This window comes from Amblyomma americanum, chromosome 4, assembly GCF_052857255.1.
Source record: "Amblyomma americanum isolate KBUSLIRL-KWMA chromosome 4, ASM5285725v1, whole genome shotgun sequence".
Classification (NCBI taxonomy): Eukaryota; Metazoa; Arthropoda; class Arachnida; order Ixodida; family Ixodidae; genus Amblyomma; species Amblyomma americanum.
Window position 1 is genome coordinate 155,357,467 of NC_135500.1, and position 284,231 is coordinate 155,641,697.

Genomic DNA, 284,231 nt, shown 5'->3' on the forward strand with positions numbered 1-284,231 from the left:
AAGGCTTTAGTGGTGGTCCTCCAGTCAGCCCTCTACAGGCCGCGTGTCGTAATCAGGAAGCCGAAAAGCTTGAGGGTTCCACACCTAAGGCCATGCCCCCCGACTGGTCTGAGACATACTCTTTCGAGATTCTGTCTTCGTGTTGGAAGCGAGAGTGACAACCGCGTTCGTATACCGTACATTTTGAGACGTCACCTCATCAACGGTCGTTAAAGTAAGCGCGGCAAGAAACTCCGGTCTCTGTAACTAGCTGCTGATGACAGTTTTCAAGATTTCGATGTTAGTGAGTAGCTCTCAGGAGCAACGTTACTCTGCGGTGTCTCGCCGCAGTGCACAGAGACAATTTTCCTATTCGTATGGCGACCTCTCCGCGGTCTGCTTCATTGTCGCGCTTTGCTTTCAACAACAAACTTAATGGCGGCGGCAAGTATGAGGGTTCTTCAGGAGCTTAACCAGAGCCGAAAAACTGAAGAAAAGAAAACAGAACGGCCAGAGCGACTCGTCTGCGCATGCGTGGGGACATCAACCCCAGGCACGAAGCAGATAGTTGCGTGATGAATGTTTCTGCAACAATGAAAGGATGCCAGAGGCGTATTTCAGGTTTGAGAGCGGCGCTGCTCATTGAAACCGGACGTGCACGCAGCTCACAGCTCCCCAAGCAGAGTTCGGGAGCGTATTATGAGTTGGGCACGATATCCAAGTCGACACCTGCATCGGGGCCCCAGCGGCTGCTCCACCACGAGTTCCCGGGTTCAGATCCAGCCGCCGAGGCTGCATGCATAAGGGTGTAGGCGAAATGCAAAACCGCACCTATCTTAGTGGGCAGCAAACCCAGGGTGTTCGATCCTTCTGCTATGCGGCGTACCTCATAGACCTGCGCCCCACGGTTCTGAGCCTGCAGACTTCGGCTTACCGCGGACTACGGGCCTTTTTTTTTTTTTAGCGACCGATGGAATCCAAAAAGAAGACAGCAGAATGATTGATGGTGTTGTCAGCCTAACTGACTTTTAAAGATTTTTTTTAATTGTAAACAATGCTAGCAAGTAGTCCAAAGGTAATTCCAAATACAGCGCAGCACTTGCTGCGTTCTAGAAAATGTGCAATCCAAATCAGTCCTCGGCTGGCGATCAGAGATGTGGACCAAGTTTTGGTCTTGAACACTTCTTAAAACGTTACCCAACTAAGTCGCTGAACAAAATATCTGAACAGGCTGCCAGGGAGGTTCATAAAAACAACTGTACAATGAACACGAATATAATCAAAATATCGCTCAGGCGAAACACGTGCGCTGTTTTACTTTTGGAGACTCGACTGACAGCCAGCGACAAAACTGAGATCACATGTGTGTTACGAGTATGCATCACGCTCATGCAGAGCGCGCCTCGATCACCTATATCAAGTCGCATTTAATACGTGAACAAATCTGTCTTCAAAAAAGTGCCAACAAATTAGTGAAATAAAAACAAAATAATCACATCACAGCTTTGGGCGCACGTAAACCACATGCGCTAGGGTCCGAACACTCGCAGCATGAAAAACTCGCGGAAGCCTTCAGATTCCCAGCCAACCTTCGCAGCTTATGAAGCTATAGAATAAAGAAAAAGCGGTTTTCTCGGATGTCCGTGTGACAAACGTATGGGCGGCCACCGAGCAAGAAGCCGAGGCCGCGGATAAGTCCTAGAGCTCGTCGTGAGCGACTTTCTTGTGCGAGGAGTTGCCGTTGCGGTAGAAGACGTAATGCTGCAGCATGAAGAGCACGTCGAACATGATGCTGATGAAGCCCAGGCCGAACTTGGTGAAGTTTCCAAACAACGACGACCAGTCATCTGCGTGGAGGAAAAAAAAAAAGCGAGAGTCGGCATCAATATCGGCACGCATTCGATCTGTGCACCTGCTTCAACGCGACGTGCACGTGCACTTCTCTGTAGAGAAATGAAATTGAGTTGCGCATACCAGGCCGTCAAGACGCTGGACCATTGACAGCAGTGTGTATTTGGGCTCCGTGATAGTATCGGTGTTGTTTTGTGTTCACTAATCTCAACCAGGAATTCCAATCAAAATTAACCACAATGTATCACTGACGTTTATTTGTACGGGACGAAAGACCAGTTGGCCTCGGCTCTGCTAGCCATGGCGCTCTATTCTTGGACGCTGAACAATTTCACAGAGAAACGGAGACACTGACACCTATCTTTGTGCCGTATAGGAATATTTATTAGGCGCCCTATGGGGTCATTAAGAAGAAGGGGAGCGATGACACTGTTACAAAAAAAATTGCTGCATGAATAACAATACACCGAGGATTTACACCTCGACGAGGACTGTGTCATAGTAAAAAAAAGTTATTCTAGGCTCTGCCCAGACGTTTTTCACGACCTTTAACAATGTAAATATGCCGACCAGTTGGTGTGAATCGAACGTATCGGGAGCAACGAACCGATGGGATCACCAAAATAAGGAGTACACCAGAGCTGTTCCGTGTAATCTTTCTGGCGACCCCGTCTGTTCGCTGGTCTCAATATGTTACATCTCCCGCCGCGGTGGCTCAGTGGTTAGGGCGCTCGACTACTGATCCGGAGTTCCCGGGTTCGAACCCGACCGCGGCGGCTGCGTTTTTATGGAGGAAAAACGCTAAGGCGCCCGTGTGCTGTGCGATGTCAGTGCACGTTAAAGATCCCCAGGTGGTCGAAATTATTCCGGAGCCCTCCAATACGGCACCTCTCTCTTCCTTTCTTCTTTCACTCCCTCCTTTATCACTTCCTTGACGGCGCGGTTCAGGTGTCCTACGATATATGAGACAGATACTGCGCAATTTCCTTTCCCCAAAAAAACAATTATTATATTATATGTTACATCTTTAATGGCACCACTTGTGAAGCTCCCCATGCTGGCTATTTTCCAAATTCCACATGTTGAGGAGTCTGATCGCCAGAACCTTGATAACTGCAACGCCGCCTGTGCGATTCAAATAGCGCGGGCAAATGCAGGCTGTAAAGCTCGAGGACGGCGACGACAGATGACGCTTCAAGTCAAAGGCAGCGTCTACTTCCGACCAGCAGCGAACACACGTATTTCGAACGGGAAATCGAAGTAGATGTGAATAAAGAACACTGGGAGCTGCCAAGCTGGCCAGTACTTTCTACTGGGCGAGTCAGTTCATGTCACAGGTGAAAGAAAACAGCAGGAACGGCTAAAAGAGAAACACGTACAGACGACGCCCCGCACTGAACTCGAGCTGAATTTCGCTAATGAAAAAGCAAGCAATTTCATCGCTTCGAGCCAGTAATGACATCAGACTTCTTTTATTTGCAGAAATGCAGGGACAGATAAAGGATGGTATACCTACGTCAGAGTAAAGAAAAGAGTATGACACAAGCCATGAATAAAAATCTGGCACATCCAAATGAATCTGCGGTCAATGAAAGCCGAAGAAGTAAGCCCGCGCACCAAAAGAATAAACCGTAAAAACAACGAACAATAACGAAGCTAATAACTCAACAAATAAGAAAATCGAAGCAAAATATTAGTATACATGGGTCTGGTGCACATAGCCTTACTCGCCAGCTGCCAGACAATAAAAAAATCAGCTTCTGTAACTGCTGATTACCTTTCTAGAGAAAATAAAAACCGAAACATTATTGAGTTGGAGCTCATTTATTTCAACACAGCGCAAAAGAGAGAACGGACAGAGAGACTATGCGACACGGGCGCTGTCTGCTGGATCTTTATGCTGAAAAAACGAAGCACGGTACATTTGCGCCTGAAGAGAGACAGAAAACAAAAGGAAAACCAAACTGCGAGCGCAGACTAGGGATGTTTAATAATAATAATAATTGGTTTTTGGGGAAAGGAAATTGCGCAGTATCTGTCTCATATATCGTTGGACACCCGAACCGCGCTGTAAGGGAAGGGATAAAGGAGGGAGTGAAAGAAGAAAGGAAGAAGAGGTGCCGTAGTGGCGGGCTCCGGAATAATTTCGACCACCTGGGGATCTTTAACGTGCACTGACATCGCCCAGCACACGGGCGCCTTAGCGTTTTTCCTCCATGAAAACGCAGCCGCCGCGGTCGGGTTCGAACCCGGGAACTCCGGATCAGTAGTCGTTTGCTTTTTTATTTTTCGCGCAAGCGTCGGGAAACGCCCTAGGTCACTCTTACGCCACTATATCTGAAACCCTATAGTCTTGAAGGCTGACGCACGCTTCGCGACGCACGTGTCCCCGTCCTTTTTCATAATGTATTCCTCAACTACTTGGCGGCACAACTTATGTTTATTTGTGTCTGAACATAATCGCGGTTCGGTCCGTACGCAGATGTTTCTTTTGCGGTATGCTTATCTTTCCACTCACTACAGTATCCACTCAAGGAAAGGGCTTAAAGTTTTGGCATAGCCAAAAGTTTTGACACATTCGAAACCAGTGCAGCATGGCTTCGCTATCGCTAATCCACAGGCAGAACTGACGAAAAGCTGTCGACACCCAACTGCGTCAACCTTTTCAGGTCAAGCGTCTGCACTCAGTGGGCTACTAAGGCTCAATAACCACATGGGTTTCGCAAAGCTTGCTGCAAGACACGGTTATTCTCGCGCAAAAGTTCTAGAAACAGAATTGAAAAAAAAAGAGAGAGGGAAAAAAGTGCCAGCAGTCCCAAGCACCCTTAGGCCTGATCACGCTGTTAGAAAAACAGCTTCATACACAACGTGAACGTTGTTTCCCGATTGCATAGAAAACCGTACCGTGCTTCCTGTGACGTCATGACTGTTAATATCGAGGCATTCGCTACGCAATGGGCAGAAAAAAAATACTAAAGATGAGGTAGACTATATAAGTACCAACAATGAGCATATGCTCGCATTCTTCAGCCGAAAATTTGCTGGCACGACTAGCGTTGAAGGTTTAATGAATTAAGCATTTTAAGACATAGAACTTAGCCCGCCTTATCAACATGACATCCTGAAATACTCGCGCTGTTCTCTTTATCGAGCCCATTCAATAACACACCGCTCATTTTGTCGTCCCTATTTGCTGCCGCACAGCACGTCTACAATCAATCAACATTCATTTATACCTCCTCCCTAATCTAGCTTGAAGAAGAATGATTGCCTGCCTTCAACAAACTTCCGGCACTAACCCGAGTATTAAACGCCAACTCATTCCGGCAGCTGTGTACATTTTATCAAATACTGACAACAAGGTTGTTCAGGGCTGCCGTACCGATCTGCGCTGAAACGCCTGTATTGCAAAGAGAGCATCCGACCAGAACAACCACCCAGATATCTATTAAGGAAATCAACAGCAGACGAGGGAATTGAAACAGGTGCTCGTTATGACATACATGACGGAAGCCAACAGCCACCGAAACCAGGAACCACGGGCGATGTCTTTTTTTTAATTTGCATTTTTTAATCAACGGGAGATGATCAAAAGCAGAAAAAAAAACAACCACATGCCACACAGCGCAGAAGTTTTCGTACAGCCGCTTCCGCCCTCATCGTTCGACCACGTTTGTACGTGGCACTTGTCGTAATAGAGGACGTACTACATCCGCCGCTATGGACGGAGGTGGCGCTGGTGAACACTCTCAAGGTTCTACTACACTACACACAAATACCGCCGAGAGCAGAAGATTGGAGAGTCGTCGCCGTAGCTCAGTTGGTAGAGCACCGGACTCGGAGGTCGTGGGTTCGGATCCCACCGGCGACATGTGGTTTTTCTCCTGCTTTAATTGATCTCTCATTGATCAAAAATTACAAATTAAAGAAACGACATTCCCCATGCTGCTTGGTTTCGGTGACTGTTGGCTTCCGTCACGTAAAGAAACCAACAGCCACCGAAATCAAGGAAAGCATAGGGAAGTGTTTGTATTTTTTAAAATCCGTAGTGTTGATTAAACAGAAATTAGTAGTGTAATGATTTATTGGCTGAAAGATAACTGATTAGGAAATAGAAGAAGAAAAGTTAGATACCACCTAGAGACCTTTTGACCGTAACATTAAACTTCGTTTAATATGTGCCTAATATCGCGCCGATACTCGAAGTACTAATTATGTCACCAACTTTTTCTAAATGCTTAGGATATGATATTTTGTATTCCGGAACAAGACTGAAATATATTTTGCTGTGTTTTAAACCCTATTACGGTGTGCTGCAAAACGGTCCGTATAGATAAAATTATGAAAGCCAGAGGAACATTAGAGCCCACAAATCGCAGAAATGTGCTCAAAGGAGGACTAGGGGCGTTTTTAGAGCATTTCGGGTTGATAATCACATCACATTTATTAGATTCCTCTCTCTCTCTTTCTCTCCGCCACAACAAATCGCTTTTAAAATACCAAATGGAACCATTTTAAAACAGCGAATGAATCAAACAGAAACTCAGTGCATGGTTAGGGACCATGCTCCACTTGACGCAGCGACGACGCCACAACCTTTCCTGGAAAACCACTCGAACGCGCGTTGAATGGCTTTAGCAGCAATTGAAAACGATGACTCCTCGTTTCATAAAATGCCTGAGACGATGTAATAAAAGCCTGAAAATTTTGTTACTGTTGAAGGTAGCTGGTATTAGCGTGGGGGAATGTTTGTGACCCTGAAAATGCAATGTCAACCGCATAGAAATCATCTGAACTCAGGCCCCAAAATTGGCGAAATTTTAAAATCAACGTGTACCGGAATGAAACATCGCATAGCTGCCAAACATTGTCGAAGTAATCAAGAACGAGAGAAAAACGTACACTAAGTTTCGTTACATCATAATAACTTCCGAAAACCCTCGAAGATGCCCTTAAAGTGAATTGGTTTTACTGTTGCAAGTGCTAATAAGTGCCAAAAGAGCTATACCGCCTGGCATGTGCTTTCCTTCAAAGCCACTGTAAGATGCACTCACACAGACTCCAACATTTCTGATAGCCCTGAGGAAGAAACGGTAGGACTTTCATCATATACTCCCTACACAGTGGCACAGGTTTTAAAAGCAGCGAAAAAAAGATGTTTTTATGGCAATAAACATTCTTCTATTGCTGCCACACCTGCGATTCGTAGCCGGGTCTGAGGAAGACATTTTTAATAATAATTAGACAGAAAGCTCGGGGTGTCTACGGCATCCCCCAAAGGAATCTTAAAAGCCCTACATTTATAACGCCTCCATGAGCTGCAGCGGCCGGAAAAATCTGGGGATGGACATAACTAATGAACTCAACAGATGTGTTTTACGCGTACACTGTAAATGAGATCTCAAATGCAACGACCGCGGAGCAACAGGGCGCACATATTTAAGTCCCAGCGCCGGTTGAAGAACAATGCGTCCGACTGCTAGCCAGAGGTGCCACCTTTCGATTTCCAACAGGAAAGATTTTTTTAATTTTTTTTCTAAAAATTTCCATCGAGGCTTCGCAGGATAACAGGCGCTGTCTGGAAAAAGCTCAGGATTGCTCAAGGTTGACCGCATAACCATAGCAACAATGGGTTTATGGGTTTTTTGGGGTTTTAACGTACCGAAGCGACTCAGGCTATGAGGGACGTCGTAGTGAAGGGCTCCGGAAATTTCGACCACCTGGGGGTTCTTTAACGTGCACTGACATCGCACAGCACACGGTCCTCTAGAATTTCGCCTCCATCGAAATTCGACCGCTACGGACGGGATCGAACCCGCGTCTTTTGGGGCTGCAGCCAAGCAACATAACCACTGAGCCACCGCGGCGGGTTAAGCATAGCAAAAATGTCCTGCTAATTAAGTCTACCTTCAGAAACATTACTTCGGTGTTGTCCTTCCAGAATTCTTGACTCCTTTTTAAGATAAGGATTAATTTGGTCGAGGCATCCTGCATAACAAAATGTCCTCACGAATGAGCACCCATATAACTTCGTGACGGGCCTTACCGTAATTGTAAGCAATGATAAACATCTGCAGCATGCTCAAGGTTCCACCGGTGAAATCGAGCAGAATATTTCCTATGCTCCAGCCTATCGTCGATTTTCTTCTGTAGTTGAGGACGGCCTGTAAATAGAGAGAGCGGAAATATGGATAAAAGATAAAAAAAATTGCACACACACACATGCGAAGATTGCATCAGAAGAGAAGCACAGAACAGAAGGAAAAAGCGGGATATCACATAGGCTTAGCTAGGTTGTGTACCAGCCGCTTGAAGCAAGAAATGGGGAGCTTTTGCGAGGCCTACACAGTTCCTATAGAAGCACCACACGCTTTTCATAACCGTGGTCTCCATGCTCAGTTACAAGCAAGCATATTTGAACAGGCTATACAGAAGCGCGTCCTACCCGGAACTTCTCTTCGGTATAAGGGCCTCATAAAAACCGTGCCAATGACGACCGCACTTGGCCAGACAGAGACAAGCCCTCTCACCGAAAGGTTATTAAGTGGGCTGAAGCGTTTTCCTCGCCTCTTCTTCGAGTCTACACTTCCTACGAACAGCTGTGATTTCAAAGAGCCGGCCCACAGCAGAACTAGGCATAGAAGCATTGCAGCTAGGCAGGGCTAGCGCGGAGTGGCACACCTGCGGGATGTACTTGATGAGCGTGATGGCCAGCTTGCAGTAGGAGAAGTAGTACAGGTAGATGAGCCACGGGCTGGACCAGTGGCGGCCCGCGGCCAGAGTCACCACGCCGAAGACGGCGGCGCCCGCCCAGACGACGCCCAGCAGGAGGCGAGCCGCCATTGACATGCGCTGGTCTTTCCTCTGTACTCCAGAAACAGACGAGGCAAAAGAAAACGGCACGATGATTTGCGTGCCTCCGGTCGCACTTGTAGACTGTACGATGAACACAAAGTGACGCACTGTCGACACCGTCCGCGGAATTAAACCGGGTACCGAATGAGATGTGCAATACCGTCAGAAGCCGTAGCCTGGCCACGTGTCTTCTTAGCAGTGGTGCCCTCATCGTCGAGGGGCCGTATAGCTTTCTGGGCACCATGATTATCCGCTCTGTTGTTGAACGGCGCTCCTTCCCGCGCTGTGATAAAAAATCGACAGAGGTGTGTTCCGTGCCTATGATGTACCTTTTTTTCCCGTAGCGCTTAGCTCAGAACATAAAGAACCCGCTTACATCAATTCAAACGTGCACGGTGACCCGTGGATCCCGGAATTTATTACGCGCACCCACACTTAAACAGAAAGGAGTAAAAAGGGTGTAAGCTGTCCTTTTAGGGCACTCCCTTTTTAGAAAAGGGAGTGCGCTAAGAGGACAGTTGACTCCCTTTTTAATCCCATATAGGCGTACTCGTTACGTCGTTTTTTCCACAATGCAATCGTTTTATAGCGTGACATTTTGCGAACGCGACACCATTGTGCGGGGTACAAGCCATAAAATTTATACTGCATTGCGAATAGAAAATGGAAATTTGAGGCCGCATTCTATAAGGTGTCCATTTTACGTTGTCAGTTTTGCGGTCCTCTGTCACTCAGATATACCCGCGGCTTTCAAGCGACTATGGCAAGCGACTGGACCTCACCATTGGCTGGACATCGCAGCCAAAGGCAACCAGCGGTCAGCACCGGTAGCCTGTTTTTGGCAGAGCACTGCGATGCGCCTCACCACTGGCTGCGTATTGCATCCAATTTCAGCCAATGGTAAGGTCCGGTCGCCAACCACCCAATGGCCGGGTCGCTTGCCACAGACGCTTGAAAGCCACGCATATATCTGGGTGGCAGAGGACCACACGGACGCGAGATCGACAACCGAAAGTGGGCAGAATACGGCCGCTGCACAGCGATGAAGAGTGCACAAATAAACACCAAATCCAGTAGTTTCTCTCGTCTCTTCCTTGCGGGTTATATGCGTGCTCACTATTGTTCAACCCCATCGTAAAGCGCGAAATTCAACTTTACTACAAGGCAGGTTCTGCGACGTTAATACTACGAAAAAAAAATTATGTTTTCGTCAAATTATGTTGACAAACACTAACCTGCGTTAGGCAAGGTCATGCGCGGCGTTGTAAAATGTAGTCAGCGGTCGCCATTTTTACCACTATCGCCACCGCAATTTGTATCGGGCATAAAATGCGACCAATAACGGAGCCTTAACGTTGTCGCATTAATACAGGCTCAGACCAGTGCCCACCTTTGCTCATTTTTATGCTATAAACCACTGGCACTATATATATATATATATATATATATATATATATATATATATATATATATATATATATATATATATATATATATATATATATATATATATATATATATATATATATATATATATATATATATATATATATACACAGCTCTGTTAATACGAAATTACCCACAAGAGTTTTTGTAGCGATAGCTACATTACGGTAGCATTTCGAGCCTTCAGCGTGGGCAACCTTGTGGCTGCGCCGCCGCGCTGTCACGTGGTTGGTCACGTGGTGAGGAGGAGCTGCCGGCGGCGCGACGCCGTGGCTGATCACGTGGTTCGTCACGTGATTGGTCACGTGACCAAGTTCCACTCGGCCAGCTGTAGCTATCGCGTCACTCCAGGTTTAACCGGAGCTAAACTACAGCCATTTTTTATTTTCTCTCCTGGCTGAAAGCGGACAGTAGGTCTGTGCCGACTGCAGGGGGCACTCGCCTCGTAGAAGCAGCACTGCAGCACCGTGACGAAGGTGGCCAGCGAAGCGTGCAGGCCGAACACGATGTCGTTCATCTCCACCGGCAGCACGCCCGTCGGGTGGCGCTCGTAGTATTCGCCCTGGAACGAACCACGCGACGCTCACTCTATACTGGTCCACACATTCGCACTGTCGGCGCCTCGCAAGAGGCTCTACTTGCGCACTTAGGATGCTGTAAACGCGGCGAAAGCGGATCACATGCGGGGCACGAAGTATTTGCTACGCGGCGTAAAAAATAATATCAGAGTGGGGTTGTTCTCGCACCAGAAAAAAAGAAATTGAAGAAAAGCTCTGCGTTGATAATGGTAAGTTTTCTGAAACATGTCCCGTTCGAAATAAATCTGTGACTCATTTTATGTCTCTTTACGTGTGGCGCTTGCAATGCGGACAACGTTTCCGGCATGTCCACCTTTCACGGCATAGCCTGGCAGGAAATGTTAAAACTGTGGCGTTCTTAGCCTATGCTGCGGCTTTTTGAAAATTGGTCAATCAGTCGAAATTGCGCTTTTTAGAATGTGCACACAGTTTCTGCAAGAAGAAAGAAAAAAAAAACAGTTACCGGAGCGCAGTGTAGGCTCTTGGGAGGGCTACAAACATCTTTCCTTTGAATCATTTTGACGTCAGGTAGGGATCTTTTGTGAGCGATTTATTGTGAGAAGGAACAAGGCGCTTTGATTGCATTTTAGATTTGCTCAGGCGAGTCGCTCTGGGCTGATCGCGGTGAGCCACGTAGAAATGTAGCATGTCCCCCTCACTTTCGCGAGATGCTCCCTTGGCTACAGTCGGTGTGGACTCTAGACTTTTGATGGGGACTGTACGTCGTTCATGGGGGACCGTCTGCGTAGTACGTGCAACTCACGGAAGTCGGATGCCTTAGCCGCGCACACTTTGCACGCTGACGACGGCGGCCACACCTGTGAGGCCTTGTCATTGGCGGAAACGCGAAGAAGCGGAAGAGAGGGCGACTTTCCCTTCTGTATATATGATTTCCCAAGCAGCAGGACTTCCGTGCTTTCTATACACACCGGGTATTCTGAATTACGACCAGACTGGATTCACAGAACGAGCTCGATGTTGAACAGCCTCTGTTCGAACTAGTAGCAGCGGTTAATTGCTGTAAAAAAATACAAAAAGGAAGGAAAAGATGTTGCCAGCCGGGGAAATTGCTATCTAATACGTCAAGCGCCCGAGCTGCGGCCGGTGAAAATAAAGGGAAATGAAGAAGATGGCAAAAAAATGTACAGAGGGGAGCGACAGCGAGAAAAGAACGGGGAGAGCTGTGTACACTATAGGGGAGTGTCAGTATTGCCTGATATCGGCTAAGACGAAGCAAATCACGGAATAGGTGGTAGAATAGCACTCACTCAGCACCTGCCATAATAAAGCAACAGAATGGCATGCAAGAAGAAATGAACAGACAAGCCGTGAACGCACTCACCACAAGACTAACCCACGGTCACCTCAACCTATCAGAAAACACGCCTACATTTGCCGCCCGGCGGCCTACATTGGTCCGTTACGTTCGCACGCAGTGACATTTTCGCGCTTCCGTGATTGGCCCAGGAGGGCGCGCTCCCACCTGAACCACGGGGCTGAAGTAGACTCCGAGGTTGAAGAACGAGTACGCCAGGAATCCTGTCAGGTTGAGGCCGATGAAGTCGAAGCTCAGGCCCACCACACTGGAAAGAAATCGCGCGCGTCAGAAGCTGAATCGCAGGTTACCAGGTCCCCCCTCAACAACACGAAACGCAGACAACGAATAAAAGAAATGTGCGCACTGCTATTTAGACGAGCCCCGCCGCGGTGGCTCAGTGGTTAGGGCGCTCGACTACTGATCCGGAGTTCCCGGGTTCGAACCCGACCGCGGCGGCTGCGTCCTTATGGAGGAAAAACGCTAAGGCGCCCGTGTGCTGTGCGATGTCAGTGCACGTTAAAGATCCCCAGGTGGTCGAAATTATTCCGGAGCCCTCCACTACGGCACCTCCTTCTTCCTTTCCTCTTTCACCCCCTCCCTTATCCCTTCCCATACGGCGCGGTTCAGGTGTCCAACGATATATGAGACAGATACTGCGTCATTTCCTTTCCCCCAAAACCAATTATTATTATTATTATTTAGACGAGAGGATAAGTGGCATTCTCTTGGACGCCTGAGAACTTTGTGTAGCGTTTTACCTCTCAGGTGCGATGCGCAAGGAGGGAATAACAATGCTGCTCCACAAGCGAGACGCCTCCCGGTGTCGGGGAATTTCGCGTTGCGTGGCTTGCACGTGGCGCCAGATTTTCTTGTTTCAACCAATATGTGCGAGGCCCCGACGAAAACATGCGACGTACGTTGTCGGTACGTGACCTCGTTTAAATTCAGGCAGCTCAGAAATCCAGCACAGCTGGGTTATTTGATTTGCGGTTACATACTGCTTTTTATTAGAACAGTTGCAGGATATGAGAAACAAAGACCCGGTACAATGCAGATATGCATGCAAAAAATTAAAAAAAAAAGCGAAACGCATTAACTGATAAAATGAGCAACTTCCGACAGAACAAAAAGGAAGAAAAGTAAAGGGGGGGGGGGGGGCATTATGCTATACTTGCGAAGCGAGGAAGCAGCAGTGAAATTGTTTCCCACCGATCGCGGACAACAGTGCTCATCTTTGTGGGCCACAACCCCGAGAATATTCAGGCTCATTAGCTTAATTCCGTCTCCCTTGTGCACTTTAAAAAAAGAAAGAGCCAAATTATATTTCCAGGATGCCTTGCCCATTTTCCGAGAAATGCTCGAGCCGTTTCTGCAGCGCATAAATTACATCTTAGTGCCCGCTTCGGAATTTTCATTTGAAACGCAGCGCTATTTGCCGGCGCATGAAGTTGCCCCTTCGGGGAAAAGCATTTCGAGTCAAGAAACACGTGCTATGCCGCACGAAACAGGCACTGCACCAGTTTCAGAAACAGGCACTCGGCAAACGTTGATTTCACGATTGTCTGCAACTCGCAATCCCTCGCTAAAAGCAATAGAAAAGGTAGAGCCGTGCACTTTAGTGCGCAGAAGTGGTTCCGAGAGATTCGAATAATAATTGGTTTTTTGGGGAAAGGAAATGGCGCAGTATCTGAGAAATGCTTCCAAGGACGAACTGCCTCAAGGAGTATGAAGTGCCGGTGTATAAGCGGTCCCATAATGAGGACGCTTCGTTTGCTTATTGCCATCAAAAGCAGTCCAGCACAGGAGCTTGGCGCACAGAGCGTGTGCGTGGTCATCGGATCGGTGCCGGCGGGTAAAGTGTGTGGCAGGAGAAGGATGCACCGGTCCCTCACTGGGTGAGATATGAACACTCCTCACCTCCTGCGCTTCCAGTTGAGGTAGATCTGCGGGTAGAAGGAGATGGACCATGCCAGGAAGTAGATCCAGCCGAACGCGGCGCTCAGCGCGTTGAGCCAGGTCAGCCGCAGGACGCTGACGCGCACGAAAGCGTCGCTCGAGCTGAAAGGGAAGAACGCATACATTTGTTCGTGGGCCGCGCCCTTGGTTGCCGCTAATGCTCTGACCTATTGCGGGCTTCCGCGCAGAGAGGACTGCGCCATTTTGCCCATAAATGCGCTTAGCGACGCCAACAAAAAAAAAAGGTCAGTTCCGCTGAATGCACGGTAGTCAAGGCTGGAAGAACTGTTGCAGGATACGGGAAACCCCTCACCTCAGCTATGGCGAGTAAAATATGATAAGATTTAGAAACATTCTTCTTTATAACACTTTGTCGACTCAGTAGGGCGAAATACTACATAACGCTGGTGAGGAACTCGGAACAGTGCCAGCTTCCGTACACGCGAACAAATTACGGTCGTCAGATGCTACGGTACACCTTCTCGACTGTGTTAAATTCTGATTTCCTTGCAGATTCTTAACGTGCCTTGTGCAATGTTCTGTCCTTTTAATGTATAATATTGCTTTTTCTTCAGCCTATAGCCTCCACTTACTTGTTAGCTACATTTTTCCGCGCCTGTTTTTGCTTGTTTTTTTTTTTTGCTCCTTGCACTGTTATTGCCTTGACATTTTTCTGTTATTACAGTGTGCAAAAAATGAGCACGAATTTGTCCTAAGTTTCTGTAGTGTAAACCCTTGTATCCATATATTGTTTCTTTTTCGTGCATGAAGTGAAATTGTACTCGCCGTGAGTTTAATTTTTGCTGACACGTGTATTTTGTTCCATTTTCTTTGTTTTTTCTCTTTTAATTTGCATACACCTTTTTATGTCACAACTGCGTCGCTATCATGTGCACGGGGTGCGGGCATTGTCAAGCCTTCTTTAAGGCTTTTTGCTTCCCCCCCCCCCCCCCCCCCCTCAACATCACTCCTGTCCAGTGGACGGTTGGATGCTGAAATAAAGTTGACTTTTAAATGTGCTCACAAGCATGCCCGACGACAATGCGCCCTTTTCTCACAAACGGCCAATAACGACGGTCAATAATACAGCAGCTACCGCAGCGGTGGTCTAGTGATTCAGCATCCGCCTCGCGTGGGGGTTCGATCCCCAGCGTCGCCAGGTACCCATCAGTGATACAATGGGTACAAGCTTCCCCTAGCCTGGTGATCGGTTTAATCAGGGTGAAATGCTTGGGTAATGAGAGTTTGACCCAACCTTGAGAAGACGAAAAATACCTTGTGGCATGGCGCTCTTTGGCCGCAGATGCCATTCCGCCATAAAAAAAAAAAAGAACTCCGTCATCTAACAACCACAGCAGATGCGCTTACAGGTGCTCATCGCTGAGAACACCTCTCCGGCGTCGCCAGGACGCTTGGGCCGCCTTCGTCGCGTTCGCTTGAGCGCCGTGGCTGACCGCTCTGTTGACTGCGAGAGCATGCTTTAACGCAAAATGCATGGATCACAAGAGGCACCACATACTCGACGTTAGACCGTGAGGCGTTAAGGTGCAGCACTGCGTAGCCGGCCTTGCGGGCGCTCAGGTTGAGCCAGAGGCCTTCGTCGGTGATGTCGTGGTGGCTCAGGGGGTCGGCCAGCAGGTCGTCGCCCTTGGATGCAACCAGGCTCACCGACACCGTCTCGTTCAGCGGTGGGCTGCGCACACGCGCGACATCAACATCACATCGTTTTGAAAACTGGCTGTTTACTCAACATTTTATATATGTGCGCTTTCGGATGTTCGCATAAGCACCGCGTTGTTCTGCCCTGTGAAAGTGCCACAGAAACAGAGCGTATACATATTCCGTCGCTATTGCTTGTACAGGAGGTCGAGGGCGCTTCAAACTGCTTGCATATACACTTTTGACCCAACCCCCAAACGAGAGCATGAAATACTTCGCATAACAGCTCTCACTGTAAAAATTTAGTTGTTTTCTCACTGTGAATTCAACGCACAAAATCGTGAAGAGGAAAAATAAAACACCATCATCATAAACGCTTTCAACGAGGCGCCAGTAATTTTGCTGCTACTCAAGCAGAATGCAACACTGCAGGCCTCCAGCCCCGCTTGCGTTGGAGCAGGCAGAGAGCATTTTGATTAAGGGCATGCGCAGGTTGCGAAACAAGATTAGCTAGGGCTTTGTTTATGGGGGTCTAACGTCCCAAAGCGACTGAGGCTATGAGGGACGCCGTAGTGAAGGGCTCCGGAAATTTCGACCACCTGGGGCTCTTTAACGTACACTGACATTGAACAGTACACGGGCCTCTAGAATTACGCCTCCATAGAAATTCGGCCGCCGCGGCCAGGATCGAACCCGCTTCTTTCGGGTCAGCAGCCGAGCGCCACAACCACTGAGCCACCGCGGCGGCTAATTAGCTAGAGCTGTTCTGCTACAAAGCGCCATCTGAAGCACTACACGTGCGCAAAAAATAAAAGGAAGCAAATGAACAGAGAATACTCTGTGGTAGATGTTTTTCTGCAGTCGTAGATGTCGTAAACGCGTCAGTGTAACATGAACACGAGAAAATAATTACGGGGGTTATGACAGTAGCCCGTGCTGTACTGATACTATACGACAAAGTGAACTGCGAGGTGTATTAAAAGGCCGGGTTTTCAGCTACCCTCCGCGCAGCAAGAATGGCCAAACTACGCACGTATAGACCTACGCTCAGTCGACAGTACTCGACACGGAGGCCACACTCGCCCTCTGTTTCGGGTGTGCGCTGCGGACAAATCGTTCTCATGAGTGTGCAGACACGACACGCGATTGAAACCGTTGTTATCGCGGCGGCAGATAATCAAGTGACCAGCTGCCGCTTAGGAATCAGGCGTATAGGGCCACCATGCAGACGCAACACTGGCGGGTGTAGCATGCTGATTTCGATTATCTACTTTTTTATGGGAACCGACGTTGACCAGAGCTCTTAGATTATACCAGTTGCGAAACTCCTCTTCAAAAAGTGACTAGTTTCAGTGCTTTTCCAGGTGCTTATATGGATAGTGGCGCCATCTGGAAGCGGCAAATAAAGGCTATTACCGTATGTCGTAATTGTCTTCTGAAAACCTTTCTCTTTTTGGCTTCTTTTACCCCTTAATATCGCACAGGTAATATCAAAGAGCTCTGACGTTAACTGCCAAAAGCAAGCGATGTAGCCCGAGTATTCAGTAACTCGAAACAAACATCGTGGCAGCAGAACGAGGCGACGTGACTTCGCCGCAGCGTAGCGGAAAAAGAAAGCACACGGGGCCGTGCACAAGTTGACCTCTGCTGGCAGCGTTCGGTGAGGTGCGGACTTACTCGAGGAAGACACGAAGTCCGGACCCCTCTCCAAGCCTCCACTCCAGGTCGTGAGTGGAGACTCGAAGCCGGCTTTCACTGCTGGCACGGGCGAGAGCTGCGCAAGACGGGAAGGTATAAAAAAATGGAGCCGCGGCTAACCGCACACTTACGCACGATCAGCATTCGCGCTTCCGAGCTCTTTGAGCAGGAGACTCGCAGACGCACCTGCTTTCACATACTCAAGTAGAACAAGCAGACAGTACTTAATGAAGCAGGTTGGTGTGAGAGCGCCTAGTTTCTCGACCGGCATACTTCCGCAGAAAGCAGAAATCTGGACTGCTGGCAAGTGCATTCTCTGGCTCAGCCTCTGAGGCGACGATAACTGACTGATTATGTAGTTCAGCGACAGCATTCCTTTATCCCAGCGTGTCGGCTGATGAGCACGCCTTTAGCGTCGACAGCGGTGCTTAACACTGTTTCGCGACGCTGATTACCTGAACGCGAAGACAATTAGGACGCGACAAGACGCGCGTTCGTGTTCCGCACGTCATCAGCGGAGAGATGCACTCGCCAAAACAGGCCTTTCTCAGAGGGACGTGCCGTTCCTCTCGCATGCGAAAAGAGCGTATCGTAGCACTGGATGCAGCCGGAAGATGGCGCTAGCAGTCTCACCTGCAACCAGGGGAAGGAGGAGGCCCAAGGTCCGGTAGCGGCCCATCCGTGTATCCACAGCCATCGAGAGCTGCGACATGCAAGGGGCACACAGTGAGCGAGACGAGTTCTTTCCTCCCCAGGAAATCTGGACAGTTGTGACAATGAGTGACGTGTAAACAGTGGGCTACAGCGGAAACGCGGTGCATCAGAACGAAGGCGACACCGAATGGCACCAGCGTTGACTGAAATTTCTGTTTCGATCCAGCGAATTGAAGGCTAGGGGAAAGAAATAAAACATCAAAGCAACAACAAAGACGCGATAGAAAGGCCGCGTTAAAAAAAAAAAAACACCCATAAACCGCTGATAACCTTGGCTCATGGTAGGCAATTTCTTTTTCAAGTAAAGCCTTTGACGAAGCACTGCCACAGTTAGGTATGTACCTTCTTTGAGACTGCTGCGGCTTTCTGAGCCCGCGTGTGCACGCATATTCCCTGCGGCGCTCTTTTCAATTTTTTGTTTTGTTTTCAAGCTGCGCGGTGCAACCACTTTACCTGCAGTGAACAGACAGGTTTGAACTGCCCGACGACTTGAAAGCGTGCGCGCGCTCAAGGAGGCGCTCGCTCAAGAAAAGGTCACTTTGACCGATGAGCCACACGTTTAGCATTGGAGAGTGATCTCACAGAATCCATCAACATTAAATTCCGGGCAGGACCACACATGGCGCTTTCTTTAGCGACTGATCAACCACAGCTTTAGACATGCTGCGTAGTTTGCGCGCAGGAAACACAACGAGCACGTGAACTATTAGACAGTTCTGCTGTAATGAGTCTAGCTATGGCTGTGGTCATTGATGCCATCGTCAGCGTTTCAGGGGGGTGACACTATTGTTCGGCTTCGAGGTGCCATATTGGAGCATAAAGACTGCGTAGACCTCCGGAGTGAACATGAAACATTTAAATTTTTACATCAAGCTATAACTTGGATGCCTGCCAGCAGGTCTCGTGTCCCCCAAACGGTCGAAAATGCTGCATTCAGCAATGACAGTGCCGCGGCGTGACATTGATTCTCTGCCCCAAAAATTTGGAGTACGCTTAAGCTTCAACTTTAAGAACAGGGCGCGATAGCGTTATCGGGCCGCAACCGCTTATCGGCAGCCGCGCGCGGCAAGGGGGGCGGTTCCACGCGTTCAGGGAGCAGCTGCGGAACCTGGGAGCAGCTGGTGCTCCTGGAATTTTTCTTGGACGAATGACGCAACGGTGCCGCGGTAGCTTTAAACTATGGCGACGCCGGCTTGTCAGCCTCACGAGCTCCTTAACGCTCTCGCGTTGAAATGGAGCAGAAGTGTTCCCATCGGATCACGAAGCTGGAATAGATAGTGCGCATACACACCAGAACCCTCATTTAGGTAGCAGTATTACTAGCAACAGTTGGGGGTTAATGGTGTAGCGAACAATATGAAGCCGCCACAGTGGCTTAATGGTTATGGTGCTTGGCTGCTGACACGGAGGACGCGGGCTCGATACCAACCGCGGCGGTTGCATTTCGATGGAGGCGAAGTGCTAGAGGCCCGGGTACTCTGCTATGTCAGTGGCACGTTGAAGAACCGCAGGTGGTGGAAACTTCCGCAACCCTGCAACTGCGGCGTCCCCATACCCTGAGTCGCTTCGGGACGTTAAACCAGACCAAATCACACGCTGCTATGGGTTAGTAATGATTTTAAAGAATTTATTTATTTATTATATTTCTTTACTTATTATCACTGTGAGCCTTCTTCAGGCTCATACAGAAGTGGGTCAAGTCAGATGCACATATAAAAAGCATGAATAAAAACAGGAACACAATGAGACTGTCGTTAAGAATCACAATCAAGTAACCTCATTTTATTGGACGAAAAACGTTCACTTTTTTCGAAAGAAAGACATCAGTGTTTTAAGTGTTAAAAATTTCCTTTCATAACGCATTCCACGTTTCGATTTCCTTCGAAAAAAAAAATGAGTATTTAAATGGGTCACAAGGCGCCCAGTATGCCCTAATGGATTTATTGTGGTTACCTTGAATAGAGTGACGTTGGGGTGTTTTCAAGTAATCCTCCTTAACTGTATTTAATCCGTTGCCATAAAGGCTGAAAAGGAATTTCATTGCCGCCGTTTTCTGACAGCAAGACAATGTCGTAATTAGTGCACTGAGGCACATGGCGCGGCGGCCGCGTTTCGCTGCAGGCGAAACGCAAAGGCGCCCGTGTGCTGTGCGATGTCAGCGCATGTTAAAGATCCCCAGGTGGCCGAAATTATTCCGGAGCCCTCCACTACGGCACCTCTTTCTTCCTTTCTTCTCTTAGTCCCCCCTATATCACTTCCCTTACGGCGCGAATCAGGTGTCCGCCGATATATGTGCGACAGGTACTGCGCCATTTCCTTGCCCCAACAACCAGTTTTCATCCACATGGCTGTTACACTTCTCTGTACTCCGAATATGTAAACCATAGTGGTTTGGGGTGAATTTTTTCTAACTTTTAGATCAGGTACGCTTGATGAGTGTCCCAGATTATGCTCGTATATTCAAGTATAGGTTGGTGGTGATGATGAATTTTTATGGCGCAAACGCATCTACGTCCAAAGAGCGCCATGACACAAGGTATTTTCCATTTCTCAAGGTGGGGTCAAAGACCCTTTCCCAAACATTTCACCCTTAAGAAGCCTCAGACCAGGGGAAAGCTTGTACCCATTGTATCACCGGTGGGTACCCGGCGGCACTTGGGATCGAACCCCGCACCTCCCGCATGCGAGGCGGATGCTCAACCACTTGGCCACCGCTGCGGTTCAAGTATAGGTTGGACTAATGATTTGTAGGCAGTTAGTTTTACATGTGATGGAGCCATTGCTAGTCTGCGGTGAATAATCCCGAGCTGTTTAAACGCGCTGCTACATATGTTGTCGATGTGTATGTTACATTCCCGGTCTTGGATTAGTGTAATCCACAGGTACTTTACTTTTTCTACGACGTGAAGTTGTAGGACAGAGGAATTTTTTTCTTATGCTTAAACACGTCTTCTTCGAATTGTTAACTACCATCTCCCGTGCTGCACACCAGTCAGAAATGTTCTGTAAAGATTAATGTATTTTCGGTTTATCACTAGAGCTGCTCACAGCTGTGTAAATTACGAAATCATCTGGAGAAAGTCTCATTGTCACGCCAGGCTGTGCACACAAATGAATATCATTCACAAATACAAGAAACAGTAGGGGGACAAGAACAGCCCTGCGGGACCCCCGAGAGCACTGTCACGTGATCCGAGTCGACACTGTTTATTGTGACTGACAGTTTACGGTTGAATAAGTAGGCTTCTATTCATGCTACTTTAAAATCTATAACTATTGATTTTGGCTTCAGTATCGATTTTCTATGGTGAACACGATAGAAAGGTTTGGCAAAGTCTATGAGGATTGCACCAGCCTGCAGTCGTGCATAAAGTATTGAGGCCAGGTCATGTGTTATTTCAACAGTTGACAGTTTTTTTACGAAAGCCATATTGTCTGTTGTAGAGTAAATTATTTTCTTCCAGGTATGTTATGATAGCCTTATGAATCATGTGTATAGGAGCGCAAGCTCGCGCCCCTATATGTGGTACATTACCTTGCGACAGGAACAAATTAACTATAATCGGAATGTATATACCAGCAGTTTGTTGCCACCCTTATGAATAGGCACCGCCTTCGAATGTAGACAGTCTTGTGGCACGGTACCTGTTTTAAGTGACTCAGTAAATATTGCGCTTAAGAATGGTACAATGTGTTCAGCGTAGCGCCTAATAAATACGTTTGACATACCGTCAGAACCAGGGGATTTTTTCAGATCGATTTGCAAAAGCCAGTTTAGGACGCCTGTTTGCGTTATCACTACCTCGGACATGTGAGTGGTGGGCTGTGCAGGGGCTACATTCACCGTAGTTACACGTTTAAAAAGAGATTGGAAGTACGAGTTCAAGCAGTCTGCAATCGCTCGCTATGTTGAAAGATACGGCCGTCAGTTTCTATTCTCAAGATACCACCATGAGACTTTGACAAATACCGCCAAAACTTCTGCGGTTGCGTAGCCATAAAATTTGACAGAGTGCTTGCAAAAAACTGTTCTCTTGCATCTTTAATTTCCTTTCTGAGAACACGTGAAAGTTCACATATTTCCGCAGACAATTTTTTTACTTCTACGCATTCTCTGCAGCCTTCGCTTTGGGTTAATTATATTACGGGTAATCCATGAAGTTTTACGTTGTATTGTTTTCAACTTGGTGGGAGCAAAGCTTTCTTCGAAAATATTTTATCATTTCCTTGAATTTTTGCTATAAATCATTAATAGTCGGAAAGCTTTCGCACTATAACCTAATTCTACGTAATCGATGATGGTCACGTCATCAGCCCGACATTATACAATTCTTCGTTACAATAAGTGCCTATGCACTGTGGCCTCTCGAATGCTGCTCTCCTATCTAAGAAAACGTTAACGCAAGTAATGCATGGTCACATATACCTTCTTCGATGCTGAGTTCCGGGGTTAACGTGCCTGATACAAACAAAAGACCGAGCACTGAGCTAGTCTCACCATGACTAAGTGTTGTGTCCCAAGCCGTAACAGGGAAAAACTGAGCAATAAGTTTAAAAGCAGTTCACAGTTAGTCACTTTCTTGCTTCCAGGTGTTAGGGTGGTCCAGTAAATTCCTGGTAAGTTAAGTTTACTGCGTTCTTTCATTTTAGAATTGAAATAGTCGTGCAGTTGCAAGAGATCAGATGGGTTTGGGCGCCTATAAATGCCGCCGACTAGTACTGTAGTGTCACCCATTGTAATGGTGCACCAAACGCTTTCGTGACCATGCAGTCTACGCCTGCCTCTTTCGTGAGGGGAAGGCCTTACTTAACGGCGACAGTAACACCACCACCACGGCTGCCCCTATTAGACGGACGGAGGGTGTAAGACGCAGGGACAATTTCAGAGTCGTGTATGGAAGAATGCAGCCACGTTTCCGTTATCATTCGTATATCTGGCCTATAAGTCATAATTAATTGTTCGAACTTATCAACCTTATTTACAATGCTCCTAGGATTGAAACTGAGCGTCACTAATGGTTTCTTCCATTCCAAACTGTTGTCATCTAGGAGGGCCATCTGTACTCTTCGCAAATGCATTCTTCATTTGCTTCACTAATACCCTTTTATTTACGGTGCGATCCCATGCGCACAAGTGCGCCAAAAGTAAAACGGAGCACGCGAGCTGTGGCCACACTGGCCAAAACTGCATGCCAGCGCGCTCTATCGGCAGATGCGCAGCAAAGAGCGAGGATGTGTCGCCACATCCGACTTGACCCATCTCGATGATCTGATGCTCGCCTTATCGCCGACAACAGCGAATCCGCGCTGCTACCTACCATCACTGCTCGCCAGGGGCGCCTTCAATGCTTCATTCAAAGGCTTATTTATTGTTCGTGCGCATAGTGCAGAAAAGGTGGCTTTCGCCGGCGCGCGCCTTCTGCCTCCTCAGGAATGGCACTATTTTCAGTCCGCGTGACCGCCGTGGTTCGCGCTTCACTTGGCAGCGATTTTGTTGCGTTGTGGAGTATAAACGTTCGTGCATCTATTTGGCAAGTGCGGTAAGAATTATTTTTGGGTCAAGGGAACGCATGAAAAAAGAATAGCATGCATGTATTAGGTGTGCAGCGATGGCGTAGATAGAGCGTCTGCCTCGCGTGCAAGAGGACAGGGATTCGAATACCTGTGCCGTCGGGTTTGAAAAAAAAAAAAAACTCCGCGTGTCGATGGAATTTTATAACGAGGTCTGGGGTGCGGCCTGATCTCGGTGACCAAAATAGACAGCGCATTTCCTCAATAGAACAGGATTTGGCCACCCTGGTGTAGTACTTGTCCACAAACTTCTAAAGACAGGGTTAATTAGAGAGACATGGGAGATGCCTTCGGCCTGTCGAGGGTGCGGTCAGGCTGATGATAATGATGATGCATATATTGGCTGCGTTGTCTTTACGATGCAGAATAAATGCTCGACGGCATAGAAAGTGGGGTAATTGAAGACCACTTGCTTCAACGCAAATTGGCTTTCTTATACTGGAGAAAACAAAGTTCAACAAATCTTCATAGACAATAAGGCTGTCTCTGCTTGAGTCGTCCTCGATGGGTTATATTTTGAGCGTCTACTTCTATCATAAAGACAACGCAGCAAATACATGCATGCTATTCTTTTTTTTTAATGTGTTCCTTTCTGCCAAGCAAAATTTTGACCGCACTTACCGAACCGATGCACCAGTGTTTATACTCCACAGCACAACAAACTCTCTGCCAAGTGAAGCTCGAACCACGGCGGTAACGCAGACTGAAAATGGTGTCATTCCTGACGGTGCGGAAAGCGCAAGCCGCCGAAGAGCCAACTATTCTGCACGATTCGGGCAAAACAAGAAACCCTTGCACGAGGCACTGAAACCGCCTCTGGCGAGCAGTGACGGTTGCAGCGCGGCTTCGCTGGTGTCGGCGATAAGGCGAGCATCAGATCACCGAGATGGGTCAGCCGGGCATCTCTTCGCGGTGTGTTCCTCTGCTGATAGAGCTCGCTGGCGTGTATTTTTTTTATGACAGCCAAGTTGAAAGAAGTGAAACAGTTTTGTTTTACACGTCCAAGAAATGCATTAGTTTTATATCGGTATTTCTAAGTACCTCCCAGTCAGCCGGGTCACGCGTCTTATTGAATATGTTAGTTTTCTTTATTTCTTTCTACCCTTCTAAGGTTTGGTTTATGAGGGCTTAGCGTCCCAAAGTCACTCAGGCTATGAGTGACGCCGTAGTGAAGGGCTCCGGAAATTTCGACTGCCTGGGTTTCTTTAACCGGCGCTGACATCGCACAATACACGGGCCTCTAGAATTTCGCCTGCATCGAAATTCGATGCCGCGGCTGTGATCGAACCCGCGTCTTTCGGGTCAGCATCCAAACGCCATAACCACTGAGCCACCGAGGCAGTTCTGTCGTTCGAAGGCACTCGCTAGATATCCACGGCTTAAGTGCTTTCGTATTTATTCATAAGTATTCGTAAGTATTCAAAATATACTTGTGAGAACAACCGGAGAAATTTTTCATACGCGTCGACAGGTGCTGGCGCCTGGTAAACAGTGTGCCAGTTTAAACTAGGTATTTTTTGATCAAAAACAATTTTTTTATTAACGATTTGATTTTCTCTCTTTAAGTAAGGCCCAAATTTATTTCGGTTTACAGGTTTTTTGAAGAATAGAAAAATGATGCATGCTTAAGTCCGACTCGATCACATCATTAAAAATTTCCTGAGTAGGTACGTTTGTGATAAAAAGGTAATTAGTATCTGCGTGTTGGTTGTGACTCAAGTAGCGGTCATAATTTCATAAGTGAAATTATGCGACTATAAAACTATTTAGAAGCGATGTGCCGGAGAGGAATGTAGCATACCGATATTGAAATCTCCCCCTAAAAGTAATGATAGACCAGATTGATTTGCACTGTCTAAAATTTTTTCTAGATATGTGAAGAAGATACCAATGCTACTTTCAGGCGGATGATAAATTGAAGCGATTAGGTATTTCTCACTTGTGAAATAAATACATTCTGTATTGGCATAGATAAATGACAGTTGTTCATATAAATCGTACTGAACGCTATTATAGATATTCAACAATACTCCTCTACCACGCTGTTGGGGCCGGTTTAAATGGAATGTATCGTAGCATGAATCCGTCAAGAACTCAAAGTCTGATGCAAACCCAGACCCCGTAAGCATTACAGCATTACATTCGAAATTAAATTTATCGAAAAAATTTTCAAAAGATCATTTTTGAGACCCGTAATTTTCTCACAAGTAATGGCATGGTTCACATCATCGGGTTGTAAGGTCATCGTAAGTGTACATGTACGAAAAGTTCACGATGAGGTCCACGTACACGATGGCGTGAACATCACGCCCATTTCTTACGAGGAAGTTCGTGGATCCTTCATCGCAAGGGGCGAAGAATCCACCGTCGTTTGTCCACACGAATTTCTACCCATGGGTCTTTTACTTGACAACTGTTATGACCAGCAATTCTTGACAGCTGGGCAGAGCTGTTTATTTACATAGATAGAAGTTTTAGAAGAGAAACAAGATTCTGCATTGTAAGTCTCGTTTTTCTAGACTTCTGAAGCAAGGATTCACCAGCGGACTTGTTCCTAAACTAGACGACAATGTTAGGACAAGCAGACTGCTCCCGTGGTTTGACTCTGCAGCAGACCTCAATGCCACTCGGTGTCACCGGTTCGTTTAGTGTTGTGCTTACTTGGCACGCTATCTTCATGAGGCCCTCATTTTCCTCCTTCTGCACCCCTTTTATCTCAATGTCGTAGCGCCTAGAGTATCGCTTGCTCGCCACCATTCGTCGCTCAAGGTCTTGAAGTTGTTTTTTAGCGCTCAGGCAATCTGTAAGAGATTATTTGGGTTTTTTTCAGTGCAGCGTTTTCCTTCTCAAGTTCGTTTCTCCTTCTGGCGTCTTCAAGCTTAGCATTCTGAAAGTCAAGAGCTTCTTTCATGTCACAGAAAGAGGTCAAGTGCACTCAAGACTGACTCAAAGTACCGCAGACCTAACACTGCCAGCAGCAAGGCTACGAAATCTACAAGAACAAAAGCACGGACAGAAAAATCGAATCCAACCTGCGGTGACAAAATGAGACGCAATCAGACGGTGTTCTTTGCTGCCCTGCTGCTGCCAAGTGACCGCATCCTACGATGTGTCCAGTTCCTATAACGCTGCTCCCCCTGGCGACGATCCACAGATGCCAGTCTTATCGATGACAGGCGGGTGTTGTTCTCCTGCGTCCACGTGTGGTTTATCTGCGGTGGCAAAATCAGGCGCCATCAGACGCTGTTTGCTGCTCCGCTGGCTGCTGCTGTTATATCACCTACACTTTTACGAGGCAGTTTTTTATACGATCGCTTGGCTAAGGCTCGCAAAAGCTTTCTGCGTTGTTTTTTTTTTTTCAGACGCATTTGAGGTGCGGTTCGGCTTTGTCTGCAAGCGGTGAAGTTGTGTGCGTGCCTGTGGCTAATAATAATAATTTTGTTTTTTTTTGGGGGGGGGGGAATAAAATGGCGCAGTATCTGTCTCATATATCGTTGGACACCTGAACCGCGCCGTAAGGAAAGGTATAAAGGAGGAAGTGAAAAGAGCAAGGAAGAAAGAGGTGCCGTAGTGAAGGGCTCCGGAAAAATTTTGACCGCCTGGGGATCTTTAACGTGCACTGACATCGCACAGCACACAGGCGCCTTAGCGATTTGCTTCTACGAGTACTCTATTCCACGTGCCTATAAGGGTCCAGTGTGCGTGATATTCTGTCTCAGCTTTCGAAAATTTTTCCCAATCTGTGAAGCGACCGTAATTAGGCGCTTTTGGGGCGTCATGCGCATGGTGAGGCTTATTAATGCTAAAGCATTATATGGCTCATGCGAATGAAAAGCCGTCAACAGAAGTTGTCCGCAGACAGTGTCCGCAAAATGTGTTCACAGGAAGTGGTACCTCTCACATGACCTTATACGTCAGATTTAATTGACTCAATGAGGCTCAAAATTGGTGAAGGTGAAGATGTAATACCAGCGATGGCATGTACTGGCTGATTTTAATGTGGTGACAGTATTCCCCACCATATACGCACAAAAAATTTGAGCAGCAGTTCTTCTTGCAGCGTTCCGGGTAGTGTCATAGCATTTCTCTTCGCATACAGCTTACATGTTTCAGTCAAGCTGGAGGCTGGCTTGAGACGGGTACGGACAGATGGCAAGTGGGGCAGTATGTCGAAAATGGAATGCCGAAGTGATGTAATGTGTCGTAACCGGAAACTACGAAGTGTTGTGTGTCATAGCCGGAAAGGTCGAAATGTCGTGATACGTCGTAACCGGAAATGACTAACAGGTATAGTCTGCCGCAACCGGAAATGACGAAACGCCACACTCCACATTATGAGTAAGAAAAATCAAGATCAAAGACATGCTTTCGCAATCCTCCATGTAAGAAGACTTAAGTGCCCTCAAAATTTTATGTCGTGGCGGCTAGTTAAGTTTTCGTGGCTGTTCTCCTAAGTCGTAGCGTATCGTCCTTTGTGCAACATGAGCTCCGGGGTGGTAGGAGCTTGGCTGTGCAGTCGTGTGCGAGTTGTTGCGCCCGGAGTGTTGTGGATTCTGTACTGAAATTTGGTCATGTTTTATTCCTGCAATCTGCTCCTCTTTTCGCTCGCACAGTATAATAATAATAATAATAATAATAATAATAATAATAATAATAATAATAATAATAATATTAATGATAATAATAATAATAATAATAATAATAATAATAATAATAATAATAATAATAATAATAATAATAATAATAATAATAATAATAATAATAATAATAATAATAATAATAATAATTGGTTTTGGGGGAAAGGAAATGGCGCAGTATCTGTCTCATACATCGTTGGACACCTGAACCGCGCCGTAAGGGAAGGAATAAAGGAGGGAGTGAAAGAAGAAAGGAAGAGAGAGGTGCCGTAGTGGAGGGCTCCGGAATAATTTCGACCACCTGGGGATCTTTAACGTGCACAGACATCGCACAGCACATGGGCGCCTTAGCGTTTTGCCTCCATAAAAACACAGCCGCCGCGGTTCGGTTTGAACCCGGGAACTCCGGATCAGCAGCCGAGCGCCCTAACCACTGAGCCACCGCAGTGAAGTGGTCAGTGCATTAAACTCCCGGATAATGTCTTCTCATCGTGTTTAGAGTTCTTGAAGATGTGACTAAGGTTGTGGGTAGACTTGGGTGGATTGCATACGCTGCGTAGCTTGAAAGTTCATTTGGTGTCCTCCGCATAAATTGTAGCTATTAGGACATACTTTGATAAACTGTCTGGTGCTGTTCCGGTGCAGTGTTTTATGTTATGCTTTACCTACGTCGAAATTATTGGTCGCTGCTGTTCGTTGCTCGCCGAGTGTGCAGCTTTGTAGGTAATCTTTGTCTATTGGAGAGGTAACATGGGGGTCTTTTTTGATTTCAGGAATTACTCAGTCATTATTACCCTTTTGTTATCGACACCACCGCACTTCCACTGCCAAATGTAAAAGCGCCGGTCACTTACTTATGGCACGGGTTAGTTATCGTTGAGGCCTTAGCCCGGGTGCTGCGGGTGTCGATTTGGTCGTCAGGAAGTTGGCGTTTTCGAGATGGGGCAATGTACTCGATGTCTTCGCAGCCAGAGTCTTCATATAGGGAGAAGGCTTTGAAGCATGCGGACTACTCGTTGTTCTAGCGGAGTCAGGCGTGTTTCGTAGCGTTCGTAAGCTGAGGAAAGGTTGTCGACAATGTCGCTGAGCCGGTCGAGCTTCTGCTCAATGCTTTCGAAACGTGTTAACAGGTTATCTGATTGCGTTCATACGATATTCGAGTATTGATGGTGCCGTGAGGGAACTAGTGTGTTGGGTGCCTTATTGCTATTATGGTGCTGCGTGAAGGAGGGCTGTAGAGCTTGTCAGGTAGGGGAATTGAAGGATTCGGGTTGTTGAATTTAAGGAGGGATGAATGGCGTACCAGTCGCCTCGGGCGTATCGGCTTTCCTGGATTCTGGGCTGTGCGCAGGGTTTTTGCTCGAGGCCGGTCGTTGCATGCTCTCAGCAGCACTTGCCGATGCCGTTGTCTGTGACAGTGGTGCGTTAGTCTGCTTGTCTTTTTGCTTCTGCTTCTGAGGCTGCTGCGTCTGCGTTGTTTGCGATGGCTGTTCGTGCGAAGATAAGGCGGGTTACTCTCGATGGAAATCGGGAGACGTCGCGTAGTTGGTGCTCTACAATAAAGCAGAGGCTGCTGTTGGTTTTGCCGTTAGATGCGTTGTAAGTATAGGCTCGTTCCGACTGCTTAAGGTGTTTTGTTGTCAGTTGATTTGGCAGCTGGGGTCATTGGCCCTATGATCTCCGCCGCAGTGCAGGCAGAGGGGAAAGCATTGGTGTTCTGGCTTTTTGAGTTCTCTCGTGCAGTTAGGACATCTGGAAACGGCTGACCTGGTAGGGCAGTTGTCGCCACGATGACCGTACATCAGGCATAGCGAAACAGAACTGGGCTTTGGGGCTTACTGTGATGTGGGGAGGGTTTGTTGCCGTGTTTGTACTGTGGGAGGTTCAGATGACTCTGCTGTAGGATTACGACTAGATGAAGAGCCGTGGGGTGCATGGGGATGGTAAGATTCTACTTGTATGGAAAGAAATTTCAGCCGTCTTCAGCAGCGTTCTCTTTTTGCTGAGTGTCCATTATATTGGCTTGCTCGGTTGCGGAAGCGCGTAGGGGAATGTCCGTAGTCAGTGAGCGAGGCGTCTCCGACTCCACGTGGGCGCCTATGGAACGTGACGGCACGTGGCATGCAACGGCACGTGGCCGCCGTCGGCAGGAGCGGGGGAGGGTTCCGGGTTTGCGTCTCAGCGCAGGTGTTAGGCGTAGCGGCATGGTTCTCTCAAAATCTCTAGTGAAATCCAAAAAAAAGGGCTCACTTGTCGAAAGGAGGCCATCCGCCAGTTCCGTGAGCAAAGTACTATTTGAGGATGGTGTCACCGATAGGCTGGTACCACCGTACCAGGGAACGGGAGGCGCGACCATTCGAATGAAAACGCGGCAGTAACGTTAAACGCAGCTCTGCAGATCCATCGAGCCGACTAATAAACAGTTCGCTTTTAATCGAGTACTTAGTCTTCTAGCTGAGAATCGTAACTATCATAATTATTGTCGACTGATTTAAAGAATTTGAATTACTACTGGTAAAAGGACATGCATTGGGCTTTGTAACAAGCGAGTGTTTGTGGAGCCCTATCGCACGAAAAAAAAATGTTGAAATGAACTGAGCAACACGAAAGTAATGGATTTTATGAAAAAAAATAAAGAACTGAAGCCTGTGTGTATCTTACTGACAATGAGTTTTATGCAAATGCTCCTTTTTTGAAACACTGGCGTTTGGCAGTTGCAAAATTAAAAAAAACATGCGATACTCGTTCCTTTACATTACGATGGCTGGCGTAAAGGCTGCCCCATTCTATGAAAAGAGTGGGCACAGATTTGCGGATGTTATCGAGTCCGTGGGCAGCGTCCCAAGCGCATGCTACGTATGTTGGATCCGTCGCATGTCTTCGGGCTCTCTCTCACCTACGAGCGGCGTCTGAAAGGCGTTTCGAAGCGTTTGTGTCGCCTCACGACCAGGCAAAGATGACGGAAAAGGCTGCACAAAGGGTGAGGCGAGGTGCATGCAGCATTGGGCTTATCTCTAAAACTGCTCTGTATAACTTGTGAAGATATTGTAGGCAGCTATAACGTTGTCTTCAGAGAGCAAGAAGAAATTCGCACTGCAGAGAATATAAAAACTGTTTCAGACGACATTAGCATTCTGTATACGAGAAACACCAACGTTCCAAAAATGGAACATGGAAAAAAACATGCTTGGTCAATGTAAATGTGTCTGCATTTTTTTTAAACATTATTTTTAGAAAGCGTATTTGAACAGTCAACAGGAAATTTCTTCCTTGAAAAATTGCTGCATAGTGAGGCCATTAAAATGTTTAGGTGACTTAAGCGCGTCGCCAAAGTATTTTTTTTCTTTTTAAACATTGCTCATCGATTCCTTCAGTACAGCAGGTCCCTCAACCAGAAGAAGAATACGGCGTAAGAAAACAGGCTTCGAATAGGAATAGATTCAAACTCGAAAAATGTTGCGAGTAGAATGACACGTGCCGTAAATTCTCCCCACGTGACGCAGTTTTTCTGTCAGTCAACGCCAACAACACACATTGTCGAAAGCTTCCGACTCAAGAACGCCCAAGCTAGTGTGTCCCTGTATGCGCCCCCTACTCTCACATTTCTTGCCTCCAAACTAAGAAGGACACTGAACACATGGAAGGAAATGGAACGGAACACATTCGTGGCAATAGGTCCAGCGTGCAGGGAGCCCCAAGTGCGTATAACAAGCCATGAATATATGTGCACGAAGGGCTGCCAGAACGGTGTAAAAAACCTGCAGCCACCTACGCCCCAGGACGGCAGCCTGACCGCGAGCGCCTTGGCGAGGAAGCCGGCCCAGGCGGCATCGCAGTCCACGGGCGTGCTCGGGAAGCGAGGCGGCAAGCTGTGCGTAATCAACATCCGGCGCGAACCGCGTGTGCTAATTTCAAAGCGCCGCCAGCAAGCAGAGGCGCCTTCCTGCCGATCCCCTCAGCACTGCTGACGTAGTGCTCAGGACAATGACCTGGCACGCGAGGGGCTCACGCAAGCGACAGAGGAAATATCATCATAACCACCATCGCTCTTCCGTTCAGCAGACGTATACGTTGGTGCAGATTCATTCAGGAGAAACTCGGCTGACGCGGCTGCGAACGAGATTCGATAAGGACGATAAGCTGTGTGACAAAAATGACGAAGGAAATACGGTCCACTTCTCGGCTGTATTACATAATCGCCGCGAGGCCCAGTTGTTAAATGAATATCGCGAGTATGGCAGATCAAGTTGCGCCTCAAGGCCTTCCTTTTACGCTTTCGTGGCACCAACTGCAGGCAGCGCGCTCAATCATACGCGAGCCCTGCTCTTCGCCGTGTCCCAGCGCGTCGCCTGTGCATAGGGGTAGAGCGCGTGCGTGCGCTATGCGTGAATCCCTGCGTCGAGAAGCTTTCAGGCGCACCGGCTTAGTGCCAGGCGCGGGGCTTAAGCTCCTCCGGGCGGAGAGCACGGCGACAGGCAATGGCAGCGGATCAAGCACTCACCGGCCGAGACCCGAGGCGACGGACACGCGTCCGATTCGGTGGCTGACGAGCGCAGCTGGCTCGTGGGCTTCCAAGACTATGAACACACGGGATGACGGAGGTAACACGGCGCCTCCGTCGGCAGCGAGGCGACACCCGAGGCCGGCTGGCTTCTTCTTTTTCGCCGCGGGGGGGCTTCCTGCTGCTGCTCGCGGCGCGGCGTGCGAGCTCAGCGTCCGGGTTCGAACGGCTGCTGCCGCCGACGATGCCGGTTGCGCAACGCCAGACTGCGCGGCGAAGAGAGAAAGAAGAAAGAGGCGCAGCTGCGGAGGCAGCGCCAGAGCTTGGACGCGTTACGCGCCGCTTGGCGTGCGCTGGGCTCGGAAGCCAGCGGGGGAAATTGAATGGGCCCATTCGCGGGCTTTACCGCCTCGGGCACGCAACGTTCCGAAGAAGGTACACAATGGGAAACTGCCGCACCCAGTTGGCTCGTGAAAGCAGCCGCAATTAAGCGCGCGGCATCACGGGAGAAAATTATCTCTCTAAAAGCGGCCGCCTTTTCAACGGCAGCGCGCTACTAACAGCTACAGCGCTAAGGGCGGACAATGTGTAGGCGCAGACCTTGACCATGGTACGCTCCTTTGACACTCGGGACTTGCTGCGCGGTCAGTTTTATTTTTCCGTAAGTGTATTCGTTGTCGTGCCTCGTGCTGCAGCAAGTCCCTGAAACGTGCGGCCATTTCTCCTCTCACGAGTGTAGGACGCCAGAGCTCTCTCTTCTACGTTAAGGCAGAAACTTGGGCAAATCGGCGTTCGTCTTATAAGAATAGAAAACACAACGCGATCACAGGGCTAAGAGGAAGTGGACGACACGCTAAACGCAACTTTGTCTCAGCGGAGCTTCTCTTTTCTTAACCAAAAATTTCCGACTCTACTTTTGTGTCTTATCTCATGAAACGAAGTAGCTTCTGTACGCTCGGAGGGGACCTACCTTGAAGATATATTTTCACGAGGATCTTCGAGAGAAGGAAAAAAAAACTATGCTGGAAATTAAATTTAGAGACGAATGTTTGGTGTGCTTTGGGTGTGCTGGAAGCTGCCTTCATGCAGGCGGCCAGAGGCGGTCGGCTACCGCCGTTGTCATGTGATCAAGTTTAGTAGAAATAACCTAGCGAAGGTTATCTGACTGGTGGCTAAAATCAGGGCAAGAGTGAAATGTTACGAGTCACGACTATAGATAGGTAGTGTGAGCCGCCGCCCGATTGTGGGTTCAGCCGCATCCATCCATCCATCCATCCATCCATCCATCCATCCATCCATCCATCCATCCATCCATCCATCCATCCATCCATCCATCCATCCATCCATCCATCCATCCATCCATCCATCCATCCATCCATCCATCCGTCCGTCCGTCCGTCCGTCCGTCCGTCCGTCCGTCCGTCCGTCCGTCCGTCCATCCATCCATCCATCCATCCATCCATCCATCCATCCATCCATCCATCCATCCATCCGTCCGTCCGTCCGTCCGTCCGTCCGTCCGTCCGTCCGATCTATCCATCCATCCATCCGTCCGATCCATCCGTCCGTCCGTCCGTCCAACTCCAATGTGGGAGGCCCGTACCTATTTCGGTGCATACTGGCTCATTGACTCGCCATATTTTCCTGAGTGCTGTGAAGCTCACCGAAGGAAATTTCACCTCACAAGATCGCCCAGCATTGGAAGATACGTACAGATGGCCAAACGCTTGTCTAGAACACGTTCTGGACGTGTTTCTGGCTGAAAACGCGATATCTAGCGACAACATTTGGTTAAAAGTGGGCTGGATGTTAGCATGTGCAGTTAAACTCAGATGATTTCATCGCAGTTTTTTTTCTTCTTGGTCGCAGCGGCTTTGGGAGCTGCGGAACGCACAGTTCTGTCGTTCTAGACATGTTTTTTGCCCTTTGTACGTTGGAATGAGCTTAGCCACGTGCAGAGCTTCGCCGGCTGGTAGACGACACGAAGTCAAATCGCCGACTCTACCGTGTCTTTGCCTCCCAGTTAATATCGACTGGTACACATTTCCTCAACAGGAGCCCGAAAAATTTATCCTATTTTACATTTAACACGTACACAATCCCGACCTACCGCGTTCATACCCATTCGATGATATTACTGCGGACTTGAGCTGAGAAGGCCATTCGGATATCGCAGAACGTATCGAAACTACTTCCCATCCTGAAATGCATGATGTTCCACCCGGAAACAAGCAGCATGAAAGTTGAGCTATTCTGGCTTCCGCGCTGCTTGGAGAACGTAGAACTGCAGAAGCTCGGTAGCTCTACAGAACCGTTCAGGCAGAGCAGCCGGACGAATGGCGGTGCCCTAGGATGAAGCACAAGGAAAGGGCCCAGCACGACGCCTCGCTCTCGCTGAAGGACGGAATATCTGCTGACAACACCTCACTTCACACTGAACGGGTTTGGTATCCAGGCCTTAGTCCTGACACCAGCCAGGCATTCACTGCGTCATTCTTTGCAACACAATCGGCAGCGCTTACGCCGACAGGCTGCGCTAGGGCCACTGGTCAAAGGAGGACCAATTATCGTCTGAACACTTTACGGATGTCTCCATGTTTCTGAAGTCGTGGACCCTCTTGGCGAACTCTGCACGCAGCTCAACGGGAAGGTGTCCCAGGAAACTTTATTACTTAAAATTGACGATGGCCTAGCTCTGTTAGGCCAGGATATACGTAGCGAAAGTTCGGCGACATCTGGTTCGGAAAAGTTCATATATGAAACCCGTGCATTCACTAGCTGCGCCTTTATACGTGGTTAAACCTTGAGCCATCGCAATGAAGAAAAAAAAAGCCGTCGTGGCGGAGTGGTAGCATCTCCGCCTCAAACTCCGAAGGCCCTGGTCCCTTCTAGCCACTGTAGCCCTGGTTCGATTCGCAGCCTCGACACAGTGTTTTTTTTTTTCAATCAGTGATTGTGCGGGGTTTCAGTGGCTCCCGCCACCGACCATGTGGTCGGTCACGTAAGGCGGAACAGCTGCCTGTGGCGCGGCGCCGTTGCTGGTCACGCGCTTGGTCACGTGGTGCGGTGCGACCACGGTGGGACTGCGAGTTCATGGCCTATGTAGCTTTTGCTACATAAGGCGGCATATAGACACCAATTTGACAGTCATTTATTCTCCAGGTTCCGAGTCACCAGAACAAAAATCCCCGTCCCAGGCCGTACTAGGTGTCCTGCACCGAGTCCCACCCTCGACGTGCCTAAGCCTTCCGTTACCCAACGGCACCAGGACCTTAAGTCTTCTCGTGCAGAATCATCGGAGGTGGCCGCAACTTGGGGATGCGGGCTCGGGCTGCTCCGCTGTTGGTGTCCCGCTGGTGTGCAGCCGAGTACCACGCGCGATGCCAGCTGCCGGCACGATCGGTGGCTTATCAAGGCTGTTAGCGTGGCTGCGAGCTAGAAGTTGTGCTCGGCTTCGCGGCATTTCATGTACTGTATGCGTCACCGTTGTGTAGAGTGTTCGATCAGTGTGCACTAGGGAGTAAAAATTGGAGGGGACAATTTAGATCCGCCTTAAGAGTAAATAGGATAGTGTTAATGGATTAATACCCACATAAGCGGAACCAGTCGTTTCGACGTTACATTCATAGATCGCTGGGAGTCCTCATACCACTCCTGGCGCGTTGGTGAAGCGTATAAGCGATGCGCCACTTGTGTTCAGATGGCAGGTGCTGCCACCGGTGGAGCTTGTGCGACTCAGGTGGCTCTTCTCGAGCAATTTCTGTCGACGAATCATGAACTGCCACGGTGAGCAGTAGGCTCACAGTCCAATGGGCAGTTTGTGATGGCGTCATAACGTCACCTGACCTAGATGGACCATGCACCTGTTTGCTTGTTTAGAGATTTTTCCGTGGATTTTTCGCTCACGGTCAACGACGCCGCCGTCGGCAGCGGATTTCCTGCGACATGGGCTCCTTAACTCAATAGCGCTGAGAAAAAAATTACACAGCAGCACATAGTTTTCGGGTTTAGTTTTTGTGCTCGCTTGACTTTATCCTCTGTGTATTGCCGTGGTGCTGCTGCCATCAATTTTAATTTTGATAAATTTAGTTCAGTCTTTGACGCATTTATTTGCTCTTCACAAATAATATTGTCAAGTGTAATAAAAACAGGTTTTAACCTAATACCGCATTTTCGTAACATTACTATACACGCAAGCTATGGTTAAACAGCGCGCTGTGAGATATTTGTTCTTATTTTTTTCGGTTTTCTCGCCACACCAGTCAATCTGTTTCAACGGAATACAAATTATTTTTAAGGGCGTAAACAGCGAGTTTGGTCAACTGTTGCTTTTACAGCGATAGCTGTATAGGCGCACGTCCCTGGCTTGCGCGTCGCCGCCGTCGGCGTCGGGCGGCGTCGACATCCACCTATGACATCCATGACATCCACCCGATTGTCATTAACGCACTCACCTTATACCACGGCCAACCAGAGTCGCATAAGCCCACGAGTGGCTCTGTTTGGAACGGCCGCCTGCCAGTGCAGGGGTGCATCACTTGATCACCACTACACCAATGCGATATGAGCTCACTGCATCTTTTCTACTTCAAAATATCGCCAAAACTAAATGCCTACATAGCTATCGCTGAATATCGCGTTACATAGTCATAAACCTCCTGTGAGTTCTTTTAGACATGACAGCAGTCACTTGTGTCGCTCCGCAGAGGTCTGTGTAGTCGGTGTTAGGGTCCCTTCTGTTCTTAAACAATTGCGAGGCAATTGCGATTTGGACGTGGTTATGGACGTTTAAAATTTCGACTGTGTTTCATTTGCGTGAAGGCATGCTGCTGCTGTGTCTGGGTTCCTTTTGAACAACTGGCCTCTATCCAAAATCTATATCTCAGTTGTTTATTTTTCGGGTGGTCTTACCTGGCCAGAATAGGACGGATATGTATCAATAAAAGCTTCAATAATGCTCAGCTTTTTAAATCAGAATTTCAGGGACGCTCCTCAGAAAGTTAAGGAACATATATTTCACTAACACCAGAACACTTACGGAGTACGCTTGTGTAGTTTGAAACATTCAAGTCAAGACCAATTTTGCACTGGTGGAACACGTCAGAATCGTGAAGTGCGGCTTGTTGCCAACAACTGTTGTTGAAATTTTCGTAGCAACTGCATTAAGCAGGAGGAGAAGTGGGAGTCCTTAGCAGTGCGGATGCGCAGTTGGTGCTTCTGTTTGTTAGTTCTTTTCTTTTCCATTTTTTGCCGTTCACTGCATTTTATCTTGTATGAATGGTTAGCTCATGTAAGACTTACGTATGTATCCTCCCCCCCCCCCCCTTCCGTCCCCGACACCATGCCTTCACGGCGCTGCAGGAATTGTAAAAAATAAAATAAAAAATGAATGACTGAATGAATAAATAAATTATTAACGACACTGAAAGAGGCGCCGTCAATGAACGCTTTCAGTTCCCTTTGAGTAAACGTGCTATCGTGCATATGGACCCCGAAACGAGAACGATTGTGCTCGCGCAGTCATATTAGGTGGTTACATAGGAGGCGATGCATTAAAAAAATGCTATTTCATTGAAAGTTTGTTAAAAGTGTTTCACTCAAAGTACTTACTTTGCCTCATTTTTTTTTTCAATCGATAGCTTGGAAACGCTGCGCGGGAGGGTACAGATGCTCTCGCTTAGAAAGCATTTGAAACTATATATAGAGTGCCCCCGCTGCGCTCTGACGACCGGCAGTTGAATCGATCAGACTGAAAAAATCCGCGTAGCAGCGCAAGACTGGCAGTTAAGTCGAGTGACATTTGAAATTGTCTTGTAGCACGGGTGTAAGGTTGCGGAGAATTGGAGCTAAACGCTTTCATGTTCAAAAGGACAGTCTACTGTCAGAGATGGGTATAAAAATATCGTCATATTCTTCCAGATCTTTCTTCCTGATGATAATATCGCGGGCAGAACTGGAGGTGTTGGCAGGAATTTATATTTTAAATTGACAAACAAAGCTAGGCCAGAGCCGATGGTTGCACCGTGACAGGTGCTTTGAACTGACCGCTGCCCCTGGTCTGTACCTGGACTGTACCGCTGGTTGCTCGCGACGCAGTGCTTTGCAAGACGTTCCGGATTCTCTCCGTATTTTCTCCTGGACACCATTCTACATTACCGCCCTGATGCTTCCAAATTTACAACTCTTACTCAAGCCGCAACTAATGCCGAAGAATGCCGACAGCTTGCCCGGTCCTTCACTTCTCACGCCCAGCAGCAGCAGAAAAGCACCCGTGATCCCCCTGCACTTCCTCCCGCTTACCTTCCTGACTCTTTGGTCTGGCTCTGGGTGCCCTCTTGACGTCCCGGCCTTTTCTCCAAACTTGTTAGCAAGTACCAGGGACCCTACCGTATTCTTCAGCAGACATCCCCCGTCAATTACCTCATCGAACCCCTTACGCCATCCCCTGATCATCGTCGCCGAGGCCGCGACATTGTCCACACAACCCGCCTTAAACCATGCTGTTACGTGACGGCCAGCCGAAGAATGAGACACGATGATCGATGACAATGAGATGATTTTAATGGCCGCTGGCCTAGCGCGAGCGCTCCGTCTCGGGACACTGCCAACTTATTTGTCACACTACCAGGGGCCACCGAGCGATCGTCACGATCGGTGACAAAGAGAAGCGCGAAGTGGTGATGGGCTTCAGGGGATGGCGGGACAGGAAGCAGAAAGTGGTGAGGTGCTGCCTGCCACGATGAAGGAGATGGCTGAATGATTCCTGGTCCGCAAAGGTTCCTGGCCGCAGGTCGCCAGGAGCCGACGGCCGGGGCCCCAGGACGCGCCGAACGCATGGGCAGGGGAACGGTGTCGTCACGTGTGGGCAGCGTCTCAGGTTGGTGTGGTCGGGTCCTTGCTTCAGGTTCAATTCATCGTGTCAAGTGGTCTGGGCGGTGGACGGGGCAGGGTTGAGCGGAGTGATCGGTTCGGGTCTCAAAGGCTGGGGCACGGCCGGGCGACGCAGACCAAGAACTCACGGCCGACGACCACGGCTCCCGCATGCGCCGAAGCTCCCGGACCAGGATGGGGATGAATTCCGCACCTCACACCAAATGTTACGTGAGGGCCAACCGAAAAATGAGACACGATGATCGATGACAATGAGTTGATTTTAATGGCCGCTGGCCTAGCGCGAGCGCTCCGTTGTTGTTGTTGTTGTTGTTGACCTCACACAATGGCACATACCCACAAGGGGGATTGGCCATAACCAGGCGGTGACTATTTAAATGACCAGTTGCATGTGGCAAGCATAGGATGACCTACCAAAATTTGGATCGCACAGTTTTCGTAGCCGAGGTGGTTGCAGGAGGTTAGGGGGGTCATACAAACTAAAATTTAGGCAAAGAAGGGGTAGGGATTACTATAAGAGGTTGTAAAAACCGAAATGCAGAAGCTGATAATAGGATGGGCAGGACGAAAGCTCATGAAGGTAGACGTTTTGATTCTAGTAGATAATTTTGAACGGCAGAGCAAACATTCCCATTGGTCTGGCCAAGCATAGAAGCGCCAAGAGACAGAACAACCGCAGAAGACAGGCGCAAACTGAGATTCTGTATTGGAACTTCTAATAGTCGCCTCCTAATCGATGAGTAGCGAGGGCAAAAAAGAAGAAAGTGCTCTATTGTTTCTGGCTCCGCACAATACCGACACAATGGGGAGATCGCCAGACCAGGCCTGTATAGGTAAACATTTAGTTGCGGCAGTCGGCAACGAAGCCTCGTGAAGGAAACTTCAAGATTGCGCGATCGCCAGACTGAGCTTCTCCATGGGAACAGCAGGTGCTGGAAGTCGTCCAAGGAAGTAAGCGCTGATGCGCTCAATTCGTTCATTACAGTGTACCGTCGAAAGCGTGCCGCCGTGATGTAAGCAGTTGTTGGAAGCGGGTCAACAATCGGTCCACTCAGGGCTGCCTTCGCTAAGGTATCCGCTGATTCATTTAATAGAAGACCCCTGTGCCCAGGAACCCAAAGAAATCGAATTGATGTGATGTGTGGAGGGATCAGGAATTTTAGAATCCGAAAGAGCTGCGATTCAGTGGACGCCGAGAGGGAAGTGCATAAAGATAACGATTCCGTAATTATTATTACTGCTGATAAAGGAATTGGTACCTTGCGCAGAGCGAGAACCACTGCTAGAAACTCAGCCAGATAGATAGGAGTGAAATCTTGGAGACGGAGAGAAAAAGACCAGTCAAGGGACTGGGAGTAAATACCTACACCTGCCTTTTCTGCACACACCGAGCCATCAGTCGCAATTGCAACATGTGAGCTGAAGGTCGACAAATAATCCTGCAACATACCATTTAACCATGAGAAAGGCAGTAATTTTGCATTACGTGGATAAATGTCATCGTAGATGATAGACACATTTGCAGGGATGGACCGCACCGGAACAATTTCAGGTATTCGCACGTTGAGTGGGCCCAGCAAAGATTCAACGAAACAGATTTGGGGAGTTTGAAGGCGAGACCATCCGACACCCAAGAACTCCGCTCGCTGCCCTAGGAAGATCAACTCGGATGCATGCTGCTCCGAGTCGCAAAACTTTAAAAACGTTTGTACTGTCAAAAGGCGAAACCTTGCAGTAAGAGACGGCAACCGCGCTTCCAGATACAAAACATTGTGTGCCACATATTTAGGGAGACCCAAACACAGGCGCAGAGCTTCTCGCTCTAAGAGCAGAAGTGGGCGCAGTTTGTATGCAGCTGCTCCAGAAAACAAAACGCAACCGAATTCCAAGATTGGCCGGATATACATTTTATAAATCAGCAGCAGAGCATGTCTGCGCATACCGCAGCGAGGGCTACTCATCCTTCGCAGAAGGCCTACCGCCCGAATCCCTTTCGCAGCAACCTGATCTATATGTGACCGCCAAGAGAGAAAGGAGTCATAAGTTACCCCGAGATACTTTAGGGAACATACCTGATGAATGACATGATGACGATAAGACAATGAAATGTGTACCTGTTGAGTAACCGGAAAAGGTAACAAAGCGCACTTGTTTACATTAAGACTTAAGTGTAATTCAGATAACCATCGGTCAAGGGAATTTAAATATGACTGTAAAACCATATACACAGAATGTAAATCACTCGCAGCAGCAAAGAAAGCTGTATCGTCTGCATACACGTACGTAGTCACGTCAGGGGAAGTCGGAATCGAACTGAGGAAGAGGTTGAATAGAACAGGGGAGAGAACTGCACCTTGAGGCACACCTCTAGATTGATGAAATTTCCTTGTAGAAACTCCGCGTTGACAACAATAAAATTCTCTGTCAGCCAGGAAAGCTGACACCCATTCCACAAAATAACTTGGCAAGCCCAGAGCACGTAGTCTGTACATCAGAGGCCCATGTTCGACACTGTCATATGGTTTCGAGATGTCTTAAGTTACCAGCGCAGCATACTGTCGACGCCGGCGCGCTAGTCAGACACGGCTTTCGAGGTCAGTATGCGCACACCATATAGAGCACCCAGGCTTGAAACCAATCTGACAGGGGTTAAGTAGTCCCTTTTCAGTAATAATGGGCATGATTCGTCCATACAGCACGCGTTCAACCAATTTCACCAGATTCGATGTCAATGAAATTGGTCGAATGTTGTCTAAGACCAACCCTTCGCAAGCTTTTTAAGCACCGGGATAATTTTGGAAACACGCCATACATCCGGGATCCGTGGGGTTCTAATAGAGTAATTTGCCAGCTCCAATATAGCATTGGGGGATTCGTCGAACAGTATTTTAATCATCGCAGAGGTGACACGGTCAGGACCAGGAGCTGCAGAAGGTAACCGATTTATCACCTGGGAGAGCTCAGAAACCGAGACATTAGAAGCAGTTGTGGGCGAGAGAGCGCAGCCGAAAAACGGTGTTCCAAGCCTTTGCCAATTTCTTCTAATGACCTGGCAAGCTCTACTGGAGTCAGCACATTAGAGGGAATGTTGTTAGGCGGTGGCAGCCTGTTTTTTGACCTCAGAAAGCGAAACAAGGCTTGTCTGTTGTTAGATTTTGATAGATGGTCATAATTCTCTTCATCATATTTTTCTTTTGCCCTAGCGACTGTGCGCTTGAAGGTAGCTGCAAGAAACTTATAATCGATCCAATTCCGGGACAATGATTATGGATAAGTTTCTTCCAGGCTGCCTTGCGCCGCCTATAATCCTTTGAACATTCTGCATTCCACCAAGGGCTCTGAGAAGTGCCTATGCTATCGCACACTGTAAACTCTGATTGCCTCCGTACCCGATCTAAAATAGAGCATAAGCCTAACACCCTGCTCTCCTGAGACAAATTCGGCAAAGAGTGTAGTTCTGAACTTAGTGAACTTTTGAACTTTTTGTAATCGACTAGGGTGCAACTGAATCCGCCGATAGAAGTCATCGGACACACAATGTCAAAAGTGAGTGGGAAATGGTCACTGTTTGTTGCAGAGTCAACCGGAGTCCAGGAGGAAACTGCTACCCCTGGGGTTGAAAACGTTAAATCCAATGCTGATCGGGAGTGCCCACGGAGAAAGGTCGGAAAACCCGAGTTATGACAGTTTAGGTTATTCACACAAGCCCAATCCCATAAACGCAAACCGCACTGGTCTGTTCGATAACCCCAAGTCAAGTGATGCGAGTTGAAATCTTCAACAAGCAACACATGTGATCTGCTGACAGAGAGTAAGGAATCTAATGGCCGTGTGTCATGAACCCCAGTTGGAAAATATACATTTGCGACAGTAATGGGATGGAAACCAGGAACTGAAAGATCCACTGCCTGAATTTCGCAATGAGCGTCCACCCGCTGAAACACCAATCGTGCCTTGTGACAGAATCTGGATGAAACCAGCAGAAGCAAACCGCCCCCCCCCCCCCCCCTTGATGGGCGGTCCATTCTAAAAATTCGATAATGTTCCATTCGAAATGAAAACTCTTTCGACAACCAGGTTTCTTGAAGCGCAATGACATGAGGAGAAAATCGATTTGAAAGAGTTACTAAATCAGTGAAAGCTGATTGAATGGAACGGCAGTTCCACTGCAGCACTCTCAGAGACCCTATTCTGCCGAGAGATCTGCAGCAGCAACTGCCTTTTCCAAAATGCTGTGGTGACCAGTTTTTCCTGAATTACTCTTTTTTGTTTTGGATTGAGGGGAGCTAGACGGACCAGCAACGGCCAAAGGAGACCGGCTACGTTTCTGAGCTCGAGCATCGAGCTCCATCAGCTCAACACACCCATCAATTGCTCCGGTCGTGACTTCAGGTACATGAGTTGGAGGCGTGCGCTCTTTTTGCGGCTGCATTGAAACAAGGGAAGGCGTCTCCGCACTGAGTTCAGTAGGTACTGCAGGATCCACGGATGACTTCAACGCAGCATTGGAGGTCATTATTGAAGAGGTCATTTGCGCCACCATGACTTGCGATATGCACTCTGTTACTGAATTCACTAGCCGATCCATGACCTTGGCCATTGCCTTTTCAACCGCTGTAGCAATCGCATCTGACAGGCTTGAATCCACGACCGCAGTCGTCTGCCGTGCTGCCACACTTGAGTACCCGTACGTCCTTTCCTTAACAATAGCCATAGCCTCACGCCTTGAGCACCGGCGCTTTTCTAACACTTACAGCACCTTAACCTCCTCAGCCCTTGCAGGACAATTAGAATATGTGGCGGAGTGACTACCGCTGCACAAGCAACACATCTCATCTTTTGAACACCTTCCTACACGGTCATGATTACCACCACACACACTGCACCTTGAGCTCGACTTGCAGGCGTTCGCGCTCTGGCCAAACCTCCAGCAGTTGCGGCATTGAAGTGGCCTTGAAGAATACGGATAGACCCTGAAAACCAGGGGCCACACCTTCAACTCAGATGGACAGGAGAGACCCGCAAAGGTGGCAATTACCGTTTCAGTTGGAAGTTTTGTTTCCTCAACTACCCGAGTGCACCGATGTACAGAAATCACCCCTGCGGAGGAGAGTTTCTCTAGCGTTTCCTTAGGGCTAAGGCGTGGGTCAACCCCTCGCACCAGCCCTTTAGAGCACGCCAAGTGCGACGGTATAAATGCGCTTACCGACTGGCTTTCAAAAGCTGTGCAGTTAACAAATCCATGATGCAGGCCTGGTCGGCCGACCTGCACACCACGCCTCCTCTGCCGTACTGCCGGACATCACAGATTTTTAAGAAGTGAGGCGTAATCGCCTGTAGCGCAGTCTGAACCGCATCCGGGTTATTGAGTCGAATGGCGCCACCATCCGATGGAACCAAGGCCACGGGAATAGTGCCGACGCCACCCCGAAAGAAGGCGTCCAGGGGGAGTTGGTTAGCGGGGAGGCTGGCCGACCAGGGGGAGTTCCCCTGGCCAGGAGAGGACGTCGACATGCGCCCCTAGCGACCTGCAAGCGCCCTGCAAAAGCGAAAGACAATCAAGCAATCAGAAGCTAGTGATACGAACAGTCACCGCCCAGTGAGACCACGCCCGCCTGTGGGAACAGGGACAGCCACGTCCACGAACGACCTTCTTCTTCGTGCTGTAAAGTGGCGGTCTCGGACCACTGCTAACTTCGTCTTCTTCGTCACAATACTACGACCCTGCCGTCGTCACATCGCCCTAGGCCGCCAGGATGGCGCCTTTTCGCCCGGGGGAAATTGTAAGACTGGCCTTCGGCTTTGGAATCTTCAGAGGCTGGCGCTCAACGAAGAAGACGACGAGAAGCGCCGACCGCTCCGTCCCTCGTGGGTGCTCTGGACAGACCGCTGCCTCTGGTCTGTACCTGGACCGCTGGCTGTTCGCGCCGCAGTGCTTTGCAAGTCGTTGCTTATTACAATATATATATATATATATATATATATATATATATATATATATATATATATATATATATATACATACAGCGAAATCTATTTCAAAGACGAGAAGTAAGAAAGCCGGCTGCCGTCCAGGAGGACTCCCCACCAGCCGCCTCCAAACTCCCACTAAAAGCATTCATTAGAGTAAAAGCATCAAAGCAATCATTCAGAGTAAATACAACTGCTATTGCAGCTTTCTCGCATCAGGTTTCATGCCATGCCCGCTATCCGTCTCGAGGCCAGCCCGCAAGGAGGTTCTATATAAACGAAGCTCATTTTTTCTTTTCAGTAGAAGCTCCTCGATCCGGCGGCCCTGTCCGCCCCCCACAGCGAAGCTGACGGGTGAGAGGGGAGATCGGAGCACCAGTGTGCGGAATCTCGTGATGTTTTCTTTGCTGGAGGAGCCGCTGTGTCTGTCGCTGGGAGAGCAGGGGCCGCGCCCAAGACCACGAGCGCGCACAACCCTGCGTTATATTCCCGAAGTCCTCGTGGTTCTTTCTGAAATTATCCTTTTTATATTTTTTTCCGGTGGGCCCGCCGAAAACAACTCAAGTGGGTGTACACCCGCTGTCCTTCTAAGCCCACCGTCTTGCTTCCTACTTTTGGCAGGCGCCACCAATAATTTGTCACCGCACGCATGTCGTGGCTGTCGGAGTCTCAGATTGGCTTCTGTTTTCTCTCCCCCATTGGCGCTTTTGGTGCAACCCGAAATTAAGTAGTTGCATCCTCTGGTTAGCGGCTGAGTGGTTGTGGCCTCGTTTGCTGCTGACCGGCAGTCGTGGGTTCGAACCCAGTCGCGGCGGCCCCGTTTAGATGGAGGCGAAACCCAAAGGCGCCCGTGTGCTGTGCGATGTCAGTGCACGTTAAAGATACTAGAGGTCTGTTGAAATAATAATAGAAAGGAAGGATAAGATTTTTGCTAGCCCCGGCATCTGCCATCGATTCTCAAGCACCTGAACTGGAGCAGAGGAAATAAAGGATAGCAGGCACAAGGGAGAAATGAAATGAAAAAGGTGAGGGGCAGGTGGAGAGGATAGGGGGAGCGGTAATATACACAAACTATTTACACAATAAGACATGTGTTCAGGTTGAGCGCGTGATTAGTTCATGATGAAGCATTTAAAGATCCCCAGTGCCCAGATGGTCGAAATTATTCCTGAGCCCTCCACTACGGCACCCATTTCTGTATTTCTTCTTTTACTCCTACCTTCCTTTATCCCTCCCCTAACGGTGCAGTTCAGGTGCCCACCGAGATATGTGAGACAAATTAAAAAATGAAAATTGGTTTTTCAGGAAAGCAAATGACGCAGTACCTGTCGCACATATATCGGCGGACACCTGAACCGCGCCGTAAGGGAAGGGATAAAGGAGGGGGTGAAAGAACAAAAGAAGAAAGAGGTGCCGTAGTGGAGGGCTCCGGAATAATTTCTACCACCTGGGGATCGTTAGCGTGCACTGACATCGCACAGCACACGGGCGCCTTCTGCGCTTCGCCTCCAACGGAACGCGGCCGCCGCGGTCGGGTTCGAACCCGGGTACTTCGGCTCAGTAGACGAGCGCCTTACCCAATGAGCCATCGCGGCGGGTAGAGTGAGACAGTTACTGCGCTATTTATATTCCTCAATAACAAACAAAAAAAACTATCCCCTGGTTAACTTTACCCGATTATGGGTAGTGCGTCAGGCCCCGTATTGGTACTAATGTTGTTTATGCGCCTGTTATCTTTGATAGAGGTTATTTAGAGAGCCTCCCTTCTTGTCACGCCCATGCATACGGTGACGGGATCACTGCGTGACCTCGTCACCCCAACGCGTTTATCCACCAGCGTGCTTTCCAGCACGCACTGCATGCTTCTCCCCACTGGGCCTTACCTTCTCGCTGTCCAAACTGTGCTCGATTTTCGCTCAACACCACCGGCAGAACTGGTAGCGCTCATTTGGACACCCGCGCACCAAGTGTTGAGGAGAAACGAGAAAGCGCACGCACTGGCCCGAGGATTAGCTACTCTCCGGGATCCCAGTAGCGTCTTGTGCACAACCCCTTCCCCCTCGCGCGATGAAGAGCTCCTACAGTTCGAAGACGACCTTAACACGTATCAGGAAATCCTAAACCATTACAAATTAGGCCGAGCGGTACTTCCAAAAGCAAGTAAGCAGCTAACCAAAAACGAAGAGGTTGCGTGGCGCAAGCTCCAAACCGGAGTATTCCCTAACCCTCAGCTTTATAGCAAGTGGCACCCTGAGATTTTCAGCCCCAGGTGCAAACGTTGCGACGGCATAGCGGACATGATCCATATGGTATGGACATGTCCGAGCTTTGGACAACTTGACCGAACAGATGAGTCCTGGGAGGCACTGCTTCACAACGAGGACGAAACTAAACAACGTGAAGTCATCCGTCTCGCCCTTGTCGCTGCTGAGATCCAAGAGATCCCGGTCGACGGCTGAGGGGGAGGACATGGCTGGGACCGAGCGGCGCCTCGGATACCCATCATCCTTTTGACGGGTGCTAATAAATGTTATTTCTCTCTCTCTCTCTCTGTCAACAAGGCCTATTTACGTGAAGTTCTCGGTTTTAATTCGCAGTGTACGGATAACTCCACGATTCCTTAGAAATATTCAATGCGGGCTATAGGTGTCTTGCGTATATCCATCCATGCCGCGTTAAATACCATGCGCTGCGCATAGCTATGCGCTGTTTGGGCGCCCGCATGCCAGCAGGCACCCTGTCTTTTTCCCGTTCCCGTGCTTCATGGGTAGCCTCAACTCGATACACTTTGTGAATTTATCATTATATGCTGTTGCTAGCAGGGATAACAAGCAACCCTCCATCTTCATCGTTTACTGACGCTGCCTTCTCGGTTGTATTGTCGACTCACTGTCAATCGGTAAACCTTCGCCCTGTCGGGGTCATCACCCTCGTTCCCGCCTGAGCGGGGCACGCTTTATAGCGATGCATCATGCTCAGAAAAGACGCGAGAAGCATGCCGCCTTCTATTGTCATCGCCAGCCACCTTCGACTCAGGGTTGTCGTGCGACATACCTTCGCGGTTACGTACCGCTCTGTCGTTGGAACTGCTATTCACCCACAGCGCCTTTGTTAACAACTCACCCGTGCCTTCGTAAAGGAGCGGTGACACGGTAGTTTGACATATTGCAGTGTTGCATTCCCGTTAAAAATACCGCAGCTTGTTATTTTATATCCGATGCCTGAACGCCGTATACACAATGCTTATTGTGAAATAATCGACTGAAATCGAGATCGCGAAGTACCTGCCGCCAACAGCGACCGCCATGTAGAAATGCTCCGTGTCAAGTTATGGGCCGAGGCCGCTGCCATGTCGCACATGTGCAGTGCTGGCTCCGATAAACTGCCAACACGTTACACGAACAACGCTGGTACTTTTTCGCGTAAATTTGGCGTTGGGCTGCATTTATGAGCGACGCGGTGTCCTCCATCACGACCCCTAATCACTACTAGGTAGGTTCGTGAACAGAGCTCACAACAGACCGTCGTGCAACGAAGGCCTCGTTTTTGCCGCAGATACACCTTCGACGCGACCATCGGGACCGCCGTGTCGGTTCCGTGCGTTGGCTGATTGATTGATTGTAAACATTTATTGCGTCGAGAGCAGGTTGCAGGAAGCACATACTAGATGGCCGCTAGCCCATGGCTGGCGGCGACCTCATTGGCCCGCACGATTGCCCGTACTTGAACGTTAGGGTCCGAGCTGACCAGCACGGCCTCCCACCGCTCGGGAGAAGGGAGCTGTATCAACTCCGCAGTTCCAGAGAATGTGGTCGTATGTGGCCCTTTCACCACATTCATGGCAGTTTGGGTCGTACTGGCCAGGGTACATGAGGCAAGCACTGCCGGATTCAGAAGGGAGCGTGTTTGCAGTCGGTGCCAGGTAACTTCCTGCGCTTTTGTTCACGAATTGTGGGGAGGGAGACATGCGCGTCTCTCCAGCCTAAAGTGATGGGTGATGTCATGAAATGAGATCAACCCGTCCCTCGTAAAATTCAGGTCGGAGGGCGCGCTCACTGCCCGGTCGACGAAACCTCGGGCTTGCGCTTGAGCCGCCTCGTTAATTCCCTGGATTAGACGAGTGGGCCGGGACCCAGATCAATTCAACTTCTCTAATTGGAAGGGGGGCGTTTCGAAGGATGCGCAGTGAGGTAGATGTGATACGGCCCCTCGCGAAATTGCGAATGGCTGTTTTGGAGTCGCTGAATATAATATCAGCACGCGTGCTCGCTATAGTTAAAGCTATTGCCGCTCCCTCCGCCGTCTCGGAGGAGGTGGTTTCTATCGACGCGGCCGCCAACGGGGCGCCGTTCCCGTTCAGCGCAACCAGCGCAAACGCTTTTCTCTGGGTTTGTCGGCATTCCGCTGCGTCTACGTACGCCACATTGTCGTTCCGGCCGTATTTGGTGTGTAGGGCACGTGCTCTCGCTGTGCGTCGGCCTTCGTGGTGCGTGGGATGCATGTTCTTGGGTAGGGGTTTAATCAAAAGAGCTTTCCTGATGTGTGTGGGTAATTGCGTTTTCGAGTCAATCTCTGGGAGCTATTCGCCCATCTTTAGTCTGTATAGGATGGCCCTTCCCGCGCTCTTACGTGTGAGTCGTCCGAGCTGGGAAACGAGGTGCGCCTCGCACAGCTCCGTGAGTGTGTTGTGAACCCCAAGGGCCAGCAGCCTTTCTGTGGACGTACTGTGCGGGAGCCCAAGGGCTGGCAGCATATACGGAAACCAAGGGCATGTGATCGCAGAGGGGTGTTTGAATTATCCGCGCGAAGTCATGTGATTCTAACGTCACGAATCTGTTGATTAGGCCTTTTTCCGTCACGCCGACGGCAACGCCGATATCGGCTTTTATGCGGCACGAGACCTTTAACGCTAGCTCATTAAAAATGTTTAATGTGCGAATGCGTCGGGTTGTGAAGAGTCCTGAGGTTCGCCGACACGGCGATCGCACTTTCCCTCGGCGTCATTCGATAGTGCTTCGACCTCCAGAGAACTCCTCAGGAGGTCGCGTCGCTAAAAATTTGACGTTAGAGATGTCGCATTTATCGTTGCGCTCACAATAACCTCGTCTCAGCGCTGCTGCTACACCAGGAGTCTTTCAGCGGCGTCAAGCAGTTGTTGCTTGCCTTCGCAGGAATCCTGCTCTACACCTGCGTTAGGCTTTTGCACTTGATCCCCGCCTTGACACAAGCCACCCGAGACCGAACAACGCGAAGTTTTCGAGGCACCTGCTGTTTTTTTTTCCTTGTGATACCGTATATGCGAGCGGCTTTGCTCTTTTATTTGTGAGCGGCTTCGTTCCTTATGTGCAATACGACGGCGCGCCAACAAGACGAATTGCCGAGCCGTTCGGAGGTGCCTCGCTGGCGGTGAATCAAACGCCAGAAAAAGAAGCGTGCTGGCGGTGACAAAGTGTGCGAACAGCAGCTTCGTTTAAAAAGACTATATCAAACGCTAAGGAAGAATACAATGCAAATTTGAACCACTATTTTACAGCCCAGTAAGTCTATAAGCTTTTACAGATATATGTAAAGTACTAACTCTTTGCTTTCCACTCCCGTAACACAGTCTGTCGTTCTACCCCTAGAACAATCAATAGATAATCCGAATCCCATAGCTCAGGCGCTAGCCGCATGCATCAATACCGCTTCTTCCATCTAACCTCATCTGCGTGCAGACTTCGCAGAAGTCGCCCCATCTGAGTTGATGTCTATAGTTAGCGGCCTGCAGTCTGCCGCCCCTGGAGTTGACAGTCACAGTTGGTACGTTGAAGTTATTAGCTCAGGAATTTACCCCGGATATCCTACCCATTGTGAACTGTCCTGGGAGAAAAGCCTGATTTCAGTGCGTTTGAAAACAGCGAAAATCATTTTATTGTTTAAAGATCCGGGGAAAAGATTTGAGCTTGACAATATTCGGCCCATATCTCTCACTTAAAATTTGATCAAACTTGTTGAACCGGTGGTACAAAGCTGCCTCACGAATCGCGTATCGACTCTTCTTGCCTTCAATGAGGCCCAAATTGGTTTTCGCTGGGGTTGTTCAATTTTGGGCGCACACGTTGACCTGTAGAGCCGATTTGAGATTGCAATGAAACAGAATGCGGTCTTAGCACTGGTTACATTAGATATGGCAAAGGCGTACGACAGCGTTGAACACGGTATTTTCCTCCATAAACTGGCTGACCTGAAACCTCATTCGTGCCTTTTTGTGTGCTCCTTTATCCCTTCCCTTACGACGTGGTCCAGGTGTCCGCCGATATGTGAGACAGATACTGCGCCATTTCCTTTCCCCCGAAACCAATTTTCATTTTTCTTTTTGTGTGGATAAGAGAGCTCTTAAACGATAGGCATTTCTTTTGCACCGATGGTATATACAATTCCAGCAGATACGCTCAGTCGAGGGACGTGTCTCAAGGTTCGGTCTCAAGAGAGAGAAAAACCATTCAATGAAAAAATGGAGAATTTAGCCGCCGTTTAAAAATCGCTGCCATGCTACTTTACATGGGGATCTTCTTGCTGCATTGCTCCACCCAAGTCCCACAAGTTGAGTCGGTAAAATACCTGGGCATTATCTCATACTAATGCGAGATATTCCTGTCCAACCGGCTGCCAAGGTCTACGTGAACGCCGACGACGTTGCATTCTTCGCTTCTGCTAAGTATGTTCACGCTTTGTATCAGATGTTGCAAGCGTATCTCAACGCCCTGGATGTTTGGCTGGAAGAGCCGCCCTTTTTGTTTTCCCACCGGCATCTCCTCTTTACATCTCCTTGCTGTATCGCTCCCCCCCAATCCCACAGTGTCGATTCAGTAAAATACCTGGGTATTATTTACGATTCGTAGTTAGACTGGCAGCTTCAAATTAAAAGAAATGTGCTAAAAAGTGAGCGCACCCTTGGCAGGTTGTTGCGAACTGGCCACAGAAAAATTCGGCATGCGTCGTCACACTTTGCTCTTTCTTTGCAAGTGTTGCGTGGGGCCGCTACTTGCATTTTATTGCGTTCTTTTTTCTGGTTCTCCTCTGCGCCTTTGATTTGCACTACCAAAAGCAGTGGCAAATGCTGTCCTGCTATTGGAGGCGCGGATACCTGATTTGAACTCACGGTTTCCGCTTCTAACTGTGCGCACTTTTCTGAGAGTTTTTGAGCCTACTCCGGGTTTGGCTAGCCCCATATTTACATCCCCGACTCTGTTCTCTGGTATTATTTGGCCTAGGTATAAGCTCCCTCAGATTGTGTTTACAAATCCTCTGCTACAAAAATTTCATTCACAATTAGTTCTGTAGTAAAGGTTCACAACCCGCGGACCGATGCTAGTATTTACTTTGACAGCAGTCTCCCAAGAGACGCAAAAAATTTCCCTGTAAATGTTTTAAATGAGCTCATAGAAGAGTATCTGGACAAATTTCCAACACATACTGAAATTTTCACAGATGCTTCTCAGCAAACGGAATAGGCAGCTATTGGCATTTATTCCAGGTCTCTTGATTGGAGTTCTTTCGGGCCGCTGATTATACGCCTAATATATTCGCTGCTGAATTTCTAGCGATTCAGTTGGCCGTACACAATAAGGTCCCTTGCAAGGTTAGTGAGGTCGTTATACTTGCTGACATCCTTTCGGTCCTGACAGCACTCGAAGGCTTGAGGGACGCTCTTCTGGGCGGTTCCCTAAGATTTTTTCCTTCCACCTCATCTTAAAGAAGTGTGCTTTCATTGGATACCTGCACATTGCGGCATTGATGCTAATGTGATGGCTGATTTCTGAGCAAAGTCGGCCCTTTACGAACCTGTGGTACCATTTACTCCAAACACTGTGCAATTGACAACAGCCCTCTTGCAACGGTTTCTACAGCTGCATTCTTTGAGTCATGACCTTCTCCTTTCTGCAGCGGATTTTCAACATTTCGCTTTCCCTTGGAGTGTGCGCTTTTGTAGTTCACCGCAATGCAAGGTGTCTATGACGCTCTTGCGGGGCAGAATTCCACGACAAAATTTATACTGTCACCGAAAGCCGGGAGAAAAGGCAGAAGGGCACAACAGGACTAGCAAAGCAGACACACTCAGCGAACCAACGCACGAGCCGGGGTAGACAAAGAAGACCGGCGGGTGCTGTCCCACTACATGGCTGCGCCAGTAAATGGCTAACAGTGTGGCATTGCCCCTCCTCTTGGAAAGGGCATCGCCCCGGTGCCGCGGAATCGCGGGAGCCCGTATAAAGTCTGTGGCGCCGGACTTGGCAGAATAAGTCCTAGCGGGCGTGGTAGGACTTCATCCTGGCAACGTGGACGATTTCGGTTCCTGCCTGCCGCCTGGAGAAACGAACAGACTCTTGCGGGAGCACTTCGTAGTTAATGTCACTAAGTGTGCGCAGTATATCGCAGGGGCCGAAGTAGCGGCGCAGAAGTTTCTCGGAGCGACCCCGCAGACGGAGTGTGGTTCAAACCCAAACTTGATCGCCAGTGTGGCAAAGCATCGCACGGTGATGAAGGTTGTAACGTTGAGCGTCGCTTTCCCTGCTGGGTACAGGTTCGCTGTCTAGCTAGCTGGCGGGCGGGTTCTGCGTGCCGAACGAACTCTTCAGCGCCAGCGACGGAGGGGCGTGCAACGTCCGGCAGTAACATTGCGTCCAGCATAGTCGTGGCTTCGCGACCGTGCACCAAACGGAACGGCGTGAAGCGCGTCGTCTCTTGAAAAGCAGTGTTACAGGCGAACGTGACGTAAGGCAAGATCGGGTCCCAGTTCTTATGGTCAATGTCGACGTACATGGAAAGCATGTCGGCAATGGTCTCATTGAGCCGCTCAGCAAGTCAATTTGTTTGAGGATGGTAGTCAGTGGTTCGACGGTGACTGGTGCCACTGAGACGCATAACTTCCTTAGTAAGGGCTGATGTAAGAGCCGTGCGTCTATCAGTCAAAACGACCGCAGGGCCAACGTGAGGGAGGACAATGTTAAAGATGAAAACGTTCGCAATTTCGGCAGCGTGGCGCAGGTAGAGCTTTCGTCTCACCGGTATTCCGGGTGAGGTAGTCGGTGGCAACTATAATGTACCTGTTGCCCAATGATGACGTCGGAAATGGTTCCAGCAAGTCCATGCCGACTTTGTGGAAAGGAATTCTAGGCGGGTCAATGGGCTTCAATAGGCCGGCCGGCCTCACAGGTGGTGTCTTCCCACTTTGGCACTCGCGGCAAGACCTTACGTAGTGCTGGACAGCTGTAGCAAGCCGCGGCCAGTAATACTTCTGCCGTATCCACGCCAACGTACGAGAAAAGCCGAGGTGGCCGGAAGAAAGGTCATCGTGGCATGCGTGCAGAACTCTGTCTCGAAGCACCGTCACGAGCAGGTTCGGAGTGTCCTTGCGACCGTAGTTTCGATCTCTTGTAGAGGATGCCACCCCGCGAGCAGAACGACAATAGACCGCGTGTGAAGAAGTGGTGCGGCGACGAGGTGCGGCCTTCGAGGTACTCTATGAGGGGTCGTAGCTCGCCGTCATCTCGCTGTTGTTGAGCAAGGATGGACGTGGTTGAAGCGCCAAGAAATTCGGGATCGTCTTCCGTGTCAGCAATGGTGTACGGGAGAGGAGCACGGGACAGGCAGTCTGTGTCGCTGTGTTTGTTGCCAGACTTGTACACGATGGTAACATCGAATTCTTGAAACCGGGGCTCCAACGCGCTAGCCTCCCCGATGGGTCTTTAAGGTTCGCGAGCCAACAAACCGAGTGGTGATCGCTCATGACTCGAAATGGGCGACCATACAAGTATGGGCGAAATTTGGTTACCGCCCAAGCGACAGCAAGGCACTCCTTTTCCGTGGTAGAATAATTCGCTTCAGATCGCGACGGAGTGCGGCTTGCATAAGCAATCACGCGCTCAACACCATCTTGGCACTGAACGAGGACGGCACTCAGACCGACGTTGCTGGCATCGGTGTGTAGTTCCGTGTCCGCCTCCTCGTCAAAGTGGCCAAGAATGGGCGTAGTTTGGAGGCGGTTCTTGAGGTCGCCGAAGGCCGTCTGCTGCTCTTGGGCCCAGATGAAAGGTTGCTCGTCCTTTGTCAATCGAGTTAGAGACTCGGCTAATCGAGAGAAGTCTCGCACAAAACTTCGGTAATAGGCGCAGAGACCCAAAAAACGGCGCACAGCCAGCTTGTCAATGGGAATCGGAAACGCAAAGACGGCAGCCGTCTTGTCGGGGTCAGGGCTAACACCTTCAGTGCTCACAATATGGCCCAGAAACTTCAGCCGCTGGAACGCAATGTGACATTTTTCCGGTTTGATTGAGAGGCCGGCCGACCGTATGGCCTCCAGAAACTGCACTCAAGCGCTTGAGATGCTCGTCGTAGGTGGCAGAAAAAATGACATCATCATCAAGGTAGACGATGCAGGACTGCCATTTGAGGCCAACGAGGACAGTGTCAATCATTCTTTGAAAGGTGGCAGGAGCGGAACACAAGCCGAAGGGGAGCACCTTGAACTCATACAACCCGTCGGGAGTAACGAACGCTGTCTTCTCGCGGTCCCGTTCATCCACCTCAATCTGCCAATACCAATGCGGAGGTCAAGAGAAGAAAAGTAGCGGGCATAACGGAGCCGGTCAAAAGAGTCACCAATTCGTGGTAACGGGTAAAAGTCCTTCTTGGTAATTTTGTTAAGTCTTCAATAGTCGACACAAAATCTGAGTGTCCAGTCCTTCTTGACGACCAGCACAACGGGCGAAGCCCATGGGCTTGTAGACGGTTGTATGACATTCAGGAAAATTTTGTCAACCTTGATAGCAGGCAGAATTTCTCCATTCTGCCTGCTATCCTTTATTTCCGCTGCCCCAGCTCAGGTGCTTCAGTATCGATGGCAGATGCCGGGGCTAGCAAAAATCTCTTCCTATCTTTTTTGATTATTTTAATAAAAACCACTTATTACTACTACCGTATCGCCTCACATTCTTTCGCCGACACTCGATAGGGGTGTAGACAGATAGGCCGCTCACTGTCACCAACTATGATGCGATGTTTCGTTATGGACATCTCCCTGACCTTAGAGGTGGTCGCAAAGCAGTCATTAAAAGAGTCAAGGATGGTTTGCAATCGGCGATGCTGATCAGTGTTCAAAGTAGGGTTGACGTCAGCCTTAACTGTTCGACTAGGTCCTCCTGGAGGGGTGTCCCGGGACGCTGACAACGCACAGTGGGCGGCGGGATCGCTAATTTCGTCGAAATAGGCGATGCCTGTAATTTTCGCCAAGTGGCGGTATTCGGCACTAAAGTTATTAACGAGAAGCTGAGTTCGCTGGTTCTGCAGGGCAACGACGACCCGTGCGATGCAGAATTGCTGGCTCAGGAGTAAAGACAGGTTTGCTTCTGCGATGCCCCGCCGCGGTGGCTCAGTTGTTAGAGCGCTCGACTACTGATCCGGAGTTCCCGGGTTCGAACCCGACCGCGGCGGCTGCGTTTCGATGGAGGCGAAAGGCTACGGCGTCCGTGTGCTGTGCGATGTCGGTGCATGTTAAAGATCCCCAGGTTATTCCGGAGCCCTCCACTACGAACCACCTCTTTCTTCTTTCACTCCCTCCTTTATCCCTTCCCTTACGGCGCGGTTAAGATGTCCGCCGATATGTGAGAGAGATACTGCGCCATTTTCTTTCCCTAAAACCAATTTTCATTTTCATTTTTCACTCCCTCCTTTATTCCTTTCATGACGGCGCGGCTCAGGTGTCCAACGATATGAGAGACAGATACTGCGCCATTTCCTTTCCCCCAAAACCAATTATTATTATTATTTTCATTTTTCTGCGATGCTGTTCGACGCGCGGGGGTTGTCGCAGTCCACCATAACAAACAAGCTGGTACATGGTGGTCGAGTGATGTGGTCGTTGGACACGCGAAAAACGGGTCTACCTGGCGCGCTGTCGTCGGCTATAGTGCATGGGGCGGATAATGTCACTATGAGCTCGCGGAGGACGATGACAGCACCATTATTGCGAAAAAATCGAGACCGAGGATCAGGTCCTTGGAGCACTGAGGAGCAGGGCAGTAAAACGCCGGTGGTGCTGGCGTAGAGCTGCGCAACACTTCACTGTACGTCATGACATACGGCTCAGGCGGCGGCTGGGGACAGGCCATTGGCTGCACCGCTCGACGGACTTCGTCGCGAATGACATCCGAGATGGCTCCGACACCCGGGTGTTGCTCGACAGGGCGAAGCTTCTTTAGCTCTTCGCGCACAATGCACCTAACAAGCTCAAGGAGGGCCTCACTCTCGGTGCCGGGCAGCGGCATGTTGGCGTCCGTAGCAGTTATATTCGCCGGACGGCCGTAATGCGCGAACCTCTGCTGCAAGGCGCGCTCCACGCTTCTCGCCTCCCGAGCACAGTCAACCACTGTGCTAGGAGGGTCGCGCACGAAAGCTGCTCTTTGACTCCTCGCATAAGATGACGTACCTTTTCGTTTCAGACATGGTAGGATCTGCGCGGTTGAAGAGCCGCGCCATGTCTTCTACGAACATGGCGACGCTCTCATGTGGCCGCTGCGCTCGGGACTGCAGGGCAACTTCAGCTCGCTCCTTCCGTTCGTTGCTACCGAAGGTGTCGAGCAACTGTCGCCGGAGGTCTCGCCAGGTGGGGATAGCGGACTCGTGGTTGTCAAACCACGTCTTGGCGGAGTCTTCCAGGGCAAAATAGACATTGCGTAGCTTGCGGTCCTCGTCCCACAGATTAAACGTAGCGATCCGGTCGTAGCTGGCCAACCAGTCTTCCACGTCTTCGAACTTGTCGCCATGAAACGACGCGGGAGTGCGAGGTGCATGGAGAAGCAGCGGTGGGGAACTGACGACATTCTGGGTGATCTGGCTTGCCGTGGTGGACTTCATTGCGCGGCGTGGTGCCGTCAGGGGTCGAAACTCAGGATCCAACCCTCGCAAGCGGCGACTTGCCTTGTGGACAGGTGTCGTGTCCACGGGGTGTAGCTGGGCACCGTCGGAGGCTCCCTGGAGCTCTTCGAGCATTGGGAAATTACCCAGAACCTGCACCAAAATGTCACCGAAAGCCGGCAGAAAGGGCAGTAGGACTAGCAAAGCAGACACACTCAGAGAACGAACGCACGATCCGGGGAAGACAAGGAAGACTAGCGGGTGATGTCGCTCCACATGGCGGTGCCTGTAAATGGCTAACAGTGTGGCAATATTTGTTCCGATCGGGGCTCTCTGTCGAACCTCTGTGCAGCATAGGATGAAATCGCAACACTAGATGACTTTCTCCTCTCTTGTCAACGGTTCGCTTCTCAGCGAAAAACTTATCTGCAGATTCCCCTTGCTCATTCTGTTGCGGTTTTTCTCTCGTTTGGTCAAGCGCCAGGGGATATGTCCTAAAACCAGTGCGCGATTATTTTGCTAATTACGCAATTCCTTCAGGGAGATTCTTTTGCTAGCAATAGTTTTCTAAATTATTTCCGTTCACACATAATTTTACCCATGTCTACCTTGCGTCAATATGTCACTACTGTTGGACTGTGCAAGGCACCCTGGTCAATCCCCCACTGTTGGTACGTGCCACTCTACAAGAGGCCAATAGCGACAACGACAGGAGAAGTCCGTGCCTGGTGCTGTGGTGGCGGGCCAGTTCGCATGCGCAAAAATTACTCTAGTGGAGCGATGCGCGTTTTAGTCTGCGTTTAAGTGTAATTGGTAGTAAGCAAAGAATCAGATGGTCTCGTTACAAACAGATTCAGCTGTCCTTCCTGTGTCTGGTTTCGGTTGTCACTGTTTTGGTATGGTTTTCTTTGCTTTGGTTTAATTTATGGGGATTTAACGTCCCAAAGCTACTCAGGCTATGAGAGATGCCGTAGTGAAGGGCTTCGGAAATATCGACCACATGGGGTTCTTTAACGTGCACCGACATCGCACAGTACACGGGCCTCTATAGCATTTCGCCTCCATCGAAATTCGACCGCCGTGGCAGGGATCGAACCCATGTCTTCCGGGTCAGCAGCTGAGTACTGTAACCACTAAGCCACCGCTGCGGGTCTGTTGTCAGTGTTTTGTTCACATGGCTTCTATATTAAATGCTGGTCATGATTATGAGCTCAGTTGCGATACGTTGAAAATCTTTCTCCCCAGATAAAGCTGTCCATCGTTCGAGACGGCCATATTAGCGATGGTTGTATTATTAAGGCACCACTGTATATACAAATATGTTTCGGGGAAAGTAACCGAAGTTTTATTTTCACATTTTAATTGTATAAATTGCGTGCATGCCAATCGTCGATGGTTTGCCTCGGGCACCTCTTTATTCTGAAATATTATTTGAAGAAGCAACAACCTGGAAAAAGCCTTATTCTGTGAAGAAACATTGTCGAAACCGAAAGGGGTGAAAGAAAGAAAGACCCAGGGGCTGGCAGACTTTAACCAGAGAATTTATTGTGTAAATTACAGAACAAAAGCAAGAAATGTGCAGAATAATAAATTTGAATGGCGCAAAGGGAAGACAGAGAGATAGAAAGAGCGCCTAATACCAACTGAGTTTACTGCGGAAAACACCACCTTTATAGGCCAGTACATTATCATTATCAGTGCATAATCACAGCCAGAAAACGTCATCAGGAATAAAAAAATGTGCGGAATCAAAATCATATTTTTGCATAAACGCCAGCGCATTACTACTCCCAGAACAAGGCATGAAAAAGTTAACAAACACGATAACATGACCGAATGACATGATCTATAGTCGGATGCAACTTAAGCCTGCAGTGAAGCTCAGCCCACATTTAGGTCCACCGCACACAATTCCTCCGCGACAAAAACGTAGGCCGTTGTTAAAGCTTCTCTTGCCACCTAAGCAATAAGCTAATCACGAGAAAAAAGTTATAAGCTCTACAATTTTCTTACCTGGCTTGTTTAATAAAGTCAAACATTAAAATGATGATTTCGTTTATTTTTGTGACTGGCTAGCGGAGTAATACAGCACGCCGCGGACCGTGGCCCAATGTTAACAACTGCTGTTTTTTTTAAGTTGTATTCTTCTATACACAATACCATCTAAGACATCCAGTTCGCGGCCGCTGAGTTTAACCGAAGAAGTGCTTATGCAGGTTGGCCCACCTTTCTGTATGTAAAATGCCTCGATAACTTCGCTTTCATCTCGCTTTCTGCCGATAAACTTTTCCCCTTCCAGCACGGTTTCGCAATCTCCACAATCTGTCCGGTGATCAGGGAGGTACCCCCTTTCATTGCCCTTTATTGTCCGTTTGTGCTCGCTCGCTCTCTCGTTGAAGCAACTGCCGGTCTGGCCAATGTAAACACGCCCTCACTTGAGCGGTGTCTCGTATACGACTTCAGTCCTCCATTCCGTATATCGCAGCCTATGCTACGTAGCGCACCTTGGGGGTCGTTTGTCCATCATGAAGGAAATCTTTGCAAGCTTACATGGTGCTGAAAACGCCGCATTTTCTCCGTAACGACCGCCTATCCTCTTGACGTTGAGGGCTATTTTATGCATGCATATACGGAATTACCGCCACAGGCCTCTTATCTCGCTGCTTGCTTAGTAGATCACCGCTCGAAGCTAGTTTGATCTTCTGCAGCAAAGCTTCGCAAACAGCAGTTATCAGAAGGCATCGATCATTTTCCTTCTTTCCTTTGTCCTTCTTTTTTTTTACTATTTCGCCTCGCGAGCAGATTGATTTCTGTGAAGATGCTTATGTTTCAAAATGCACAGTGCACTCACATGTAAAAAAAGTGCATATACTACACTAAAACTGCCCTAATTCTCGCGTACCTTGCTGAACCTTTTGCAGAGACTCGTAGCTGAAGGCCTTCGCCTGTGTTCGGGCTTTCCTCAAGCGACTTCCAGCTCTCTGGTCATTGCTGAGCCACAGCTACAGTGTAATGGTATACTGGGAAGTGTGTCGTGTCCGGTGGAGAGCAGTGGAGGCGAAGTGGTCGTCGGAACGGTGAAGGGAGTGAAGGGCACTGTCAGTAAGAGAAGTGCTCGTGCAACAATCACGGAGCGGCAAGAAAAGGCGCGGCGGGTGCTTCCGTAACTCGTTTCCAGCGTTGTTCTCTGCCGAATCGCGTCATTTAACGGTCGTGGCGTGGTGCAGTGCTTACTGAAGAGAACTGCGGAGACACGGCGTGTCAAGCGAGAAGGACGTGCTTTATAGCGTTCCGCAATGGAGGAGGCAGCTCATTCAAATAATCTCTCTTTATCGCTCCGCTTGGACGCCGATCTGCGTGAAGCATGGCCGCGGTACATCAAAAGAGGAGACCCAGAATTTTGTTCCGGATCGTGAGGCGGTTTAGTGGCGATAAATAAAAGCCTGCACATGCCAATGTTAAAAATTAGCATATGTCGCAACGCAAACACGACTTTAACGTTCAAATTAAGCGTTATGATGATCGTTTGTTTTTAATGTGACACTGTTTAGATCGCAACTATAAAAGAACATCACAAAAAATCAGGAGCATTCCGTCTGAAAATTTTCCTCACAGTTGTGCAGCTGTGTTTTTAAACTAGCAGGATTTTGCAGTTATCTGAGATGATGACTGCCATGAAATTCATGGATAGCCTCAAAATTGAATTAGAAAATTTAGCTTATTATCCCTTCGTCACTATCGCATACGGGACACCCTTTATAGCTGACGTCGTTTGAAGGCGAGTGTGTGAGTTGTCTGTAGCAGTCATCGTGTTGCACTGTAGTGCTTGTCGCCTTCGTCACTGCATTCGTCCGTGTCTTGTGTCATCTTCCTCCCACGCTATTTTCTGCGTTGGCTTCCGTAAGGACACTCTGCTCGCAGCGAAGCGTTTTCGGTGCGCTTGCCGAAGGAAGAGAGAGAAAAGACCTTTCTCGAATGCACTCGAAGGTTGACAGGGCGCGAGTGTGTCCTGGTGCAGGGGTCGACCCGGTTCTCCTCTCACGCGGCGACCTTGGCGATGCGCTGAGCGTCGATGCAAGGTTCCAGCACCAATACTTGGAAACAATTGGGAAATATCATCATCATCGTCATCATCATCATCATCGTCGTCGTCGTCGTCATCATCCTGACTACGCCCACTGCAGGGCAAAGGCCTCTCCCACATCTCTCCAAATAACCCTGTCCACCTAACTTTCTGCCGCCCCCTGCTACGTTGGCCCTGGTGCTGTTCTACTGACCGCTCCAGTTAGGTCGAAGGAGCTGCGAGTTTCGGTCCTTGCTCCTAGATACATTTCCTGAATAAGTTTAACATGTTTCTCTGGAACATCCTTTTCTCTAAGGCCTCGTTACACTTCTTGCCGTGCTTTTTCCAAAGCGCTTTGGTTGCTTAGCAAAAGAAATTACAAAACCGCGTGACCCCACCAATAAACAAAACCAGCAAGGATCGAAAAAAACGAAAGATTCTTTGCGGAGCTATGCCTGCTTAATATGTGTAAAGGCGCCCGCCAAAGTTTCCGTAACATGAACATTACAACAAGGCTTAATTTCTGGCCAGCCTAAGCATGCAGTCACTAACTGATGAATGTGCTGCGTGCTTTCCTACGCGATCTAGACAATGCAGCTCTCGATGCCTGGCAGTGCCTCTACATAGTGAGAAAAATTCAGGGTTTTTGCGATTTCGGCACTTCGAAAACTTTTGTCGTTACCTGTACCTATTCTTTTGTAAATTAAACAGTCGAATCTGCGGACAGCTGAGACCCACATGTTTGCACCTGTTTTTTGTGCCACTTGCCTAGCAGAAATTTCAACGGTGGTTCCCTGCCCTTCGTGAATTGTGCAGACCGCTGTGGCACACCAGAGGAAAGCAGTATTGGCTGCCAGCTTTCTGGGAAGGTGAAGAAATATATATCATTGCAAAAAGCGGTATAATAATACGCGCAAACCGTGTTTGTCGCGGCCGTCGCGCTACCAAACCTGAGCTTTAGTGTCTCTCCCCGTTAGTACACAATACTTATAGCAGAGGTGAGCATCGAGCGCCAGCAATTTTGTTTTCAAGCCGGGATTAAAGTCGACCATAGATGCAATATTCGGCCTCAGGTAGAGGAAGGCAGAGCAGTTCCGCGGGGGACAGCAAGCATATTATATAGTTTTTACATACCTGGAGAAGGCCTATCTGATACAGATCCATGCCGGCCGCATATTCGTTCGAATTCGTTAAAAGGATACATGGTGCTTCTCGTGGCGTATCACGTGGTCTAGTGTGCATGCTATTGTATGCTAACGATCGTGTGTAATTGGGCAGAGGTGCTAATTGAAAAAGAAGGTAGCAAACAACCATTAACTCTGTCCCATCATCTCCTTAAGGTGGAGGTTAAGTGTCCCACTATTTTTTTTTCCTCTTCACTGATTCCCGGTGTGGCCACTGTGAGGTCAGTCGGTTTTGCGTTCAGACGGCCGACGCTCCTGGCAAAGAGAGTGTAGGCCACACGCGCAGCTGCCTCTGTATAAACGCACAGACGCTACCGGACGCATTGCCAACTCAACACAACGCTTCTCATAATACAGAAAGCGCAGCGATTTGTAAAGCAAAGCAAGCTATGACCATCATTAGCCACGTAACATGGAAACAGGGCACACTCTAGAGATGGAGAGAAAAATAAAAACATGAATGTCGCCAACCAGACGTTTGAGGCCGGCAAAAAGCCTAAAATATACGCTGACGGTTCGACAACAATAAAATCCCACGCATGCCACAACCAGGAGTTTCAAGTGGACAGATAGAGCGCGATGAGCTGGGTTGGCCACTCGGGAAGGAAACCAAATGGAACCGGGTGTCTGAAGCACGGACACAACCTAAACTATAGAGACACGGTTATAACAATAATAAAAAAGTCCAACACACGTCATCACCTGGAGTTTCCACTCGGAAACCAGGAGTCCGACGACTCGAGAAGAATACAAACTTTGTCACTGTCTGGGAAACTAATTGGAAACGAAGCAGAATCAGTCGGCACTGTGCCCGCACAAAAAAAGGAAGCGCTGCGAGACGAGAAAAGCACGGGAGGTCTAGGCAGCTCTCTCCTGCTTTTCCCAGACAGTCTTCCGATGAGCCTGAACCCTGTAGGGACAGATAGATGACGCCTGCCGAAACAAACCAATCCTTTAGAGTGAGTGCGGCGCCAGTGCCTCCGTGCTCGGCTTTCATGGTTCAAGCGCTTCTTTCGTCCGCCACTTTTTCTTTGCATTGTTTGTCTGAAAAGCGTTTTTTATACCTAGCAGAGAGCCTGACATTCGGCGGCGTCAAGCTCACATGAGACAGAGTTGTCCGATTTTCTGGTCGCCGGCAAAGGTCACTCCCCGTCCTGGACGTGACCAGATTTCGAAAACGATGCTCGCCTTCTCTTTGTCGTCTGGCGCACTTCAGTTAGAAGGAAAAACGGCGCCCAGAGCCCGAGAACTTGGTTCCGAGCACAACGCCGTTCGCAACAGACGCAGGTGGCTGTTTCGATCACGACTCAGTATCTACTCTTTTTCAGCGAACAGTCAGAGTGAGTGTAATTTGTGTAGCTCTAGATGTCAGTGCAAGGTTCCCGGAAATCACGCATTCGGCGTCCGCATACAAGTGTTCGAGGAGGCGAAGAAAGCGATGGAAGAGAGCTCCGGGCGTGACGCGGAGACGAGCTTGCGAAGGAGTCGAGTGGAGTCGAAGAAACTTGAGTGTACAAAATGAATTCGGGACATCCCAGGCCTCCTGGGTCCCTGCACGACCCCACCACACTCAAGCATTCATGCCTAAGATGTCCATGATGCTGGCAGCCAGGCTGGCGGCGATCTCCTGCTTGCCGAGTCCGTGGAGCGCAGTGAGGTCTCCCAGTCCTCCCAGGTTTGGAGCGGCTCCGGCCCGGCAGGGAGAGGACAGGCCAAACAGGCCAGGAGGATATGGCTGAGGTTTGGTTTCGGTGCATTGCAAAGAGGACAGGAAAGTGGGATGGGCAGGTAATTGGAGATGGGGAAAGGGTAGCTATGGTAGCATAATTTAGCAGTGCGGTTTTCGAGTCACTTAGGATGTAGGTAGCATTGGAGCTGCCCATCACTAATACTATAGTGATCTCTTCCCTTTTCTCTGGGTCTCTTCCCTGGGGTAGCTCTTTTATTAATCGAGGGGTATTCGGTGTGCAAACAACCGCTATGGCTCCGTGCTGATCACATGCAGCACCAACCCATGTGGCATCCTGTTCACCGCCGTACCATTTATGATGGGCTGCTGCCCTAGTTTTCCGTCTCTCGCGGTTTCGGTCAGGTTGCATGTTACGGGGGAGCGGTCGAATGCGTAGCGTTTGAGGAATTTCCTCGGGAAGGCATTTTATCCTTACGTAGTTGAATCTTCGTTGCCCAACTCCTAGGTATATCATGGCTTTTAGGATGGCCTCCTGCGTGACGTTATCGAAGGCCCTCTTGAAAGTCAATTGCTAGTACCGCTTTGGTGTGCGAAGGCATGACGGGGTCCAGAATAGCTGCTGTGAGTCGAAGCTTGGCACCTTGCATAGATAGGCCAAATCGGAAGCCAGTCATTGAGTGTGGTATTTACCGCCACCTGCCATGTGGCCGCGCAGTCTAGATATGATGAATTGCTCAAAGAGTTTGCTTAGCCGAGAGGTAAGGGAGATGGGGCGGGAAAGACCACAAGCCTGCGCCTCACGCCTTGTGGTATACCTTCGTGTCATCATCGGGAGGGGCGCATGGTCGCCACAGGACGCCGTTAAACGCCTCGAAACGCTTATCAAAGGGGTAACCTGAAATTCTACCAGCCTCACTCGCCGGTTTCGAGCGCCCTTCACCAATCGTCCTTGATGGCGAGTTCAATCACGACCTCGGGGGCCCAGTTTCGATGGAGGCAAAACGACAGACACCACTGTGCTGTGCGACGTCAGTGAACGTCAAAGATCCCCAGGTTATGTACAGCGCGTAGCAGGGAGCAGGTTTTGCTGTGCCTAACAGTCCTCGTGGGCAGTCGCAGAGGCTACGCAAGTTGTTTTGCGTAAGCTCTGCGGCGTAGGTCTCCGCCTTGGACGTGATCTGCGCTATGCGCTCTTTAAGGATATTCGTAGTACACAAAGGTGCTGAACTGGGCAAGATGGAGAGGATGCATGTTTAGAAAAACAGCGCGAAAGAAGAACGGGACGGAAGCGAGGGAACACGGACAAGCACTGTCTCACAGTTGTATTTATTATAAGGAAGTGTACAGATTAATTTTCAAAGAACACATGAAAAAACACAAGAAAGAAAACATATGAACAAAAGCGATTGAAAAAGCTACTAAGAGAAATGAACACTCAAAACCAAGGGAAGCAAGAGTTTGAAACAGCAATTCGGTTACTGCTGAATCCAGTTATGTAATCTCATTCTTAGTCAATGCAATTGATGCGTCGCTTATGCAGTCATCTCCACTTTTTATTATGTAGAAAGCTTCTATTATCTCCCTCGTGCGTTGGTCCCGCGCTTTCCCAAGCACTACAGTTTTATCAAAGATGGGTTGACACTTTCATTTTTTGCCATGCTTAGGCAAGTTTTCAGGCGCATTAGGGCTTTAAGAATTCCTATGTTCAAAAAGGTGGATATTTAAACAACGGCCCGTTCTTCTTTCGTGGTTTTCTAAGCATGTATATGTAGTATCTTTTTCTGGCCTCCCATAGATGGATAAGGTGCTTGTATACGTCTAGGCGTTTGCCTGTAGTGGTGATTGTCCTGGTGGCGTTTTGGAGGTACGTGTGTAGTTCTTGCATACATTCTTTGAGATAGGATACAGGCGTCGCCTCATCCGCTACGGCTATATGGTTTGTCGAAAGTCACCCCAATCCGCTAATAGCCTAATATAGCTAGTACACTGCGTTCCCTTGTTTCTGAGGCGGGGATCGCAAGTTCGATGTCTAAGATGTTGTGATCACTTCCAGTGTTTCGTCTAGATTCTTGCAAGTGTATATAGCAGTTGGCAGGGCTACGGTGAGGTCGGAACATGTCTCCGGTTTAACTGTATCCTACCCGCGTTAGCCTGGTGGCTTCGTGACGATGGCGAAGCATTGTCGGACTACTGCGAGTGCCAATCGTCTGCCTTTTGGGATGTCTGTGGGGATATCCCTAGGTGGGATGTTCAGAGTTGAAATCTGCTGTTATGATCATGTTGCTTTTGGCGAGACGGTTCGCTCCAGTGAACGCGCGGATCATCTGGACTCCTATAGGCACGCCTCTTTCCGTGGAAATGAGCACTCTAATGCGCTAACCCGAGATCTCGCTAACCGGGCACCAGGGGAACAGTTGGCCAAACTGTGCGAGCACCGCCACAAGCATTCACCTACGCCATCTATTCTGAACCACTACCGACTTAAGAAACAACTGCGACCCACCCACCGACCAATGAACAGGGATGAAGTCGCTCAGTGACACCAACTGCGAACAAACTCTTTTCCATGCTTATTCATCAAACACGTCTTCAACCCTGCCCTATTGTACCTCCTGCGGTGCCAAACCAACTCTGTACCACTCCACATGGGAGTGCCTGAACCCCCCGAAACAGCCTCTGATCCCCAATCGCAAAACCTTCATGGGAAACTGCTCTGACCAGCACCAACTCGCCAGAACAGCGACGGCTGACCAAGCTGACCTGCAGGATCGCAGCGGTAAATAGGGTCCTGTAGTGTTCCTAGATACAGGAACACAAGGGCCCTGGACTTCACACTAAATAAAAGTTTTTTTTTCCTGCTCCTCCTCCCCAAGTGGCCGAAATTATTCCGGAGCCCTCCACTACAGCACCTCTTAATCTTTTTCTTCTTTCACTCCCACCTTCCTCCCTTCCCTCGCGGCACCGTTGAGGAGTCCGCCGAGAAATGAGACAGTTACTGCGCCTTTCTTTTCCTCAATACCCATTTCTCACGCTGGCGACTTGAACACCGACGTCATGAAGCGCAAGCTCTTTGCCGTGGACGTCGCGCCAGAGAATCTTGTGGCCAGCATATAGTGCATCGCGTAAGCAACGAAGCACATAAACGCACATAAACTGCAACCGCAAAACAAGCATAATAAAAACAAAAGAAGCTGAAATGGCATACAGCCAACAAACGCTGAGGTCAAATGCAATAATACTCATTCTCGTTATCTACGTGAACAATTTTCAGCTCGAGAGAATAAACAGTTGGGGGCACAAAATAGCCAAAGAACGGATGCCTTCGTGCAAGGTGGAATTTTTTTAAATTGGTGCATACCATTGCATTAATTAACGCGGCTTCTTAATGCTCTTTTGATGAAGCCGTTTGTATCGTGGGCTTTGCCTGCGTTTTTCATACCGCCCTAACATTCTTGTAATTACGGCGGTATAACCCACAGTCTGCGCTCACCCGAAGAAAAGCAATGCGGACACCCAGTGCGGGGGAATAAGTGCTCTCATTCTCAGCGGCCGCGGCCAGGAATGTCGAGTGGTAAGAGAGCACATTACCTTCACGGAATGCTGGAGCGAATGCTTCTGCTAGCTGCTTCAGGTATTAAGCGCCCGGAGAGCGATCATTTGTTGGGCTGCACCGCCGATGAGAACCGCATTTTCCAAACCGCAAAAAACTGGTATGGCTATCTCTTAACTGCGAGCTGCAAAATCCTAACTACAAAAATGTGCCTGAACGTATTGATTAAAAAGATTATATTTATATCAGTTATTCGCATGTTAAGTAAAACGTGTTGGCGGTTTTCTTGTATCCGCTATCGTACATCGAATCGTATTGTATCATATTGTATGTTGTCGCATATGCCGAAGAAAACGGTCTTCGACCAAACAAGGGTCGAGCAAGGAAAATCTCAAAGTTCCGGGTCTGCCTCGGTCCCTTCTTCAGTGGCGACTTAGTCACACCACAGGAGGCAGATCTCGCTTCGCCTCCATGGTGACGGGACTTAGGCCATTCACGTAGTCCATTCACGTAGGCGGGGGGCAGAGTAAATAGCCTGCGCCACGTAACCATGGAGACGAAGTGAGATCTGCTGCCTCCTGTGGTGTGACTAAGTCGCCACTGAAGAAGGGACCGAGGCAGACCCGGAACTTTGAGATTTTCCTTGCTGGACCCTTGGTCGGTGCCAAGCCTATTTTTAAGTATTGCTTACGGTCTTCAGTGAAGCGGTTTGTATATTGGTGGATACTTTCACACACCAGTAGTGAAAAGTAATGTCTAACTGGAGAAATTAGAACACTCAGACGCGTGTGTCTCCCCGCAGGCACCAGAGCGCCGGGTGCCCGTGAATGCAATGGTTCTGTGAGCTGTCACAACGGGACAATAGACGGTGCACGTGCGAACAAAGGGGCGCTCCAATCACTTTTTTCTCTGAGCGTGTTTCGTACTTTTCGGCGCAGCAGCCGCTGGTGCGAGATGAACGCCAGCCAGCCGCCGCTGCCTGCCTGCGGTGAATCACAGGAGGGAATGTCGTCGATGTGACGATGCCCGAGGGCTCGTACACCGCAGCTTCAGATAACAAAAAAAAAACTGAATCACCACAGGGGACGCGGACGAGCGCGCACGTTCGAGGTTCAGAGTTGTTTATAGAGTGAGCGTGGTATCCCGAGACGCGACTCGACTGTGCGCGACCCTGCTGCCTGTGAAAAAAGACGCGAGGAGCCGGGGAGGCTTGGAGCTCTTGCGCAGCCCTCAGCGCGAGATGACGCGCGCGAGCCAATCAGGAAACGTTTGAGAATGAAAACGTGTGAGTTCTTTGTCTTTATCTTTGCACTTGTTTAGCTTCTTTCTCGGCCAAGTTTCAACTGAGGCCCGTAACATACTTTGCAAGGAGCCTGACTTCTTTTTGTAAGAGTCCAATGGGAAGAACGCTCAAACATGCGCATGCTGTTGCCCGTCTGCCCGCGGAATGCCACAAGCGTTTCCCTGGTTATAAGGTTTCGGTGGAATGATGATCCTTCAGAAGTTGGATATCTTTCAGCGATAGGCGAAGATTCCTGCAGTGTATTTACATTTATAGCTTCCCTCAGTTTTTAATTTCCATATCTTCGGCTGTGTTCAGTGTTCGCTCTGCTGCGTCAAACCAGAATCATGTACTACTCCACTCGCACAATGGAGTAGGGGAGTCCTATGGTGAACGCCACGCAGCTCTCGCTCAAATCCGCTTTTACTTTTACATTTAATGTGCCGACTCCCGAAAGCAGCCGACGCTAGTGCTTGTCTAGACGGTGGCCTGTCTGCCTGTGCCACCGAGGCACCTACAGCAAAAGGGCGGACTAGACTCGTCAAGAGGACAGCAGCAAATGCAGTAGGAACGTAAGGCCTCGCAGTTGTCGCATGAACTCAAACCCCAGATGCGAAACAAGGTGAGGACGACGTGGATATGAGAAAGGATGGCTGCGAGGAAACTAGTCTCACGGAGAAAAAAAAAAGAAAAGGAGGAGAGAGAGAGATAGAGCCGCCAGAACTGCGCCAAGATTGCTGAAGCTGTCGGCAGCGGGACTGAGTATCCCGTGAAGCCTGAATATATCGATACTGTACACAGGGTCCCAGCTCAAAACAAGACAAAAATATATAATGGTTTTATATATACATATATATTCGCCGGTTCTTCTCATGCGGCAAGAGATCGAATTCTTTTCCAAAGCCTCGGAAAACTCTCCCCACGACGACGTGCTTTGGATTCCTTCGCATAAGGGAATCTGCAGTTTATGCAAATGAACAGTTGTCACACGAGAACGAGGCACTTTTCCGAAGGCGCTTACGCTTAAGCAGCAAAAAAGTGGGCCTTCCTGTGGACGGAAAGCGGCGTTATTAAGGCCATATTGAACAGTACGTCTACTGGATTACTACCGAAGCATACCTGGGCATATTTCCTGAATAGGCGTACTAACCGCCCCTGCATTCATCTCACTTCAGACGTGGCATACTTAAATCACCTGAGGAAGCTTGTTGGGTTCTATCTGAATCAAATGGTGTCTCTGGCATCTACAGAAATGTGCGGAGCTTACGGAAGAACTACGATGGCATTATTGCTTTGCTCATGTCCCTTCCACGCCAATTTTTCATCGTCTCTTTTTGTGAAACTTGGTTATCTCATCGTAATAAAAACTTGCGTGAGTTTCTGGACCATTCATGAGAATACGCTCACTGTGTCGATGTTTCCTTTTTGGTACTTGCGTTTCAAAGCATATAGCCTAAAAACGACGCCTCGATTTGTATTTTAGTCTAAATCTAACTTGACTGGTGATACCAAAAAAAATTATATGCGGCACTACTGACTAGTTCCCGTCTCGTGATGCGTCTGATCTCTGTTAGACCTTTGAGCTAGCACGTGACAAACCATCACTCCAAAACAAAAATGCCTTCATTGCGGGTGTCTTTAACATTAAACTCCTTGATATGTCAAATCCTACATGCATCGACATGGCCTGCTTTTGCAGCTATGGCTACGCGAATTTCGTGAACACCCTTACGCGTTGTACCAAACAGGGCTTGACTTCATTACATGACCCCATTTTGTTTAACTTTGCTCTCAGTACCCTGGTTGGCGTAACTGAATACAATGTCACAGATCATTGTCCACGATTTCTCTGCACACATTCATCTCTTTGCACTAATTACAAGGCTGCTAGCAGATAATTCTTTAATTTAGCAAAAATACGTTCAAGCTATGTCTGACACAAATTTTAGTGCGAAAGCATTACTTAGTAGGGTCAAACCCAACCTATAATCTTGTTTTAAGCATCGGAGTAACACCGGTAAGCTCGGATTAATTGAAAGAGGCGTCGCACAAGCTGCAACCAATGGGAGGGTGACCTTGAGGGTGACCTCGGCCAAACCTAGCATAGCAACAGCCCATGCAGCCACGACGCCAGATGTGCCGACGACCCATCAAAGCAAAACTATGAGCCAACCAGGCTAAACACATGCTTTCGCACCTCTACTCGGTTTAGCTACGTTAAAACCATACCACTTTTTTTTTCGCGCATTTTTAAGTCTTACGAACGCCCAAGTTCAAAGCGAACTCGCATCCACAATCGAAACGGCTACCAATAAATGCACTTCGCTTCGATCTTCCAGTAGACGTTACCGTACCCCCCACTCACCGCGGATCACTAACTCTCTGTTGCAATCGATGCGAAGAAAAGAAAACCAGTGGAAGAAAACCAAACGCCAGGTATTTAACTTGCCTCTCAAAGTGCGATACATCAGATACTGAGGCATACTAACGTCCTTATTAAGAAAGTTAAGCGAACTTATTATGAAAACAAGCTATGAAGAAGTGCGAACTATACTACATGCAAATGGCAGCTGCTAAATGAATTCCCAAATGCTCTGAAGTCAACCGGAGATTGAAGACACTTCTTCAAAGTCGTTCTTGTAAACGATCCTCAGGACACTGCGAACATATTTAGTATTATTTTTCGAACTCTGATATTCAGTGTTGTAGGCGTTACCGAAAAAAAAAGTAACTAAATATTTTACTCGTTCCGCTTAAAAAAAAGGAACGCGTTACCGCCTTACGTTAGCTACAAAAAAGGTAACTTGTTACCGTTACCGAAAAAAAAAGTACCGCAAGTTACTTTACCGTTACTTCATGGCCATAAATTTTATTCAGTGCGTCTTCGCTGCAAGAACTCACGATAACAATTTTATCAAACTCATATTTCACATAACACTTCTAGCCCGAAAACGATTTTAGCCGAAATCCTGATTTGACAAGAATACTTTGCACAAATATGCAGGAGCTTAGCAATGTTATAGTGGCCTAAACGAGTCGGATAAAACTTAAGCCTGCAGTGAAGCTCCGCCCACACTCACGACCACCACACACAGAATTCCTCCACGACAAAAAAATTAGTCCGCTGCTTAAACGATTCTCGTTACCTAAACAAGAAGCTTATCGCAAGAAAAAAATTATGAGCTTTAGAATTTAGATACGTGATTTCTTTGATATGGCTAAACATCTAATGTTCGGCTATCGCAGTAATACAGGAGGCAGAGGATGGCGACCCAGTGTTACAAACTGCTGTTTTTTTTTAAGTTGTATCCTACTTGTCACTCTGTGTCACACGGTGAAGCCATTTTCTGAATGTGACATTATAAACACAAAATGACACTTCATCATAAATTCTAAATTAACAAAGAAATCGTCGCTGAACTCTCAACAAATTTACAGCAATTCTGAAAAATGTGATGTTCCAAAATGCTCGCTTGTTTCCACTCTTTAGAGAGTTGTACTTATGTGTGAGTGGTTTGCGAAGTCGAGGTAGGTGAAGGAAAGTGCGTGAATGCGTGTTCGTGCATGTTTTTCGTGCTGTATGGCTATTCTGTCTTTTTCTTTTAGTTGGGTGCGCCGTCAAGGGCAGGTGTTTTCTGGCATGCATGCGAGCCGCAACAAGGGTCGTCGAGAGCACCTGTACATTTTGTTTATTTGCAGCATAACTTCAGGTGCTCTGCGCTTTTTTTCTCTAAAAAAACGGGGCAGATGGGGAGGACAATTCGAATAAAAAGTAACTAGTAACGCGACACCTCCTGTTACCGAAAAGTATTAACGGAAGTGCGTTACCCGTTACAGTTCCTAAATGGTAACGAGTACGTTACTAAGTTACAGAAAAAAGTAACACGGTACCGGTAACGCCGTTACTTGTAACGCATTACCGCCAACACTGCTTATAATTACCTGTCTGGTTCCCCCTGCACACCGTCTCTTGGACGTTAACCACTTTTCTTAGCCCTACTTGCCCTCAAGAAATAAAGGCTGTAATTGCAAATTTAAATATTTACCCGTCGCGCCATTTATAACATCTACGGAAAGCGTATTCACGTTCTCCGCACACACTGCTTGCTCTTGCCCTCAGCCGCATATGAAATCTTGTTTTTAAATCTGACATTTTCCCGCAACAGTTATATATAAGAGAATAACACGCCTTTCAAAAAAGGCAACACACCTCTCCCTAATAATTATAATTAACCAATTGCCAATCATTCTTGTTTTTATGAAATCCTGGAAAGCTAACTGAATTCAGATTCTCGAAGTATACTGAAAGGTTTAATGTCCTAACGGCTAATCAGCACGGATTTCGACCCGGGCTATATAGAGATAGGGCTGTAGCTTGTCTCAGTGATAAAATTAGATAGTCGGTGGACAAGGGACTGCTCTCAGGAGCTCTATGTTATTTGATTTGAGTAAAGCATTTGATATCACTTCACTTAAAATCTTTTCTCAAAAACTAGATTCGTACTATATCGCCGGTTCTGCATCGACGCTCCTAAAACATGACCGACAGCAGATAATTCCTAGTGACAACTACGCGTTTAACATAGCAGTAATTTACGAAGGTGTTCCTCACAGTTACATCCTGGTCCCAGTTTAGTTTCTAATCTACAGCAACGACTTGCCGTCCTGCCTAACGCATTGCAGAAGCATACTATGCGCAGATGATAATAAAATTGTATAACCTCACCACGACATTTAATCACCTTATATCTAACCTACAAAGCCAGCTTATTTCTCTTGAGCATTACTGCCGCACTAAACGGCTGGCTGCAAATGTTACCAAAACCTAATTTCAGATTTTCCACTCCCCTAAAAAAAAGCTACCGGGCCCTCTACTTTTACACCTTAATTCCAGTCCCATCTTTCTACAAAACCTGGTTTCGTTCCTTGCTGTTGTCACTGAAAGCGACACTCTTCTAAAATATCACTTTGATGTTGCTGCAGCTTGCATGAAAATTTCGTTTGGGTTACGTGCACAAATTAAAACTCGAGATCACCAATTGCGAATTTTACCCTTAATTTTTATTGCCCTCGCATTTGTCCCCCGCATTCGTACATAGCCGATTAAACTATGTCATATCTCATCGCAGGGCAACTGTTAAAATACTCACCTCCGACCCATAATAAAACTTCAAAAGCAAGCTGTACGCATCATAACCTCTTCCCCTGCACTGTCACTCTTGCGTTTTTTTTTTTCACTGAACTAAGCGTTCTACCCTCTCCGCCCTTAATTTTTAATATCGGTATTCTCTTTTCCAATATTCTTCATCGTAAATTTCTGCTAAGCATATATTCTCCTGCCATGAATACAAAGACGTACGTCAGACATTTTGCACTACGTAAGAACTTCCTAATAGCAAAAGTGCCTACTAGCTACGGTAAACAATGCCTTCAAATTTCCAAAATATCACTTTGAAATTACGTAAATTCGGTCCATGACCGGTCTCGTTTGGACATAAAGCAAAATAATACCATTTCTTTGTTTAAAAAGCAATTAAAGTTTTATATGCTTAACATCTACAACTCAGTACTTTATTAACTATTGTATAATCTGCAGTGGCATTCTACACTGTATTTTTATGTGTAGGCTATTTTCTGCAATATTGCATTCTTTTCTGCATTTCTTGTATTTCGACTTGTATATTGCCTGCGGTATTTGACCCTACACTTGCACCATTCTTGTGATTTATTATCTTTGTGCTGTTTTGCATTATATTTTGTACTATTACTCCTCTTTTCTGATTAGTTGCCTATCAGATTTTATTGATATCAAGATGGGAGGTCCCACTTGCAGTTTTGAACCACTATGCATAATTATTGCGTATTTTGTTCTTGTTGTCACTGTCAATAAACTTTCAACCCAGCTCCACTCTCTCTCGGGAACGCCAGACGCGTCCCAAAAGGCTATTGTTAATGCCATCTTATTTCTGACGCATTAACAACTCTTTGAAAGGAGCTAGTGATGACACGAGTGTGAAGCACGTGTGCATGGTGCAGTGACGATTTCTTGATAAATCACAAACACAAGTTTACCAATGTGCACCTAGTTACTTGAGGACACTACAGTGCACGCCACGGCGCACTGTGCAACTCCCCTGTAGTTGAGTGTGACGCCGGCGAACATTCACATGGTTAGGATACACTTAACGAAAGTATATCCAAGAGAAAACAGAAAAGCAAACAGCCGTAATACAGTAGCCAAGCAAAAAAGCATTACAGCACATGCGAAGGTCGTAGGTTAGTTCTGTTTCCGCCATTGGCTTGAAGATGGTTAGTAATTTTTAAAACGGCGTTTTTTTTTCGTATTTTAAGAGTTTTCTTCGGCACATGATTGTCGCCTCGCGGCTGGTAGCCATCAGAAAATGTTTAAGACATACTGATTAGCAAGCTGGTAAACAAAAATAAACAAAAATCTAATTGCTATCTTTTTGACTATTAGAGATAGCCTCCTTGTTTATTTAGATATTTATAGCTTGCCATTTGTAATATTCCCACCAGCTTTAAGGTTCTTGAATAAAGCTGGTTGCTGGACTAGTTGGTGCGTTTTATTCGGTAAAAAGTTTTTTTTTGATTTTTTTACTGAAGGTAATATATAGGTACACCGTCACACCACCCATCAGCTGCAGCATTCGCCAAAGGGTTTTACTGGTTCATAAAACGATAAAGAGTGGCACATTTAGCAAGTGACTCCATGGGGATGTCAGTGATATCAACCTGATCTGCGTGCGCTGAACGACGCGTATTTTCCAATAATAACATTAAAATAAGAGGCGCAGTAGCTGCCTAATTCTCGGCGGACAGTCCCACCGCACCATGAGGGACGGGACGAAGAACGCAGTGCCAGGAGTGGAGAGGTAGGCGCTGTGGTGGAAGGCTCCAGATTAATTTCGACCACCTGGAGTTCTTAATCGCGCACTGACAGTGCACAGCAGACGGGCGCTTTATGCTCGGCTCGGCCGCCCTTCGGGCCGCAGTGGACAGAGGGCGCTCGAGGCCGGGTAGACTGCGCCGCACATCCAATCGATGCGGCACAGAAGCCGCGTGGGCTTCGGCGGATTTGCCTCCCGTGAGACACGTGAGGAAGCGCAGCATGTGAGCGGCGGCCGGCACGCGCATGTGGCGCTCCCGGGAGTATGTGCGGCTGGCTCCTGCTCGCCACGCTGGGTGAGTGGCGCTTCCTGGCTGCGAGCGACGGGTTCGACCCCCTGCTTCGCGCACACGTGCAAGGCCCGCTCGGGCGCGCGCTATCCAATCGAACGCTGGCTGTCTGGTCGCCGCCCTGTTCAGGGGCTTCCGAGTGGAATTAGAGGACCGACGGTGTATCGTGGGGCGCGCGAAGCCACGCGGGGTTTCTCTTCGACGCAAAAAATCTCCAATAAACACCGCGTTCTGTTGTCATCGCGGTGCAGGCGTTGGGTAGAGCGCTTCCTATGTGCGAAGCAGTGAGCAGTCTTGACAACGGCGGAGAAGGTTTAGAGAAGCCTTAGATTGGGACTACAAAAAGGACTACCGTGCATGAAGGCTTCTTTGAAAAGCTATACTTGGTGTCTGAAACGAAGCACCAGTTGCTGTTCGCGACGACTCGTAGGTTGCCGGCCCCGGCAAAAAGCGGCGCGTTGCGTACTGTGGCCTTCGCCAGAGCCATTGGCGGTATTCTGGTTTAAGCCGAGTCCTTCCAACTCTGGCCCGATTTGCAGGAATAAATTCATGCGAATACAGAGCTTGCGTGAGCACACAATACTCGAATGTTTTTTTAAGTGTGAGTGTGTGTGTGATGTGGCCGTGCGTACGCTTAAGTGGACACCTGATGCTCCGACCTCCCTACCTGTCTGTGTCTGAGCACCACCAGCAGATGCCCATGTCGTTTCTGCACTTCGACCGGGAATGCAGCTTCCGTCAGTAAACAACTGTGGCGACGCTGAAGCAAGCGTGAGCGATGAATGTGCGCAGCGAAAGGAAATGCTTGCCACTCATGCCACTTTGACGCGAGGGTTGAATGCTCCGTCTGATGTATGCTTGTAGTCTACGCGAAAAACATCACCGAGCACGCTTAAGGTGTGAGGACCCCATTAGGTGCAACACTCTATTTTCTAGCAAAAAAAAAAAGGACTCCATGACTGCATATCGCTGACTATCAGTGGCTCTGCTGTTTGCATAAGCTTCGAAGCAAGAACATGTGGACTCCCAAGTGAAATTTTGCCGTCGTTCGGCTAAGCGAGGAAGTTGCGGCAGTAAGTCGTTGCAGAACCGACCGAGTCTGTTTACGTGTCTCATCACTGTGCTTTCCAATGGGTCCCAGGTTTTTCTCATCGCCATGTAGCCTCACAATTTCGCGCTTTATTTGGCTGCAAGCGCAATGGTACGCGCACTCCATGGTCGCTGCAGCTGCTCTGTTGTCGTAAACGCACCTTGTCATTCGCGTTGCCTTTTCGGGTCGCTTCTTGAAGACCTAAGTGAATGGACCAAGCAGATAAAAATGAAATCTGAACATATCAGCGCAGCATCTGTTGCCGCTGTCCAAGATATCCGGTTAAAATTGTCCAAAGAGGACTCGCCAACAGCGATCATCCGCTTTGAACATATATTTTCCCAACGGCTATCCTCAACCTCGGCCTCATGGCGCTGAGATATGTATAAAGCTTAACATATCAGCGATTTGAGCACATCGATCGTTGTGGTGCAGCAGCTTTCAGCAGAGAAGTATCCACGATAGCAAGCTTTTGATTGTCATCGGCAAGAAGCTTCCCCACAAAATGCACGTTTAGTAAACAAAGCATAACTACGGCAGTATAGGGGCTAGAGCACAAAACACAACCGCTGACTTTCTGCTGATTATATATTGCAGGAACATTTGCTTGGTTATCACCCTAACTCCAGACATGTGCAAGGTTGTGCGGATACCTCTTTTTTATATTTTTGACCTTATTTCTGTTTAGATTTTTGCCTCCCGCTTCTGTAGCACTTTATCTGCAGGCTGCGAATATCTTGCCGGTGCTCTAAAATGCCTCTTTTTTTTTCCTGCCTTGACATGTTTATTTAGTCGTGTTCCACGGGGTGTTTCTGGATAACGTGCTTACTTGTAATGTCCTACAAAAGTTTTTCGCGCAGTAAATGTTCATCTGAGACCCACCACATGTGCTGTGTCTTTCTTTCCCAGCCAGCCGTAGTTCTGCGCTCTTTGATAAAAAAAAATGCCCAGATGTCAATATCGCCCTTCCTTGGTGCAGCTGACAGACGGGCCAGTCTGCGTAGCACGCTCATACTGCTGTATCGAAGTGCACTAAGGACGGCGCATTGTAGAGAGGAGGAGGAGGAAACCTCTTATTTAACCAATGAAACTTGGTCGCCAATCTCTTCGGATGGTGTCCACAGTCCAGGACTCCGTTGTAAGCGCGCACCGGTGATGTGGCTGCGTGAGTTTCCTTCTGAGTCATGTTGGCACTCTTATGCGATGCACGAGGCTTCTCTATCGAGAAAGACAGCAGAAAATTTTCTGTCGCCACATTAGATGTTTTATTGTATGCTGTGACATGAACAATCATCAACTACAACAACTTTTGCAGGAGCAGTCGAATTTCTTGTGGTCTTGCGCTGTCCGTCGTCGTAACGACAAATCGATAAAAATAATAATGCTGTACAACAGAAAAACGCTACAATACTACAGAAAAATCTGTCGTTACTACAGGACACAAAATATTTTGCCATATTTTCGGCACTATTTTGTCGTGTCTTTTTTTTTTCGGGTGGGTGATTTATTTATGATTCCTTAAGGACACAATTGTACATTTAAAAGCGGTGGGGCAATACAAAGGCAAATAATACCAAGTAAAGTAAAAATTCTCAATGTACAACACAAGATGTACCACAAGCATTCATAGCAAGGCCAAAAGGAAACGCACGGAAGCTATGGCATACAAAGAAAAAAATAATTTCTCGGGAAGTGTGAGATAGATAGCTGAAAAGATTTAAAATGCAATGCACCAGGAACATAACTATAGCAAACGATATACTGTGAGTTCGAACAATAATTTATAAAGTAAAGCTTTTGTACAGTAGCTTTAAAGTTATCCTCGCGAGTCAGCTTCTTGGTGGTGCGGGCAAGTTGTTCCAATCTTTGCTAGTTTGGGGAATTGCGACAGTGTTGCAATTCCGTTTGTTGGTTAGGTTAGTATCCGCCTGACGGCTCTACTGAATTTCGTGAAACGCTGCAATGATAGAGGGCTGCTTTGCAAGTCAAATTTACTGAAATCCTTTTTGCAACATGGGAATGCACCTTATATATTTGGTTTAGAAAGAAGAGGTCCCAAGGTTTTGCAACCATGAGATTTGCTTGTGTTGATAACTTAGAAAGTAAAGCAAGCCGTAAGACTGAAGGCACGGAAAAAAATAACGCGTGACTTGTCAAATAATTACGTAATTACGTACGTAATTATTTACCAACAAGAAATACGTACCTACATGCGCATTTTTCATAAAATTTCTCTTAGTACGAAATTTATTTTATTTCGCGTGTTAACTATAGTTCCAAAAAGAAAACAGACTCAAAACTCCAGATTGAATTCTCAGCAATTGGTATGTGTCTCAGGAAGAAGTAAGCTGTGGTGAAATGTCATACGTGTAGTACTATTTGAATACAGGTGATGCGGGAAGATGTCGAGATCAAGGCTGCGATCATAGACTCAAAGAGAATAGTTCATCAACGTTAAAATATTACAGACGTGGCGGAGACAAATATGTTGATGTGGAAGAAGGTATGAAAATATGGCGAAAATTGTGAAGCATAGATAATGATGCGTAAAGATTGTGCTTAATAAAGGGAGAGGTGTTGCGATGGTGGTAGTGGCGCTGGTGGTAGGGGGATGTTCTTCAGTGGAGCAGGTATTGTGTTCTTTTAAGTTTGTGGTAACGGCGCCAAGTGAATAGAATAACAACCACGACCAGCACACCGTTTGCGGAAGATGTTGCGATGCGTCTGCTGCACTGGATATTTTCCGCCCAGCTGCGTGGTCTCAGCTGTATCAGGCTTTTAACAAAGATGACACGACACATTGTTTTTCTAAGAGCGCTTCGCGCACTGGAAGCAGCTTCGTATCGAGCGGGAAAGCATGCGCCATAATTTTTCTTTTTGGTCTATGCATGCATTTTTAAACAGCAAGAGTGGCTGGGTCCTCTTTCCTCGAATGCTTCATTAATTTTCAAAGCGAGGAGAAGGCTTCCCTTTATGGAGTTTTACTGCTGTCACATGAGCTCGTTTCGGACGAAGTATTTCCTCCTCTCACATAGCGTACTCGTTCATATGCATTACTATCATGAGCAAGTATGCCTTATAGGCGTTTGTTACTTTTCATATAGTTATTCAAAATTAGCGAAATCTGAAATCCTGATGGTTGGAGTGTACCTCTAAAATGAAACGCAGTGTTGGTAAGGTCAGGATAAGAGGCTATTTTTTTTTTTTTCCTGCCCTAAATTATTTCTCATGCTCAACTGTTCACCAACTAATGCACCCTATCCTCGGCTCGCGGCGTGCCGTGTAAATCACAGAAAAACGAATACTAAATCTAACTACAGCGCGAAGCTGAAAAAAAAATTGTTTTGAGGAAATGAAAGGCGCAGCAATACTACTGTGAACCGCGCAAGTTCACTTACGGGAAGTGTCACTCGCGGAAGTGTGCGCACCGGTTGGAGTACTTTCAATAAGCGCACTTCGCTGGCCGAGTATGTAACCTCGATAGCGACAGCTTGAAGGGTACAAAATGTAATGTATATCAAAGCTCTCTACTTTATTTTACTTTTCGTAACACTGTTTATAAAGAAGGTTTTTTTTGCTATAAAAACAAGTGAAACACTACATCAAAGTAACGAGATCAGAGGCAACTCCACTGCACGCCGCCATCTTGCTTGTTGTCTTGGCTGGACTTGGATTTTCTTGTTTCTTTTTTCTTAAAAACTTATTTAAGTAGGGTTATTTGCGCTGCCCAAGCAAACAGTTTTCAGAAGTGTTTGCTTTTTCACCTACTTCGAAAATTTCTCTCGTCTGTCGCCATTTTTGTTACCACGAATGGCACTGCTTCCCAATTTAGCCCCACGTATTTTAAAGTGTCGCTCGAAGCTCCTGAGCACACTACCCGTAAGTGATCTTAACCTGCGCGCTTGACAGGAGTGTTACTATCCCACTTCTTGGTGGATACATCTACCACTCCGTGAGTGAAAGGATGAAGGAGAGATTGAAAGGTGAATAGAGAAATAGGCGATGTATTGGACCGCTCCGGATAAATTAAGCCGGGAGAGCGTCCCTCGCTTGTCGGGTTCAAGTTGCCACCCCGGACAGGGGCACCGGTGACAACGACTAATTACTGTAATGAAGAAAAGGCGGCCGTTCAAGTAAACAAATGGACCGGACGATGAAGCAACTTCGCGCTTCCTATCTGAGCTGTGTTCTTCAGGGGACAACACGCCCTTGTTTTGAGCTGAAGCGAGTGGTGTGCCACGTAAACCTTCCTGCGCTACATAAGTGAGGAGTGCAGCGCCAAAATGCCCATTTCGTCAATTCCACGAAGTAGCACCAGGCAACGAACCTCTCCGCATAATCAAATCTTTAATTCAATTTAATAAGGATGGAGCAGTCTCAAAAAGATGCTCTGACAGCTTCACGGGCGGCTGCCTCTACTTATGTGACAATAGCTGGCATCCCATCAAACATAACATCAGTCAATTTGAAAAAAAAAATTAACACAAAAGCACGTAGTTGAAATATACTCGTGTTTGTGTATCTTCCTTATTGTCCCGTCTGTCGCGCTGACAATTTTGTGTCATGAGCCAACTGGCCCGGCTAATTCCACTCCTGAAATATATTTATCTCAGATAAATGACGGACAGAATTGTTTTAGTGGTGTAAAATTACTCACAGATATTACCGTACAACTAAACAGCAAAGAACAACGAACAGTAATAACAAACGTGCAAACAAAAACAATACAAAAACAGGAACTCTCGAAAATTTCACGCGTATTTTGCATGAGTAAATGGTACGCAGCAGGATGAATTCAGAAAAGAAAATATGATAGCATCCCAAAAATTACACCACAAGAACAAAATTTTCAAGCTTTTCTTAGAAATGCGAAAAGCATCTATCCCAGAGTTATTAAACTTGCTTAATATCATTGGAAGATTATATCTTAATGACTGCAAGGCGTAATTATTTTTGGCTGTTGGAGCGTACCACTTGTTCGTAAAACGAGTGGTGAAACGTATTATGGTAGATGATTAATTGAGATAGTTCTGCATAAAATAAGTTGTTGTTCCTAACAGCCGTAATCTGCATCGGTATAGCTATACATAAGAGAAGAGTTTCGCAGCAGGTATAAAGCGGGGACAAAGATAGTGAGTGCTTAAGCACCACAGGACGAGCCCCTGTTGTGCTTGTTGACTATCTCAGTCCCCGTCTTGTTCTTGTTGCGAAACTCTTCTATTATGGAAGGCAGCAATGTGGGCTAGTTCGTTGTACATTTGATGAGAATAACGCGCTACACACGGACAAAAACGACAGCTGGAACGACGGACACACAGGCGCTTGTCCTGTGTCCGTCGTATCAGTTGTTGTTTTTGTCCGTGTGTAGCGCGTTATTCTTATCAAATCTTCTATTATGGGCCAACACCAACTAGCCCGAACATCGGCGCTTCTGCACACTTCTGGTATAATTTGCTTGCTTTAATTATTTTCTATTGATAAAATAGTCCCTGCGTGTGTGAAACAAACAGTCCATTAGCAATGATTCCCACTACTTTCGTTTGTAATCTTACTAATTTGTCAATGCTTGTTTTTATGCTTGTATACCCCAAATCAAACTACAATAGGTCAGATGTGAAAAAAACAGGGCGTTGTAAAGCAAAATATTTGATTGTTCAGGCGATATATAGCGAGTTTTATTTCAAATAGCACTAACTTTGCATAGCTTTTTGTGGATTTCATTCACATGACTATCCGAACTTAATGTATTTGAAGTCTCAACACCAAGTACTTTAAATTTATTGGCTAGGACTATAGTTTCTGTGCCGAATGATATATTTAGCGGGTGTACTGCATTGTTTGTCGGCCAATAAAGCACAGCTTTTGTCTTCGCAGTGTTTATGTAAAGAAAATTTTTATTCGTCTATTCAAGGAACTTAGGTAAGACCTGCTGATTTATTTTTTCAATGTCTGCCGTAGTCTTCCCTGTTATCAAGAGAGTTGCGTCATCGGCATAACATCTGAAGGACACATCAGGGTAATTAAACACATAATACAAACCATTTATGTATATTGTGAATAAAAGTTACCCCATTACACTACCTTGGGGCACTCCTGCTTGCTTTTTGTTTGGATGAAAAATTGTCCAGTGATGTGTAGTGTTGGCGACACTCCAGGTAAAAAGCCATAAGGTCAAAAGCTACCTCATGTATTACATATGAGCGTAATTTAGTAAATAAGATTTTGTGGCTCGTAGAATCAAATGCTTTAGATAACTCCACATAAATTCCTAACGCTAGCACATTGACTATGAAATTTTTCAAAATTATTTCTTTTTTCTTGTAGCGCGATTTCATTCGAACAGCCCTTTTGAAACCAATGTTGAAAATTGTTTAGTCAATTATACAGATATCGTGATAGCCTGGAGTGAAACTTTTCAATTGGCTGAGAAAAAAATTGGTAAAACTGATATTGGCCAATAGTTTTTCAAGATATTGTTGTCGCCACCCTTAAATACTAATTTAACTTTCGTGGTCTGCATTCGTTTCGGGAACACACCAGTTTCTTTAAATTGAACTATTTATATACTGCATGTGTCAGGGGCCGTCCTATTTTGTCAATGACGTACTTTATTGATTTTATTTGAAAATCTGCGGCATCACACACGCTGCTGCTGTTTAGATTCGGCATAGTTGTGCTGAGTCACTCAGGAGGTGAACTGCAAATCATGATCAATGAGTTAGACAGGCAGAGCAGATCGATGGGTCTAAAAATTAACATGCAGAAAACCAAGGTAATGTTCAACAGCCTAGCAAGGGAACAACAGTTCACAATTGGCAGCGAGAGCCTAGGAATTGTGCCGGAATACGTCTACTTAGGGCAGGTAGTGACAGCTGATCCAGATCATGAGAGGGAGATAACTAGAAGGATAAGAATGGGCTGGAGCGCATATGGCAAATTCTCGCAGATCATGAGTGGCAGTTTACCAATTTCCCTCAAGAGGAAATTGTACAACAGCATAATCTTACCGGTACTCACCTACGGGGCAGAAACGTGGAGGCTAACGAAAAGAGTTCAGCTTAGGTTAAGGACAACGCAGCGAGCCATGGAAAGAAAAATGATAGGTGTAACGTTAAGAGATCGGAAGCGGGCAGAGTGGGTGAGGGAACAAACACGGGTTAATGACATCCTAGTCGAAATCAAGAGAAAGAAATGGGCTTGGGCAGGGCATGTAATGCGAAGGCAAGATAACCGCTGGTCCTTAAGGGTAATGGAGTGGGTTCCAAGAGAAAGTAAGCGTAGCAGGGGGCGGCAGAAGGTTAGATGGGCGGACGAGATTTAAAAGTTTGCAGGCAAAGGGTGGATGCAGCTGGCAAAGGTTAGGGTTAATTGGAGAGACATGGGAGAGGCCTTTGCCCTGCAGTGGGTGTAGTAAGGCTGATGATGATGATGATGATGATGATGATAGTTGTGATTACTTCTTGCTCGCTTGTAGGTGCTAGAAACACTGTGTTTGAATTTGAATTACAGGAATTTTTTCTTGCTTGCAAACAATCTTGAACAGGTTTGCTATCTGCAGACTACTCGATGAAGAATTCATTAAAAAGGTTTGCTAATGCCTGGCCTGATACTGTTACCCCTCTTATGTAATAGTCTCCACTGTTTTGGTTACTCGCGACCAACTGATCGCCCTGATTATCTTCTTCCAGGTTAGGTCGATACAATTCAAGTCGTTAGGAAATAAATTCTACAGTATGCTCTTTTAGCCCTCCTTAATACGCTAACAAGCCCGTTTCGTCGGTGCTTGAAATCTTCGAACACACTAGAACCCTTAGCTTTAATAAATTTCTCACTTTAATAAATTTCTCAAAAAGACAATCTTTTTGATGTACGTGGTCAGCTATGCCCTTGGTGACCCAGAGTTTACGGTATTTACTTGTCTGCTTAACGGTTTTATTAGAAAAGCTAGCATTATACGCTTTGGAAAAGTCATGGAACAAAGTTCCATGTGCCGTATTACTATCAGTTTGCTGATGTACAAGTTGCCACTTTAGCCTTCCTGTAGCTTTCTCTGAACTTCAACAATTTAAACTTGAAATATATTCAATGATGCTATCTTTCTTTTTGAATCGTGTTTTTTTATTCTTTACGATCATGCAAGCAGGCATGTGATCACTGCTGTCAGCGAATATTGTATCAGTTGTAACATGTGAGGGTGAATAATTTGTTACGAAAAAATTGAGTAATGTGCACGAAGAGGTTGTAATTATAGATGCGCTAATGTAAATAACATCGAATTCATGTTGCGCAGCAACAGAGATTTAAAACTCTCGTTTAGAATCATTTAGAAGTTGATATTGAAGTCTGCCTTCGAAACAGGTTCGGTTTTGTTTTGATTTGAAAAACCAAATATGCTCTCATGAAATGTCAGGAAACTTGAGAGACTGCATGTGGGTGGTCTGTATACACCAACAAACATACAAAAACGGTGACGTGTGGCTAGAGGGTCATTCCACACGAAAGGAGACGTACCAAATTCTTGAGGTTTTAGATCTGTCTTTATAATCATTTTTAGCAGTCGTGAACAGAGTTTCTACAGTTGAATCAAAATAATTCTGAACCAGGACAGACACACCACCGCTTCGTTTATTGTGGCGTGTAATTGAGTAAGGGGTATACTGATTTTTATTCTTCGTGATACAATGTTTCGGTCAGCATAATTACACTGAAGTTACAGTTAAGCCTACTAAAAGTTTATCAAGGTCGTCTGTTTTTGAACAGGCAGAACTACAGTTTATTGCGATGGACAGGAATGAATTGCATGTTTTGACGCTTTCCGAAAAGTTTCCAGGCAGGATACTCTTATTAGATACCAGTGCGCTTTCCTTGGTGTTCTGAACAATAACTTAATCAGCTACCGTCTTCAAGAACATAGCTGATTTTACAGCGATGGCAGGACTTCCGACACTCCTTGTTAGAAAAGTCTTGCCATTTGAGTGCCAGGCCGAGCGGAATCCATTGTCTAAAGCCTAGGTTTTAGTTCTCTGCTGTACTTCGTCAGCTTTTCTCAGATACAAACATGCTCTTCTTTTACCCCGAGCGTATTCGGCTTCGCCAGCCAGTCGATTCGGTCATGCAGACGATTGAATATAACGATTATTCTTTGAACATTTCCTTGCTTTGCCGGCAGTCAGTGGATAGCCGAGATGTCACGTGGTGTTAGTTTCGGCAGTTAAGTATGGAAGCAAAGGTCATTTATTTTTTATTTGCAGGAAATCTTCACCATCAGTCACGAGTGTACCATGTAATTCTAGATTAAGTTGCTTGCTACGCCATTCCAGGTCATTCAGCGCTTCTTGCAGTTCTTTCTGAGTGTCAGTAATCTTACTTTGTTTTAATCTTATCGACGCGCTTACCGAGTGCTTCGATATCGCCGTCTTGCTGATCAAGGTGTTTCATGACGTTTTCCAACTGGTTAGACATGCACTGAACTGAGCATTATACCTCATCCACAGTTTCCTGTAGTTAGAGGAGTTGTTCAAGCTTTCCATCTATTTGAACAAGCTTTGTTGCAACACACAAACCTCGGTTCAGATTTTCGCACGTACTGGACTTCCAGCTTTTGCGGAGGAATTCGCTGTTTGACCCGTTCGATCGTTCGCTAACTTCTGAACAATAACCGGCGTGGCAAGTATTACCACATTCGCTGCATGTAAAAGCTATGTCTTTGTGCGTACAGACATAGCAGAATGAATCAGGCATGATGCTGGGCGATTTGAATCAGGCAAACAAAAAAGGCAGACAATCACACGAGCATTGGCAACAAACAGTAGCGGCCCTAATAAAGTATATAACAGTATGAAACCGTGTAATAAAGTATGGAACAGTGTAATCACAGCATGTGCATCACTTGCGCCGTATTTTATTGGCTACCGGACTTTAGGTACCGGGGACTGGATCTGGGGAATCCGGGGGACCGGGCAACTGGTAGAGGTATAAAGGACGGTGCAGGGAGTAAACTCGAACCCGGGCTCCATTTAGTAGCGTATCAGTCTGAGGGTTGAGGAAAGTTCGAATCTCGATTTAGGAAAACAAAACAAGGTAGTTCAATGCCGCATAATTACTATAACCAGGTTACATGATGAAAAAGCGAAGAGCAAAGAGCGTATGGCTAGAGCCCAGATCTTGCCTGGAGCTGCCACTCTCTCAGCGCAAGGACACTACACTGAAATGAAAGACAAAACTGTAATCAGAAACACACTGTTTCTCCAGTCTGGCTGTTTTCGGGTTGTTCAACGCGAAAGCAATATTCTTGTGCTTCTTGGGTTTCTGAGAAGTCTCTCCTTCTTTTATTGTAGAGAAAAGGTACAAACACTGCATCGACGCTAAATGCGAGCCGGATGGGTAAAAGCGCTTCTGGTCGCTGCTTTCGCAGAAGTCATGCGCAATATCCATACGAGCGTTCTTGTTAGCTGTGCAGTCATTAATTCACTTGCGTGAGCTATTTTACATCAATCTACTGTAATGCCTCCCGGCGCCGCGTGAATGAATGAATGAATGAATGAATGAATGAATGAATGAATGAATGAATGAATGAATGAATGAATGAATGAATGAATGAATGAATGAATGAACGATGCAAAGTGTGAGGTTAGAGTCGAATGGGAGGCAACAGTGGGTAGGAGCGGAAATTAGCAGTACAGAAGTACAAGTATGTGAGTAGCCCTGATGAGCTCCAGAAGGATGCCACGATGGTTGCTATTCACAAGCGGGACTGTCGCTGAGAAGCGCTGTGTTTACTCCTAGTCTCGTGACGCTTCCCCTAGCACTCCAGCAACCACCCCAGTTCGCGTAAGACCTTCGACATGCGCTCCGTACACTGTGAATCGCGACTATTGTGTGTTGTCACTCAGTACTTCAAATAAAGCTAGGATGTTAATGTTTGCAAGCGAACCGCACAGTCGGGGGTTCAGAAGCCAGTGGTGGAAATTGCTGCATGCAATGAGAGCTAGAATCGAGGAAATGGCCTAAATGTGAAAGCACTCCAAATGCTCGTAAGTTCCCCTCCATTTTTTTTCCTTTCTTTAATCTAACAGGCCCACTGCATGACCGTACCCTATGTCACGCTAGTGTTTGCACGTGTCACCTTCACGTCACGTTCATGTCACGTTCACGTCACGTCACGTTCACGTCACGTCGCGTGGCACACGTCAGGCCGGGTGCGCTCCGGCGTTGTGCGCGCCTAAGGCTCCCTCCGTTCCGGCCTCGATTCCATGTTGAGCGCCATGCCACCGCGCTGGGCCACCGCGCCGACGAGCGGTTGCCAGAACATTGTGGGAAGGAAGGACTTTCAGTGCAACCCAAAAAGACAACAGAGCGGGGACAGTAGGAGTGAAGGGGAAAGACAGCGAAGGCTCCTGTCATCGGTCCCCTGCAGTGGCAGCTCTGAGCCAATTACGCTGTTCCAAAAGGTTAGCGTGCGTGCCTGGACGAACGCCCACTCCAGGCCAGCGCTGTTTTCCCACAGCACTCTGACTACAGCCTCGGAGTACGGCCGGCGATGCTACTGGAGCCGCTGAGTGCGTGCGCTCGTCCGCGTAGGATAGAAAAAGAAGCCCCAAAATGCGCGAACGAGAATGCCGAGCTGTTATTGGTTGTTAAACGCTGCAGCAGCGGAAGCGCCTGACAACACCGCGGTGGCTCACCGGAGGTTTTCATGCTGAATGAGAATGCTCGTGGGTTTCGATGAAGAAGGTTTTCGCATGCAGTTTGCTGTTCGAGAAATCTTAATTTCATCTGTAACTACGCAGCTGCCCCTATCTCTCTCTCTCTCTCTCTCTCTTTCTCTCTCATTCTCTTTGTACCTTTTACAAATGTGTGGAAACCAAGTTGTTAACAGGTGTTTACAGAATATTTGTTGAGCGCAACTTTTTACACGCAATAGCGGTGTACCGAAGCACAGAGCACCCACAGATGTCAGGGAGAGTTTTCGAGTAGGCGCAGCTAAGCTAACGTAGCTCACATTGTATAGAATTTTACCTTACGTGTCTTAGTTTGAGGACTTCACTCAGCTTTTGACGCAACTCGGAAACTCAAGAGCGTAAGTAAAGGAGGGGGGGGGGGGGGGGGGGTCCGTGTCAGCCGCGGTCACCCACCGCGAATGAGTGTTTTTGTCCACCCACCCTGCGCAAGTCATGTTGGCGCGACCGTCGTGGCCTTTTTGCTTGCGCTAGAGAATCAATATTTAGCTCATTGTAAAGAAAAATGCATTTACTTTTCAGTGATATGCGATGTTAATATCAATATTAGTTCGTACATACGGAGCGAGCAAAATACAAAGGGACCAGAAAGGCAATTCTGCTCGATTGTCTGAAATAACCTTATTATCTAACAGAGAAGGATGGGCTGACCCATCCGATTAAACGATGGCTCGGAGCCCTTGAATCCGGACGGCGTCTTCAGCCAGTTGGATGACAGCAAGTTGTTGAGTAGTTGAGTCCGAGCTGACCATCAGTCTTCCAGGAGGCCTCTGTCCTTTCTTCATTATGCGTTTGCTTTATGTTTTGGCATGTCCAGACTATGTGAACCATGTCTGCTGTGTTTCGCACCTTTTACATGTGTCTTCGTATTGTTACGCCGATACGGCGAGTTTCATGAGACTTTATATGGATGTGCAGTGGGGAAGTCCCAGAGCTGCTTTGACACTTTTCCATATGATTTCCTCAATCTTTTTTTCGCATTGAATGAGATGCAGGTATTGGTTCGCGTATGCTATTCTGCTAATCACGAAAACCTGCACCAGCCTTAGAAAGTTTTCCTCTTTTATACCAGCTTTCCGGTTGGCGATGTGTCTAATTAGTCTTATAGTTTGTTGTGTGCTGGTTTCAAGTCTGTTGATGGTTTCGCTGTGGCGTCCATTGCTTTGGAGCCACATGCCAAGGATTCTTATTTCATCCACTCTCGGTATAAGGGCTCCTTTATTCCTTACTTATATTTGTGGTTGATATTTTTTTCTCTATTGTACTTCTCGTTGGTTAGTAAATGAAGAGTTCCGACTTCACTGGTGAGCATGTGAGTTCTCTGGAGGTTACGCACTCTTCCATTCCACCACCTCCACTGCTGCTTGGAGGATGTCTTCTTTATGACCTTCATTCCCACTTACTATCCACCGGTTGACATCAACCGCTTGTCTCACGTCCTTGATTTCGTGCAGTTTCTTTGACAGTTCAACCATTGCAATATTAAATAATAACGGAGCGAGAACCGATCATTGCGGTGTTCTCTTGCTGCCCATTTTAATGTTACACAGTTCGTGTTTTCTATTTGTTTACAAGCTTTTCTGTCTGTGAGGAAGTTCTTGACGAAGTTGAACATTTTCTCCCCCACACCGATTTCTTGTAAATTCTCAAAGATCGCCTGATGCTTGATATCATCCAACGCTTTTGTAGACTCCAACCCAATGATTGTTCTGGTGTCTTTTGCCTGTGCTTCTATTATTTAGTGTTTAATCTGTAGCATAACATCCTGCGTGGATAAGCCCGGTCTGAAGCCTATCATGTTGTTGGGATACAATCCCTTTTCTTCTATGTGTTTTTTTTAGTCTTGTCTGTACGACATGCTCTATGAGCTTCCTCACACAGTATGTTAAGGACATGGGTCTGAGGTTTTCTAGTTGTAATTTCTTTCCTGGTTTCGGCATCATCACAATTTGAGCTAATTTCTATTTCTGGTCGACTTGCCAGCTCGCGTGAAATTATTTGAAAATCCACTCACAGACAAAACTCTGTTCCTGCAGCGTTTCGCTGTAACGTTTTTCTGGGTAATTGCAGAACGTGGTTTATGGCTCCATTTGATAGTTTTTTAGAGCCGCCTCTATAAATAGAACCAAAATCAGCGACAATGAAACATTTAGAGGCTGAATTGCTTCCGATATAATTGACAAAATGCAAGCATGTTTTGCATATTTGTGAACCGCGTATATTTCTCTAAGTGTGCAACATTTCTTTGTGCTGCTCTGAGTAGTTCTTTAGCTTTCTTTGTTCAAAGCTAATACGTCTAGGCCTAGGTACACACTGGCCAGGCCAAAAAATATAAAAAGCCCGAATTCCTTGCTTTTTGGCAGCTATGAATCTCACCGACGATCAGCGCATCGCTACTTTCGGGAAAGCTTCACTCTTACAGAGACTTTATGCAACAAAGAGCAGAAGGCAGCACTCAAAACAAAAAAAAAATTGCTGGGGACACTTAAAAATTTTACTTGCGAGTAATGCGAAAGCACTGCAATTGTATTCGAATTTTATTATAATTTTAGTCTAATCCTATTTTAGTTATATTCCAATTCTATTTTTTGTGCTGCAGTTTCAAGTAATTATACTGACTATATTGGCTAACATATAATATTTTCCTGCCTTTCTTGGCGTCACACCGTTTCGATCAATCGCGAGTTTCGTAACGCTGTTACTTTTTGGGCGACACCGCTTTTTCGTGTCGATGAGCCACCTAATACTTTCCCATTAATAAATCAAGAAGCTTCTCTGCCATAGTTCGAACACGTGCTTATCAATTTAATAGGACAGAATGGCTTTTATCATCACTGTCATAGTCAAACTCTATTTCCTGCAGACAGAAAGTTTGGGATATACTAGGTTAAAAAAAAGCATCAGTAAGTTTGAACCGCAGGAAAAGAAATTGAAGAGAGCGTGCACGCGAGATTTGGTGGCCTAGATGGCCATGGCACCGAGCTCGATTTCTCATCAGCGCGAACAGCCAGGCTGCAATACCCTGAGACACTCTGGGTACGGCATGGTAGGACTTCACAAACCCCGTTCGATTCCCGAATAGCTGCCACGCTATGTTCTGCAGACGCAAAGAAAACATGTTGGCTTCCGGCGGCGTAAAACTTTCACTACACTGCGATAAGAGCCGAGGGACATCAATTTTCGGCTTGAATTTAGATACCATCTTTCACCTCCATGTCCTAGGACTCCGCTCTAATGAAAAACATTGCGATCCGTGGAGCGCGATAATTTGTTGGCTGCGCCACCGCAGCTTCGCGTGCGCGTCGCAGCCGAGGAACTTTTCCGCTCCCCCCGCGACACGTCAGTCGCATTAAGCGCCGCGCGAGGCCGGGCGAACGGCAGCCGCTGAGCGCCGTTGATAAGCGTCGACCAAGGCACCGCTGGCGTTCGCCTGCAGCCGAGCCGTGAAATGAACGTGCGCAGGCAGGCAGTGGCCGGCGGCGAACCCTTCAGGAGAATGCTCGGCTGCGGTTCCCGACAAGCAACGCGGCCGTGTTCAACCCGGTTCGCGGTGTATGTACTGTACATTCAATAGCGGCGCGCCCCATGTGACGGCCAACTGCAGAACCCCGGACCAGATCTGTAAATGTTGGCAATTCCGGGCTGCGGCCTGCCTCTCCTCTCGTGTTTGGGCTCAATCACTCGCACGAATCGCGGTTCGCTTAAAGTCCAAATATTGCGCGCGAAGAAAAACACCGAGGGCGTGGGCATAGGGGAAACAACCATTGTATATCTAGGGACCATTGCAACATTACGAGCGCATCAGCGCAGTCAGCAGAAGAGAAAATAACCCGTCTGAGATGAGAAAATAACTAATTTCTGTTCGCTCTCAACTGGGCATGGTTTCAGTGGAGTCGAAACGCAAGGCACTCGTGTACTTCGCAATGGAAGTGCACGTGAAAGAAGCACAGATGGTCGAATTTAACCCGGAACCGCCCACTACGGAGTCTTTCACAGCACATGTCTTTGTGGGACGCTAAACCTCATATACACTACCGTTACAATCCATAACATACCGTGCCATTCTATACCTTACCTTACCGTACCGTACCATACCATATCATATCATACCATACCATACCATACTATACCATACCATACCATACCATACCATACCATACCTTACCATACCTTACCATACCTTACCGTACCTTACCGTACCTTACCGTACCTTACCATACCATACCATACCATACCGTCCGTACCGTACCATGCTCTACCATAGTACACCGTTTAGTGACTGAAACTTAATTCCGCTGAAGTGCTTTATGTTGTTTCTCTGTCCACACCCTCTGTGTTTAGTGCATGGTTCGTGCTATATTTAAGCTTCAAGTCTCACGCCAGCTATCTTGCGTGTCGCTGTATTAACGCCATGCACGGATTCTTCCAAGCGTAGCGAGAATGAACCTCCTTCCTGGTCTAAGCAGCTGCTGCCGAAACGCCTGTTCAGCGGTAGAAGCCCATTTACTCTTCCGCTGGGCCCCCGCTCCGAATTACACGTCAGGCGATCACCCGCCCGGGCGGTGTTCACGGCGCATCCCACGCGTCTGGAAACCTGCCGACTACTTTGCCGCGGCCCTTTTAACATCCACTCGCGCAGGCCAGGATAGCTTGAAAGTTTAATAAGTGAATAGCAGTCATAGAGAAAAAGCAGCAGTTTCAAATTGAAGGATAAATGCATTAAAGGGCGATGCTTCCACACGAGTGACAGCGTGACGAAGGCCAAGGCGCGAAAGAGAGGAAACATGATCTAAAGAAACCTGTAAATAAAAAGAGGAAGCCGGAACACGCAAGCCGAAATAGCAAAACGAGGTGCTCGCAGCCTAGAGGGCGCTGGTAGTCACGCCGCACAATCTCACCACGCTATTGTGGCCGCGCGGCAGTGCGCGCACCCGTGAAAGAACAATGGTGAGCCTCTGTGCATAAATCGCGCAGGCGGGCTTGACGTCCCGCTTGCTCATCGCCAGGTAGCGCCGCAGAGTCCCCGAACGCCCCGCGTATGTTACTTCGGGCGATATGCGGCCGGGCACCCGACAGCAGCCGCTTGTGCAAGTGTACTGCGCGCAATATTAATCAGCAACAGGACGCTACGTGCGCGCGGCTTTGTGTATACAATGCTTTTTCATGTTTTGTAAATATGGCCAAGGGTCACTCGCGCGCAGTTACGCCGGACAGTGCCTGGACAATAGCGCGCGAGCGGCGCAAACTTGTTTACTTTTTGTGTAAAAAAAGTGTATAGCTCTCTCCTGTCCTTTAAGCCTCCTGTGAAATGGTGTGTGATCAGAATCTGACTTTTGCTTCCTGCGATCGCACCTAACAGTTTGTACCAATCATTCAATGTTCCCGCCGCAAGTCTTGATGCTCAGCGCCACGCAGCACGCGGTGCCAGCCGCACAAACTAGAAGCACTTGTCCAGATTTCCTCGGCTTGTGACTCGGAAGGATGAACTGGAGAGAAGACAAATACTAAATAACTCGGAGACCAGCAGCCGCCCAACCGATGTGATGGAGCGCTTTCAGTAAAGAAAACTAGAACACAACTAGAAGAACTAATAGATGACAGCGACTCCGACATATGCCAGAAACACCAGGGGTGTTGTCACTGGCGAGGGTGCTCGGATGGTGATCTCAAGGTCACGAAATCGATTCCCGGCCACGGCGGATGCAGGAAACGCAGAAACGGGACTTTCCCTTAGCTCTCTTCCACTTTCTGCAGCTAGTCATGGGCGGTGTGCTGCTACGAGTGGAGGACGCGGGTTCGACCCAGGTCAGAGGCCTGATCTTCAGGTCTTCCACAGAAAACGTAAAAAGCTGCGGGTGGAGTATAAAGAAGAAGAACCTCCCGGTGCACCTAAAGGACGAAAGACAGTCCGAAAGTAAGCTGAAAAAAAAAATCTCGCGCGCTGTACACCACACCACGGCGTCGCTGCCTCGCTCGCGGGATCAATCGCGCGCGCTATCTCCCCGCGCTCCCTTTGTGCTGCTCGCAAAGAGGCAAACGCAGTGAGCGCAGCTTGATTGAAAACCCGTGCTCCCGTCGTTCCCTACTCCGAGGGAGGTGGGGAGCCAGTCTCGCTCCCGTGCTCGCCGGATGGAAAATCGCAACCCCTCAGTTCCCCTCGCTCTGCACGCTCTCCGACGCGTGGGTTTGCTTGGCAGCCAAATGGCGCGAGCATGTCGGCATGCTAATGAGCTGCAAACAAAGGGCACTCGACCGGAGAAAAACGGAGGCACTGCGCGGTCAGAGGGCCCCGCACTCTCCTCCACTGGAGCGGCAGTAATGTCCGGTGGATAGGCAGCGAAAGAGAAGACAATTAAAGAAAAAAGAAAAGAAGACGTCGCTGTTAAGATCGCGAAAAAAAAAATCTTGGGAATCGTCATTTGGGAAGCGAAAGCGACGGCTCCGCACACCGAGTCCGCGGCCCATTTATGCTCGGCCGATTTCTGCCTGCTATTTTTAAACGTGTCTTTGTTCTCTTTTAAACTGCCTCGGAGGCCCTGACGTTTACTGAAAAATGGCCTTAATTAGCAGGCCACACTTTTGGACTGCCGCAGTGCAGACCCGGTTACAGGGCCGGGTTTATGTGGAGTCTCTAGCAAACATGTTATTCTTTTCAACTAACTCTTTGCCTTTTCACGCGTTTTAAGCTTTATTTCGTGCCTCGCCGAACGCGCGCAGTCTTATAGGGGGCAAAGGGAGAGTTCTGATTACATTACAATTCCGAGCTCATTGTCTTTCACTCCTCAATGTACTGTAATTCTGGTTCTTTTCCAATGCCTACTACGCAAAATGCGTCACATTGTTAGATCCCTGTCAGTCTTCATAGCACTACCGGCGCATTGGCACTGCGGTTAAGCGATCACTGGCAGGTGGCTACTTTAAACACAGCCGCCGGTGTGGCTCGTGAGACCCAGGTTGCTCTCCCCGAGTAATGTGGAGAAGGAATAGCACCCGCAAGCCTCATTTTTGCACACTCTGGTTTTCGGGAGGCTCTATAATTTGCACACGCAGGCCTTCTGTTGTCTGATTCATTCTCTTAATTTCCTTTTAGCTGAGTCATTCTTCCGGCCAAGGGAGGCCAAGCGCGCGGTGACGAGAAGCGGCTGGTGGTGACCGCCCCTCCAACCGCGAAGGCAGCCGGGGTGGCCAAGCGCATTGTCCAGGCCGTAGAACTCAAGCGCACGAAGGCGTGTGGTAGTACCGAAGGGACCGTGCCTTTACCTTATACCCCTGTCACACGGACATTTCGAGGGCCCTCGAACCGATAGTCTATCGACTCAAAGGCGATCGAGCGCTGCTACACGGGCAGTTTCAATGGCGATCGAGTCAATAGCCTATCGAGTCAACGGAGCAGCACGGAACTCCATCGAGATTTCGAGGGCCTTCGAGCGCTGCCAAAGGTTCCTAGCGTTGCTTCGAGCGGCGCCAAGCGCACTTTCGTACACGACACATTCACGGTGCAAAAACATGAACAAACATTATTCGCATAAAATTTAATGCCAGCAGTCTGTAAAATTATTCTAAAATTATATTAGACTGGTTTTAAGCGCATTAAGCGCATTAATTTTGCGTTGCTTGCGTACTTAACGTTGACAACATGGCGGCACCCTGCCCGCCCGCTTCACAGCGATAACAGAAACTTCGTTAAAACATTAAGTTGGGCTAGTTGGTAACGGCTTAAAGGAATCATATTCTTAGCGGTAAGAAACAGACACAACACCAAGCTACACACACACAGGACACCCGCTGTGTGTGTAGCTTGGTGTTGTGTCTGTTTCTTACCGCTAAGAATATGATTCCTTTAAGCGATAACAGCTTCGCCGCTAATGCCTCAAAGCAATATCGTGTTCTAAGCTGTTGTATTCGCCTTCGATTTGCCCATTCTTACCCTCGCATAAAGTTTCAAGAGACAAATAGCTCTTGTTTTTCAGATATCGTAGCAATTTCCCAGGTCTTAAGCCTGACGAAGCAACGCTCCGACGCAGTTGGACTGGCTTGGTTTTGGCTCGTCTTGTATTAGAATGGCTACAGCAGTGTCTGCACATGTCCGTCGCGTACGTGCAATTAAAAGGGTTTTGAACGACTTTCGCGTATGCGTGTATTTAAGCATTTAGTATACATTTATCAAATATTTTTGTTATTTTTGCAAAATCCAAAGTAGCGACTGTGGCGCCACACATCCGTGGCGTAAGACACGAGAACCATTTCAATGGCCATTGAGATTTGCCGTGTAGCAGCGGCGAGTTCGATGGCGATTGAGAATCTCGAAGACCCTCGACTCGAGGGTGATTGAAACTGGCCGTGTGACAGGGGTATTAGTTCTGCTACTACCACCTATGAGCCTCATAGATTGTGCTACGCTTTTCTCCCGGTATTAATTTTGTTCTTACGCCTGCTTCCGACCACGGGATAGATGATGATGATGATGATGACCTCTGGTTGATTGGCACGTACCCACGGGGGGGGGGGGGGGGGGATTGGCCAGGGTGCATTGTTGATACAAATACACAGATGGGTAGGGAGTGGAATAATTAAATAGCTGCATATATTTTTATTACGTACTTCCTGTAGTTTAAAGCTAACTGCGAAAGTTTGCAAAATTAAAAATTATTCCCATCTGAGACTGCGCATGGCAATCTTCCTTGCCTACATCGACAGTAATTTTTTTTAACACCTTTTTTCCGCGAAGTCGAAAGCCTTGTATCAACTTCACAAAGCGCCTAAATCGGCTGCCGAAGCTGCCTCCCGAAAAGAAGACTTTCTTTCACGTCTTCTGTAGCACTGATTACAACGTTGGTAGACGATCCTCCCATCCTCTCCATCCGTCATGCGACACATTCTTACTTTTCGGCGCAAAAGAAGAAAAAAAGAACAAAGGAACTGGCCTTCCTCGCGGTTTAGTTTCGTGCTAGCTTTTGATTCTTGCGGAGAGGGCACGATTGTCCAGCCGTAGCGCAACCAGCCGAGGCTAGGCCGGGGTCTCAGTCAAGGTCGCCACGAGCCCTTTGTGCTAGCGGGCACCGGAGCGGAAGCCCCCTCCCCCCACCAGCGGCTTTGTGCAGGCCCCGCGCTATCTCGAGGCGGCCGCCCGAAGCTCCCGAAGCGACCGGCGCGAAGCGAAAAAAGTGGGTTCGCCCGACCATTGTGCGCGCAAATCACTCGCCCAGAGGGAAAGTGTACGGGTGGCCGAAAAGGGACGCGTCGGTCAACAACGACGCAGCCACAGCGATGGCGGCAACAATGGAGGTCCGCAAGACGCGCCTCCGCTTCGCTCTGCCTTCTTCCCAATGCATTTGCGGTGGCCGGGACGCAGAAGGCCGGAAGACAAACAGTCGCGCGTTTTCAGCGCAAGTTTCTCCACTTTCGGGGGCGCGCGATTAGAACGCACAACTTCCCTCCCCGCGAATCGTTAAATCAATAGACCGAGCGAACGAACGGGGGACCCGAAGCAGGGGCGGTCACACGGACGTAAGTTTCAAAACTTCACAGTCGGGACGAATCAATGGCACTATTTCTGCCGGCGCACAATGGGAGGGGGTGGCGAGGAAAGCGCCGCGACAACTTTATGAGCTTGCGAAACGGCGCACGGAAAAGTCGTTAGCCTCGCCTATCGATACACGCAGGAGGGTTTTATTAAACTCGCCCGGTTCTGCCAGCCAACGTTCCGTTCCATTTTTCTTTGGGAGCGGGTGATGTGCAGACGGTACTGAAACGCAGACTGAATTTACAACCGAGAGCCACGTCTGAGATCAGGCACGTAAATTCGAATGAGAGAGCAATGCCGCCATCTAAGCTCGCTTGATCGTTTCTAGTTGTTTTTTTTTACATATTTATTTGTGTTGGCGCACAAGTAGCCGGAGGGGAATAAAACTTTTATTTTAGGCGTACAATTAGAATGAAGTAGGCCACAACGTCTAGGATCCTATTGGAGGCCGCAGCAGCATTGGTCCTTACAGCGAGGTGCCGGTGGTCCTCAAGGAGAGAGCTCCTTCCATTGCGCCTTACTGGGTTGCTTAATTCAAGAAATTGCGTCATTTTGTGAACACTCAGACGCCATACGGTTTGCGTAGGTGATTTCCTCGTAGAATGTTCACTGATTGCTCTATAGCACAGTGCGGGTTTTGGTGAGGACATTTGAATTGTGGAAAGAGCCAGTGTGAAGTCTCTGTAGGATTCCTCCTCCTTTTCTGGTTAGCGGTTTATTCAGTATATTTGTCTAATATTTCGATAATAGGTGGTAACTTTGATGAATCTGTCCGGGAAGCGGGTGAACTTTGTTAATTCCATGGCGGTTATCGGCTAACTAAGACCCAAGAAAAGTCATGCGCAAAACTGTCGACGGGTAGAGATGAATGGCCGCGGGTAAATTTCTTTTCTCTTTTATTCGATTTTTTTCCCTGCCACTAGCATCTTAAGAGCTCTATCCGAGATTCTTTCCCCGGTGAAGTAAGATTCTCTAGCGTAGCAGAAACATCACAGAATAATTACCGGTTAAATAATAGTGGAATTGACTCCGTGTCGTGTATAAAATATCTGGGAGTGTTTTTCAGTCAGAACTTAACCTGGGATGCTCACATTGAATACATAACTAATAAAGCCTTTAAAAAAATTGGTCTCTTGAAACGCCGTTTACCCCTTGCGAACGCTGAAACACGGCACAGCGCTTATACAACGCTTATCAGATCATCTGTTGAATACGCTTCTGTTATATGGAACCCCTCCCACGCGATTCTTACAAATGCTCTAGAAGCAGTACAAAATAAAGCCGTCAGATTCATACTGTCATCCTACTCACGTCATCAAAGCGTATCAGCAATGAAGCAAGCCATGAATCTTCAACCTCTTGCTACACGTAGAAAGTTCGCCCGGTTGTCATTATTTCACACCTTATACTATAGCAAAACGCCATTCTCCCGAAATCATATCCTTCCTGCACCTCATTGTTCAGCTCGCCTGGATCATGCGCATAAGGTACGTCCGATTTTCGCTCGCACACTAAAATATCAGAAGTCACCGCTAATTTTGTCAATAAATGAATGGAACTCATTGCCACCCAGCATTGTCGGCCATACTGAATTATCATCTTTTCAAACAGCTTTACTAACATTTCTGAACACGGAAAATGCGTCATAGAGTGCTGAATAATTTACCGTGTCCGTGACTTTTTGGCGGTCCTTTTTTGCTTTGCCATTTCTTGTGTGCTGAACAGCTCCGGAGCCTCTTTTATGTGCCATTGTATTTTTAGTTACTTATTTTGCCCTAATTATTACTCACTTGTTTGAACGTGTTGAATTTTGTGGTTTCAATATGTTATACTGCACTTAACCAAATGTTACCCAAACTCTGCCCTCTGTATATTTACCATCATTTGTTATGAGTTGATTTGTTATGTGTGCTTTCTTTTCATCATTCCCCCCTATGTAATGCCCTCTTCTGGGTCTTTAGGGTAAATAATAAATAAATAAATAAATAAATAAATAAATAAATAAATAAATAAATATATGCAAATTGAGAATCAGAGATGAAAATTTAGATATTCGCTTAATCCGCGCGATTATTCCCGAGAGCTAATGCAATGACGGATACTTCTGAAATTTCGGAATGTCTTTTTTGTGTAGGCGTAAAGTCTGTAGGGCTTCCCCCGCGATTAGTTTCGACTGCAGTCATGGCGTTGGTACTAGCGTATTCCGCCACGCGTGTAAACAGGATTGCAGGTGGTGGTGGTAAACTTTAATGAATATCGAGCCATATCTTAAACTATTCTTGGGTTGGCTCTTGGTCGCTTGAAGTGGCCGGCAGTCGGTGACGTCCGGCGACTTCCAAAGCCCAGCCCACCAGCTGCTTTTGGACAGCTGGGTCGGAGCTGGACACCGCGACCTCCCATCGCTCGAGGTCAGGGAGTTGACACTCTGATGGCGGCTGGGACTCAGAGCATATGTACACTATGTGATGGAAATCAGCTCTTGGGGCTCCGCATGGGGTGCACTCTGGAGAGAACAGCCCTGGTTGCATTAGTGCTAAAAAGGTGGGGGAGAGAAAAGTGCGACATTGTAGCTGACGCCACGTCTCCTGCTCTAATTTAGTGAGTGATTTGTGAGGCAGAGGATAATGCAGTCGTTGCTCTCTGTAGTGGAGTGAAATTTCGTGGTATGTGATCAATCGGTCACGGGCGCTCCCTGGCTCGGCGGCTTGCCCTGCTCGGTTGACGTACGCTCGAGCGGTGTCATGGGCGGCTTCGTTGCCTCGATGGCCCGCATGAGTGGGGACCCATATGAGTTGAATGGGCCTAGTGGGGGGCTGAGAGGAGTTGAGAATTTTATGGGCGACGGCATGCGTCCGCCCTTTTGCAAAGTTCCTGGTCGCTATTTTTGAGTCACTAAATACGAGTGGTGGAGGAGATCGCAAGGGCAATTGCAGCTTCTTCGGCTTCTAGCGAGGTGTGCGTTAGGACCGATGCAGCTGCTAGAGTTGAAAGATTGTGGCCGATTGCGGAAATGGCAAAGGACGGCTGAGTGGTGTATGCCGCGGCATCTACGTAGACAGCCTCCGTGTGGTGGCTATAGCGTTTGTGTAGTGCCTGGGCTCTTGTTGCTGCGCGTCGAGCTTGGTGGTGGACTGGGTGCATGTTTTTTGGGAGTGGATGTACTGTCAGAAGCTTTTGGAGGATCCTATCTATACATCCGATGTAGTGCCTTAGCCCTAACGCTGACGCTATTCACTTTAAAATCAGGATGCATGTTTTTTCTTTAGCAGTGCTACTTGAAATGTCAACCTTGTTCTGCTCGGCAGAGCGTACGTGTCTGGTGCGTAACCGAGCGTTAGTAGCGGTCTTTGAGAGTCGAGAAATCCTTTTTCTTCTTGCTCCTTTAATTATGAAACGGTTCCTATATCTAAACCATGAACTCTGATTAGCATTACTTTCTTTAATAAATTAATTCGCTACTATTCATTACATGTATTATGTACCAAATACGTTTCTCAGCAAACTCCAGAGAACGTCATCAGGAGACTGCAACGAACCTAACGCCCAAAATCAGGCCCAACATGACGCGAAACATTTTCAAAATTTTTCACCCCAGTGGCACCCAGCTAAAAAAAAAACTACCTTACCCCCTGCAGCATTACAAAACCACTTCAGGTGCCCTTCACATCATCTAGTTTCGACTGGCGATTTTCTCTATCTTATTCTTAATGCGGACAACTGACATTTTCTTATTGCTTCTGCGATCTAGGAACGCTCTATTGCAGCGCTAAAAGAAGAATATTTTACTCAACAAAACCCTTAGAAAAAGCAGACCGCAATAAACACTCAAAAATACATTTGTTATATAGTGGCCTACTAATAAACGGATTAATACTGCACTGTCAACTGAAGTGAATAAATACATTATTTGGCTATGTTTAAAGGACAAAAATTATCGGAAAATCATTGCAAGAGTACACACGGTTTACAGCTGGACGTTTGTTTGAAAACAAAGAAAAGGCGCATATACAAAAAAGCGACAGCAGTTAAAGTGTTGAAACTGAAAAGCAAAAATCAGTGCGTCTACCCGCTGTGGTTGCTCGGTGGTTAGGGCGCTCGACTACTGATCCGGAGTACCCGGGTTCGAACCCGACCGCATTCACGTTAAAGATCCCCAGGTGGTTGAAATTATTCCGGAACCCTCCACTACGGCACCTCTTTCGTCCTTTCTTCTCTCATTCCCTCCTTTATCCCTTCCCTCAAGGCACGGTTCAGGTGTCCGCCGAGATGCGAGACAGATACCGCGCCATTTGCTTTCCCCAAAGACCAACTTTCAATGCACCCACGCCAGTGACGCGCTTCTTGCAGCGACGTGCCACCCGCCGGTGTTCTGGCGGTGATAAGCATTGCTAAGTCAGACCTGCTTCGCACCGAAGCCGCTGCAGATGGCGCTTTGGTGCTTGTGACTGCGTATCATGGGTTGTCTAATCATGTTACAAGTACTCTATAAATAGAATAAAAGCTAATTAAATTTAAGCTGCAGTTTGATCCCGCAACGCCTTCGGCAGCGAAGCACGTCATGCTGGAGCCTCTGTTGGGCTGTTAGGTTGGCTTCACCGCATCGCGGCGATGTGGCTTGCAAAATTAGCGCAAGAGATCGCAGGCCATTCCCATGCACAGCCCACGTTCACCTCGTAACATGATTTCATAACGGTGGCGGTGCCAACAGGTGCCCCAAGGCCCCGGCGGGCAGCCGACCCGCCGACGCGTGGGATAAGTGAACAAAGCGCGCCGTTAGGAGAAGCGCCGCTAAGAAGGGCGCGGCGCGCAGTTCGATATATCGAACGGCCGCCGAAAGTGCAGTTCGATAAACAGCGCGACTTTCCTATATTAAGGCGACAACCTTTAATGGCTCAAACTCGCTGTGGCCGTCCGTCCGTTACATCGCCACCTAGGTCGCGTGACATTGCGATGTCACGCAACCTTAAGATCACTGAAAGATCTATAATTTGGTTAAAAATTGCAAACGGCTTTCGCTTTTCCGCAGTTGAGAGATATCTAAATGCATCCAACGAATTTTTTCAGGCAGTATTTTCAAGGGGGTAATCTGTGTGTTTGATTTAGCCAATATTTCACAATATTCGGATTCTATATTTCCGGGCTGTACTGTGAATAAAAATGAAACATTGCAAAATGAACCCGCGAAAAGATATGCTGCGAAGCTCACAAAAAAAAAGAACTGTGAGTTTTGGACGTCGTCCAGATGAAGAGATGCGATTTGTACAAATTTTGCACCCCGTGCAGAGGCGGCTGAGATTTGACAATGGCGAAATGCGAAACATCTACTCTCCATTTTGCATTTTCGGCGTGCGCGAGACTGAGTTCACCCGAGGAGCTAAGGGCACAAAGTCTTGCAGTTAAGAAGTTCGTGGAAGAAATTATGTCCACTCGATCACAACAGCATCTGCAGAAGAACCGACAACTGAGCTAGTTGGTGCATCTTTAAGCCGTGGTAAAAACAGCGCAGCGACGACAGACACAGAGAAGACAGAAGAAGACGGACAAGCGCTGACTAACAACTAAAGTTTATTGGAAAAAACACAGGTATTAATACACTCCTAAAACAACCAGGGAACACGCCCCTCTTAACATCCTTCTAATCGTGCGAATCTAGATACTTAATCTCACATTCGTGAAGAAGCACTGACGGTGTGCTGACGCATGCATCACCATTCGCGTGGATGCGATACGCCTCACACAGTTCCCTTGTCAATTTATCCCTGTGCCTGCAAACAACTTTTGTCTCATGGAAAAGAGGGTTGCACATTTCTTTTGTCGGGGGAACCTGGGATATTATTCAGGGGGCAATCTCTAAAATGTAATGCAAGGTTGGACGATGGGGGGCCATTTAACGAGGTATGATGCTGACGAAGACGGGTGTTCACACATTTTCCCGTTTGGCCAATGTATTTCTTGCCACAGGAAAACTCAATGTCATACACTACGCTTTCAGCACATGACGTAAACTTCTTTTGGTGGTTTATTTTGCAGGCTCTACTCCCGGTTGGTTTCTGTTTTTTAGCCTTTGCTTTCCTATCTATTATGGCACAAATTTTTCCAAGCTTTTGCGGGGCTGAGAAGAGCACTTGAATTCCATATCTGGCGCCTACTCTTTTTAAGTTGTGTGACAAACGATGAAGATATGGTATAACCGTATGCCTCTTCATGCCTGACGGCTCTGATGGATGGCAACTCTTGAAAGATTTTAGTTTCCTCAGCAATTTATTGCAAGCAAGCACGATTACCTCTTCCGGAAATCCTGCCGATTGTAATCTACCAACCTGCTGATTAAAACTATTCTTCATTCCATGCACACACGATTTCGAAAGTGCTGATCCTAAACATGCAACGGCTATACCACTTTTAACTAATTTAGAATGGGCTGAGCGATAACTAAGCAAGGGCTTCGCTGAGCGCTGTTGAAAAGACCAGCAGACATGATCAGGGTTCAGGACCAATCTTAAGTCTAAAAACTGTAGCTCGTTGTTCTCCGGGAGTTCAAAGGTTCAACAGCGCTCAGCGAAGCCCTTGCTTAGTTATCGCTCAGCCCATTCTAAATTAGTTAAAAGTGGTATAGCCGTTGCATGTTTAGGATCAGCACTTTCGAAATCGTGTGTGCATGGAATGAAGAATAGTTTTAATCAGCAGGTTGGTAGATTACAATCGGCAGGATTTCCGGAAGAGGTAATCGTGCTTGCTTGCAATAAATTGCTGAGGAAACTAAAATCTTTCAAGAGTTGCCATCCATCAGAGCCGTCAGGCATGAAGAGGCATACGGTTATACCATATCTTCATCGTTTGTCACACAACTTAAAAAGAGTAGGCGCCAGATATGGAATTCAAGTGCTCTTCTCAGCCCCGCAAAAGCTTGGAAAAATTTGTGCCATAATAGATAGGAAAGCAAAGGCTAAAAAACAGAAACCAACCGGGAGTAGAGCCTGCAAAATAAACCACCAAAAGAAGTTTACGTCATGTGCTGAAAGCGTAGTGTATGACATTGAGTTTTCCTGTGGCAAGAAATACATTGGCCAAACGGGAAAATGTGTGAACACCCGTCTTCGTCAGCATCATACCTCGTTAAATGGCCCCCCATCATCCAACCTTGCATTACATTTTAGAGATTGCCCCCTGAATAATATCCCAGGTTCCCCCGACAAAAGAAATGTGCAACCCTCTTTTCCATGAGACAAAAGTTGTTTGCAGGCACAGGGATAAATTGACAAGGGAACTGTGTGAGGCGTATCGCATCCACGCGAATGGTGATGCATGCGTCAGCACACCGTCAGTGCTTCTTCACGAATGTGAGATTAAGTATCTAGATTCGCACGATTAGAAGGATGTTAAGAGGGGCGTGTTCCCTGGTTGTTTTAGGAGTGTATTAATACCTGTGTTTTTTCCAATAAACTTTAGTTGTTAGTCAGCGCTTGTCCGTCTTCTTCTGTCTTCTCTGTGTCTGTCGTCGCTGCGCTGTTTTTACCACGGCTTAAGCAGCATCTGAGAAAAAGGCAAATGCAGCTCTCTTTCCAGCAGATGGGCTGAAAAGGATTAGTGGTCATGAAAAATAAACGGTGTTGAAATGCGAGCGCACTTATTCTTGACTCTTTCATATGGTTTATAGAAATTCAAGAAGGTATGCAAGCGCAGAGCCTGCGGATAGAACCAAATGTATGCAGCGCGCCCTCGGTTCGATACGTTTGGTGCGACAGGAGAAGCTGACAGTTTTGCTAAACAGTTTAGCACACTGAGCTTGTTGACTTCTTCTAGGGTCATGGCGTACAAATGACACGATAGCGTTACAGAGGGCTGTACCTTTTACACGCAAAGAGCTCTACCTTCGTGTCACGTTATGTTTTCTTTCACCCTTCTGCCGATGTCCACTGTCAGTGGCAGCAAATCAACCAGTCAGTTCATCATGTCGAGGCGATCGTTCGCTGTTTATCCGCTGGCTCACTAGAGGAGTAGGGACGCGGAAAGAGTCTGTTTCAAATTTTTGGTCGTTTCTTTTTTTTTGCAACATATATGTGCAGGATTATTATTAGAGGTGCAAAACAATGAAATAAGCACAGAGCCTGCACACACCCCAAACAGCAATGCGAAAGTGCTTCTTTCCGAGTCCGCTCCGCGTATTGAGTGGGAGCTTGGAAGCATCGGTGTTTCGCTAGCATCGCCGCTTCTGTCAGCAACGGCGCCACCATCGAAGAAGCCGAAGCCATAAGCGCAAGTTCGAACGCTCGAGGGATAAAACACCAACTTTAAGCCATTGTCCCGTCTTCGCTCTCCCACTTGACAGGACTCCTGTCATTGCGTCGTCCAATCTGTCAGCCTAAATACTATTACTACTCATTTTCTCCTTCTAAACGCTCCTGTTCCAACCAACCAACAGCAACGAACCCTTACAAACCGTGACTGTGGGTATGTGTCGCTCTACCAGCGGCGAGCACAAACAGCAGCACCATCAGCAACTGGCAAAGTCAGCTCGCCGTAGATTCGCTCTTATATGAATACGTATGAGCGGAATCATCGCTGAAGGATTTTCATGTCATCCTCATTTCAATACAGTCAGCGGAAAGTTCAGCGTCATCCTCTGTTTTTTTCTATGTTTGAGTTTCTTCCGCCGGTTTTACTGTGTGCGAGCATATACCGACGGGCCGAGCTCTCCACTTGTCTCCATTATGCAAGTGAAGCGTAGAAAACTAATGACAAAAAAAGAGCAAAGACGACTACAATGACATAATAACATAATCACGAATCAACGGTGAATAGCAGAACAAGAAACACCGCTGCAGTAAACTAAAAATAAGTCCACTGAAGGTCACATAAGAGAAGTATGGAGTGCAGTCGTAATAAATACGAACGAGGAATGAGGTGCGCATCGGCGCACTTTTATTCACAGCACAGGCTTTATTCATTAAAAAAAATTGCATGCACTCCCACGCACAAATAGAGAAACAGTTGCACCTTGCCATCCGTTTGCTTATTCTGCTGTTGCAGCCCCAAATACACTGCAGATGTTGCAATTCACTGTGCACAGGCGAAGTATTCAGGCATAGTGTCCCAGTTTCCATGCCATGTGCCTACACTCTTTTTTCCAGCTGATTTCGAACCCGTTTATGGGCTGCGGGTTTTAGCAAGCCATACAAACTCCAGCACGCTTTTTTTGTCCTCACAGAAAACGGCAATGTAGCCCGCATAGGCCAGCTGTTTAATTTACACCACATGCAGCCTGAAGCCACGATTTTTTTGTGTCACAGATGGCGGCTGAGCAGAAAAGTTTAAGGCATATTGCATATAGCAATGACGACAAGGGGAAACCTTGCCTTACTGATGTGCGCAATGGTAATTTTGAACTGACGCACTAATAGTCATCTGAGTGAGAACTCCTGAGAAACAATCGCAACTCTATTCATTAGAATACGACCAACGGTGTAGTGGTTCAGGATAAGGAACAGCACGTCGTGAGACACACGGTCAAACGCATTCGTAGGGTCAAACTGTAACATGTTAACTCGGCCCGCCTGTGGCATCGCCACACTCTTGTACATTTCTCGCTTATGAAAATTGAGGCTTTTGAGGAAACGAATTGACGCAGTAACTGTCTCACACATCTCGATGGACACCCGAACCGCGCCGTAAGGGAAGGAATAAAAAAGAGAGTGAAAGAAGAAAGAAAGAAAGAGGTGCCATAGTAGAGGGCTCTGGAATAATTTCGACCACCTTGGGATATTTAACGTGCACTGACAACGCACAGCACACGGGCGCTTTTTGTGTTTCGCCTCTATCGAAACGCGACTGCCACGGTCGGATTCGAACCCCGGTACATCGGCTCAGTAGCCGAGTGCTCTAACCACTGAGCCACCGCGACGGGTCTCGCTTCTGGGCATTCGTGAAAATAATGCGACCCTCAAGAGGGGACGCGAGGGTCTGAGGTGAAATTTTATTTTTCATATAGAGCAATGAAATTTCACAAGATTACTTGGAAGTCCACTGAATGTTTAAATACAAACTTTCATTGAAATAACTTGAGTTTTTGACATTATAAAGTTTTATATGCTTTATTGCTTTACCAAATTTGCAAAAACCTGGAGTGAACACAAAACTAGTGAGGAGCGTGCAGTCGCCCTTAAGTTTAACCCAAATGCACTGTTAATGCAGTGACATTCTCCGAAGAGTTTTTGCAGCCTCCTTTTTTTTTTCTACACAGACTGTTATATCCACACTTGCATAGTGCAGTCATTATTGTCCTGTAAAATCATTGGCGGAATACAAAAATGAGAAAGTAATTCAGAAATATAAAAACGTCACTGCATAAAACGTTTTTTAAAGAACACAGTGCAACAAACGGCATGAAAATCTATAAAGCCATTGTCATAGCATGCTTTCTGCAAGCAGGGCAGTCAGGGAAAAAAAATACTTTTCAAAAAACTGGCATTTTCACGGATATTTCAGGCATTTTTTTCCTATCTACGGTCACAAAAAGAAGCATTTTTTTTAAATCACATCGCTGCCGTTTTCGGGAAAAAAAATTTCGGGATACAGTTGGAAAAAGAAATGAAAAATGAAAATTGGTTTTTGGGGAAAGGAAATGACGCAGTACCTGTCTCACATATCGGCGGACACTTGAACAGCGCCGTAAGGGAAGGGATAAATGAGGGAGTGAAAGACGAAAAAGGTGCCGTGGTGTAGGGTTCCGGATAAATTTCGACCACCTAGGGATCTTTAACGTGCACTGACATCGCGCAGCACACAGGCGCCTTAGCGTTTCGCCTCCATCGGAACGCAGCCGCCGCGGTCGGATTCGAACTCGGGAACTCTGGATCAGCAGCCGAGCGCCCTAACCACTGAGCCACCGCGCCAGGTGGTCCAAATTATTCCGGAGCCCTCCACTACGGCACCTCTTTCTCCCTTTCTTCTCTTAGTCTCTCTTTTATCATTCCCTTACGGTATGGTTCAGGTGTCCGCCGATATGTGAGACAGATACTGCGCCATTTCCTCCCCCACCCAAAAAAACAATATAATTAGAACGGCCATATCTTAGACACCAAATCTAGTGCTTTATAAATTGGATTTTTTTAGAATGTTTCGCGATTTGACCACTTCATCCCCTCTTAATGCCGCATGTCTGATGAGGTCCAACTAGCTCCTTAATTAAAGTTTCTAACGTTCTGGCCAGGACATCCTGAATATCTTATAATTTGTGTTTGGGGGCTTATCAGTCTCTGAGAACCCCTTAGGATAAGCTTTTCTCTTTTGCTTATTTTTGTACACACAGCGTGCAACGCCCGGAAGGACGAGGGCACTTTTTTTTCCGTTCGCGTCCATTAACAGCTCATGCAAAATACACACCATCTTCCTAGCGTAAACCTCGTTATAGGCTGCCCCAAGTCGGTCCGCCCCAGGCAACTTGCAAGTTGCAAAGCAGAAGTTTGGGCAAGTTGGTGAATATTCATGATGAAAAAACAGCGAAAACTCATAGGACCCACAAGAGAAAGCCAGATGGCAGCTCCGGCCTATCCCGTCACATGCATTACTGCTAGCCTCGCGCTCTCGTCGGAAAAAAGTGGTTTGAGGAAAGCATTACAGATTAGGAAGACAGACATTACCTGGAGCATGCAAGGGCCTCAGCAAAAAGGAAGAGGTCATATGGAGAAAGTTACAGGCGGGAGTTTTTCCGAACCCACTCGCACTAAGCAAATGGCATCCGGCGATCCAAGACCCCAGGTGTAAACAGTGTAATGAAATAGCAGACATGATCCACATGGTGTGGACATGCCCTAGCCACAACGAACCAGACAGGAATATAGAGTCCTGGGAGGCTTTAATGGCCAGCCAGAAAGAAGAAGAACAAAAAGAAGTCATCCGTCTGGCCCTGGACACCGCTGAATCCCAAGGGATCCCAGCCTGCTGAAAGGGGAGGAAGATGACGGCGGTCAAGACTCGTTTTTTTCGCCCTCTGATTCCTTGACGGGTGCAAATAAAGTTATTTCATCATCATTGAGGAAAGCACGGCGCCGTCGACCGAAACCTCGATCCTAGCTCCATGTCTGCTTCTTCGGCTGCCGGCGCTGGTGACACGGGTCACCACACACCCAGAACGGCGAAGGTCGCCGGGTGTTCTGTCGCTCCTCATGATAAGCAAAAAAAAAAAGAACAACGTCTCACTGCGGAAGCTCCAAAACTCGAGTGTGGCTACCACCACACAGAATGCATTATGCCTTTTCTTCAAAACATTTCATGCTTACATAGACCCCCGACGGCCGCCGCGGTGGCTCAGTGGTTATGGTGCTTGACTGGTTCGATCCCGGCCGCGGCTGCCGAATTTCGATGGAGGCAAAATTCCAGAGGCCCGTGTACTGTGCGATGTCAGTGCATGTTAAAGAACACCAGGTGGTCGAAATCTCCGGAGCCCTTCACTACGGTGTCCCTCATAGTCGAAGTCGCTTTGCGACGTTAAACCCCCATAAACCAAACCAAATATCGACGAATAATTAGACTGTGAATTTTGTTTTCTTCAATTCGCACCAAACTGCGGCTGTGTACAAACGGCAAGGATGCAGCTTGGGAGCAACTGGATGCCTTTAGTTGGGGATCGTGCAGGTTTGTTTGCGCAATACACGCTTCGTTTTCCAGCTTGCTCTTCTCTGTCCTTGACTTTGTGCTCTTCTAAGCATTAGAACAAGAAAAGTGCATCTCTAACATTTCGGTTGGCGTGCAATAGCCCATCAGTTTGAATACTGAAGCTCTATTCTCAGAGGCAGACATGACGCGAATTCTTTCCACTATAGAGCTATGCAATGTTCGGAGCGTACGGGCACATTTTGGTTGCATCAAGGCCTCGTAACAAAGTCTGCGCTAAAACATGGTGGTTTGGCGACGTTCCAGAAAAATATGCGAGGGGGGTGAGGGGGGGGGGGGGACAAAGCAGGCTTCGCGGCTGCTTCTGCGGGTGTGTGCATTCCGCTGCTCCCTCGGCAGTTCCACCGCAGTGCCTGCAGTGCTGCCTTCCGAGGCTGTGCGCATCGTTAGTCGCAGGCATCCCTGCTGCTTTTCTTCTTGCCCGTGACGCAAGGGGCGCAGCGTCGCGATTTTACGCCGACGTCACATCGCCGCACTGTGTCTTTGCGCTTCGTTCCGCCTCGGAGTCGCGCCGAATTGTGCACACGCCTTCAAGGAGAAAAAAAAAAAATGTCTCGCTGGCGAAGACTGGGAGGACGCGCTGTTTTGTCCCAATGTCGAGAAAATGGCGTCCACAGGGATCGTTCATCCCGAGGAGCACCGGGCGCTCCTGCGTGGTCGCCGTGGCGAGGTAGCGGGGCTTTCCATCGAGCATGAAGAGCCTCCCATGATACGAGTTCTTGAAATTCTGCACGAATTTTTTTTCTCGATTTGCGTGCACATGGTCGGATATTTCAAGGGAGAAATTTGAGGCTTACGAGATCAGACTTTTCTTACACGACAAGCATAAACCTTGGCTCGCTACGCACTGTTTAGCAGTTTGCTGGAAGGTGAAACCAGCAAATATGGGGCCAGCACTAATTGCATTTGCGACCGGCATACGACTGCCGGGGCAGCTGCCGATAGCAGACCCTCCTGGCGATCTAGATGTCCTGGACTTGATAACAAATTACTTCCAGAGCATATAACGGTAGTAATCACTGCGTATTGCAGTCCTGAGCGCGAATAAAGAGAAGTACACTGTTAGAGTATTCTTCATTTCCTTTTTATTTTCCTCTCGTCGTTAGTAGAGTCCCTCGTTTCAACCCCCAAAGAATCTAAGGTTTCTTCGAAGCCGCTGAGACCATGTGTTTTATGTTACTCTTCCAGCCGCTGTTCATACGTCGATAAAAAACGAAAACAAACAAACGAGAAACGACAACGGCCGGCGAATCGATCGGCAGATCAATACGGTGAATAATAAAAAAAAAAGCCGTCTTTGTACGGAATCTTAAGAAGCCCGGAAAGAACTGAAACACAATGCTCAAGAGAGTTGCCCATTTGCGAGTATTACTTTCATTTGGAAAGTTATGCATAGGGACACTGAGTCATTTCGTGGTTCTTTAAAAAACAACAAGGTTTTAATAACTTCCTTATACTATGTAATTGCTCGCCGAAGCCCTTTCAAAGTGAAAAAAAAACTGCATCGGTTTGCTGGCCTTCTTCAAGCACCTTAATTTTTTTTTTATTTCTTGCACTGAGTAGTTGAGTTGCCGTTGGCAGACATTGCTGAAACTCTACATACTGTAGTATTTCCCGAAGCTGCATAGGCCTGTGAGAACCGCCGTAGTAGAGGGCTCCGGATTTACTTCGACCACGTGCGGTTCTTTAAAGTGCGCTGACATCCTGTAGCACACGGGTGATTTTGCATTCTACCTCCATCCAAACGCGGCCGTTTTACGACTGGGATTCAGTATACCACAGCATTGGCTCAGCAGACAAATGGCAGAGCCACTAAGTCAGTGCGGCGAGAGTTTGCAGATAAAAAATTATAAACTCTGCGTATCTGGCGCTGGTTGAGCTCACTACCAGAAGTAGTCGCATCCCGTAGCATCGCACGACGAAAAGAAATTATAAGGGATGCCTTCACCAGTTGAATGATTGGACTATTTAATCACCAGAATCCACCTGAGCGCAGCTATGCGACTAGACAGGAAAGCTTTCTTCGCACTTGAAGAACGGCTAGCAGACTATCTAAATAGGCCGAATGAATGAGCAACTCGAAGCGGGAACGGTGTAAGCCCGATGAATTCGGTTCGGTATATTTGGTATGTTTCATTGTATTTATGCAATGTATGTTAGTCCAATGTATCAATTTCCTGACTAGGAAGAATTTTCATTCAGCTTTGAAGTTTCTGTGAAAGCTGCGTACAGCTCTACTTTGTAGCCTTATAGCTGCTATCATATGGGCGCTAATGAGTAATTAGTCCCAAATTGAAAACCACTTCACCTGGGATGTTTCCCCTAAATACATTCCTTCAGCACCTTCTTTCAAGACAGAGAACGATGCTGTGCAGTTTTCTTAATTAGGCTCCGTGGATCCTTTAGAGCGCATATTGCCTTTAATCAGCAAAGATGTTTCTTCAAGGAGCGGCGAAAGATACGACACATGTTGAATGGGCAAGAAAAAGAAATAAAAATAAAAGTGTCCAGCCCGAAACATACGACAGGACGATCTCAGCAGGTGAACTGTACGGCATGGCGGACATAGTGTCCGTGGTACTAGGCAGTTGAAAGAAGATTAGTTAACTATTGTTGACTAATTAACCTTATATTTCTGGCTTTAGAGCACAATTTTATAATGCGGCATTGAAGGCCTTGAAAAACATAAGCGAACCCAGCTGATACAATTTCGAAATCGGCATTGTGGTTCGAGATTTCAAGCATGGACACACGCGCGCAAAACGACGCCTAAACAGACGTATGACATGTGCCGGAAGTGATGTAGACCCAATATAAGCAGGGGGATTCCCGGTCACGGAAAAAGCACGCCGGTATTCATGGAAAAGAACTATTTTGTTAATGCCGATATTTTAAATTATGACAGGCGCACCTGGCTCGTAGCGTTCCTCGTCAGGCGTTCCCGGTTCTGCCGCTTGACACGGCGTAGACATGCAGATGCATGCTACACGGAGCTTCCGCTGCGTTCGTGCTGGTATTAAAGTAGAGAAGGCAGTATAGGCGGCCAGTCTCGCCTATTGCTTCACCTGATAGGTTACGCCGATTCATTTTCCCCCGCTGCGTTTCCAAGCTGTACGCTGCGTCTGTCTTGCAATTCATTGTAGATACTACGGAGGTTTAAAAAAATATCCTTGAGGCCGAAGTCCAAGAAACCTTTCTTTTGTTTCTGGCGTCAACCCCCGGCGTGAAGTGCGGCTATACTATGACTCCCGGCTCATGTCGCGCGATGATTTCAGTATCGGCTTGTTTTACAGCCGTAATTCACCGTGCGACATCTCGAGCAACAATGTGTTTTAGGAATTTAAAAAACTGAGTTCGCCTACGATGTTGAATGCTTCCGATTGCGCCATATAAGTGTGCGGTGATATATATATATATATATATATATATATATATATATATATATATATATATATATATATATATATATATATATATATATATATATATATATATATATATATATATATATATATTATAATAAGAGGGCACAGGCGAAAAGCACTTTATTACTAACGTTTCGGCCGGGGTCCGGCCGAAACGTTAGTAATAACGTTAGTATATATATATATATATATATATATATATATATATATATATATATATATATATATATATATATATATATATATATATATATATATATATATATATATATATATATATATATATATATATATATATGCTACGGTTGTGCTTGTGCTTGGAACGCTCGTGCTTGGTGCGCTCGCGCTTGGAACGCGAAGAGGACGAAGTGCGTTTCTGCGGCTGGGCTTCGCGTGCCCGGTTGTTCGGCTGCGTGGCTGTAAGCTGTTTCCCTGTAAATATATTTTTCCCTTTTGGTGTGCACATCTTCACGTTACATTATTGGTGGAGGTGCGGGGTACAGCCACAGCAAGCACGGAACTCCGCAGCGGTCGTCAGCTCGCCGGCTCTTCAACCATGACCAGCGAAGGGGCCGCTCCGTCGGCGTCCGCCAACCCGGCGTTCATCATTGCCCATCCGAGAGATCCTGGGACCTTCAACGGAACGGACGGCGTCGACGTGGAGAACTGGCTCGCAATGTACGAGCGCGTGAGCACACACAACAGGTGGGACCCGACCCTAAAGTTGGCCAACGTCATCTTCTACCTGACGGGCACTGCCAGGGTATGGTTCGAGACCCACGAGGATGAACTCACCAGCTGGGATCTCTGCAAGCGCAAGCTTTGTGACCTGTTTGGTAAGCCATTCGGGCGTCAGCTCGCTGCGAAGAAGGAGCTCGCATGCCGTGCACAAACGTCCACAGAGTCCTATGTATCATACATTCAGGACATATTAGCTCTCTGCATGAAAGTCGACGCCACTATGTCAGAGTGCGACAAAGTAGGTCACGTGCTCAAAGGCATCGCAGATGACGCCTTTAACCTTCTTGTATACAAGGACTGCGGAACGGTTGACGCAATCATCAAGGAATGCCGCCGGTTCGAACAAGCGAAGAGCCGCCGAATTTCTCCGCAGTTCACGCGGTTTCCGAATACGACTGCGACGTCGTCCTGTGTAGACTCGACTCCACTGCCGCGACTCTGACGTCCCACCACCTGATGAATATGCAAAAATGATTGCTGCTGACCTCTTACCAGGGCAAGCTCACGACCTTCGGTATCTTCTGTCGTCTTTTCGCGACATCTTTGACTTCGATGACCGCCCTTTGGCTCGAACATCTGTGGTCACGCATCGCATCAACACCGGTGACGCAGCTCCTATTCACAGACGACCCTACAGAGTGTCCAGTACAGAACGCACCATCATACAGCAAGAGGTGGACAAGATGCTCAGTAAAGACATCATAGAGCCCTCGTCGAGCCCTTGGGCCTCACCAGTTGTGCTGGTTAAAAAGAAGGACGGCAGCTGGCGCTTTTGCGTTGATTACCGGCACCTAAACAACATAACAAAAAAAGACGTCTATCCACTCCCAAGAATAGACGATGCTTTGGACTGCCTTCACGGAGCCAAATTTTTCTCTTCAATTGACCTTCGGTCCGGGTATTGGCAACTCTCTGTTGATGACAATGACCGCGAAAAGACGGCATTCGTCACACCGTACGGCTTATATCAGTTTAAAGTTATGCCATTCGGTCTCTGTAATGCGCCAGCTACCTTCGAAAGAATGATGGACTCCTTGCTTCGCGGCTTTAAATGGTCCACATGTCTATGTTACCTCGACGATGTTGTGGTTTTTTCGCCCACGTTTACCACGCACCTCGAAAGACTGGCGAGCATTCTTTCTGTCTTCCGTAGAGCCGGGCTACAGCTCAATTCGTCGAAATGTCAATTCGGTCGCCGCCAACTCACCATTCTCGGACATCTAGTCGACGCTTCTGGTGTCCGCCCGGATCCTGTTAAAGTTAAAGCCGTCAAGGACTTCCCTATTCCCCAGTCGTCTACGGATGTGCGCAGCTTCGTCGGCCTCTGCTCGTACTTCCGCCGTTTCATCAAAAATTTTGCCGGCACCGCTCGCCCCCTGACCGACCTTCTAAGGAAAGACACCCCTTTTACCTGGGGCCCTGCCCAAGAGGAGGCCTTTTCTTCGCTAGTCGACTTACTCACCTCCCCACCTATTCTGGCCCATTTTGATCCGTCGGCTCCGACTGAAGTTCGCACAGACGCCTGCGGTTATGGGATTGGCGCCGTGCTAGCCCAACGTCACCAAGGGCAAGAACGCGTTATTGCATATGCCAGCCGCCTCCTTTCTACAGCTGAGCGAAATTACTCAATTACAGAGCGCGAGTGTCTAGCTCTTGTTTGGGCTGTAGCTAAGTTCCGACCGTACCTGTTTGGCCGTCCATTCTCCGTAGTGACCGATCACCACGCCCTTTGTTGGCTGTCTTCACTGAAAGACCCCACAGGCCGGCTCGGACGTTGGACGTTGCGCCTCCAAGAGTATTCTTACACTGTTCATTACAAGTCAGGGCGTCTCCATCAAGACGCCGACTGCCTGTCTCGGCACCCTGTAGAGCCGCCTGATCCTGGAGACAACGACCTCGGCCCGTGCCTCTTCGCTATCTCCGATCTGGTTAACATCGCGGACGAGCAGCGACAAGACTCTTCCTTGCGTATTCTCATTGATCGCCTCAACTGTGCCAGCCGAGATCCTTCATTGCAACTGTTCGTCATTCAGGATGGCGTCCTATACCGCCGCAACCTTCGTCCTGACGGACCTCCGCTCCTGCTAGTCGTTCCCCACCGTCTCCGTTCATCTGTCCTAGCGGAACTACACGACCTACCGACCGCAGGCCACCTCGGCGTCTCCCGCACATACGATCGGGTCCGACGCCGCTTCTTTTGGCCTGGTCTGTACCGCTCTGTTCGGCGTTACGTTGCCTCCTGCGACCTCTGTCAACGCAGGAAGAGACCATCAACGTTGCCTGCTGGCCTTCTACAGCCTATTGACATACCTCTCGAACCATTCTACCGTGTTGGACTCGACCTTCTCGGACCTTTTCCGACGTCCTGCTCCGGCAACCGTTGGATTGCTGTCGCGACCGACTATGCGACCCGGTACGCTATCACGCGTGCGTTACCAACAAGTTGCGCAACCGATGTCGCCGACTTCCTATTGCAGAACGTAATCCTTCACCACGGCGCTCCACACCAATTGCTGACGGACCGCGGCCGCTACTTTTTGTCCCGAGTAGTTGACGATATCCTCCGGTCCTGTGGCACGCAGCATAAGCTCACTACAGCTTACCATCCCCAGACGAACGGGCTTACCGAGCGCCTCAACAGGACTCTGACCGATATGCTATCCATGTATGTCTCGCCCGACCACCGCGATTGGGACGTTGCCTTGCCTTATGTAACATTTGCTTATAATTCGTCGCGGCATGATACCACCGGCTATTCTCCTTTCTACCTTCTGTTTGGTCGGCATCCTGCGCTGCCATTGGATACATTACTACCGAGTTCTACTGCCTCGACCACAGAGTATGCACGTGACGCCATCTCCCGAGCAACTATGGCCCGTGAAATCGCCCGAGACCGGCTCACCGCATCTCAGACCTACCAGAAGTCAGTTTACGACCGCCGGCATCGCCCAGTACACTATCCGCCGGGCTCACTCGTCCTCCTTTGGTCTCCTTCTCGCCGTGTAGGTCTCTCTGAGAAACTTCTACGTCAGTACAGTGGCCCTTATCGAGTTCTCCGTCAGGTGACCGACGTGACCTACGAGATTACACCTCTTCATGCTCCGACGTCGTCCACTAGCCCTTTGACTGACGTCGTTCATGTAGTCCGTCTCAAACTGTACCACACGCCTGCTACATCATCCACTTAGCACCGGGACGGTGCTTTTGCCGCCGGGAGTTATGCTACGGTTGTGCTTGTGCTTGGAACGCTCGTGCTTGGTGCGCTCGCGCTTGGAACGCGAAGAGGACGAAGTGCGTTTCTGCGGCTGGGCTTCGCGTGCCCGGTTGTTCGGCTGCGTGGCTGTAAGCTGTTTCCCTGTAAATATATTTTTCCCTTTTGGTGTGCACATCTTCACGTTACATTATATATATATATATATATATATATATATATATATATATATATATATATATATATATATATATATATATATATATATATATATATATATATATATATATATATATATATATATATATATATATATATATATATATAGTCAGGTACAACAACTGTATAGTCAGGTACAACAACTCAAGAACAGAGCGACGAATGCTCGTCAAGGCGGCCCTCCAGCCAGTTGGCGTCGAGTGATCTTCTTCACTTCATGAAAAATGCGGTTGGTTAATTCCCTTGAACCTGCCATCATCTTGCAAAACAATGCCAGCAGGTGCAAAGGGATCAACCGCGACGTCACGACATGTCGTCCGTCTTTCTCGTCCCATCTTTGGCGCGGTTTTCAGGATGAACTTACACCAGCAAGCCATCTTTCTACGCTTGTTCACGTCACTACAGGCTGTCGATGCCATTGGCTGGAGGGATTCTGACGTGTATTCGCCGATTCGTTCTTGAGTTGTATCCCACTGTAGTTTTCTTCTCTGCGTATCTTTCCACGAATGCAATATACGTGCGCGGTGCGAGCTCAACCTCACAAGCCGCATGGTGGAAGTCCAGTAGACAAGGCAGCGAGATACTGGCTTTGCCAAAGTGGAAAGACCTGCCGCCGAAAAACACTTAAGTTCAGCGATGCTCGATGTGTCGCTCCTTGGTTGTGTCGCCCTCAGGTTCGCGATGTAGTACCTGCCGTCGCGTCGTGCCAAGCAGCAGCACGCAGCCCCCGGCTAGAAAAAAATGCAATAAGGGGCTGGCTACTCTCTTACGTTAGGTGCCGCCACTATTGGTATCCTGGCAAAGCACAGTGGCCAGGCTGGACCCCATGGCTGGCAACACTCCAGCCAACGCTTTCTCCGCGGGTCGCGCACCTTTGGCCCGGTCCCAGTGTATGAATCAACTAGTGGGTGAATTATTGAGCGGCTGAGGCCACGGCTGACCGGCGGACAACAAGAGCGGGCCAGAAGCAGCCCCGCGCGCGCCTCTTTATTCATGACGGCTGGCCAGTGCCTCGCTCGGCCTGCTATTAATGAGTAAATATTTGGCCGCCTGCGGCGCGATCGAAGCGCCTCTCTCCGCCCGGTGTGTAACTAAGGCAGCCGCCCTCCGCCAGCGTCGCGTGTTCGGAGGAGACCGGTGTGTGTATGTGTGTGCTCGTTGAGGCCAACGACGAGACGTCCGAAAACAGTCCCAGAGGCGAGAAACCGAAAAAAAGAACAGACATTCGGCAGTCGAGCGAAACATTGGAATAACATTCCGTTTTCGAACGCGAAATTAAACGACATCCTATAACACTTTCTCACTCGACAAAACGTGTCTCCCACTCCTATGGCGAATGTGCATGAACCCTGTTGTCCCCAAGTTAAACTGAAGCAGACACGTGGCGGGCCTTCAAGATAAATATAGAGTTACGTTTTTTGCGCGCTTAAAAGCTAGAAGTTCCTATTCATCTATATTATCCGGTTCATATTTTTTTACTATAAAGAGAATAGTGTGCGTAGGTGCGACGGATGGTTCACTTTGAGCGCAATTTCGTTGACAGCGTCACACCGGCGGTCAGAAGAACTCGCACTACGTCTGGCGTTCTTAGGCTAAGCGGGGACAGAATATAACAGCTGCGTGCCCCTGTTGGGCCCTATTTCCTTGCTGAGGCTAGTAGGGTTTCGGCCAGCGTGGCGCATCCTGATATCGCATAATTTCGCTCATCAATCACTTTGGAAGATCTCCCTATTTTATATTATACCTGCTTCTTGAGAGGCTCTTGATCGGAGATTCCCTTCCTGACCTATAACAGCTTGTCAGTGTCCTTCCTAACTATACGACTTCGACAGACAGCGATTATATATGGTCGGCTAGCCGTTCATTCCTTCAACGCTGAGGTTGTCGTGCTCGAACAGAGCAGAATACTCGTTCTCGGGCAACCGTCTGAACTGCTGCGCTCACTGCTAAATGACTGACCTTCGTACTTTCATAAAAACAAGTTGAAATTTTCATGTAAAGGAAGGAATTAGTGTAGCACGATTTATCAACCTTCGTTTAAAAAATAAAATAACGAGACAGAAAGCTGAAGGAAACACGAAGATCTCGTCTACACGGCCGACATTGCGTCAAGCGTTTCGCAAGCCACTGGCTCCCTTCCGCTCAGAAAATACGAGTAGGAGCAACGCGGGGCTTCCCGTCCATAGCGATCCGCGCGGGACCGTTAATGGAGGCCCCGGCATCGTCGCGAAACGGGGCAGCCTCGCCAGCGGCGTAACCTTGGTTACACTGCCGGATCGAGTGCGTGAGCGATGGTCCGCACTTACCGGGCGCGGCTGCATGGTCGTTACCAGCGGCGAACATGCACGCGTCTCGTCGGAGAATTGCGTACACCTTAGCGGGGTCCGTGGCCACCACTTCGTGAACCGGGCTGAGGGGTCGAGCACCCGTAGCAAAGTGCAAATGGCCACGGAGTGAGTCCATCACCGACGGCGTTGAGCGCAACTCAGATCATGAGTGGCAGTTCACCAATATCCCTCAAGAGAAAAGTGTACAACAGCTGTATCTTACCGGTACTCACCCTACGGGGCAGAAACGTGGAGGCTAACGAAAAGGGTTCAGATGAAGTTAAGAACATTGTAGCGAGCTATAGAAAGAAAAATGATTAACGTTAAGAGACCGGAAGCGGGCAGAGAGGCTGAGGGAACAAACGAGGGTTAATGACATCCTAGTCGAAACCAAAAGGAAGAAATGGGCTTGGGCAGGGCATGTAATGCTAAGGCAAGATAACCGCCGGTCCTTAAGGGTAACGGAGTGGATTCCAAGAGAAGGAAAGCGTAGCAGGGGGCGGCAGAAGGTTAGGTGGGCGGGTGAGATTAAGAACTTTGCGGAATAGGGTGGTCGCAGCTGGCAAAGGACGGGGTTAATTGGAGAGACATGGGAGAGGCCTTTGCCCTGCAGTGGGCGTAGTTCGGCTGATGAAGGTGATGACCGCCTAACTTAACTTGCAATAAAATTAACCGGATATTAACTTGATGTGACCCGTCACATATCTAATACCGATAAATTTAAGGATGACAGGATTTCAAGTCTGCCGTGACGAACAGGGAAGTGGTAAAAAAGGCGCGATTTTCTGCGCGCTATATTTTTCAGCACTGTCCGTGCCAGCCGAAGAAGCATCCTGGACTAACGTTAGTATTTAGTTATTAAAACTGATTTTCAGGCTTATCTTTCAAGAACTCTAAGAATATTTGCGCGGCGCTTTTTAAGAGAGGGCTGTTTTATAGGCAGGTTACATCTGGGGCACATCGCGACATTGTTGTGTCCTGCAGGGCCCAAAATAAGCATAATGGTTTTATTAGGCATTTCTCAATAGCGTTACCCCTTATCTATCGCTCTCTAGCATAGTTCGAAGGTAAAAAGCACAAACATTGATTGCCCATTAGCAGGCGGAAGATGAGAAGAAAGCTATGGAGAACACCGAGCAGCAGCGGTTCCATCAAACGTTTACGGGTTGTCGAAGGCTAGTACCACAGATCATTTAAGAAAATGAGACAATGTGGCAAGCAGCAACTGTATAAAATTTCTTTGAAACCTGAGTGGCGCACTGCTTTCTAGGGGTGAGAACAGTTGCTCGTACAAAGCGTCATAAAAATGGAGCAAGCTCTGTTCAGTGTGGCTTGCAATCACATTAAAAACCTCGTGCTCACGTACCATGAATCGAACCGATTCGCAGATCAGTTAAACAGGAGAGCGAAAAAGATGCAGCTGTGACACTAAAACAAAAAAAAAATGGCGAACAAGGATGGAAATTCAAGGGTCGTGTACCCGGGCCATAAGCAAAACCTGGCTAAGTGAGTAATGAAACAAGCAGTGCCAGGTTCCGTTTTCGTGCAGTACTCGTCATGCGAGTAGGCTCACCAAGATACTGTTAGAGTCATGGAGTAAGCTTCGAGTTAATTTATTGTGAGCACGAGTAAGTTCGTAATTTTGGAAGATCATGTGACATTACCCTATCCACTGTCTTATCCCCCCCCCCCCCCCCCCACCGTAGATCAATTGAAAGGGGGGGGGGGGGAGTCAAATGCAACTTTCTGAATATTTTAATTTTATCAAGTTGGAGCTTCAGCTGGCCTTCTCATATTTACTGAGCTCGATTCCAGGACGGTAGAAAACAACTCGCCTAGATTTTCTTGCTGGTATGTGTCAACAGTAAAATTAAAAGGATGATATGAAATCTGTGATGCGCTTTGACCATGGTGGCTGCGTTTTTACGGCGGCAAAACGCTAAGGCGCCCGAGTGCTGTGCAATGTCAGTGCACGTTAAAGATCCCGAGGTGGTCGAAATTATTCTGGAGCCCTCCACTACGGCACCCCTTTCTTCCTTTCTTCTTTCACTCCCTCCTTTATCATTTCTCTTACGGCGCGGTTCAGGTGTCCAACGATATATGAGACAGATACTGCGCCATTTCTTTTCCCCCCAAAAAAACAATTATTATTATTATTATTTTGACCAGCTCTCTCCTATCTCTTGCCGGTCCATGCATGAGGAAGGCAGCTTTCAATGGAAGGATCACTGGTCAAACCCTTTGTAGGACAGAAGGACATACGTCCCATTTTTGATCTACAGTTAGGACGGCCTAAGGGGCTACTGGAACGCGATGGTACTAGAGTTTGTTTTGTCTAGCGGCATTTATAAGACAATGTTCCAACTCTATGTCGAAGTTTCAGCAACGACCATATGGTGCGTGTCGTCCATCATCTCGGTTTATTTTCGGTTACCATTTGCGCTGGCCCATCTTTTCGACCTATAACCACGACGCCGCCGTACTTTAAACTAGTAATCGTCGTAAGTAAAAAGTCAACTCCTTCTACATACTGAATGCTTTACGAATGACCTTGCCGATTCACTATTCGTCATAACTTCGAGAATTACGCTCGACCATATTTGCCATGTTCTGACATTGCAAACATTTAGTTATAATGAAGTTTGCTGAAATTAGATTTAAAAGTCTCCTCCTGCATTTCATTTCCAACAAGAAGAAGCAACCTCACTCTTCCAGGAAGCTCTTGAGATCTATATTCGCCTGCTTGACGTCGAAATAGAAGGAGAGGGCGAATCTGATGACGAATCGACAGAGCTCCCAATAGACTTTGGTTTCGAATCCGGTGGCGTAGAAAAGCCTCCCGGATAAATTGTTTCCAATATAAAAAAAAAGGACGCCACACTAAGCGTCCGTCGGCACAATAAGAAATCGCCGACGCAGGCGTTACTCGGTCAAATGCCACGCCACCAGAAAGAGTTTCGCGGCTCACTCTTATTTCATTCTAGGCGCTCAGTAGTGAGCGTATTTGTCCAGTATATATAGCTCCAAGAAAATTATCGCGCACTTGAACTTTCGCCTTGTTTTCGGGAAGCCGCTAAGTTTTGTGCAGAATTTCCGCAAGGACAGGAACATCCTCTACACTCTGACCAGAAAGGAGTAAAAAGGGGGTAAGCTGTCCTCTAGCGCACCCACTTTTATAAAAGGGAGTGCTCTAGAGGACAGCTTGCTCCCTTTTTGCTCACATATAGGAGTATTCATGTTTAGAGTATTTCGAGAACACCATAATAAGCCAGGACGGACGGGAATTGGCACCATTGGCTCGGCACTCAGACAGGAATAAGGCACCGCTAGTTCTTTAAGAGCTACGAAGAGAGACAACGAAGTTCATTCCCGGGGCATATCTGACACGCGCCGACCTGCGTCACGTGCTTGCGACCTTGCGGCAGCGTTCCCCAAATGTGACGAAGCTGTTTGCGGCTAAAAGGGCCGTTTTCATTTCTTCGTGGCAAGTTTACTGATGAAAGTCCTCACAAATATTAATAATTTCAATAAGAAAAACCTCACAACTCAGGTGTCTGTAGATCTGACATGCCGTGGGACATACCGTGTCCCACTTCTTTGTTCCCGCTGTTAAACTTTTTTTAAAGAAATAGTTTACTGTTTTGTTCCTTAATGTACTTCTTGTGTTTCTACACGTAGACCAGCAAAGATATATCAATTTCCACTCATTACATTTCTTCGTGCTATGACAGAGGACTAAAGGAGACAAGCGAGGAGGAGACTATCTGCAAGGGACTTAACCGCAGTCAATCCTGGCTAAATGAGCACCGATGTCGCCTTAATAGATTCTCCTAACCGCATTAACCCTGGCCCGTGATACACGGACAACCGCTAACTAGCTCAGTTCCAGCTCACGAAGTTCACGCTCGGCTAATCAGTGACTAAGGATATAGAAACGCTTTCTCCCCCAAACAATGAGGTGCTGCTATTCCTTCTCATCAATGTTGGAATCCCACTCTTTTAGTTTTCAGCTGAGACAAGTTCCTGCACCCACAGTTCCTGCTTTCCCGCGCGGCCTAGTTGAAGCTTCCACATCGCATGCATGTGCAAGCACTGTGTTCAGAAAAACGCTGGCACAGGTCATCCACAAAAGCAAGTGAATCGGCTCTCAAGACGGCGTTTTAGGCGCGTTGTCCCCTTGCTTGGACAACCCCTAACTGGCAGGGCGCAGAAATTCAGCTTGTTGGGTTCCACCGCCGCAACGCACCCTAGTGCGGGAACTGGCCGCAAGTCGTCTCTGGGGCTCGCGCCGCGACTCGCACATGTTTCAGTTCCCTCTCCTTTACGCATACAGAGGGAAAAGAAGGCACATTTCGCCCGTCGAGGTTGTCAAACAGGAAGAAATAGAGAGCGAGGGTTGCCATTCCCGCTTCTATGCATGCCTTGGTCGTCCCGAGACGCCACCTGGCCATCCATCAGATCTACTTGGTCGCGACGGCAAATACATTTTAGACGCTATAGCTCTTAAGGTGGAGGTTCCCAGCCTATGCGTAGTAGTCGTGGCTGTCAACATTACGCATCCGCATGAACGCCGGACGGAGCGCATATGTAAGTGAGAGTACGACGCGTCGCCAAGCAGCTGCCAAGCGGGGGGCGCTGACATTTCGCCACCGGTCCCGCAATTGCCATGTGCGGGTGAAGCTCACGTGGAGGCACAACGTCGTGCAGAGGCTCGGGTAAAGGACGGAATGCGAAAACGGGTGGCCAGGGCTCCCAAGCGGGAACAGGCGCAAGCGGATCAAGGTTCATTGCATCCGATTAAGCGCTCGTGAGGAGCGATGGGTCGAAGCCAGACGTATGGTTCAGGGACGTCAGCACCAAGATACTATCCCTATCCTATGCCAGGATGAAAGCCAATCGCAAAATCACAAGGGGAAGCGAACTAGCCACATTACCAGAAATATGCCATTTCCATATATTTTCGTCTCGGCTGTCAGCAAAAGAAAAAATAACCTCTGAAAGTATGCTTTCGGCGCGAAAACAAGCATGCGCTGTTTGACGTCTAGTGAGTCTCCGCGTTGAGTTTCCGAAATGGGTGTTCGGAGTAGCACAAAACACGACGCCAGATCCTCTTCACCAGGCACAGCAGAGTTGCGCGCGTGGCGACAAGGAGTCGCCGGAGGAGGCGCACTTCAAGTTAATCGCGCATGATGTCCTCACAAAGGCTGATCCCTTGTGCACAAGGAATCAAACGACCAAACGTGCTTAAGCTAGGCTTGCGGGTTTGTTCGGGGAAAGGACGTAAAAGGGCGACACGCAAGTTTTATGCCTTGGCGTAAGACCTTTTCAAGTAACAGCGCAATTCCTTTGTTTGTTTGTTTGTTTGTTTGTTTGTTTGTTTGTTTGTTTGTTTGTTTGTTTGTCAGATGGCACTAGTTTTTAATGATCGCTCAAAAGTGCTCCTATTAAACCCATATTTACTGGAACCCGTAATATGTTTGTTTCTCCTATTGAGTAAAGTTGATGGTGGCAAAATGCCCACCTAAGTTCATTTTAAGGGCATTGTTTTGTTTTCATTCTGGGAACGCAAACGGACAAAAGACAAAAAATGAACCACTACCGACTAGCCCAATTGTCCGTCCTACTGCATTATTATGAGTAAGAAGCTCGTATAGCTCGTTGAAGGGCGGCTCAATGCAAGTCAAAACATGCAAACTAGCTCGAAAGGAGGCTTACACCCCATAGGTAGTTCAGTATTGTTGACATGCACGGGAAGTGCTACAGAGAGCACTGTAGCGAACCAAAGCCTCCAGTACCCTTCAACGGCCACTCCCCTCGCTACTCTAACCGCCAGTGGTAGCATGGTTCGGGTGTCAAACGAGAAGTCAGTTGCATGTTTTTTTTTCCTCCTTCAAAAATCAATTTCCACCGCGACTAAGGCTGGGAGCAGTAAGCTCATTACATGGTGATTCATGCAGGTGCCGCATTTCCGCGCTGTGACCTGAAGACCTCTGTTCGCGACGACGCGTAGCTCTGAACATGCCCGTGGTCGTCCACTTCTAAAGTGAACACCATGTCCAACATTCTCGGACAAAAATTTTGAAAATTGGAAACGTGTAAGATATTGTTATGGAAACATTGAAGTTACTGGTTCATTTTTTTGATATGTATTACTATCGTTATTTAAAATGTTTCCATCGGTCGCATCGAACAGTTAAGACTGCCATAGAAAACTAATGGGAAACGCTTTTGATGACAGAAAAATGTTAATAAAAAAAAATGCAAGACCGCTGTCGGGTGATCTGCGGATGTATTGATTTTTACAGTCAAATCTTACATTATATGCAAAAAATTGCGTCCATAAACGGTTTCCCGCTCAAAAATGTTTTTGTCCGGAATTGTTGGGAGCAGCAATAGGTCAAGTTAAATAACATATTCACGGAGCTCCACGCAATAGTGACGTCCACATCACTGCGCGTGTGCAAGATGCACGAGAACCATGACATCTCCCAGCGCTGCTTGAACCTGCTCATTAGTCCGCAGGTATCCAACATGCGACGCATACACATCCACCCTATAGATGTGGATGACCCTGTCAATCCGACGCATGCACAGCGCATAGCATCGATGTGGTGGTTGGCGCTCCACAACAACTTCGACTCTGTGAAAGAGGAATATCGGCTGCCCACAGACACCGGAGGTCAAAAGCAGCACGACGCTTCGCGATTCTTCCAACACGCAAATGTGGCGGCGGGAATTGAACCCTCTTTCACCGCGGTACGGCCGCTCTTCAGAGGCGAAGCCCTTGCGGGCGTGCCTGCTCGCGCCTGCCCAGAACGACCGCCTCTGAGGCATGAGTGGAGGTAAAAATAGCCCTTTCTCAGGCAATTAACGGCCTAATCACGATGGGCCCATCCTCGGCCCGGACAGATGCGGCGCTCTGCACTTGGCTGCGTATTTAATGAGACCAAATCGACCATCGGATTTGCCAGACGAAGCTTCGAATGCCGAGTGAGGAATTCACTTTCTCTGAGCATAAATTAAATGCATCCGATGACGATGTCGATTGCCTGGTGGATCAGTGATAGCTGCTCTTACCGCCGATAATCCGACCCAAGTCATTATCTCCGTGTCTCTAGGCCAATCGAACCAGTTAAAGACTGCTTGAAATAGTGCTCGTTATATTCGTCGGTTGGCTAAGGTAGCTGTATATGTGGGGTATAGAAAGGGAAGAAACAAAGAAGTAAATAAAAGGCAAGGCTCATAATTTTGAAAACATGGCATGCGCGGAAAAGCAGAAGCAAGCTTGAGTCAAATTTCAAAAGTAACCGGGACCCATGAATGCGCCGTTTTAACGCGTGACATGTGCGAAACGTGCAGTGTCCGAAACGAGTGTTTTTGCCCAACATGCCAGACCCCTTGACGTCGCCTTGTGTTCAAAGGCAAGTAGAGTGGTTCTAAATGTTTTCCCTTAGCAATTATACCATCTGCGCTGCAGAGTGCGACCAGAAAAGAAAGAAACAGGAGGAAAATACATTATTACAACTTCGAATAGAATGGCTAAAAGACCAGCTTTAGTTGCCGCGTGGTGCGCCGGCATGTTCGCTGTCTGCCCCCTTGTTCTGCAAGAATAGTTCCACTCCTGACACTAATCCATCCCCCACATCTTCTTTTCTCACGGACACCAGATCCGTCTACATCCAAACTCAGTGGAATTAGCGAGCAATGGCGCTCGAGTGTGCTCGGTGATACTTAGTAAGCACGCTATTCAACGAGTCCGCAAACTACTTTCAACGCTCGAACACTCTGCGCGCATGTCCGAAAATTAGACTCCCGAAAAAAAAAAAATCCGAGGAATTTTTTCGGCAAAGGTCGTGCTCCGAGCGCCCTTACATCGGCGAGACGACAAGTTTCCGGGAAGGACTCCGCCAACACAAAAATGATACCCGAAAATGCGAAGCCGATTGATGGTAGAACACTGCGAATTTTTGCTTCGACTTTTTATTACGGACGCTATTCCGGATGTTTCAGCGAAAACTTTAAAAATTTTCAAAAATAGGCTTTTTGGGGTAAAAATTTGGCTTTTGCGGCATAGTATCGCCAATGTTGGCGGACACCAGAAAACTGGTTAATCCTCGTAAGTAATAAGCTAGTTAAGTAATTTTCAATAATTAACTTTTTAACTAGTAGAGTTAGGCGCTGAGTAGCAATTAGAGATTTTTAGCCGATCGTTAATAATAGCCATATCAGTTTTTAGCATTTCGAAAACGCCAATACCCTCGCCGCTGTGGCTCGACAAAACATGGCTGCATAATGCGAAGATACATGCGCTTCCGAAAACATGCAGGCAAAGCAACCCCTGCAGTGCGCGTAACTAGTCGAAAAAGCCAAATTTTGTCGAGCCACAGTGCCAAGGGTAATCGAGTTTTCGAAACTGTAAAAATTGATATGGCTATTACTAACTACCGGATACAAATCTCTAATTGCAACTTGGCACCTAACTCTAATAGTTAAAAAGTTAATTACTAAAAATTAGTGAAGCAACTTAATAATTAAAAACGATTCACCGGTTTTCTGGTGTCCGCCACCACTGGTAATACTATGCCGCCAAAACCACATTTTTACCCCAAAAAGCCTATTTTTGAAAGTGTTCGCCGAAACACCCGGTATATCTTCTGCTTCCCTTACTGCAGACGAGCATTGCTTGCCCAGTATCCGGGAACGAGAGCCAGGGGGGGGGGGGGGGGGGGGGGGTCGCTGATAGATTTCGCTCACTCGAAAATCCTCCTGCCCCCCTCCCCCTCCTTCCTCTGAGCTGTGCTCCCGGCGCGGTTCGCAAGGCCCCTTGTCATATTCTATACTTCAATATACATTTGCGATGTGTGGGGACCCGGTCTATGCTACGTGACCGACCGAAACAACGGAGAACTACGATGCCGCGGCAGAAATCGAACGACCTCGAGACCTGGACATCTCTCCCGGCCTGCGTCCCGGAAGACGGATCGGTGCACGTGCGGCTGGCGTAGACTGGCTCGCTGGGCGAGGAATTCTACTGCTGGCCGTGTGATGCAGTGGACCTCTTTTTAGCGACAGTAAGCTGAACTTTCCTCCATGCTGCTGAGTTGTTGCGTTGTGCAATGCTCTGATCGTACGCATAAAAGCAGCTTCCTCGGTTCCTTCGGCTGCAGGCCATCACAGCATTTGCGCAGCCTAGTCAGCGGAGCGAACAGACTCGATCGCGCAGCCGGTAGCCCCGATCCCCTCGTTTTCTAAGAAAGCAAAAGTGATCCGAGTTCCTGTGCGCTTTGCCTTAAAGCAGATAGCGTTTCATATTTTTTCATGAGATTTTTTTCTTCAGTTTCTTTTTTTTTTGCAGTAATGCCCCCTTTCGTCCTTGTTGGTCATTTGTCCCGAGCCCCACCCGAATAAATTTTCTGGCAACGGCACTGATGGAGGAAGATTGAACTGCGACGGAATATCTAGACGCACAGCGTTCGATCATCTCAGGCAGCACCTCTGTATTTAATCCACTCGTCTCCAGGCCCTCACCACCGCGCAAGTCCTACTCATGCGCACGGTACAAACCAATGCGCCAATAACCTCTGCCAGAGTCTCTCATTAAGACTCCTAATGGATGCGGAACAAAGACGGTTGTGAAATTCTAGACCCTCAGTTCCCATAAGTGAACCGCGGGCAGAAGTTGTGCACAGGGTGTGCGATTGCCATTCGAGGCGTAGATGGACTCATCCGTCCGGCAGCTGCGATGGTGAACAGCGTCTTGTGTCAGCTGCTCTGAGATTTCTCTACCTGAAGTGCACCAGGTTTCATTAACGTGACAAACGTAGAAACTGGATAGGGGAAGCAAGCGCAACACAGCGGTACGAAATATCGACGAAACATATCAGGGACGGGTGTTTGTCTTGTATCTGTCTTCGACGGGCAGAGTAAGTAAGGGCCTACTCTTAACTCCTGAGCGCGAAATACATTCAGAATATACGACCTGTGTCGGGGAATACTTTAAGCAAATCTCAAAAAATAGGCTTTGTGAGGTAAAAATATGGCTATTTTAGCATATTACCTGTGTTGGCGGACACCATAAAACCAATGAATCGTCTTAAGTGGTAAGCTGTTTAGCCAATTTTTAATAATGAACTTATTAACGGATATAGTTAGGCGTCCATTTGCAATTGGAGAGTTGTAGCCGGTCGTTATTAATAGCCAAGTCAGTTTTTATAATTACAGAAACGCGATTACCCTTGGCGCTGTGGCTCGATAAAATTTGGATTTTCTGACTAGTTACGTGCACTGGAAAGGCTGCGTCGCCTGCATGCTTTTCGGAAGTGTATGTAATTTGGCACGATGCAGCCATAATTTGTCGAGCAACAGCGTCAAGGATAATCACGTTTTCGAAATTCTAAAAACTTACTTGGCTATTAATAACAACCGGCTACAAATCTCTAATTCCAACTGGACGCCTAACTATATCCGTTAATAAGTTAATTATTAAAAGTTAGTTAACCGGCTTACTACTTAAGACGATTCACCGGTTTTCTGGTGTCCGCTAAAACTGGTAATGCTATGCCGCAAATTCCATATTTTTACGCCAAAAAGCCTATTTTTGAAAATATCTTATAATCTTCCTTGGAACACGTGGTAGTTTTCCAGCTGTATGCCTCCACGTTCTTCAACAGCTCTGGTATGGCTCCGATGAGTGTGTGTGTGTGCGCGCAAAGTTTGTACGTATGTGTAAAGCGCCCGAAATGTGCCGATTTTTGTACACAAGACTTCACATAACATGTTATAGTAAAAAAAAAATCCTTGAAAGCAGCGTGGGTCACAATGGCCGACTTATGTGAGGAGTGGACACAAATTACAGAATTAATCATCGTAGAATGTGGAAATTGTTTCTATGCAACCTTCATAAGCTGCTCACCAAAATCTGACAGGTTGAAAGTCTTCGCCCACTGGATAATAATTAGCGTCTGAAGGAGAGGTACCTGAAGGCGCTCGCGTTGTGCTTCGGCCTCAGTCAAAAGCAGAGTACCGAATGGAAAAACAGCCGGCGCAGGTCTGTCATCGCATAGTTAGAAAAATATTAAAGCTACATCAGATGCGTTTCGGGCACACATTTTGAACATATAATTTTTGACAATGATATCTGTGATGAAACAGCTAATCTTTGTTAGCAAACTGTGCACTTAGAATAATACGTTTCATAGCATAGTGGGCCGGGTGAGTTCTGCTTTCCCACACTCTTAATCTGGTTCCACATAGGCTCCAGCTACTAACTAAAGGTTCAGTGGAATTTTTTTTAATTCCACTTAAACGAGTATAACCGCGTTCTATATACAGCAAACAGTAAAACATGTGAAACAACATTCCAGTTAAATTGGAGAGTTTTATGCAAAGCAGTGTTCTACATTCGCATAGAAGAATACCATTAGTGTGTGGGACCACGTTCCAGGTAGGTTCTACTTGCCGTGGGTGAGCCTGCAAGTAGGCCTTTAAAAAAATAGACTGAAGGCGCTGTTCCGCCGGCACGCCCGCCTACTCTTGCAGCTTACCGTATTCACGTAGTGCTTGCGACGTTCTCAGCACTTATAAGGCAGCACAGTTGAGCATAGCTCAACTCACAACTCTCTCCACGAAGCGACGGTTTTCTGTGGTTGATAATACCTCAGTCAAATTAGTGTTGGCAAACGCCCTGTCCGCTGCCATTGCATCTTCTGACATGAAATAGCAGTGCCTGTATGACGATATATAGTATTTGATTGTCATTCTGTTCGGCAAACTCACTACAGGGTGATTGTTTTAATCTTTATAGATTTTTATTTTTAAACAGCAAGAGTGATTGTCGGTGCGGTATGTTGAGCTTGATTGCACAACCAAGCGGATATTATGTACTTCATATGGATCAATAATCAGACGACTAGGGCAAGGTTATATTGAAAAATTGACAGCCGTCGGCATCGAAGGTGAGCCTTGTTTTTAAACTGTCTTAATCAGCAGTGAAATTCAAAATAGCAAACGTCAGAAATACGCATTTGAAAGCTTGCTGAGTAGGCTGTGCTGCGTTACCTAATTGTAACATGGCGTCGCTGCTCTTGGTATCTTCGCCCAAATCAATCAATCAATCAATCGTTTTATTTTCATCACAAAATGATGAGGGTTGGTTCAGGCAAAAAGTGGAAACAACTTCCACTTGAAACAGCCTGAACCCCCCGTATACATGGCTTGCAGCGTGGGGGACACGTGTACAAAACAAGACAAAAAAAGAACACGAATAATATTTGCTTGCGAAATAAAGCTCAAAACATTTGGCACTTAAGATATACATTCTGGTAACTCAAGAAACATGTCAAGCAAGGCGGTCACTACATCTCAAAATATACCACAAACAGAAGTGCGTCAAGTGATTATAATCGGCTGTCTCAGGCACAAACAACATAAATAACACTACAATCAAATTTCACTTCTTCTACATCATCAAACAGACCAACTGCACCTGTATGTGATGCCTACTATGTGAAAAGAACGCCGTTTTATAAATTAGCAATGCAGAAAAGCCAACTCAACGAGGTTTCAAATACGTATTTTTGACGTGATATAATTCGAACCACATTACCGATTACGAAAATTTAAAAACAGCACTCACCTCGATGCTGACAGCCACCATTTTCGCGATATAACCTTGCGCCAAAAATCAAAAATAAAAAGCTCATTAGTTAATTTATCTTAATTGCAAAAACGGCACCCACAGAGAAGCTTCACTGCCATTAGGCTGACAATACAATTAACCTCGTAAAGAGGGTTTGAAGCCTTCAAAGATTCAGGTGTTACGAAAAGCATGCAGGTCGCTGGTACCATCATAAATGTTAAAAATAATTGCCTTCACTCTCTGACCCCAAAAAAGCACAAAAAAGCCTCCGCCTAGAGTAACTTCGACCCACGGACATAAAGCCCTACCGTGAAGAGGTGTAAGTGGTTTTAAAGCTTAAACATCTGAACTCGTGTTTAAATTTTCCGTCCAGTCATTTCCTCGCTTCTCTCGTATGTGCTTAGGCACTATCAGCCACAAAAACACAGTGCCGTGTCCTTTCGCGTGTGTTGTTTGTATGTGTGTGCTAAGTTAAAGGTGCCGCAGCACCAACATCCGGAACACTGCAATAACGCGGCGCGATTCTGAACCACTCGCAGCGTTCCGCGTGCTTGCTAAACAACGACACTGGGCAATGAAACCTTTGACTATGTGAAGGATTCTCCGTATGAGAACCCCGTTAAAATACACGGAGCAGACGAACTCGGCCTGCCATGTGTTGCCAGTTTCTCGAAGAATTGCCAGCTATGAGACGTGGTTTACAAACAGACAGCGGTGCAATCTGTTAAGCAGAATCCCGGGCTAGTACCTCGTGCTTGTAATGCCAATTTTCTAGCGTAAAAGATGCGAGAGAACGAAAATTTTTTTCACGTCTGTATATGAAGAAGTACTCACAGAAAGCAACAACGGCAACCGCTCATTGCATTGAAGGGCTGCAGGAATGACTCTATCTTGTATTTATTTAAATTTACTCCGCCGCGTTGACTCTCTGGTTTTGGCATCCGGCCGCTTCTTCAAAGATTGCTGGTTCGATCCCGGCCGTGGTGGCCGTATTTTGACGGAGAAGTAATGCAAAGTCGGCCGTGCGTCGTGCGATATGAGCAAGTGTTAAAGAATGCTAGGTGGTATAAATTAATCCGAAGGTTTCTACCGCATCGTCTCTCATCGCCCATGGAAAGTTGAATCCTACAATTGTAAAATTCATCTAGGCTCAGGATATGAGACTTTTTGCACGGCAGTCTTAGTTGAACTCAAGCAGCCAGCTAACTGAAATACATACGGGTTCATTTAGACTTCAATTTTTAGAGAGAAAGCATAAAACCGCCGGTTCAGAGCCTAGCAGAATCGTCAAGCGTTTGCCGGTCCGAGAGCAACATTTGTCGCACAAATTCCACCGGTGTTAGCACCTGCCATCCCCGCTGCAGTGGCATATCGCTTAAACGCTGCACCACTGCGCCAAGAGTGGTATGACGACTCCCAGGGACCTATGAATGTGGATCAGAGAAAACCCGAAGCTGCATATATGGATACTCCATGCCTTGGCTCTGTATGCGAATGTTGTAAACACTGTCTCTCAATTTTTAACTTCACTGTTAACATTACACAGAGGAAGAGTTTCAGGGCTTATATTAGTGCAAAATCAAACAAATATCCGCGGCTGGGATTCGAACCCATGGCGGCGCGAACAGATCAGCTTCGCTGGCCACTGCGCGAGAGCACTATATGCTGTCGCCGCAGCCGATCGTGCCTCGTGTTGAACTGCAACACACTTTCGCGCTGTGCATTCCACATCTTCTTCTTCATCAATTATTACTAATGTAAAACTAATATTCGCGCTTTGAGCTACGTGGCGGCAGTGGCCGAGAGATGTGCGCTGCATGCGTTGGCGCGGACAACGTATAGTGGCAGAAACACCGCACTAGAGCAATACGCGTTGGCGCTGACAACAGTGCTGCAGAAACGCGACACTATAGAGCACAGACCGCCGGCGTACATAATAATAATAATAATAATAATAATAATAATAATAATAATAATAATAATAATAATAATAATAATAATAATAATAATAATAATAATAATAATAATAATAATAATAATAATAATAATAATAATAATAATAATAATAATAATAATAATAATAATAATAACAGTAATAATAATAATAATAATAATAATAATAATAATAATAATAATAATAATAATAATAATAATAATAATAATAATAATAATAATAATAATAATAATAATTGGTCTTTTGGGAAAGAAAATGGCGCAGTATCTGTCACATATCAGCGGACACCTGAACTGCGCCGTGAGGGAAGGGATAAAGGAGGGAGTGAAAGAAGAAAGGAAGAAAGAGGTGCCGTAGTGGAGGGCTCTGGAATAATTTCGGCCAGCGTATTATTCAACGTGGCGATGATTGGCCTAGCAAGAAAACTCGAGCAAATCCAGGGAGTCCGACACGCGATGTACGCGGACGACATCACGGTCTGGGCTACCGGAGGGACCTTAGAAGAAAAGCAAGCCGCACTGCAAGAAGCGGCGAGATGCGTAGAAGACTACGTGACAGCTAGAGGCCTCAACTGTTCTACCGAAAAGTCTGAACTCCTGAGAGTGGGCCGACACCAGATTAAGGCGAAACTGGAAGTCACTCTCGAAGGACAACTCATACCGGAATGCAAAATGATCCGCATCCTCGGCATGTGGCTGCAGGGTAGTAGGAAATGCGACCACACGATTTCCCTACTCAAGAAATCAACAGAAAGTGTCAGCAGAATGATAAGCAGAGTCTCTCAAAGAAGACATCGGATGAAAGAAGAAGACACCCTAAGATTGGTCAACAGCCTCATAGTAAGCAGAGTTACGTACTCGCTTCCCTTCCACGTAAGGACCAAAACGTCTAATGAAGAAATCGAAACCATTCTAAGGAAAGCATACAAGACAGCATTACACCTGTCAAGAAACACGCCCAACGAAAAGCTCATGCAGCTTGGCGTCAACAACACCTTCCTAGAAATGGTGGAAGCGCAACGAAAATCGCAAATTAAATGACTAGGAGGGACCTACTCTGGAAGAGCACTGCTCGACAGAATAGGCTGCGAATACATCGACACAAAGCGGTACGAAGACATGCCTACCGAAATAAGGAAAACATTTTATGTCAGACCCATTCCAAAGAACATGGACCCCAGGCTCCACGAAGGCAGAAGGAAGGCCAGGGCAGAACACATTGAAAGAACACTAGCGGGGAAGGATAACACCTTCTACACGGACGCAAGCGCTATGGAAGTAGCGAGCGGCAGAAGCAAATACATAGGTACGGCAGTGGTAGTCAACAACGATGGGGAACTAACCTCCGGGGCATCCACGGAAATCTGGAGTATAACGGACGCCGAGGAGTTAGCCGTAGCGCTGGCGGCAGCAAAAGGATATAGAGAAAACAAATCATTGAATATTCTCACGGACTCAAAAGAGACCTGTCGAAATTATACGAAGGGCAGAATTAGCAAAGCTGCTCTTAAGGTGCTCAGAGAGTGCAACCTCTCAGAGTGCATAACAGTCCAACATAATTTAATCTGGATACCTGCGCACGAGGGCATAAGGGGCAATGAGGCGGCGGATGGTCTAGCTCGAGCTTTTTGTTTCCGAGTCGGACAGCAGCAGGAGAGCCGTGGTCTGAGCGCCTCGGGGACAGCTATTCAGAACTACTCCAACATCACAGAGGGGTGAGATATAAATATCCGCCCCCGCATAAAGCACTAACAAAGGAGGAGGCAACAGATTGGCGTAGATTACAAACAGGTTCCTTCCCCAACCTCTTTATATACAACAAGATGTTCCCAACGCAATATAGGGGCACATGCCCGTGGTGCGGGGCCACACCCACACTATTTCACATAACATGGGAATGCGAACGAAACAACGCATTCCGAGAACACAAACCCCCGAGTGCCGAGCACTGGGAGAGCCGGCTCGTCAGCTGCGAGCTCGCCGTCCAAAAGAGGATGGTAGAGCACGCACGGGATGCAGCCAAACTCAGTGGAGCCCTGGACTGAGGGACCACCCTTTGCTGAAGAAGCCTTCCCTGCAGCGCAGCGTGAAGACAGCGACACGCGAAGCAAGCAAGAAGACTTCAGATCGCCTAAATACTTAAGATTCAACAAAAGTTTTCCTATCCTATCCTATCGGCCAGCTGGGGATCTTTAACGTGAACTAACATCGCACAGCACATGGGTGCCTTAGCGTTTTGCCTCCATAAAAACGCAGCCGCCGTGGTCGGGCTCGAACCCGGGAACTCCGGATCAGTAGCCGAGTGCCCTAACCACTGAGCCACCGCGGCGGGTGGCGTACTTTGGGTAAATTGCTATTGACGATGAAAAAGTTGAAGACGCGCATAATTGGTTTCCTGGGTCAGTGGAGACCTCAATCGCGTTTTCATGTACGTGGCGGTGGTGTCCACCTGCAAACAACTGTGGTTTCTCACGATATTTTGTGCTTAGCAATGCTAAACCATGAGCAGTTTTTTGCTCTTTAGAATACAGAATATGCAGTATTATAGCTTGCACGAAGGTACTTGGTTTTGCTGCATTGGAATTCTTTCAAGAGAAGAAGAAGCCAGAAAAAACGCATCTCGTGAAAGCTGGCGATAAGGCCTCCGTTTGTGCGCCTCTTAACGAGTTTCCCTCGCCAAGGGGGAAACGCATCCCGGTGCGCTGGTCCTGTTAACAGAAGGCAAACCGCTTTCATGCAGACGATCGTGGAGAGCATGCAGCATTGCGGGAGCGGGCTAGCCTCAAATGCGTATGAGTGCTACTTACTTGCTACAATTTTTAACTTACATGTTGGCTACAAAAAAAAAACTTGTTTCTTTCAAAATAACGACTAATTTTCTTTAACTAAAGAAGGAAAACACGTGTGCATTTGCTTTTTCCAAGCAAGTGATTGTGTTTCGTTTCACTTCGGCTTTTATTAAACAAAGGTGTTAGGATCACCGCAATATTAACTATTTAGGCTGGTAAACGCTTCTTTTTTCTCTCTCTCTCTCCCTAATGTCGTGGAATGTCAGCATACACAGCGTATATCCCCAGCCATTAATCAGCAGAAAGTCACCTTCTGCACGGTAACGGCAAAGCCGACATTGACCGACTTCAACGTCAGCACAAGGAAGCGCCGGCGGTTTCCTCTGTGATTAAATAAAAGGTGGCTACGCACATAGCTCAAACTTAAGGGCGTCTGCAGCAGCGTTTGTTTGGGATCCGCGTCGAAAAACGAGGCTGGCAAGATCGAGCTCGTGAAATGCGCAGCGTCTGTTGCTCCGTATCAAGAAAGAGAGCGATGCACCGAATCCAGATGGACGGATCAAGGCCAACGAGCTGCGCAAAGAGTTTAATTAAATGCCGACTCGAAGAACGACAATCACAGACAACAAAACGGCTGCGATCGGTTCCATAGCTCGCACCGGTTTCTTTCAACTAAGCTGTGAAAGTTGCGTCTTTCTTCTGACTGAGAATCTCCACTAAAGAAAAACCGCGGGAATCCGTAACGCGAAAGCGAATATGGAAAGTCGCAATTCGCTCCCCGGTGTGAGAGTGGTATTTTTCGCGACGGCTTTTGAGCGCGCTGGGTGTAAAAGCAGCGCGCTGATGTGTTCACTCTCGCTGATGCGCTGTGCCGTCATCTTAGCTGAGGGCTGGTGAAAATGGAGAGAGCCGGGCGACGCATAAAACGGAGATTGAATGATGCCCCTGGGGAAACGACGTTTACTTTCAAAGGGGCAAAAAATAAAACAGAATGGAAAAAGCGGCCACAACTGGCGGGCCCTGCGTTACGGCGCAGCAAACTTTTTCTTCCACCGAATGCAAATAGAGCATGGAGCGCTTTCGATGCCTTAAAGAAAAAAATTATTCGCAAGCTCTCCGAAAGAAAAAAAAACGAGAAGATGGTACAAACAGCAGAAAGCGCCGCCGCCCCCCCCCCCCCCCCCCCTCCGTCCCGGGCGTTCTATTACGAGGGCTACACAGGGAAGTCCCCAAGCGCAGTGAGTGATCGAGGAAAAGGAAAAGGATCAATCTCGTCTCTCCTTATTGTGAAATTGAAAAACCAAAACGAAGCGCGAGTGTTCTGAACTTTGAAACGTCCGGCGGGCAGTCGCGAGAACAAAAAAAAAATATATATATAACAGCCAGTAAGTGAGCTAAGGTTGAAAAAAAATTGAAAATAAACAAGGAACCTCGTGCAGGGAAAGTGTTTTAGCCCTTGCAGGGCAGCAAAATGCTCCCGCTGTGCCACTGGAGGCAGAAGCAACATGAAATCATATAGTGAAGAATACTGAGTATCTGATATAGCTAACGTCAAGAGTATAAGTGATGGCCAGTAATTGTGAGATTGTCGCCCGAGGCAGATATGGGACAGAATTTCTTACACTTTTTTCCTGAATAAGAATTTAGTTTTAATTTTTGCAGCAGTACTTCGTTTATGCAATAGCACTCCTGGTAGCACCTCTCGCCCTCCTTTATTCCCTAATGAGAAATTGCAGGGTCAGCGCACTATCGCTATCGTAAAGAATGAAAAAAAAAGGTGGCAGTGAAAAAATCTAGAATGCGTGGTTTCACATTGCTTTATCGGGGAAGGAAGTTGAATAAACGAAGAGAAAAGCTGCGCCACTCTCACTCTGAGCCATTTCTCCGAGAATTCCGTCTCCTTGAATATAGTGCGTCTCCCTTTTTGTTCATTTTGGAACCGCACGCTTTGTTTATCGATGCCAGCGCGCTGTCTTTATGATGCTTCGTTTGCCATATTTCAGGCAACATATCGTTCGGTCGCACGCTAGACGCGACCGGGTTGTTCTCAAAGGGCCGCCATTAATCATGCGAAACCGCTTTTCTGATGTCCGACGCAGCTCTGGACAATGGTCGCTGTTGGGCGAGTTGGTTTGTTTCCATCTTTCCAGCTCTGAACAATGAAGTGGGGTTACCTGGGAGGTTTCGCATTCGATGGTCATTCCGAGCCCGACGAACGGCGAGCGGACTTGCTGCTGTAGTTGCCACCGAGCAGTTTTACGTTTTTTAGCAGTTTAAAGTAGAGAATGACCTTCGTCATATATGGGAATTAACCCAAGACGCTATCGTTTTGAGACAGCCTTTCTTCTTCCGAAACCAAAAAAATCTATCGCGAAGGGACAGTATGTCAGCCTACAACGAATTGTTTTTCTTTTTCCCGGGTATGATCTGCACTCTTTAGAGATAAATGTGCGCGTCGATCCTGTAACTCTTTTTATTGGCTGAAGATGTTTAGATGCAATGTTTACGGATATCACTTTTTATTTTTCGTCCGTGCTTGTACGCGTGGCGCCACACAGGCCCTGTCAAGCATTGTAGAGACGCCGCCTGCCTCGTAAACATTCGTGCACATTATGCTGGTCCCTTGGTCTTTCTCTGTTTCTGGGTGGTAGGTATTTGCTGTGAGCTTATCTCCCGGTTTCTTTCTGGAGAGAAATGACCACCTGGAACTGTCTCTCGTATAGCACGCACAACAAGGACAGAGGAAAGAAATGAACGTGTAGTGGTCACTCTGGGAGAATCATTTATAATTGCGGAAAAATTGCTGCCACGTCAGACGCAGAGCTGCTGCATTCGCGAAGCGTGTTTGCTCAGCGAAAGACCGTTGTGTTGCTACATGCGCTATTTTTACGCGTTTCTATGTTTTCGAAAACGCGTTACCTGCACAACCTTCCTCCTACCTTGCCGCCCTATGTGCGGCTAAGTATCGTATTCATCCCGTCCGTCATGGACCTTTTTCTTGCTTATCATTTCGTGCATAGTGTCCGCGCTGCGCTGCATAATAATTAACGACTTGCACGCTTGTCGTACCGTTCTTCCCGGATAATCGATATTTAGCCGAACGTTGTGGTTCAGGCAGACAAACAGACCAAAGTAATGGACCACCGAGAATAGCTTTTGTTAAAGTCCCTGCAAATCTAGCGGCCGGCCTGCCGGACGCTGGTGTTAGCGCACCCAGGTGTCACAGCTTTGTTTCCATGGTGAGAATGATGAGAACATGCGATGGCAAAGAAAAACAACATAACGCAACTCGCAGTACTGCTGACAAAGATTATCACGTAGGAACTGTTTAAATGCTGAGAGCGTGGTACCAAAAAAAGAACCTCATGCACATTACCCTCGTTCGATTGAAGCACAAAATGATTAATCGAAAAAAGCACCCCTTTGGTGATATTTATTTGATGCTATTGAAAAACAGCGCGAACATCGCCCTCGAAGAAAAAAAAAATCTGTGCTGTGGCAGTCTTACAGAACGCAAGTCCTGGGCGTAAAAATGAGGACATGCGCGCGATTCTATACGCGATTTAAGCGCCCTCTTGGGGACCCTTGCGGCCTCGCGGTTTTCTCGGACGCCGCGAGACCTTGGCTTATGAATCTCGGATCGCAATAGGTCACTGTGCGGCACTCGAATTGGAAGGGTGACGCATGCGCAGAGACAGTGTTCACTTCAATGCCGGTCAGAGTTTGCTGCCTTACGAAAGACGACTGCATGCAATCCTCGAAACCGAGTAAATCATATGAGAATATTGCTACTACTATTTATTTAAAATCTTCAGGTTGTTGTTGCTTACAAATAACATCACATTTTATAACCTTATTTTGACAAAGTACTATAGAAAACAGCATGCCACCCGTTGGTACCGAAAGAACAACCTCAGCCTGTCTATCGATGTGCCCATCCACTCTCTGAGGTGTTCAGTATCTTTTCGTTAAATGGAACCTCACCTTGATAGAGCTCGCTAGCGCTAAACGAAATCATAGCGGCAGGCGTGACATGCTCTGGTATACTGCAAGTGCCATGTGAAACGAGGTACAAGACGGAGAGAGGAGGCTTTGCAAGAGTCTTGGCACATTTGGAGATACACGCGAGATCCGCTGCGTGAAACTGCTGCACGCAAGCATTCGACAGCCGACAGAAGTCCCTGTAATTTGAATCTTCTGTTGGTGTTGCTGACCTCATTAAACGTGGCGCATACCCACGTATGGGCATTGGCCAAGGTTTGATTTGGTGGCGAATGCCAAGGAGAATCGCATAGGTAATTGTAAGGAGAAGGAAAGCATAATGTTACTACCGTGACTTTCTTCTTTTTTCTGCATTGGTCCTTTCTATTCCCCACCCTCCTATCCCACATTAATAACGTAATAACATATATAATACTGTATGCAGTGCACGCTTGTAAAGGCATGTGGTGCTCTTTACTCTTGTCTAGCGTACCATCAGTGAATACCAGCCATGGTCAGAAAAAAAAAGGGTAATCAGTTTCCCCTGCATTGCCGTCCTTTTTTCTTGGAGCTCTGAAAGAAGTCAACGTGTCATCACAGCATCAGCTGTGAAGGCTACGTTTCCCGACTTTGCGACGTCGGTGTTGCAACATATTACGCCGTGGCAACACGCCCTGCTCATTGGCCCGAATGCCAATCACCGATTGGCCCGAACGTAATGACAGCACTCGCGTCGTCACGAGTTCTCCCTCTTCCTCCTTCCATCCCTTATCCCTCGCTGCGCCTGTCACGCCGGACGTCCTACTTATTTGAATGGATATGGACGTATACGGATAACAGATCGTGTGCGACGCTCCATAACTGAATACCGCATTAGGTAACTGCATCACTCTCAGCAAAAAATACTCCTATTCAGAGTGACTAAACACTCCTACTGACTGCGCCATTTCCCGCCACCTTATCTGTCACAGAAATTCGCATTTCCACGAGGGTAAACGTTCGCTAAGTTTTCTTCTGGTGCATCCTTTCGGCAAACCGCGTTTCCGCTCGGTCGCTCGCAAAGATGGGCGTTCTTGAGTGCAACCGCTTGCCGTCGATGCTCACACGGCCGAGTGCATTAGCTCCGAGAGGCGGCGCGCAGGTCGCCACCGTACTTTTCGCGCAGCGGGAGGCGCCGTCACGGAGCGCGTTTCGAGCCAGTATCGGGCTGCCGGCAAACCGGGCCGTAGTCGGGTGCGCGCAGCGGGGGCAGGTGCGCTCCACGCGTGGCCTTCGGCTTATTACGAGCTCAATATTTCTTCGCATCGACCTTGTCCGACACGAAATGCGGCTTCAATCAATGCGCGCTGCCAGCCTCACCTAGCCGCCGCCAGCGCCACGCACGCGGCGGAAGTGGCGGAGGGGGAGGGCTTCCCGGCATGCCTTCCGGAAGCTCGCCCTCTCCCCCACGGGAGATGGGGAACTCGGGAGGAGGGAGCGCAGCCGCCGTGGAAACCGGACGCGAGGTATCTTCGCTCCGCACGGACTCATCCCGCCTCCTTGCCGCTCGCACCGCGGAGCTCCGGCTTCTCCGAAGCAGACGAACGACTCTTCCTTGGGAAGCAGCTGCTCTACTACGAGCCTGACTCGCATGCGACCAGCTAAGGTGAGCGTCCCACCGTCTTCTCGAAACAGCGAAGGAGATCACGAGCTTTCGATTGGTCAATTTTTCGTTGTCTCACTCTTTCCTCCACGTGCGAACTGGCGTGGGGAGCGTCGCACCTCGCGGCACTTACGCAAGCAAAACAAAAGGACCGCAGATTTGTAAACACAATGTTGCAGTCTTTTCTTTTTTTTCTTATAAGCGTTTATTGTGTACACAAAAGAGATGAAGGAGAAGCGATAATGGCAACAGAAGCTAATAGAAAGCGTTTTCAGTTACTTGCCCTCCGTGATAACGAGTGAACTAACTGGACTGAAGTAATCAAGTTGCGGCAGAAATATATCTCGCACATAATAGGTTTCTCAAAATGGGTGCTCAGTCCGATTGAAAAGCTTCGGATTTTGTTGCATTATTATTTCGGCATCGGTTGCAGGCAACGCTGCTCTTATTTTACCGATTATAGGAAAACGTAATAAAATATGTCAAACGCATCTGGATGGCGCGACAGAAACACCGGAAACTCCACGTGGCAGGCGTTATATTTTGGCTTCTTAAAGAAGGCGCTGCTAGGGTAACGGGTCAGTACGCCGCGCAAAGTTGTGATGTTAACCTTTACCCGCCACATCCTCTGTTTTAGCCGCTCAGCCTCCGTAGTGGCTGAGTGGTTATGGCGCTCGGCTGCTGGCCCGAAAGACGCGGGTTCCATCCCGGCCGTGGCGGTCGAATTTCGATGGAGGCGAAATTCTAGAGGTCAGCGTGCTGTGCGATGTCAGTGCACGTTAAAGAACCCCAGGTGGTCGAAATTTTCGGAGACCTTCACTACGGCGTCTCTCATAGCCTGAGTCGGTTTGGGACGTTAAGCCCCCCATAAACTATGTTTTAGCCGCTCACTATTTCCTTCGTAGCCCTACGCTTTGAAGCTGTTGAATGGCGCACGTGTTCAGACACTGTGGGGCCAACGTCAAACGATAACGTTGGTGCGCTATGATAAGACTACGTGCTAGAACCAAAGCCAAGCTTGCTGAGAAGATGTCGCGGGGGATAGCATATGCAGGTGATAAACGAAATCTGCTTGCTATGTTGAACGCTTTGTTCATGACGTCACTTACGTGGGTTTTTTTATTTATATTCCGCAAGAGGTATCATTATAACCAAGTGAACGCTGCACGTCTTTCTAGGCAAGAAAAAGAAATCTCTACTTGCCATTCCAGTGCACAGAACTTATTATTTACACTCAGACACCAGACCTCTCACCGGCTCTGACAGGCCGATTCAAAATAAAACTGCGCAACGAAATGGCTGTCTCGGTCACCACCTCCTAGTGCAGCTGTTCCATTCCCTAGACAGTTGAACAATGGACTCTCTACGTCGAGAAAAGCAGACCAGAAACAACTATTCTGGGTGTATCGATGCTGTAACGGTTTGCGTCGAACAGCGCTAGTGTCCTCCGCCAGGTGGGGCTCCGAACACTGGAAGTAAAAACATAATTCGCTCCACTGTGGCAACAGCGCGCTCTGAAACGGCTTTCGCAGCTTCGAGATCTATTAGATAGCCTCCCGCTCGATTGCGCTCAGGTCAACACAGAAGGGAGAAGCTCGATAGCTTGACGCAGGTGACATTGTTCAAGCAGGTCAACAGATCTTTAGTGAATATTTCTTGTCTGGTCCTATCCTTCGTTTGCTGATGAAGTTGGCAAACATCACAGTCCAAAGTAATATTTTAGGGAAGCTGGAAAGTTTTGCTCTCCTGAACAACTTTTGCCAATACTTCATGATTACAAGCGCCATTTTCCAAGCCCATTACAAAAGACAGCGTGAAACGAATAAATAAACTTTTATTGAGTCAGACGAAAGCCTGTGGTGATAGTTGCAGGATATGGAAGAAAAGCAACTATTAGCTGAAGTAATAGTTAAATTCCAGGTCATAAGGCTACAACTTCGGGTTACTGGGCATTCACAGAGTGGAACAAAATATTGTAAATGTGAAATTTCTCCTTTCTAATGTTTTCGCTTTAAAGTAGAAGATTGCGGAGCGGTTCTGTTTACACTTTCTTTGACCCCCGGCCTGGTGCTCGGCTCGTCTGGGGTGAAATTCTCGGAAAAGAGCCCCACTCTCCCTCGGTGGAAAATCTATCCGCGAAGGACCGAAATCCGCTTTGTGCAGTAAAGATCATTATGGCCCTTTTTTCGGTTCACGCAGTGACGACTCGCAGCTGCTGAACTCTCGTAGAAGGAACTCATAAAACTCCTCAACTCTTGAAGCCTCTCAAACTGAGTCACGAACACCCTCTGCCTGCTGATGGTGTTTAAAACTTGTTTCGCCCCGTAAGGATGCAGTGGGGTTTGCGCAGCCTCTTTCAATCTCACACCCCTGACGAAGCCGGGTGCCAGGCTGGGGGACGCTTGTACCCGTATTCTTACCGGTGTGGTGCCCGGCGGTGGGTTTCCAACCAACCACCTAACACAGCCGAGGCGGATGCCCAAGCCACTAGACCGCCGAGAAAAATCAGGTCCAGCATTTATTTTCCAACTTTCACGCGAACGAATCCTAACACGAGCGAAAGTCTGTTTATCGTACGTGCGTCACGGAAACCCTTCGGCAACAAAAAAAAAAGCGCACATGTCTCGTCGGCAGTCGGCTTCGAAACCCTGACAGCGGAGCCGACATTTTCCCCTCTCGTAATGCTTATCTTGTAATGATTTACAAGATAACCAGTATTTTACGGTAGGTCGTGCTGAAAGCAATCCCGAACAACTTGAAATCAGCTTCTCAATGAACAGGATTTGAGAAGTGAAGAGATTATAGTGTATTACTTCCCTTTGGATCGGTCGGTTACGCTTGTCCCTAAGCCTCCAAGGCAATCTCAACCCGCCGCGGTGGCTCAGTAATCGAGCTTTGGGATGCTGAGAATGAAGACGCGGGATCGAATAACGGCCAAGGCAATCGCATTTCGATGGAAGCGAAGTGCAGAAACGCCCGTGTGCTCTGCGGTTACAGCGCACGTTGAAGAACCCCAGACGTTCGAAATTATTTCCGCAGCTAATTCTACGGCGCATCTTTCTTTCTTCCAAATTTCGTTATCTCCTTCATTCGTTCTCTCGTGGTATGATCCGGGTATCCGGCAAGAGTGCGAGAATCACTACACGATTTTTTTTTTCATAAAACCTCCGAATTTTGCGCAAGTAATTCTCTTGAGTGTCTCATAAAGCTGTGCGACAGCTTCTTTTCATGGCTGAACAATTCTCTAACCTTCTTCCGTCAATCCTCTAATCTTCGTTCACTTATTTCTATGGTAGAAAAACTGACTGTGCCTTGGCTTTTTTTGTCTCAATACCAAAGCATATCAGAACTCTGCTGTGGCTTCATTTTTCGCGTCTTCTAGGGAATGGGGCTGAGGCACTTCACGGGAATATGTTATTTTTTTTTTAGTGCGATAGCACTATTACCTTCTTTCCCCGCAAAATCCTCAAACGGACGTGAAGCCTCTGAATTAGTTACAAAAGGAAAGGCGCATAACTGGCTATCTGGGTCAGATGACACCTCAATCTCGCTTTGACGTACGTGGCAATGGTGTACACCTGCAAAAAAACCGTGTTTTCTCGCAATATTTTGTGATTGGCAATGCTAAACCGCCAGTAATCTTATTTTTTGTTTCGCGAAGAGCAACAACAAGTGCCGTCTGCCCCGTAAAATGTCGGTATTTCGCCCGCATACGGGCTAGTCCCGAGTGTTCCGATTTCCCTAGTCCGTCGTTTTTTTGTTGTTGTTTTTTTTGTGGCAGGAACGGTTCTTGGTTCTTTTCGGCTACCGATGGTTTCTTTAACGTGCCCTGACATCGCACCGCACATGGGCAACATTTGTATCTCACCTGCATTGAAACGCGGCCTCCGCGAATTGCTCGTGATGCAACGTCCTTGGGCTCCATTCGGACCCTACTGTGACGCCCGAGCCCGATGACACCGGACAACGATATCACTGGCGTTTAGCGTTGTGAATAGAAAGGGATTGTATGGGAAACACTGATGCAGGTGTTCCCGTAATAGTCTCGTCTAGCAGTGCAAAATGTGAATTGAGCGTTAGACCTGACGTAATCAGCCCGGCTTAGATGGTACATTCATTCTTGAATAAGGGCCAGGAATCCACTTCTTGTCGTTGGTGTGGTGTACTCAACGCCTGTAAAGCGTGCTTCCTCCCATTAAACTTCTCTATGCTGGTTGGCCAGCTCGCAGAAGAAAAGAAAAAGGCTGCGTGGTTGAAAGAAGACAATAGCATTGACAGCATTGGCTGCTTAAAATTATATTTCCAATTCTCGCAACGGATTTGATTACAGTGCTGCGGCATTAGTCAAATATCATTTAAATGTTCGGCTGTAATGCATGGCGACTGCATCTATGTCGGAGTCGCTTTTACCGCCACACGAAACGGCAGAGTTTCGAAAGTAAAACAAAAATACAGGTTTGGTTTATTGGTTCATTAGGGTTTAACGTCCCAAAGCAACTCAGGCTATGAGAAACGTCGTAGTGGAGGGCTCCGGAAATTTCGACCATCTGGGGTTCTTTAATGTGCACTGACATCGCACAGTACACGGGCCTCTAGAATTTCGCCTCCATGGAAATTCGACCGCCGCGGCCGGGATCGAACCCGCGTCTTTCGGGTCAGTAGCCGTGCGCCATAACCATTGAGCCACCGCGGCGGCTCAAACAAAATAGTAATAATACAAAATAAGCAATAGTGAAGAATTTTCAAACGCCATCCAAGCAGCGTTTACAGCGACATATGTTAATGCCTCGCTCCCCGTGATCGCGCCGTTGTGTCGGCGTCTGCACGTGAAAGCAGTGAGACGTGGATACCGAAGAAGAGAAGGAGCCGCCGCCATCGAGTGCTGTTCTTAGAAGGGCAGTGCGCTAAGCGTCCCTGGCTGCTTTCGCTGTTTCACTCACCATAGCGTTCACCCGCACTTACCTGCCTTAGCGACGCGTTCGACCACCTAGGCAGCCTTCTCATCTTTTTGTGCGGTTGCATGAGGGTGCCGCTGGCGACAAAGGCGAGCCTTCTTTCTATGTTGCAACTCATCCGACTCCATTGCATGGCCACGGCGGCAACGTTATTGGCGCATAACTAGCGAATAAAAGCTGGCAAATAGGACGGTTTCATTGAGGAAGCACTCCCAGATGGCGCGAGAGTCGCCAACGTTTCTTCACGTCGGCTCGCATAGCGTCAAGTTCGCGTTTAGTTACTCGCCTTATATAGGAAGTGATCCGCAACATTTTTTCATGTTGTTAAATGCGTCCACACTGCCCTTTCTTTGTAGAGTTCTTTCTGTGCGCACGAAATTTGCAGCAGTACTGTTCTGCGCTGTGATAAAACCGTGCTGTCTGTTCACTCTTTCGGTTTCGCGGTTATCCTTGCACCGCAGCTCTACACCAAAACTGGCTGGCAGCACTGCGAAAAAGAGCGCGACTTGCAGCTCTTCCAGTTTGTTGATAATTGTCCGCTTCTTATGCAGGACACACCGTGGCGAAACAGCGCACGTAATAATGCCCAAATTTATAAACTCGTTCAGCAGACTCTCATGTCTTCAGCGGTTGTGGTCAGAAAACTGACGAAACTTTACCGGGGCTGTTCCAGATGAAAACCGAAGCCTTTTAGAGCTCTTATTTGTGCGAGAAATCGGTCGCGAAAATACTGCCATGCGCTCGTAACACGAACGGAAGTCTCTGTGAATGCGTTTTGGAGTTCTCAGTGTCGCAACGAGAGCGGCTTCGAGTGCACACGACTTGGAATCGAAGTTCGGTGCAGCAGCGAAGTGCCAACGATTCCGCTAGATTCAGTATTATAGCACAGCAGTTACAAGTAGACAGAGGTGTCAACTTACGCCATCTGCTTGATCAGACGTGGCATAAATTACGTCTCCCTGCTGAACCGGTGCGGCAACCGTCAGCACCCTTACTCACGACCCTTAAGCTCACGTGCTCATCAAGATATTGTGCACGTTCATATATTTGCACGCTTTACTTATGTCGTTTGTCACAAAACTTGATTCATGTTCTCGATATCGCTGAATTCAACGTGCTGCTCCAGTCCCGTACGTCGCAGACAACGCCAGCGTCGGCGTAGTCGTACGAGTCGGTATTTTCTTCAAGTTGAACCTTTCCAACGCGTCCACGAGCCTATCCACTCAGTTACACATTTTTACAGGATGGGCAGAAATTATCTATGACGAGATGCGAAAGACGGTCGTGGCTCCCAGATCGCGTGGGGTTAAACGCTGCGGACGGCGGCGACGTCCGGCGAACAAGGCCGACAACGTGGTGGATGGTGGGTCAGCCGCCAGCGCCGCCTGCGGATGACGTCCAGAGAAGTCCTCCGACACGATGATTTAGAACACGCAGTCCGAGAGGCTGTACCCTTTGGAACACGTAGTGCGCGAAGCTAGGGTGGCGGCCGGGTATTCTTTTGTCTAACGTGATCTCTTTTTCTGATACTTTTTTCAATGAATAAAATGAAACAGATTAACACAGCGCAACGGAACGACGACAAGATAGAAGAAACACGTAACACAGGACTGGTACTGTTTATTTTTTAACGATGCGCACAACGCCAACAAACAGCACACAAAACTACTAAAAGCAAATGAAAGACAGTGAGGTGAAGTGCGAGGAAAAACCGTTTCCCAGGATGCCTAGACAGCGCCCACCCTGTGTTACGTGTTTTTTCTATCTTGTCCTCGTTCCGTTGCGCTGCATTAATCTGTTTCGTATAAAGTATGAACCAACTAGCCCACACCAGAATCCTCATTGAAATGAAAGCGGTTGCTGAGTGCTCTGTAAGGCATCCGCCAACGAATCTGCTCCGTTTACCCCGGTGCCTGTTCAAATTCCTCTCGGGAGTATGGTATGGTAACCTTTTTTTGCTTTCCTGGATACTATTTCGACGGAAAATTTCGAAATGTTTCGTACAGTTCGGGCTTCATGTTCCGGCTCAGCCTCGTCGCGGTTTCTGGACGGTATTCGCTTCTCTTACTGAGAACGGGAGCCAAAGGCATTTCATGCATAAACAATTACAGCTGCACACGCGAAAATAAAGGTGAAACTGTTGCAGAAAAGAATTCAATCCATCACGGATATCTTCTTTTAATGCGTCAGCATTAGAACCCCATGTGCAAAAGGTTCGGTGAAACCACAAGGAGAGGAGACGAAGTGGAGAGGGGCGAAAGGATAAGGGGAAGGAGAGGCAAGTGGAGAGAGGGTGAGTTCGCGGAAGGCGATTTAGCTAGAAGGAACCCGCCGCCGCCAGTCAGAGTTGAGGAAGGATGTGGCGAGGGGGTACGGCGTGACCCACGTGATTGCTGGATTGGATCGGATGTGCGAGAAGGTACGCGTGTCATACGATGATTCGATCAATGACTGGATCACACCACCTGCCACCGCCGGGGGAACACTAATAACAACGCGTACTCGGCTGCATGAATCGCATTGATTATCTGTCAGTTTTTACTTCGCCTACTACTTCTTCTAAGCTCCCCGAGAAAACGCAAATATCGTTTCCTGCGTGTCCTCCGTGACCATGCACACAGTGAGTGCTTATAAAGACACGGGTAATTTTCACTGTCATCATGAAGATCCGCGCTGAATTCAGATGCGAAAGCGTTGACTACAGGTGCGGACGCACAATGAGTCGGGGAACATGTGGCTTGCAAACACTGTAGTCGGATACAACTCAAGAACGCAGCGGCTTTTCCCCGTCAGAGGAACCCCCTCCAGCCTATGGCGTCGGCTGATTCCCATAGCCCTGTTAGTGTGACAAAGCAAGGAGTGCTGGATGAAAGGGGATAAACCCTTCCCTCTAAGCTCGGGGGAATCCCTCTCTTCATTGTGGCGCCGCTCCCTGCATTGTCGCGCTAGCAGGGCCATGAGGATGTCCCCTTGTTTCTGTCTGCGTTTGCTTGTGCGCTGCCATTTCATTGAGATGCAAAACCAACTAGCCCAGTCTGCCGCTTTACTGGATCGGCCGACACCAATGGTTGGAAGGGGGTCCTTTCCCGGGGAACAGCAGCTTCGTTGTTGAGTTGTATCCGACTATAGATCTTATTTCTTCGTTCTGTATTTACCTTCGATCCCCGCAGCATTGCGTAAAGAAACGGATTTGTGGTAAAACATACGAGAAGAGATAGATAAAAAGCGAAGAGGGGTACAAGAAACAACACAATAATAAGTATGGTGATCACAAATTTTTAATGCTCCCAAGGCTTAAAACCGAGCAGGGAGTCGCCTAAAGGGAAACAGTGGATCCTGTTGTGAGCTAGGTTTCGGCCCACAGTAGGAAACTTTAAGCGAGTGTGCAGTGCAGAAGGGTGCAAACGTGGGCTCGTTGGTAAGCATTGGTGTCGTTCAAGCGTTACACCGATGACACAAACATATGAGAAAAGGCAGGACCGAGCGCTTTAGGTAAACGCGTGCTGCCTCTCTTTATTTCTCTCCCCATGTCATTTCTGTAGCTGTCTAAAAATATTGGCGTGTAATGCAGCAATTTATTCAATGGAAATCAAGATGTAACTAAAAGAAATGGAAGGATCCATCCCGCTGAAACCGTCTTGTATGCTTTTGCATAAAAGGAGGGCACAGACCGAGCCGGAAGCGAAATAGATTTCGATGGGCGTCCGAAGCTCCAGTCATGAAAAACGTATACTCCCACGTGTGTATTGATCATATTCAGTGGGGTAATCGGTGTCGTTTGACAAGTCATAGCTACGTACGAGCATTTGGTGCTCGAGAAGGCGGCAGTGACTTCTGAGGAGTGCTGTTCGTTTCTTTTGTACTTTTTTTTATTACTACTCGAAGCATTATTTTCTCATCTCTCGCAGCCTTTCTCATACACTCCAAACGATTAAGCCAAAAGCAGGCAGCTATACGACCGAAATATGCGTCAACAATGCGCGCTTCTCAGCGCGAGATGTGAGAAGCCGCGAGCAAGAAAGCGGCTCGCAAATTTCGCCACGAGTTTCCACAGCAGAGAGCGCCAAGCAGATACTTGAGCGAAACCCAATAATGAGGAAAAAGGGGGCTCGCGCGATGAACAGCGCTCCATGCAAACAGGGCTCTCGGGAATCGGGGCGGGAGATTTCGCGAGCCCGGCGTCGACGCACCCGCGGGGAACGGAGGGCAACCGCGGCCGGATTCCTCATTACCGATTCAGGACGAGCTCGATTTGAAATTTAAACGAGCCGGATGCCGCGGCGCGCGGACAGCCTGATGACCGGCGAGGGGTGGACTCGCGCCTTCGCTGCCGCCTCCGCCGCGAGGACATCTCTATTCGACGAAGTCGCCGCGCCGTCTCCAGGGCGGGCCGCGTTCATTACCGTGTTGCGGTCTTGTTTCGGGATGTTGGCCCCAGCACGAGCGGTGGCGACATTTCCGATCCGTTCTCAGGCCCCGGCTGCCGCACTCGGTGACCGAAACGGCGGCGCTGAGCACTTTGTCGGATGAAAACGTGCCGGAGAGAGCTCTGCATAAATTTTGGATTTCCCTCGTCGTCGCCTCCATTACGTTGCACGCCGCCTTACGCCTCCACCATCGGAAGGTATAGTGAACAGCGCAGTGCGTCGTTGCTCGCATTGCACCGGCTAATGTTTGACCACGCTATGGAAGGAATACCATGTGCTAACGCGTTTTTCCGAAGCGCCGAAATGGTTATTACTCCAACATATCCGAGAACAGCAAATAAGTGCGCTTTCTTTTACAACCTGCGCGTTGGGGACTCGCAGCTCAGATTTTTTTCTGTGGCGAGCCACCTCGCCAGCAGTTACGCTGTTGCCACGGAAGCCAAAGGAGCTGGAATTTACGCGGTTGTGAGGAGTGAGCGCGGCCGGCCAGAATCGTGGGTTACTGTGTGCTAAGAATCTGCTAAACCCGCCGCGGTGTCTCAATGGTTAGGGCGCTCGACTACTGATCCGAAGCTACCGGGTTCGAACCCGACCGCGGCGGCTGCGTTTTTATGAAGGAAAAACGCTAAGGCGCCCGTGTGCTGTGCGATGTCAGTGCACGTTAAAGATCCCCAGGTGGTCGAAATTATTCCGGAGCCCTCCACTACGGCACCTATTCTTCCTTTCTTCTTTCACTCCCTCCTTTATCCCTTCCCTTACGGCGCGGTTCAGGTGTCCAACGATACATGAGACAGATATTGCGCCATTTCCTTTCCCCAAAAACCAATTATTATTATTATTAAGAATCTGCTAAAAGGCTTTCTAGTTGGGTGCAGCGTTGCAGAGCGCTGACTTTGCAAAGAACGAGCAGGTGCGAAGACATACACTACTGGAGCTGAACTTCAACTAATGCAGTGGTGCACGTCTTTGTGAGTCCTTCTACGTAATATGTCGGTCCCGTACAACGTCCTACTTCCAATTGATTGACTGCCTACTAAATGCCACTTTCGTAAGCACAATAAAAGTCAGTCAGTTTTTCAGAATTTGCTGTGGCAAAATTTGTTACCTAGAGTGAAAAGGCAAAACAAAAACTGGGGCGACGTGCACTTTGCATAATTTGGGTTTGAGGCGCGCTAAGTATTGAGTGCCCCAGCGAAGCCAGCTGAGGTCACATGTTAGCCATTGCAATTTCAATTAAAAGTGTGCTGACTGAATTCAATTTTCAGAACCACGAAAAAAGTCAGTTTTTCACAATTTTCTGTGGCAGGACTTGTTACCTAAAGCGAAAAGGAAGCAAAATCTGGAACGAAGTGCACTCTGCATAATTTAGGTTCGAGGCGCGCTAAATATCGAGTGCTCCAGCGACGCCAGCTGCGGCTCGCTGCACGAGCGATAAGCGGCTGGAGGGAGAGAAGCGGCCGGCCGACATCGAACTGAACGACCGGACTCGTGGGATTACACGCGCTGTAGAAACTTGAAGCGCACGACTCAGACGTATAGGAGCAAAGTTCTGAACCGACACGAGGCAGAGATTAGCCCAGCGCAGTCCACATCACTGCAGCACTGGAGGAGAGCGCACAAAAACCTCAGCCCATCCTAGGGCAGCAGGCGCGGTATAATAAAACAGCCCGCGCATCCGCGTCTTGAGTGCCCGTCCATCGACGCCGTTTTTTCTAAATCCGGACATCTCCTTCGGCACGCACCACTCGCTTCGCGGGTGGCATGTGTGTTCAGCCGCTGATAAACTCGCGCCTCAACATTTAGTGCTCCAGACTCGGCCACGATTTGGTGCCCGGCTTGCGTAGCGGTCGATGCATTTGTATGTTTTGTTGCCTGATGGCCATTAACGCTTTTAGGCATGGTTGCGCAACAGAGTGGTGAAACCGGGCCCTTGGCACCGCGTCCATGTGTCCAAGCAAAAGGAGAAAAGCTGGATGGTGCACAGTCCAAGCGAAAACGCAGCTTAGTAGCATAGCATAGCAGCTTGGTTGTAGTTGCCTCAAAGGCGATGGCGCATACCCACTGTGGGGAATTAGTACGGAAACATGAGGTGAAGAAAACGACGCAGGAATTAGTGCGTGTATGTTTTGCAACTATCAAGGTAGATAAAACGAGGCTATACATAATGAGTAACTTGTCCTCAATTTAAGCGTATTCCAACAATGCAAACTGGCTCCTATTAGACTTACAATGCTTCGTACACTCGTTAGAAGCCCAGCCTCGAGAGAAACTATTCCTTTCCAAGCATATCTCGTAATCTTTATGGTCGCTTTATAACTCTGAAGAAGCGGCAGTGCACGGTAAACTTTTCGCCTGTGTTCGTGGAATTAAACACCAGGAAAGTACTCATTATCCCGCACAAAATAAAGATATTATACGTACGATAATAACAACAGAGGTATAATGTTCGCGGCTGTAAAACAGCTATCTGCAAAATACTTTGCTCATCCGAAGGAGATTATCACATTACTAGCTCCCGATATGCTTTTTGGAACGTGTTCGGTGGAAGAAACGACAAGACATGTGACAAGCTCACTTATAACAATGGAACAGTCAGTTTAGAGCGCTGTTTCAAGCATACACACGACTGTTCGCTTAAAATAAGAACGTTTGTTGTGATAAATTATGAGTAAGAAAGTTCGTGCACGACACACGTTCAGGTTAGGTTACTGGTATAGGGCGCTGCGAGATGGACGAACATGTCACTCATGTTGGATTAAAAGTACTGCACCGCAGGACTTAAACGTGAAATGATTTTAAGATCAGGCTTGGTTACGTATGAGTTATTCTTCCTCACAATATTTAGGATCTTAGCGTGACTGACTGATCTACAAAAACAAACACGAATATCACCACGAGAATCTAGGTTTTAAAATACACTGAAAAGTTTATGTTGCCAAATTTCTTCAAATGAACAACCTTTACAAATTCCTTACATACATATACTTCATGCTGTTTAATGCTGCTATTTCCATTCGAGCTAGAGGAGCAGCTAGAGTGAGCAGATGTTCCACACAGCCAGAAAGCGCAATTGTTGTTGTTATGAAGGTGTGACAACATCATACATAACATCATAGATGTCTTATTCAGTAAAGTTGTCTTTAAAGATGACATTAAAGACCAATTTCTCAGATATCTCGTTTCTACCACTAATTTCGCGCAAAGCGCCAATTCCTGTGGACTGAAGTGTTTTGAAAATATACCACTAAAATAATAGTACACACCTTATCCCGCGTAAGCAAGTCTAAGATTAAAATGTGCTGAACTGCATCAATTAACTTTTTAAAGCCCATTCAGCGAAAACGCGGGGTCAGAGTTCGCAAGAGTGCATAAAGATGCCAAAGTGGCTTAATTATGACCGTCCAGGAACCATAAAGCTGTGCACTCATAATCAGCCAACAATTAAGTAGGTAAGTAAATAAGTAACAGAGCAAGGTTGGCAAGGTTTTGTGTTTTTTTTTATCGTTTACTGTTGAGGCTGTGCGCCCCTTGATATATACTTCAGGCTATTTCACCGATAGGATTAGTTTTTCCAGTCAGTGACCTTACAGCGTGGTGTCTGCATCTGCCGTAGCCAGCACTTCGATTTTAGTTTGAAAAACATGCTGACACGTGCATTTGTCTTTTTTTTTCAAAGCGAAAGCTGTTTATGCTTCAACTCCCGAGAGAGCATTTGCATACATTACCCCGTGCAGACGTGAGCAGACTTCGCCTAAAAAGCACGATAACGATCTAATTTTGGCTGGAAAGCACCTCAAAATGGCTAAAATGGTAAAAAATGGCAAATAAATTGCGTGCTGTTCATTCTTGCTAATGAACAAAAAAAGAAAGACTTGGAAAACCTCACGTCTGAGAAATGGATTCGAACTGCTGTCTATCATGCGTTTAAAAACGCAGCGCCCACCCGTTGTTTTTTTTTTTCTCGCATGGTATTTAGTACACGCGTTTGTGTATAGGAAGGGGACGTAGCAACGTGCGCATCTACCTCCGGAGCGACGCGCGCTCCTCTAGCGGTGGCGCACGCGTCATGAGTGATACTGAGATTGGATCTCGGTGTGCGCGGCAATTATCTGAGCAGAATCTTGCGGTTCGTAGCGGAGCGCTTTTCAGGCACCTATGGACCCTGAAAAAAGTAACACTAACCACTGCATTGTTGGCTGCAGCTGGAGTCAAAGTTTTACCGCTTTCCGATGCGTCAGGGGGGTCAGAAACAGAGAAAACATTGAATTCAACGCGTAGGTCGTACTAAGCATGCTCTTGTTAAATTCTCCTGCGTAATTATTTTCATCACACATGCGTTTGTTGTTGTCTTAAATTTATTGTAAAAGTATGTTTTCTTGTTGTATGTTCTCTTTGCAGTGAAATATTATAATAAAGCGTAGTAATAGCCTCGTTGTTTTCATTGTCGTGGCACGTTTTTCGTCTGACTGTGGCAGACGGTGTCGCTACTTCCCTCCCATCTTCAGTCACAACAAGTTTTCTCCCGTCTTGGACGTGGCCGGATTCAGAAACCTTAACGCCTTTACTAAAGTTTCCACCTCGAGAGAAACTTGTGAGGCATTCACCGGCTGATACCCAGCTGCTACACATAGCGGCGAGCACGTGACGGATGCACTACCTGCACTGAATCGTCTGCTGCTGCGAGATGTCATCTCACCCGCGACGCAGAACTGGCCACTGGTGGCGCTAAACGCAACGCCGATGGTGGAGGTTCCCTGCGGGTGCCCTATATGCAAAGTATCTATGAAGCAGTCAGCTAGTGCCTGCGCTGCAGTACCTTGACCGAAAACACAACTACCAATAACTAACCCAACTAAAAATGGCGACAATCTAACACAGCAGACGACAGTTAGCAGAAGAGACAAATATTCTTTGTGCGGATGCACGTTTTAGCAGGTACAGCTATAGTGCGTAGTTTATAGAAAAACGTTTTCGTGCAAGGAGAAATTCATATTTTCCGCACTCCTGCCGATTGTTTATTTTCTGTTTTGTCCTGTTCGGTGTCTATTTCAAAGCCGTTCATCTGCGGCAAGAGCTCCAGCAGTAGTACTAGTAGTAGTAGTAAGTGTTTTTTATTAAAATAATCATAAAAGAGAACAAAAATATTTTTGCTAGCCCCGGCATCTGCTATCAATACTGAAGCCCCTGAGCTGGGGCAGCGGAGTGGTTTTGGTTTTTTGAGGATAGGAAATGGCGCAGTAATTGTGTCAAATCTCGGTGGACACCTGAACTTTAAGGGAAGGGAGGAAGGAAGATGGAAGTGAAAGAAAAAGAGCTGCAGTAGTGGAGGGCTCCGGAGTAATTACACCCCCTGCTTTCTTCACATTTGAGCCTTATTTATTTAATGTGGGTTCCCGGTCACAGCAATGTTACAGTAAATGAGATCGCTGATAACCTCGAAAAGGCTTCCCAAAGCGGCCCCGTGTTGCCTATCTTCGCGGCTGTAGCCTATATCACGGCATCTAGGTTTCGGCGACGTGCGTTAATAAGCGCGCAGGACACAGCACTTTTAACATCGGCGGATTGTTAGCCCCTGAGATATTCTTGGAGCAGGAAAGTTTGTCGATCTCGGCAGCTTGAAGTGTCTCTGACGAGCCTGCGCTGCCGTATCCCTTCTCTAAATTTCTATCTACACAGGTCTGGTTTGGCGCTGTCTCCCCTCTCTGCATTTTGCGGTGAGCCTGAATCTATTGATCATTTTTGGCTCTATTGTCGCTGTTTCACCTCTTTGAGAAGGAGATTGCTGGAGGAGCTCTTAAAGCATCTTGGCCTTAGTTTCAGCAGCCCGCTCTTGCTATCATTTGGCGCCACAACACTTGGGTTCAGCCACAGATCTTTATACCACTGTTCAAAATTCATTGATAGAATCTTATGGACGGCCTTGCTAAGTGTTAGAATATTTTCTTTTTTATGCATTATTACATTTTGACTTAATTATTTTGTAATCAAATCTCTTATCCCTTTTCAGTTCATGCCCTTCTTGAGCTAGAATCCATCGCTGTTGCTCTCCCGCGTTCTTTTCTTTTTCCTTTACTGAAAACGGGTGAATAGCTATCAGTGACTCCCGATTCTTGGCCGATCCCCGATGTAGTGTGGGTATGTGCCATCTTTTGAAAGGCTAACAACAACAAGAATTCCACCCGGGGATCTTTAACGTGCACTGACTTCGCACAGCACACGGCCGCCTTTTGCGCTTCGCCCCCAACGAAACGCGGCCGCCGCGGGAGCATTCGAACCCGAGAACTCCGGCTCAGTATCCGAGTGCCCTAGCCACTTAGCCACCACGGCGGGCATCACCTTGGCAGCCTTCTCAACTGTCTCTGCGGTTACATAAAGGTGCCGCTGGCGCCATAGGCGAGCCTTCTTTCTATGTTGCAGCTCATCGGACTCCATTGCACGGCCACGGCGGCAGCGCTATTGGCGCATAACTAACGAACAAAAGATGGCCAATAGGAGGGTTTCATTGAGGAAGCGCTTCGCGTCGGCCTCGTGTTCGCAGTGAAGAAGAACGAAGAAGAGGGTGGCCGGTTTCTGCCCTTCCCGAACATGTAAAACTACCAGCGTGAACCTGTACTCTGCTGGATCCTCTGCTTGCTCCCAATCGCTTAGCCTGCTCGCAGCCACCATCTCTCGTGAGGAGGCCCCAGCGGTGCCATGCAAGCGCATCGCTGGGCCCACGCGGTGGTGTCCATGGCCGCAGTGGCGTTGTTCCGGCAGTCGGCCGGCGACGAAGCGACGGACTTCGAAGACTTCTACGGGCGACAGAATGCCAGCACCGTGGCCGTGTGCGAAGCGATCCGCGACCGCGCACCGGTGGGCACGGAGCTGCTGTTCAGCTGCGGCCTCATGGGGGGTCTGCTGTCGGGCGTCTTCTGGGAGGTAAAGCCCGAGCACTGCTGCTCGCTCACCGAGGTCTACCGGGCCACCCCAGTGGAGCCCAGGCGAGAGAACGCCGACGTGCAGCTCACGCTGAAGGCCAACTCGAGTGTCGAGGGCCACGTGCGGGCGCTGGTCGTGGGCGTCGATGGCCACGTCTACCGCGACGCCACCATGCAGTTTGTGGTGTCGGATGACGCGGGCTGCCGCTGCAGGCGCCACTACATGCGGTGCAACGCATCGGGCGCCTGCGCCTGCCCCCCCGACCGGCCCAACTACGACCCCGTGCACGGCGTGTGCGGCAACAGTGTCCCGAGGGACGGCGTCTGCCGTTACCACCACCAGTGCCAGTGGAACCACAGTGGCCTCGAGTGCGTGAGGGGCCGCTGCGACTGCGGACACCGGATGGTGCGCGACGAGAGCGCCCCCTGCGTGCCCGCGGCCGGCTACGGGGAGCGCTGCGCCGTCGGCAAAGCCGCGTGCGTGGCAGCCGGCACGGCGTGCGGTCGCGAAGGCCGCTGCTTCTGCGCCCGCGGCTACGAGCGGCTCCGCGAGGGCTGCGTCCCGTTGCCGGCGGCCCCGACCGTGGGGCCTCGGCAGCTGCTGGGCGCCGACTGGCGGCGGCTCTCGCAGTACTCCTTCTACGCCGTGTGCACCGCGCTGCTGGCACTCGCCTGTCTCGCCAGGATGACGTCGAGGGTCGCCAGGTGGCTGCTAGGGCGGCCCCCCAGCGTCGAGCAGAGTGTGGACACGGTGGAGACGTACTCTCCGCGGCCCATCACTGCCGGACTGTACGATCGGCCGCTGGAGCTGCGCTGCCAGAAGCCCATGTCTGAGACGGGCCTGTGAGCCTCCCGCCGCTGCGGCCGCGCAAATGCCACGCTGCTGCGCAGCATTTTCGAGCTCGTTTCGACGAGCCGACGTCGGTTGCTTGTCACATCACTCGAAATTGTGCTGTTTGCGGAAGAGGCGACCAGGTGAGGAGTCGTTCTCTACCCAAGCAGGCTGTCGGAGCGCGTTTGTCGACCAGAACTGTTGACAATGGTTCGCTTCGCGAGGTATTTGTCGCCGACGAAACCTGCTGCCATGTACAATAACTAATTTGCTGCATCTGACGCATTCTGAGGCTCCGCGTCACAGGGGAAAGCTGTGACCTTCGGCTCGCGCATCCGCAATTTCGTTCAGGTTGGAGCAGATGCGCACGCAGAGGACTTCAACCCTTAAGTTGTGAGTGAAGGTGCAAGTCTGGCCAGAGACCGGCAGCAGCAGCGCTTCCTGCTAGTGCAGAGCTTCCCTTTCCAGCTTCACGGCCGTACTGTCAGCACCCGCCCTATGGCTCCTCTAAACCGGCCGTGCCATCGCCAGCCAAATTCTCAGCCGCCATTCTCGTTGCGCTCCGACGGCCTGGAATTCACGTCGCCCAGGATGCCGCCACGGCGTGCGCAGCTGAGCTTCCGTAGGGCTCGCGAGGCATCCTCTGCTGCGTTCCAAATGTTCCCCGGGCGCTTCAGCCGTCATTCGTTTCTTTTATGGCACCGCGGTAGGATTCAGATGGCTGGTAAAACAATTGGCGGGAGAACAATAAAAAAAACCTGCCAACAGCCGCCGCTCTTTGGTCGCTGCGGCTCCGCGCTCTTCGCTTTATAGCCGCGACGTTGCGCCTCTTTTTCTGCCGCTGCTGGTTCTGTATAAAATATCGGAAGCGAGGCCCCGAGGCGCGAAGAGCTTTCATATTTTCTCGTGTCAACACGACGGCTGCTCGCTGGCGTCTTTCCGCCCCGGCGGAGCTTGGCTTGCGGCGGCGTCGTTTTGAAACCGAGGCATTGAAGCGCTGGGAAGCCCGGCGCACTTTTCACGAAAACATTTGAAACTCTTCCGCAGAACCGGCAAAAAAAAGGCGAGACAATAAGTTAAAAAAGAAAACTGGAGAAGCACACCCAAGGCGCTTCTCTCGATTTTGTGAAGCACCGCCGACTAGCATTAAGGGCCTAAAGATGTCAAGAAGGAGGACTAGCTGTTTGTTTTCAGTTTCAAGCGGTACTATATGTTGCATGTCTCTCCGAAGCAGAAAAAGCACGCTTAATCTAAGTAACTTTTGAAAGGAAAAAATTACGGCTTCTTTTTTGTTTATGCATCTGCTTGCTAGAAAGGTCATAAGTTCATCGGAAGCTATGCAGGGCACGCACAGGAATCTCCCCCCCTCCTCAAAAAAAAAGCGGTAGGATTTTAACGTAGTTAAGCCTAACAGACGCGCGAAAGCTTGTGTTTAGTCTGATTGGCTCATGGTTTCGCCCTGCTGGGTCGTCGGCACGTCTGGCGACGATATTAGACTCGGGTTAAGCTCTGATCCAGATTAAGCTGATCTAATCTGCTCTCGCCGCAGATGGAAGTTGATGAAGAAGACGCGCAATGCACGACGTAACAGCGCGTTGCAGTTTAACAGGAGGTGTAGGCGTTATTGGCTGTGGTGATAGCACAGTACTCTCGTGCAGTGGCCAGCGAAGCTGACCTGTTTGCACCGTCGTGGGTTCGAAACCCAGTCGCGGCAATATTTATTTTTATTTATGCATGGTCACCCTCAAGATCAAGCTTCACACAAACTCGGTGAGCTGGTTAGACCTCGTGAAGTAGCGCTTTCGCATTCAGAGAGGTTTAACGGGTAATGCGCCTCCTGTACAAGGCTCCTGTATGAGAATACTGCGACAATAGTACAACAGACGTGAGGTCTGCACTTCAAAAATGTGACTAGATACCGTCATCATGGAGGCTTTACATAACAAATTTTTATCATTTATAACTACTATGCAGATACATACATCGATGGACTCGAACAAACTAAAAGGTATAAGAAAAATTGAAGGTATCCGCTCATATTCATCTCGATGTTCAGTTAGACAACACAGGGCTTATTTAGCGCTTTTAACATTTGGGGAACCAGAGAAATAATTTGGCGGGCATATTTAGTGCGTTAACGAGTGCTTCAAAAGCGGGTTCTTGTTATTTTTGTTGGTTCCATAATGACGAATGAGTAATGTGCTGTAGAGTACACTGACAGGTGTTATTCTTAACTGATTGAAGAGAGGTAATGCAGTAATGCATGAGTGTCGTACTCGTATGAAACGCTGACAGTCCGAGGAACTATGTAACCTTTGTAAATTTTTCAGCTTTAATATGGTTGCAAATATCGTTCCTGGTACGAGGTTACCATACGTTATACTGGACTAAAACAACGAATAACGCACCAATAGCTAAAGTTTTTAGGCCAAAACGAAGCGAATCCTGGATATAATTGCTATTTAACCCTGAAACTACTACGTGTAGAAAGCCGGACTAGTTGATGAATTCTTACATCGGCGAACGTGGTGGCCACAACACCTCTATGCGTGTATATTTTATTTTATTTTATTTATGCCTGGAAACATGTCACAAAGTGTTACCCTTGAAAGTTTATTAATGACGTCAGTAATATGATTGTCCAAGGGCATGCTGTCTTGAAATGCAACAGCAAGATTTTCTGGCGAAGAAACAACTTCTGTGCTATTTGAGCTCAGTGTTAGATCAGGAATAGAGTCAATGATTTTGTTTTTAGGGTAAAAAAAGAAGCAGGGCTTTCGTTTTTGTGGCGTTAATTTTCAAAGAGGGTGTTATGGTTAAAGTTTGTAGCTTATCAAGAATGTTGTTTGCTCTTTATTCTAATCCACGCACTGTCGATGGAATAAAACATTATGCTTGCATAATCTGCGTAGAAATTATTAAAAATACGCTTTTGAGTTAGAAGAGTGTGCTAGAGGGGCACCTAGTAAACGCGCTGTGGTGAGTGTGACCTAGTGACGTGTGTTTGGGATGTGGACTGATCTTATAGTAATTAAGGAACAAACAAAAACATGCTAATTATGCGTTAGAAATTGCGCGGAATGAAGCGGCGGTTTATGGTGCTTCATTGTACTGAAACACAAGGTGTCTATGTGCATGTAATGACGTACTATGTCATGCAGTGTAACCAAGACAGTGATTGATAATCGGTAATCGATAATTGTGATTGGTGATTGGTAATAGAAAATGTGATTGGTAACTGTAATCGCAATCGATGACCATGGTCGGTACTGTGATTGTGGATTGCTAATCGGTGTGAAATAAAAAAATAAAAGGCATAAAAAAAGGTGAAAGGAGGAGAAGAAGCTATCGCGTCTACTCTTAAAGCGGAGCTTAAGCGTCCTCCTAAATTTTTTTTTCCGTGTAACATTTTCAGCGGTGTAGCGCGTCGGAATACAGCCAAGGCGTGCTAATAGGCTGGTTAACAAACATTCTATAGTTAACTTTTTAGCTGTACTACTCTTAGTATCCTTGTTTACTGAGAGGTGTGTAGCCCACCATCAGTAATATCCATATAAGATTTTTTAATAATTTCAATAACACAGTTACTCTCGGCGCTGTGGCCCAACAAAATTTGGCTATTTCAACGAGTTACGTGCACAGCAAGGTTGCTTTGCCTGCAGGCTTTCCGAAAGTGCGCGTATTTTCGGATGATGTAGGCTGAAATACAGTTACCTTAACTGTCTGCGGGACTTTTTTTGTAATATAGCTGATAAAATGATAAATTCTATATATTCCAGACGTGGCGAAGTTATTCCCGATTTCCCGATGCCCACTTCACACGCTCTGCCTGAAGACGACCTACGTCTCAACGATCACTGTTCTTTATTGCCTGGGCCGTTTTAATTACTTCGCTTGTAACGGGGGCAGTGAACGCGCCCTCGCAGATCTTTCATCCTGTATATTCCAGAATATCATGAAAATGACTGAGGAAAAGATATATACAAAATATCCATTGAAAGTAAGTGCAAATTCAGAGCCAGACAGTGCACTGCCTCTCAAGGTTATCTCATTTATTGTGGACACCCGGGTTGCATTTCGTAAAGCATTCAGATGTTTCTGGACAACGTTCAGAGCTTTAATTATTTCTGCATTAAATAAGTTATTCATGAAGCCTCTCCTAACGTTATGTTTAATACTGTTTGCCTTCTTTCGGTAGCTTTTAAACTTTTTTTATTACATCTATGCTTTTACTTCACGAAAGGTGCAATTTTCATATCAGTTGTTTCTAAAGGAACGGTCTACTGAATTTCATCGATCATATATACTGTTTTCGCAGCATTCGAAGGGTCATTTCCCAAGTAAACGCATTCCCTGCTCTGTAGTTGAGGAACTCGGCAGATCAATTTAAAACATTTTCAAACATGGAGACGTCGCCTTCCATTTGGCAGGCAACGTCTGGAAATCCTCACTACCGAGACGCCAGTACTGCTCGCCGCCTAGGCGATGAGGAGCGTGGCATTCAATGGGATGCATTAAAGTTTTTAAAGCAAGTTTAAATCGCTAAGGTAAATTTAAAAAGTCATCAATAAAATAAGATTGGCGATATCTGTCACACAAATACGCAAGCGTACTTTGCCGATGTCAGCGCTACCGATGCCAGCGATAGCGTTAACACAGTGGCGCCTTTCTTGCTAACAATATGCCTTTTTCAAAGCATACTGAAAGGCATGTAAAAATATGGATAAAAGCAAGATTAAACCGTGTAAGGCACGGTGACTAGTTTTGAGAAAAAGTTAGAGCTTGAACTTTTAACAAAAATAACCCGCTGCACTACGTTCAGTTTTATTCGTAAAACGTAGTGTATGCACTCCCGGCGAGTGGATGTACTAAAAAAAGAGGGACGAAGTTTGAACACAGCACGACGACGCCGCCGTCAGGTCTGGCCTCGCTTCCTCTGCCAATTTCAAATATAAATTAGTGAAAAAAATCGCCAGTATTTTACTGGATTCTACCGTCACATAGCAAAACCTACCATAATTTGCAAATAGTTCTTACTCGCCTTTGGTTAAACATACAGCTTTCATGCTTCTGGTGCTTCCGCTCTCGTTTTGAAGGGAAAGTATTGAACATAAATATTTCTAAGTTTTACTAATGGAAAATGTATTATATTCTCCAAGGGGTGAGAGGTAGTGTATACGCCACCCAAATACACTTGCGCTAGTCCAGGTTCATCATCACCGCTCTCCACACATCGTCCAACACACCTCGAAAGCGGGACTTCATACGTGCTACCGATCGTACTACTCAACTGTTTTATGACAGACGCTGCCAAGCATGACCAGTTTCTGAATGTTATGCATGACTAAGAGTTCGAACCGTTAGCGAATAGGACCAGCCAGACCACTTCCTGCAACACCTGTATAGACCTCGCGTCCGAGAAAAAGTTCCCGGCACGAGAAAGTAATCCCGTATTTATTCCCTTCACTGATCGCAAAACGATATTCTACTTTGGAACTTTCTTTTTCTCTGCTCTGTAATAAATAGAAACTACCTGTGGAGAATGGGGTGGAGCGCATATGGCAGGCTTTCTCAGATCGTGAATAGCAGTTTACCGATATTCCTCAAGAGAAAAGTATACAACAGCTGTATCTTATCGCTACGCGCATATGGGACAGAAACTTGGAGGCTAACGAAAAGGGTTCAGCTTAAGTGGGAGGACAACGCAGCGAGCTATGAAAAAAAAATGGTAGCCGTAGCGTTAAGAGACCGGGAGCGGAAGGGAATAAACGCGGGTTAATGACAACCTAGTCGAAATCAGGAGGAAGAATTGGGCTTGGGTTAGGGCATAACCGCTAGTGCATAGCAGGGAGCCATAGAATGTTAGGTGGGCTGATATGAGATTAATAAGTTTGCGGGGATACGGCGGGCGCAGCTGGCAAAAGACAGGGTTAATTGGAGAGGCATGGGAGAGGTCTTTGTCCTGCAGTGGGCGCAGTCAGGCTGATGATGATGACCTGTGGAGTAGTCTGTATATCTATGCTTCGCAGCCGTTGCGAAGGTAGCTCTCAGAATATCACCATAATCAATTAAGCTACAGTTTAGTGTTCCAACTGCAAGCGCTCGAATACGCAGAGCCTTATGTGATGGCCTGGTAATTTTTCTCGGCGTCACACGCACATACATTCGGCAAACTGATAGTGCGAATATGCGAACGCGTCTTCAGGGACTTAGAGTACGAATCCCCCCACCTTCTTACAGAGCTGTTTCCAGCTGCCATAATGGTTAAAATCCAGTCGCAACAAGTATATATACGTCATGCAACTGTCCGATGCATGCGTTGCTCATCGTTGAAGCGTGCTCTGAGGCAGACAAGGCAGATGCCGATGGCAAAACCGGCAGAAGGATCAGAGCCCAATTCCGCCCTCACTCCGGCAGCTATCTGTGTTGAAACCGCGGAGCCAGCCCGGGTCGCTGAAATCCGTTCGGGCGACTCGTGTCCGCCCATACCGTGTTCCTCTCGGCAAGGACCGAGACAGGCCGGCCAAACAGGCACTTGCGGAGACTCTCTCCCTCGCGCCCGTATGCAACTCCGCAGAGGCATTTTCTTTTCGTATCCGCCGTACCGATGGAGATGAAGAAAATACAAATGAAACGGCTGTACTTTATAGAGTGAATGGAGCTTCAATCTATAACTGAAAGAGAATTGAGGTTTGGAATCAGAATGCTCTTCCTCGGCTGCCAAAAATGACCGAAGTTGGCGCGTTTTGAAACACTCGCTTTTATAGTGTGCGGTAAACGGCGTCACCGACATTCTGAACGCTGTTTGCCAGGACGCTGGAAACGGAAAAATCGGGCCGTAATTGAAGCCGATGCTGCGGCTGGACGCTCTCATCACTGCCGCCCATGACGACGCACCATCATGTGGTCTGCAGCAAAAATTTACGGAAGGCATAAGCCGAAAAAGAAAAAGATCATCTATTCATGGACGCATGCATAGGCTACGTAGTTATGCAACACCAGCTATATTAGGGACGTAACATGTGCGAACACGTAACATGTAACATGTGGGAAGGCAGGGTTAATTAAACGACCAGGCAGCGCTTGAGGCTGCTTTTTTTTCTTCTTTCTTTTTTCTCTAATGAAATAGCATGTCGAATTATAGAATAACTGAAATAATGGTTGTCTTGCGTCCAATGGCGACTAATCAGTTTCAGAAAGAACTGTCTAACCATACTACTTAATACCGTTGTTGTGTTCAAACGCCTTGTACCCACCCCTGTTATGTATCTAACAAGAGACGGCAGAATTTGTTAATAATAACATCAATCATTCGCAGAATTTCTGATGGTTGGTGGATAATAAATCTCTGTTTTTGTTTCCTTCCGCGAATCCCGTGTTACATTCGCTCCCGATTTTGTAGGCTAGCCAGTGGTGCCAGTTGTTCCTGTCATTTGCGCGCTAAAAATCGTAACTTCTGGTAGTGCGACCCGTTTTAGCTGCAAGAAAATGAAAGCTGAGTATTTATAATCGTCCTATCCTCTACAAAGACACACACACAGAAGGGAACATAACATCGACTACGGGAACCCTGTCCACGCAGCCACCATGCAGCGATTTCAGCGCTTCCTGTACGTGCATTGTATCTCGCGCGCTTTTGTCGCTCGACGAGGCGCCGGCAAGACAATGGGGGACCTCGGATTGGCAACCCGTAACAGCCGAAACGACGAATGCCACAGAGACGTTCGCTTTCATCGCCGGATGCGATTTGGGGGCGGCCACCACGATCGCTGCTGCTTGCTGACATGCCGAGAATCTGACCAGCTAGCCGGAAAGTGCGACTGTGTCATCTCAGACGTAGAAGCGAAGGAGTCATAACGGGCTTGTACGCCGTAATACGTGTCGTCTATCGACTTCTCCTTGCGAGGGCGGACGCGTGCTATGCTGTACAAACGAAGCGTGAGCGATGTGCGACTCCCGAAATGTCTGTGCCAGCTTCTGGCAGCCCGTCCATGGGCTTATCGCGGAGAAATATTGATTCTCATCCGACTGGCGGGAGTTATCCGCCGACTCTCTCTCGCCTTCCGTTTTGTGCTCGTTTTACTTGTAGATGGCGGGCGACACAAGATCCCGCTAATGCCAACATTGTCGTGCTCGGGGAGACACATTCAACTACAACGGTCTCGTTTTTTCGCTTTCCTTTACAGTGGCAGCTGTCCCGAGTTTCTGCGAACCGCGCGTTCAACTGAACGTGTCTGCCGTCAAAAGTAGAGTGAAATGTGGCTGTAGGAGGCGCTCAAGCCTGGTCTTCTCTTTAGTCCTTTTGCGCCCGGGTAAACCGGCTCCGCATCCTCTGATGTGTCGCGATGGAGTCAACGGCGCGAACCGTGTGCTCTGTTCCCTTTGCTCTTTCGCGATTCGAGCATGAAGAAACGCTAAAGAAGAAAATACACGCGCGGAGAGCCCCACCGTCGCAAAATAACGAAAAGCAAGCAACAAATGTTTGTTCTTTAGACATAAAGCTTTGTTGCTCCCATTAAGGCTGCACGATGAAGTTTACGTTAAGGAAGCGCGCGCGAACGAAATGGTGTAAAGAAGTTAAAATGTGTTTTTTTTTCTTCACGAACATCTTGTAATACAAATGACCTACGCTTTACTTGAAACGGCAGCCGTGTTCTGCTGATGCTACTTTCAAAATAGCCTGCTCTTGCCGCGTTTCCGCCCTCTGTCGAAATGATTTCTTTTTATCTGTTTGCTTGCTTGTTTGTTTCTTTGTTTGTTTGTTTGTTTGTTTGTTTGTTTATTTCAAAGCGTCGCCTGCCGCGACGCTGCCTACAGCCGGATGGCGTTGCTGCTCTTTTATTCGCTGGAGGGGGGGGGGGGTCGTCGTCAGGGCTCAGCAAGCCTTTGAGAGACCGCACCGCTAGCAACGCACATGCGACGGTCCAGCGAAATGAGTTCTTCGTGCCGCAGACTTTTGCCGTTTGGTGCGCGATAAAAGTGGAGAAAATTTGTTCCGTGCGGCTCACACGACCGCTTTCGCTTCCTCCGCCACATTTTGGCGTGCCCGGCTTTTTGCGGATTGTGGTCACGATTTACAGCTACTCCGCCGGTTTGCGCTGCGCTGTGCGGTGACTGCAATTTGTTCTCATAATGAAAATTTGGGTTTGTATCTGCACCGGCCAAAACTAACTGACTGGAGAGAAGCACTTTGTCATCTGCGAGAAGGTTACTGCCGCGCAGGGCAGTTAAACACCGACGCGAATTCAGTGACCGTTACCGACCCAGCCGTCGGAGCGAGATGGCAGGCAGCGGCAGGAGTCAAGAACGCGCTGCTGTGCGACAGCCTGCACTTCACACGGGCCTCCGACAATTCCCTCATTGCGATGAGTCGGCCGTCAGGCGAGCATAATAACCTCGATGTCACGTTTAGAGGGCGCTGTTTCTTTCTTTTTTTTTCATTTTGCCTAGACACTACAGCATGGAGTTAATGTCCGGAGTTCCTCAATGGGCCTGATCAGCTTCCAGGGTGGAGATACCGCCCCCGCCGACGCCATCTTGGGTAGGCTTTCCTGTGTGGCTGCACTTAGTGCGGTGCGGCGGCGTGTAGTTTGGTAGGGAAATTTGGCGCGACTGTTTGGAATTCCGCACATCTGGCACTCTAACACAAGACAGCGTGGTACCAGAGAATATTGGATCAGTGAATTGGACTTAGTTGCGTAAAAGCAGCTAATATTTGGCGCCTCGTCTTCGAACGAACTTGGTGACTTCGGAGAACAGTCGTTACCTTCGGACATCGAATGCAGCATAATCCTAAACATATTCTGTGGTCCGGAGGCTAGAATTGCGAACACTTTTCCAACAGTCAGGATGAGTTAACTTCGAGCAGCAGTTGCATGTTCGCCAAAGAAAGTCCTCCAAGACATCTGACGGCTTATAAAAATACCAATATTTCTTGTCCACGGATGATCAGCCGATCCTAAACAATTCACTTACACCGTTGTTGGTTGTCTGATAAAGTAGTGGCACTTAGTAAGCTAGATATTACGTTTACGTTATACGTTTTGCCACAGAGTGCTCACATGGTGCAGAAAACTGTTTCCTTGCTGAAACGATCGCTGACCACTGAGTGAAAGGCTCTGTACCAACGTCATTACTTAATAGAAACACCCAACTACGAAGATACCCAAATCAAGCACGAGAGACTGGCAGTTTAGCGCGAGCGCTGTTACTCTGCGGCGGCAGTGGTCAGCGAGGCTTATCTGTTCGCGCCAGCATTAGTTCGAAACCCACTTCGGAAGGAACTTTATTTTTATTTCCTGATGATGTAGGCACTGCCGATGACGCCACGAGGTCACATGGGAGTTTCGGTCCGATGGTCATGGACGTTCGGTGAACGCGGGATTTTCTGACTGATGAGCTATATAATCCATTCGCAATGTAAGCACCAATGTATATGCGGAGTTGGCTCATTGTACTACAGTCGTTCTGCATGCGTGAGACGCCCGTCTATGATATAATGAGAACAGGAAGCTTCGATCCGAAACTCGGAGGTTAAACCCACTTTTGTAAGAAATCACGCTTTTACCCGCCACAGGCACGTCCTTTACGAAGGTCGGAGCTTTCCTCGCCATAAGCTGAAAATGCAGAAAAATTGACTTCTAAGGCGCCCGTGTGCTGTGCGATGTCAGTGCACGTTAAAGATCCCCAGGTGGTCAAAATTATTCCGGAGCCCTCCCCTGCGGCACCTATTCTTCCTTTCTTCTTTCACTTCCTCCTTTATCCCTTCCCTTACGGCGCGGTTCAGGTGTCCAACGATATATGAGACAGATACTGCGCCATTTCCTTTCCCCAAAAAACCAATTATTATTATTAAGCTCCGTGAATAAGTGATGCGCAGTGTTTGCGCTTCGTGAACAAGTTTTATTCTTTTTTTTTCTTTTCGCGGAAACTACAACGGTGACAAACTGGCATCCCTTCTTCCCGGTCGCCTTTCCTTCGCTGAGTTGTGGTCATCGGCCACATCTGACATGGTCAAGCTCTTATCTTTGCCGCCTTTTTATTTCGATTACCCATGTATACGGATTGGCGGCTTCCTAACGACCAGTATTTCATGTATTAGCTGCAGTCACTAGTTGAAGGCTGTGACAGCAAGAAGCGTCACAGAGCCTTTCTGGCCACTCCCTTTACTGTCAGCTTTGAGAAAAGCTCTCGTGGCAGTTTCCCACTTTTCGGTGGGCCAGCCTTCGCATGTAGGCACGGCCGTAAGTGACGCTTCATCAAGTTTGGGCTCTCTACGAAAGCAGCCCAATTTTGAGTGGCTCGCGTTCCCGAAGAATAAATTCCCTATCATAACTCGATGCGTTCCGTAAGAGCCCAGGGTGCTCTGTCCGCTCTTTGCTTCTCAAAAAGCAAAAGCACCCCAACCTTGCCATCGCTCGACGCAGGGCACGATCTTGCGAAGGGAGCTCTTCGGTTGGGCGCGTCTAATTACCTGGCCATTCGCAGCGCTTCTAATGGCGCCCGGAGCGACCGAGGGGCCGTAAAATGGCGCCCGGCGACAGACGTGTCTCGGGAAAGAAGCGCCAACTTCTCCGGCGGCGCCGATTATGCAGATGCGAGAGAGGCGCAGATTGCATCCCGTCACGGAGGCGCCCCCCTCGGGCGCCCTGGGAAGCCGCAAATATTTGCGAGCGGGCCACGGCTGGCGCGCCCCGCTTTCTCGAGAGATACGCGGGAAAGAGCTGCAAAACAGAGGGAAAAGCTGCGAATATGCGCGCGAACACTGAGTGGAACGAAGGGCTGCCACTTGATATTAAGCTGCGCTGGTCTGGAAAGCGCTTGATATATGCTTTGCTTTAGTGCTTCGCGCTTCAGTAAATGTCAGCGAAGAGTGTAAAAGATAGCTCAAAACTATATAGGAGCTGTGGGTCGAAAAAGTGTCTACAAGCTACATAAGAGTAATAAAGAAAGGAGACACCAAAATGCGGACGACCCGGTAAAAAAAAATGACCATGATACTAAAAATCCAGGACAGCTGCAGACCCTCATTGCTTTTGATGTTGTTCCCGAAAGCGTAGAGGACGGAAGAGTCTCTCATTTATTTTGCTCAGTGATTGCAGCTACGTATTCTCTTGCAGTACGTTATTCTAGTTGCCGGGTTAATTAAACTCTCGGTGGCTTTGGGTGCCAGACGTTATGAGATCATTTTTTATAAGTATGTGCATCTACTATTGCAAGCAACAGCCCGCTCTGCAAACACTGCGTAAATACCAACCCTATCTAAATTCAGAGATTAGTATACTGAAATTGTTTACATTTGGGGGGATTCTATTATGGACAGGCCACCGAGAAATGAAAAGGCTGCACACTGTCACAACCTGTACTGAGTGCCAAGGCAACGGACACGGAGCAGTTGTGCTTAAAAAAAACAGGCAATGGGAAAAAGCACAACTGCTTGAGGCATTAATGCCGAGTCTTTTTTTCTTGTCTGTATTTATTGCAATATAATTTCCCTTTGTTCACCTTTCATGCTGCAGTTTCTCTTTTTTTGTGCTGTCGCCGCCGTTTTCATTGGCATGACGTAGGTCCGGGATATCGACAACCTTCCTCAAGAAGGCCCCGTAGGAAGTGAACGCGTTACGGACGGCGTGAAATGAAAGGGCGGAGGCTAAACTTCGGCTTTACAGTCCTAAGTTTGACACTGTGGTGAGTTTTTTTTTTCGAATTTTAAGGATAGATTTTCATGCTGAAGCGCTGCTGTGTAGCCGTCGGGGCCATGAACTCGCACGCCGCACACTAACACGTACTTCACATTCGTTTCCGAACTACGCAAACAGGGAGCTCTGGCGATCTTTCTTTCACGTGGCGTTCTGGTGGAGGCCCTCCCTAGTTTGGTCACTATGAATAGAAAGTCACGAATCGAAAGTGACGATTCCGTCCGCAAAGCAATTTTTTACAAAAGCTGTACTAGCAGCGCCACCTCTCGCCTATTAAATAAGGAGAAAATCAGACACCGCTAAAAGTGGTGCCCGTTCGCACATCACTTTTTCGCGAAGCCCCGAAACGCCAAAATAAAAAAAAAGAAACGAGGTGGAGTGGCACTTGGTAATGGCCGCCGCTTTTTCAAGTTTTTCCTCGCAAATCGACGTTTTATGCGAGAGATTCCTGATGCACTCACTGTCGTAATGAATGCCATCTCTCGCTTTCAGTTCTTTCTCTATAAATACTACTAGAAAATAGTCTTTTTTCCCGAACGATAAATTAATGAACTAATTGACACCTTTCGCATCCAACGCACCGTGTTACCGTTGCCGTTAATGGAGTACCGGCAGCCCGCTCACCTCATTGGTCCCGTTGCGGCAGGCATATGCGCAGCTGCCGGACACCTGGCGCCATCTGGCGCCCTCAAGGCTGTCTACGCATGCGCATTGACTTCGCGCTTGTTCCAGGTACTCCGATAATAGTAACAAGGCGCACGGAATGCTAAAAGTGTCTAACGGTGAAACCAGTTGATAGCCGAGATTGACAGACCTGTAAACTTGCTGACATTAGCTTACGCTGTCACGACCACTAAGTTGTCTGTTGTTCCTTCTCCCGTTCTGAATCTCCTCCCTTATTTCCCTTTCTCTCTCGTCCAGTAAAGCGTGCAGCACCGCACATAGAGAGGTTAGGAGGAAAAAGCGCTCGAACGAAGACTTCAAAAAATTGAACAAGGGGCGGGCTGGCGGAAGGTGGCATGGCAACATCTCCAGAACCCGCATGAAAAACCTTCATGCGTGCGGTCTTCGTATGTTAAAGCAACGAACTTTCCTCTGGCACGAACACATCGAGGTTCTCTTCAGTGTCGCTACTGAGGTGTTCACAAGGTTACGTGGAAAAAATTCCGAACAAAAACTTTGAAAAACAACTGCAGGCGACATTACCAACGTATGTACTGCAACAGAGTATAAAATAAAAGATAGTTAAAAGTAACTTAATAGTAACCGATTTCTTCTCTGTAATTGTGCAGTTACTTTTCAGGGGCCATTTAGCACTGAAATCAGTTACATCTCGGATTACGTAATTGCAATTGCAATCGCTTACTTGTTTTCTGTAGCGTGTACAAGAGTGCCGTGGAGTGAGAACTACGAGCGCAAAAAAAAAGTGAGCGATGCAGCAAGGAACCACGGCGAATACAATCGTCATTGGCTTTAGCGTTCAGTGGGGAAACGAGGAGCAACGTAGGGAAACGTACGCGACGTGCACCGGGGGAGAAGTGTTTCGTTCGGTGCCTGCGCACTCTGGCTTGGTAAACACTTCCATAATCTGTCACCACGACCTCCTTGCAAGTGAGCAAACGGTGTAGGTGTCAATATGCAAGTGATTGTGCACCTACTTCTGTAGCGCCGCGGGATTGGAGATCTAGCACCCTTGCTCTGCTTGACACGCATCTCACCGTGCAGTGCGCACGTCCGTAGCCCACTCCAAATGTTGTTAGCCCTCCGTTCTCGCCAAGCAGATTGTTCTATTTATTTAAAATTTGCGGATCTTCCTCACAGCTACGGCAGAGTAAATATTTTCTCTACGACGGCGCTGCAGCGTGGAGCGGCGAAGACAGATCTCAGGGGAGGAGCAATGCGACAAACCGGAAACGGCCAGCAGGGGGTCTGATTGGCTAATCGTGGGGGAACTACCTGGAGACGAACAAAATTTTCTGCAGATAGAACGACGAGGCATGCGACATGGGCAAAACGCTTCGCCAGATGGCGATGCTCATCGCTTGCCGCGGTCGCCTAGACCTTCGACCGAGATTTCGCGTACATGCACTCCAAACGGAAAGGAGTAAAAAGAGAGTAAGCTGTCCTCTAGCGGCCTTTCTTTTACAAAAGGGTGTGCGCTAAAAGGGCAGCTTACTGCTTTTTAATTCCCATTTAGGCGTATTCGTGTTTGCAGTGTAGAGCTCAGCCGTTAAGCAGCACAACGCTCTACTATAGCACCGCGCCTGTGCAGATTTTATTCTAACTCAGAACAAGGTTTTCTTTCTGGTGTATGGCAATACTTCGAACGAAAATTCGTGTTGGCTTCGTCTTCAGTTTCGTCTTCAACTTCACCTCGCTTTCGGGCATATATTCGACTGAGGTAGCCTAAAATTGGAGCCAGAAGCACTCCATGCTTGAAAACATAACGGTCCTACCTAGGTTGATCATATGCGTAGCTCTCCTTGAAGAGCCACTTTGGTTTGATTGAAGCGCCCGTTCTGTGCAATGCGTAAATCGCCACTATTCCTGAGAAACATTTCTTGCTCGCTTACTTATCATTTTTATTTTCATTTCAAGCCACATTTTTTGAGATTAACACGTCCTTTTCAATAATTTGCCTAGCATGGTTTCGAAAAATATATTCATGAGGACCATTACTCATTTAGGCACAAGCTACGAGCCATTTTATTTGGCCGATCACGTGCAGACTTAATTTCTTTAGATTTCCCGCATGAATCCAATCAAATGTCTTTGATTCGCTTCTTAAACCGAGTCATCTAAATCTGAGCCACCATCTCGTCACTTGCCTCGAGCATTTTTTCTTTAGGCGTACTCAGTTCGTTACAATTAACGACGCCGACTCTTGACTCAAGACCTTTTCGTTCAAGCGTAACCGTTACATATTTAATTTACACAAGTTATTTGCTCAATAGTGCATCTAGTAAAATTGATTTCTTCGCTGATTGCTCTAGCTTCAGAGAAATCAACAATGATAGCGGCATCAATGTGCTGAAAAAGGATTAACCGCTACTTCAAAGTGATGTCGTGCATTAACTATAGAGCTGAACAAGTATACGACCAAATGCAAAGATTTGCGTGTAACCTAAACTACTTAAGGTGGCCCCTCTACTGCGTGTATGGCAGAACTCTTGAATTAGTAAAATCGTATCGGCGCCTTGGAATTACATAGCCACATCTCTTAGATAGACGTCACATATCATTGATGTATTTAACAATGCTAATCGTATGATAACCCGCCTTTCTTGTAATATTTATTCTGCCGCATTGTCACTAAAGTTACTACTAAAAAGAAACGCTGGTCAGTAATAAGCTAGAATATATTTTGCTTGTATGTCAGAATCATGTTCTGGTATAGTAAACAAATCCATCGTAGTTCTTTAAAGTAACTCGTGCGCTTCATTATTCATAGTTACTGTCACACATCAGGCATCGAAATCAAGAGGAAGAAATCGGCTTGGGCAGCCATGGGATGCAAAGGCAGGATAACCGCTGGTCGTTAAGGTTAACGGAGTGGGTTCCAAGAGAAGGCAAGCGTAGCAGGGGGCGGCAGAAGGTTAGGTGGGCGGATGAGATTAAGAAGTTTGCGGGGATACGGTGGCCGTAGCTGGCAAAGGACATGGTTAATTGTAGAGACATGGGAGAAGCTTTTGCCCTGCAGTGGGCGTAGTCAGGCTGATAATGATGGTGGTGGTGGTGGTGGTGGTGGTGGTGGTGGTGGTGGTGGTGGTGCTGCTGCTGATGATGATGATGATGATGAGGCGTAGCCTCAGTAAAAAATACTTCTATATCCTCTTTCATTTAGGCACGAACTTTCCATTCTGTCCTTATTCCACAAACTATATTGCAGTTCTAGCTTACTCAGTAGTGTAATACATGAACCTTCATATTTTTTGTCGCGCACCAACCATCAACATAAAGTCGGAGCACAGTGCGAAAGTGAAGATTGTTTTCAATCCTCCATTCGTTTACACCACGACAGTAGACGCACATATATCCGGGCTAGTCACTGACACTGAAATTAAATCTATTTCTTGCAAAGCTGTAGCCGCCACTGTTTTGTAAGTAGATATGTATTGCCATGTATTCAATATGATCAATGTATGTACATATTATGTGTTGTGCGTGCATTTCCTCATTATTCTTGAGTATATGTAGAGTCTAATTCTTTTATGTCGTTTTCGTCTGCCTGCTAGTGATCTGAGCGCTTTTAGAGCTTGATTCTTTTTTACAGTTTTCGCTCATCATCATCATCATCATCATCATCATCATCATCATCATCATCATCATCATCATCAGCCTTACTACACCCACTGCAGGGCAAAGGCCTCTCCCATGTCTCTCCAATTAACCCTATCCTTTGCCAGCTGCATCCACCCTTTGCCTGCAACATTCTTAATCTCATCCGCCCATCTAACCTTCTGCCGCCCCCTGCTACGCTTACTTTCTCTTGGAACCCACTCCGTTACCCTTAAAGACCAGCGGTTATCTTGCCTTCGCATCACATGCCGTGCCCAAGCCCATTTCTTTCTCTTGATTTCGACTAGGATGTCATTAACCCGTGTTTGTTCCCTCACCCACTCTGCCCGCTTCCGATCTCTTAACGTTACACCTATCATTTTTCTTTCCATGGCTCGCTGCGTTGTCCTTAACTTAAGCTGAACTCTTTTCGTTAGCCTCCACGTTTCTGCCCCGTAGGTGAGTACCGGTAAGATTATGCTGTTGTACACTTTCCTCTTGAGGGAAATTGGTAAACTGCCACTCATGATCTGCGAGAATTTGCCATATGCGCTCCACCCCATTCTTATCCTTCTAGTTATCTCCCTCTCATGATCCGGATCAGCTGTCACTACCTGCCCTAAGTAGACGTATTCCGGCACAATTTCTAGGCTCTCGCTGCCAATTGTGAACTGTTGTTCCCTTGCTAGACTGTTGAACATTACCTTGGTTTTCTGCATGTTAATTTTTAGACCCATCGATCTGCTCTGCCTGTCTAACTCGTTGATCATGATTTGCAGTTCACCTCCTGAGTGACTCAGCAAGGCAATGTCATCAGCAAATCTCAGATTATTTAGGTATTCTCCATTTATTCTTATTCCCAACTGTTCCCAATTCAGGCCTCGAAATACCTCCTGCAAACATGCGGTGAACAGCATTGGCGATATCGTGTCTCCTTGCCTGACGCCCTTCCTTATTGGAATTTTATTGCTGACTTTATGGAGGACTATAGTAGCTGTGCAGTTGCTATATATATCTTCCAGTATTTTGACATAAGGCTCTTCTACCCCCTGATTACGCAATGCCTGTATGACTGCTGAGGTTTCCACTGAGTCGAATGCTTTCTCGTAATCAATGAAAGCTATATATAGAGGTTGGTTATATTCTGCGCATTTCTCTATCACCTGATTGATAGTGTGAATATGATCTATTGTGGAATATCCTTTACGAAAGCCTGCCTGATCATTTGGTTGATTAAAGTCTAACGTTGCCCTGACTCTATTAGCGATTACCTTAGTAAATACTTTGTAGGCAACGGATAGTAAGCTGATCGGCCTGTAATTTTTCAAGTCCTTGGCGTCTCCCTTCTTATGAATTAAGATAATGTTTGCATTCTTCCAAGCTTCTGGTACAGTCGAGGTCATAAGGCATTGCGTATACAGGGTGGCTAGTTTTTCTAGCACGACGTCCCCTCCATCCTTCAACAGATCTGCTGTTACCTGATCCTCCCCAGCTGCTTTTCCCCTTTTCATTGCTTCTAAAGCTTTCTTTACTTCATCTTTCGTTACTGGCGGGATGACGCATTGCTGTGCACTGCTGTCTTTCTCATTGAGTTTTCGCTCACGTGTTTTCAAACAGCCGCGCAAACGGCATTAGGACTGATTACTGAAGCTGTACTTATCCATCTATATTTTTTTGTATTCCTGCAATGACCGTCTTTCGTTGGTAATCCCTACGAGATCTGAGTGCAAATTAAGTATTCCGAAACATTAACAAAGTGCGAAGTAACAAAACAGTACGTGACGAGAAAACGACGAAGTGTGAAAGCAATTTTCGGTCGCCGAAAGTCCGCTGATTCTCTTTTTTATTTTTTTTACCAGAAAACTTTTCGAGATAACGAGGCACGAAAATAAGGCAAATCATGCAAATTGCCGCCCTTCATTCTTTTTTTTCTATTTTGCGAAGTAGATCTTCCAGCTGGGAAAAGGAGCAAATTTATCGGGGCCGTAAATTCTGACAAGAGCAGAAATAAAACCAATCCTCGATCCAAAGTAATCTCTGTCATCCTGTGACAGCTTCAAGATTAAATCCCGCCGTAACGCTTATCGGGAGCAGCCGTGCGAACATAGGGATGTAAAAGAAACACGGCATTATGAGAAGGACACGCCATCCCACTTATCGGAAGAAAAGTAAATAAGCTCTCCACGGTAGACGGGGAACAGCTCAGCCTAACGAATATTAGAGATAAAATACGCGGGTAAAATCTCTCACGCATACCCGCACTGAAAGGGGAGGGGTGAGACGAGACAAACGGAGGGGGAACAAAAAAAATCTTTCTGTGTATTCAAGCGGACAGGAACAAAGCTGTTCAAGCGAGGACGTCCCTTCTTCGAATTACTTTCAAGGCACGGGCAAGGCAGCCGTAATGCGATGGAGCGGCAAATTGCTTCCACGTTTCCAGTTCTCTGAAGGAGGATAACGAAAAAGCCCGACTGTCAAAACCACAGCGAAGCAAACACATCAGGACTGGAGAGCGTGCACTTATGTGTGCGCACACACGGGGACAGCGCAGGGCCCTGTTGAGTTGTCGCGAAAACCGGCGGAAGATGGATGACGGGGCTGCGAGTTGGGAACACGAGGGCCACACTCGAGGCAGCGAACACGCGAGCGCGCGGCTGGTCCGGGAAATGGGCTGGTCCGGGAAATGTGGCTGCTGGCTACTCCAGGCATATATTTCGTCGCCGTTTGCTCGCGAAAGGCTCGCGACGGGCAGATCGGAAGGAAAACTAAGACAGACCGAACGTATTTGCGCTCGACGCTCCTCGCATCCGAGCAAATAATGGGTAAAAAAATTGAGGAGTTACTTAAGCTCCGCCTGGATTAAAGCCCATGTATGCGGAATTGGCCATCATCTACTATACATTCATATATCGCTGGGAATCCTCATACTACTCTTTCCTTCCTAACAGGGATCATTCCACCAGGGCGGCAGATGAAGAGGAAATGATTCGATCACGCACATTCCTCACCAGTTTTAACCATGTAGATGTAATGCTCCAAAGCGCTGGCTGGGGAAAGTATACAGTGCAAAAGAATGTGAGGAAAACTACGTCAACAAGAAATGAGCTGGATTGAAAGAGGGAGAGAAGAAACAAAATCGGAGATTTATGAAAATTTTGAAGTGCTATTCACCGGCAAACACGGGTCCGTAGAATATTTTTCTAAACCACTGTACTTGCGTGAATGAGGCGCAATTCAAAGTTTTTTTTCTTCATGTCGGGAGTAAAACAAGGAAAAGGTGGGAGGATTTTAATTTCGCCTAAGTTGTGATCCGGCCGAATAAATAGTTTGGCAATCATGTATGGGAGTTCTTGAGTGCGCACGTTCGGTGTTCGTTTCGTGAACTGCTTGTTGATTAATTACCTGGTTTCAACAATGCGCAACACGTGAAAAAAAGCATTTAATAATGCACATTAAGTGAGAGAAAGTGCAAGAAAAAGTGCAAAGACCAAATAAAATGCACCGATATAGTAATGATGTACCGTTCATTTTAGCATATTGGATAAGAACGCGTCGCCATCTCTAGGGCTAGCTCTTTTACTTTAGAGAGTTTTAAGTAATATTGTGGTCGCATTCCATATAAAAGGATCTATTTGGTATTTGCTTGCGGGTGAAGTGGCTTTGAGGCTGTCCAAATGTCTAAGAGGATAGTTGTCCTCTCTGCATATTCGTCTTACGCGTGTTGTGTGCCGAACGAACAACCCTTAATTACACCTTTTCGGGCAGTGATTATAGAAATCAAAGTATCGCCCATTCTCTGCCGGTTATCTTTAGGAGTTTACCCTGTTTAATGCAAACTCTTGCGAGGAGGAATTTTAAGCGAATTGTACTATTAATTAGTGATTCCATTTGGTGATGACCAGAAAGAATTAGTTTTTTAACGCGATAACCTGGTGTTGTAGTCGAATAATTTCAGATCGATGAGAACAACACAGCATAGCCAGAGCATGTAGGAGGCCAGAATTTCGAAATGGGCGGAGAAATAACGATCAGGGAGGTAGTAACAGCCGTGCTGGAAATAAGACGGAGTGCGTGCCCAGGTGGGGACGGGGTCACACTCACGGGGCTGACCAAGCTCGATGAAGCCTTACTAACAACACTAACAGAATTATTTAATAAATGACGGAAGCCAACAGCCACTGAAACCAAGGGGCATAGGGGATGTCTTTTTTTTTTAATTTGTAGTTTTCATAAATGGGAGAGTAATAAAAGCAGAGGGAAAAAACAACCAAATGCCGCTGGTGGGATTCGAACCCATGACCTCCGAATTTCACTTCCGGTGTTCTACCAACGGCGACGGCTGTACAATATGCTGCTCTCGGGGGGTATTTATGTGTAGTGCAAGCTAACCTCAGAATGTTCACCTGCGCCACCCTCGTCCATAGCGGCTACCGCTACCGCGTCATACATTTAAGGCAGAGCCTAAGTGTCTCCTCCAGTGTTTTTTTTTCTTTTGTTTCCTGATCTTGTGATTCCAGGAAAAACGCTGTGTTCAAAAATCGAAAAGGTGGAGTGGCCCAGATTCTCAGAAAAGGTCGCCTTAGTCGAGGCACCATGATAGTCTATAGGTTGCAGAATGTCAGCTGGTTTTAGCAGAAATGTTTTTATTTTTTTGTACCAGACAAAATTTTCCACCCAAGTTTATTACTATTTCATGAATATCAGTTCTAAATGTATAATCTAAAACCACTGCTCGACGAGCCCTACTGCAATATCGCTGGACACACGCCATTTAACATTACTTGAGCTCTCGCGTTAAGGGCGAACACAGCTACCAGCTTGCATAAGAGGCTTTGTTGTACTCTTCCTATGACCATGACGTAGTCTTTGCCTTGATACTGTGCCCATTTCTTTACTGTAGCGCCTTCTGGCTATGCTCGTATCCTCTAAGCTGCTGAGGAAACCTCGTAAACGTGAAGTGGCAGTTCCCGCAGCTGCCTCTGTTCCCTTTTCATCGGATTGCCTTCAAGTCGACCGTTCACGGGAGCCCGCTTCGCGCCCAGCCTCTAATGGCGCGAAACACATTAAAGAAAGAAAAGCGCTCGGCTGCTTCAGGTGCCAACTGCTGGAAGGAAACGAGTTCAGACGAGAAGAAAAAACATCCCGGAGTTCCAGTGCAGTTTTCCGAGATTGCGCCCGGGAACGACAAAAGAACTCCATTTCTTGCTTCAGCCTTTTAGAAACACAAAGGGATAGCGTTTTTTTTTTCATTCTTGTTATGGGACGCAGGTCAGAACACTTAAGCGGCGCATAAACGCCTTCCCAATCTATTTTGTCCTTTCTTTTCCGCACTCTGCATTCTTTTCCGGATCATTGGGAAGGCGTTTGGCCGTACTGGTATTATTAAGATACTTTCAACTTCCGTCCACACTTTCATCGAATTTTTATCGTCTCGCAAGTGCTTTTTGCTTTCCTTGCATCACCGTGTAAGATTATAAAGATGTGCCTTGCGCAGAACAGGTTCCTAAGGAGACTTTGCGGCCTAATACTACGAAGAACATCGGCACTAACAGTGACTATATCTTTGGTGAAAGTGCAAGGCCAGAATGAGAAGTGATGCGCCATCAGCAGACCGGTTAAGTTCCTGCTCCAGGGTCGAGGCGGAGAGTTTGAGGAGGTGATGAAGCTTGAGGTCACAGGTATAGAATCAGACAATCGTAGGCTACTTGGGTTCGCATCATTATCGTTTCTGCAGTGAGCCCTGACACGGTATGGCGGGGTGTGGATCCCTAAGGACACATGGGGCTGTCAGAGACGCTGTAGAAGAGGCTCCGGATTAATTTATACAACCAGGGGTTCTTTAACGCACGCTGATATCGGACAGAATACGGGAATTTTAATGCGACATCATAAGAAGCCCCATGAATCCGAAATGCGCCATCGGTCATGGAAAAAAATACTGCAGGAGACATTGAAGCTCCGTTTTAAAGGTATGGCGTGGCACCGTTCATCACTTAATGTCTATATATGCGGAATTAGTCATTCTCTACTTTAATTTCACAGATCGCTGGGAGCCCTCGTACCACACCTGGCGCAGTGGTGCAGCGGTTAAGATACGCCACTGCCCTAGGATGGCAGGGGCTGCCACCGGTGGGCCAAGTATAAGACCCAGATTGCTCCTGCCTAGCAACCTCTCGCGACCTATCATTATAAGTTAACTGCCACCCGCCAGGGTGGGCAGTTTGTTCAAAGTCCGGTGGGAAGGTTGCCGCCTGCCACGGTGGGCATGTTTTGATGACGTCAGAAGGTCACGTGGCCTAGGCGGCAGGTGGATGACCTGCTTTTTCGCTCACAACGCCGCCGACGGATTTTCTGCAGGACGGGAGCCTTAGAGCTTTGGAGTTAAAATTTACCCGTTGGCTGGAGAGAAGTGACGTCACAAGACAAGACCATTACCAATGACTGGACGAAAGTGACGTCACCACACCGGAATTGCCGTAACTTTCGGTAAAGGCATCAACAGCTTGTAATGCTATCGCACTGCCAACACATTACGGAATTGAGTGTCGCTGGAAATTTTTTTTGCATTTCGCCTCCATCGAAACGCGGCCACCGTGACAGGGATTCGATCCCGCTACCTTGGGGCTCACCTGCCTAAAGGCCACAGCCACTGCCACGACAGCGTGTAGGAGATGCGCATTCATTCAACCACATTGTGTTTTAAATTTACCGAGCACTAAAATATCAGTAGACAGGCGTCCTCGGATATCGTATGCCTGAAAATGCGGCCGCCGCGGCTGGGATCTGATTCCTCGTCTTCGTGCATAGCTGCTGAACGTCACAGCCAGCGAACCGTGCACTCTGGCGGTGCTACAATCAAACTTACCGCCCCCCCCCCCCCCACCCACCTAAAAAAAAAAACGGGCAAATCCGAGCACGGCTCGTGTTAAGGGCCAATTTCGACGCATGCGATACAATCTCGAAGACTTCCTTTTAACTTTTCTTTTTCACTCGGTACTAAGTTTCAACCGTCGTACACAGAAAGCGGAGAGCACCACATCGACCCCTTGCGGAGCCCGTTTCGGCGAGTGCGGGAAAGGAGGGAAGAGCGATTGCGTCCCTGCTTCACGACTTCGCAGCATTCCGCTCTTCTCTTGTGCGCCGAGGGGCTGGCGCTTTTCATATTTGTTGAAAGGCACCCCGAATAGTGCCGCCTTTCTTCTGCTTGTCAGAGCGAAGCGGAATGAGGTACGGCAGCGGCTCACGAGAGCCGAGCTCTTTCCGCGACTCGGGCACGCCACAGCTCCGGCCGATCTCTTTGCCTTCCGTGCTCAACGAGGCGCTCTCGAAATTCCGCCAGGGGGCTCGAGGGCCGCGTCTTTTCGTGGCGCAATGCTCGACACAGGTTGAGAAACGCAGAGGGAAAAGCTGCGCGCGACAGAAAAATGAAATGCTCCAGGGGCAGAGGGAGAGCCGAAGCCCCTTCGGCGAACTGACCTGCGGCCCCGTCCGCTGGCTTCCGCCGAAGGCCAAGTGCCGGGCAGCTCTGAGGACTCGGCCCGCAGAGTTTGTCCTGCACTCTAAACAGAAAATAGTAAAAAAGGGAGTAAGCTGTCCTCTAACGCACTCCCTTTTATGAAAGAGAGTGCGCTAAAGGACAGCTTACTCCCATCTGACTCTCATATAGGCGTATTCGTGTTATGAGTGTTAGAGCCGCACTCTAAGCATGAATACACCTATATAGGGGTAAAAAAAAGCAATAAGCCATAGTTTCTTACTGTTAACCAGAGGGAAAGCTGGCGGCGCTGCACCTCAGCCACCATGGGCGCGCAAAGAATCATGGGGCGATGAGCTACTTGGTAGGGAAGTCAGTTTTTTTTCAGGAACACGGAGTGGCATTACTGAGATGTCCCGTTCCGTCCACGGCGCTCCCCGCGCGCAGACAACTTTAGCACAAACGTTGTACTCAAAAGCAATAGTAGCGAAAACGCAACAGCATACGAAGCCAATAAAAGGTTTCTGTTTTCCGAAGTGCCATTAAAAAACAAATTGAAGTGTTTAAGCGACAACATTTTTTCTGCAAACATATTTCTTTTAAAAGTGCGCATGTTAAGCACGAAATATTGGCTTTTGTGGTCTGCAACACTTGGCCAATAGGAGAGCAAGTCATCGCTTATTTTGGGCAATCTTTGCATTCACGTGCTTTTCTGCTTGTTTGTTGCAATTATACGCAGGCAGGATACTGGATGTTAGGACATTCTTAGTTATCGAACAACGTTTCTTTTTCATTATTTTTGGCCAAAAGTTGTGGTTCTGCAGTCGGTAACTCTCCGCCCCATGATGCTTAGGGCGCCCATGGTGGTACAGGTGGTCTCGAGGAAGCTACATGCAAACTCCCATAGGCGGGGCGCCAGCTTTCCCTCTTGTTAATAGTAAGAAACTCTATGCAATGTGCTGTCCTCTTGCGCACTCCTTTTTATAAAAGGAAGGACTAGAGGAAATCGTACTCCCTTTTAACACCTTTCTGTTTAGAGTGATGCATGACAACCAAAGCGTAGATTGCTATTTGCGCTGTATTCCCCACGTGTATTCATCACAATATGAGGTCATTCGGAGTGGCAGGCAATATTAAAATCAAGAACGTTTTTGCAGCCTAGTTGGTGCGTAGACTGCTATTTCCTGTCACTTCGTTTCTTCCTGTGTTTTGTCTGTCTTCGCTGTAAACCCCATTAAATATTAAAATTATTCTTTTTTTTTCCTATACAAAGAGCTTGCTGGTCCGACTACATCGACTATCAGTGTCATAACAAAGCGATGTCTGCCGTGCTAAGTCGTCTGCTGCACACTTTTTCATAAATGTTAATAGAGAGCGGGTAGAATATCTGTAGATTTTCAGTGAGACGGCCTAAAGATAACTCTGTGAGGCCGTTATGCGCTGTGTTAAGACGCTGGCCCTCTATGGGCAGCGCACATTGCAAAATCATTTTTGGGAAGTAAATATATTACATAAATCATTGTCGTCATAATAACTGCACCATGTAATTAACTTGCTTCACAAATTACTTGTCACAAAAAATAATCAAATTGCTTTTAAATTACTTTTCATTTTCGTGCTTACAAAGAAGCGCACTTGTCACAGCCATTATAAGCATTTCAGATTTCTTAATTTATTGCCCCACATGAGGAATGCAGCGTCAAAATGGGCGTCGAAAATTTTGGCGTATCTGGAGTAAGTGGCAAGCGATGCGGTGGCCTGGTACGTTTATGATCACAGCAGATTCCAAAAATGCTTGGTCCGCTGAATTGTTCGCCACACCGTTCCACTCAGTCAGTTTATGCAACTCTCTCCCAAATAAAAAAAAAGTGAAGCACTGCATTCTATCTCAAAAACGCGGCACGCCCGTTCTTCGGTCTTCCCGCCAAACTCCATCCCAGCCCCCTCTTTTTTTTTCTGTAGCTGTGTCCATTAAAAATAATAAGACAGTGCAAGCAAAACAAGGAAAACAGAAGCACGTCAAACCAGGTCAAACACTCGTCGCTTTCACTGCGTTTAAGACGGAAACCAGCGGCGAGCCCAACACCTTCCTGCTCGAAGCTGCCTGCAGCGTTTGCAGCCTCTGAAGCACGTTATTTATTGGTTCGGTGGTGCTGCGAGTACATTTCGGCACGTTCCGCTCTAGAGTGCTCGCGCCATGCGCGCTTCTCCCTGTTCCCCTAACAAGCCTCGTGACAACGCGTGTTACCTGGCACCCTTTGCTCTTAGCCGACGCAGCAATGGGAGCTCCTCTACGCGAGCTCCTGACTCGTCTTGAGCTCCGAAGCGAAGCGCTGTTACGTCTCGCCTACAGCGCGCGGTATAGCCGGCGCGGATGCACCGGATGCCGCGGCTTCGTTCATCGCTGCCGCAACGCCTCCCGCCAAGCGCGTCCAGGCAGGTTTCAGTGCCACGTGTCGTCGTGCGTGCGTGTGTGTGTGTGTGCATGTTTTGCCCACGCTTGTCAAAGCGCGGCAGCCGGGGAGAGGAGCTCTCCAACTGGGAGGCGAGGAGGTCTGACCGGCGCCGGCCTGGCGGACGCGCCCGTCACGCCTGAACATGTTCAAGCGTCGCCGTATCGGATGACTCTTCCCAAGCCGTTCCCTCTTGCCCTCGACTCCGTGGGTATAAAGGGGGCTGCCCCGGACGCCAACGAGAGCCTTCGATTCCTTCCTTCGAGTAACGTGGTCGCCCTGACCGGCTGCTCTTTTGCGATGCCAGAATAAACTAGTTGTTCTGTTGCCAGTCGACTCATCCTTTGCCGGGACCTTCGGATGTTTCCAGCTTTGCCCCAGGCCGCCAGGCCAACGCTACCCTTGGGGCTTGCAACCCAAATGCAACAACTGGTTGCCAGCGGTGGGATCCCGACAACGGAGGCCAGCAGCGAAGATATGCGGTCAACTGTATGCTGAGCAGCACAACGACCATCCGGGAGCAGTGCAACGAGCCCTGTGTGATGACTGGTTGCCTGCAGCGGAACGACTGCGCTGAATTCGTGGCTGCGAGGTTTGGTGAGTGCGGGACTTTCTTCTTCTGAGTTTTGCCAGGCTTTTGTTAGTGTCAGAAACAGAGCTGGTAATTGTGGTTGTCGTTGCTGCCGGGTTAGTTTGCGGCAAGACAATAGTAGGCAGTAGAGAAAGCAGCATTCGGAGCAGCCATGGATTTGAAGTCGTTGCGCAAACCGAAATTGCTGGAGCTTGCAAGAGAGTTGGGTCTTGATGTCTCAGACAAACTCAGAAAACCAGAACTGCTAAGGGCGATTCTTGAGTTGGAGGCTGAGGATGACGAGCTGTCGGAATGCCTTGAGACCATTGAGGAGAGGGAACAAAAAGAGAAAGAGGAGCGCGAACGTAAAGAACAAAAAGAGAAAGAGGAGCGCGAACGTAAAGAACAAAAAGAGAAAGACGAGCGCGAACGTAAAGAACAAAAAGAGAAAGAGGAGCGAGAACGTAAAGAACAAAAAGAGAAAGAGAAAGAAGAGCGCGACCGTCAACACGCTTTGGAAATGAAGCGTCTCGAGGTAGAGATGGAACGCGCTCGTAATGGAAGTCAGGCACACGGTGCAGGAGAACGGGTATCGTTCAAAATGACTGACCTGATGCGGCCGTTTAAGCTTGGAGAGGACATTGGTTTGTTCCTGGTTAACTTTGAGCGAACGTGCGAGAAGCAGGGGTTCTCTCGGGAAACGTGGCCACAGCGCTTGCTCACTTTGTTACCCGCCGAGGCGGCCGACGTAGTCGCTCGCTTGAAGAGAGAGGAGGCAGAGGATTTCGACCAAGTGAAATCAAGTCTGCTAAAAAAGTACAGGCTGTCAGCGGAGGCGTTCCGTCGGAAGTTTCGGGAAAATGAAAAAGGCAGAAATGAGTCATATACAGAGTTTGCCTACAGGCTTATGTCAAACATGCAGGAGTGGCTCAAAGAAGAGAAAGCGTTTGGTGACCACGAGAAAATTCTGCAGTGTTTCGGGCTGGAACAGTTTTATAGTCGGTTACCTGAGAACGTGCGGTACTGGGTCTTGGATAGGCCAGACGTTAGTACAGTGGCTAAAGCCGCCGAGCTAGCCGAGGAGTTTGTGACGCGTCGGGCTCGCGGAGCTAAGGACGGTCAAAAGGGTGAATTTGGCTCCAAGTCTGAGAGGCCGAAGTTCACACCCATGAGAGCAAGGGAGGACACGCGTAGTGCGGATGCGAGTGAAAGCAGTCCGACCGAACGTAAGGAGACGGCGGCAGCCGAAGCCGAACGCAGAAAGCGGTTCGAGAGGAGGCAAGCGCGCGTGTGTTATACGTGCCAGAAGCCGGGTCACTTTTCGGCGCAGTGTCCAGAAACAAAAAGAGAAGTCGTGTGTTTGTCATTATGTAGCACTGACGAGAACATGAAGCTTCTCGAGCCTTACATGCGAGACTTCCTCGTGAACGGGAAAGAGTGCCGAGTGCTTCGTGATTCCGCAGCTACAATGGATGTAGTTCACCCCTCTTACGTAGAACCCGATATGTTCACGGGCGAGTGCGCATGGATCAAGCAAGCCGTGGAAGCTCATAGCGTGTGTCTGCCCGTAGCAAAAGTGCTTATTGAAGGACCTTTCGGAGCACTTGAGACGGAGGCCGTAGTGTCATCTAGGCTGCCCCCCCAGTACCCGTACCTATTTTCGAACAGGTCCGATCACCTCCTGCGCGAGAAGGGTCTTTTGTTTGGTGAGGCTAGCGTTCAGGCCTTAACCAGATCGAGAGTTCGGGAGCTCGCTGCAAAGGCGGTAGTTGCGGGGCCGACGTTGTCGAGCAATGAGAAAGGGTCGGAGGCGCAGCAAGCTGATATTCCGAGCACGTCAGAACTGGATAAAATTGAGCCTGTAGCGTTGAAGGCACCAGGTACTGGAGAGGAAATGCCCGACACGGGAAAGTTAGAAGAGCTTCCGGTCGAGCTTCCGGGACTAGGCTCAGTGACGAACAGGGAAGACACTGATCAGGTCATTAGTGACTTAATCATTAAAGCACCGCTGTCAGCTGAGCAGAGAACCGAACTACACCAACTCTTACAAGAGTTTCAAGGTCAGTTCTCTGAGAGGCCTGGTAGGACTTCTGTCCTTACTCATGATATAGAACTTACCTCGCCAGAGCCAGTACGATCCAAGGCGTACCGGGTGTCACCCCGCCAGCGCGATATTATGGAGGCTGAGGTAAAGAAAATGCTACAGCTCGGTGTTATTGAGGCGGGTGAGAGTGATTATACCTCCCCTTTGATTTTAGTTGAGGTACCGGGCAAGGAACCTCGTCCTTGCGTCGACTACCGCAGGCTTAATTCCATCACTAAGGATCAAATTTATCCGATCCCTAACATCGAGGAGCGCCTTGAGAAAGTTAGTAGCGCTCAGTTTATTTCCACCCTAGATCTTGTCAGGGGTTATTGGCAGGTTCCACTTACAGAGGAGGCTAGTAGGTATGCGGCGTTCATTTCACCAATGGGAACATTCCGTCCTAAAGTTTTGAGTTTTGGTTTGAAGAACGCGCCATACTGCTTTTCAAGCCTCATGGACAAAGTGTTGCGGGGACAGGAAGAATTTGCTTTACCGTATTTAGACGACGTAGCGATATTCTCCGCATCCTGGTCTGAGCATATGGCACACTTGCGGGCAGTGCTAACCCGCCTGCGCGAAGCGGGCTTGACAGTCAAGGCTCCCAAGTGCCAATTAGCACAGGCCGAGGTTGTCTACCTCGGTCACGTGATTGGACAGGGTCGTCGCCGCCCCTCTGAAATAAAGGTGGCCGCTGTGCGAGACTTCCCGCAACCGCGCACGAAGACCGATATTCGGTCGTTCTTGGGTGTCGCCGGCTACTATCAGAGGTACATCCCCAGGTACTCCGATATCGCGGCTCCCCTGACGGATGCTCTAAGAAAAACAGAGCCCCAAACAGTCGTCTGGAGCGAGACAAAGGAGAGAGCTTTTAGCGCCCTAAAGAGCGCCCTAACAAGCCAGCCTGTGCTACGATCGCCAGACTATACCAAAGGGTTCGTTGTTCAGTGCGATGCTAGTGAGCGAGGCATGGGCGTTGTACTGTGCCAAAGGGACAATGGAGAAGTGGAACACCCCGTCCTGTATGCTAGTCGTAAGCTGACCTGTCGTGAGCAGGCGTACAGCGCCACCGAGAAAGAGTGTGCGTGTCTCGTGTGGGCCGTTCAGAAATTGTCATGCTACCTAGCCGGCTCGAGGTTTATCATTGAGACGGATCACTGCCCTCTCCAATGGCTGCAGAACATCTCTCCCAAAAATGGCCGCCTCCTGCGCTGGAGCCTCGCTTTGCAACAATATTCCTTTGAGGTGCGTTACAAAAAGGGGAGTCTCAACGGTAACGCCGATGGCTTAAGTCGAAGCCCCTAACGTAGGAATCCGCCTCAAAGTTGTTGGTTACTGATGTTTTCTTCCTGAGGCAGGATTTTTAACATATTGCTTTTGTTTAGTGTTTCAAAGTGATTATGTGCTTTCTAGTGCAATTTTCCAATTTGTGGACGCGTTCTGAGTGCTGCTTGACTACTGTATGGAACTAGGCAGTAGTATAAAAGGGGAAAGAGCCTGGCAGAGCTTAGTGAGGGTTGTCTCGTGCTTGCTGACTGAGCGGTTGCGTTTCGGCGTAGTTCTAACGCTTGCTGGAAACGAGCACAAAAATGGCAACTCTCCCGAAGTGACTTTGCAGTGTCCTATGTGATCCTGAACCCGAGAACGAGGCCTTCTCTGTGCGCTGCGCTCAAGCAACGTCGAGGGACGACCGGATTCGTTTACGAGCATCATCGAGCGACATCCCTCTGGACAGCGGATGCAGTCCCCTGACCATCGGGATCTCCTTCTCCCGGCGGGGCGGTCTGTTACGTCTCGCCTACAGCGCGCGGTATAGCCGGCGCGGATGCACCGGATGCCGCGGCTTCGTTCATCGCTGCCGCAACGCCTCCCGCCAAGCGCGTCCAGGCAGGTTTCAGTGCCACGTGTCGTCGTGCGTGCGTGTGTGTGTGTGTGCATGTTTTGCCCACGCTTGTCAAAGCGCGGCAGCCGGGGAGAGGAGCTCTCCAACTGGGAGGCGAGGAGGTCTGACCGGCGCCGGCCTGGCGGACGCGCCCGTCACGCCTGAACATGTTCAAGCGTCGCCGTATCGGATGACTCTTCCCAAGCCGTTCCCTCTTGCCCTCGACTCCGTGGGTATAAAGGGGGCTGCCCCGGACGCCAACGAGAGCCTTCGATTCCTTCCTTCGAGTAACGTGGTCGCCCTGACCGGCTGCTCTTTTGCGATGCCAGAATAAACTAGTTGTTCTGTTGCCAGTCGACTCATCCTTTGCCGGGACCTTCGGATGTTTCCAGCTTTGCCCCAGGCCGCCAGGCCAACGCTACCCTTGGGGCTTGCAACCCAAATGCAACAGCGCGCAGTCGGTCCCTTCGGCAGCCCCAGCACAGCATTACATCTTATTTCTTGGGGAAACGCTCGCGACACAGCACTCGTTTCCCCACAGGGCAGCGACAAAAACACCAGAGGGCGCCAGCGGTCTCCATGTCGGCACTTTACACTGGCGCAGGCTTCCAGCGTGTAGTTCGTGATCTCGAGACGCTCTATCCGCCATAACCTTGATGACACAATCAGTAATTGTCCACTTTAATATAAAGCACTTGCGAAACTCAATAATTACTTTCGCCGCGAAATTAATTTCCAAAAGTAATTCATTACATCGCCAAAATACTGGCCAAACATTAATTATTACGTCACATATCAATGCGAAATAATTAATTTACTTTAAATTTGCTTCAATAGTTTAGTTACTGCCATGTCTGGTGGACAGTGGACGCTCATAAAATGTTTTCATCCAGCGAAATAATCACTTTTCTTTGTTTCACGTGTTCATGTAGTATATGCGAGTACTTCTTTCCTTACATTCGCGAGACGGGATCATGCTGGCGCGGCTTGTCCTGGGGTTGTCTATAAAGGAGCACCAACCCCTTCAGGTATTAAATCGCGCACTAATACTACACATGCTTTATGAGAGCGGTAATTCTTCGATAGCCAAGGTAATCTGGCTCCCGCATATGTGAGACGTGGCACATCCTTCTTGCGAGCCCCGAGGAACGTGAAGTGGTCATTGCATTGTCGACTGCCAAGTCTACAGCGTCGGCTCGTTGACTGAAACATGAAACCAAAAATAAGGAGCGCTGTAATCACTCTGGCCAATGGAAAGAAGCCCGTTGCGATGACTCCCTCTTTGAGGAGCCATCAATCGCTGCGACCGAAGCAGTAAAACCGAAGCAAACATGCGCGTAAGCTGGTTTGTCGTCCTGTCATCTGCACTCGGAGCACGTCGTCACCATAAAAACAAGCCGTTGTGGGAAACAAGTGCAGACCCTCGTGTCGCTGTGACCAAGTCGTGAAATGATCAACGCCTAGGCTACCGCCAAGAAACGAGCGTGCTCAAACCAGCAATTTATTTATTAATTTATTTATTTACCCTCAGGGCCCTAAGGCATTACAGGGGGCAGTGAGAGGACATACATTTGGTAACATAGGGTGCAGCAAGAAGAATAATACCTTAATGGAAGGCTTATTTCGCCTTTATGATCCAAATGCATACCTCTGCATCTGCGTCGAACTTGCAGGGACATAAAAGGAGTTGTGCGTGCACAGCAAGATGAGTAGGGATGTAAACACCTACGACCTGCTAGTAAAGCGTTATTTCTCGCATTACCACTGTTCGCGAAAACAAGTGCACGTCATGTTGTCTCCCTTCATGGTGCCGCCTTATTGAGCTTCGCTCTTCGCGCAGCAGCGCACAAGCTTTCCTAAAGCAGCGTGTATTACTAGGGTTGTCATTATGTTATGTCTTTATGTCTACTTGTCCATGGCGGAAGATTTTCTTCCTCATTCGAAGCGAAAAAGAACTATAAAAATTTATAAACTATAACTACTATAAAAAGTTATAAAACTATAAAATTAAATAACAAAAATAGTGACTGACGAGCGATGATCTACTATCACGATGAAAAGAAATGCCAACAAGGAGACCGCAGCTTGCGGCGCAATCGGCGCAGCCAGGAACCGTTACTCCGAGGTTATGAGATTACGCGCCTCGCAGAGCGCGGTTCCAGTATTCGCGCGCAGCTGGCTCCCGAGGAAACGAGGAGGCCGACGATCTGTCCACCACCGCACATCAGCTTCCTCCTGCAAAGAGACGTTCCGCTCGCCCCCTGAGGACACCCGCGCTGGGGTAATCCTTCAAGAACATCCGAATCCACGCATCTGGACGTCATCTGCGTGTGGCTCGTGGAAGGACGGGTGCGCCAAAGAATTTCGCTCAGCGACGCGTGCAGCGATTGCGGTACAATGGAGTGCCGTTTACTCAAGGCCGCGTCGCAAGATGCTGAGGGCGCTGGGCATCATCCCGGAATGTCTCAAGGAGCTCCTGTTGCCGAAGTTCCCGGGCTCGAACCCGACCGCGGCGGCCGCGTTTCGACGGAGGCGAAACGCAAAGGCACCCGTGTGCTGTGCGATGTCAATGTTCGCTAAAGATGCCCAGGCGGTCGACATTGTTCCGGAGCCCTCCACTACGGCGCCTCTTCCTTTCTTCTTTCACTCCCTCCTCTAGCCCTTCCCATACGCCACGGTTCAGGTGTCCGCCGAGATATGTGGGACAGATACTGCGCCAATTCCTTCCCCCAACAACCAATTTTCATTTCGTGTGGCCGCGCTGCAGGCGCGCACCCGTAGCAGAAGGCGGGCTTGACGTCCTGCTTGTTCTTCATCACATACCGCAGGCGTGACGTGAGCACTCCGTGTGTGCTACTTCGTACGATATATGCGACAGGGCGCCCCACCCCGCGGCCGCTTGGGCAATCTACCGCGCGCGCGATTAATTAGCGACAGGGCGCTACGTTCGCGCGGCTTTGTATACGCAGTGTCTTTCCATGTTGCGTAAATATGGGCAGTGGTCGCTCGCGCGCGGTTACACTTCGGACAGTGCCTGGACTCTCGCGCGCGAGCGGCGCAAACTTGTTGAGCTTTTGTAATTTGTAAGTACTGCACATAGCTCCTCTTCTTCATCCATTCTCTCCATCCCTGCCAACTGTACTTCTTTTCGCTATCCTCTCCTTGTCCCTTTCATTTCTGCCGGCCGGAGCTCAGTTGTTTATGGCATTTTATATATACCAATTGCCATGGTCCCCAGCATCATTTACTTCATTTTTGTATTTTCATTTTTGTAGTTTTCTTTCAATAAACTACTACTACTAGCGCCTGGTGCTGGAGGGAAGTGGCGGAGTGCTTCCCTTCGCAAAGAAATCCAGATTAAAACAGAAAAACTGCGCGCGCGCGCGCTAGCAGCGCGAACGGCTGTGTGGACGCGGCGCCGTGGGAGGCAGACGAGGCGCATAGCAGCGTCTCCATCGCTTAGCAGCTCTGCGCATGCGCGTCAAGCAGCGGTGGTGAGATCAAGTGATAAAAACCATACAGTTTCTTCTTAATATAACCAGAGGGAAAGCTGGCGGCGCAACACTTCAGCCACCATGGAGATGCGCAGGCATGCCGGGAAAACGAGGTTTCTTACTCGGCTTGGCTATTGTTGGGCGTAAAACGTAGATTCAGCCATTAAATACGGCTCTTCTCGATTTAATCTTCGAAGCAATGCTCCGAAAGTTTCCACACCAGCCTAACAGCGAACTTTCACTTGCGTTAAATCTATTGAAGAAGGGAAAAACGCGATATTGAAATAACATAATCTGCATACAGAGGAGAGCCTCGCGGCGCATCTAGCAATTTCGAGGTATAAATAAATCCACGCTCTCGGCCTTAACACTAGCCAAGCCAAACACCAAACCTCATCTTCCCGGCATTCCCGCGATGGCTGAAGCGCTCATTAAGAAACTCGCATAGATGGTGGCGCCATATAGGTGATAATTAGAAACTCTCTTATGAAAACCTCTCCCGGTACCAGGACCGACGCGCGGCATGCGCCGGAAGTAGTATAGCCCCACTTCACGCCGATGAAGACGTTGTTAAAGTTCAAGGCGGAAAAACGACTCAAGTGTGCTTTGGGTGCCTTAAGGGCGCCTCGATGCGCGCGCCGAGGCAACTAGGACGTCTTTGCTTTGTGCGCCGCCCGAGAGAAACCGGCAACGTATAAGGAGAGAGGTGACGCTCCGAGCCCTGGGGCACACAGCGGGAAGTCTCAAATTCGTCACTATATATATATATATATATATATATATATATATATATATATATATATATATATATATATATATATATATATATATATATATATATATATATATATATATATATATATATATATATATATATATATACCCGGTTCGTGCTTCGGCCTCAGTGCTCAGCATGGCAGCCAAGCTGAGGAAAATGCAACGGCACGGCGCTGCTGACTGCGTGAAGAGACAAGCGAGAGTCGCAGTCACAACTGGCGGGAATGCCGCGGGAATGCACACGTAGCGTGCGTCTGCATGCTATACGCTGTGTCAAGTGGCCATATCGGGAGCACCAAACAAAGAACGCTGCGAGTCTGGCGCGCTTCTCTCATTCTTTGGAATGTGGGCGCACTTTTCTAAAGGCTTTGTCGCCTCAAGGCCCTGAGTCTCCGGCTCCCCAAAGAGAAGGAGCTCTGTTTCGTTTTTGAAGCGAAAAGCTTCACTGCGCTAAGCAAAGCAGAACTCGCGTAGGCCCGACAATGATCTTCAACGACCCTCAGCCCAACCATGTGAACCATGCATGATTATGTGTGGTATAGTTATGGTGTCGCACCAGTTGACCATCGACCCCTGCCCTTCGACCTTGAGTTTATCGCTACCCTTTGACATTGGGCGACCTTAGGGTTGACATTTGACTTTAAGAACATCCGATGGGGTGATGTGAAGCAAGGTGATGAGATCCGATAGGGATGTCGTAACACCATATGATACCCCGTCATAACCACGTGGTCGTGTGGGTATATATAGAACGGCTTTCGCGAGCATGTAGCGGAGCTGCCATGCTCCGCTCAGACGCTTAGCAAGCGTCCTTGCTTTTCGCTAAATTCCGGGGTTAGCCAAGTTAAGCCACTGCCAATTTTATAGCCTTTAAACACGTCCCTATCCTGACCGGGGGGGGGGGGGGGGAGGCTACAATACTTCCGGCACGCGTCACGTTTCGGTATCGGCTCGTCTACGTTCGATATCTCGAGCTAGGACGTCGATAAATAATTTTTAAAAATTGGGCTCGCCTTTCATGTTGGCGACCTCCAACTACGCGATATAATATTGTGCCAATAAGCAAAAATTATTATAAAGTTAGTGAGTTATAGAATAGTTAGGTATTCATCTTACAGTCGCACTTCACCACGGAGGTTATGTCCGCCTTGCCGCGCAATCGACCGGCACAGAAAACGTTGTTGTATCTTCACAACATTTAAATGAAAAATCTGGATAGACTAAAAACAATCGTCGTAGGCACTTAGATATCTCTTAACTGCGGGAAGGCGACAGCCGTTTGCGACTCATTGCACTGATTTGAATTTGCCGCGCTTGAATTCATTTCACGACAGAGGAGAAGAGCAGCTGGCGCGAGCGTGGTGCCACGTGACCTGGGTCACGTGACCTATGTGGCGATGTAACGTACGGACGGTCACCGCGAGTATGAGCCATTAAAGGCTATCGCCTTAAAAAAAAACACTCACCTGGCAGATGCTCATTCTAGAGCCTAAGCGGCAAGGTGGTGTTGATCGGAGTGGGAAAAAAATATGCGCAATGAATTTAATTAGTGACTAACTTTACAGAAAGGAGACGAAAATACAACCGTATGCCAACGGTGGGATCCGAAACCACGACCTCCGGCATCTCGCGATCAGTGCTCTAGCGCATTATACAACTACCTATAGATTCTCCCTCTAATATCGACACCCCCACAAAAGCGGCAACGTTCCTCTACACTGCCGTTACCTGTTGCCAATGCACCCTTTTATGTAGCGAGCGGCTGTGTGGCGGCGATGCGCGCGCTGCAGCATGCAGAGCAGTCACAAATATCGGCACACGAAACGCGTGCGCGCACCCTTGCGGCAATGGCCTTCCGGAGCACACTGACTCTCAAGCGAAACCGGTGGCTGCGCTCCCATGCGCACCCTCTACTCGTTTCTTGCTCATTTCTTGCTAATCCAGGTAGCAGCCATTTTGGTAACGCCTCTCGGTGGCCTACCGCGGTAATGCGGACCATATGGGTGACGTACTAATCTGGCAACATATCAGCCTTTTCAGATGACGGAATTCTAAGTGGTACCAAAACTGCTTATATACTACCACGAAACTGGAGCTTTCAAGCAGCATGTGCGCAATGTTTGTTATGGGCAATCAATGCTTTAAGTGCGAAAATATCACTTGCTAGCGCTTACTCCCACGGACAATATAAAAGGCAACAGCCAAGAAGACTGGCGCTGCACTCGAACTGTTTATTGGACGAGTTTGTGACTACCAGACCGGTAAAAAAAAAAAAGTTCGGCGGCGGCGATGCTAGCAAGCTCATCCGGTTGAGGTCGTCAGGACCATAAAGCTGATCGCTCTCAGCACAAAATGGTAAGGTCAGCATGCTGTATGAAGAAAGAATATGACAAACACGCAAAAGATTCGCGGAAATATTCTCCCTAAACTGGTTGCAACATCCGCTGAAGCAGTGAGCCGTTAGTCATGCGTCTCTATTTTGTATGCACAAGCATTCCCGGCGGTCCACGACTGCTCCGCTTATGGTTAGTACAAGCTCCTCTCCGCGCCTCACTGCCGTTATGCGCCCCGTACCGCGAGCCAGGGCTGGCGGCGGCCGCAGACCAGGCAGCTGGAGCGAAAGAGAGAGGGCGTAGGAATTTCCACAGCCAACTACAGAAAGCACGCCGTCGACAGCTCCGCGCGGCTCGGACAGCTGAAACACGCAAAACCCCGGGCGAAGCCCAGGGCGCCAAATGCGACCGCTGCCATCGAGGCACGTCAGGCTCCCACGGCTGCATTCCTGCAAAGGCGAACCCTCCGCGACAAGCTGCGCGTGTTCCCGTGTTCATGGGTCTGGAATTTGCAGAAGCGCTTCTGTAACCAGAGATAGATTCTGGAAAATCGCCCGGGTGGAAACGGAATGCCGCGATGGTTCCTCCACCACTGAAATTAAGTGCGAGCGCGGCATCTCACTTCGCTACTGATTGACTGAAACCGCTAATTTTTCTCGAGACCAAACTGCTAAAAATGATCCGCTAGTTTTCGCGCGCTCCTAACTTCACTTGAAATAAATTTGCTAAATAATAGGAAAACAACCATTACAATTATATATTCTGCCTGCTGCGCACACTGTCCCGGGAGGATCGCGACGCAGTAGTGTATGTTAGACTCCGAACCCGCGCTTTCGGCCAAACACTAGCCAATCCAGATGCGCCAAGTTCACACTTCCCGGCATTCCCTCTGTGGATGAAGTGCTTTTTAAGAAACTCGCATAGTTAGTGGCGCCTCTTTTTTTTTTTGTTGACTCTAAAAGGCTTTGTCCAAAGGCACCTTTCAGATCCTCGGCGCGAAGAGCAGTCTGGCTCTGCCCTCCTAACGCTTCCGGCCAACGCTACGCTGTTGCATTCACGAACAAATGTTGGCATTTCGCCGTTAATGGACGTAGCGACAAAGCTACGGCGACTTGCTCGTCCTGAGTACGGCACCTTTGGGGATTCCGAAGGCAACGTTCTAGACGCGCTGCACATAGCTTCTTTACCAGCAGCAGTTCGTTTTCATCTTAACCACGACTGCTCTCCCTGTCGCTGGGCTGCTTCGGAACAACCGACACGTTGAAATCGACCGAGCAGAAACATTGCTGCTCTTTGACTTTCCCAGCCCCGACCAAGGGTTAATAATGCACCGCTCTATACGGTGGAGAGGGAAGGCTCTTTTCTGGAGTACGTCGGAATGAAAGTGGTAATGTTTCTTGCAGTACCTGACTGCAGCGTTAGTGCCTCAGTTCTTACTGTTTCCTGCCCCCCTGTACGCAGCCGCCCTGACGACGAGCGGCTCGGCGGCGGCGGAGGAGCCCCCCGTGAGCGCCGTGCTGGTGCGCTGGAGCCCGCCCGCCGTGCTCGTCCGCTGGCGCTACAGGCACCCCCAGGAGGAGGAGGAGGAGGGGCTGCACTTCCGCGTCTTCTACCAGGGCGTCCACGAGAGGTGCGTGGCCCTGGTAGCCACTCTCCACAGTTGCCATCATCCCAGTAAGGAGACAAAACTCCCGCACCGGTCTCCAATTAGCCCCATCTGACGCCAGCAGCGCCTGCTCCTACCCAGAAAAATGATAGTTTTAGCATTTGGTTACCGTGTACCGCTTCCGCCAGTCACCGCCAACGCATGGGCAGGCGGCCTTGGCGGTCTATAAGTGCAGCCAGATGCAGGTCCACCTGGTGCTCCTGGCCACCTGCCCATACGCTGACGGCGGCTGGCGGTAGCGGTATGGATGATTTCGTATGCTGTTCCCGTATATGCTGCAGTAACACTACGATCTTCATTCGGTCGCCGCAGCTAGGGTTGCGCGCGTACATCGAGGTACGCTATATGCGGGGCCGGCGAGACGGGATCTCAGTCAGCCCCCGATACTCGCAAGGTATCCTATAAGGCCACGCATGACCGCGACGGGCCGAGCAGAAGAGGCGCAGTAAGGCGGCGGCACGAGAACGGTGTCGAAAGCATCTTGAAAAAATTGAGGAGCTGTATCAACTGGATTGATCGGGAGGAAGTGCGCGAGCCCTCTTATCTGCCTTCTCTTCTTTTCTGCTATCGCTTTGCCTACTGGAGAAGAAATTTTACCACTACGACCACTATACCACCGCTTGCAACTTCGCTGAGCTGATTTCATCACTAGAACTCGATCACTATCACCTGTCACTGAAGTGTTCTTACCAAGTTGCTGTCGTCGGTATTGCATTATAGCCGTGTTTCAGTACAGGCACGGTTTTATTATAGCCGGTGTTTCATTATAGCCACGGTTTTACTATACCCGGTATTTCATTATAGCATTGTAGCTGGCGTTATACTAGCAGGCAAAAAGTGGAGCGGTGGCAGGTGTAGGGAGAGAGCTCCCCCTAACCGCCTCCTATACCGCCTGCCGCGGTTGGTAGGCGGAGGCTTCACAGAGACGACTACGCCGGACAGTTCTCGCCCTCCTAATGCCCTCCCATTAAAAGGGTCCATGAAGGCTGCATGTCAGGGCACAGCTGCCGCTATCAGTTGCAGCGCATTTTGGGTGATGGTCTGCTTTTTTTTTGCAGCGTGTGGGTGATTGCTTCGTCCGAGAGCAGACAGACACTGCAGGCTAGCAGCAATACAACCTGACAGCCGACCCTTTGCGTCCGCCTTGACGTCCGGCGACAACCGGTATTCCCCAGTCGCGCCGGTAGCAGGCCAGGTCGTTGGAGACGGAAGGCGCGCTTTTCGGGAGCGCGCCAATGCCAGCGCCAGCTGTGTAAAGGACGCTGTCTGGTTTCATCATGTTCGGAATGCGCTCGGGATGAGAATAGACGCATAGCAGCGGTAGACTGGCCTTTGAGCCTCCCTACACAGCCCACGCGATCCCTTAATTCAGTGCTGCGGTAGCACCCGCTTTATTATCCCCATGACACCTCAGTTAATTGACGCCGTCGCAGAGTCACTCATTACACTCTGCCGGAGATGACGGGCGACGCGAAGCGGCTTGCAGCGTCTTGGATAGTCGCCCGGTGATACTCTCTCTTTTTTGCCTGGGCAGCGAGGATAAGAACGGTGTGAAGGAAGGAAAGGCAAGGTAACTTTTGCTCTGGGTGAAAAATTGTTGGTTTATTCAACGACGTTTAACGTCCGAAATCGACTCGGGGTATGAAGGATACCGTAGTGGAGGGCTCCGTAATAATTTCGACCACCTGGGCATCTCTGACGTGCACTGACATCGCACAGCACACGGGCCTCTAGCATTTCGCCTCCAACGAAATGCATCCGCTGCGGCCGGGACGCGTCTTGCGGGTCAGCAGCCGAGCGCCATAACCACTGGGCCACCGCGGCGATGAAAATCGCCTTTCATGAAAGAATATGGCGTAGTAACTGTCTCACTACTCGGTGGACACCTCAACCACTCTGTGAGGGAAGGGATGAAGAAGGACGTGAAAAAGTGGAAGGGGGGTGTACCGCAGTGGAGGGCTCCGGAATAATTTCTTCCACCTGGGGTTCTTTAAGGTGCACTGGCATCGCACCGCACACGAGAGTCATGAGAGAACGCGTTGACCTTGCAGTGAGGAAACGGGAACAAGGAGCGAAAGAACGGAGAGAAAAACGAGTGCAGGAACATATCACCAATGGTCTGGGGCGTGCCTCCGGGTTTCGACTGCCTTTCACAAACCCTGTTTAGAGATAAGGCCCTCTCTGCCGCCATACCGCTCCCTTGCCTGTGGAAGAAGTCGCGAAGCATCAATGTAAACACGACTACAAATCGCCATTCTCCGGCGTAGAATGTAGCCGGAATGTCGTGCTTTAAGAGCGGATCAGGTCCGATCGTAAAATACGAGTACTGGGCTCAAAGCACTAAAAGCTAAGTGCAAGACTAAATGAAACGGAGCAGCGTCGAAGCGTGCAAACGTACTGAAAAAACAACGCCTTCGCTCGCTCGCACCCAGCGACATCGATATCGTCCGACAGAAGACGTGAGCCCACATATCACGCTTATCCCAGAGCAACGAAGCTTGGCTGCTAAGCCTTCTCGGCCCGGGGACAAGGCCGCCAGTATAGGCAATGGGGGCGGATGCACTGGGCGCGCAAACAAGGGCGCCCTCGAAGACACGCGAGGTCTCTCGCTGACAGAGCAGATAATTACGCGTAAACATTCGGCTCGTGTTGTCACTGCAGTTGCATGGAGACGTGCGTACACCGAGATGCAGACAGGGTGCAGCCATTACCTTAATGTTTGGGTCCGTTCACTGACGACGCCTGCTAATATTTAGAAGTCTGCGTAGGTTTCGGTCCACTCCGCGCTGCTTGCCGTTAAGACACGGAGGAAGGAAAGCACAGCAGATGCGCCGCTATCCCGAGAAGCGTTGCAAAAAGCGTGCCCGAATTATGATCGTGCGTTGCTATAGCAACGCAGGCGCTAGTCGCTCTCGAGTTCCTGATTGGTCGGATTGGTGGCATGTCAGTGGTTTCACTTCCGACTTGAAAAAAAAAAAGGCGACGTAAGGTCCTCTCCTGAATTTTTTCTTTGCTGCATGGCGGTTCCGAAATGCGTAGATTAGGTTTAACTTAACACAAACCGAAGTCTCCGCACCGGGAAGTGCTTTAATCGCGCCCAATAAGACCTCTCAATTTCGATATCACTAACATAACCTCCACCAACCGACAGTTCAACTAATAATTGTGGGAGACTTAACTCTCAACTTTGAAACTTGGAAAGAAACCACCTTGGAGCAAGTAAAACCACACACACAAAGGAAAGACCTTTCCTTTGTGTGTGTGGTTTTACTTGCGCCAAGGTGGATTCTTTCCAAGTTTCAAAGATGCTTAACCAACTTGCCCAGCAACATGCATTACTGAGTTAACTCTCAACACCCAGCATGAGGATATACCGAAGCAACCCCGAAGGGGAACCTGCTGTGGCCAACCATACAATCAATAGGGCGCACAACGCTAAACAACCCGAGCGACCAGACACCCATGGGTAACAGTGCATGTGTAGACACACCTCCAGACTTATACCTCTCTAAAAACATCAAGAACGCAAAGTAGGTCAACACCGGGCAAAGTCTTCGCAGTGATCACTTCATCCTTGTCATTAATTTCCCCACGACAAAACTAAAAAAGAAAGCTAAAGAAATGCGAGCCACGGATTGGGACAAGTTCAGGGAACTTCGCAACAAAACAGCTCCAAAGGAAATTACTAATCCTAGCTAGTTATTGAGCTCCCTGAATGAGGATGTCAACCGCATTAGCATTGTGGTGTCAGTTGACAAAGAGGAGCAGATTGCAGACTCAAAAAATTTACACCTATGGGAGGCACAAAAAAGGCCTCCAAAAACGCTCGAAGAAGCAGAAACACAACAGACTCCGTCAAAAGATCGCTGAAATCGAGAGGCGAATCGATGAACACACACTTGCACTCCAAACACAACAATGGAACCAGATATATGAAAACATGAACGGATAACTCGGAAATAAGGAGACGTCTTCTAAGACACCTCCTTGACCCAGAACAAACACGCCCTGTGCACCAAAGTCATCTGTATATGCTCATACATAGATATGAGGATACAACTGAAGATCTAATCAAAAAGCTAGCAGAGCGCTATTTAAACACGGATGAGGGTACCATAGAACCAGACTACTGGGGGACTCCTAATCACAATTCAGACGCAGACATCACGGACGCAGAGGTCTGGTACGCAGTTGGAAAACTGCGGACACCTTCGGCAGGACCAGACAAAGTAACAAATAAGGCTTTTAGGAACTTAGACACAACGTCGATCGCGGCGGTTACGGACCTTATGAACAAATAAACACTGGCAGGCAGGCAACATACCCGACAAGATTGGAAACATGCGAAAATCACCTTTGTTCCTAAAACAGGTAATAAACTCGGCACAGAGAATCTACGTCTCATTTCATTAACATCATGCCCACGCAAACTAATGGAGCATGTCATCCTCAACAGACTCAAAATCTATGCGGAGGACATGAACCTCCAACCTGAAACAATGTTAGGATTCAGGGCCCATCTGTCTACATACTCTTGCAGCTTAACAAGGACATAATCGAAGCGGACAAGGCAGCAGGAACCAAAGCCGTACTGGGCTTAGACCTTATTAAAGCTTTTGATAACGTCACCCACAAAGCCATTTTGACGAACGTGTGAGAAATCAACCCAGGAGCCAGGACGTACAACTACATCCGATCCTTCCTCACTAACGGAACAGCAGTGATAACGGTCGGAACAATAGAATCTGCCGCAATCATACTAGGAACCCCCCCCCCCCCCCCCAAAAAAAAAAAACACGACAAGGCTCCGTCCTGTCCCGCTTCCTTTTTAACTTCTCCCTCATCGAAATTCCCCCCAAACTGGCACAAATACCAGACCTGCATCACACGTTCTATGCAGATGACATCACGCTTCGGGTAACCAAAGCATGCAAAGGCTACATAGAAGACACACTCCAAGAAGCAGTGGACATCATCGAGGCATGCGCATGGGAATCCGGCCTCACTTGTTCAGAGCAGAAATCTGAACTCCTTGTGATAAGACATAAAGAGGTAGGAGTACTACACCCCCCCCCTCCCCTGCGAATAAACGTCTATGTCAATCAATGAACGGTCCGTCAAAGTGGTACAAACCATGAGAATCAAACAAATGAAGAGAATAATGGCACACTCACTAAGCTAAAAACCTCGGTAGAAGCGACGGCGTGATCAATCCGCCGCTTAACTAATCTTCGACAAGGTGTGAGGGAAAGAGGTTTATTCCGACTAGTGCAGGACTTTGCGCTAATCAGGATACTCTATGCCACCCCTTATCTCACATTTGCGAAAGAAAACAGGACAAATTGGATAGCATGATACGGCAGGTCTACAAAGCCGCCTTAGGACTTCCAACTAAATACCTCAACTGAAAGGCTTGTGAGGTTAGGAATACGCCTATAACACCTACAGCGAACTGAAAGAAGTCCATTTAATGGCTCGAACGACGAGACTAGCAAATTCCAGAACTGGCAGTAGTAGTCTAACCAGGCATTATTTAAATTTCAGCCTACGAATAAAGGCGCCAAAGTAGACTTCCCCCACGATTATAGGGCAGCCCTATTATTCAAGCCTCTTCTCAAAAACATACACCCTACACACCACGAGGGCTGAAGACAAGCACGAGCCAGAGCCTTACATAATAAATACGAACAGTGCACCGGAACAATTTATGTAGATGCGGCAGAATACAAACATACGAATGCCTTTGCAACTGAGTCTGTGAACGAGAATGGCGACCACATCGTCTCGTCAACAATCAAGACGAAATCCTCTGAAACGGCACAAGAGGCGGCTATAGCCCTCGCCCTAGTTGAGTTGAGTTGAGTGGTTGTAAACTACCAGTGGGATTAGCCTTGCAGTTGCTGCCGGCAAATGCTCCACCGTAGCGACACTTAAATAGAAATCACAGAAACACTGTCCGCAAAAACCCAAATAGACACTCCTGAGGTCACCATGTGGAGGCCAAATCCGTGTCCTGCAGGTAAAGTAGAAGAAGGCGAGAAGCATCCCTTCTACTCGACTGGCTCCCGCGCGGTAAAACAATGTCCTGAAGAGAACTGTGAGGAACTCCTGCCTTCTTGAGGGATCCGAATAACACAGCCCGTTCCGCGTTGTACAAAGTACAGCACAAGAGGTAATGTTCTATGTCACCACACACACCACACGTTGAACACAATGGTGACAACGCTAGGCCAGTCTTATACATCCACGCCGGCGTACGAGCAGAATCCGTGCGAACGCGGTGCAGCAAAGTGGCTTGGTACCTTTTGAGACCCTTGGTCACACATGGTTGATGAGGAGAGCTCCACAAAGAACTGAAGTGGCACAACACCACATCTCTGAACATTTGCTTGACTTCATGAGGGACTCCATGTACTGGAATCCCGGAGAGAGCTGTATGGGCGAGGTTGTCTGCTATCTCGTTGCCTAAGACACCTATGTGCGAGGGCACCCATTGAAAACGTATAGAGAAGCCTTTGCTATGTAGATTCTGCACCAAACGTAGGGATCTAAGACTCAAGGCATCAGTGGCGCATACCCCAAGAGAGCACCATTCTCAGCGGCTCTAAAATGTCTATCAATAATTTCGCAAAAGGGCGAATTACAAACACCTCCCTTAAAATCCTTAAAGCCACCAAATTCTCAACAAATTACTCCGAACTGATATGGATCGCAACCCACTCGGGGAATCCGGGGAACGAGGCAGCACATAATAAAGCCCGAAGTTTCGTCGACCGGGCAGTGGATGAGTCTGGCTCCCTGTATTTCACGAAGGACTCCATGATCACGTATGATCTAACCAATCATTTTAAACTAGAGAGGAGAACTTTTCCCCCTCCGCACAAAAGCCTGGCTAAAGAACAAGAGGTTACGCGGCGTCGTCTACAGACGAGATTGATACGTGCCCCATCACTCGTCGCGCACATTTATCCTTATCAATACATCCCGAACTGTAAACACTGCGCCCAACGAGCCAACTACGATCATATCCTACGGGGTTGCAAAATAGAGCCACCCCTAGTTACCAATCCTAGTTACCGATCCTTCTCTCGAGTGGTGGGAGGCCGTGCTGGCTAGGTCTGACCCCAGAACGCATGTTCTGGCGGTGGATTGGGCTGACAAAGTCGTCGAGGGCAATGTACTCTGGATCACTTTACGCGCCCTCTTAGCACCAAACTCTTTCCGACGAATAAAATGTTTTACAATCAATCAACCGACATTTTCCTACGAGCGTCCACTTTCTTCGTCTCCCGCCTAATGTGGTGAGAGCTGCACGCGGCACGTTTTGGGGGGAAATGCGCGCGTGGTCGTCGTATAGGTGTCGGCAGGTGCCACCAGTGGGCGTTAGAGTCACTCTTCCAGCGACTCCTACAAGCGTGCCTGGGTCCGTGCTCATTTAGCATTTGCCATATCAGAGAAAACCCGCCGCGGTGGCTCAGTGGTTAGGGCGCTCGACTACTGATCCGGAGTTCCCGGGTTCGAACCCGACCGCGGCGGCTGCGTTTTTATGGAGGAAAAACGCTAAGGCGCCCGTGTGCTGTGCGATGTCAGTGCACGTTAAAGATCCCCAGGTGGTCGAAATTATTCCGAAGCCCTCCACTACGGCACCTAATTCTTCCTTTCTTCTTTCACTCCCTCTCTTATCCCTTCCCTTACGGCGCGGTTCAGGTGTCCAACGATATACGAGACAGATACTGCGCCATTTCCTTTCCCAAAAAAAACAATTATTATTATATCAGAGAAAAAATTATGACAGCACAATAGAGCTACTGTCGTGAGCAAAAGTAGTATACAACATGCAGCCTGTGGTCGGTAAAACTGCATTGCTACGCCGTCTAGCAACAGCTACCTGAGATCGAGACAATACTGACGGTGCCCCATTTTATCGACAACCATGTCAGTTAGCCAGACTCCATGCGTCGCGCTTCTTCTCGCCTGAACGCTCTGACGCGATGAAAGTCACGTGGGTGGCGTTTTTTCATATTTTTGTTTTCACTGCATTGTTGAGATACGGCAAGGCAACCGGCCCATGACCTGCGCTCGCCGCGCTGAGATATCGCTAGCGTGGGGGTCGCCTAAGTCGACGAACTTCCGTTACGGCAACCTTATCGCTTTTCTCTCTCACTCCCTCCTTTTATCCCTTCCTTACATTGCAGTTTGGGTGCCTACATGAGGGACAGTTAACGCACCATTTCCTTTCCTCAAAAAAATTTGCTAGTGTTCAGCTACTGCTAACCCGACCGCGGCAGCTGCGTTTTTAGGGAGGGAAAACGCTAAGGCGCCCGTGTGCTGTGCGATGTCAGTGCACGTTAAAGATCCCCAGCTGGCCGAAATTATTCCGGGACCCTCAACTACGGCACCTTTCTTCATTTCTTCTCTCAGTCCCTCACTTATCCCTTCTCTTAGGCGCAGTTCAGGTGTCCGCCGAGATGTCAGACAGATACTGCACCACTCACTGCCTTTCCCCAAAATCTAATTTTTTTTTTGAGGAAAGGAATATGCGCATTAAGTGTCACTCATATATCAGTGGACACCCGAACCGCGCCATAAGGAAGGTGGTTGGGCTGAATGTGGTTCAAGGTCGTTCTCCGGCCTACGCGACGACTGCTTTACCTATAGTGTAGTGAAGGTTTTCGCATCAATTCGACCTCCTGCGGAACTTCAACGAGCGCTGATATGGCATAGCACATGGGCACCTTTTGCGTTTCGCCTTCATCTAAACGGGGCTGCCACGGCCGGAATCGACACGACACAGATTACTGCGTCTCGGTAATCGAGCACCCGGGTTCGAACTCTGCGCACGGCGGCCGCATTTCGATGTCGTGTGTTGTTGTTAGTGGCGACTAATGAAATAACAATGGAAGGAAAAGGTGTTGGTAGCCGCGGCATCTGCCATCGAAACATGAAGCACCTGAGCTGCGGCTACCGGTAATAAAAGGAAAGGGAGAGGGAAAGAAACAGGGCTCGTTCTCGAATTTACGACGCAGGCATGAAACTGCGCGTGTTAACTTTAGAATGTAAGGCAACTTTTCAGATAAAAATAACTTGGTATATAAATTCAGTTTGAAGATTAACGCAGGGCTGGGGTGCAGGGTGAATTTATTCAATAATTTCTCAATTGCTGAACAGCTGAGAAGAAAATTTATCTCCTTTATTTAATATTCCAGTGCACCATTGATCGTTGCTTATAGTGGCATGAGTTGTGCAGAGCACCGGAGATAGCGGGTCTCTGATCGGTGTCAGACGGGTTTCGATTGTATTGTAATTTTGGTGTGTTAATAAACTTCCCTTTGTGTAGATCATCGGCGGCAATGGGTGTCGCTAACACTATTAGTGGACGTGTGCCGCGACAGCGGATTGATTGAAACAACTTGTTTCCATCAGAAAAAAAGGCGCCTCACTCACCGACCCCGGTACGCAGGCCTGGGAAGACCGGGGGCCGTGCGCCCGCGGTTTAGAGGCTAGCAGGCAGCCCGTGGCTTGTTGCGGCCTCTTGCGGCTGGATGGTATAGTGTCCGCGCTTCGCACCAGGGTCTCCCAGGCTTCTCTACTTACTATATTTTGTCTCATCCGTGGGGATTGTGGGCACGCCCAAATTATGTGGCCGAGGGTCGCACTCGCTCGACAATGGAGTGTGAAGGGTCGACGTCACGGACAGCCGATCAGTTATGCGTCCACTGACGCGGATGCTTCCCAGCAGGTGCTCCCCGAGATAAGCAAGCAATGCGTGTGTTCATCCTTGACAAGCCGCTGCGTGTTTTCTGGTCTCGAGCCTCCCTTCTGTACGAAGCTTCCGAGAGGCGCTTCGTATGAAGAGGCTTTCGCTTCGATGTTTCACAGTGTATTGTGGCCGTGCACCCCATCCAAGGATATGGCCAAAGTTTGCACGAAGCGCGGAGCACACGCTACGGGAACGGGGGCAGGGTGTCACGTGATCGCACGGTATACGCGCACTCCACACAAAGATTCCGAAGGTAAGGTACGAGGCACAAGTGCATGGCCGGCCGCGTTTCGATGGAGCGAACCAGAAAAGGCGTCCGTGTGGTGTGCGATGTCAGTATACGCTAAAGATCCCCATGTCGTTGAAGTTATTCTGGTGGTGGTGATGGTGAAAAACATTTATTGACAATTATTTCGTTTCATAGAGGTGCTTGAGTTGGGGCCCTATTAGACCCTTACCCTCACGATACTAGACCAAGGCTTTTTGGTTCTTGAAATCTTGACAGCCGAGCAGGGTCGCCTCCCTGTCCTCTCTTGTGGGGCTGAGGTTGAGGGGTACAAATGAGTTTGATTGGCACGCCCAGACCATGTGGAAGCTTTCAGCCACTTCCCCACAAAACTGGCACGCGTCATCAAAGGATAAAAAATTGATTTTTTGGGGGTGTGTGGGGGGGGGGGGGGGGACCGTTCAGTATCTATCTCACATATCGGCGGACACCTAACCGCGCCGGAGGGCATAGAAAAAGGAGGGACAGGGAGAAGAAAGCGAGAAAGAAGTGTCGTATTTGAGGGCTCCGGAAACTGCCATAAATGTGGTGAAAGGGCCACATGCGACCACATTCTGTGGAACTGCGCAAATGATCCGCCTCCGCCAGAGTTGGTACAGCTCCCATCTCCCGAGCGGTGGGAGGCCGTGCTGCTCAGCTCGGACCCCACGATTGAACTAAAGGGCAATGGAGCGGGCCAATGAGGTCGCCGCCAGCCATAGGCTAGCGGCCATCTAGTATGTGTGTCATGAAACCTGATCTCGACGCAAAAAAATATTTCGACTACTGATCCGGAGTTCCCGGGTTCGAACCCGACCGCGGCGGCTGCGTTTTTATGGAGGAAAAACGCTAAGGCGCCCGTGTGCTGTGCGATATCAGTGCACGTTAAAGATCCCCAGGTGGTCGAAATTATTCCGAAGCCCTCCACTACGGCACCTCTTCTTCCTTTCTTCTTTCACTCCCTCCTTTATCCCTTCCCTTACGGCGCGGTTCAGGTGTCCAACTATATATGAGACAGATACTGCGCCATTTCCTTTCCCAAAAAACCAATTATATATATAAAAAATATTTTAAAATTCAATCCAATACGGAATAATTTCGACCACCTGGGGATCTTTAACCTCCTCCATGAAAGGAGGAGGATGCGGCGAGAGCGTAAGAATCGTCAACCAGGGAAGAGTTGCCGACCCGCCGCGGTGGCTCAGTGGTTAGGGCGCTCGACTACTGATCCGTTCCGGAGTTCCCGGGTTCGAACCCGACCGCGGCGGCTGCGTTTTTATGGAGGAAAAACGCTAACACGCCCGTGTGCTGTGCGATGTCAGTGCACGTTAAAGATCCCCAGGTGGTCGAAATTATTCCGGAGCCCTCCTCTACGGCACCTATTCCTTTCTTCTTTCAGTCCCCCCTCTATTCCTTCCCTTACGGCGCGGTTCAGGTGTCCAACGATATATGAGACAGATACTGCGCCATTTCCTTTCCCCCAAAAGACAATTAACAATTAAAAGGGGTGGCCGTGGGAAGACGAACGTATGGCGAGAGAAATAGGAAAGCTTAACCATAGGGTGGTTACCGTAGAACAAAGGAACAAGGGTGTAAGGTGGCAACGGAGGGTGGTTGCCGCGGGAACCAACCTGACGGTAGTTACCATGAAAGGAGGAGGGTAAATATGGAAGGAAAAGGGTATGGCGAGGCGTTCTTGGACGCTGGTTACCTCAAGAACCAATTGGAGGCTGGTTTATCTGGAAGAAGTAGAAAGATAATGGTGAGGACGAAAAAATGCAGCACATACCATCTGCGGCAGCTGCTGGGAAACGCTCCGCCCGAGGTGAAAGCCATCATTAGTAGCGCCACGCCTCTTGAGCGGCGAACTTGAGAACTAGTGGAAAAGCGAGTATCTGGGGAAAACTAAAACGAGAGCTGTAGAAAAACGCTAAGGCGCCCGTGTGCTGTGCGATGTCAGTGCACGTTAAAGATCCCCAGGTGGTCGAAATTATTCCGGAGCCCTCTACTACGGCACCTATTCTTCCTTTCTTCTTTCACTCCCTCCTTTATCCCTTCCCTTACGGCGCGGTTCAGGTGTCCAAAGATATACGAGACAGATACTGCGCCATTTCCTTTCCCCAAAAACCAATTATTATTATTATTAGCTGTAGAACTGTACAGGTTTGAAACTGCTCTCATATTAACCATCTCAACATAATATAACATATAAATACCTTAGCAGCTGCCGCTGGATCTCGCTCTACACAGTGCTAACCGTCCTGTAGTTTTTGTTTGTTTGTTTCATGCATCGTGATGTATGACATCGAAAGTAATTTTCAGCTTTAACGAGAAGTAATGAAAATTCGTATTTCTGCAAACCGGTAGGTCCTTTTGTAATTGGAGGGACGTGTAACTTGAGTAAAAAGCTACGCTATCTTATACAATGAGTCAGCTAGAGAGTGGCACCAGCACTCTAAATGAAAAGTCTCAGTTCCTTAACATCGCGCAATAATAATAATTGGTTTTAGGGGAAAGGAAATGGCGCAGTATCTGTCTCATATATCGTTGGACACCTGAACCGCGCCGTAAGGGGAGGGATAAAGGAGGAAGTGAAAGAAGAAAGGAAAAAGAGGTGCCGTAGTGGAGGGCTCCGGAATAATTTCGACCACCTGGGGATCTTTAACGTGCACTGACATCGCACAGCACACGGGCGCCTTAGCGTTTTTCCTCCATAAAAACGCAGCCGCCGCGGTCGGGTTCGAACCCGGGAACTCCGGATCAGTAGTCGAGCGCCCCATCCACTGAGCCACCGCTGCGGGGGTTAACATCGCGCAAAAGTTTGAAAGTCTGAGCAAAGTGGTCACAACGCTAAATAATTTGTGACCCACCGAGTAATAACTCTGTGATCGCAAAATATACAAGTGTTTACGCCATGGCCTGTAGACCTGAAGGTTACGCTGGTTGACGTAAAATAAGGGAAGGTAGACAGTGACAAGATGCACGTGTTTGGTTATTTGCGTTCTGTTGGGCTTTTTGGCACTCTACGGCGTGCCTTAAAGTCTTATTTATTTTTGTCCGTTTTTGGAGCAATTTCATGATCTTCGCGGATCCTAATAATAATAATAATAATAATAATAATAATAATAATAATAATTGGTTTTTAGGGAAAGGAAATGGCGCAGTATCTGTCTTATATATCGTTGGACACCTGAACCGCGCCGTAAGGGAAGGGATAAAGGAGGGAGTGACAGAAGAAAGGAAGAGAGAGATTCCGTAGTGGAGGGCTCCGGAATAATTTCGACCACCTGGGGATCTTTAACGTGCACTGACATCGCACAGCACACGGGCGCCTTAGCGTTTTTCCTCCATAAAAACGCAGCCGCCGCGGTCGGGTTCGAACCCGGGAACTCCGGACCAGTAGTCGAGCGCCCTAACCACTGAGCCACCGCGGCGGGGTTCGCGGATCCTGCAGGCGCAGCTCCTGGGCTAAGTTAATTAAAGACTGCCTTTTCTCTGCAGCATGCGCAGTTAACAGTAAGATACAGCCTTTTCTTGCATCCTAAAAATAGGTGCCGCTTTTACTTATATTATCAGGGGGCGCCGACATTCGATGGCCGGGGAATACTTTTTAACGCCGTTTAAAAGTAAACTAAATTTTCCTTGACTAGGATCGCCACATTTAGGCGCTGCTTTGAACTACACGGCAGCTATCTATTTGTCCCGCCTGAGTTGTGTACGCACAATGCGGTCTTTTCGAAACTCTCTGTAATCAATAAATGTTATTTCCTTTACCTCCGCTCATATATCGTTCTGCGGGTTCAAAACGCAGTGTTGAGCAAAAACGCGAATATATCCACCTGAATATGCCGATATAAAACCGGCTACAAATGACAAAACAAATTACATCGATAATGTTAAATAATTTCTTCGTTTCGTTTACTCGTGAATTCCCTCTCACATCTGTGCACGGTGCGCTTCTGTCTAGCTGGTCACGCATGTAGTGCCTGATGAGTTTAAAAATACATCAATGAGAAGAAAACAAAACTCAAATCATGGGCGAAGTAAGATTGAGAAACGCTGTTTAACAAATAACAATTAAGAAGGGCTAGTAACAAACACAGTACATGAACTCCGACGAAATATTTTGTTTTTCGCACAAGCACTATAAATATTATAAACGTTTCTTTTGTATTTTACATTTAAGTATAATTTGCAGAAAACGAACGGGCCTATGATTGGATATTTTAATCACTATTGGAAGCTCGGTCAGTGATAGCAGTCTGTGAAGCTCGCCCTTTTCACACGGCTTCAGTAAACTTATTCAGCTGTTGCCAAGGTTAAAGCAAAAAAAAGCACTTTCATATCTTCATTTAGGTATATGCGCGCTATAACAAATTCCACGCCTTCCCAATTTTTGGAAGCCCGTTGAAGGGCACTCTCACTGTTTGTATAAGTTTTAAGATAGCAAGCCGCGATTCCTTTCTGGTTCTCTGAGATCACGTCAAGAAAAAGCTCACAATTCTTTTTTATTGCGACGTTTGCCATGCGCAAATATCTGAAACGCCGAACAAGTTTGAGGACACAACAGCCACGCGGTTTGTTTGGCATAACACCCGGTAAGAAAGTCCTTCATGCATTGTTTTTGCACATTTCTGAAGATTTATTTCCATAGTTTGGTAATAAAATGAATAGAATTTTATGTTCTGTTGATTCCGAAGAGTAGGAATACACTGCGCCATACCGCACACGAGTAGTAAATATACCATCCAGCCTCTAGTACTAGTTGTTTCGCCCTACGAAAGGATAAACACACCACGGAAAGAAAAAGCTATGGCAACCTTTATAGAATGTAATCCTTTCCCTTCTTTTTGTACGACCACATTACTGATACAATCCTTTTTACACTGCACTTTCAAATGTTGGCCACAACAAATCCTCTATTAATAATTGGATTTTTTTAGGGGGGAAAGGAAATGGCGCAGTATCTGTCTCATATATCGTTGGACACCTGAACCACGCCGTAAGGGAAGGGATGAAGGAGGGAGTGAAAGAAGAAAGAGAAATAGGTGCCGTAGTGAAGGGCTCCGGCATAATTTCGACCACCTGGGGATCTTTAACGTGCACTGACATCGCACAGCACACGGAGGCCTTAGCGTTTTTCCTCCATAAAAACGCAGCCGCCGCGGTCGGGTTCGAACACAGGAACTCCGGATCAGTAGTCGAGCGCCCTAACCACTGAGCCACCACGGCGGGTCAATCCTCTATTAAGAATTGAAACATAAAATATTGGCCACGAGCCTTTAGTAAGGCAGAAGGTGCAAGCAAAATAAAAAGAAAAAAGGAACCCTGAGTAGAAAAAAACGGGAGAGCACGCTAGGCAGATTCCACATACCCTTTTTGACGAGAATGTCCCGTGTAACCGCCTGGGACCAAAAGGAAAAGCAGGAAAGGAAAGTCGGGTTCGAACCCGACCGCGGCGGCTGCGTTTTTATGGAGGCAGAACGCTAAGGCGCCCGTGTGCTGTGCGATGTCAGTGCACGTTAAAGATCCCCAGGTGGTCGAAATTATGCCGGAGCCCTCCACTACGGCACCTCTTCGTCCTCTCTTCTTTCACTCTCTCCTTTATCCCTTCCCTTATGGCGTGGTACAGGTGTCCAACGATATACGAGACAGATACTGCGCCATTTCCTTTCCCCAAAAAACCAATTATAATTAAATTATAAAAGTACCCTTAAATTAACTGTAGAAAACAAACAAAGGCTTCCGAACGTGGTCGCCTAAGAACACTAAGTGAATATTTTTTTGTTTTCAATGTTGCGCATGTTCTCAATGTTAAGCTAACTGTAAAAGAGTTAGTTAACCCCAGAAGACTTCACTACGTCTGTAGGGAACGTTCCGCTCCATCAGATTAATAGTGTTCAATTTTGGAGAACAGAGAATGCTTTAGAACGCTGTTCGATGCTGCTCTCTCGGATAGTGCGTGTTTAGTCTGCCTGGCAGAGTTTTCCTAACAAGGCAGAACTACGCTCATTTAGTAACTTAGGTCACTCATATGATGTCTCCGTATTATAGGATGTAACTAAAATAAAACGAACAAACACAAGTAGCGCTCAGAGATTTAGGCTTTATACTGATCCGGAGTTCCCGGGTTCGAACCCGACCGCGGCGGCTGCGTTTTTATGGAGGAAAAACGCTAAGGCGCCCGTGTGCTGTGCGATGTCAGTGCACGTTAAAGATCCCCAGGTGGTCGAAATTATTCCGGAGCCCCCCATTGCGGCACCTCCTTCTTCCTTTCTTCTCTCACTCCCTCCTTTTTCCCTTCCCTTACGGCGCGATTCAGGTGTCCGCCGATATGTGAGACAGATACTGCGCCATTTCCTTTCCCCAAAAACCAATTATTATTATTATTATCCTAAAGGCACGTGTTCCCGAACTTGAAAGTAACAAGTATTGCGCCACTTTAAGGTGTACTTTTCTCATCTTTGTTTAGTATGACGCCTGAACATGCCCTTGTAGCGAGCGAGAATAGAAATATCTGCGAGAGGTGCGCTGTTTTGGGCATCAGTTACAAACTTACAGGCTTTTTCGGAGCCATAATAGTGATTACAAGATTAAGAGTCATCATTCAGTCGAAATTATATCCTAGAGTGAATGCATATTCAATACACTGAACGAATGAGTGTAAACCTAAAACAATTGTCGGCACAACAGATTCACCTGATTAGCGGGACCAGATGTAAAACTCGACTCACTCTGACTACATCAAAGCTTATTCAGTTCTTGGAGTTAAGCCATCAGCAACGCAGGCTGTGTGTGATGGAAACGATTAACTGGCATTAAACAACAACACGCACACATGGCTGCTCAAGAAGCTAGAAACTATAGGCATCTGTTTCTTAATAAATTATGGAAATTTAATGACCTGTTCATATTGCCAAGGAACTTACAGCGCTTGAGGGTGAATTTATTATCTTCTTCAGAACATACTAACCATGGACTCATTTTTCTGCTGTATAGTACAAGTCTACTGCTTTGGGCTGATAGATTCCTCCTCCCCCAGGTAGTAGTCCTGCTTAGCTTGTAATTAGCAGGGACTTCCCCGGTGAAGGGCTTCACCCCGATTTCAACCTTAGAGTTAGGCAGTTTTTTTTTCGAACAAAAACTTTTAAGAAAGATGAGTGGCATTCTATTATAGCCTGTACTCCGGCGGTTCCCATGTTGCCAGCAAATTTCTTCATTTATTTCTGTGTTGTACCACTTCGCAGTGAAATCTTTCCCGCCGAACACCCACATGTTCTTTTCTGCTTCCAAATAATTTCTAACAAGCCCCATGCAATAGCACGCGACCTAAATTATAGTGGCACTACGATAAGCAGACTTTTGTTTAATTGGCCGAGAGATGAATTTTTCATTTAAGTTAAGAAAAAACGGCTCGAGATTGGACAGTTGTTTCCTTTTGTACGTCATTTAACGTTGTGCGAATATAGCAGTTTGGTTATTTATGAGCCGCAAAAAATCAAAAGCACTGACTATTCCTTACGACCATGCCAGAAACACAAGATGCCGCAAAGTATCTCAGTCGAAAAAAACGACCAGATGCTGCACAAAGTACGACAACATGTTGGTGGCTTTGGCATAACAACACGTTTTTTGTAGTACTCTAGTATTTTTGTGTAGTTTTTTTGTAGGTCGGTTGCTACATGAATTGGCAACTTAATATAAGAGAAAATCTTGTTGCTACAAATATTTTCTTGTTGATACAAGCTCGAGGGCAAAGATACCACATAAAGTTAGTTGTGAGAACCGAAAGTGTTCTCTTGTTTTTGACAATGATGAAATGCACTAAAAGCGCGGATTCCATATCTCACTGAAAAAGGCCACAAGAAAAAAAAACGTGAAGAGCAGGCGCTCAAACAAAATCGCAGCGGGATGTGCGGAATTGATCAGCGTTAGCTGCATCTCCAAGTGGAGGCACGCAGATGTTTCTAGTCAGGGCACGTTTGCAGCCCAAAGTGACCGGCTTTCTGGAGTGCGCTCTCTATAGCCATTTTTGTGTGTCGAGGGGGAACAAAAAGGTCATGTCAGCGGTGTCCAGTTGTGTGGCGTCTCGGCACTTCACCGAACAGTAGCGCGACACATCGAAAGGAGCCAACTGACAAGCTAACAGATAAGATGGGTACCCTTCGATCTGCCTCGACCCCTTAATCCCGCTATACTTTGTGGCACGGGCAGGGGCACTTTATTTCTCATTCTTCTTTTGTCCCACAGTAATTTTTGTCTCGACCCCTGCCGCGTCGCTATCACTGGATGGCGTTTTGATGCAGTTTTCCCGAGCTTCGCCACCGGCTTCGTGTTGTATACCACTTTCGCTCACGACTGTACTACATAGCCGCTCAGCCACCGCTGCAGGCGCCACATGTCGTCAAAGCGAGAAACCAACACGGCGAGCTATAATGTGGTTTGTCGAAAATCTGACATTTCGTTCCCTGGGGCAGTCAGATGTCTTTGTGGCACTCTCCGGAGTAGCAGCGTTGTAGATCGCCAATTCAATGCTGGCCTCATGGTGTACAAAATAGCGCGCGGCTGTTAAATAGGAAGTAAGGAACCATACCTTTTTCACACGTTGGCATCCTGCCCCCACGTGAAGGCGCTGGCGAATCCAGCTTGGGGGCCTTGTGCCCAACGGCGACCATGGGAGAAGTCGTAGATAGTGTGGCCGAGCAAATCAATGAGCGCGCGCTGTATTCCTAGACACCAAGCACAGGCCGCGAGTTGAATGGAAACGCGACCGGCCACTCTGCGAGCAAACAGAGCCAAGGATCAGATCGATACGTCGCGCACATTGTACTCCGGAGGCTGCACCCAATCAATCTCCGCGCTCATGTGCCGGGTTCGGTGCGTGAATGCTTGAGGCGGATAGGACAAGCGTGGTAGGGCGACCAGCCGGCTGCTTCACTCAACATTTCACCCTTGCTGCGAAGCACCGGACTGTTCGCGGACGGACTGAGTGGCTTCTGTTACTGGACACGACTGGCTGCCGCCGCTGCCGCACTCAAGGCGTTCTCGAAGAACACACACGAGATCCAACACATCGCGTGGTAGGACGAGTAGTCTCGCTCACCTGAGCTTCCGTGCCGGGCCATTCGCAGTCATTTTCTGCAGAGGAGCGTCCAGTCAGCAGCAGTGCGACCTTTCCCTGAGTTGTCAGCAGCCCGAGGAAACCGCCCGACGCCCAGAACGATAGGCAACGCGGGGGAAGGGTGCGCGGCACCCTCCTCGCCACAAATTTCACCTCAGCAGTTGGCAGAGTGAACTGCTCCGTACTAACGTACAGCCACGGCTCGTCACCAAGCTGTGTCACGGTGCTGTCCAAAGTGGGCAAGGTGCTCAGCCCGGCTTACCAAGCGTTTACGTTGAATCGAGCGGCGCGTTATCTTATCTAGCAGCGGGTCAGAAAGTTGGCCAGCGGGGAGAGTGAACGGCGAACGAAGAACACGGGTATGCCTGTATTGAATACTGCGGGCCTCTTCTGCCGGAGCAGGCCTTGCTTCCAAGCCTATACTCAGCACGCAACCATGACGACAGCTAGCGCCCGTGCACACAAAGCCTCGTTCCTTATCGGGTTCCCCGTGCAAGGTATGTAGCTAGATCGCCGCTGTGGCTCAGTGGTTAGCGTCCTCAGCTGCCGAGCCTGAAGACGCAGGTTCAGTCCTGGCTACGGCTGCCTCGTTTCGATGGAGACGGAACGCAAAAGGCGCTGGCGTGCTGTGCGATGTCAGTGCACGTTAAAGAACCACATGTGGTCGCAGTTACTCCGGAGACCTCCACTAAGGCCCCTCTTTCTCTATTTCTTCTTTCACTTCCTCCTTTACCTCTTCTCTCGGGGCGCAGTCGACGTGTTATCGAGAAGTGAGTCAAGTACTGAGCTCTTTTCTTCTCAAAAGACGCCTCTATGCTGTGCGATGCGGCCGGCCATCCAAAATGCCCAATGGCATAAAAAAAAAGCGTTTACCCAGTTTAAATGCTCTGCAAAACTCTTTTGCAGGAACTTCTTGTGGGTGAACCAGAACCTCGCAAGTGTTTTTTGTTGTTGTTGTTTTAATGCGTAAGCACTACTACCCTCACTTTGGCAAAATCTGTCCGTCTCTCGTGTAATGCCGCCGCCCTCCAGGAGGCCTCCGTCCACTACCTACCCGCCACCAAACAACCCGCCTCATCCTCCAGAACGTTCACCCCACAACAACCATCCACTCCACACTCCAGAAGACCCTGCCCACCAGCGTCAGTTTACTGCCAGGCCCGGATGCCTCCACCCACACTCTAAACAGAAAGGAGTTATAAGAGAGTAAGCTGTCCTCTAACACACCCTTTTTTAAAAGGGTGTGCGCTACAGGAGAGCTTACTCCCTTTTTTACTCCCACATGGGCGTATTCGTGTTCACAGTGCACGGGAAGCCCACGCAGAACAGGAGCGAAAAAAATGGCCAGGCTTAGCTTGGTTAAGCCAAGAATGCGTTGCATATTGCGCGGTCTTTTTTTTTTTTTTTTGAGGGCGAGGTATTGCTTGGCGGCACTCGATTTTCTCGGCAATACTTGGTTATACTTGGATTTACTCGGCGAAGGAGCGCAGCTCTTTTATACATATGTCGTGACGTCAATCATAGCTCAACGCCCCTAGCGGGAGGAGCGGGAGTCAGGTGGTGGCTGCGGCCGCGCGCGACCGCGCCAGTTGGGGCCCAGCTTTTCCTCCGGCTCTCGTGACGTCACGTCACGTGGTTGCGCTAAAGGTCAATGGTGGCTGCCCGGCCGCGCCCAAGGGCTGAACTGAGTGATTGCAATATGCAACGCATAAAAACGAAGGCGAAATACAATTCAAAGACGCAACCGGAAGGCGACCATTGTAGGAGCGAAAAGAATAACCAAAACTGCTAACGCAGTCTGGTCGCATCACTTCGTATGCTCACCTGCGCAATTTTTTTTTCCGTCAGTTAGCGGCCGCCGTTTAAGCGGGGGGCGTCTTCGTGTCGCTCCTCTATATCCGCTGGAAATAAAGTTTCACAACCAACCAACCAACCGTCAGTTTATTTTTGGGCTGAAATATGGGCGCGAAGAGGAAGCGCAGCGAAGGTGCACTCTAAACAGGAGTAAAAAGGGAGTGTGGTGCGCTAGATGAAAGCTTACCCACTTTTTACTCTCATATAGGCGTATTCGCGTTTAGAGTATGGCTTGCAGTCTAATTAAACACATGTAGTGAGTTGCGGATTTTTTAGACCTCACTGTCTCTATTCCAGCGCGCGCGTATCGTATATCTCAAGTATTTTTTGTTTACATTTATTTCTCCCGCGTTCGGATATTCCTCGTTTACAGTGTAGCGCAGCGGAGGTTTTAGGTGAAGTCCCAGTGAACCCTGTGATAGGCGATTCTTTGAATTATCTTTCCATGAAAATGTTGTTTGCAAGGTGCGAATTGTTCGGAGGACTCGCATATATCGCCGCATAAAACGAACGTCTGGCAGAGCGTCGCCTTTAGAACATGCCCACAGCAGTTTTGTCCAGGGCAGTGTGATTCATATACATTCCCTGCAACCGGACGCATCATCTGTCTTTGCCCTTTCAACTTTAATGCGCAACTAAAAAAATGTGCTGTTAAATGCGAATCCAAGTCTTCCTTTCTATATTGCTCGAACCTGTAATGCCCTTCATTCCTGATTCGCCATCTCGATCCTTTTTCTGTTGGCGCTAAGCAAAATCGTCTTTTTTGCGTATCGTATATATGCGGGAAGCAATATCTTTCAGGCGCTCAATTTACAGCGAGAGCAGTGGGGGCTATACTGCCGGAGCGCTATCGGGCTCTAAGCCCGGGAAACGACTCGCTAACCAATAACCGAGCAGCACAAAGGAAAGAACGCGGCGAGTTCTTGCGGCGCACGTTTCTTGAAGTCGCCGGCACTTTGGCCGTGATGGCACGCGGACCATTAGGTGGCGCTTACTGCGGATGGTTATCCGCTCAGTTTTGAAATCCAGACAAACTGCGCACATACCCCGATTACGGAACATTAAGCAAGGCGGAACCAAGACGCCAAGGGAGAGCTGTAAACGGGATCCCACTGTCACGGCTATGTTTTCAAGGTTCACCGAAGCCTGCAGGCTCGGCATCTGGAGGCGCGCGCCACTAACGACCGCCGCGGCCGTTTTTCTCTCGCTCAGCCCGAGTTCTCCCTCCATGCCCGCCGAGTATAAAATATTCAGGGCGGCCCGCTTTAGGCCCGAGCCAATTAGGCAGCTCGCATCCGGCGAGCCTATATAGGTGAGAACAACCGTGCAGATCCGGGGCCCACGCTCGCAGCCTCAGGCGCATCGCGTTTGTCAGGGACGGGTACTTTGTAGACAACGCGCACGTATATAGTATACAACTGCTCTTCACCGTTTCATTTAATTCGCTCGCTTCCTGCTCGCTGTTATGTGCCAGGTACTTAACAAAAACTTTTTTTAGAGGCAATTTCATTGTGGAAGTCTACATCTCCTACTTTGAAGAATATGGCTACGCATCTCGCCGTGATGGCTCAGTGTAAGTTGAGGCGCTCGGCTGCTGAGTCCGACGACGCGGGTTTCGATGGCGGCGAAACGCAAAAGGCGCCCTTGAGCTGTGCAATGTCAGCGCGCGTTAAATGACTCCAGGTAGTTGGAATTAATCCGAGCCCTTCGCTACGACGTTCCTTACAGCCCACGTGTCGCTATTGGTCAGCAAAATCTATATAGCATACAGTATCATACGCGTCCTGCGTTCCTAGTTGCGTCCACCGGTATGCCACTGAATATTGCTACCGAGCGGCTGCTGTTGCTCGCTATTATTGCGGCACACTTGTTCAAGCGCACCAGTCCGGGAAACGCAGCGCCTTGTTTACCTCCTGCTATCGCATTGCTGTTTTGTCATTGATGAAGCTGAAATGTTTCTCCAGCGAATTCGAGATGATTCAAGGAGTTGAATGTATGAAGCTTCTATGTGAAACGTGACTAGTAGTTTTGCGCTAACGTTTAAAATGGCGGCGTAAATGCCGATTAAAACAACTACGATGTTCTTCTCTCTTCCTTTCTTCTTTCACTCCCTCCTTTATTTCTTCCCTTACGGCGCGGTTCAGGTGTCGAAAGATATATGAGACAGATACTGCGCCATTTCCTTTCCCCAAAAAACCAATTATTATTATTATGTTCAGGCTTCTCCTCCTGCGTCAGAGAAGTGCGGAGAAACTCGTAGTGACGTAACTGTGGCTGAAATTTCTCGCCGTCTTCACCCACATGCTGCCATATGCGTCGTCCGGCGCCGCCAAACAACGCTTCGTGGATTTCACCTCCGATGGTGTTGGTTTTCTTCCTTGAAGTAATCGTTTATTCGCTGCAAACGTAACGCTTCCATACATGACGTCGTCATTGCAGCTTCAGACCAGAGCTGTGTGCTGTGGAGCTGTGTGCTGCGATGCCTACGCGGGTTCATTCAGTGGCTACGTCGCCATTTCAAATGCTAGCACTAAAAGACTTCGCATCGTTGCAATTTTCACACATTCGACTCCCTTAAGCTCGTCCAATTCTAAAGTTTGTTCATTAACCCATTATAAGTCGAGTTTGTTGGAACACAGTGCTCTCTCTGTAGCCTTGCGATCGCACCAACCTACTGGAAGGCGGCGGAAACACCATCGCAGGCTTTTAAGCAGACAAGCGTAGGAATGTGAGGGGCTCTTTAGGATGCAGGTATACGAAATAAGCCAGCAAACATCGAGATAGAAGGAAAGAGAGGAGGTTGAGAGGGAGAAGATACCGCTGCATTGGGGGAAAGGCAAGGAAACTACAGTTGTATAAAGGAGAAATGAGAAAAAAAAAGAGCAAAGCATAGAAAAGAAGTGAAGGTTTTGCTTACGGCAAAATTGCAGCCCATCGCGCAGGAAAGGCGCCTTCAACAAGCAGAAGAGTGCCTGGAAGGCAGGATCAATAGAAAGACGCATGTAAAAACGATTGTCTTTCAGCACTAAATGCAGAGCAGGCACAGAGGAAGTGTTCAATCATCTCGTCCCACCTGCAGCTAGAGAAATTAGGACTATTAATCATGCCGATGAGGAAGGGGTACAGTCGAATCTCGTTAAAACAAAATGGAAGCGGTCTCGCCATTTATTAGTAATAGCCTCTGCTTCGTTGCAACCATAGGGAACCTTTTCCTAACCTTTCGCATGTCATCGGGCTTCCCAGCACCGTGCAGACCGTGGACAAGACAGCTACCGTTTATTTTGTCCCCGACGTGTCGAGGACGCCTTAAACACTTGCACCGAGCGCCCCCCACGCGGTCGAATGTAAATAGACCAACCGAACATGTCAGCCTCGTGAACGAGCGCGCGTTATTTTCCAGGACGCCTATAGGGACGAGCTTCGGAGATATAATGTCCTAGAGGACAATTAAGACACCAAATAAGGGCATTTAGCCCCGTTTTCTCGGCGCTCGGAGGCAATTCCGTCGCGAGTGCCCGTTTTGCTTTTCTTCCCCGCATGACACAAGAGCCCGCTGGCAATAAGACTTCACCTCATGACAGTTGTGTCTAGTGGAGATTGAGTACGAAAGACCTAAGGCTACCGAGAAAGTAAATTTCATAATTTGAATGAGGCTCCCTCAACTGCTTCGAAGGCAAACGATCTCAGCCTTTTTTTCTTGTTATTTCACAGCGCGGGCGACGGTGTTCGTGACTTAATATTTTTTTGCCGGTGATCGCCAGCGTTCTTTCTTCATATTTTTTTTGTAATTGTTTACCCCCTTCAATCTTCAGCTGTAAACGCTGTTCTTGGAGCTGCGTCAGGGACATTCGCTACCGGACACTTCTTCATATTCGATGCAGCCGCTTTGATCATACCTGCACTCTGGTCGACGCAAATCGTCTTGAACTTTTTTCTTCACCGCTGTCACTAACCTTGACGCGCCGATACTATCAGGCGCACGAGACATACTGCCAAAGAATCAAACCACGTGACCGCACTACGAAAACCAAAGCTAAACTGCACACGGCGCCTGAGGCGAACAGCACGCTCGCAGCATGTCATGCATGGCGAGGAGGTTGGAGATCGGGGGACTGCAGTGACCTTGGCAACTCTTTTACGGACCGTGCGTACTGCATTGTGTTACATTGTTATGCGCTCCACGCACTCTGTTTTCGGCGAAGGTGGGCGGAATTTTGTTGCGTCGAAGTCACGCTGTGTGCGAGCCTCCTTGTTGCCGGAAAAGATTTTCGCATGTTTTGAGCGCTGCTAGACAAAGCCAGTTATGCGCTGTAACTTCAGTGTGCCGCATCGAATGACCACGAAACTGCTGCGCACCGTTACAAAGTGGTACACACAGTGCGAAATGGTCACTGAAGTTCGCTTGGATTTCGTTATAACCAGTCGAAGGAAAATTTTGCTCCTTAAGATCGAGCTATCAGTCACATGGTCTTCTTAGGGAGCTTCCAAAGGGAATAGCAATCTCTTTGTTATGTTCATTATTTCGTTATAAACCCTTTCGTTGCAGCTAGGTCTGACCGCACGCAACGCCAAGCCGCAGTCGACACAGCAGAGTTGCTGCACGTCATGTTAAGCAGGGTGAAACTCGAAGCTGCAGGTCAGGGTCCAGGGACTGTAGATTGCAGTTCGCAAAGTGTACCGTACTCCATGAGGCAAGCGCGATCTCCCGCTCAAGTGTTCGAAGCTCAACCGCTGAGTCCACTCTCCAAATGAGAGAAAGCATGGCATTCCTTTAACTCCCATTCTCAGAAGATTTAGGAGCACATCGTCCTGGAACCGCTGCGAACATAAAATCGAACATGACGCCCAGCCTGAGGCCGAACATTCCTAAACTTTCCGTCCAAATGGTGGCCGGGTTAATGGCTGCGATTCCTTCTCCGCATTGTTCGGAAGCCGCGCGCCCGGACGACGTGCGCAACGATTGAAGAGTAAGAGAGAGTCTGTTTGCGAAGTGAGGGCTGTGTCGGTGGGTGCCCCATATTGGAGGTAAACAACCAACAGACGTAGCGCGTCTTCAAAAGAAGAGTAATTAGCGCCGCTTAGCAGTCCGGTGCCGTAAACCTATCGTGTGTGTTCGAACGAGTGCTTCGAACAACTCCCGTGTCAACACCCCTGCTGCTCAGCGCGTCGAACAAGCGGAAGAGCACGCTCAACTCTGAAAGCTAACGTCTTCTTGAGGGTGTCATCCTACTAGGTGCTACGTCTTTTCTGCCGCGCATTTCACGCTCGCGCCACTCTCTACGACGAGGCAGGAATTTTTGTGGCGGTGTTGATTAGAGTGTAAAAATAGTTACGTAATAATTTCAGTAGAAGATAATTTTATAGAAACGTCAACCATGTCTTAGGTCCGAACCCGCGACCTTCGGTATGTGGCGTGCAATGCGACGTTAGGTAAGCTGCTTAAAGCGTCACATACGCTTCCGGTTGCGTACCTCAAAGGGGTGAGTGCGAAACGCGTTGACGACTTACCTTATTTTGGATGCATTTTATTTTTGGGAGTTTTCTGTAGCGTTGCGGACAGACGGACAATAATTAGGGGAACACGCGACAGCGTTAATGGCTCCCTTCAATGATTTATCTTCACAAACACTCGGTTTTTTGTTCACATTCAGGCATTTACCACAATTGTTACAATACAGTTTCCACCTTCTTGTCCTTGAACTCTTCCACGCTGCTGTTGATGTGCATAATATTACACGGGACTACTAGTGGGTCAGACTAGAGTACCCCGCTGCGTCTCGAGGTACACAAGCATCAGTTGCACGCACGAATTTCGCCCTAGCTGCGCTTCGAGACGGGTACGCGACCTATACCACCTATAGCTTCAGCAACACCCGTCTGTCCCCATCCTACAAACACTCGACGACACGACACCTTACATGGCTGCCGGCGTCACCTCTTCAGCGCACAGCGTCAGCTTCGCCACAAGCGACGCCGACTTGTTGGCTATCAGCAAGCATCCTTCTGCGCCCCGCTAGCACCGCGGAGTCAAGCTAGCGGGCTATCGGCGGTCGTGAATGCGCAGCTTCAGCTCCGTCACGCCGCTCATCCACAGATTTTGAGCGCGCATACTCGCTCGACCAACCACCTCCTTCGGCTATACCGTCCACTGTCTGCGTATGTACAACCGCTTTAAGTGCTGCCCGTGGCAGGCAGCTATGGCTGCAGTGGCGGCACCACGCGTGTCTGCGGGAGCCGTGCTCGAGCAGTGCCGGCTCATGCAGGTCGGCGGCGGCGGCGGCACGCGTGGCGCTGGCCTCTGGCGACCAGCGGAGCGTGCTGCTGGAGCGGCTGGAGCCCGAGGCGGAGTACCTGGTGCGCGTGTTTGCCTCGCCGGGCGCCGCCACGCGGGCCAACCACACGGACGCGCCCGTCGGCCTGGTGCGCTTCGTGGCGCCAGGAAGCGCCACCGCCGGTGAGTGCGTCTCTCCACGGCCGCTTATGTAGAGACGGCAGCACAGGGCCTGTGTATGATTCAACTCAAGTGGAAGGGACGGTCTCCGGAAAGGGATGTGATGAGCTGAACGCACGACCGGCTACATTTTAGAATGCAGGATTGAAGGCACAGTCGAGGGAAGAAAAGAGAATGCAATCACTTGTTTATTACTAGCTTAAGGCTGTAGTAAACTGAGGCTGGCCTTCGCCATGGGGAGGCCTCTGTCGACGTGCATCAGATGCAAGTTTGCTTCTGCTGATAAATAGCCTCGGTTATACATGGATGCGACAGAAGTCGACTCCAGTCAACTCTCTGAGGGAAAGAGCAGGTTTTGAGAAGGAAAAGGCGTGACTCGTCCTCTACTTTCTTCCTCGACGTTTTTGCACTTTCTCTCAAAAAGTGGATTGGAGTCGACTTCTGTCGCATCTATGTAAACGCGGCTAATGTCCGTCTCGGCAGAGAGTGCAGTCGCGAGCGGCTGGTACTGATCTCCAAATAATAAATGTCCCGTACCAGGCGAAAGGAGCGAATACACAAGACGACTCAAGAGGCTGCGCTAAGGACTGAAATTCTAAAAAGTCTAAAAGCAGAATGCATGCAAAAACTATAAGAGAAATTAGGCAATGAGTGCGTTACGCCGCCTAATCCAGGCGAAAGCTGAGCTGCATGTGACCGCCGCATGGCTGTGCGGCTTCGCGTGATATGTGCGACCTCCACCTCGGCTAGAATCAAGGCCACACAGCTTCGCCCTCTTCAGCTAGCCCCCATCGTGCTTTCCCTCATCTGCTCCCTAAATGCCGGAAGACCCGAGCGCGCCTGCGCTCCTACCTTCCACTTCCACCTCCTACCTTCCAATTCCACACGCTCTCCCTCGTAAATCCACTCCCGGCATTTTTAGAATGCGTGGAGTGGCACGGAAGAAGCTGCTTACTGTACCCGCTCTCGTGATTCCAGCGCCGTCGCGAAAGGCCCCCATAAGGTGAAATAAACTGACGCTTCTTTCGCTGAGACACTTCGCATGTAAACGAAGGATCAGAACGGCTCGCGTGAAAAGTCAGGCAGGGTGCATGGTTTCCTTGACCGCCACGCTCTGAGCCAAAACTTCTTCACTGGCCATGATGAAAACACCGTTCACACGTCGGTATGCGGCCAACACACATGTCTCACCCTGGAAAGCCCTTTTAATCAAAGTTATGCCATGCAGTGATTTCCTATATACAGCTTCTTGTTTTTCTGAAGGCTCCCCCTTAATTCGGAATGATTTTCTTTTTTTTTTTCCCAGGACGGGGAAATTGAACAAACAGATCATTCATGCCTGGATTGTGATGTAAGAAACCACAACTTCCACACGTTATACAGCGTCTTCCACGTCCGTGTAACGCGAACGGAGTTAAACAGCTATTTTTTTTAATAAGATTTATTGCTAGTAGTCTGCACTGCCGCGTAGTTTGAGACATTTTATGTAGTTCTTTTTCTCTGGCTTTGTCTCTTCATAAATACGGCTTTACTCTTTGTGTAAAGTAATTGCAATTTTGTCATAAGTGTTCGAGTCATAAACGTTGCTAGGCGTATACGCTCAACATTAATGACACAATTTTTTTAATGACTACCGCTTTTCTCTTACCATTTACACCTACCTCCCACAGAAGCTTAATCCCACCCTAATTTTGATTCCTGGAGAACTGCTAATGACAGGAATACGTCACGCAAGTACCGCGTAGCTCGTGAACCAACGCCTACTCCGCTTTTCTTCCCGAAATGTTCGGGCGTTTGCTGTTAGATGTCGGCGCCGGAGAGCTCCAGGAGTGTGTGTCCATGGCGGCATTTTGAACGGCGACAAACTATTTCTTCAGTTTTCTTGTTTCCTACTGCTTTTCGCCTTTAGATAAACCCGCCTTCCATCATGATTTCAGTGTTTAATTCAGCCTCGTGTATCTCTTGCTGCATCGCCTTGCCCTTTCGGCCGGTACAAAAAACCATGAACGCAGCTGCAAATACTCGCGTGCACTCGGCAGCTTTCTTACGAACGTGTGCCTCGCCCCCTTTGGGCTGTGTTGAGCACAAGCACTGCCCAGGTGACCTTGGCGAGGCCTATCCCGCTCATGTGCCGACTGATGACGGCCCAGCAGGCAATGGCAGCAGCGGCGGCGCGGCGGCGGCGGGTGGCCGCGGAGTGCCCGCGGTGGCGACTGCGACGCGGCCCGTGGTGCGCGACGAAGAGATCGTGATCGTGGTGCTGGTGCTCAGCGTGTGGCTGGCCGTCATCCTGCTGTTCTTCAACAAGTGGGGCAAGATCCGCATGTTGGAGCCGTACCAGCCACAGTACCAGGAACAGGATCCCCCCTCGCCGCCCGTGCTGCAGGTACGCATGCGTGCGCTGCTGTTAATGAGGCCCCGATATCCGGTCGGCACCTCGGAGGCTGGGCGGCTTTTAGAACCGGGGCTCGAGACAGCCCAAGGATGTGAAGTCGCAGTGAAGCTAGAGCACAGGTTGCCTGCCCTTGGTATTGACGTTTCAGCCGGTAGCTTGTCGCTGTCTTAGGGAATGTTCGCTTGGGAGCGTAGTTGAGTAATCAAATAGTTCCTGAAAGCTCTAAACATTATTTGATCAGATTTCGAAAACGACGGTCATATCCGAAAGCAGAACGTGCTGCGAGTGCGCTTATGAGTGTCAGCGAGTCGCCCCACCTTTCTCAACCACGTCACTCAATGGCTGTTTGCTGCCGACTGAGCAGACGAAAACGATAGGGAGGATGCATGTGAACGCAACGGGTTGCCTGCATGCTAGCAGACGGGCGAATGGCATGCAACCCCTCTCCAGGAGCTCGGCGCGGCGGCTGTGCGCAGGTGAAGAGCGTCGTGCTGGAGCGTGAGCTGCGCCGCCTGTCGTCCAACGCCAACGGCGGCGGGGCGGCCGCGCTGCAGCGGCTGCAGCGGCTGCGCCACAACTCGGTGTTCGTGGGCAGCCAGATCCTAGTGCCCCTCTCCAGGCGCGTCAAGAGCGCCGAGGACATCAAATCCATGGTGCTGCAGATCGAGCACCAGGCCAGCACCCAGTCCACGGCGCTATGAACGAGGGGCCGCCGACCACCAGCTCACCGAGTGGTTCGCCTTCCACAGGACGCTGTTTACCGTGGGCTTGCGTGGCGAGCTTTGCCCAAACTGCTGTGATCGGCTGAGAAAAGTGACGCGTTACGTGCACTGCAGCACACGCGGGTCATTGAAGCCACGCAGCACTGTGTTGTTGTTGTTGTTGCTACTTCTTCGGACTCGGCGCCGCTTGACTGGCGAGGAACCGAAAAAGGAGTAGCCACGTGACTGCTACGCACCCTCCACGAAACACGATACGTTGTCGCCATGGCGCTTCTGAGTGGCGGCATGAAGAATCCTTGGGCCAACTGTCGTCGGCTGCAGCGGCAGCAAATTGCCACTGGGAGGAGGTCCTCGAGGATCCACATAATCGACAACCTTCCCCAGGGTTCTGCGTGGCGTCGTTGGCCGACCTTTGAACTCCCCGGGACGCTAAGGCTAAGGCGTGAGGGGCAACATAGCGCGTTAGTGCGCCGTCTGCTGGCGAAGCTGACGTTGCCGGGAACCAAGTTTCCTCTTTCGTTCGTGCTTTGCTCCTTTTGTCGCTGGACTGGGAAAGTAGGAGCCTCGACCGCGACGCCAAACGACGTGGTGCTGCGGGAGCGCTTCAGGGGCTGCCCGAACGTCCGCACAGAATATTAAGCATGCACGCGGCTCGAGGAAGCTTCCGCGATGGCCTCTGAAGGAAAGAAATTGCTCTCACAATGCACGAAACGCGCTAGCGTGCCAGTGCTCTCAAAGTTAGGGACAATCGGGGAGACGAAACACGCAATTGTAGCAGCACTTAATTACAGAGAAGAGCGTTTGGGGCTTTTATAGGAATATCTGCGACATACTGCGGGTCGGACGTGCCGGCAGGCAGTTGTCCCGAAGCGGGCAGAGCGCAGTGGTTGCGTTTACAGTTGCGGAGTATCTGTCGCGATCTGTCAGTTTCGACCACCACGTCGTTTCTGGGTGGTGAAATGACCACTGACCACAATCACCATCACCGCCACCATCATATATTATTGTCGATATTTGAACACTCCTGTTTCATATCACCCTCGTTCAAGAATATGAAGGTTCTCTGTGAAACGCGACGCAGAGCTGCTTTCCAAATTTACCAAGCGTAGGAGAGCTATTCAAAACAACTCGCAAACATCAGAAGAAAGGACTGCAAAAAAGCGTATTCACGATTTTTTTTTTCAGCTGAACGTAAATATCTCAAACCAAAACGTTTTAGCATCATACTAAAAGCATTCTTGCCCATTTTTTTTTTTAGAACAATGTTTAAAAGGCAACTTCGGGCAGCTATAAACGTAGAGGCACCGCCCGTTAGGTAACTCTGGGGTTACAGTAATGCATGCGAGCCTGTCATCGCAAAGGAGAAATTCGGGTTCACCTCTTTCGAAGAAATTGGTCATAGCAAAAAATGGGGAGCGTTTCCTGAACGAAGCAGAGACTGGTTTCCTGCTCCTTCGCAAATACAAGCCTGTATATATTCTGCTCAATGTTTAAATTATTCGGCAGTGCGCACTGCCCAAGCAGAGCCTGTCGGCCTGTCAACGCGCCGGCTTGCGAGAGACACCGTTTCCAGCCTGTGCCCTATCCGGGGCAAGACTGCCACGTCCCTCGCTGGCAATACCATCGGCAGTCGGCGTATACAGCTAATTCCGGCGGCGTTCTTTCGTGGTCGCATATTAGAGAGCTTTAGCATAGTGATGCCGTCTTACCGTCACCGCGGCCTTCAGCCGGCAATGCGCATGCGTAGACGGCGCCTGCGGGCCAGGTGCAGGCACCTGGTGCCAGCTAGGAGCCGCGGTGACGGTAGGGCAGTATACGCTGGCTAAAACTATCTGTTACCAGCCAAGGAGTCCACGATAGAGCAGTTGTCGAGCGACTGCCTGCCAAACACGCAAATGGGCGGCCGCTTTGCTCACAGCGAGCCGCACAAAGGGACTTCGGGATGAAATGGGTCCCGTCGACATGTCGCGAGATGACGCGAGTAGTTACTTCTAGGGTGTCTCGATGTCGGCGCCTGAGCTGGCCCACCGAGGCACCCTAGTTGCTCCGTTCGTTTAACGGCCTGCCTCGCGTTATTTAGTATTAAGGACTCTGGTATTACTGTGACTCGCTGAATGCATTTCTCCGTCTCGTCAAACGATCAAATTTATTCTCTTCGCTAACATGGCGCTTTCGCAGTGGAGGTGTTCCCGGTTACTTGAGCGTCGCCGAAGCGCTTCCGTAACGCACGTGCATGGGGCGGATTCTTGCCGGAGCCTCACAACGAACGCGTCTGTGTAAAAAAAAAAAATGCGGGCGCAGAGAAGCCAAGAGCCGAACTTGGAATGCCTCGCGGCGCAAGCATGTACGTAAACCGAATCCGCATCTTTCCACTGGCGCAATGGTATCCCCCTCGCCGATTCTGTGTCGTGGCCCGCAATACACCGTCAATTTCGGTATACAGTCGGCTGTCTATACATGTTTAAAAGTTGAAATTTGAAGCTTTGAGGCATGGACGGCTACAGTGTGCGGACAGTACGCCTCAAATTGCGGTGCTTGTTTTCTCTTTTCTCGCTCACAGCTGTACACTAACAATCTCCAACAGAGCTTCGTGGCGCAGGGCACGTAAGAAACGGATGCGAAACACACCAGCGCAGAGGGACAACTTGAGCAATAATGAGAAGGCCTGGTATCGTCGTACTATGACCCCGCAACTGCACCACCTCTACGCAATCAACTTTTTTTTCGTTACACGAAGGAGTGGGGCTGCTGCTGCGTCTTTTCTTCTTGTCGACATTTAGCATAGGGTAAACTGTCTGCCATCACCGCGGCAGCCGCAGATGACGCCTGCGGCCATGGTAGGCGGTAGCTGTGCACGCTGTGCTAAAGCTCTCGGTAACGGCGCTCGAATCAGGGGTTCTCGCTGGGGCACACAGGCGACTGACCCCGCTTCTCCCCGCGTGGCCGAGGGCACCTCGAATGAATCTCGCTCGCAGCCCCTGCTTCTCTTAGGAACATATTTCTGCTGCTTATTCGGGCAGCTTGACCCTTCCGCACAGCATTGCCAAGCGTCTGTGAATGCCATGGACCGCATCAGTTCACCCATTTCTTCTTTTTTTTATTTTCCTGCGTTGATTATAGTCGCACGAACTCGCAGCAAACGTGCGGTGGTGAAGAACAGGGACTAACAAACACCCTACCAACCTCGCGCTTCGTCAAGTTGTATATTTCCGCTCAGTGTTGTAAGTGTCCCGGCAGTACAGACTATCCTCTAATCGAGCAAGCGCGTGTGTTTACTTCGCAATGCTCTTTTCAAAAAGCTCACACGAAAAAGACCAGTCGGACACCCTCCATATTTCCTTAAGTTGGCTTCACCGCGCTGCGCGTCACCTCAATCATGGTGTCACTGGCTGCCTGTAAAACGAGGATAAAACGCTAAACTTGTGTGCCGCTGCTTCACAGCTGCACGTGGTGATGCTTCAGGAACTGCGCCGACATACTCGGGTTCACGAAACGCGTGAAATATGTATTCTGTTTAAAGAAAATTGCTGCTCCCCGATTAGACGAGCATGCGGCATTGAAGTGAGGCTGCAGGATTAGCATGCTGTGAAAAGGTTTTTCCTTCTCACAAATTGCACATTCCAAAAAAAGCAGTGAGCGCTAGCACACTGCCCTCGACCGTCGCTCCCAGTTGCCCAGGTAGCACCGGAACATTACAATAATGTTACTTTTCTTGTTTTGACCAAGCGTTATTTCAGTATTATTTATATCTTTTTTTCTTAAATTTTGTGTAATGTTACAAATAAACGCTAGAATAAATTTTACGCAGCATTATTTAAACATTTAACATAAATGTAACACTCTCTAAAATGGTAAAACAGCCCTGCAAAAGCGTGCAGCCTGCCAGTTGTGGAGTTAAGCTTATATGTTGAAGCTCGTTATAACGAACTTGAAGGGGCCCAGTGATTACTCCTTTATAGTCGCAGCTTCGTTATAGCCCGCGTTGACCGACTTTCCAAGGGGAATCGTCATTCCTTCGTTATATCAATTATTTCATTATAAACTGTTTCGTTATAAGGAGGTTCGACTCTATACCCGTTACTGAGGGGTGTCCCCTTGGTGACAGTGGCGAATGGGTAATAAGGAAAGCTTTCTAACAATATAATGAGGCAGTGCATGCAATCTATGGCAGGCGCAATCTAAGAGTTTATTTACAAAGTGCTGCTGGTTGAAAAACATCTTTACTATAAGAGCAGCTGGGTAAAGTTCTGGGACCCGGTGCTTGAAATATATTTGTAATGTTGTTTCATGGTTATGATTCAATCATTATATTAACGTTTAGAATATTAAACAATACTAAGTAATGCTTATAATACAACATATAATCCTATTTGTAGCCGCCACGGTGGCTGAGTGGTTACGGCGCTCGGCTGCTGGCCCGAAAGACGCGGGTTCAATCCCGGCGCCGCGGCGGTCGAATTTCGATGGAGGCGAAATTCTAGAGGCCCGTGTACTGTGCGATGTCAGTGCACGGTAAAGAACCCCAGGTGGTCGAAATTTCCGGAGCCCTTCACTACGGCGTCCCTCATAGCCTGAGTCGCCCTGGGACGTAAAACCCCCATAAACCAAACCAATGTTATTTGTTAACTTTGAACATTTTAATGACATTTAAAACCAGCATTACAATAATGTGTACTTTAAATATTAAAGTAATGTTCTCGGTATAATATATAACGTTATTTGCTAATTTTTAACACTAGTGTAACGTTCCAATGCAATACTTAACTTATCGGCAACTTACATAAGATTTTTATAGCAGTTTTCTAATGTTCGGTGCTACCTGGGTTGCGACAAGATTAAAGCAGTGAGGCGCGAGGAGCATTCGGTCAGTCCTTTTGAGATTTCGCCCAGGCAGAGCGCACTCTGCGTAACGTATTTGCATGTGAACCTGCTCTTAGGCACAGGGGGAATCTTAAATTCGCAGTGCTGCACGTTTCCTTTTTTTTTCTTGAACAGGTATTTCGACAGAAAAGGTATAGCGCAGCTCCGTTCAGAGAAGCGTTACAAAACACCCGCCATCCGCACTCAGTGTTGCCTGCGCGCGGTGCTCTCGCCCCCGCACAGTTTCCCTTTCTCTCAATCTAAGGCACGCATTTTCCGCACACCTTTATCCTCGCCGTGTGCCTGTGCTCTGCGTGGACCAAGTATACTGACGCCTATGCACGAACCTAAGGAGCCAAGGCGGAAATGATCCTTTTACAAGGTCGTTCCTGCGCCGTGCCAACGGGTCAGACACGCCCCCGCACTCGCCTCGATTCGCGTGTCCGAAGAAAGTGGCTCATGCCTCGCGCTCTGTACATGCGATAGCAACGACTACATGACAGGCTCGATTTCCTTCCTTCTGTTTTTTTTTTTCTCGGCGCATTTCCCATTCGCATTTCGCTGGAATGGCGGGTCTCTTAATGTCTTTCCGTTCACAAACGCAAACATGCCCGTGTCGAACGTCTCCTTGCGAAGACTTCGCGATATTGGGTCTCGTTCATGAAAGGGAGCTAATCACGACGCATTCCCCCTCCCCTACTCAAGACCGCTGGATGCCACAGATGCAGCGAGGTTTCTGTTACACTGGTGCTACTTTGCTAGTCGCTCTCTTAATTCCCATATTTACTGTCAGCTACTGAGACCAATTGCGCTGCTTGTCAATGAGGAGACACGTAGGTCACGGCGGCGTTCACGACGAGTCTGTCCGAAAGATGATTTTATTTTCCTTTTGGGTTCGTGCGTTTGGAATCGACGTCGCATGGTGTCCTTCGTATACTGCAAGCCATCAGGGTTGCACCAGAGTGCGCACTCTAAAAAGGAAGGAGTAAGAAAGGGAGTAAGCGGTCCTCTCGCGCACTCCCTTTTATAAAAGGGAGGGCGCGAGAGGTCCGCTTACTCCCTTTCTTACATAAAAGGGAGTGCGCGAGAGGTCCGCTTACTCCCTTTCTTACTCCCGCATAGGCGTATTTGTGTTTAGAGTGCACGCACGCCTGGAAAGACACCAAGGGACCTAGCCGCGTGCACTGGCCCCTCTTGCTGCCCAACGAGGTGGCTTGACCGACGCATATCGTGGCGGGGTGACGCGGCGCCTCGGGACCAACGAGTGACGCGTGTTTCGCTTCATGGAGGGCGTCTCGTCGCAGTGGGCGGACGGACGGCCCCGCACAGCCTGGGACCTCCCTCGTGTACGGACCTCCCTCGGTCCCGCAGAGGGTTCTCTTCTAATGCGAAAGCATTTCGTGCCTCATGAATGGCGTGGACAGGATGTGTCACCACGGGCTGTGGACAGAGCCTGTCCTCACGAACTGCCGATCATTCATTAAGGGTGCAATTATGATTTGTAATGATTGATAATCGCTGAATGGAAAGTTTAAATGACCGAATTACTAAGCAAAGTAAATAATTACACAATAAGGCAATTAATTTCGTGAATTACTCCGAGTGATACGAAATTTGTTAATTACTAGTAATTCCTCCAGAACTGAATGAACAATTAAAAATAATAACAAAAATAATCGGTCCATAACTAGCAAAACTAATTAATAAATTACGAATCAAATACTATTAATCATCATTAATTCATCAATTGCTAATACATTGATTACCTAATCGGTTGACTTATAACTGCGCAGTATTAATTAATTGCCATCAGTTATTAATGACACTACTAAGTAACAGAGGAGGCAACGGAACTCGAAATGCTTTCGCATTTCCGCCCTTCAGGAGACCTACGTGCACCTTTCATTTTTGGAACGACATCCGCTCAAATCCCCTGGCGCGTCCGACTGAGCGTGGCGCAGTCCGCTTCGGGCGACGCCATCGCACCGAGATTGTGCCACCTGGCAAAACGCATGGGACCAGCAACCCGATGCCGCAGACCAGCACGGGCCGCCTAGACTCTATGCATGCTCCCTGACCACAACTGGCCGCCGTCTTGACTGTGTCCGGTCGCGAGGGGAGGCGTCTCCTCGCCTCCGATCCGAGCGTCTCTCTTTTTGTTCGAGACGACGAATAAACTGCACTGATTTGTTTCTCTCTTTTTTCCTAAAATCCAAGACGCCGATACAAATGCGTTGGGGAATCCCCCAAGGTGAAGTAGATTTGTAATAAGGGATTAATTACTAATTCGCATCCACCCAAGCGCAGGAATACGTCTACAAAGGAAAGCTACACAGTTTTCTCAGTATTCGTAGTTAAAGAAGAATTCGTTCTGGACCGGGGTTCGATCGCGGGACCACCGCTTCGCCGGAGCAGTCGTTCTAACAACTGAACGAACCGGGACGGCAAGCTTATGGTAGGGCGAAAGCGAATTGATCAATAACTCGAAGTGGGGACACTGTTGGTCAAATGCCCCGGGTTCGAATCCCGAAGGACGAATTTTTCTTAAACAACGATAGATAGATAGATGAAGAGGAGGAGGGAAAGGCAGGGATGTTAACCAGAAAGGGGTTCCGGTTGGCTACCCTGCACTGGGGAAGAGGGATTAGGGGACTAAAAGGAGGAAGAGAGAAGGGAAAAAAGGCATACCACACACACACGCACAACGCTGTCACAATTTGTCACTCAATCCAGTCGCTCTCAAGTAGGCAAAGAGTGCCTTGTATGCCTTGAGGGCAGTCGACTGCTGTGGCCACCGACCGGGGATCTTTTGCTCTGTTAATGGGCGAGGATCGAAGTTTCTAAGAAAGCTGCATAGCTTTGCTTTGTAGCCGTTGGCTGCGCTTGGTTGAATGCCAATGAGTAACCTTATTACGATGATACAAACTTGCTTCAGTAGTTCGGCTAGGTATTCGATTGCTTTTCCATCTGAACAGCGAAAAAATTGCTAAATTTGCCACCACCTGCTGACATTTTCCAATATAGATATGTGAGGACGTGGCGTGTCTTATACTTTTGCTCTTCAATCCTGTTTATACGTGGGCGCCTTGTTTTAATAATGGGCTCAACATTCATTGTGGCTTTACGTGGCTACAAAATGACATTATTATAATCAGCGGCACGACTTGACCTTTCGTCCTTGTTCATTTTGTTTTGTTTTTGTTGTTTGTTTTCTTGCAGCGAGGCTTGTGCATACTGCCGTTCTCACCTTCGAAGAACGGTCCCAGTTACCTTCAGGATGTTCTTAAACGGGCCTGACTGTTAGAGGAGAAGGAGGTGGGGAGAAAGGGAGCAACCGCTCTCCATTTCCAAGCGAGCATTTTTTTACTCGAAAGTCACGCTTAATCCCACTTTTGGTGAAAAAAAAAGGACAAGAAATGCGTGGTTAAAAAGGACCCCCCCCCCCCCCTTCTCCAAAAGTGGCCCATGAATCCCACTCTGGAACATATGTGCATTCGCGTTGTGCTCATGCCACATTAAAGCGTGAGCATCGTGAACGTCATCTCCCTTTCCAGTATTTGTTCAAACGTGAGTGTGTGTGTGTGTGCGGTAGTGCTCGCGTGCGTGTGGCATCGCTGAAAATGGCTAAAGGTGAAGGGAAAAGAAAAACTTCCCCGCAATATGTTGTCCCAGACTCCCAGGCGCTAATGGCAGCAGCGCGCGATCTCTTGTAGCATAGCAAGCCCTCCCGTGAGCAGAGTAGCGAGTTATATTGCGGCGTGTCACAGACATTCCGAAGCGTCTTCCAGCACTCTGCTGCTGGTGTCGTCAGGTCGGGGACCACACGCGTACCGTGGCGCTGATTGTAGTGAATGGCCGCTACAGCCAAGGTCGGGCATTATGCGGCAGATGGAGAGAAAAAAAAAAGGGGGGGGGGGAGGAGAACTGCGATGTAGAGCTGTCCAGTTTTATAGGAATATCACGGGAGCCTCGGCCAGATGGTCATTCAGCGTCCCGTGCAGGGCAGCAGTGGCGAAACGGACGAGAGTGCGCGCATGCGCACAGCGGCTCTTCAGCCGAGCAGACGACGGGGCAATAGCAGCAACTCGCAAGCGCTCTGTGCGCATGCGCGTACTCTCGTCCGTTTCGCCATTGCTGTCCTGTACGGGACGGTGGACGACCGTCTGGCCGATGTCTCGATAATATTACCAGAGTCCTGATGCTACTAAAAAAATTGAAGAGCTGTACTCGCATGTTCCTCTCTTCGGCAACGGGAACGTCGTAGCCACCCAGCGCCAGTGCTCTGCCGCCGTGTCGCTGGAACGAGTGGACAGTTTTCTTCTGCATTTCCACGTGACCAACAACAACAGCTGCATTTCTGTGTATCTTTGGCATATCTACTCAGCTGTGTATACCTGTGCGGCGTCTGGAGAACTGCGGAAATAAATGCTATCTTTTCTCACAGTCGTGCTAGCGAGAGTTTTCTTTGGGGGCCGCCGACAAATACGGAGCGCAGTTGGACCTCTGGCGTTGCTTGTACAAACGAAGACTGGCTGTTGCAGGAAGAGCGGGGACGCATCCCGCAGCAGCCTCGGCGTGTGTGTGTGTGTGTGTGTGTGTGTGTGTGTGTGTGTGTGTGTGTGTGTGTGTGTGTGTGTGTGTGTGTGTGTGTGTGTGTGTGTGTGTGTGTGTGTGTGTGTGTGTGTGTGTGTGTGTGTGTGTGTGTGTGTGTGTGTGTGTGTGTGTGTGTGTGTGTGTGTGTGTGTGTGTGTGTGTGTGTGTGTGTGTGTGTGTGTGTGTGTGTGTGTGTGTGTGTGTGTGTGTGTGTGTGTGTGTGTGTGTGTGTGTGTGTGTGTGTGTGTGTGTGTGTGTGTGTGTGTGTGTGTGTGTGTGTGTGTGTGTGTGTGTGTGTGTGTGTGTGTGTGTGTGTGTGTGTTGCGAGGCCTCTTGTAATTCGTTTCACACTTTCTTGCCGCACGTGAACGTGCCGAAGGTGAGCGAGCCAAAAGCAGCGAGTAAGAATTGAGGACGCTTTTCTTTTTTTTTTTTCATTCAGTCAACTCCACCGAACAAAAGCCGAGGCCTTTTATTCGTGGCTCGCAGCGCGGAGACCGCGAAACGCTAGCTGAGTGCGTGCCTGCAACCATCTCTTCCAAAGCGCATGTCAATGCGCGGTTGGTGCAGAAACAGACGTGGAAAGCACAATATAGGAGGGTATATGGAGAGAAAAAAAAATGACGTCACGGTTACAAGACTGTGTAACAGGAAATTCGGCGACAGCTGTTGGCGGTGGGCAGTGGCGACTGCCCGACAACACACTGTGTCACCTTCTTCCCACCGTATATAGTTACTGGAACCTGCAGAGAGAACTGCAACCACAAAACTGACAACACACCTATTAAAATGTCTAGTTATTTTTATTTATGTATTCATTTACCTGCACAACCCAGAGGACATGATTCAAGTGGGTATATGCAGTACCACATGGCGAAAATAGACGAGAATGGAAACTTAAAAAAAGCGTACAAAAAATGTGTACTAAAGTGTAAACCCTGTGTATGCGAATATATCAAACCCATAGAATAAATAAAATACACATATGAAGAATAGGTCGGAAAGAAAATCCTCAAAGAAAGAAAATACTGCACTGAGAACGTACGAAAAGAGACACGCTTGCTAAAAAACAAGGACCAGAAGTAAAAAAAAATACCGAGAATGAGGGGAAAAAATCTTTTATTGCGACGACCAGCCATTAACTGCACTATAGTAATGGCACTACGATTGTTTTGCGGCCAGTGTTGCAGCATGCGAAATGTTAAACCCCACATTTTCCAACTTTCCTTCCCTATTCAGCTCCCCAATTTTCCTCACCCCTCCCCATCCTCCTGGCGTGCCTGTCTGGCGTCGGCCAAACGGGACGATCAGCCGAGTTGATCCGACAACAAGCGACAGACTTGCTCAGCGCTTGTACTGCGCTTGCAGTAAAGTGGTTTTCTCTATTCTCCGCCAAAGGAGTTTGCTCCACTGTTTAAAATTCATACTGAGATCACATCAGCTCCCGTGCGCCCTCTTAAAGTAAGTATTATCCTTTTGTCTTTACAGAATCGCAACCGGACTGGAGAAGCGCGCACCGCGCCGCCGCTTCTGTAGAACGGCCTCGTCTGAATGCAGTTCATTCCCCTCATTTTAACCCTTTCGGGCAACATTCACTATTTCAATTAAAAACAAATGTATTTCCACCTAAACAGTACATCCAGGCCTCAAGAAAGCCTATTCGCTAATTTTCCAATGAAACAGACCAATGAAAAATTTTTCGCACGCATGTACAAAATTTCTTACAGGTCGACTGTGAAAATAGTTTGAAAAATGTAATATTAAAATACTAGGAGCTGCGAAATTATATAGGGATCGTGGAATTGTATTCTTTTCGAAGATGCACCGAGGATAGAAATTCAGAAAAAAAAACAGAATTGACGTTAGTTGGAGTAAGCCAAACCTGCCTGCAAAAAAAAAAAATGGCGAAGCATCTGCTACGAAGCTCGCTATTCTTAAATATATTATTTGTTTCGCTGTCTAGGTGACATAAAAAGCGCCTTATTTACAACATAAAGAATGCTGTATTCACCTGAAACAAAGAAGCAAGTAGTAGGTAGAGCACACTCTCTGAATACGCGTCCTGTGCGCAACGTACTTTTGGGGTCAAAAGTAACAGACCCCACTTCCAAGTTCCGAGCCGTGCCGCATCACCGCATGCCGGCGCCACCTGACGATGCCCTCCTGGTGATAAGAGCGGCCAGGAGTGCATCGTCAAGTGGCGCCGGCATGCAGTGGTGCGGCACGGTTCGGAACTTGGAAATGGGGTCTGTTACTTTTCATCCCGACAGTAATTAGGCCCACCGGGTGGTGCTCAACCGAGCTTGATATCGTTTACGTTTAATCTTGGCAAAACCATGTCCTGATGATTAGCTTCATGTTTCTTGGCCGCTGTGCCACTTGACGCCTGAAACGTGTACAAATGGCGGACGCTGCTATCAGCGGCAGTGGGCTCGCCATTGTGGGTCATCGCTGAATGGAACACGCTGTGTCCCATTGGGAGGACCATCTGCGGGCCGAGGAGGTCGAGGGCCGGCCTCACCTGGTTCATCGTGACTGGGCCGCAGCGGCAGGGGTCCTGAACTGAGGACGTCTCCCACCTGTGTTGGGACTCGTCTCCAAGCGAAGCCGGCCTTAATGACTGGAGACAGAAGAATAGCATGATTCCCGTGCCTTGATGGTGCTACCAAGTCCACAGTTTCTTGTTTCCACATTGGTGGAATGTGTTGATGTAATTAGTCTGCTGCTACTAACATCCGGTGACGTGGAATTAAACCCGGGACCGAGCTCTGACTCGGACTCAGAGTCTAGCTCTAACAGTGAAATGTTGAAAAGGATTCTTAAAGAACAGACGAAAACCAACAAAGTTTTGAGGCAGCTAACATCGAATCTGAAGCAAGTAGAATCAACAGTCAGTAGTATTCAAGACAGGATTACGGTAATCGAGACGGAAATGAGCCGATTGAAGCAGTGTGAAAAGAAAATAGCAGAATGCGAGGTAGTCTGTACGAATGCCAATATACAGGTGTTGGACATGGCAGCCAAGCTAGATGATCTAGAAAACAGGAGCAGACGTAATAACCTTCTCATATACGGGGTAAAAGAGGAGCCGGAGGAAGACGCAAAAGTACTCGAGGGTAAAGTCAAGCAAGGAATTTTTAAAGACATCCTTGAAGTAGAAGTATCCTCAATAGAAAGAATACATCGAATCGGAAACTCCAACAGCAAACGCTGCCGACCGATCATGTTGAGATTTTTTGACTTTTCTGAAAAAGCTAAGATTCTGTCTAGTTGTTTTAAACTGAAAGGATCAGACTTCTCTATAAGTGAGGACTTTTCGAAGAGAGTGAGAGACATACGAGCAAACCTTTGGCGTTCTGCAGCGGAAGAAAAAGCGAATGGAGCGAAAGTGTCACTGGTATTCGATAAGCTGAAAGTGGACGGAAAGGTGTACATTTGGAATTCACAACAGAATTGTAGAATGGAGGCACCTCGCTTAGGTGCTTCTGCACTTGACAAACCAAATGTCTGCAGAATGGAGGCAACTAGCTCAGACGCCTCTGCACCTGAGAAAAAGAAAGCCCGAGGCAAAAAATGACAAACAAGCCATAAAGTTCTCAGAGTCGTATCCCTCAACGCACGAAGTATACTTAACAAACTCAGTCTTCTTGAAGGCATAATACTGTCTTATCAGCCACATATTCTGGTCATCAGCGAAACGTGGTTGCACGCTGAAGTGCGCGACTCGGACATAATCCCGCCTTCGTACAAACTTATCCGCAAAGACCGAGGCGCAAGAGGTGGAGGAGTCGCGATAGCAATAAAAAACAACATTAAATTTTCCCGCCTGGAGGACATTGATGGTCATGAAAGCATATGGTGTAATATAGAATACGCGGGCAAACGCATACTCCTCGGAGGCGTGTACCGACCACCCAATGCTCCCCCCGAGTATCTCGAAGTAATGCACGACTACCTCATGCAATGTACCAACTCACGATCCAAAATAATCATTACAGGAGACTTTAACTTGCCTGGAATCAATTGGTCAGACATGTCACACGACAACAAGGAAGTGAAAAGCGCTGAAATGTTGTTACTAAGTACCTTTAGTTTTTCATTAAAACAATTAGTAACTTCTGATACTCGTACTGTCGGGTGTTGCTCTTCTCTACTCGACCTTATGCTTGTTAGCAATTCACTTCAAGATTGTTCTGTAAATGTAGCTCATGGAATCTCAGATCATAAGATGTTAATCCTAGCATGTCCGTTGCATGTTTCAACTAAGACTGTGAAACCATCTGTCACTTTTGTTAAAGATTACGTGCGGGCAGATGACACTTCTGTTTTTGCTCGCCTGGAATCTTGTTACCCAGCATTTGAAGCACTCAATGACGTATGTGAAATGTGGTCCTATTTCAAAAAAACTGTTCACTTCTGCGAAAAGCAGTACATTCCTTTGAGGAAAAAACGTGTGAACCGAGAATATCGGTGGATAACGCGAGAAATTATCCATCTGAAAAGAAAGATTAAGCGGCGGCGCAAGCGTTGCCTATCAAGCAATCTTGCATGCCTTGTCAGTACACTCAAAGGTAAAATTCGAGCTGCGAAAACACGTTTCTTCTCGGAGACGTTACCGTCATTTATGAAGCATGACCCGGCAAAGTTTTGGCGCTACTTAGCATGCGAGCAATCCACAGTTTCTGAAATAAAAACGTCCAGTGAAACTATAACCAACACTGCCGCTATTGCTACCAAATTTAACTCGTGCTTTCAGTCTGTTTTCTCACGCTCGGTTTCAGGTGCTTCCCTTGATTCTTACTCCATCACTCATCCCATGTCAGAAATAAACATTAGTGAAGACGGCATTTTCTGCCTGCTGCGCAATCTAGACGTAAAGAAATCTCCGGGGCCTGATGACATCTCAAATAATTTCCTGAACAGATACGCCTTCTGGGTTTCCAAATATTTGTTCCGAATTTTCACTCTGTCGTTGCAAACCCTAACAGTCCCGGATGACTGGCTCAGGGCTAAAGTAGTTCCAGTTCATAAAGGCGGTCCCAAAAATGAACTAAACAACTACAGACCGGTCTCGCTAACAAGCTCTACTTGTAAAATACTCGAACATATTATTTACAAAGCAATTATTAACCACTTAGAGGTTAACAACCTCCTCTACAGTAGGCAACATGGCTTTAGGTCGAAATTATCAACAACCACACAGTTGGCAGAGATAACGCACGATATCGCAAGCGCCCTTAATGTAAGGAGTCAGTTAGACGCCATTTTTTTAGACTTCTCTAAGGCATTTGATTTAGTTCCTCACCTAGATTTAATAACAAAACTGCAGGCTATAGGGATCGAAAACACTATCATTTCATGGGTTGAGTGCTTTTTGAAAAATCGTAAACAGTGCGTCAAACTGAAAAGTTCCGAATCTGATAATTTGGATGTCTACTCAGGTGTACCACAGGGTTCAGTCCTCGCCCCCTTATTGTTTTTAATATATATCAATGATATTTATCTATGCGTTGACCCTGAGGTACAAATTCGGCTCTTTGCGGACGACTGCGTGGTATATAAGGAAATAGACACCATTAATGATCAAATTAAACTAAATGAATCTCTATCGTCTATTCAGTCTTGGTGCACTAGGTGGGGAATGAGACTTAATGCCACCAAAACAAAGAGCATAACTTTCAGTAAGAAAAAAAAAAGCCACTAGATTTTTTATACACTATAACTAATGTTCCTGTCGAGAGAACTAATAACATTAAATACCTAGGAGTGACACTATCCAGCAATCTATGCTGGGAACAGCACATTAAAAACATATGTCATAAGGCCCAAGCTAAGCTGTATTTCCTTAGAAGAAGATTACGCAACGCACCTCCTAACGTGAAACTTAATGCGTATAAAACACTCGTAAGACCGACCTTAGAATACGCGGATCTTATTTGGAGCCCACACCAAAAATATTTGATAGGCAAGCTGGAACGTATTCAAAACCTAGCAGTACGCTTCATATACTCAAATTTTTCTAGACATCCTAGCGTATCTAACCTACTTCACAAAGCAGATCTTCACACCTTAGCACAGCGCAGAATAACATCAAGGCTTAAATTTCTGTACTTACTCTATTACGGTCATTTGAACATCTCAAGAGAAACATACCTCCAGGAACCATTCCGTCACTCTTCAAGAAATAACCATGAAAAAGCACTTCATCAACCCATAAGCCACATTAATGCTCATAAATATTCTTTATTCCCATCGGCTATTTTTTGCTGGAATAAACTACCACCGGCTGCTGTAAACTGCAACTCAATCGAATCATTCATAGAGCATGTTAACAGAGTTGAATCACTGTCAGTACCACCGTGATGAACCTATGTCGCCCAATTTCCATTTGTATTTTCTTTGCAATTACATGTGTTTCCTTTTCAACCCGCTAGTTTCTTCTCCTGGCTTTGACGTCATTAGTACCCTGTGCCACTATAGCGATGAAATGTTATTTTTGTACCCTTGTACTTTACGTATTCCCTTTGTTTTATATTCCCTCCTTGTAACCACTCCTGCATGGGCCCGAGAAGGGCCTGCAGTATCTGTAAATAAATAAAAAAATAAATATAATTTCTGCCAGTAAACGTCTGTTCATTCACACAGCGCACTACAGGCGTACCTGTCTTCATACTGCCGACCAGCGGTGCACAGCTGCAGAAGCTGAACCCTGTCCTTCTCAGCGCCGGAATATAATAGGCTGCTGGTGTCAACGATTTCCAATACGAGGTGGCCTTCCCGCCTGAAGAAGCGGTCAGTTGCATCAAGTGCGACATCCCTCGAGGTTATTACGGTCATCCCCCATGCCTACCAGAACAACAAGAGCATCGCCAATGCATGTACTTTAGTCAAGAATTTCTGAGCAACTAGCCCCTCAAATGATAATGCAAGCATGGCGCATAACGACGTGTTTAGAGGCTCAGTGGTGAACTGCCCTACAACGGGTATTCCTCAACTGCCATTGTCAGGTTTGCAAAGCATGAGTTAAGTGAATTTTTTTAGCCCACCGAGGTGCCAGGTGCAAGTAGACGCAAAAGTAGAAGTAGTTACTGTAAAATATACTATAGGAAGTAAGTCTATAATGAAAGCACGGTGCAAGTAATGCACAGAAGAGGTAGTTGTACGAAAAGGCTTAAAATTTGTCAAAAAAATATTTACAATTTCTTTATATTTTTATTTTTACACATGTGTGCCTTCTCTGTGCAAAGGCTCTTAATTCATGCAGGGCTGAAATACGGAGTGCTCAAAGGTACTAATAGTATGGTGTGACTAATAAAAAAAAAGGATATATTCTCAGCCTCAACTGAAATGCGAGCAAGCTTAGGCAACCAAAACATGAACAGGTAAACTACAATATTTTGGTTAAGAGAGACTAACCATTTATTCATTTGATTTTCACTTCGATGGTACGATGTGAGCTGTGTAGAAGTGTTAATGAAATCTGCCTGCATTTCTTTTCCAAAGAGGATTTATTTATTTATTTATTTATTTATTTATTTATTTATTTATTTATTTATTTATTTATTTATTTATTTTTCACAGTAATAACGAATACAAAAAATCAGTACAGAAGGAGGTCCCATAGTACACGACTTATATAATTATAACTAACCCGGCAAGTTTTACCAAACACGTCGGTCCCGTCCTCGCTTTCGAGAACGATCGGGCTTTATGAACCACATAAATAACTTTGTTATTCACGACGTTGAGAATGATCATCCTCAGCATGCCAGGTAGCCCGTTCCAGAAAGCACTGCGTTCTGTCTTGACTTTGGAGCCCACCTTGAGTCAAGTCATGGTAGGCAGCCGTCAGATTCCTTACGGCGGGTTATAATTGCGCTTGCCGTGTACTTACGGTAGGCAGTGAACGCAGATCCGGACCTCTACACTGAAAAAGCTAACAGAAGCGGTTGGAGCTGCGCATTTGCGGGTACTCTGAGTTCATGATAGCACCTTACCAGTAGCCCTCAAGAAGAAAGCATATAATAGTTATATCCTGCCAGTAATCTCATATGGGGCAGGAACATGAGGCTAAGGATAAGGCTTGATATTAAGTTGTGGACAGCGCAGCAATGGACACTGGAGTGGGTCACGGATCAAAAGGGAAGATAACCGATGGTCGTTAAGGGAAAGCGTAGTAGGGGTGACAGAGAGTCAGGTGTGTGCATGAGATTAGGAACTTTGTGCGAATAACGTGGCCACAGCCGGCACACGACAGGGTTAATTGGAGACACATGAGAGAGGCCTTTGTACTGCAGTGGATGTAGTTAGCCTGGTCATGATGATGACGGTGATTAATTGTGCCTAAAAAATCAGGGAACAAAAGATCCCACTGGTTATAAAGTAAACTGCACAGGCCCAACACGCCAAACTGGAGCAGGAGCTCCAACAAGCTGGAGTAAACATTTCTTTTCTTAATGCAGGAATGCATTTAACGCTACATTTTCACCTCCCTTGCCCGCAAATATTCGTCAGTCAGATTGCCTTCCGTCCACACCGGTGGAAAACTCGCGAAAATAAAATACGTAAAAGAAAATCAGTTTTCAGCGAAACAACCCCTCGCCAACCTTCCCACAAGGTCCAATACTTTTCAAGTGGTTGCTAGAATTCAGTGCAGGCATGTTCTAACCATATGCACACGAAAATATATCGAAAGTGCACGTTTGCCGGCCATTTGAAGCCATTTTCCCATCTGCCAATCGCTAATGGGTCCGGGCACTGGACTAACACGTAGTCGGGCCTTATCTAATATAGCTAATGCACAAATATTTCTGGAAGAAAATAGACGTCGTCGGAAAGTTCCGCGACGCTCCGCACAGAGGTAGATTGGATTAGACCGGGAAAGGCCGCTTTTGCCAACCAAGCCTTTTTTTCTTTCCTCACATACCCTTTCCCACATGCTCCCCTGACGTCACATTGTTTGCAAATAGAGAGAACTCCATTGCTGGACAAACCCCTGGTTCAAGGGGAAATACAGGAATGTTTTAAAGTTTGCTAAATACTCTAATGGCCTACAAAGAGACAAATAACATGTTCAGTGCACGGCGCCAGTGAGGGACGGCCAATCTGAGGGACCTAAAACACACTTCATCGATAATGGCCAGGGCCGAATTAAGAAAAATGGGGGCCCTGGGCTAATGCGCATACAGGCCGCCTTTCCCTATACTGAACCCCCCCCCCCCCCCCCGGCCCCTGTCGCCCGCTACGCTACTGGAAATATAATATGCCGTGTTTCATTTTAATTCTACCAAATTAAAAAGAACGAAGTGCGATCAACGGGATTATTATTGTTATTATTATAAGGAAAACAACAAAACTTGCTTGAAACGCGTGCTGTTGTAAAAACCAACACATATGTTCGCTCTGGGATTAATCTGCATTCTGTTTTAAGCAAAAGCTAGGCTTTAAGGAAAAGTTTAGTGCACTCAAGACGAACAAGAACGTAGAAAAGACGACACAGCTCAGATGTCGATCCTTCTGAAGCTAGGCTTTGTTTGCATCACTAAGTTTAATCCCGTGAGGAGACGCATGTTTGTATCCAAAACATCCTTTATCAAAACTCAAGCTTCAGAGCGCAGTAATCGTTATACACGTTACTCTATAAATACGCAATAGATATATACGATACTTAAGGCAATACAAACACCATAAAAATGCACTAGAATGCGGATGAAAATTACTAACTGTAATTACAAAACATTATTTGAAAACGTTTTCGTTAAAGGTAAAGCAAACAAGGACGACACCAAATAAACGTGGCACTATTAAAAACAACAAAAATACAGATCTTTATAAGCACGCTAAATATCACAAGAAGAACAAACAAGAGACAAAAAACTAAGATTTGCATATCTTGAATTACACTGCTCAGCGTTTCATTGGCAACGTGGAGGCTGAGAGCCGACACAACGAACTTATCGGAACTATTCATGTAAAGCGCAAAGAGTCCTCTTTTAAAATGGCATCTTCCGCACCTTCGCTTTGGCGAAATCAGATATAGTCTGTTCGAAGGACAGATCGCGGAGTATAGGTCGCTTTCAATGGACATGATAGCGAGCGAGTTCACCTTGTCGTCAAGGGGGCTCGAACGAAGGCGGTTTTTTTATCAGCGACAACTTGGAAAACGATCGTTCGGTCTCACAGTTTGCCGCGGGTATGCTTAAGTACATTCGCAAAGCAATAGAAAGGTTCGGAAACACATCAATAAGCTTTCTTTCGTGCAGCAACTTCATTATTCCCAGGGAACCCGTGTCCTGGCACAGAGTTGTGCAGAAAGTTCGCAAACTGAACGATTTCAGCGGAAAATGCTGGCTCCAAACCATTTTTGTAGGTTTTCATTAGCCTGCTGTGCCAGAGTGGCCTCGCTCCCAACTTCTGTGAGCAATTTTAAGAATCTGAACCTTTCGCAGAGTTCAGTGTAGGCAGCCTTTCGCACTCACAAAGCAGAGCCTAGACTCTCAAGTACAACGTTGCAGGTCTCTACGATAAACTTTTTTCTACCTTGTAGCGCACTATCGCTTTTTCCGTCCGGTTGCTTACTCAAAACAATGCGTTTGCAATTATCCTGATAACATTGATTGGTACTTAGCTTGCGTGCTCTCTCTTCGAAGGTATCAAAGAGCGGTCGCAAAGAATTAACAAAGCCTTCTAGAGAGCTCAGCAGGTCTACACCAGTTGAAATGTCTAGGCCTGGTTTCTTTAGTGCTACGCTCGTTTTGTCAAAGCGCTCCAAGATTTCACTCCAGAAAATCGCCATGAATGCAGTCTCTATTTTTGCCATTTTCTTGAAGATAGAGTGCGCTTCGTTCCTAGTGCCACCGTTTTCTTCCTCGTTCTTTGATATAGCTTCAAGGCAACACAAGAGTGCATTGAAGTTTTTCAGAATGGCCTTACATGATTCGGCGTGTCTTGACCACCTGGTCTCAGAGAGACTTTTCAAAACAAGCTGCTGGCCAGTTCCGTCCATGCTGTCCAAAAGATACCTCTATCGCTTAGATCAGGCAGCAAAGAACACATACAGTCTCTTAATTGAAAAATTTGACTGCCTCAAGGCAACTGTCAACGCTACACGCGCCAACTAAGTTCAGTGAATGACCAGCACACGGGACGTAGACTGCCAATTCGTTTAGGTGTTTGATTTGAGCTTGCAGTCCTTTGTATTTTCCTGACCTATTACCTGTATTATCGTAAGCTTGGCCCCTACAATCATCAATTGAGATGCCAATGGTCGTCAAGAGGGACATCACGGTATCGAAAAGATACAAGCCGGTATGCGATTTGATTGGAACAAATCGAAGAAAGCGTTCGTACACTTTCCCATTTGAATAGTACCGTAAAACAACTGACAGCTGATCAACGGGAGTAAGGTCTGTAGCCGAATCAAGAATTAAAGAGAAGTATTTTGCGCGTTTCACTTCGTCAACGAGACGTTCCTTGACAGCCTTTGCCATATGCTCGATAAATTCATCACAAATTGTGTTTGACAGATACGATGGGTGACCTTTTCCTTTGTTCCCATAGCGTTTGATGTGCTCCTCTAGAAAGGGATCAAACTTGGCAACGGCCTCAAGCACTCCCATATAATTGTCATTTCTCGGTGAACCAAAAATCTCCTCACTGCCCCTAAACGCTATAGGTTGCGTTCAGCTAGAAGCTTAACTACGACTACGTGCTTCAACACCTCTGTCCAGTAAGCGGTCTCAGTGAAAAGATGCTTAACCAGCTCCTTGTCAATTGTGCTGCTCGAGTTAGAGCGGGCGAGCCATGCTGCCACGCAGTTCCGGTGCTCGACGCTATTTTCATGTGCGCAAACCTTTTCTTCTGCTCTTTTCCTATCAGAAAAGCCGTGCGTGGTGAAGGCACTGGGGTTGCTTGAAATCGGAAATAGTTTGCACATGAAACTGTAAACGGAACCCTTGGACTCCGAGTACATTAACCAGTGTCGCTCGTACGCCTCCCCATTTACAGCCTTTCACACGAAAAGATGAGGTGACATATAACATTTCTGAGTTTTGTATTGCCTTTCGGAAGACGGAAAATTTTCTGTCCGATTTTGAAAATACAATGGCCCTTTCTCAAGGCGTACACTCCGAAAGCTGTCAGTAATAACGTCCAGCCACTTAGCAGGGTCACTTCGGAGAATCTCGCAACGTAACTCTTGCTGCGGGGCTGTCTGTACTTCTCTGTTGCCGCAACGAGAAGCCGTCTCATACGTCCTCTCGAGGCACACTTTGTGGGTGGGAACATGATTATTTGAAGCGAAACTACCAAGAAACGAGTGAGTCGGTTCTTGGAGTGTTGTTTCCTGGCGCTCGTCAGTAGAAGGAGGCTCATCGGGGAGGTTTGGCACCTGTTGATCAGCAGTAGTAGAAATCGGGCGTGGCGGACCGGACACCTGGAGCTCTGTGGCAGGGGCCCGGCCGAGTAGCATAGGCGTTGCTGACTCAGGAACAGGACAGGGCTCGGTTAGCGTCGGTTGCTCAGAAATATGGACGACCGAGGTTGGCACCGTTTTCACAGGATCCAGACAACCAAGATGAGCCAAACCTTGCTTCTTGCCAGGAAACCGTGGTGGCAAGTCCTCCACAGAAGCACAGTTGGTACTATTGGGAGTTTGACACGGACTCTGGGTAGAGCGATCATACTGCTCTGCGGAAGCTGCATTCAGTAGGTACTTTGACATCTTTGGTAGCTTCTTTTCACGCTCTTCTCTTTCTAACTTCGCCTTTCGTTTAGACGCACCACTTTGATGCTTCAGACCGAGCATTTTCGCATGAATGGATGCTAATTGTTCACCGCACCGGACACTTCGTCAGTCCGACGCGACCGCAGGTGTCCAACGGTGGCCGTCCCGATGACTGGCGCACACTGCCTGGATGGTCCGTAGCTGGCCGAGAGTGGTGCGTCCCCCGGGAGCTCCTCAGCGGGCGGGCTTATGCAAGCTTAACCGGCGGCTCGGGGCTGAATCGCAGCCCGCGATCAACGTCCTTTCATAGATGCGCGCCGCGTCTGTCTGTTACTAGCGCCAAAGCAGGCGTTCACATACACATAGATTTCCTTGTACAAATTTCCTCCTTCTCCGTACAAACTCACTCCTTCTCCCGTTCCGGTCTCGTCTTCCTATTGGCTAGGAGCAATCGTCTGTTCTGGGAGGTTCTCGATTTTTCTTTCGCACCGTCGACGCCAAGCGCGAGAACGAAGGGGAGAGGGCGACTCCTAGCGCGGACGAAGTTACGCGCCCTCCGTCGCCTCTGTGTCTTTTTCTATTTCTTTCTGTAAGTTCGGCTGCCAGCCTGACCTACTTTTTCCGTCGAGCGCGCGCGAGGGTGCGCAGCCACTAAGCAGGAATGGGCCCTGGATACAGGCCTTTATGTCCAGCTCTCCAACTTCCCCCTTCACTCTTCCACAACCCTAGCCCGAGCAGTGAACATTCCATGCCCCATGACACGCGGATAAAAGCACGTGTAACGTCTTCTTTCCTCTCCTGCCTAGACTCTGCCATCAGACTCACCATCATCTGCTATCGGACTCATCATCCCCCGCCCAAATTACCATCACGGTAAAGAAAAGTCGAATGGGAGGCATTGTTGGGTATTGCAGCATATCCTTTCTATGAGAAGGACAGCGGCGGAACTATTTGAGAGGTGGAGGGTGCCGCGGTGGTGACGAGGGGCAAGGGAGATTTAGGTCCTCATCCCACATTACATGTTTTAGGTGTTTCCCCCTTGCCCCTCCTCTCCAGACAGCACTGGACAGACGGACTGACAGGAAACTACGAAACCTCTTCCAAGCAAACGCACCTCGCTTCGTAAGAAAGAGGGCCCCGCCGGGGTGGCGGTGGAATCCTGTTTTTGCAGCTCGACAAGCTTTCCCCAAATGATCAGGCTAAACGCATGCTGTTACATTAGGCGGGGGGCCCCGTCTGCTCTTTCTGGTTTTCTCGCCTCATACATGTCGCTCGAAGTTCCGTTGCCCATGGTTCCATATACTAAGCAGGTTAGAATAAATAGGCCCCCTTCTCCTACTGTCCGAGGTGAGGCCCTGAACAGCAGCCCCCTTAGCCCCCCCCCCTCCCCCCTTAATCCAGCGCTGATAATGGCACTTGTGTGCCCGCCTGCATGAGCTGAACACTCAGTTGAGTGCAACAAAATATGTTGCGTTGTTTAAATTGAGCCACAGTTGTCACAATGGGAACTAAATGCATGACCTAATCGGAATCGGAAGTTTCAGTGAACGCGGAGTTAAAGGGACCCTGAAATGATTTCGATGGGCATATTGTTGTGCAACAGATATGTAGAGGCGGTCTTTGGTGGTATTCGAGTCAAATTTAAAAGCTCTGTGTGGACCCTATAGCTTAGACATCATTTTTAAAAATCGCTGCTCGCAGTAGCTCGTAACCGATTAGGGCGACACACCTCACCGCTCGTCCCCTATCCCGATGACGTCAGTGGATACAGAAGAGCCAGCCCTCAAGCTCGCCCCGTCTGCGAGCTACTGCGAGCAGTGATTTGAAAAATCATTTTTAAATTATAGGGTCCGCGCAGAGCTTTCAAATTTGACTCGAATGCCCACGGAGGTCACCTCTACGGATCTATTGCACTAGAATATGTCCATCGAAATCATTTCAGCGTCCCTTTGAGTCGGAGACGATGGTAGACAGATTTCAAATGCTGAAGCATTGTTTATGCGGAAGTCTGCATTTCAGGTATGGTTCAAGAAAAGAGAACGGCACAATGGTGATATAGTTCTGCCAATCTAATTCTTCATAAGCGTATTTTGTGGCCATTAGGTATGAGTCGGATTTTGTAAAGAAAACTTTTTTGAAATTTCGGAGCTGGTAACCTTTGCGGGTCGCTTCGTATACCTTTTTGTTTCCCAGAATGCCAAAGTGTGCTGGGAGCCATTGGAGTAGCATATGCAGTGGCCTGCGGCGCTGGCTGAATGATGTAGGCATCAATTGTTACGGTAAACTGGATAGGGATTGGTTTTCCTAAGCATGTTTAAAGGTTTTGTGTAAGCGCTACAGTTTCACTTAATTACGGTTTCGACTTTATTATTATCGAATCCTGTGCGGATTAAAAACGAAAAAGCTGACCTATCTGACAGCGTGCTACCACTGCTTGTCAAGCGACACTTGCCCACGAGGCTACAGCAGCCATTTCTGCATCACTGGCTGCCAGGGGTCTCTCCAGGAATTTAAATTAGGGATGTATCTAAATATTAATGGGGGAGGAGGGTAGAATAGAAACGGTACTCATTCTCAATTTTTTATTTCTGTCGTTGATGTGTCGCGTAAGATTAGCAGCGTTTATGACTCTAACGCTCATGAGGAAGACGACTAAAATTCCCCGTCGTGAGTGAAAAAAAGAATTCACTACGAATTAAGCGGGTGCCTTTATACAACTAAAAACAAAGGGGTGTGTACACCTCTCACCTACCCCCCCCCCCCCCTACTCCTAGGTTATGTGGGGGGGAAATCACTGCTGGCTGCGATCTTCATGCACTACTGATCCCCACTGCGCATGCTTCTGGTTCATCCTGCTCTTATGACGCAGTGGAAGTTTTCAGACGCATCTGTAGTCTTAGTAGCAACTCGGCGCTTCACAATCAAGCTGCCCGAAATGTACGTTCAACATTCAAGCAGAAAGGAAGGTCCCAAACCCGGTTCAAGTTCAAGTATGAGTTCAAGATAACTTTAGTACCGTCGATGTAAAGGCCCCTCCGCTCCCTAGTCAGACCCTAGGGGGCCTTCAAGGGAGTGGGAGACCCGCAGGGAGACGTCTTTCGCAAAGCGTCCCATGCCAGACGGATTGCTCGAGCTTGCTGCTTCGGAGCCCGGCTCCGGAGGAGAGCATCCCAGGTTTCTTTCTCTGTAATTTCATCAATATGCCCGAGAGAATCGGAGCATTTCCAAATGAGATGATCCTGATTAGCCGTTATTCCGCATTTGGCGCAGAACTTTGGAGGTCCCCCTCCCTCCCCGTATAGGTAAGGGGGAAAGAATCGGTTGGTTTGTAATCTTCTCCAGTCCCTGCCCTCCTTAGGTGTGAGACCCATCTGGCTGAATACACGCGCTGAATGAATGAATGAATGAATGAATGAATGAATGAATGAATGAATGAATGAATGAATGAATGAATGAATGAGCTTTATTCCCGTCATCATGGGGCCTCACGGTCTGAGCGCAGCAATTAGGAGGGAGTGCCCCCCAGCCGGCTCTTAGCACCTGTTTTGCATATAAAAAACTTTTGAAACAATGCCGACAAAGCCCACAGAATAAACCAAAGCATTGAGCAGGTGGAGAGGGGGTTGTGCTAACCACGGTGCTAACTAACCAATCGGTTACCAGTGTCTATGTGCTTTACTAATACTAGTAGTTGATATTATTGTACTAACAAAGAAGGTCATATTTAGAAATATAAAATAGCTCTGATGTTTTTAACAAATGTTGTATGCGGTTGTTGATGGTGATGCTTTGAAAAGCTTCCGGCTGACGAATTTCCGGTGCTGTCGGCGCCTCGTTTGAAGTTGCTCAGTCGCAGACGTGACCGCGGCCCCAATCACCGGAGACCGCGGTCACGTCTGCGACTGAGCAACTTCAAACGAGGCGCCGACAGCACCGGAAATTCGTCAGCCGGAAGCTTTTCAAAGCATCACCATCAACAACCGCATACAACATTTGTTAAAAACATCAGAGCTATTTTATATTTCTAAATATGACCTTCTTTGTTAGTACAATAATATCAACTACTAGTATTAGTAAAGCACATAGACACTGGTAACCGATTGGTTAGTTAGCACCGTGGTTAGCACAACCCCCTCTCCACCTGCTCAATGCTTTGGTTTATTCTGTGGGCTTTGTCGGCATTGTTTCAAAGGTTTTTTATATGCAAAACAGAAACTCAAGCCTGATATTTGATTAGTTAGGCAACATGCTTGTGCAAAGTCGTCGTCGACATTTAGCGGCTTGATGTTGAGTGACCAAGCAACGTTGTTTCTAGTTTACATCAAACATGGCGGCTCTCGTATTGGCTGGTTGCAGCGCGTTCTGCTAGTTCTGCTGCTCTCTGGAAATATTACCATCACGGTCGCATAAACTACGGGGCTGAAAAGAGTGTAAACATAAGTAGTTTTATATACGCATTGAGCTCTCTGTAGATACCTAATATCTTGGTGCCATCGGGCGATTTTTTAATTGATGTTATTAGCACTTCTTGGCTGGCTGCGGCGAACGCCTTGCAGCCAGTGAACGCGTTCCCATTCCTTCTTTCCGAAGCTAAAAGCTTCGGAAAATAATATAGATGAGTTGGAATCTCTGCAAGGATGTCCTCAATTCAGACGTGCCGGGACAGTTCAGATGCCGTGGAAATGTGCCCTTCTCTTGGACTTTACCTCAAAACAATCGCCCGGTTAAACGTCAGCATACAGCTGCCACAAATGAAGACGCCGGGAAAGAGCATTTCAAGCTGGGAGGTGATGGAGAAATTGCGACAAGCCATAAAGCCCGACGAGTTCACAACGTTAAAAATCAGTAAAACGACTCTTGAGTTCATCCGCTTCGAAGGCGAAGTGGAAAACCGCAGTGCTCTAAAGGCGGTCGTCGCTCGGCTGGAGAACAGCACAGTCAAGCTGAGCGGGTTTCCCGAGAACCTACGCGTACGTGCGGCCGAAGCTAAAGTTCCGTTCCCTACGCGACACGACTGGGACTCATATTTTCGTGATGCCAAGGGTATGGACGAGATGAAACCCGGCGAGCGACCGGACACGATCTACGTGCAGGTAAGGCTGTGCACAGTGTCATAACGATTGCATTTATTTCTTGTTTGTACTTGTGTGTACTGGGCTTTCGTGGTTGCTTCGAGACATGTTCCCGTACCGTCTCTGTCACTTTCCTGGCGTCCTCGGTGCTCGAACAACGGACCTTCGGGCGGCGCTTGGAAGCGCTTTGAGCGCAGCTTGAACCCATGCGACGTGTCCAAAATGGTGACAAAAAGAGGAGCGCACTGGCGATCTCGTTCAACAGTTTTGTTGACGGTTGTGCATGCACACATGTGTTACTCTGGGCCCCTCAGTTTCAATGAAAACACACTGTGTGCATGATAGATTGTAAGCGTATTGGACTATGTAGTGAATACCAGCTACTCGATCTGCATGTGCAGCAGACCTGAGTGAAACTTATAGGTTCCATACATTTCATTCGGCCGTTCGCACGTCTTTCATTATTAAGGTGCTATCGGGTTATCGTAGCAGTGGAAATGATTTTGTGATGAAAATTCAGCCAGACAGCATCACACAGCTACATTATGTCACCCGCTGCACCTTCATCAGATGGTCTAGGAGCATTGTGTAGTGTGTATGTCACATTTGAATGGTTACTTATTTTCATGCTTTTGTTATTTCACTGTGTTATCTTTCTTGTCATGCTTTCTCATGACGCTTTATAGTTATCATGGACTGTGTTTTTGTACTGTGGGCAGTACTCATTGCATTCCTCTGCGGTTTGTACGCAAATGTTCAGGTGCTGTTAGGGTGTTTTCAGAATCTGAACACCTTTGTGCAGGGCCTGCCATGTAAGTGGTTTGCTGACAAGCGGCGCGATGCTGATCGGCCAAGTGAGCAGCTGGTGCGACAGGCGTTCGGTGGACCCGGGCCAGTTCGGCGATTGGACATTCCGCTGCTCGATCCATATCAGAAAGATGCAGAGGCTGCTGTGGGACGCATTTCGACATTCTCATTCAGCCAGGAGTTGACCTTTGATGTGTACGTCCAGTACATGGAGTACATGGGCTTTGTCAAAGCCATGGACTCACTACGTGGCATGAAGCTTATGCTGAAGACACCTGAGGGACGTGCCTTCACAGCCAACATAAAAGTGCGTACTGTGCTGCATAGGCTGGTGGTACAGGTTGTGTTGACTGCCCTTTAGTTTTTCTTAATATTGGTTGTAGCTAGCATTGACACCACTGTGCTCTTGTGCCTAATAGAATAGGCCTAATAGAACGAGATATGTCCCCCCACCCCACAAAAGTAAGGTATATCTCTAGTTTTGTTTCCATCATTGATTTTCTCTTGTGGACAAGATGGCCATAACCAGCTGCTTTCTTTAGCCCATTACTATGGCATCCCTCACAGCTCGCACTAGGCCTCGATGGTATTATTATTATTGTTAATGATTTATTGAACTCAAAATAAAAGAGAAGGAAGAGATGCTACTAGCCGCAGCATCTGCTATTGAAGCTTGAAGCACCTGAGCTGTGGCTAGCGGAAATAAAATGTTCAGAGAGAGGACAGGCCTTCGGCCTTTCTGGCACACCTCAGCCCTCCGAGGTTGAAATTCAAGCATAATATATTATGCAGCCTCAGGATATTAAACTCCACACATACCATTACTAGAAACGGCTGAAGAACCTTATTTAGCAGCCAACAGCACTCCCCACTTTTTCTGCATTACAGTTATCAAGACACTGTACAGCGAGGTATGCAGTAAAGACCTCTACTGGTTTGTCTAGTTACTGGATTCAACTAAGCACACTTTTCTGAGGTGAACCGAGTATGTTAAGTAACACATCAGCGAATAACCTGCTTTTCAGTGACTTCTTTTTGCAGTTGTTCTCTATGTTTTGAGTGAAGATAGCTGGTTCATTGCAGTTGGTAAAACAAAAGTGCAACACAATGCAAGGATGCAAAAAAAATTAAATGAGCAGGACAGGCACATGGAATGCCATCTCAACTCATTGTATCTTGTAAAGCACTTGGAATGTGAAAGCAGCCTCACTCTGAGCAGTGTGCGAAAGGGTGATTAAGTAAACAAGAAACTAACAGGCACAGAGAATGGTCGCACGTGTGATGCGTAATCTGGAACCAGTCAGGTTTTGGGGTTAATAAGAACTCTGCTGCCTCGTGGTTGTCTGCATAAGGAAGGGCATGTTGCAACAAAGGTACTGAGGTTGCTATGTTGATCTGCTGTTTATTTCTGATGTTGTGCAGAAGGGTCATGATTTGAAGGTAATATTGGCATCAAATCAATGAAAACAAGATAACTGAAATGTGAACAGAAAAACATGGACATTTTTATTTAGGTAGACTGAATACTAGCGCAGTTGATTTTCACTTTGAATGGGCAGATAGTACTCTCGAGGAGTGTTAATGGACCTGGCATGTATTTCCTTTTTAAATTCTAACAGTTTGGTGTTTTCCTGTTTGTGTTTCATTTGATGCCGATGGTGCATTCGAGGGGTGCTCAAGTTTTGTCTGGGGCTGAGTTGAGGTTCTTTCCTTTTCTTCTCGCTTGCTGTTGCGTAGCGAGGTCAGGCCATCTCGTTGCCGTTACGGCCCGGTCTTCTGATTGGAATTAGCGCGAAAGATGATGACGACGATTTTCGTTGGAAAAACAAAGAAACTTTATACATATGAGATTAGCATGGACGGTACATTAAAGACAGAATTGAACAAAGGGAGAGCAACAACAGAGTGGAGCCGCCAGAGCTCTCCCAGTCAAAAGCTTCTGGCGAGAACCCCTAGATTCCCGCCAACAACTCCTCTTAACCCCTCAGCTTACTGCTGATTGGGCCGGCCCCCTCGTGGCGTAGCAGTCGCCTGTGGTCGGGTATTTAGGCGGGACCACAGTGCTTTCAGCAAGACCCACGTGACTGAGGTGAGGCACATAGCAAGAAAAGCGTAACACATCAGAACACAGCATCTTCCCCTCAGGAAGTCGGTCTGCGCTGACGAATCGAGGCAGGAATACACGCACACTCACACGAACAGAACCGTCATTTGCCCTCTTTTCCTCGAAACGGCGTCAGCCAGCAGAAACAACAACACATGGCCGCCGTTGACTGCAAGTTCGGGCAATGAGCGCAGCTGAGGTATATATCTTTCCGTGCCTCTGGAACTATGGCATGTCGCCCCCAAAGCCGCCCGTTGACTGGAAAAAAAAAAAAACCTAAAGGCCAGCGTTTGGAAAGCGTGCCACTGACACTGACCAGGCACAATCCGTGTTCCTGGCTTCCCGCGCGTCACCCAGAAGCGCCGCCGTTTTCCCCCCGGTGAATACGCGGAGTCTGCACACACCCGCGCAAACAAAAGAAAATGGGGAGCGTTTCCCCGAAAAGCGTTGCGGTTGAAAGGGCCGTTTAGTGTTTTAGGGTTTCCCGAGGCAGGGATCCTCCAACGGGACTGAGACGAGACATGCCGGCGCGCTATAACTCACGCAACGTGTGCCCGGCCAGCTCCTCAGCGCGGGCACTTGTCGACGCAACCGTGTCGACTGTGCAAAACAAACAGCTCACAGGCCGGTGGGAACACATGTTTCGGCCTGCTGCGTGGCGGTCTTGAGCTCAGTGGCTCTACAACTTCCCCCTCAAGAGGGTATCTGGGCTATTAGCACAGACTAGCCGTAAATAACACAAATGAGACACTGCGTTCATAAAAAAAACACGCACATGCACACACACACAAATACACTGGAGTGCGGGCGCTTTTCACACTTGCCCTGCACTCTTTTGCCCGTTTCAGTCCCCTAGTCTGAGTAGGAGTCGGGTGGTGTTTTCAAGGCCCCCCACGCGCACACACAACACAAAAGGAACACATGCACACTGGCTTGCGGGACTGTTCACGTTCGCCGGAGGGCTCAGGCTCTATCCGCTCCCTCCCACGTTACATTGGGGAGGCGAGACAACGCGTCCGCGTTCGCATTGTTGGCCCCTTTCCGGTGGGTGATCGCTACGTTGTAGCGCTACAGTGCGAGAGCCCACCTCGTCAGCTTTGCCCCATGCGGCGTGCACGCGGTCAAATAAGACAGAGGGTTATGGTCGGAGACGACATTGATTTCCACCCCAAATACCCAGTAGTCAAATTTTTCAGTGCCCAGATAACGGCGAAAGCTTCGCGCTCGATTGTCGACCACCTTGACTGTGTCGTAGTAAAGCGGTGGCTGGCGAAAGCAATCGGCCTCTCCCGACCACCATCGTCCATTTGTGCCAGACAGGCGCCAGCTGCGATCTCAGACGCATCTGTGAACAGCCAATAAGGCTTGTTAAGATCCGGAGTGCTCAGCATAGTCGCCCGACAGAGTGACATTTTCATTTGTTCGAACGCCCGTTGGGCTTCGTCTGACCAAGGGATTGGGTTTGGTATTCCACGCTTCGTGAGAGTTGTCAGCGGTGAGGCGACTTCCACGTAACGTTCCACGTACTCATGGTAGTATCCGCAAAGCCCAAGAAAGTTACGGAGCTCCTTTCTTGTCGTTGGTGCGGGTATGTCCCGTATAGCTGCGAGTTTGTTGGGGTCCGGTCCGTGCGTGCCTCCTCCCACCACGTGTCCCAAATACCTTATGCGCGTCTGGCCAATCTGACACTTTTCCCTACTTACATTCAGCTTAGCCTCACGTAAAACTTATTATTGACTCCAAATGCTCGAGATGCTCTGACCACGACTGCGAAAAGCTTGCGACATCGTCAAGGTACGCTGTGGCATAGCCTTGGTGTTTGGACAGAAATACGATCATCAGTCTCTGGAACGTTGCTGCAGCGTTTTTTTAGTCCGAAAGGCATGACGCGCCAGGCGTACTGGCTGTTATGTGTTACGAAGGCCGTTAAGTGCTGGCTTTCTGGTTCTACCGGTACTTGCCAGTAGCCGCGCCGTAAATTTACCACAGTGATAAATTTCGACTGGCCTACTTTCATGATGAGTTCCTGGGCATGCATCATAGGAAAAGCATCGGTTTTCGTCCCAGCGTTGAGAGCTCTGTAGTCAACACATAGGCGGACCGAGCCATCCTTTTTTTCCCACGCATACCACAGGATGCACGCAGTCGCTTTCGACTGGGTATATCAGCCCTAGCTCTAATAGCTCGTCCACTTGGTGGCTGACCTCCTTTTTGAGAAGTTCGGGCACCCGATACGGGAAGGCTCGTTTGGGTCTGTAACCGTCCTCAAGCACGATCCGATGGGTTCCCACCTCGGCGATCCCGGGGGTTTCACTAAACACCTCTGCTACTTCGCGAAGAGCTCCGCTATTTCTGAACATTGTTCTTCTTTGAGATGGGCCAATTTGTTGGGTCAGTCAGAGTTTGTCCTTGAATTCCGGCTTCCGCGCTAGGCGCGTACTCCACGTTTCCAAACTCCTCATCTTCATCGAACACTACGCCTACGTGGCTGACTCGCGCATAATATGGCCGGAGCCGGTTGGCGTGTACAACAGACGTCTTTCGCACCCCAGTGTCGATGCAGTAAGAATTTTGTCTCTCTCGTCCTACGGGAACGGCCCCAACCATTTTGGTGAGAGCTTGCCCCCAAAATCTGTATCGAACAAAAGAACCTGGTCGCCAACATTGAAGCTCTTAACACGTGCAGCTCTGTTGTATGCCTGTGCATAGCTACCTTGGCGAGCGGTAGCCGTTAGTCCGGCTACCTCAGCCGCTATCTCCATCTGTTCACGAAGCTGCTGAAGGTATTTCGCGGGCGTCTCTCTGAGTGTACTTGGGACCCGTATCTCACCCGACCACGTGCGCTGCAGGATCGCGAGCGGTCCGGTCGGATTCCTGTCCGTCACTCAACAGAAACCGTTGGCTTCCAGTTGGAAACTGTTGGCTTCCTTTATAGGTATCAACAGAAACTTGACACAGCCTGTAGAGCCACTGAGCTCAAGACCGCCATGTAGCATGCTGAAACATGTGTTCCTGCCGGCCTGTGAGCTGTTTGTTTACACAGTTGACACGATAGTGTCGACAAGTGCCCGCGCTCAGGAGCTGGCCAGGCACACGTTGCGTGAGTTATAGCGCGCCGGCATGTCTCGTCTCGTTCCCGTTGGAGGATCTCTGCTTCGGGAAACCCTAAACAGCCCTTTCACCCGCAGCACTTTCCGGAGAAACGCTCCCTTTTCTTTTGTTTGCGCGGGTGTGTGCCGACTTCGCGTATTCACCGTGGGGGAAAACAACGCCGCTTCTGGCCGACGCGCGGGAAGCCGGGAACACGGATTGTGCCTGGTCAGTGTCAGTGGCACGCTTTCCGAACGCTGGCCTTTAGTGTTTTTTTTTTTTTTTTCAATCAACGGACGGCTTCGGGGGCGACATGCCATAGTTCCAGAGGCGCGGAAAGATATAAAGATATATACCTCAGCTGCGCTCATTGCCTGAACTTGCAGTCAACGGCGGCCATGTGTTGTTTCTGCTGGCTGACGTCGTTTCGAGGAAAAGAGGGCAAATGACGGTTCTGCTCATGTGCGTGTGCGTGTATTCCTGCCTCGATTCGTCAGCGCAGACCGACTTCCTGAGGGAAACATGCTGTGTTCTGATGTGTTGCGCTTTTCTTGTTTTGTGCCTCACCTCAGTCACGTGGGTCTCGCTGAAAGCACTGTGGCCCCGCCTAAATCCCCGGCCACAGGCGACTGCTGCGTCACGAGGAAGCCGGCCCAATCAGCAGTGAGCTGAGGGGTTAAGAGGACTTGTTGGCGGGGCCACAGTGCTTTCAGCGAGACCCACATGACTGAGGTGAGGCACAAAACAAGAAAAGCGCAACACATCAGAACACAGCATCTTCCCCTCAGGAAGTCTGACTGCGTTGACGAATCGAGGCAGGAATACATTCACACGCACACGAACAGAACCGTCATTTGCCCTGTTTTCCTCGAAACGGCGTCAGCCAGCAGAAACAACAACACATGGCCGCCGTTGACTGCAAGTTCGGGCAATGAGCGCAGCTGAGGTATATATCTTTCCGCGCCTCTGGAACTATGGCATGTCGTCCCCGAAGCCGCCCGTTGACTGAAAAAAAAAAAAAACCTAAAGGCCAGCATTCGGAAAGCATGCCACTGACACTGACCAGGCACAATCCGTGTTCCCGGCTTCCCGCGCGTCGCCCAGAAGTGGCGCTGTTTTCCCCTACGGTGAATACGCAAAGTCGGCACACACCCGCGCAAACACAAGAAAGGGGAGCGTTTCCCCGGAAAGCGCTGCGGGTGAAAGGGCCATTTAGGGTTTCCCAAGGCAGGGATCCTCCAACGGGACCGAGACGAGACATGCCAGCGCGCTATAACTCGCGACCGTGTCGACTGTGTAAACAAACAGCTCACAGGCCGGCGGGAACACATGTTTTGGCCTGCTGCGTGGCAGTCTTGAGCTCAGTGGCTCTACAGGCTGTGTCAAGTTTCTGTTGATACCTATAAAGGAAGCCAACAGTTTCCAACTGGAAGCCAACGGTTTTTGTTGAGTGACGGAAAGTTGTTATATCCGAATGAAAGTTCGTAGAGCTCTCTTCCCCAAGAGCACATACCATTTGGTGCAGCACAGCAGTGACTCACTTCCACCACCAGTACACCAGTCTCTTCGTGCTGTCATGTAGAAGAACGAGGGCATATGTTTTGTATCAGCTACATTACAGCTTGGACCTTGCACCATCACACTTGTGGCTGTTTTCTAAGAGAGAGGAACTCCTCCCGAATTGTGCGCTTCACATTCGAAGAAGAGGTCACCGGTGCAATGCACCGTGGGTTTCTACAGCCACCTTTGCTCTTCTGCGAGGGCATGCAGACAGACCAACAGCAGAAGTGCATTGCCACTGATGGTGACTGCTAGTACAGCAGTAAGTTGGGTATTGTATATAGCCTGGTACAGTTTCCATTGCTTCATAAAAGGTTTACAGCCAAGTGGGCAAGTCTTGCTGCTACAATTTGAATGTAGGGTGGATGAGTTAGTATTGCTGCTGTCGGTGCAGGTGGACTTTGACAGGTCAAGGCACCTGAGCGATGAGAGCATCCAGAGGCGGCAGCAGGAGAGGCTTAAGCTGGAGGCACTGGAAAAGGAGCGGGAGGAGCGGGTTCTACGTGAACGCCTGGAAGAAGAACGAATTCGGGAGGCAGAAAGGTGAGCATGGCTCTTATCGGCAGTGCATGACTTTTCTGGCTGAATCGCATCCTCAGTGTATGAGACAGTAGGAGCTTCATATGCCGAAAAGATGTGAGTGAAACACCCATACTGTCGAATGTTAGCCGCAGGAAGCACAGTCGGGAGCAGCGCAAATGCATTCACTAGCATGCTGATTAAAAAGAGGCTGGTTTAACAGTGGTCTGCCTTCCTGATGATGCACAGGACAGGGGAACTGAAAGGCAACCCACACTGATGTATTTTACAGCTACAGCTGTGACGCGACCATTCCTGGGTTTTACGTCATAGTAGTAGTAGCAGTATGTTGTAGTCAGTGTAACCAGTGGGTGCGTTGCCATTTCAACCATTTGGAAGGTAGTTACCGTGGATGGACGAGGAGGGTGTGGCGAGAGTAGAGAATCCCCAACCGGAGGATGGTTACCGTAGAAGGAGAAGTGCAAGAAGGTGCAACCTGTATGTGGTTTCCTCAGGAACCAAACGAAGGGTAGTTACCCTGGGAGGAGGGTATGGCAAGAGCGTAGGAAGGCATAACCAGAGGGTAGTCACCACGGGAACCGTCCGGAAGATAGTTACCGTGAAAAGAGGAGGATGTGGTGAGAGTGGAGGAATCTCCAACCGGAGGATGGTTATCGTGGAAGCAGGAGGGTATGGCGAAAGCATAAAACGGCACAGCTGGTGGGTAATTTTCACATGGCGGAGGGTAGTTACCACAGACGAAGGAGGGTGTGGTGAGAGTTACGGGAATCCCCAACTGGAAGATGCTTATTGCGGGAGGAGGAGGGTGTGGCGAGAGCATAAGAAGGTGCAACCAGGGTGTGGTAACCATGGAAACCATGCGGAGGGTAGTTACTATGGAAGCAGGAGGGTGTGGGGGAAGCGGAGCCATCCACAACCAGAGGATGGTTACCATGGAAAGAGGAGAGTATTTTGATAGTGCAAGAACGCGCAATTAGTGGTTGGTTGCTGCAGGAAGCACCCTTAGGGTATTTACCCTGGGGGGAGAAGGATACTTCTAGAGCATAGGAAGGCATACCTGGAGGGTGGTTACCATGGGAACTGTCGGAAAGGTGGTTATCATGGAAGAAGGAGAGTGCGGCGAGAGTTGAGAAATTCCCCAACCAGAAGGCAGTTACAGTGGAAGGAGGGGGGTATGGCGAGAGTGTAAAAATGTGCAACCATTGGGTGGCTGCCACAGGAACCAGTTGGAGGGTAGTTACCCTGGAACACGGAGCAAGACTATATAGGAGGTGAAACTCTCCGTCAGCGCGAGCGAGCGCAGGCGACCAGATAAAGTCACAATTGTATGCGCCAACGGGGTCGTATGCAGTGGCGGCGCGTTGTAGAAGCTGCAGCGAAAAAAACAAAAAATGCAGCGCCCGGGCAGGCGGCTTCGGCGGCGCGCGCTCAAAGCAGACAACAAGCAGACGACACGGGTGTTTGCTTCAGCGGGCACGCCGTGACGTTGTATTTCTGCGCCCTTAAGTCTAACAGCAACAGTTGTTGTCGGTGTCTGTTCGAGGGCCGTAATACTAACAGCGCTGCTACGTGCAGTGCGGCCTCCTTCGGAATTTGCTAGACTAAGATGGGACGCAGGTGTTTTGTTCGAAATTGCAAAAGCGGTTACAAGTGTTGCAGGGAAAAGGTGAGCAAGGTGAGAAGTTGTTGCCTTCTCGGCTGACATGTAGTCATAAACGCTGCGCCGTACGACGCCTGCGTTCTCCTCCAGCAGATGAAACTTAGCGTGGTCACATACTCGACGAACGTGAAGGCATGTTTGCCTTCGACGAATGCCAGCAGCGCTTATACCCATCTAATCAAAGTCATTGCGCGGGTGTCAAACAAAAGCCTTGCGTACAACCAGAAGCTACAGATCATCTTATAGCGGTCATGGAAAAGAACGTGTTTTATTTTTTACTGTGCTCAAATGGTTGAAGCGTAGCACCAGTTGCTCTTCAGGCTAGCAGCGGTAAAGAAGCGCGCGAGAGTGCCCTCAATAGAAGTCAGGCGCGCGCGGCCGAACGGGAGCAACATGCTCGACCTGTTGCCTTGTCAACCAAAACGGCAGTAGTTTCTTTCCAGGCCGCCAGCATGATAGTGGCGCCGCGGGCTTGTGACCTTTTCTAGTCGCCGCAGATGGTGGAGTTTCCACTCCTATATAGTCTTCCTTCGTGCCCTGGAAGGAGGAGGAGGGCTACCATGAAAGGAAGAGGGTGTGATGAGAGTGTATGAGGGCATAACTGGAGGGTGGTTAACACGGGAACCATCCGCAAGGTGGTCACCATGGAAGGAGGAGGAATCGCTACCCGGAGGATAAGTACTGTGGAAGGGGAAGGGTATGGCGAGTGTGTAGGAAAGCTTAACCAGAGGCGATTACCATGGAAGGAGGAAGGTATGGCGAGAGCACAAGGCACAAGTAGAGGGTGGTTGCCACAGGAACTACCTGGAGGGTAGTTACCCTGGAAGCAGGACGACGATGGTTTACCATGAAAGGAGGGCGGTGTGGTGAGTGTAAGAATATATGACCTGAGTGTGGTTGCCATGGAAGAAGGAGGGAGAGTGAGGTGAAAGCGGAGGAACATAGCAGCAGCCGGTGTGAAATACGCTGCTCGAGGAGAGGGTCGTCAATGGCGCCGCACGCCTGGTGTGGCAGACTGGAGACAAGAGCAAGTCACAAAACAAGTATGTGTGAAAAACTAAAAAGAGTGCTCTAGAGCTTTACAGTTATGAAGTTGCTCTCATATCCTAAACCGCAATATATTGTAAAATATAAATTCCTTAACAGCTGTCGCTGAATCGCTCATTACGCTTAGGTAACTGTCTATCAATTTTTTCTACCTCCTGATCAAAAATATGCGTTGACAGACCATGTTGATCGGATTAAATTTAAAGAGTAGAGGCACTAAATTTTTCGCTTTGAGTTTTTGCGTAAAACAGCAAACATAGGTTACCACGTGAAATGCACTTACACCCAGTAAATAATTTGTAATTGAACTTCTCCTTGCATCTAGTTTTGGTTTTGGCCTTAGCAGTCGGATAGTGCTTGTGATGTCACAAGTAGGTATAAAAAATCACATGAGGCATGCAAAAACTGCATTGTAATAACTGTTTGTCCACTTGCTGCCCTTTGGCTCCTGAGCCTGGGTAGCTTAAAAGATGGGATGGAGTGGGTTCAAACGACAAAGCAGCAAATATATTGCAGGTTTGAATGCCTCATTCTTATCTCACACCTACTTGTGACATCTAAACCACTGTTTTACTGCTGAAACCAAAACTGAAAGTACACGAGAGACTAAATTCAATTATGAGTGACTTACTGTAGTGTGGGTAAACTCCACATGGCGTTCCATGTTCACTAATATGGCAAGTATCATTTCTAAGAAAAAAAAATATTTTTTCTGTCTCCACCGCTTTAAGCCTAAAGTGATTACCTTCAAGGGGACAGTGGTGGTGACCATTATTGTGGATGCTAACACTACCTGAGGTGTGCCCATTGTGTTTATGCAGGAAGTCGGCTGTAACATTGGTCTGAATGTTAAATGTTGAAAACTAGTTCTAACAAATGTTGAAAGTTTGGTACTTTGTAGTGATAGGAATATGTATGCACCATTCATTGCAAACAACAGACCCATTACAACATGCTACCGTAGTCTGAAGCTGCAAGTCTGATTGTGCCGTGGCTAATGTGGGGAAGGCCTGCAAAACCATGCACCTTTCTTTTGAGCAGACGGATCAAGCTGCTGGCTAAAAGCTTGAGCAAATTGGTCAGTTAGACTTACTAGAATCAACATGCACACCGTGTAATGAGAACAAATTTTATTATGCAACATGGGTGTCGTGTGCACTTCTATTTCACTTCAAGCAGAGAGTCTGGTGTAGAGAAGAAGAGACCTACCGACCAAGTCCAGCTTGCTCTGCTGAAGGGCTAGAACTGGCAGCAATGCATTAGGGTCTGTGTCATGACAAGAGCAAGATATGACGTGGCAATTGAGAAGCCTGCCGTTGCTTTCGGGCAAGCATTTGGCTCCATACTATTCACTGGGTGCAATTTAGAGAACTGGCCAGGCTGTTACTTTGTCTGCGCACAATCCCAGTGATGCTGTTTGGTGCAGGCGGCGTCAGCGGGAGGAAGAGGAGCAAAGGGAACGCAGGCGTGAAGAGAGGCAGCGTCGGCGTGAAGAGCGCAAACGGCGCGAGGAAGAGGAGGAGGCTAAAAGAAGAAAGGAAGAGGACGAAGCCATGAAGAGGTGCCTGTGAGGAACCTAACTTCTTGGCAACTGCGACATCCATCAATCTAGGCCGGAACATTAGCAGGCACTGGGCTGACATGTTGTTCTGGAGAAAGCAGTTTCACCATGTTGCTTCACTGATGTGTCTTCAACTTAGTAATCCTTGAATTAATTGTAATGCTTGATAACCGAGCTTAACGAGCAATGGCTGTTGTCTAGCTTCACTGGGATATGCCAGGTCTAACTAACTAAGAGCAAGGCTTTGTGCTGATTCATTGCTGTTCATGGCCTGGCTACTACTTCTTTAGCGCTGGCGGACATTCCACAGTGCATGCAAAATAGGGAGGTGGTTCGGGGTACTAGCAAGCAGACTTCCCTTGGTCAGCTTTGGACCTCAAATGTTGAATTTTGGAAAAAGCAACTTTTCGAGAGGTGCCACATCAAGTTAATTTGCAGACATGCTGCTCGCGATATGTTCACAGCCTGCTCTTAATCTGTTGAGCTGCCAGAATGGAGGGACAGCTACACTCTAACAAGCATGCAGTCATGCAAATGTGTTGGGTTGCTTTGTTACATTTATAAACCTGTGCAAGACTTTGTGGGCAGAACAAACTATAATTTTGCTGATAAATAGCCCTCTTGACTTTTCTCTGATATGCGATTTCCTCTCGTGCCCAGGTACCAGGAAGAGCTGAGAAAAAAGTGGGAGGAGGAAGCGGCAAGAAGGAAAAGAGAAGAGGAGCTGCGAAAGAATGAGGAAGAGGAAGACAAGAAGCGAAAGAAGGAGGAAGGAGAAGACAGGAAGCGAAAGCAGGAGGAAGAGGAGGACAGGAAGCGAAAAAGGGAAGACGAGGAAGAGAGAAAGCGAAAGAACGAAGAAGAAGAAGGTAGGAAGCGAAAAAAGGAGGAAGAGGAAGACAGGAAGAGAAAGAAGGAAGAAGAGGAAGGTAGGAAGAGAAAGAAGGAGGAAGAGGAAGACAGGAAGCGAAAGAAGGAGGAAGAGGAAGGTAGGAAGAGAAAGAAGGAGGAAGAGGAAGACAGGAAGCGAAAGAAGGAAGAAGAGGAAGGTAGGAAGCGAAAGAAGGAAGAAGAGGAAGGTAGGAAGCGAAAGAAGGAGGAAGAGGAAGACAGGAAGCGAAAGAAGGAGAAAGCCCAGCTTAAGTGGCACCACGAGGGTAACCGCAAGCGGAGCACTGACAGGAAAAAGGCCAAGCGCAAGCGCAGGAAAAGAGAGGAAGGTTTTTCCTCAGATGTTGAAGACGGTTCCACAAAGCGGTCAGAGGAACAGCAACGTCTCACTGCAAAACAGCGCCTTGCAGACCAACAGCACATTGCTGAACAAAAGTGCCTTGCAGAAGAACAGTGTGCCGCAGAACAGCAAAGACTTGCTGAACAGAAGTACTTTGCTGAACAACAGAAACTTGCTGAGCAGAAACGTCTTGCTGAACAGCAGCATCTTGAACTACAACGAATTGCTGAACACGAACATATTGCTGAACAGGAACGCCTCAGGGAGCAGCAACGCATTGCTGAACATCAGCGGCAGGTAGCAGAGTCTCAAGCAAGACAGCAGGAGCGTGCTGCAGAGGCCACACGCAAGCTGCAGGCAACTCATTTGCTTCAGGAACTTTTTGATCTTGTTCGGGTAAGTCGGGAGCTGCTGTCCGAAGTGCATGGCAGTCTGATCTTATTCCTAACTATTGCCTAGACTGTAAATAGTTCAGTAACTCATGGACGTTCAGGTCCGCAGCTGAGGCGTGCGCAGCAGCTAGCTGCTTGTGAAGTTTTTGGAGGATTATGGCTTTTTGGAGCACAGTGGTAGGAGGTGCACTGCTTTTTTTACTATAAGACACCGGTGGAGTAATTGCCAATGCAACTTCTACAAGGTTAATCCTGCCTGCATTTTAGATCGCCACCACCACCACATCACACAACTGATCCAATGCTGCTGATGCATACATCCTGTTCATGAGCTGTACAGGGCACCAATGCCTCTCGCAACAGCTGCATTCGCTGGCTACTTGTTATATTTTTGACACAGGTGAAAGGCCTCTACTGTCACCTCTTGCCTTTGCCCCATTTGCTTCTTGCTTCTTTTAGGTATTTTGTTAATATATAGGCAAATGGTGCAGGTGCAGGTATGAGACATTTAAGACTTAAGTCAAGACTGGGGTATGGGTGGCTCCTGTGTTGAACTTTTGTTACACTGAGGACAAATTTAAGTTGGCCTGTATTAATAGGGGACTATGTTCTCATCACAAGGAGACCACTATCAGTGAAGACAGAGCTCTTATAAGAGCGAAAAAGAAAAAAACAACACAGATGTCGCCATCGCCGGCTGCTTTCACAGGTAAAATGCTTGCATTGACACCGATTTTTGGGCGCGGATCCCAGCAGCTGTGCTGCACTGCCATCTGCTTCAGAACGGTGGCAACCCATCCTTTTCGGCAAGGACGTCACGAGTTTTTATAAACTGGTGGAAAGATATTTAAAAGCGTTTTTCTCTGCGATAAATTCTTCTTTTTCAGCCAGATGTCAATGTACCTAGATAGAGCCAAGGAATCACTTTTTACTGAGCGTTGTCCTTTTAAAGTGGATAACATGCTTAGTTTTTTTACATAGTTTTTTTTTACTGTGTATGAGCTGCTGATAATGCAAAATGAGGTACTATTGTGCTGGGATATCACATCTTTTCGGGTATCACTCTTTGTAATAGGTGTCGCAATGGTTTTATGCAAAAGCACTTCCAGCTGCACTCCCTGGGTTTTGGTGCTGCCTGTGTGAAGCATCAACCTGAGTAGCAAGTTTAAATGGCTTACTGGGTCAGTGGACACCTCACTTGCCCTGTGAGTAGGTGGTGGCATCCACCTACAAATTGAGGAAGTTATGCACCTTTCCTTTTCTCAAAACCAGCAGAAGGTTAGGCTCCCTTGATCTTGATTAGTGTGTTAAGGACAATGCAGGGAACTATGAAAGAAAAATGACAGGTGTAACAGGCAGTGGGCAGAGTGGGTGAGGGGACAAACACGGATTAATGACATCCTAGTTCAAATCAAGAGGTAGAAATGGGCTAGGGCAGGGCATGTAATGCAAAGGCAAGATAACTGCTAGTCCTTAAGGGTAACGGAGTGGATTCCTAGAGAGGGCAGGCGTAGGAGGCGTGGCAAAAAGTTCGGTGGGTGGTTGAGATTAAGAAGTTTGCACGGGATGGGGGGCATGGTTAATTTGAGAGATATGGGAGAAGTCTTTGCCCTGCAGTGGGCGTAGTCAGGCTGATGATGGTGATTTTGAGTAAAGGGGAGGTGCATAACTGCCTCAATGGACACCTCGATCGCACTTCGAGGTACTACATGGCAGTGGTGTCCACCTGCACTGTAAAAAAACCATGCTTTCGCCAAATATTTTGTGCTTAGCAATGCTAAACCACCAGCCATTTTTGAAGCGAATAGCTTCACTACGCCAACTTTTCGAGCCGTCAGCGGGGCCGCAAGTTTGACCTTGAATGCAGCTGGAGGTCACGGTGGCTGCAAGTTTCACCTTGAATGTAGATAGAGGTCAAACCATGAGCGTAACTGGTGGCAGTCAGGTTCGACACGATGGATGGAATTGGATTAGAATGGATGGATGGATGGATTGGATGGAATTGGACGGGACAGTATTGGATGGAATTGGATTGGATTAGATGGATGGAAGGATGGTAGTAGTTCAAGCCACCTAGCCATGACTTGTGAAATTTTACTCTCGTCTTGACTTTAGCCACCAATTACCGCTGGTGATTGGTGCGGTTGTTACACCATCTCGACTTTGACCTTGACCTCCGGTCAAGCGGGAAAGCATCTGCCAGCATCGCACATGCCGTGAAAGTGGGTTTTGCATAAAACTCTGGTGCACTTTGGTGCCTTCCCCTTCCTGTTTCTGTGGGGACTGTGGGTGCATAAGGAAAGGAAAATGAAATAAAGTTGGTTTTAAAAATCGGAAATTATGCCTGTCTCACATATCTCAGTGGACACCAGAACCACATAGGAAGGGAAGGAAAGTGAAATGAAAGTTGGTTTTAAGGAAAGGAAATTACCCCTGTCTCCCTGTCTTGCATATCTCAGTGGATATCTTGGGTGGGCACCCAAACCAAGCTGTAAGGGGAGGAAAGTGAAATGAAAGTTGGTTTTAAGGAAAGGAAATGACACCTGTCTCACATTGTGCCATTTCCTTTCCCCAAAAAACCAATTTCGTTTTCAATTTGGGTTTCTGAAATTATCTGCAAGGGATTTGGTTTAATATCTCCCCATACAAGGAGCAGTAATATCACAGAAGCTATATTAAATATATACTGTCTTGTGTGAGTGCCTTTAATGTCGTTTTGAAGAAAGCAAGATGTTTAACAAATAAAAAAAATGCCTACTACTGTGTGCGTGTCAGTATGGCTATCTATGGAAACCGGCAGCCGCTGACCACAAAGGTAGCCAAGGAGATGCAGCTTTTTGCTTTCGACCAGGTTTAACCAGAGCTAAACCACCAGCAATATTTTTTTCATAGGGTGTGTGCTGGTGTGTGATCTGTGGAAACAAGTGCCAATAGTCTGGGAAGCCAAACAAAGTGAAATACAGAAGCCATGGCACTACTGTGGGCCGCAAACATGCTAGACAGAGGCTTTTTTAGAAGCATCAATCGATACAGATAGCTTTTTGTGCATCGTCTGTCACATTGGGATGGTGTGGTTGGGTTCCTCCTCTCCAGCAGAGCGGTTGCCTTCAAAGTCCTTGTCGTTATACTTCATTTTTCAGGAGCAGAATTTGCAGGAAGAAGAAGAGAAGAAGAAGAGCTGCAAGGCAGAGGAAGACAACCTGCGCAAGCACCTGCTGCAACAGGAGCAGGTGCTGCGGGAGAAGTTGTTGAGGAATCTTGAAGCCAAAAAGCGCCAGAGGGCCCTTGAGGCTAAGGTGCAGTCTGGCAAAAACCCCACTGTTCTCATCCGAGCAAGCCAAAGCTGACTGGTGTGTGTGTCCGTACTGGTCTCCCGTCGCAATGTTGGCCTGCTTTGTAAATATACACATGCTCAGTTTACCATGACATCTGTTCCTCCTCCTGTTTTGCTCACTGTTCTAGCATTCACATGGCTCGTCTCTGCATGAAACAATGCATGATCGGTCTTAAAATGAATGTGTTTTTAGGTATGAAAGTTACACTGAGGCATGTTATGAGGCACCACTGAGCTATGGTCAGCGGCATCCAGTGCGATGGCCCAACGCCTTGTCCCTATTTACGGCCTGCTAGCTTTATGCCCTACTTCAGTATTTAGGTCACACTGTGCCATGTAACATCAGTACCTGAAAAACCTGCTTAGTGAATATATGTACACCCTTATTTCTGCAAGAAGCAGAGAAGCAAACATTCCCACGGACCAAAGATGAATCATCTTGGGTATAGCATTTCTTAATTTATCTCCTTAACTAAGGAACCCTGAACTTGCTCAGGGTAGCACCCACCTCCTGTGTCTTTTTGTGCTGAACCCTTTCAACGTAGACCCACGAGGCTTTGGAATTTGGCTGCTGAGCCAGGACCAATTCTCGGCCGTGGTTGCAGTGTTCTGGTGGATGCGGAATCAAAGAATGGCCGTGCTGGATGAATGAGATTAATCTGGGGCCTTCTACTATATAACTTTTAAGGTGCAGTACTCGCAAGGTTGCACTTCTGCTCTACTTGGCGACAGCCCCCCCCCCCCCCGCCCCCATGCTGTTTCCTAATGCAGTCTGTCCCATTATGCAAGCTGTTACTCTTAACTTGCATCGAGTTGAAAGGCAAGTATGTTTTCATCTGCACCTGCAACATTTCACACATGAAGGCTCGAGTGATAAGTGTAACATGTCGCTGCGTCCCCTCTCAGTCTGGCACCTGGTGCGGTCCACAGCCCCTATAATCTGCGACAACTTTTCTTGGCAATAGAGTGAAACTACAGAGCCAAGACACACCTTCTCTTGCTACGCAGCTAAATATAGTCCCCGGCTGCAGTCAATAGTTTCCTCTTAAAACATAATACTTTGGTAATAATCATGAAATGCACATTTCTAACATAACTGCACATTTTCGACAAGAGAGTTGCAATGAAAACGATTTTTTTCATTACAACAAACTTTTTTTAGCCATGTCGGGTTACACGACGGTTCCATAGATGATGCCAGCTACACCAGCAGTGAAGCAAAGCAACCGTGCAATGAGCAGTGTGCCAAGCGGCCATCCTGCAGCCAAACTCTAGGTGGAGTGACACAGTTGTAGGTGCTCCACTCTGCCCCTGTAGCTTTCTTTCCATTGCGAAGGAAAGCTGTCGCCAAGTATAGTGTCACTTCTGGGGCTCGGTAGACTTATATTTCACCTCCATCCTAATGCAGTCACTGCATTCAGAAGGCAAACGCACACGTTTACGCTCAGCAGCAGAATGCTACAGCCACTGAGCCACTGCACCACACTAGCTTGTTTACAACTTCAATTCTGGAACAAAGACAGCTTCACCAAAGAGCTCCGTAACTAACGTGCTCCTTTGTCTGCATTAGTTGGGGTCAAAGACCCATTTTAACACGACAGCATTAAGGAGTTGGTGTTGCTGAAAATACGGCGGTGGCGTTGACCGTGAGCGAGAAATCGACAAAGATCCCCAGAGAAGCAACCTAAGAGGCAGGTGGGCCAGCTAGGTCACGTGACCTTACAGCATCATCATCACAACCTGCCCACCGGATTGTGAGCAAACTGCCCACCATGGCAGGTGGCAGTTAAATTAATGGTTGGTTGCTCGGGAAGAGCAACCTGGGTCGCACAAGGCCCACCAGTAGCTGCACCTGCCATCGCAAAGCAGTGGTGCATCACTCAACTGCTGCACCACTGCTCCAGGAGTAGTACGAGGACTCCCAGGGATCTGTGAATGTAGAGAATGACAAATTCTGCATACAAGGGAATTAACCCATCACGGTATTGTGCCATGCCCTTAAGGTGGAGCTTAAGTGCCCCCTCCAAATTTTTTCCAAGCATTTTGCCACTGAGAAGCCCAGCATGAGGACAGGGAAAAGCTGATAGCCATTGGAAGGCCAGTGGTGTTGAACCAAGCAACTTCCGCACAGGGGACAGGTGCCACCCTTAGGCCACCACTGGAGTTCGCTGATGTGGCAACATAATTTCAGGCCCCAAAGGCATTGCAAGAAGTAGTAGAGTAATAAAGTAGGTGGAATACCAGTAAAGGAAGAAAAGATCTTTTGGAACATACCTTTGTTCTTGCTACAATTCCAGCCTTGTTGAAAGCCGATCTTGAAATCAGTGGCGCCTGAAATGATGAGAAGGTGGCACCCTTTGGTACCAGTCCTTTTGTTCCAAGAGTCAACAAGAGTCCACGTGGTTAAAGTAAAGTCAAGCGTTAATAACCCTATATGCAGTTAGCATGGCGTATTCCATAGGCATATTTGAAATAAAGTTGCAATAGAATTTCAATAATTCTGGCTTGCTTGATACCAGTTTATGGTTGGAGATGGAGGTTGTGAGGAAAGGAATGGTACTGTAACTATCACTCTGAATGGACACCAGAATCAAGCTGTGAGGAAAGGAATGAAGTGTGTGAAAGACTCAAGAAGCCAAGGTACTATCAGCAAGAAATGAAGCACGAACAAGCCAGCTCAGCCGCGAACTGCAGAATAAGTTCTTAGGGGAAGCTTAGTACTAGTGGAAGGTTATGTCATTTTCTGTCACAGGATAGTTGCTACTCCAAGCGAGCTGCTGTTTGTAAAAAAAAAAAAGCTTACAACTGAAAGCAGCTGATATGTTGCTCGCCACCAGGGCACGATATATATGCCTCTGCAAAGTGTACCTACGAGCTACCGCAGACAAACGCTGAAAACCACCAATTGCTGGCAATATATGTGCTGTTGGTGGATGCACTTAGCGGATCTCTACCACCAATACCAGTGACGCCGAGCTTGTATAAGACTCGCTACAAGTACTTTTACCAGTGGCGTGCACGTGAGAGGACAAAGTCCTGGATGCACCGTAACAGAAAGCGCAGAGAATCCCACATGTACCTGAATCAGGAGCATAACTGTGACAAAAAGAGGTAGATCCAACATGCCCATAGATACCGAACTTTTGCCAGAGCTGTTTTTGCCCTTAGGCTTGAAGTATTTGAGCTGAGGACCTGTATCAAAACTGGTTGTGCTATCATCTGCTCTCTGTGGTCCATGTAAGCAGAGGCGACATGCCATTTATTTCTCATATAAGTGGAACAGTCGGGGTTGCAACGCTTGTGGTCACCAGAGCACAGACACTACATCAAAGATTGCTGCATTTTTCCTCATTCATCAAGTTGGCTTCTCCATGTGCCTATTAAATGTTTTGCAGCTTCACATTTTTGAAACTATCTGTAAGAGTTCAACTAGCAATAACCACTACAGTAGACAACCTTTAAGCTGAACACAAGTGGGCCTTGTAAATCTGTTGAGCTTAACAGAAATGGTAGGAATATCATTTTGTATGGGGGTATATATAGGTACCAAGGAAGAGTTCGCAAGAAAACACTAAGTATTTCAAAAAATATTTCCAGCAGTCCTGCATTCAAGACTTCTCGTCATTCATTCAATTATTGTGGGTTTTCAATGGCAGCCGCTCATTTGTCACATGGCAAAGCATGTGTTAAATGTTTGTGGAAGATTTTTGCACCCGATGTTTACAACCGCCGTGCTTCTGAAGAAGCACGACTTTCTACTGAATAAGCACAACTTCGTGCACATGCAAGCATGCAGGCTAGAATGCATGCATCTATTTAGTTATGCTCTCAGCTTTTCTTCCATGCCATTGCTCCTGCATATTATTTACTCGCATAATTCAACACTGTCGCCAGGAGCTATTGGCCACATGTTGCTGTGGGACGCTAGTCATTGTGGCACTGCTAGAGGTTGCAACAAGTGTAACAGGTTTGGTTTGTGTCAACCAGGCTATTTTTATATCTTGTCTATAGTAAACAAAAACAAAATTCCCAGAACTGGTTAACTTAGAGAATTTGACTGAATTTCTTCTAAAGTGAATTCATTTACTTTCGCTTACAGTGTAGAGCAAGTGCAGCAGCAACATAAGCTTGTGTTTACACGTGCTTTGCGAGTTTAATGTGTGCCTTCTTGTGGAGAAAGCCGACCACAGCGAGTGGTTCCCCTCTGAGCATATGTTAGAGTGAGAGAATGTTCTCATAATTTTGCAATGCAGAAATTGTTTGGAGTTGTCTTATGGTGGATTATACAGGGTGTGCAATATGCAGTATATATGGAAAACACCTCAGGGGGCCTTGTGGTACACGGGATGTTGCAGCGTATTTAGTAGATGATGGTTAGCAAGTGGTGTACTGAGTGAAAAACCGTTGATCAGTGCAAATGCATTTATTAGCTTGAAGAAAAACTGCAAAACAATGTAAAATGCCCTGCTAACATCAATAATTGTGTCTTAAAGAAAGTTTGCCGATTGCAGCAATGAGCAGACGTGAATCGGGGAGATCAAGGTATAGGAAAGGCGCTAACAGCCACTGAAACCAGGGAAAGCATACAGAACCTTTTTGGCATCATTTTAGATACGAGATAAGAAATGCTTGTGAGACTCCTGCGTGTAGCATGCAGTGCTCTGCCAACTGAGCTATGGTGTCAGCTGTCTTGATCCTTTCTGCGGTGGGGAAACATTTGCCTGGTCGTGTAGCCAAACCTCAAGAACTCATCATTGCCACGCCCCACCACAGCGCTGGGCGTAACAAGTTCTCCATACACCAAAACTGCAACGTGGACCGTAGTCAGAGCTGGCAGTGAAAACCCTCTTATGCTACCTGTGGCATCAAGACTACCAGGACCGACACACTTGCTATGCTACAAGCAGACAGTATAGGAGATAAAGGTGCCTGTTAGGGTGGTATAGGAAGAACTTAACCTCTGAAAACAGGGAAAGCAGAGGGCATTTCTTGGGAAGGAGGGAAAGTAAATGAGAAAGCATTTTATATAGGAGGTGCTTCGGTCTAAAGAAATAAGGGAAATCTGTTAAGTGCACTAGACTACTTTAGGGAGTAATTCAGTAGCATCCACCCAAGTGCATTCCCAGAAATTTTCCTCCGAGAAATCTACATAGCTCTCCTTTACACCCATACGACAGAACTTATGCGCCTTTAAAAGGCATTGGCCAAAATACAACAGGCATGCCGCTGGGAGGAGCTGAAATGACTTCCATGTAACATGTATTGGTCCACCTGTAAACTGATCAGGGGCAGCTGCCCTCTCCTTTTCTACTCTGGAAGATATTTATATCCAGAGAAGTGTAGGCAAACATTGAGTGCACTCACCAGCACTGATGCGTTGCATCACCTTGTGCTGTTGAAATCATGCAAATGGGCAATGCTGCCTCATTTTCATTGAAGTTGCAACTTGCAGAGAATTCATCAACAGTGCTTTCATGCAAAACCTGCTCTTGGCGGTAAACGTTACAACTGTACTTGCCACTGCCAGGGCAGTAATTGGAGACATGTCGGCGTTTCCTGCATTCATTTCCATGCATTCATGCATGCATGAATGAATGAAGTCCCATGTAGAGTCGTGAACAACAAGGGAGGGAACAAAGTTTTTGTACAAATTGCGAATTATCTGGTTATTTCTCCACTAATTTTGAGAATGACTTTTGGATTATACACCAACAGGAAAAGTAGTTAGGAAACAGAAAAACTGTGCTTGTCACACAAAATCATGCAGTAATCAGTAAATGAATGCAAACTTTGTTCACTCACAAATTGCTCACAACTTACTACAAAAGCAGGTCAATGCTACTTTGCTGGTAAACATCCCTAGGCACATTATGGAAAAAGTCAAACCTGTAGTTTCTCTGGAGTTTAGAGGGAAATGAGTGAGCAAGCCAATAGTTTCAAGCTATAATGCCCATAGTATGCATGTTTCTCGTTCAAAGGCTAAGTGCTGCTTTGAATATAAAAATTTCTCTGCATGCCCTTACAATTGGCTCCATACTGTTACTTGCATTTACTTTGTAGTGTGTTAGGGAAATCAGTAAGAGCTTGATTACAAAATACAGGCTTATAATACCTTGTCCTTATGTAAAGATTGAGCCTGTTCCTTTTACCTAAAGTAAGGACTATGGATGTGGCAGCCGCATGGCCACATATGGAGGGAAAATTTTCACCAGCAATATGGATGAAATGTGGTGCTACCAATACAGATGTGGCAACTACGGTATTTGGCACAAATTGTTCGATAGTAATGAAAGGCTCCCTGTGATGGCCAAAAGAAAACACTTGCTAAAAAGCATTACTGAATGAGCCAGCAAGTAAAACACATGTTCAGGTGATGTGTCAGCTTGCTAGAATAACACTGTGCGCAAAGACCCTGGTTGCCACAGGTTCATCTAAACACACTCATAACTGTTGAAGGTGGTGCATACAAGGGGAACATTAGTCAGTCTTCTGTGTAAGGCCCCCAATCAGTGGCTTCAGAGTTTCATGTGCAGTACTAAAGCTTTGGCCTACCCATGTTGTGGCTAGTTAAGTAGTGTCTGTGAGCCATGTCCTGCGAGCTCAACACTCCAACAATTGTTGCAGTCTTCAGTCTTGCCTTCTTCCATATGCATCTAATATGCTAGTGTTTCAGACTCCATGCTCTTTTCAAGCCCAACATGCAAAACTTTGCACAACTCTAATGGCTAATAAATGCCTATTGTGGCACGGACCAGTTGGGTGATCCAAAAAGGTGTTGCACCTTTCTATGGGCATCCTAATCCAAAGTATACTGCC

At 48.0% G+C, this 284,231-nt stretch overlaps 3 protein-coding genes across 7 annotated transcripts; 2 read left to right on the forward strand and 1 right to left on the reverse strand.

Annotated features, from left to right (window-relative positions):
• Positions 1 to 979: 979 nt before the first annotated feature.
• On the reverse strand, positions 980 to 33,017 carry LOC144128570 (cystinosin-like). Of its 2 annotated transcripts, XM_077662066.1 has the most exons (11): positions 32,764 to 32,994; positions 26,658 to 26,837; positions 17,974 to 18,043; positions 17,320 to 17,416; positions 15,503 to 15,676; positions 13,945 to 14,085; positions 12,193 to 12,292; positions 10,574 to 10,693; positions 8,512 to 8,694; positions 7,877 to 7,994; positions 980 to 1,826 (listed from the first exon to the last, which is right to left on the reverse strand). In XM_077662066.1, the coding sequence occupies exons 3-11, from the start codon at positions 18,035 to 18,037 to the stop codon at positions 1,678 to 1,680; spliced, it is 1,146 nt and encodes a 381-aa protein (XP_077518192.1). In that variant the 5' UTR covers positions 18,038 to 18,043; positions 26,658 to 26,837; positions 32,764 to 32,994; the 3' UTR covers positions 980 to 1,677. The 2 variants fall into 2 exon arrangements, with proteins under 2 accessions (XP_077518192.1, XP_077518191.1); XM_077662065.1 differs by lacking the exon at positions 26,658 to 26,837 and having other exon boundaries at positions 32,764 to 33,017.
• Positions 33,018 to 77,390: 44,373 nt separating this feature from the next.
• On the forward strand, positions 77,391 to 235,118 carry LOC144128571 (uncharacterized). 2 transcript variants are annotated; one of them, XM_077662068.1, is made up of 5 exons: positions 77,391 to 77,490; positions 202,068 to 202,236; positions 229,536 to 229,726; positions 231,877 to 232,109; positions 232,595 to 235,118. In XM_077662068.1, the coding sequence occupies exons 1-5, from the start codon at positions 77,460 to 77,462 to the stop codon at positions 232,817 to 232,819; spliced, it is 849 nt and encodes a 282-aa protein (XP_077518194.1). In that variant the 5' UTR covers positions 77,391 to 77,459; the 3' UTR covers positions 232,820 to 235,118. The 2 variants fall into 2 exon arrangements, with proteins under 2 accessions (XP_077518194.1, XP_077518193.1); XM_077662067.1 differs by having other exon boundaries at positions 77,395 to 77,490; positions 231,823 to 232,109.
• Positions 235,119 to 259,321: 24,203 nt separating this feature from the next.
• Positions 259,322 to 277,507, forward strand: LOC144128572 (uncharacterized). 3 transcript variants are annotated; one of them, XM_077662069.1, is made up of 6 exons: positions 259,322 to 260,110; positions 260,892 to 261,203; positions 268,045 to 268,193; positions 272,324 to 272,464; positions 273,119 to 274,085; positions 277,222 to 277,507. In XM_077662069.1, exons 1-6 carry the CDS (start codon positions 259,655 to 259,657, stop codon positions 277,426 to 277,428), a joined length of 2,232 nt encoding a protein of 743 aa, XP_077518195.1. In that variant the 5' UTR covers positions 259,322 to 259,654; the 3' UTR covers positions 277,429 to 277,507. The 3 variants fall into 3 exon arrangements, with proteins under 3 accessions (XP_077518195.1, XP_077518196.1, XP_077518197.1); XM_077662070.1 differs by having other exon boundaries at positions 259,328 to 260,110; positions 272,324 to 272,458; XM_077662071.1 differs by lacking the exon at positions 272,324 to 272,464 and having other exon boundaries at positions 259,328 to 260,110.
• The last annotated feature ends 6,724 nt before the right edge of the window (positions 277,508 to 284,231 follow it).

Coding starts and splice junctions, on each gene's coding strand:
- LOC144128570 (XM_077662065.1), bottom strand. CDS start 18,037: ATGGCTGTGGATACACGGATGGGCCGCTACCGGACCTTGGGCCTCCTC. Junction 10,694..12,192: donor ACTTCAGCCCCGTGGTTCAG/GTGGGAGCGCGC, acceptor GGTTCGTTCCAG/GGCGAATACTACGAGCGCCA. Junction 8,695..10,573: donor TGCAGTGCTGCTTCTACGAG/GCGAGTGCCCCC, acceptor TCTGGAGTACAG/AGGAAAGACCAGCGCATGTC.
- LOC144128571 (XM_077662067.1), top strand. CDS start 77,460: ATGTGCGGCTGGCTCCTGCTCGCCACGCTGG. Junction 229,727..231,822: donor GCCAGGAAGCGCCACCGCCG/GTGAGTGCGTCT, acceptor AGCACTGCCCAG/GTGACCTTGGCGAGGCCTAT. Junction 232,110..232,594: donor CCTCGCCGCCCGTGCTGCAG/GTACGCATGCGT, acceptor GGCTGTGCGCAG/GTGAAGAGCGTCGTGCTGGA.
- LOC144128572 (XM_077662069.1), top strand. CDS start 259,655: ATGTCCTCAATTCAGACGTGCCGGGACAGTTCAGATGCCGTGGAAATG. Junction 261,204..268,044: donor CCTTCACAGCCAACATAAAA/GTGCGTACTGTG, acceptor CTGTCGGTGCAG/GTGGACTTTGACAGGTCAAG. Junction 274,086..277,221: donor AACTTTTTGATCTTGTTCGG/GTAAGTCGGGAG, acceptor TTCATTTTTCAG/GAGCAGAATTTGCAGGAAGA.